At 36.6% G+C, this 247,024-nt stretch overlaps 6 protein-coding genes across 8 annotated transcripts; 2 read left to right on the top strand and 4 right to left on the bottom strand.

Moving 5' to 3' along the window:
* Positions 1-4,928: 4,928 nt before the first annotated feature.
* LOC306859703 (UPF0690 protein C1orf52 homolog) lies at positions 4,929-8,326 on the bottom strand. The gene is made up of 3 exons (XM_079400899.1): positions 7,808-8,326; positions 6,470-6,683; positions 4,929-5,483 (listed from the first exon to the last, which is right to left on the bottom strand). Exons 1-3 carry the CDS (start codon positions 8,078-8,080, stop codon positions 5,326-5,328), a joined length of 645 nt encoding a protein of 214 aa, XP_079257025.1. The 5' UTR covers positions 8,081-8,326; the 3' UTR covers positions 4,929-5,325.
* Positions 8,327-8,984: 658 nt separating this feature from the next.
* Positions 8,985-83,394, bottom strand: LOC306859702 (N(G),N(G)-dimethylarginine dimethylaminohydrolase 1-like). Of its 2 annotated transcripts, none has more exons than XM_079400898.1 (6): positions 83,225-83,394; positions 21,255-21,354; positions 18,883-18,956; positions 17,263-17,382; positions 12,986-13,129; positions 8,985-10,972 (listed from the first exon to the last, which is right to left on the bottom strand). In XM_079400898.1, the coding sequence occupies exons 2-6, from the start codon at positions 21,343-21,345 to the stop codon at positions 10,856-10,858; spliced, it is 546 nt and encodes a 181-aa protein (XP_079257024.1). In that variant the 5' UTR covers positions 21,346-21,354; positions 83,225-83,394; the 3' UTR covers positions 8,985-10,855. The 2 variants fall into 2 exon arrangements, with proteins under 2 accessions (XP_079257024.1, XP_079257023.1); XM_079400897.1 differs by lacking the exon at positions 83,225-83,394 and adding an exon at positions 74,288-74,728.
* Positions 83,395-84,768: 1,374 nt separating this feature from the next.
* Positions 84,769-87,330, top strand: LOC306859173 (CCN family member 1-like). Its single transcript, XM_079400070.1, has 5 exons — positions 84,769-84,956; positions 85,231-85,441; positions 85,613-85,957; positions 86,042-86,238; positions 86,340-87,330. Exons 1-5 carry the CDS (start codon positions 84,909-84,911, stop codon positions 86,640-86,642), a joined length of 1,104 nt encoding a protein of 367 aa, XP_079256196.1. The 5' UTR covers positions 84,769-84,908; the 3' UTR covers positions 86,643-87,330.
* Positions 87,331-96,651: 9,321 nt separating this feature from the next.
* znhit6 (zinc finger HIT-type containing 6) lies at positions 96,652-133,637 on the bottom strand. 2 transcript variants are annotated; one of them, XM_079400733.1, is made up of 10 exons: positions 133,440-133,637; positions 133,011-133,076; positions 131,943-132,049; positions 131,787-131,875; positions 131,602-131,705; positions 117,700-117,765; positions 113,874-113,954; positions 107,549-107,629; positions 100,059-100,183; positions 96,652-97,817 (listed from the first exon to the last, which is right to left on the bottom strand). In XM_079400733.1, exons 1-10 carry the CDS (start codon positions 133,514-133,516, stop codon positions 97,093-97,095), a joined length of 1,521 nt encoding a protein of 506 aa, XP_079256859.1. In that variant the 5' UTR covers positions 133,517-133,637; the 3' UTR covers positions 96,652-97,092. The 2 variants fall into 2 exon arrangements, with proteins under 2 accessions (XP_079256859.1, XP_079256860.1); XM_079400734.1 differs by lacking the exon at positions 117,700-117,765 and having other exon boundaries at positions 133,440-133,620.
* Positions 133,638-135,432: 1,795 nt separating this feature from the next.
* Positions 135,433-236,630, bottom strand: col24a1 (collagen type XXIV alpha 1 chain; the record flags this gene model as incomplete). Its single annotated transcript, XM_079400418.1, has 60 exons — positions 135,433-138,111; positions 139,255-139,461; positions 146,090-146,199; positions 146,521-146,689; positions 146,800-146,859; positions 147,958-147,984; positions 148,188-148,223; positions 148,625-148,660; positions 148,748-148,801; positions 148,888-148,950; positions 149,947-150,000; positions 151,289-151,396; positions 151,528-151,635; positions 155,278-155,385; positions 155,520-155,573; positions 157,569-157,622; positions 158,016-158,069; positions 158,657-158,710; positions 158,844-158,900; positions 159,115-159,168; positions 159,396-159,449; positions 160,347-160,454; positions 160,768-160,821; positions 161,008-161,115; positions 161,928-161,981; positions 162,488-162,541; positions 163,500-163,553; positions 163,882-163,935; positions 165,123-165,176; positions 168,222-168,266; positions 168,502-168,546; positions 168,825-168,878; positions 174,637-174,690; positions 174,810-174,863; positions 175,939-175,992; positions 176,173-176,226; positions 180,599-180,643; positions 180,919-180,972; positions 181,679-181,723; positions 182,033-182,086; positions 182,312-182,365; positions 184,022-184,075; positions 184,223-184,276; positions 185,801-185,854; positions 187,877-187,921; positions 188,003-188,056; positions 195,743-195,787; positions 196,068-196,121; positions 197,540-197,584; positions 198,936-198,989; positions 199,979-200,023; positions 201,332-201,385; positions 202,305-202,349; positions 204,416-204,469; positions 205,484-205,537; positions 211,315-211,368; positions 214,217-214,270; positions 224,843-226,113; positions 234,409-234,479; positions 236,494-236,630. The coding sequence occupies 60 exons, from the start codon at positions 236,628-236,630 to the stop codon at positions 137,965-137,967; spliced, it is 5,118 nt and encodes a 1,705-aa protein (XP_079256544.1). The 3' UTR covers positions 135,433-137,964.
* LOC306859919 (uncharacterized protein) lies at positions 140,978-143,979 on the top strand. Its single transcript, XM_079401325.1, has 4 exons — positions 140,978-141,165; positions 141,636-141,777; positions 141,940-142,064; positions 143,395-143,979. The coding sequence occupies exons 1-4, from the start codon at positions 141,001-141,003 to the stop codon at positions 143,722-143,724; spliced, it is 762 nt and encodes a 253-aa protein (XP_079257451.1). The 5' UTR covers positions 140,978-141,000; the 3' UTR covers positions 143,725-143,979.
* Positions 236,631-247,024: the final 10,394 nt, after the last annotated feature.

The raw sequence follows: 247,024 nt of genomic DNA, 5'->3' as shown, positions 1-247,024 counted from the left end.
AGCATGAAAAATCAACAATTTATGGTAGAAATTATTGTAGACTACATACTGTATATTTCAATACAGTTGTTTTACACACACACACACACACACACACACAATTATATATATTTTGTGTGTATATATATCTATCATATATATTGTTAGATCGGGTCTCCACGCCAGATATTTAGGATCCAGCCCTGAACGCCAGATCCAATCAGAAAACATCAGTTTGTCCAGTAACAGAACAACTAGTCAGCAGAGCTGTTGATACCCAAAATGAGTGTTTAACAGTAGAAGTTGATCGAGAAAAGCCAGAGAAGAGCAGAAGCAGGAGATGACGTGATGGTAAAAAGTATCAGAGTTTATCAAACAATCTTAGTTGTGTATGTTTCAATGTTCAGACTTCATCTGACCAGCACAAATTCAACATGTACTGTTATACCAAACCTGCTTCACAGCATCATCCCTTAAACCTTGAGTTTCCATAAACACTCCCCCTTATCTATCTCTATTCATACAGACAAAACAGTTCATGAAACCCCACAAGCATGAGATTGAACAATGAAAATGCATAAGCAAGGGAAATTAATAAAAAATAAAATATATAGAAACATAATGAATAAACAATAAAAATACTTAATATAATAATCAAATAACAAAAATAATCAAATAATATGAATGACTAATGATTATAAAATTATTATATATATATAAATGACTATAAATTAATTAAAAAACATAAAAAAATAGAAACACAACACAATTTGCATGTGAGGATCTAAGGATCCTTCAATATATATATATATATATATATAATTTAATTACTTCAATAAGAAGTTTATTGCAAAATATGAATATATGTAAACAGGTATTCATTATAAAATGATTCAGACACTAGATATAATTTTTTGATATTGTTTTACTAGTGGGTGCAGTATAGTTCGTTTATGTAGGATAGCAGGATAGTGTGGATAGCAAAATAAAGTAAACTGTGACATATTATACCCCAAAATTCCTCATACAGTGGACTACCAGTAAAATTGATCAAATTTGGGACCAAAAATAATTCCGACACTTTGACCTGACCATGTTTTGTGGGGTCAACAAACACGTCGGCGTGTTTTATATATATACTATGTAAACATGAGCTTATTGCAAAAATTGGCTTTCTTAAAAAATAAATCTGTAAATAAATAAAATACCATTTACACTGATTTCCTGTTTCTACAGAATAAATATATCATTGCTTAACATCTTCAGAGCTCATGGCAGGTCTGTTATGAAGGTTTTTTGCTCTATACTGACGTTCGGTCTCACTAGATAGGCTACTAATAAGCACGAGTGTGTGCTTTCCCGCAGCCTAGCATCCCACTGAAGGTCACTGCTTCCGGTTTTTCATCGCTATGGTGACGGACAGTCTGGAAACCTGCCTCTCAATCGCCGTGACGACCGCTCTGCCTTTAATGAATACACACACTGTCAGCCGAGCCCATTCATAACACAAAAACGCCACAGAAACCTCAGATCTGAATATGTATGAAGGCCATATGTCTCTGCGCTCAGAGAATCGTCATTCAGACATTTACACTGATTTTCCACAAACTCCAGTCCAGTCTTAAGACGCAAACGCGCGCTGGAATTCAGGTCAGGCTCTGTGGAAACACTTAATAGATGCATGTTTGTGGTCGCTGTTCATACTGTGCTCGTGAATCACATTTATAGGGTCAAACATTCACTAAACGCACAAATATCGCTGTACATTTCCACGAGAACTCAGCAAACACAACAGCTAGAAAACATGTTAGAAAGTTCAGAGCAGGACACTTCAATGAATAACTTGTTTTTATCTTCAGAAGAAAATGTGAGTGGGGTTTGCAATGGTAAAATGCTGTGTGGTTGCTAGGGCGTTGCTAAGGGTGCTCTGGATGTTACTAGGGCATTGCTATGCAGTGTTCTAGCTAGGTTGATTCTACCAGTCTCAAGGACAGAAGAAAAAAAAAAAAAAAAAAAACTTTTTTTAGGTAAAAATGGTTTTCATTTATATTTCAGTAAAAGTTTATTTAATTGCAGCATATTTTGCTGAAATAAAACAAACTTGAATTTTTTATTGTATTTTTATTTCAGCTCTTTCAGTTCTCATTTTCATTTAGATTGACTTAATCTAAACAAAAATAACTGAACTAATATCTAAAATAACTAAATCTAAAACACAAAATAAACATTTAAAAAACTAAACTAATAAAACAAATAAATGAATGACTAATTAACATTAAATTAATATATTAAAATGAAAAGACAATATAAAAATAAAAAACAATTCAAAATATTAATATTAATTAATCATGTGTCTTTCAAAAAAATATAAATACAATTTTAAAAAATCTTTCTACAGAATAATGCCTAAAATTAAAACAAAACAAACTAATTCAAAATATTCATAAACACACACAAACACACGCAAATAAATATAGAGTATATTCTAGAATATAGGGCTAGTGAAGTTTTTCCAGAAGTAAATTGTTTTTTTTTTCTATACAGAATAAGAATATCTAAAATTAAAATGAAAACAGAAAATAATAGAATAAATAATGAAAAATATACAAAAATAAATAAAAAAAGAAGCTAATTTTTGTTTTTCTACAGAATAATAAATAATCACAAAATGAGGAATCGTTCATGTCTGGAGCACAAACACTAACCCTTTAATACTTAACATTAGATTAATCGCATAACTATCAATAATAAGCGATTAAAAAAGTTCTTGATGATTCTTTCTAGTTCAGTGCTGAACGTCAAGGTCGTGGAAAAGAAGCGCATTATAAACCCTGAGAATCCTGCTGGAATCTCCTGATGTTCATTCAGGCGTGAGGAAAACACAAGGCCGGGCACATACCTGTTTCACGTCCACAGGAGACGGAGAAGCGTCTCGCTGCAGCCCACAAGATCCAGGGGGTGTGGTTAGATCCAGATCCAACTCCTCCCACCTTACATATACCTAAACCCACCCCATCTCCACCCCCTAAACCTACCCATCTCCACCCCCTAAACCTACCCATCTCCACCCCCCTAAACCCACCCCATCTCCACCCCCCTAAACCCACCCCATCTCCACCCCCCTATATCCACCCCATCTCCACCCCATAAACCCACCCCATCTCCACCCCTATACCTACCCATCTCCACCCTCTAAACCCACCCCATCTCCACCCCCTAAACCTACCCATCTCCACCCCCTAAACCTACCCATCTCCACCCCCCTAAACCCACCCCATCTCCACCCCCTAAACCCACCCCATCTCCACCCCCCTATATCCACCCCATCTCCACCCCATAAACCCACCCCATCTCCACCCCTATACCTACCCATCTCCACCCTCTAAACCCACCCCATCTCCACCCCCTAAACCTACCCATCTCCACCCCCTAAACCCACCCCATCTCCACCCCTACACCTACCCATCTCCACCCCCTAAACCACCCCATCTCCACCCCCTAAACCCACCCCATCTCCACCCCTACACCTACCCATCTCCACCCCTACACCTACCCATCTCCGCCCCCTAAACCACCCCATCTCCGCCCCCTAAACCCACCCCATCTCCACCCCTACACCTACCCATCTCCACCCCCTAAACCACCCCATCTCCACCCCTACACCTACCCATCTCCACCCCCTAGATGTGGATCCAACCACGCCCCCTGGATGTTGTGGACTGCGGCGAGCCCTACTTGAGGAGACAACAGAATTCCCTGGAATCTCTGATCACTTCATGCTCCCGGGAGAAACTTACACACGCTTTCCACATCTTCAACCCGCGGGAGAACAGATCGGCCTCTGCAGCTGCACTGAACTGACAGCTGGAGTGAGACACATTACACAAGATATGATGAGAAGACCGAGACATCTGATCATTCACACATTAAAAAATGAATTTCAAACATCACATGACCCTTAAATAGCACTATGGCTTTATTTACTATGGTAATGCATGTTTTAAATGATCATACACCATTATATTTATCAAAGAATGCCATAGATTTACCATCATACGCTTGAAAATGTATTTAATTATTAATGTATTTGCTTACCCACTTTAAACCTTCATCTAGTGCTTGTAATAACTTAGAGTTGTGATTTATAGTTGATTTTGATTCCATAATAATAAGCAGACACATGCACTCTTTGTACGCTTATTAATGATACACTGCTAGTGCTAATATTAGTCATAAACATCCTTTATTGCTATATAAAAAAAATAGCTGCAAACAAAACACATACAGAAAATATCGTTATAATCATGTCTATCTGCTTTCATATTTCATGTGTAGAAAAATGTTTCAGTTGATTTTTCTTTTTAAATAAGGAAGATCAAGAGTGAACGCGCTCTGACTCATAACACTGGCGCACGTGAAGAAAACAGAGACTCATTCAGTGGAGAAATATTATTCTGTATGAAGAACATGTGAGAATAAATCTGTTCTCAAATACCCAAGAACTCAGAATCCACTCTCTTATATCCAGGAGACTCTTCGGTGTTTGTTTACACTGGTTTCCTCACCCTTTTGCTTTCGCTTGTTCGTGCTTAATGTGCAAAGGCCTTTAAAGTTGTTCAAATTAAGTTCTTAGCAATGCATATGACTAATAAAAATGAAGTTTTGATATATTTACGGTAGGAAATCTACAAAATATCTTCATGGAACACGATCTTTACTTAATATCCTAATGATTTTTGGCATAATTTTTTTTTTATTAATTTTGAGCCATACAATGTATTGTTGGTTATTGCTACAAATATACCCCAGCGACTTAAGACTGCTTTTGTGCTCCAGGGTCGCTATATCACTAACAAAAAAAAAAAAAAAAAAACACTTTTACCAGGTATATAGTTTTGGGAAAGTAAATATTTGAGAGCAAAACCTAATAGTTACTTATGAAATTCCTGCATTTCTAAATTTAGTTTTAATTTGAGCTTTCAAAGCCACTTAGAATCAAATCTTATTCAGTGTCGCCACCTAGTGACAGTAAAACATCAGTACAAACACACACTTACATCAGAGATACAAACACAGACTCAGAGAGAAGCACTTTATCCATTTGAGAAGCTACAAATTATCGGAAATATACAGGAAACTAAATAACCAGTGGAAAACGTTCCTTACAAGCTGCAAATTTACAGTTGAAATCAGACGTCCAAAACACAAACATCATTAAAACAACCTGCAGGGAAATGTCTTAAACAAACCCTCTTTCCACGGACGTGATGCTGGAATAATAAAGTGTCCCAGACTAAAGACTGAGGAATTAAAACAAACGGAGCGGGTTAAATCTAAATGGATGCGTCACTCGATACACTGACGCAGGATTCGCTTCTCCTCTTCCACAAAGCTCTTATCTGACGTGGCCTGTCCGATGTCCCGCTTTCTCTTTTCCTTCTGCTGGAACGTTTCCACGCGACGCTTCTTACCAGACGTCTGCTGCTTGTCTGATTCATCGTCATCTGGGATGAGAAAGAGCGTCAAACACTTCAAAACAGCTTCAAGATGGACGATAAATAGATAGATAGATAGATAGATAGATAGATAGATAGATAGATAGATAAATCCAAACATTGTTACTTAAAATGCTTTCAGCTTTGTGATCCTTTTTTACACCGTACAGTAATATAATTTTTCATACGTGTTTAAATGCAATAAATATAAGAAACGCATTATTCAATGCTTTTTACTTTTGCATTTACTTCTAGATTTATATATTATAGCAAGTGACAAAACATTTAAACTACTTTTCTGACATTATCACAAACATTGTGAATTAAAACTTACCACTGTCAGTTTTCTTTGGCATTTAAATCTTTTACAAGCATAAAGAACTTAGTTTTTCTACCTCCACGAGTACATCTATTATTCCTTTGTTTATCTAAAAGTGATCTTTTCCTTTAAACCTAGCCAAAAAGCCTTAGACAAACACAGTAGATTTTATTATATGCATTTATGGTGTAATTACTACACTTTCGTGTCAATCCATGTTCATATTTACAGTAAACAATGCGCTGTCACTTTAATTCAGCGTGTGCAGCAGAAGCTCCTGGAACGTGTGTGTGTGTGTGTGTGTGTGAGCACCCGGTCTCCAGGAGAGAGCACGAGCGCTGAATGGTTTAAACACTGGCAAGAATTAAGAAGAATTGCAATTTATAAACTTTAGTGAGGACGTGATAATTCCTTTGTCAACTGTGCAGCTCGCTTATTGCACAGATCGGTTTTTTGAGATTGGCCTTTTTAGAGAGCGCCGATCAAACATCCCAAAGCAATTATCGGCCGATAGTGATCGGTAGCCGATCAGTCGGAGCACCCCTAATAGATAGATAGTACGGGTGATGGAGATTTATTACTAATCACAGAACCGGCTTTACTGATGAGATGCACATTACAATTGCATGCAACATATTGTGCAGCCCTAATACATAGACAGATAGTTAGACTTTACCGGAGGCCAGCTGCTGTGGCTCCTCCTCCTCTGGCAGGAAGTGGGCGGGGCCACCGTGGGCTTGAGGGGCGTCATCTCCATTGTCCTCGTATACATTGGACCATTTGATGGCCATGTCCATCCCATCAGGAGCTCCTTTCTTCTTCTCCTCCGTCACATACGTCTGTGGTGGAGGAACGGCGTTGTTCTTCCACACCTTAAACTCTTTCGGAGGCTGAAACATTCAAAAATTTTTACAGTCAAACAATCAGAGTAAGTGACGGACATCTTCCACATTATATGATTTCACTGAGGTGGCCTATAAGTTATGATAAATCATAAATACGTTTGAAATGTACTGAATTGTTGAAATTATTCCATTTAAATTAATTAAATAAAATTATTATAGTAGTATTATTTTTAGATTGCATTATTTAATAATTCCATTAATTAAACAGATGTATTTATTATAGACCTTACGTAGCCCCGCCCCTTTTCAGAACGGCGCTCATTGTCTTCTGGTTTGGATTTCATAAGATCCTATGAATTTGTCACATACTACACAGAATTACAGTATCTAAGTAGGCTATTCATGCAAACATAATCTGTTTAGGGAAAACATATGTGTAACATTATATTAGATCCGTGCATTACAGTAGGACTTAATATATAGGCCGTCTGTCTCAAAGTTAATCTGACATCACTGCTCTTAACTGAACTGCTTTTGTAGTTTTAATAATCCTGCCCAAAACACAACAGAAAATGTAATGGATTTAATGGTTATGATGGGAATTGTATTGGTTTTAATGGAAACTATAACGAAGTCTGGATTCTATTGGTGAAATCCTATTGGAAAAATGCCCAAAACACACTACAAAAAGGAATTTTGTAATGGTTTTACTGGAAAAAGCTAATGGTTCCGTTAGAATTTCTGTGATGGTTTCTATAGTTTTCTTTAGCAGGGATTTATAATGAAAACTGAATTGATTTATTTGTTTTTCTTACTTGAATGCTTTTAATATACATGTAAAATGAAAAAAGTAATGCACTAGGCCTATTTGTTTCAATCTTATATTAGTTGTACTGTTGTTTTTTTTGCATCTGTTCTTATTTTTAATAAAGTTAAAATAAAAAATGACTATATTGTGATTATTAATATTCCAAACTATGCAATGTTGCTGGTGATTTTGCTTCATAAAACGTTTTCTCAGAAGTTACTTTGTCGACTTCAAACATGTCTTTTAATGAAGAATGTGGAAATAAAAAGAAGTCATTTTTGAGAATGTGCTCATTGCGAGTCATTTTGCCAGCAGCACAGGTCACAGATATCGTCTAATAACGGATTTATGAGAGACTGACCTCTTCAGGCGCTTTGACGGCTCTTCTGTCCCAGTCGATGACTTTATTCAGCGGGTTGTAGAGGAACGTGGGTTTGCTGACGGATCGGAACAGATCGTCGGGTTTGGGCAGCGGCTCGGCGGCGGCTCGTTTGCGGCTCTGCGCCGCAGAAGATCCGGGGAGCTCCGGCTCGCTTCGGCTCTTCACACCGCTGTCCGAGTCACTGCTGCTGTCGCTCAGATCATCAAAACCCATGAAGAAATTACGCCCCTCTGCTTGCTTCTCATCGCTCATGGTGGACAAAGACGAGGGAAAGCAGCTGGATTCAGTGATTGTGGATTTATTCGGAACCGCAGATCAATAACAACTAAACAACACTCGCCATGTTGAATTCGGCGCGCGCTGATGACGTAGGCGCAGGCGGAGCGTAAATCACAAAAATAAAATCGACAACGATTAGCATAGTTGTATTTTTAAACGGCGTGTTTTCAAATAAAGAGCTATTAAAAATATTAATTTCGTTAGTATCGGGATTCAGACCGCGGTTGACGTAGACGCTCGATGTCACGTGTTACCAGTTACATTTCTCAGCGCGCGTCAGATCGGATCAATGATGACCTGATGAGGCATTTTATCCAAAGTGACTTACAAATGAGGCCAATGGAAGCAATCAAAACCAACAAATGAGCAATAATATGCAAGTGCTGTAACAAGTCTCATTTAGCTTAACGCAGTACACGCAGCAAGGTTTTTTGTACAGATAGAATCAAGCTAGTAGGCTATTAGAGGCGTTTTTTGCATTTATTAACTGTATAATAAATAAATAGAATACAAAAAGATTAGAAAACCTAGTGTTAACAAACAGTTGAATAGAGTGCAAGTCTAAAAGAGAATAAAAATAATAATAATAGAGTGCTAGAGTTAATTAAGCTAGTAAATTATCGTTTCATAGAGAAATTGAGTAGAAAAATCATTTAGCATAGGCTACTTTTGCAATTGCACCTAAGTACTACTGAAGTAGAAATATACTTTTAATTGTGTATTTATAACTTTTACAATTTCATTTAGCACAAAAAATAAGAATGCACTACTTATGTACTTTCTAGTATTGAATTATTTTTTTAGTGCATTCAAGTAGGCCCTACTTTATATCTACCTGTGGTGACCACCTCAACATCAGTCACGACGACCACAAAACACGCATTCACAAGCTGCTTTATTTAACAAACCCCTCATAAAGAGCAAAGACACAGTGTTAAAGGAATTATGGCACATATACAAGTCACATCTATCTCGAGCAGTCCAGTGTACAACGCCTTGAAAATAGTTCACTTTTTAGAAAATACAAGAGTAGAAAGAAAACACTGCAGGCAGCAGAATCCCAAAGACCTGAGTTGTTTCTTTTTTTTTTAGGATGATGACAGATTTCAGCATGACAGCAGGGAAAACTCAGGGTGAATTGAAGTTCATGACACGAAATTCTCTCTGGATGAGCAGATGGCTAATAAACAGCGTTTATGATATCATACAGTGGGACTCACGACAACTGCGGCATATTTTACAAGTGTCTTTCTGGCAGGGAAATAATGATAACGTCTTTTGCAAAGGATCTAGGAGACGAAGAATGAGACCGATATATAAAAGACAGCTGCGTTTTCATCGTGGCCTATAATTCACGTCCAGGCGGCTGATGTGTTTATCTGTCGACATCGTAAAAGCATTGGGACATCTCTAAATCCTGTTTTATAGGCGCAAGCCTGTGTCTCTGAGCTTCATTTTAGGTGAAATAAACTGATGCGTTAAGACAAAGTAACGCTGTCAGTGCACAGGTTTTAAATGTATGATGCTAATGAGTTATTGTTGTTAATGGTAATTTAGCTAGGTGCTAATGCAACAAGTTGTCAGTGGTGTCACGGTAGCATGCACCAATACTGGTGGGCTGTTTAATTACATAGATGCCCTGATTGGACGTCACAGTTTAGTTTGACGTCACAGTGAGGAGCGACGTCCAATCAGCACCTGAGGATCGTGAAACCGTGACTATGTTTGAATCGACTAGCATACTACTCTATTACTGCAGTATGTAAAGATTGCATAGTCTGCAAATGTTCAGCATGCATGGAATACCTGGATGATCTGCAATACAGTATCCCACAATGCATTGCGCTCCGACCGACCTTCTATTTCCTGTAACGGCAACCAACTAATATCAACATGATTGTCAACATCAACCTTTTTTTCAGGTTAACACACAAAAATTCAATATGTGCTACATACTAGACTAAACACTTTTCCAGCTAATAAAGAATGTTCTGGCAAGGTTCTCCTAAAGTTAACAAAACGTTAATAGAACGTTTGGTCAAAGTTATCTGGTTTTTAATAACGTTAGCACTAAAACTGTTCATGAAACACTTTTTTTTCTGTAACAATGTTTTTTAAATGTTACAATTTAGTCGTTTCAGAGAACTTTCAAAAAGAATGTTTTCAAAATGTTCACATAACCAAGAAATTTAAATTTTTTAATTAACAAAAAAACTTAATGGGAATGTTAGCAAAACATTCTTAGAATTTATTTGTTATTATCTGGGTTCTGCCTTCACCGCAGGACAAAGAAACACACGAATTGTGCTTAAAAATAAATCTATAAAAACATGTTTTGCTTCAATTACTCAGTAAAAGCACTTCACTATGGCTTGTTTCACAGATCACATCTGCACATGTCGGCAGATATTATTTTTTTCCAGAAAACACAGTTCAATTGGTCTATAAATCTATTTATGAACGTTATGATTTGCTATCTAGGCAACAGAAAATCAGCATTCATTGTTTTAAAACAGGCTTTTTTGGGGGACTGATGGACGTTAAATGTGATAAACACTTTCAGTTCAGTCATTCTGAGCGGATCCAGATGATTTTAGCAGTTTACAGCTACATTTTGAGGTTTAGGGCAATTTTTGTCATGCAAATTTTCCTCACATTTTATAAAGCAACTGGTTTGAGACCTGATTTTATATTGTCTTCCCTTAAAATGAAACGATCTGATTTATTTTGAGTGTTTCTGCGTGTGGTTCAGATGTTGTTCTTCTTGTTAATGAGCACCGAGCAGCAGGTCAGCGCTCCGTCCACCTTCGCTTTCTCCTGATTGGACACCGGGATGAGCATGTGATCCTTCAGCTTCTCAAACACCTGCAGACATTAATGTATTAATGAATATAATATATTAGCAAATAAATGACTGCATTCATTTTAAAATAAACAAATGCTCAAACTAAAATGTTCATATTTTTGGTTTAATTTAAAAAAATATAAATATAAATAAATAAATAATGCGTTAATAAATATAAATAATATAACTTTACTGATTTAAATTTAAATCAAGTTCTGAACACATCATGAAATTGTGCCTTTTTATGTGAAATATTATTAACAGATAAATACTATATAAATAAGAAATAATATTTATGTAAATTGGATCATTGGATAATTAAACATTTCAGTCCATATAGATATATTTTTGGTAATTGCTTTTAGTATAAGTGTTTTAAATATCACCTAAAGTTTTAAAGTCCTATGCATATTTAATAAGATTTCATAAAAACATAATTTTTATATAATATTAATATTAAATGAATTACTGAAATGTAAATAACAATTCTGAGCACATCATTAAATTGTCTTATGTGAAATACTATATTATAAAAATATTATTTTACAAATAATATGAATATTTATATAAATTATTATATTTAATAGAAAATAGAATAAAATAAATTTAATAATTTTTTTTTTTTTTACATTTTTGGCTTCTACCAGGTAAATGTTTTCATGAGTGAATCATTTATTCTGTAAAGCTCTCAAAAATGTTATAATATTCAATGCAGTAAACTTATCACAGTTTAAAATTATTATTTTAATGAAAGCACAGAAGCATTGTGTAATCCAGAGCTCATGACGTTAACATCCAAATGCGCCAGCAGATCTCAGACGCTGCGAGAGCAACATTACACCATCTCACAAAGCCTCATAAAGAGATGTGTGTCATTGGATGGAGATCCTCCAAAAGCCTAGCCGTGTTTTCCTAAGAGTCCTCCAGCACACAAGTCTGAAAATAACCACAAGATCTCTTACTGTTTCACACAATCAGCTCAACTATTACAGCGCTGTGTGACGTCAACATCAACACCAGACAAACCGCGCTTGAGCTTAAAGAGACCAGTGTTACACTCACTCAAGCTTCAAAAACACATCACTGGATCACCAGATGATTACACATCTCAGTCAAGTTACATATTATTCTTAGTATCTATTATAGTAATATTAGCTATAATAACTACCTACCTAGGTATAATAACCTACGCTCACTCTCACCCTCCTGGCTATCTGCTATGGTTTCATCTGCATCGCTTCCTCCCCCTAAACATTTACCATCTCTTGATGCTAACAGTGCTACTGATGCTTTCTGTTCCACTCTTACATATTGTTTAGACACTGTCTGCCCCTTGTCTTCCAGGCCATTTGGTGATTTTGATTGCTTCCATTGTCCTCATTTGTAAGTTGCTTCAGATAAAAGTGTCTGCTAAATGACTAAATGTAAATATAATAACTATTATAATAACATTAGCTACACCTTTAAAGTCACTTATTAATGTTTAAAATCACTTCTTTATATCAAATGAGACAGACTGATTGATTGGATTTGATTTGTTTTATTTGTAAGTTTTGTATGTTATGTAGGGTTATGCAGTGAATTATGACTTATACATGATAAATACAAATAAAAAACAATTTGATGATGTGCTCAGATAACTGGTATTTTAATTACTCTTGATTATATATATATATAAAAATAACGTGTGTGTGTGCACGCGCCCGTGTGTGTACTTGTTTACGCTACATTGTGGGGAAATGTCCTGACAAGGATAGTAAAACCTGAAATTTTTGACATTGTGGGGACCAGCGAGGGGGAAAAAATTATTAAAAATATTTAATGATGTTTATCTGAAAGTGTAACGGTGCAAACAGGTTTTCTGTAAGGGGTATGGTTTAGGGTTAGGGGATAAAAAATATTGTTTGGTCAGTATAAAAGTAATAGAAGTCTATGGAAAGTCCCCACAATTCACAGAAACAAACGTGTGTGTGAGAGAGAGAGTGTGTGTGTGAGTGAGTGTGTGTGTGTGTGTGTGTGTGTGTGTGTGTGACCTTGGCACTCTCAGGAAACTCCTCAGGTGTGCAGTGCAGCAGGACGTCTCCTTTACCCGGCAGGTTCATGTAGATGCAGTTTGCAGCCAAATCATCAGGAAGTGTCAGTTTATCGTATTTATGATCGCTCATCTGCTGCATGATCTACACACACAGACATACAACACAAAAACTCAATACAAACAATATCATTTGCAATATGATGCTGACACAATACAATAAACAAAATAAAATAACTAACATCATAAGTGGACTTCAGGAAACAATAAAATGCTACCAAGCAAAATACAGCCCATTTAAGAAATATCAGGTATTTTAAAGTAAGAAAGAAAGAAAGAAAGAAACGGACTTAATAAATGTAAATTAATGTATTAATAATTAAATAATTAATGTATTAAACATTACAAATTACACATTAAAGTATTAATAATACCAATAAATAATATAGTTAAGATTTATTATTATTTTGTATTATACTTAATATATTATATTATAGCGTTTGCGGTAACTTGCACTGAGTCTGTTACAGCGCTGTGGAGGAATGGCCCACTCATCTTGGCAGGATTGTTGTAATTCAGCCACATTGGAGGGTTTGAGCATGAACAGCCTTTTTAAGGTCATGCCACAGCATCTCAATAGGATTCAGGTCAGGACTTTGACTAGGCCACTCCAAAGTCTTCATTTTGTCTTTCTTCAGCCATTCAGAGGTGGATTTGCTGGTGTGTTTTGGATCATTGTCCTGCTGCAGAACCCAAGTTCGCTTCAGCTTGAGGTCACCAACAGATGGCCGGACATTGTCCTTCAGGATTTTTTGGTAGACAGCTGAATTCATGTTTCCATTTATCACAGCAAGTCTTCCAGGTCCTGAAGCAGCAAAACAGCCCCAGACCATCACACTACCACCACCATATTTTACTGTTGCTATGATGTTCTTTTTCTGAAATGCTGTGTTACTTTTACGCCAGATGTAATGGGACACACACCTTCTCGTCAGTCCACAGAGTATTTTCCCAAAAGTCTTGGGGATCATCAAGATGTTTTCTGGCAAAACTGAGACGAGTCTTTATGTTCTTTTTGCTCAGCAGCGGTTTTCGTCTTGAAACTCTGCCATGCAGGCCATTTTTGCCCAGTTTTTCCAGACTGATAGATCTCAATTACTTTCTTTCTCATTTGTTCCTGAATTTCTTTGGATCTCAACATGATGTGTAGCTTTTGAGGATCTTTTGGTCTACTTCACTTTGTCAGGCAGGTCCTATTTAAGTGATTTCTTGATTGCGAACAGGTGTGGCAGTAATCAGGCCTGGGTGTAGCTAGAGGGGTGGGGGGGTTGAACACTTTCACACAGGGCCATGTGGGTTTGGATTTGTTTTCATAAAAAAAACCCTTCATTTAAAAACTGCATGTTGTGTTTACTTGTGTTATCTTTGTTTAAGATAACACAAGTAAACAAGTTTTTTTTTTCTTCCTCTTATACTTGCATTGTTGTATGTTTATCTTATGTTTAACTAGTATGTAGCATATATATATATATACACACACACACATTTTAGTCGATTATAAAACTTTCCTCACTTTTTGGCTTTTAAACTGTTCTACACTTATTCTAGAAGTATTTGATAACCTCATCGAGAGCAGCGGAGCCTCTGATTGGTCGGTTTGTTCTTGCAGCACTAAATTCTGTTGAATAATAAAAGTCTGAACACAGATCTGTTCTGAGGGACAACACACAATAGTGTTCATAAGCACACACACAGCGTTCGGTCTAATTGCTCTGTAATCTATAATGAGCGACTCTTTTAACGAGTAAAGCAGAACACAGTAAATCTGCGTTAAAGCTCATCTGCAGCCGTATAAAATCAAGCGAGGCTGACGCAACACACAATGAAGCGTTTAGCAGCTAATGATTGTAATGTCTGTAAATGACCGTCCTAAAAGCTCTAATTTTAGAGTGAGAATGAAGCTGCAACCGCAGAGGAGAAAATCACGAGCATCACTGCTGCCAAAATGTCATCATCAGTCAAAAATGCCCCGAGTGACGCAGTGAGACACCAGCAGAGGGAGACGCCACACTGAAGACTGCATTCGACCCACAATCCCTTCTTTTCCCTCCAGAATAGCATGCTATGTTTACTCTTTCTGTGATATAAAGGGAAAAAATATGCATTCTACATGAAAAAAAATACTTAGGCCTAAATTTAAGATTCATGTAAATTGAGTCGCATATAAAATTTCCATGCATTTGGATAATACGGTTTTAACATAAACAAATAAACTTAATGTGATGCATATTTGTCAGTCACACAGTACATAAATGAAGCAGGTCTGATTTATAAAATTAGTTTTATTCTCATACATTTTAACTAATTGAATATTGCTTTTTCCACAGGTATTACCATATTTTATGGCATGACATATTCATACTGTTTAACTGAATAAATGTAATTGTTTTCACAATGAACAGATTTATGCAGATTCTAAGCTATATTAATGAATACATTAAAAATATATAAAAAAATACAATATTACACAAATATTATATATATATATATAAATTTATCAAAATATATATATATATATATATATATATATATATATATATATATATATATATATATATATATATATATACACATATATACACACACACATATATACTAAAAAGACAATTTTCTATGAATAAATAAAAATATATATTTTATTTCTTTTGAATTATGGGATTAAATATGAAAATAAAAAATTAATTAAAATAATAAAATATGAAAATTAATTAAATTAACTGTTTAAATAAAAAAATAAAACAAACGTTATAAATATGACTATTTAATATGAATATTTATATTACAATTATTTAAATAGAATTATTAAAAATACAAACATAAAAAACATGTATAAAAATACAAAAATAATTAATTAAAATCAAATAGATGCCAAATTCATATAAAATATATGGAAATATTATAAATGCATTAAATAAAATGATTACAAATATAAATATATTATTTAAATAAAATCAAATAGTTAATGCAAACAGTTATTAAAATAGATGATTATAAATGATTTATTTGAGTGCAGAAATCGGACCTTTTTTTATTTATGTGTGACTGACAAATATGCATCACATTAAGTTTATTAGTTTATGTTAAATCTGTGTAATCCAAATGGATTTTATATGCATTTCAAATAGTATGGTAGATTACAATTAGTGCATCCTAGATCATTAGCATGTGTTCATTACACATATGTATATATGTTTGTTCATTTGTGGTTCTGTAAATTTAGACTTTTCTCCAATTAAGTACAGAAAAATATTCCGTAACAATTCCAACTTTAACACCTGAAATCATAATTCTTGCATGGATACGGGGTGGGTTCACATGTGATTAAACTCTGTGCATCTGAATACCTCTGCAAATGTGAGGGGAAACGCTGAATCCCTGCTGGGAATCTGGGAATAAGCCAAAACAACACAGAAAGACGGACGGATAAAGTGGCTGCAGTGATAAGGAAACTTTGGCGCAACGCAACTGATTTCCATAACAATGTTTTTCATGTTTGCGCAGTTCAGTATCCTGATCCCACAAAATCCAGGCATTCCAATGCCAAACTGTTGATCTGAATCTGAGCAGGAACCAGCGTCACAGAACAGCCTGCTATCATTAGACCCCGAGATCCACACGCTGGAGGAATGAAGCGCATTAGAGATGGAGCAAGACTCCAGATTCATCGTGTTTAACTGTTCACTGCACTTACTCGACATTATCCAGCCAAATTCATATTCTGGAATGTTTAATGCATTTTTAAGCATTTGCTCTCTGGGAATATTTAGCCATATTATTCCAAACGTTTGGAATATTATGAGTATCTTAATGTTTTTGAAAGAAGTCTCTTCTGCTCACAGGGCTGAATTTATAAAAAAAAAAAGCATTTGATAGATATTACATTTATAATAACTAATTTATGTAAGTAAATATCCACTAATCTTTTACATATTTCCATGATTGCAGGAAACCTGGAGTTGCACATACAAGCATTTTAGTGATTAAAACCTGTGCAAAAATCAATTCAGGTCAGCTATAACATTGGATGTGCATTCAATATTCAATATTTCAAATGATATGCAGTTAATAATTCCTTCTTAACTCTATTAATTGTGTCCTTTTGAATTTATGTGGCTGAAGCTGAAGTGTTTTGACCGAGTGCTTACAGTCATGCCTGTGGGTTTGCTGTGAATTGTAGCTCATGTGTTGTTTTTCGGACACATTCAGGTGTGTTTATACCTTCAGGGCTTTCTGCGCGGCTTCGCTGGAACCGATGGCGATGAGACCTGGTCCGGCCATGCTGCAGAAACTCTTCAGATGGAGTGTGTCCTGAACGGGAACCGTGGACACGGCGTAGTCCTGTGAAACAGAGTCCGGTTGGGACATACATCAGCACAAAAGTATTTTGGCTCCGACTGGAGAAATATTCGCTCATAAAAACAGAATGAAAATATTGTGTACTCCAAATAAACTACTAGCGCATTGGCTCAGCGGGTAAACAAAGGGGAAAAATGGTTTGCTTATTGGAAAAAGACACCTAAAGCGCTCCAGACCTTGGAAGGGGGAGAAAATGTGCTCAGAGATTCTTGAGGAGAGAACAAGGGAATGTTTTTGTGGAAAGTATGGATGTATTTACAAACACTGCTGTCTGTTGTACTATGAACACGTTCGATAAAGCAGCTCTGCTTTCACTTTAGCGACCCGGGTGACTTTGCGCTGGTTAAAAGTTTCCATAAATCATCGGCATGTGAACGATAAGGAGCTGCAGGCATCCTCGAGCTCGTTTGCTGCTCGTTACGAACTTGTGACGTTAAAAGCATCTGTGACATTAGCAAAGAATGTTCCTTTCTTACGAACGGCGTTTCATTTTTATTCAGAAATCAAAGCCTGCGGCTGACGTGGTTCTCGGTCTGAGGAAGCAGCGCTGCAGAAGATAAACATCCTCAACGGACACTGAGAATGAAGACAAGAGGATGAAAGATAGATAGACAGATATAGGACGGCCAGATGAATGGATGGATGGATGGATAGATAGATGCCCTGAAACAGGCAGACAGACAAACAAACATGCATACATAGAAGATAATCAGATACATGGATAGATAGACACATGGGTAATAAAGATAGTGGAGAAAGACAGATATAGACAGACAGATAAATAAACAGATAGATGGATAGATGGACAGACGGATATATAGACAGACAGACAGACAGACGGATAGGCAGATATATAGACAGACTGATAGACAGATATATAGATAGACAGAAAATGGATAGACAGATGTAAAGACAGATGGATAGAGAGACAGATAGACAGATGGATAAACATATAGACAGATGGCCAGATATACAGACAGACAGATATATTGACAAATGGAGAGAGATATATAGACAGATGGATAGACAAATATACAGACAGATAGAGATATATAGACAGACAGATATTTAGACAGACTGATAGACAGATATATAGATAGACAGAAAATGGATAGACAGATGTAAAGACAGATGGATAGAGAGACAGATAGACAAACATATAGACAGATGGATAGCCAGATATACAGACAGACATATTGACAAATGGAGAGAGATATATAGACAGACGGATAGACATATAGACAGATGGATAGAGATGTATAGACAGACAGATATTTAGACAGATGGATAGACGGATATATAGACAGACAGACAGATAGACAGATGGATAGACGGATATATAGACAGACAGACAGATAGACAGATGGATAGAGATGTATAGACAGACAGACAGACAGATATTTAGACAGATGGATAGACAGATATAAAGACAGACAGGTAGATAGAGAGATAAATATAGACAGACAGACGGATCAGACTCACCTTAAATGCGTCGGCCAGGATCTCCGCTCCTCTCTGGTTGGTCCTCTTGGATAATCCCACAAAGAATTCTCTACCTAAACATCAGACACACGTTACAATCACCTGCAGCGGCTGATCTGCTCATACGCATTAATGAGTGCTGCTCCAGACAACGGTTTGGATTGGATCTAGTTTCCGTCACTGATCAAAGGAAACCAGACTAATTTGCAAAGGGACATTAGTTAAAGCTTCCTAACGACTCTGAGTTCACTGGGTTCGACTCCACCTCGATGCCACTGAACCATCTGATCTGAGGCCAGTGAGAAGCTGTATAAAGAGATTTTTCCCAGACATATGACTTTATGATTCCTTTAAATAGACATCTGAGAGCAGTTTCTCACAAGTTCTGGTGTAACAGTTTAAGTTTGCGCATCAGTAGTTCTGGTCTGATCTGTGAACAGTGGAATCTAGAACAGTAGCCACTAAACGTTCACCACAGGAGATACGAGCTTCAAGACGCCAGAAATAAATGTTTCTGGCTGGGAACGACTCCAGCCGAACGTCTCCAGACTCAATTAGGTGTACGGCTACAGTTTTCCAGCCACGGCTGAAGGTGACCCACATTGAATTCAGGGAACCAACCAGACACAATGTACATTTCCACAGCAAGTAAAGCTGATTCACAGCTGCGGGTTTTAGAAACAACGGTTTAAGTGCAGTTGTGTTTTATTGTAAACTTAGAGGAATGAGTGTTTTTTCATAGTTAACTCTTTTCCTGCCATTAGGACCATAGAAAGTGATGGAAGTGGTCCACTTCAGCTATGTTTTGTAAATCTGATCCAGATATACACTGCCATTCAAAAGCTTGGGATCAGTAAGATTTTTAATGCTTTTTCTTTTTTTTTCTTTTTTTTAATGGAGTCTCTTTTGCTCATTAAGGCGGAATTTATTTGATCAAAAATACAGAAAAAACTATAATATTGTAAAATATTATTGCATTTCTAATATTGGTTTCCTATTTTAATATACTTTAAAATATAATTTATTTCTCCAGTCTTCAGTGTCCCAAGATCCTTCAGAAATCATTCTAATATGATGATTTATTATGAGTGTTGAAACTGTTGTGCTGCTTAATATTTTTTGGAACCTGTGATACTTTTTCCTTAATTGTTTGATGAATAAAAAGTAAAAAAGAACAGCATTGTTTCAAAATAGAAATATTTTCTAACAATATAAGTCTTTATCACTTTTTATCAATTTAACACATCCTTGTTGAATAAAAGTATTAATTTCTTTAAAAAAAAAAAAATTTGTACTAACCCCAAACTTTTGAATAGTAGAGCATATTTTAACACAATTTCTATTTTGAATAAACACTGTTCTTTTAAACTTTTTATTTATCAAAGAATCCTGAAAAAAGTATCACAGGCCCCAAAAAATATTAAGCAGCACAACTGTTTTCAACATTGTTAATAATCAGACATGCTTCTTGTAATGAATTCAGCATCGCTTCACACAAATAAATTATATTTTAAAGTATATTAAAATAGAAGACTGATATTTTAAATTGCAATAATATTTCACAAAATTTACAGTTTTTTTCTGTATTTTTGATCAAATAGATACAGCCTTGATGAGCATAAAAATATTATTTAAAAAAAAACATTAAAAATCTTACTGATCCCAAACTTTTGAACGGCGGTGTAGTCTATGACAAAAAATGTGATTTTCTCAGCTTTTTGATCAAAATGTTGCTTTTTTTATGAAACTTGCACACAATTAAAAAGAATGCATGAAGCTGTTGAAAATCAGAGGCTCTGATCTTTCTTTTGACATATTGCATGTTCAGATATTCATACAAAAAAATATTCTGGGGGCCATGAAAATGATAAAAAAAATGCTGGTGGTGGCTGGTAACTTATATATATATATATATATATAAATAAATGAATAAATAAATAAATAAATAGCTGGCAGGGAAAGAGTTAAAAATGTAAAAAATACTCATCACAGATTCATGCATCTTCATGCAAATAGTCTGAGACTCAAAATACTGAATATTCTGTTCTGTTTCTAGCGGAGTAATCCAATATAAGCAAACAATGCTCAAGATGCTCTTTGAAACCTTGCTGGAGAACATCAGGTTTCAAATTTTTACAAAAATCATCCTGCTGCTTAAATTTGTATGCATAATATGGCATTAAAACAGAAATAAATGCGAAACAGAAGCCTTTTTATGAGTGATCTTAGACTTTCAGACTCAACCATACATATTCTTGTAGATGATCATCTGTGATTGGCTGTTTGTCTGTACACACAGGGATTTGATTGGCTGGTGCTGCCACATAGGGCGGTCTCTGTTTAATAAAGGTATTATAAGCTAAATGTGGTACCTGTGAACAGGACGTCTCCTCCGTCCAGCGTGGCCGATTCATCGGTCATCTCCACTATATTGAGGCCAAGCTCCGTCAACGCAATTTTCATGGCCTCCGCCTGGAACAGAAAAACATTTACATTTTTTCATTTAGCAGAAACTTACAAAAAACACTGCATAAAAACAAAATAAAAACGCTGTATGTCACTTAAGCCTTAAATGCAAGAGCTGTGTTCACATTACTCATTGAAAGTTAAAAAAAGGACAAACAAAAAATACTGTTATGAATTTACTATAAGTCTCTCTTTCTTTCACAACTACAAAAAGGCTTTTCATTAAATTTTACTTTTTATTGATGCTTTTCAACAACAAGGAGATGAAAAAGGAAAAAGACAATAATTAAACGTTACATGAGATCAGACAAATTTTTTCATACAAAATGTATAATTTTGACCCATACAATGTATTTTTGGCTATTGCACAAACAAACAAATAAATAATCAAAGCTGAACATTTAAAAATAAGAATATTAAAAATGTAAAACAATAATATAAAAAAATAATAAATAGTAAAACAAAAAAAATCCAGAAATGAACTAGAATCTGAATGGAAAAATGGCATCGAAAGTAGAAGAAAGAAAAAAAAATCTCCTTGTTTTTGTTTGTTCTGATCATTTGTCTTAGTAATTTTTTCTTAGTATCACATAAAAAAAACAAAGGATCAATTTTCCAAAGATGAGCATCATAAAAACAATTCGGATAAGAATATAATTAAATAAAACGAGATCCAGCACAGTGGTTAATCAACAGTGTTTAAAGCATATTTTTCCATGTGAAACAGTTGAACAGCACATAAAGTTTCTGAGGAATCAATAAAAACACTCGTAGGGTCGGCCATGCCTCCAGTGTGCTGTGATTGGCCGATTAGCCCGTCAATCTGATAACGCCAGCCAATCACGTTCACAATATCAAACTCATGGAAATGAACTAATTACGGAGTACACACCACTTTCTGTCACATCCCAATGACAACACAAGTCGCTTCCCTGAGAATTCACTGACTAACAGGCCAAAAAAGTGACTATTGCACCATCACGGTGGTGTCAGAAATCAAACTGAACTCTGCCCTCGTAAAAGTAAAAGCGCTCCTGTTAATCAGGTCCAGGAGGCGAATGTTGGCCCGTGGGGAAAAAGCTAATCTCGGACGCTGCCAGGAGCCGCGGATGACATCATCAGCAGGGGCCGAGGGTGATGTCATGCCGAAGGAAACATGCAAAAGTTTTATGAGGAGAAAGATTTAGAGGAAGTGAGGAGCAGACAGTGAGGTTTACAGCTGCTTTAGCGGCTCTCGGGGGTCTGGTTTTTCGCAGGATGAATCAGTGTTTCCACGGCGATATCTGGCGATGAGGTCACTGCGGACTCTGCTTCCCCTCGCTGCTGTCGCCAAGCATGAGGTCACCCAGGTGTGTCGCAACGGCAACCACAACCCCCCCCCACCCCCCCCACCCCACTTAAATAAGTGAAGACACGCAAAACACACAAGAAAGTTGTTTTTCAGTATGTTTTGGTCAAACATAAATGTCTCTCAGCTTTTTAATAACTACAAAATCTTGTGATATATATATATATACACAGTGGGTACGGAAAGTATTCAGACAGACCCCCTTCAATTTTTCACTCTTTGTTATATTGCAGCCATTTGCTAAAAGTTCATTTGTTTTCCTCATTAATGTACACACAGCACCCCATATTGACAGAAAAACACAGAATTGTTCACATTTTTGCAGATTTATTAAAAAAGAAAAACTGAAATATCACATGGTCTTAAGTATTCAGACCCTTTGCTGTGACACTCATATTTAACTCAGGTGCTGTCCATTTCTTCGGATCATCCTTGAGATGGTTCTACACCTTCATTTGAGTCCAGTTGTGTTTGATTATACTGACTGGACTTGATTAGGAAAGCCACACACCTGTCTATATAAGACCTTACAGCTCACAGAGCATGTCAGAGCAAATGAGAATCATGAGGTCAAAGGAACTGCCTGAAGAGCTCAGAGACAGAATTGTGGCAAGGCACAGATCTGGCCAAGGTTACAAAACATTTCTGCTGTACTTAAGGTTCCTAAGAGCACAGTGGCCTCCATAATCCTTAAATGGATGACGTTTGGGACGACCAGAACCCTTCCTAGAGCTGGCCGTCCGGCCAAACTGAGCTATCGGGGGAGAAGAGCCTTGGTGAGAGAGGTAAAGAAGAACCCAAAGATCACTGTGGCTGAGCTCCAGAGATGCAGTCGGGAGATGGGAGAAAGTTGTAGAAAGTCAACCATCACTGCAGCCCTCCACCAGTCGGGGCTTTATGGCAGAGTGGCCCGACGGAAGCCTCTCCTCAGTGCAAGACACAAAAAAACACCTGAAGGACCACAAGATGGTGAGAAATAAGATTCTCTGGTCTGATGAGACCAAGATAGAACTTTTTGGCCTTAATTCTAAGCGGTATGTGTGGAGAAAACCAGGCACTGCTCATCACCTGTCCAATACAGTCCCAACAGTGAAGCATGGTGGTGGCAGCATCATGCTGTGGGGGTGTTTTTCAGCTGCAGGGACAGGACGACTGGTTGCAATCGAGGGAAAGATGAATGCGGCCAAGTACAGGGATATCCTGGACGAAAACCTTCTCCAGAGTGCTCAGGACCTCAGACTGGGCCGAAGGTTTACCTTCCAACAAGACAATGACCCTAAGCACACAGCTAAAATAACGAAGGAGTGGCTTCACAACCACTTTTTTTCTGTTTTCCGTTTTTCTGTTAATATGGGGTGCTGTGTGTACATTAATGAGGAAAAAAATTAACTTGATGATTTTAGCAAATGCCTGCAATATAACAAAGAGTGAAAAATATAAGGGGGTCTGAATACTTTCCGTACCCACTGTATATCCTTTGCTGGTGTCCTAGCCCGGTGGAGTCGATGGTCTTTACACTCTTTGGTCTTCACACTAAGAGGGCTTCACACGAGGGCTGCCGCGACCGCTGCCGGGGTATAATAACCTTTTTTATACCCATCTAACAAATCACTGCTAGAATTCAGCAGAACCCCCTTTCCTATTAATCACTAAAAATGGCCAAGCAAGTGCACACACTGACAAGATACGCGATACAGTATGAGACCAAACGCGATTTCAGTTCTAGGCTGATCCCTCACCTTTCTCAGGATCATTGATACTCCACGAGGCGAGATCTTGCATGGAGCCCCAGTCCGAGGGAGATTGACAGTCATCTTGAATTTCTTCCATTTTCTAATAATTGCGCCAACAGTTGTTGCCTATTGTCCTGTAGCCCATCCCAGCCTTGTGCAGAGCTACAATGTTGTCCCTAGTGTCCTTAGACAGCTCTTTGGTCTTGCCAATAGTGGAGAGGTTGGAGTCTGATTGATTGAGTGTGTGAACAGGTGTCTTTTATACAGGTAACGAGTTCAAACAGGTGCAATTAATACAGGTAATGAGTGGAGGATAGGAGGGCTTCTTAAAGACAAACTAACAGAATTCTTGCTGGTTGGTAGGTGATCAAATACTTATTTCATGCAATAAAATGGAAATTAATTATTTTTAAAAATCATACAATCTGATTTTCTGGATTTTTTTTGCCTCTCACAGTTGAGGTGTAGCTACGATGAAAATTACAGATCTCTCCATTCTTTGTAAGTGGGAAAACTTGAAAAATCGGCAGTGTATCAAATACTTATTTGCCCCACTGTACGTATATATACAATAATAATCTAAATGAATGCCACTGTTCAACAAAAACAACACAAAAAACAAAGCTGTTTCTGTGTGAAAACAGTAAAAATTGAAAGTTAAAGCATGTGCAACCACCCAGACTCTCCTCAACATTCCCAACTGATCCAATGATCCCTTTAATTTAATCCTGGTATTTCAATCTGAGGAATTCTGACTCATGAGTTTTTTTTGTATCCACACTCGGTGTGGAGCTCACCCTCCTCTCTGTCCTTCATAGACTCTCTGTGTCTCATTTTGTCCCGACACGCTCCAGCAGTCCCTGGATTCCACCTGCATTCATCAGCGCTGCTCATTACCCAGCGACTCCTGCGGTACGAGGGCCGCATTCCTGCCATGCCACTGCGCATGAGCGCAAACGCCCCTAATGCCATGCAGAGCAGCTCTCAGCGGATAAAGTGTCTGGGGTACAGTGAGGAATAAATGGCCTACTGTACCCAGAGATGAGATTAGAGTCCACAGAGATGTCCAGCACTCCTGCTGAGTTACTGAGATCCGTGTCAGAAAAACCACCCTGATTCTTGAGCTGCTACTGAGGGCCTAAATGACTCAATCACAACTAAAAAACAAACGATGCATCCTGAACAAGGTGGGAAAAGCATTTTCCCACCAGCAATGCAATGCAATGCAAAAAATTAAACAATTTAGACCAAAAGCTACTAACTCAAATAATAAAATAAAATGAGAAAAAATTATTATATATTATAATTTAATATATATAAACACCCCTGGAAAAGGGGGTTTTGGCTTCACCTTCCAACAAGACAATGACCCCAAGCACACTTCCAAGCTGTGCAAATCCTATTTGGAGAGGAAACAGTCAGCTGGCATCATGTCTGTCATGGAATGGCCTCCCCAATCACCCGACCTCAATCCAATTGAGCTACTATGGGAGGAACTGGGCCGTGATGTCCGTAAGAAGTGTCCAACCAGTGTGAATCATCTTTGGGCAATCCTTCAGGAGGCTTGGCGTAATATACTGTATCAAGTCAATGTCTGAATAAACTGACAGCTCGGATGCCCAGATTATGCATCTTTGGGCTGTAATAACTGCTAATGCTGGATATTTTGATGAATAGTTTGTGTTCTCCCTTTTCAGTGCAAAATTATCACAAATTAAAAATTAGGATTCATGCCGATATTGTCCAAACCACTTTTCTAGGGCGTTTCCAAACTTTTGGAGGGCAATGTATATAAAATAATCAGAAAAGAAGAAAAATTGAAAAAACAGTAATAAAACGTTTTTTTATTTTCTTTACAAAAACTGAAGGCAAAGGGTATTACATAAATAAAAATAAAACATTTTATTATACTATATATATATATAAAATAAAAAGTAATCGTTAAAATAATAATCAAAGGAGAAAAATCTGGTGAAAGAGTTAAATATGCATAAATTAAATATGCAAGAAGTCATACCAAAAGAATAAAACAAAATAAACAAAAAACTAAGATAATATACCTTATAGCTGAACAGGTGAAAAGAACCAGTTCTTACTGCATTCACATGAAAACACTAGAAAGAAATAATGAAAGTCAAAGGAAATGCAAAGGTGGCACTGAGTGATGATTAAGCATAATAAAGGAGCTCAAGCATCTCAGACAATCACGGAAACGAGAGAGAGTCGCGTGTTACCGCAGAAGCGGTTATCGGCACGCAGGAATGTAAATGTGATTGGCTCAGATAAGAAGGAATCAGATCTGCAGCGTTTGACGTCACACAGACTCTGAACTCACGGACCATGAACACCTGCGGACACAGCTCTAAATACACTCGCTTATGGAAAAACTGAACACGCATCTAAACATCTGTAAACATGAAATGAACTGAAAACAGCTTCCTAAGCAGAACTCACGATAACATCATTCTCGTTTAAGAGAAAAGAGTGAATATGACTAATGTTTTACAGCAGCTTCTGAAATTAATGAGGCATGTTTAACGTTTGAAATAAGTGTTCACGGTCAGCAGAGCGTCCATCTCCTGATCAACAGATCTCACCAAATGCAGTCCAAACACAAAACACCTCTTAGCAACCACTCAGAACAAAATAACGCAAAGCCAAAAACAAACAAAAAATTATATCAAAAAAATAAATAAGAAGAAAAATTCACACCACAAGGAGGTCAAAAAGAGAAACATAATGCTAAAAAAATTATGAAAAGAATTAAAAAAAATTTAAAATTACCAAAAAAATCTATAATGCTATATATTATAAAATATAATATGAACGTTAAAACATAATTCTATAGAATAGTATAACAAATTTGTGACTAAAAAATAACTCAATTATATAAAAAAATACATGCAAAAATGAGATATATAATATAATAATAACTTCAGAACAAAAGTCAAAATAATAAAATTAAATAAATAAAATAATTTATAATACTAATAAAGTCCAAAAACACTAAAAATAACAAAAAAATCTGACAAAAGTAAAAAAAGAATCAAATACAAACAAAAAGTCATTTATAATAAAAAAATCGAAGAATATTAGAATAAAAATATAAAACAAAAATACAATAAAAAGTACAAATACAATAAAAAGGAAAGAAAAAACACCAAAAGCTGAAATAAAAAAAGAATAAAATAAAATAATATATGAGAGAATTATATATATATATATATATATATATATATATATATATATATATATATATATATATATATATATATATATATATATATATATATGTTGAAGTTGGCCTGAATTCTGCATGTCTCTTGAATGCAGTCGGACCCCCCCAGACCGCCGTCCCTCGTTCCCACCATGAGCCGCTCTCTCCTGGGGCCTGGGGCCCGGCCCGCTGCACTCTCCCGGGGCCTGGGGCCGGTTTGGGCTTCTGGAGAGAGCGGAGGGCCGCAGTACAGGGTCAGTGGTGACGGGATTCAGTGTCCAGAGGAGCTTTGTTCCACTTCCACAGCTCAGAGGAATGACTTCATTACGCTCACAGTTACTATCTGCGCTCTTTTACCACAATCAGTCCCGAACACAGAGAGACGAAAGACTGAAGGAACACATGAAGCGTGAAAGCTCATCTATCAGCAGATCCTGGAGATCTTCCTGAACTACACTCTCACAAACACAACACAGAAACCTGCAGATCTCAGACTAAAGGCATACAAAACACTCCTGTTACTGGAAATAACAGAGATGTTAACTGAAATAAAATAGAAAGAGACTTATTTCAGCTTAAATAAAAAAAGAAAAACAACAAATATATATTTTAACAACTAAAACTGAAATAAAAATGTATAAAAACTACATAGAAATGTTTAAAGAGCTGTAGAAGGCTGTAAAAATAACATTAAAATAGAAAAAATACAAATATAAACACTAATTACAAATACTTTAAAAATGGTAATAGTTATATGAGAAAGTGAGAAAGAAATTTAAATAAATTACATACACACACACACAATTCCCTACAAATAAAACACCAAAACTTTGAACAAGTTTAATTTCATTTTCATTTAAAATACCAAATACTTTCAACAAGATGGCTGTCTTAACAGAAATGTCAATTCAAAAAATAAAATACATATATTAAAATGTCAATCAATAATACAAAGTATATTTATGCATTGTTAAAAAGAATGTATTCAAGTATAAATATTAATATAAAAGTTAAATTAATGAACTGGTGCTCCTAATTTCACCCATTTTTGTGCACATTCGAGTATAAATGTTGTTAAATCAACAGCATGTTAACCTTAAACTCCACTGCAATGAACTGAGTGTTAATTGAGCTAATTTAACTTTTTAAATCAGTCACTTGGAGAATTTCATGTATGAATATTTTGGTGAATATGACAATCCTGTCAGAGTTTTTGACAGACACATTTGACCACATTTAACCCTGTAAAGCCTGACACACAAAATAATACTCTTGTGAAGATCATTCCTCCGCTGAGGAACAGAGAAAGTAAAGCTTCTGGAAACAAACGCTCCTCAGAAGATGTGAGATGAAGATCATTCCTCCGCTGAGGAACAGAGAAAGTAAAGCTTCTGGAAACAAACGCTCCTCAAAAGATCCTGATGATCAGATTTGAGACGCACCGATTTATCTAGAAAATGATTGATGGAGAATCAAATAAAGCTGAGCTGCTTCAGTCCAGAAAGTGTTCATCTGGAGATATTACTGCAGTTATTCTGACGCTTACTTGATCAATATTTGACAGAAAAAGACACGAGAAGCTTTTACTCTAAACTATCAAACAGATGACTTGTAGTAGATTGCGTGTAACACATTTAGAGGACTTAGAAATATGAAACAATAGGCTTTATAGGGTTTATGCGGTTTTCCCGCCAAATTAGCTCAGAACATAAATTCAAGTGAGCAGATTCCAAACAATAAACTCCAGAGAAAGGCCGCCGTTACCATGGAAACCAGCACACAGTGTTCTGAAATGAGCCATTCAACATTCCATTTCCCAGAAATAATGTGTCAACCAATAAACGATGGAATGGGAGAAATGTATTCGATCGTGGTTTTATAGCCCCAGAAAAACACGAGGGCTCGTTGTGATTGGCCGACGGCGCAGGTGAGCGTCAGGAGAGATTACGAGACTCTGGAGAAACACGCACATCTGAAACCAACACAAACAGCGGGAAAACCAAACATTCCTCACAGACACCTCTAAAACCCCGGAGACGCTCTGGACGCCACTGCCATAAATATTCATCCAGATCCGCAGGAACAGAGACTCAACAAACACACAGCTGCTCCAGAGCGCCACGCTTCACCACGGCTCAATCTATCACACCTCTTCATCTCGCTGATGCAGACAGAGGAAATGAAGTGCTTTAAACACACACACACACACACACACACAGCGATCCGGGACACACGGCGCTCCTGCGGTTCATGGACGGAAAGTTTCGAGGTTTGGATTTGGGGTTAAAGGTCAGAAAAACATGAGAAATGTCCATTTTCTCATCATTTACTCAGCCTCATGTTGTTCCAAACCTGCATGACTTACTTTCTTTCACAGAACATGAGAAGAAGATGAGAAATATTTCCGTCCATTTTAAGCAGTAATTCATTACGATCTCAAAATACATCAATCCCACAATGCACTGCAATAAGCACAAACTGCAGACTTTACAGAAATGTAAAAATAAATTCTATATTTATTTTATTTTTCAATTATTAAATCTAATTAAATCTTTTATTTTATGTGTATTAATTATTTTATATTTTTATGATACATATGCATATATATATATATATATATATACACATATATATATACATATACATACATATATATATTTTTAATTAACTATAAAATAATTTTATATATAGAGAGTGATAAAATGTCAATTAAAAAATAAAAGATAACAAACAATAAATAAAACCACAAAATTACTAAAAGTTTAACTACAATTTAAACATATATATATATATATATATATATATATATATATATTAAATACTATTAAAAATACTTTTTTAAAAAGCTGTATTAGTGATAATACATTTTAAATAAATTTAAACAAATTAATATATCTCAAGATAGCAGACTTGACATAAATGTATATACAAAAACTGATTTATTACCAATAAAACAATCCTGAAATGCACAATAACAAGCTCAAACTCATTTTTCTCAAGATGGTTTGACTGGAAAAAAGCTGAGGGAAATAATTTTAAGTTTTTACTGAATAAAGTATAAATATATTTCATAGGAAGCATGCACATTTTATTTTATATTTTTAAGTAGGCTATATTCAATATTATGTATACATATTAATAGGCCTATATAAGTTCTATATAATTAAAATATATTAAATTTATGTAATTAATTTTTTGGACCCCATTGACTCTGTATGGATAACAAAACAAAAAATTTCAAAACAGCTTGACATGAGGGTGAGTAAATGATGACAGAATCTTAATTTTCTCTTTAAAACAAAATCCACATGAAGTTCAGTTTCACATGGGAAGACACCAGACCTGCGCTGAGAGAGGGATTATGGGATACTACAGCTCTCAGTGTCAGCTGGCTTACGAGCGAGACTGAAGTGTGTGATGAGCTCATAGCTCACCTGTGCAGGTAAACAGGACCACCCATATATGAGAGAGAGAGAGAGAGAGAGAGTGTGTGTGTGTGTGTGTGTGTGTGTGTGTGACCTGACAGAATCTCACAAATGCACTGGAGCCGTATTAAATCACATGCACTTCACTACAGGATTTAGTGTAGTTTATGCCATACTCTTCTGTGTAATTTATCGGAGTAATTATTACACATGAACAGTAATTACAGCAGTTCAGTTCTGTAGAGGGATATTTTTCATGCTGTTTCACAGCAGTGTTAATTTCGTTAACGAAGAGGACGAACCTTTTTCCTGTGACTAAGACGAGAAGTTGACGAGATAAAACTAATATCTGATGATAAAAACTATGACGAAATGTATGCGCGTCTTCGTTAACAAGACGAGACGGGACTAAAATGTTATTTGAGGACTACCGGACATTCAAAATACATCCTATAGGCTAAGTTAACTGTCTTGTCTGCGTCCCTGTCACTGGATCGCAATCAGATGAGGGGCGTTTGTATATCTCTAGTCACAGTATGGCAGCCGCAGTGGGCGGATACGCTACCAAAACGCAAACTAGCGATCTGAAACAATGGCCTCAGCACCTGAATGGTTATAGGGATAGGGTGACCAGACATCCCGTTTTTCCCAGGAGTCACAATTCGTTGTTGATTAACTTAAAGTTAGTGAAGGCACGATAGTGCTCCACTTTCTCAGTTCTCACACAGCGCGAGATCAGTTCTCAGTGCTCAAATATACACACAGCAGTCCAAATGTATATCGTGTAGAGCATCTCATGTAAATCCAGTCGGTTATGGCTTAAGTGGACGTAAACAGGTGGGTGAAATCTGAATGTGTGTCAGTATTACATGCATCCGTCTTAAATGGACAGCATTCCTAATTAAATAGCCTACCTATCTATGCCATTAATATTAACCAACAAAAGATGTTAAATAAATGTAGACTTGTTATATAAAACTGTATCTGAAAAATTAGTTACATTTGTATCTCTACCAAAAAAATTTGAATTTATTCCAGTTTTTCCCAAATTCAAATTTCTCATAAACTTAATTGATTTGGTTTTGATTTGAGAAGAATTAATGACTATTTTTGTTTGAAGACTACATATAAAATAGCTACCAGAATAAATGTTGGTAACTGCAGTTTGACTAAAAGTTGACAAAAATGCAATGACTTTTCGTCGATTAAAACTAGACTAAAACTATGAAAGACTCAAATGACTAAAATGTGACTAAGACTATTAAGCATTTTTCTCTCAAGATAAAGACAAAGACTAAATCAAAAAAGCCTGCCAAAATTAACACTGTTTCACAGCAGTGCCGGTAAAACAAGCTGTGAATCATATTTAACCTCTTCAGAGGAAACATTAATCTGCAAACTAATTTCAAGTAAATGAGTTTATCTTCTAATCTTGAAGTGTCTAAAGGAGGAGAGGACTGGACAACATTCAGCGCGTGCACGTACGTACGTGTGTGTGTGTGTGTGTGTGTGTGTGTGTGTCTGTGTGTGTGTGTGTGTGTGTGTGTGTGTGTGTCTGTGTGTGTGTGTGTCTGTGTGTGTGTGTGTGTGTCTGTGTGTGTGTGTGTGTCTGTGTGTCTGTGTGTGTGTGTGTCTGTGTCTGTGTGTGTGTGTGTGTGTGTGTGTCTGTGTGTGTGTGTGTCTGTGTGTGTGTGTGTCTGTGTGTGTGTGTGTGTCTGTGTGTGTGTGTGTGTGTGTGTGTGTGTGTGTCTGTGTCTGTGTGTGTCTGTGTGTGTGTGTGTGTGTGTGTGTGTGTGTCTGTGTGTGTGTGTGTCTGTGTGTGTGTGTGTGTGTGTCTGTGTGTGTGTGTCTGTGTGTGTGTGTCTGTGTGTGTGTGTCTGTGTGTGTGTGTCTGTGTGTGTGTGTGTGTGTGTGTCTGTGTGTGTGTGTCTGTGTGTGTGTCTGTGTGTGGCTCAGGTTTCCATCTCTCTGTGAGCAGTGCTTGAGGAATGTGAGGTGAATTCCTGATGAGCGACTCAGAATGAAGAGCGTTTGATTCCAGCGGCATCAAAACCAGAGTCAATGAGGGACCAGACTCACACTCCCTTCTGCTTAACCTTCATCAAAAGAGTACAACACCATTCAGTAAACCACATGACTCAGTCAGGGTTCAAAGGATAGTAAGAATGGGTCTGAAGAGAAAACACTGTCCAGACAGACGGTATTACTTTTACAAACAGAGCTGAAATACATTGCAATGTAAAATGAATGACATCTGATGTAACTGAACCAAATTACTTCTACTTTAGTGTTTCACAGAATAAAGAAATTCAGAGAGGTTTGGACACAAAGGTCAGTAAAAGATGACATAATTTTACATTTTTGAATGTAAATCAATTTTGGACCCTGTGTATTTTATGCACTAGACTTTTCAAACTGGTCTATGGAAAAGTTTATAGAAAAACTATAATAATTCCACAAAAAATAAGACTGAAGTGAATAAATCATTTCCATAAAACCATAAATTAAATACATAACATTAACAAACATTAACAAAAAAAACATTTTCACTACTTGAAATAAAATGAATGCCAGCTGAAGTAATACAATTATATATATATATATATATATATTCTTATTTTATTTCCCTTGCCAAGGCAACATTTCTCATTTTAATTTACTTCAACGTGATGTCCTAAAATAAGCAAACATAAAATAAAAATCTATTAAACATCATTAAAATGTTTAAAATATGATAAAAACTAAATTTAACAAAATAAAATAATAAAACTAAAATAAAATAAAATCTACAATGGTGTCTAAATATTAAAATAAGGCTGCAATAAATAAATGAATAAATAAAGACTAAAATAAATAAATAATTAAAAATATTTAAATAAATAATACATCTAAAAGTACAGTACTATAGTGAAGAAAAATAATATTACTTTTCAACTGTATAAATTGTGTCTTTATACATGAAAATATAAATCTTTAATTTTAAGTTTGGGATGATCATTATTGTTAACTAAAAAAAAGAAAAACTTTTTAGTCTTGAAATAAATTTCAGCAACTAAAATAAAACAAAATAAAATATAAAAAGACAACTTATTAGGTTTCAGCTAGCTACCAAGACAGCATGTCTCAATCATTTAGTTTAACGAAGTACAAACAACTCAAACTAATAAAAACAATTACATATTTAAAATAATAATGACAAAAATGCACAAATTATTAAAATTAAAGTGAAAACAATATATAAAAATAAAATCATTCAAAATATTATTAACAAAAACTATAACAGTATATGAATGATACTAAATTACCATAAGTGCTGTTGATAGTTTGCAACATGATGATCAGAGTTGGGTATAACGCATTACTGTAATCTAATTACTTTTCCTGGTAACGCAGTAAAGTAATGAGTTACATTTTAAATTCATGAAATGTGTGACCCTGGACCACAAAACCAGTCATAAGGGTCAATTTTTCAAAACTGAGATTTATACATCATCTGAACTCTGAATAATTAATCTTTCCATTGATGTATGGTTTGTTATGATAGGATAATATTTGGCTGAGATACAACTATTTGAAAATCTGGAATCTGAGGGAGCAAAAAAATCTAAATATTGAGAAAATCTCCTTTAAAGTTGTTCAAATGAAGATCTTAGTAATGCATATTACTAATCAAAAATGAAGTTTTGATATATTTACAGAAGGACATTTATAAAATATCTTCATGGAACATGATCTTAATATCCTAATGATTTTTGGCATAAAAGAAAAATTAATAATTTTGACCCATACAATGTATTTTTGGCTATTGCTACAAATATACCCCAGCGACTGAAGACTGGTTTTTGTGCTCCAGGGTCGCATTTGATTACAGTTACTTATGTCAATAAAATTACGTTACTTAAGTAACAAATGCAGTATTAGAAAAATATGAAGTAAAAATCATGTTTTGCGCATCAGTATGCCCTTTAATAAATCACCGGAGAATGCAACATTTAGATGAAAAATCATATTTCAAAATGTTGCACTCGACATGTTTTAGCATTATAAGTTCAACAAGTGAATGCGAACAAGTTTATGTCAAAGTAACACTAACAAAGTAAATAAATGACTCCTCAGAATGAGATTAAGCAGCGTCACATCGCATTCTTCTTCTGAAGGTGTATTCCTCTTATCGAGTCTTCTTCCAAAAACTAAAAGTATCCGAGATGAACTTGAATCTTTCTACAGAGGTGTCGCGAGTGACTTCATTTAATAATAGACACTTCAAGCTTTCTTTAGACGTTTTCGTTCATTTTAGTGACTCGTTTCAGGAAGATATTCACGGAGACTGAGAAAGCAGAAAACACACCCTATTTGTTTTCTTTATTTTACAAAACCAAAATATTTGTAGATATTAGGAGTGAATCAGGGTATACAAATAATAGGCCTACTTGTGCATTTTTTTCAGTCAATACTAAATTAATGAAAGAACTATGAGTTTCTCTTGGTAGTGTATTTTGTAGGTTTGATAACTTGAAAAGTAAACTTGAAAGTAAAGTAATTAGTAATCTGATAACTTTTTAAATGCAGTAATCAGTAATGTAATCAAAATTTAAAGGCGTAATTAGTCATTTGTAGTGGATTGCTTGTTTTGAGTAACTAACCCAACACTGATCATGATCAAAAATCACGAATCTGAGAAGACTGTAAAACACAAGCATACAAACGGACCATCTGAGACAGATAAAACATGACATCTCCTCTCCTCTCCTGAGCCATCAGGCTGTTTTCTGTCCGTCTGATGGTCGGAGAACACAACGCTCATTGTGTGGAGAGAACCGGGCACCAACATTTTCCTAAGAATGTTCTGGCTCTCGTCCCAGACAGGACCCTCCACCGGTGCACCAGGAGAAATATGACAAACTCGCATGGAAAAAATCATGAAAAATGATCAACAGACCAAAGAAACCTGGTGAGAGAAAGAGAGAGAGAGATGGGGAAAGGAGAAAGGAAAAGCTGCCACGGAGTTTCCCATAAACACTAATGAGGGGGTTTCCCAGAAAACCATTTTTTCCCTTTTATTTTTTGGATGAAATGTGAAAACAGCCGGCGGATCTCACAGATGAACATATGGCTCGCCTCCTTTCTGACAGACTACATGAGCTCTTCACGTTCTGACCTCGTCTGTTTATCTGAGTCTCATGCCGTTTCATCACAGCGAGGACAGTTTAGTGTTAGTGTCAGCCGGCAGGATACGGCCTTATATGGGCAGCGTTTCCTGCAGATGTGTCTGATCTGGAGGAATCGTCTGATGCTGTGAAATTCTGAGTCAAACTGAAAGTTCTTTGCAATCGCTTCAGTTGAACTGATTCTCAAAGCTTTGGGAGTTTTCATGACACAAACTCACTAAAATAAACTTATTTGCACAGGACAGTGTAAACACCCAGAATCTCCTTCATCAAACACCAGAAACAAGCAGCAATTGGCAATTTAACACTCAGTTTAACTTGCACACACATGAACAGTGTGATGTTTGTGTATAGAAAGTCTCCATCGGGGGGTCGATCCACAACTAAGATCTCAATCGCCAACCAGTTACCCAGCTCCATCAGGAGTTGCTTATAGAGCTGGGCCTCCTGATGGACCTAGACCTGACAGGGCTCTGTCAGCTTCATTAGAAGGCCCAGCTCTATAAACAGCTCCAACTCTGTCAGGACGTCCGGTTCCACAGTAGGCCCATCTCTGTCAGGTCCAGCTCCATCAGGAGGCCTGGCTCCACAGGAGGCTTGGCTACATCTGGAAGCCCAGCTCTGTCAGAAGGCTCAGCTCCATCAGGAGGCTCAGCTCCATCAGGAGGCCCAACTCCATCAGGAGCCCCATCTCCGTCAGATCTAGCTCCATCATGAGGCTCGGCTACATCTGGAAACCCAACTCAATCAGGAGGCCTGGCTCCATCAGAAGGCCCAACTCTGTCAGGAGGCCCGGCTCCACAGGAGGCCCATCTCATTGAGGTCTAGCTCCATTAGGAGGCCCAGCTCCATAAACGTCTCCAAGCACAGACTGCGGGAGGCCCGTCTCTGTCAGGAGATGCTCCTCTATGATCAGGGCCTCTTCCTGTAGCCGACAGATCCAGACGGACTCAGTAATGGAAACTCTGACTCCGGAGCATGATGGGAAAAGTGCTGGTATCTCAGGCCTAATGCCCCGTTCACAGACACACTTCTGTCATTCGCCGAGAACGCTCACCTTTCACCCACACCGGCGATGTGGAACGAACAGAGAGGAAAACAGATGACGAGACACCAGAGAAAGTGTGTGTGGCTGTAAACAATTAAGTCAAGCAGGCATACTACTCAGACTTACAGACAGAAACGTCAAAAACTAAACTACTAACCCTGAGAGTTAAACCCGACCGCTTGTGCTCCAGACGCGACTGACAGCGCACATCGAACTATTTAATCACGCTGACTTTCACTGAAGAAGAGAAGAAGCCCATATCTAGAGATGTTTTTAAATTGATTGTAGCTAGCATAGTATTTAAAACAACTCTTTAATAATCATAGCAAAAACAGTATTTAAATAAACCTGAAGCAATGCCATTGTTTTAATTTAAAATGTTAAAATGCAGTTTTTAATAAATTAATCATAGCGAATAAGATATATAAAATCAAGAAGCAATGTTTAAATTCAATGTTACAATTTTTTTTTACTATTAATAAAAATAATGCCATTGTTTTCATTTAATGTTAATATGCTTTACTTTTTAAATAAATTAATCAAAGCAAATACAGTACTTAAAAACTTGAAGCAATGCCATTGTTTTGACTTAATGTTAATATTATTTCACTTTTAACAATGTCGTTGTTTTAACATTAATATTTTTACATTTTTTAAAAATAAATTAATGTTTACTTTTTTAATAAATAAATAAATAAATAAATAATGGCAAATACAAAAGAAATAAATCTTTAAAAAAAGCAATTCCATTGTTTTAATGTTAATATTGAATTTTCATTTATTAGACAAATGAATCACAGCAAACAAAGAATAAAAAACACAAAGCAATGCCATTGTTTTAACTTATAAACATTAAACGTTTTTAATAAATCAAAGCAATCACAGCATTTAAAAACAACTTGAAGCAATGCCATTATTTCAATTTAATGACAATATAATGTTTTTAATGAATAAATTAATCATTTAAAAAAGAAGCAATGTCACTGTTTTAATTTAACAAGTTAATATTAATTTAAATAATAATCAAATTTATTAATATTTTTATCATATAAATTAATAATTAAATACAAAAAGCAATGCCATTATTTTTTATTAAATTTATTAATATTATAATTCCACGGTTTTAATTTTAAAAAAGTTTTCATTTAATATGTAATTATTTTAATTCATGTTGTAAATCTACGGCGAGCACAGACTCTTTCCTCCTGTGGGCGTGCTGATGGGACGGATGTTTATTTAGACTCCGTCTTTCCCAGCGGTCTGAAGACACATTTACTCTCTGATGACCTGCTGGTGAGTGTTCAGGGTCTCACTGCGTCTCAGAGGACATGGACTCTTTGATGCTGTCATACCCAGCATTCCTGGCGAATAGACAGAGAGACACTGGAACAAGCTCATGACTCATCTGTCAATATAATATTCATATACAGAACGCTCTGACACACACAAAACTCAATGCTGTGATGTTAGAGTGTCATAGATGGTGGTATATAAATAAATACATATTTTTTTCTATTAAAGAATAATTAAATATATATAAATAATATTATATGTGCGTGTGTGTGTGTGCTGACATATCTTTTCCCTACCAACTACTGCAATTTTGGTCATGTGACATGACGACATCCCTACTACAAAGATTAACCACTCAATGATTAGTTTTGAACAATTTACAACACAACTGGGATTAATGCCACACACAGAGAAACACACACACATCTGGATTGCATCACATTCCTCAGATAGTCTATATTCTTCAGATAATAACACACAAACTGCGTTTCCTTCATCAAGACCATGTGCTGATCACATTCTCACTCCTGCTGATCTCAGAACAGCTCGACTGACTTTCTCCTGATGTTCACACACACACACGCACACATAAGCACACACACACACACGCACACACACACACACACACGCAGGCACGCACACACACACACACACACACACACACACACACACACACACAGTAACCTTCACAACTCAAAGTCACTCCACAGACTAAACCCAACACAAACGCATCAACATTTATCTACACCGCTGATGGCTCATATCTATATAACACTTGTTATGAATCTGAACTCTGAAATAACACACATGTAAGTATGGGAATGATGTAGTGATCAAATGGGATAATTAAATAATAATAAAAAAAATACTATTAAAAATAAAAAATTACACTATATAAAGTAAAAATCGAAAACTAATTGCTAAATATATATATATATATATATATATATATATATATATATATACATACATATACAGTGGTGTGAAAAAGTGTTTGCCCCCTTCCTGATTTTTTTTATTTTTTTGCATGTTTGTCACACTTTAATGTTTCAGATCATCAAACTAATTTAAATATTAATCAAAGATAACACAAGTAAAATAGTTTTTTATTATGAAGGGAAAACAAAATCCAAACCCACCACCGTGCAAACACTTTTTCACACCACCGAGTATATATATATATGTGTGTATGTGTGTTTGAAATTATATAGAAATATATATAAAATAATTAGAAATTATATATACACTTTAAATGAATTATTTTATTTTTCAAATTATACATAAATATATATTAATTTATAAATCATATAAATTTATAAATATAAATACAAATGTGTAAAAATATTAAAACAAAATAAAATAATTAAAAAGTACTTTATATTGTAAGTTTAAAATGATTTCTAAATATATATAAATGAAAATAATATTAAATAATTACTAAAAATAAATCATTTCTTTACATATAATAATAATAATAATTTTAAACAATTTATATTTGTCTACAAAACTAATGTTCAGGCATTTAATCATAAGCCTTCAGATCAAACTAACAAACAAAAACAAATTCACCATGTCCACAATTTAACTGTTACTGCGCATATGATGCAAATAAGAAACACAATTGATCAAAATAACACATTATTAATTATAATAAATAGTAACACTAAACTGACACTAAAAATGCTACAATTCATAAAAGTAGCCTATATTTGGGAAAAAAGAGCAGCTGTGTAATTAGATTTTGAAATGAAGATAAATCGTTAATAGATATGAAACAAATAAAACAGTATAAATTCCTCCTAAACGTGTCTATTTAAGGTTTCACTGCCACTCAGTGTCTGTTAAAGGGTTTAACACAGATCTTGACCGCAGCTGAAGGAATGAATGATCTGGAATCTCGTTCCTCCATCATCGTCTTACACAAACAAACACAGCGGGACTCCTGATGCCTTTCCCATCTCTCCCGCTCTCCGTCTAAAGAGTTCAGGAGCGGCGCTCTCTCATGGAGAACTACAACAAACACCTACAAACTCAAGCGTGAACCTGAAATTTACTCGGGTTTCTCGAAAAACAAAATCCTTAAAGCAATAGTTCAGCCAAAAATGAACATTTGCTGAAAATGTGCTCACCCTCAGACCATCCAAGATTAGGATGAATTTGCTTCTTCATCGGATTTGGAGAAATGTAGCATTGCATCACTTGCTCACCAATGTAAGTGAATGGGTGCCGTCAGAATGAAAGTCCAAACAGCTGATAAAAACATCACAATAATGCACATCACTCCAGTCCATCAGTTAACATCTGGAGAAGACAAAAGCTGAAACAAATCATTCAATAAGACATTTTTAACTACAATAATCCATAATAAGGCTTCCTCCATTAAAAAAGTGTTCTGGTCTGAATCAGGAGAGAAATCTGCACTGTTTACAAGACAAAACAGCTCTAAACAAATATGTGGCTGGATTTTAATGTGAGATACAACAGGAGATGGGCTTTTTCACTGGAGGAAGTATCTTATATTTTAGTTAAAAATGTCTTATTGAATGATTTGTTTCAGCTTTTGTCTTCTCCAGATGTTAACTGATGGACTGGAGTGGTGTGGATTATTGTGATGTTTTTATCAGCTGTTTGGACTCTCATTCTGACGGCACCCATTCACTTCCATTAGTGAGCAAATGATGTAATGCTACATTTCTCCAAATCTGATGAAGAAACAAAGTTATTTGTTAAATATGTGAGCGAGGACATCCTGATATTATAAAACGCCGCACGATGACGTGATGCGAACGAACGAATCTGCACACAACTCAAAACAGCAACAGAATCACAAAGGAACGAATGGTGAGCCTCTAGCAGAGCTTTAAACAAAATCAAGGGCAAACAGACACAATCAAAACAATATTCACAAAACAACAACAACACAGGCCTGTTGCCACGACAACCGCGCTCAGCTGGGGAGCAGCTTCCTTCCTGTTTGTTCTTCTGATGATCTCAGAATCATGTTAACATGCACATCATGTTCACCCAAAAACAGCATCATTTACTCAGCCTCGCGTCAAACTTACAACACTGACTTACTCATGTGGAGCAAAAATGGAGGATTTTAGGGGAATTTGCATGAAGTTTACTGCACGAAGATCCTTCAAAACCTATTTTGTCCTCCAGGAAAAAAGGAAACAATGACATTCTGGTTAATAAATAATCATATAATTCATGTTTTTGCATCTACTGCAGCTTTAAGTTCAATATTGTGGTTTAAGTCGTAATTTGGTCTCGATGTAAAACATGTCCTAAATTATACTCATAATACAAGTGGTTTATTGTGTAATGTGAGAAATAATCCATTTTTCATGACTACAAATATGACGACGAAGTCGTTATAAGACGCTAAAGACACAATCAATGTTTATTTTTATGTAGATGGTTTGTATATCTTGTATCTGAATCACTGAAATCATTTACATTATGAAGGTCAGGCTTTCATTCTCACAATTCAATAAATGATATTAAAATATAGCGTAAACTAAGCATCCTGGATAAACTCCTAACGATAAATCTGATGAGAAAATGAGGTAAAAATTAACTTTTTGTTAATCATTTAATAAGTTTCATTATTTCAATTAATAAGACATGCTTTTTGATTAATAACATTTAATGTAACCAGTAAAATTGAATTCAAAAGAATTAAAATTGGGAAAAAAACATGGTATTTACGAAAAATAAAAGAGTTTTCATAAAGCTGCAAAAATTAAATTTTTGTTAAACTTTTAATATATTGTTGCTAAATTATCACGATTTAAATAATTTAGTTTAAAATTAAATTTCACCATTAAAATAGAATCCAGAAAAGTTAAAACAGAATTTGAGAGGGGGAAAAAAAATGATTTCTAGGATCCTAAACATTAAATTTTTGTTACACTTTTAATAAATTGTTTAATTGCATAAGTAATTTTAATTTTCAATTAATTAGACATGCTTGTTTGATTACTAACATTCAATTTAACCATTAAAACAGAATTTGAAAAAAACTGAATCTAGAAATATTTAAATGAAAAAAAATTATAATAATTTGGGAAACAATAAAACAGATCTCAAAGGGTCCTATTATTGTACAATAAAAAAAAAAAAAAATTGTACGACTTCAATTGAAAAGACATGGAGGTATATGTATATTAGGGGTGGATTTTGAATGCAGCTTCCAAAAGATAAAAAATAGGCGATTAATATTTCCTAATACCATCACACCGGCGTGATTAGAACGTTCAGTGCGTCATATCATCAGCTGCTAAATTCAAATCTGTACTCGCTGGCTTGCGCTGAGCCAGATACAGATGCGTGTTTACAGCACTGCTCATCATAACCAATCACACACGATGCTGTTGACCTTATGAATGCAATGGCCAATCAGAGGCCTTCAGATGAGCCATCGCTGAATAGCCTACCTCTTTCTGCCAAATTCTCTCGTCAGAAACAACAAAGTGAGAATGTGTGTACGAATCTGTAAGATATCCATTTCAGTGTAAACAGCTTCAGTGATTTTAAAGGGAGTTTATGAGAGTGCTTGAACTCTAGACTGTGCTTTGATTAATGTAAATGTTCTTTACTCTCTTTCTGTGCAGTGAAAGTGTTATGATTAGTAGCCTAACTTGCAATGTTTTTATTCACATTAACTTTCAATGTTAAATTCACATTAAATATAAAGTCAGTCGTATTAAAAATATGTTATGGCATAACGCCATATCTGTTAATTAAGTAAACAGACAGGTTTTTATGGATAGTTAACAGATTACATTATTAGGTTACTTTGACCATCGCCCACTATAGATCAACTAACAATCTATAAAGGTGAGAATCGAGAAATTTCATGATATAGTTAATGCATTTGGGAATGTTTCGAATAAAAAGGAAAAAATAAATAAAACATAAGTGCTGTCGTGGCTGCTGTGTGTCACATGACAACCCCCCACCCCCCCACCCCCCCCAACTCGTGCCCCCTCAAAAATAATGAGAGCATGACGCCCCGGCCTCACACACATACACCACTCGTAAATAATCTTTCATAAAGTTCGGAAAGGTTGAAGTGAATTACAACGACATTGACAGGCTTCATTGCACAGGATGCTTTGTTTGATGTTACACTTGAAGTGTGCGGTCTCACCCATCGGTATTTTCCTTACAAATGCTCTATGAAGTCATCATTTATGTGGTTTGGAAAGCAGTGGACTTATATATTTAAAATATGAACCTTCTTTATATTTCACTTCTTATATTTCAGAAGAGATCCGTGCGTGAATGCAGCTTAATAGATCTCCCGCTGTCTATGATGTCATAGTAAAAAACAATAGACCCCTGCCCAAAACACAATAGAAAATGTAATGGATTTAATGGCTATGATGGGAATTGTATTGGTTTTAATGGAAACTATAACGGTGTCTACTGGTATGTGATGGATTCTATTGGTGGGATGTTAAATCCTATTGGGAAAATGCCCAACACACACTAATGGTGTGCTAATGGTTTATAATGGTATTTTAATGGAAACCATTAGAATTTCTGTGATGGTTTCTATTGGGCTTCTATTGTTTGTTTTATAGCAGGGGAAAATGAAGTAAAATCACTCACAGTTCTTGAATGGAAAACATTCAGATAATCTTAAATACTGAAAGCACTCTGTTTGTTTTTTGTTATGTTTCTATGCTCCTCTTTATTATTTGCTACTTGCTAGTATGTTTTGAAGTTATAGGCTATTAGTTTAAAATTCTTAACATACAACTGTTTAAATATTTTTTTTTATTTGTAATTATTTTAAAAAGTACTTAATTACTTATGTAAGTATATGTAAATGTAAGGATTTTAAAATTCTCAAGTCGGTAAACTAATTAATTAATAAGGGGGGGAAAAAGTAGATCAAGAATCGTTCTGCAATCGGATCGTGAGGTGCGTGTGTGTGTGTGTGTGTGTGTGTGTGTGTGTATATATATATATATATATATACACACACACACACACACTACTGTTCAAAAGCTTGGGGTCAGTAATTTGTGTCCCTGGACCACAAAAGCAGTCTTAAATGTTTACGCCTGTTTCACAGATACTCTGTTTGCAGTGCGTCTGCAGCAGTGCAGAGATCATTTCCACACACAGTCTATTTTTGCTGTGCTGCATGCACTGAATTAAAGTTCAAGTTCAAGTTCAAGTTATACAGTGGAACGAAATGTTGTGCCTCGCAGGACCACGGTGCTACATAAATACAGACATACAACAATGATTAAAAACACTATAAACCTATACACAACTAACCTACTGACAGATTTAACTATAAGTATACTATACTATATATATATATATTTACCCTATACAAACTAAAGAATAAAGGATAAAAAATACAAACTATACGAATGCTTCACATAAATATTACCCTATACAAACTAAAAAATAGAAGATAAAAAATACAAACTATACGAATGCTTCACAAATACTGTACATGTGCAAAGAGAGACATTTGAGTCAGCAGCTGGTTGGGGAACAGTGCAGGATGATTTGTAGTGCATGAGCATGTAAACATACATATATTGCTGAGTCTTTTGTGGGATTGTGTACACGCAGCAGTGTGTGTAAGTGTCCATAGTGCACATAGTGTAAAGTGTCCATAGTGTAAAGTGTCCATAGTGCACATAGAGGAGAGTGTGTTACTACAGGTGGTTTGTACAGGCCCACTCACCTGTGTGTAGCACACTTCGAATTGCGCACAAAAAAATTAAAAAATAAATAAATAAATAATTCCATACAGTTTTTCCTTTGGTGTGGTAAGGTTGGGGGGTGTGGTCCATGTTACAGGAGGTAGGGGTTTGCATGAGGTTTCAGAGGGGGGCGGGGTGGTTTGAGTTCAGTGCTCTCACAGCCTGGGGGAAAAAGCTGTTGAGCAGTCTGGCGGAGCGGGCTCTGATGCTCCGGTACCGTCTTCCTGATGGTAGGAGCTGGAAGAGACTGTGGGAGGGATGGGTGGAGTCCTTCACGATGCTGTTGGTTTTGCTGGAGCATCGTGTAAGGAAGATGTCCAGGATGGAGGGGAGAGGGGCACCGATGATCTTTGCAGCTGTGTTCACTGTCCGCTGGAGGGTCTTGCGGTCAGCAGCACTGCAGTTCCCGTACCAGACAGTGATGCAGCTGGTCAGCACACTCTCAATGGTGCCTCTGTAGAATGTGGTGAGGATGGGTGGAGGGAGACTTGCTCTTTTCAGCCGGCGGAGAAAGTGTAGGCGCTGTTGTGCCTTTTTGGAGAGTGACATGGTGTTGGTGGTCCAGGTGAGATCCTCTGTGATGTGCACCCCCAGGAATTTAGTGCTGCTGACTCTCTCCACAGTCGAGCTGTCGATGGTCAGTGGGGGGTGGTCAACGGAGTTTCTTCTGAAGTCCATCACAACCCCCTTTGTCTTCTCCACACTGAGGGACAGATTGTTTGTGCCACACCATTCAGCCAGCTGTGCCACTTCCTCTCTGTAGTGCGTTTCATCATTGTTGCTGATGAGACCTACCACTGTTGTGTCATCTGCAAACTTGATGATGTGGTTGGAGCTGAACTTGGCAGTGCAGTCGTGGGTCAGCAGTGTGAAGAGCAGCGGGCTGAGCACACAGCCTTGTGGGGCACCTGTGCTCAGTGTGGTAGTGCTCGAAGTGTTGTGGCCAACACGGACTGACTCCAGTTAGAAAGTCCAGGATCCAGTTACAAAGGGAATTGTTAAGGCCCAGCAGGTTTAGCTTATTTATGAGCTGTTGTGGGATTATTGTGTTGAATGCCGAGCTGAAGTCAATGAACAGCATTCTAACATAGGAGTCTTTATTTTCTAGGTGGGTAAGAGCCAGGTGGAGGGTGGAGGAAATTGCATCGTCCGTAGAGCGGTTTGGACGGTAAAGTGACAGCGCTTTGTTCACGGTAAAAAATTAACATGGATTGACATGGAAATGTAGTAATTTCACAACATATGCACTTGTGTCTTGTGGAGTTGGAAAAACAAAGTTCTTTAAGACCAGCAAAACTGTTTGTAAAGATTTTAAATGTAAAAGGCACGAGAGCCGACTGTTTCTGTCAGTGGGTTTAATTTAAAGTATTTGTGATTGCCTATCACAACGTAGGCTATATGCTGTGTTTAAATGTGTTTCCACTTGCTTGAGCAACTTAATATACAAATCTATAGCCAATTGCATTATACGTTGTTTAAATTAATTGAGTTTAAACGTGAATATGTGCAACTGTACTGTGATAAAACAGGATGGCAATGCTGAAAAAGAACTTTAAGTATAGGCTAACAATGTTGGGATTTGAAATCAAAATAATGGATAAATGTGTTTGTGGTAAACAGCTGCGGACTGCAAACGCGTCCTGTGTGAAAGAACAATGAGTTTGTGCTGCTTCTGCACCGCATACGTAAAGCACACGGACTGCATACGCACTGCAAACAGAGTATGTGTGAAACAGGCCTTATACATCAATAAGGCAGTTCGATCAATATCAGTACATCGATAAATCAAATCTGAAAGTTGAATAAATAATCTTTCCATTGATGTATGGTTTGTTATGATCGGACAATATTTGGCTGAGATACAACTGAAAATCTGGAATCTGAGGGTGCAAAAAAAAATCTAAATATTGAGAAAATCACCTTTAAAGTTGTTCAAATGAAGTTCTTAGCAATGCATATTACTAATCAAAAATGAAGTTTTGATATATTTACAGTAGGAAATTTACTAAATATCTTCATGGAACATGATCTTTACTTAATATCCTAATGAGTTTTGGCATAAAAGGAAAATCAATAATTCTGACCCATACAATGTATTGTTGGCTATAGCTACAAATATACCTGTGCTACTCATGACTGCTTTTGTGCTCCAGGGTCACATGTTTTTGAACGAAATTAACAGTTTATTCATCAAGGATGCATTAAATTGATCAAAAGTGACAGTAAAGATATTTCTAATGTTACAAAAGATTTCCATTTCAAATAAATGCTGTTCTTTTGAACTTTCTATTAATCTGCGAATCCTGGAAAATAAAATGTATGACAGTTTCCACAAAAATATTGTGCAGCACAACTGTTTTCAGCACTAATAATAATCAGAAATGTTTCTTGAGCAGAAAATCAGTATATTAGAATGATTTTTGAAGATCATGTGACACTGAAGACTGGAGTAATGATGCTGAAAATACAGTTTTGATCGCAGAAATAAATTATTTTCTCTAAAGTGCAGTGTCCTGAGATTCTGAGGAGTTTACAGACGTTGACAGGAAGTTTCTTATGCAACAGGATCTGCAGCATCTGTGAAAGATTTCTGCATTCATATCCAGATCCCGGACAGACGTGTCCTCACAGGAACGGCATGCAGAGGTGCAGCGTGGGACACAGGTGCATGCTGGGACACCGAGCCCACGGCCAATCAGATGCGCTGCCACATTCACCGCGGCTAACGAACGAGAAACGACTGGACGACAGCAGCAGCACACATGCGTACAGCAGAGACAAATGTTTCTGTCATTATCATTCTTGAAGTGGCTCATGTTTGAGGTAAGGTTCGAGCGTGATGAAGAAAACAGCCATCTTCACCAGTTTCTCACAGACACACATGAGCTCATGAACAGAGCAGACTTACAAACAGCAGCAGTGGATTGAACTCTGACCTGATAAAGGTGAAGCATGCCATTTCTGAAAAAATAATGAGCGTTTCCAAACAACATGCTTTTCTACTTCAGCAGATGTTTGGAAAAAAATAATGGAATAATTTAAGAATGACACACAACAACAACAGGAATACAATAATTCCTGTTGTAAAAAAACAAATACTGAGGCTTGACACCACAGTATTTGAGCGAGCGCTTATCACATTATAGTCCTTCACGTCCGCTGCGATCTCAAAACTCTGGCCATTTGATAATACCTAGATTATCAAAATCAACTGCGGGCGGGAGATCGTTTTCTTAATCTACCTAACACTGTTCGGGAAGCAGACACTCTGTCAGTTTAAATCTAGATTAAAAGACCCATCTCTTTAACCCTGGCTTACACATAATACACTATCGCATTTCTATAATTCAAGTCCGTTAAAGGATTGTTAGGCTGCATTAATTAGGTCAACCGGAACCAGGAACACGTCCCAAAACACCTGATGTACTTGTTACATTGTTAGAAGAATGGCATCTTACGCTAATATTAGTCTGTTTCTTTCTTATTCCGAGGTTACCGTGGCCACCCAGATCCAGACTGTATCCAGATCAGATGGTCACTGCAGACAAAGTGACCATCTGATCTGGTCCGTAACCAGATCAGATGGTGGATCAGCACCTAGAGATGACCTCTACAGCCCTGAACATCAGCGGAGACCAGGACAACAAGATGAGCCACAAAGACCGATCTCCGGTGAAGACCCTGTCCCCTAGACGGCCATCGGGACAAGAGCACAGGAACCAGATGAGTCCTTTGCACAATCTGACTCTACTGCAGCTTAGATTTAAACTGCTGATTTTGTCTGGCCAGAGGAGAATGACACTATTTTGACACACTATTTCCCCGTCTAAATACTGTAAAGCTGGGTGTAAGCTGATGTAAAGCTGCTTTGACACAATTTGCATTGTTAAAAGCACTATATATAATATATAATATAATATAATATATATATATATATTTTTTTTTTTTTTTTAAATATATAATATACTATTATATTAAGGCAAGTCGTGGCCTAATGGTTAGAGAGTCGGACTTGTAATCCAAAGGTTGCGGGTTCGAGTCTCGGGCCGGCAGGGATTGTAGGTGGGGGGAGTGAATGTCCAGCGCTCTCTCCACCCTCAATACCACGACTGAGGTGCCCTTGAGCAAGACACCGAACCCCCAACTGCTCCCCGGGCGCCGCAGCATAAATGACTGCCCACTGCTCCGGGTGTGTGTTCACTGCTGTGTGTGTGTGCACGTTGGATGGGTTAAATGCAGAGCACAAATTCCGAGTATGGGTCACCATACTTGGCCGTATGTCACTTCACTTCACTACTATAGTATATAATATTAAAAATATTATTTATTTATTTAAATTAAAAGATTTTTACGCGTGAAAATTATTTACATTGTTATTTATGTTTTTAAATAATTATAACAAACTTAAATTCACTTAATTTAAATAATAAATTATTTTAAAAACATTATAATATAATAATTGAAAACAATTCTTTAATAATAATTTATTTAATTTAAGTTTGTTATAATTATTTAAAAACAAATAACTTTTTAAAAACAAATTATAATAATTTAAATACTAATATAAAACATTATTAATAATAATTTATTATATAAATTAAATAATTTTCACACGTAAAAATATTTTTAATTTAAATAAATTATAAATCATTTTACATTATAAAACAATGAACAAATAACAAAGAAATAGTACTAATTTATTTAATGTTTATTATATTCTCATTATGTATATATCATTTAATAATTTATTATTAAAATGTAAATAATTTGACCTTGTATAACAAAAATACTTATTATAACAGTTAAATTATAAAATTGTACATTATAAAATAGTACTACAATAGTAATAATAATTTATAAATTAATAAATAAATAAAATGTAATTAGTTTTACATTATAAAGTAATTGATTTAACATTATAAAATAACAATTTAATTGTTTCATAAAACAATATATTACAAATAATTTATTAATAAAAGTAAATTACAAAAATAACTTACGTTTATATTGTAATAATAATTGAGAATATTTTTTAATAATAATAGTTTAAACAATTAAATTATTTCACAAAATATATTACAATTATTACATTATAAAATTATTGTACATGAAATAATATAATTTATTATAAAACGTAATAAAAGTAAATGTATTATAATTATTATGCATATGTTTTAATGGTTTTAGCTATTAAATAAAACAATTCAATCAGTTCTGTAAATAAGCTATCAGACACCTGAAACATTAAAATCACTTAGTAATAATTAATAAAACAAACTATTAGTGGATATGTACTCATCAGGAAGTCAATCTGGCAATGATCGACTTCTGTTTGACTCCGAACATTAAAGTGGAATATGAGAAAGTGCTTTAGCATCCAAAATATGACACACTTCACCTTTCAGAGCGATGCGTGTGTGCAGCAGGTGATGTCATCGACCCGATCCGGAGCACAGAGGTCACCGGGAAACAATGACGTCAGCTGATCATACACACACACACACGCTACAGGCAACATGTGTGTTCTGTTTATGGACACTGATGAAGCGGTGATGTCATGCACAGGTCATGTGCTGCAGTCATAACTCAGAGACGGACACACACACACACACACACACACACACACACCTGCAGGTCTCATCTCAGATGTTTCTCCCCAGTGATCTCACATGTGTCCTCGAGAAAGAGCAGAGAGAGTCGGATTCATTTCTCAAAACTCACATAATTCATGGATTAATTGCAAAATTGAACCATCATAGAGTCAAAGTGTATGATTTGTACGTGTTTTGTCGTGCCAGTTTACACAACTACAGTCAAAAGAACTTGATCCAGTGCTCGAACACCGAGCTGTTACTGCCTGTCATTACTGCCCGTCTCTACAATCATTCTCATAAACGCAGTCGGTTATTTTGGGGTCATGAACTGATAAAACTAAAATTCCCTTGATCTTTTGACATATAAGAAGTCATTGTACTATAAAAACCTCTTGTAAGATTCTGAACTCAAAACTTTGTCATTAGTCTAAAAATAGCTTATGTTGAAGGCAGTCTGCCAAACCGACAGCTTGTGAAATGTTCTACTCTATTACGTAATAGAGTGGATAAGCACCACCTCCACAGAAGATGATTGACATCGCTGCCTGTTTAGCCCCACCCACCGATTCAACATCACTGCCTGTTTAGCCCCGCCACCAATTCAATACCGCCACCTGTTTAGCCCCGCCCACCAATTCAATACCGCCGCCTGTTTAGCCCCGCCCACCAATTCAATACCGCCGCCTGTTTAGCCCCGTCCACAGTTCAACTTCACTGTCTGTTTAGCCCCGTCCACAGTTCAACTTCACTGTCTGTTTAGCCCCACCCACAGTTCAACTTCACTGTCTGTTTAGCCCCACCCACAGTTCAACTTCACTGTCTGTTTAGCCCCACCCACAGTTCAACTTCACTGTCTGTTTAGCCCCGTCCACAGTTCAACTTCACTGTCTGTTTAGCCCCACCCACCGATATGCACACGTTTAGTGTAAATAAAGAGAGACGAATGCAGGTCTAGGCAGAAACCACACGATAAAGATGCTCTGAAGACAACAAGATGCTGTTCAGCGCCAAGTTGTGGAAAAACAGTGTTTGCATTGCCTTCCTTCTGATCCCAATGTTAGGGAGGAGTGAATTAACTTTATTTTTATTGAAGATCCAGACCACATCAGTAAGAACTTGGTCCTTTGTTCACATCATTTTATCACAGATTCATTTACAAACAAGGCACAATTTGACGCAGGATTTTCAGAAAGATTGATTTACATTTATTCATTTAGCAGACACTTTTTGTCATATGCATAAATAGCCTGGATTCATATTTGCCTCCTTCGGTAATACCTGTGAAATATGCTGATGATCTAACGGTCACAGAGTTTCTAATTGGATCTTTACCTGGACTCACTCAGACCTCACTCAGGCCTTGGATTCTGTATTGGAATGGCGACAGGAATTTACATTGGCAATGAATGGAGCTAAGTTCAAGTTCAAGTTCAAGTTCAAGTTACATGTGTGGACATACAGTGGAACGAAATGTTGTGTCTCGCAGGACCACGGTGCTACATACTAGTTAAACATAAGATAAACATACAACAATGCAAGTATAAGAGAAAAAAAAAACTGAGCATCTGACTATACATATACTATAAATACTATAACTACTATACCTAGTTGCCTAGACATACACAAACTGAGACTGTACAAGAACTTTACATATATACTGTACATGGAATTGTGAAAAAAAAAATAGAAAACAATGACATATATTTTGTACATTAAATTGTTCTACAGATTAAAGAGAGATTTTGTGGGAAGCAGCGCATAGTGCAAAAAGCTCTCACAGCCTGGGGAAAAAAGCTGTTGAGCAATCTGACAGAGCGAGCTTTGATACTCTGGTACCTTCTACCTGATGGTAGGAGCTGGAGGAGGTTGTGGGAGGGGTGGGTGGGGTCTTTCACGATGCTGGAGGCCTTGCTGGAGCATCGTGTAAGGAAAATGTCCAGGGTGGAGGGGAGAGGGGCACCGATGATCTTTGCGGCAGTGTTCACTGTCCGTTGTAGGGTCTTGCGGTCAGCAGCACTGCAGTTCTCATACCAGACAGTGATGCAGGTGGTCAGCACACTCTCAATGGTGCCCCTGTAGAAAGTGGTGAGGATGGGTGGAGGGAGACTTGCCCTTTTCAGCCGGCGGAGAAAGTGGAGGCGCTGTTGTCCCTTCTTGTTTGTGTGTTTGACACATTTCAGGGTTTTGTGTTGCAATATCCTGTCATGGCAAACTTTAAATAAAACTAAAGTCCGTGAAAGGGATTTTGTGCCTCTTTGGGATGAACAATAAAGCATCGTTCACTTGCAGAACACAAGCTTCTAGAGGCACATAAGTCTGAAGTAATGAATTTAGGTAAAGGGGTGCAGAGCCAGTGGTGGTTCTGTAGGCAAACATTAATGCCTTGAATTTTATGCGAGCAGCTAGCATTTTTTTTGGCTCATTAAAAATTAATCTTTCTGCCGCGTTCTGGATTAATTGTAAAGGTTTGATAGAACTGGCTGGAAGTGCTGCCAAGAGAGCATTGCAATAGTCCAGTCTGGACAGAACAAGATCTTGAACAAGGAGTTATGTTGCATGTTCAGAAACAAACGGCCTGATCTTAACAGTGGCGAGTCTACAATCTGCCACGCGTATTTAAACAGAGCGTTCTAATGAGGGTTAAAAAGAGGACAGAAAATAGCCTATTACTTCTAAATGATGATGTTTTGCAAAAATCTTGATAACCTCAGAGAACAGAGCAAAATAAAAAACAAAGGCAGTTCTTTAAGTGATTGAGAACAGTTGGATGTGTATCATTATATTAGAGCCGTGCATCAGGTCTTAAAGGGACAGCAGCCTATAAACACCTGCTGCTGTCTGCTATTACACTTAATTACATTACTGCACCTAAATACTACTTTTACAGCTTATTTTATTTGTAACTTTTTTTTACTGTAGCCTATTTATCTATGCTTGTAATTTGTGTATTTGTTCTTTTTGTTTTTCTGACTGTTCACTTGCCTTGAAATATGTTTGAACTTTCTTAGTCGTGTAGTTTTTGCTGTGGTATTTAGTACTTAAACTGTGCTTCAGATAATAAATGGAAAGCAAAGTTACACTTATATATGTTGTTATTGCTGATTTGAAAAATGATCTGATCCGTGACTGAAAAACCGCAATATGATCCGAACCATCAGTTTTGTGATCCATTGAACCAGTAGCGGTTACTTGGCTGCTTTAGGCCTGTCATGGATAAATAAATACGACACTAAAACAGTCAGTAGATGGCAGCAAGTCCCTGAATGAGTGATTCATTCAAACAATTTGTTTAAAACTGTTCGTTCACCACTTTTTCATGAATGGATCTTTGACATCGACTCAAACGATTAATTCAAAATAGATTCATTCAGGACACTGCAGTGTTGCTGCAAGACACACTTAATGTTCCATTACAGCTTCATTTGGAGCTATTTAAGTGAAACAATGTTGTGTTGAAAATGTGACTCACTCAATACAAATGTCTTGTTTGTTTCTGTATATCTGCACACAAACACAAACACACTATACGTCCATCTGAACTCTGCCAGATGATGAACTTTAGACCAAAAAATAACATGGTCAGCCGCAGGATTTCAGATCCGGCCCACATTTCCACCAACTTAAGAACCAAATTTGTGATGTAATTAACGTATATCATGGTGCATCTAGAACCTACAAATAAAAGAAAACTTGAATTACTGTTGCATTAAAGCAAATTGTATGAATGTCTATTCAGTTAGCATCTCTCAAAGTATAACACACACACACACACACACACACACACACAGAAACAGTATGAAAGTGTCAGATTGTGGCTGGAATCTATCATGCACGTGAGAAACACGGCGCAGGACACGTGTGTGTGTGTGTGTGTGTGTGTGTGTATGTGTGTGGTCAGAACCGCAGGCTCAGCAATATGAGAAACAGACAAACCTGGAAAATCCATGTTTCTGTCCGAGTTACTGCATCAGTTTTCTTTGGCAGCAGTAGGTTTCTGTTTATTAAAGGGAAAGTTCACTGTATTGGAACAGTAAAGACAAAATTGCTCTGTTGCCTGTGGAGTCAAGATATTTGCAAATATAATTAAAAGATAAATATAAGACAAAACTACAGAATGTCACATTTTATTATTAACCGTTTCAACACACATGTTTTACCAAATAAAAAGAACAGCACTTTTAGAGTTCATCCCACTCATTGATGTGAGCATAAGTATTGGGACAGTTGATCATAAGGCAGATATAAAAGATTAAAAGCTATTATTTAGTTGCAGATCCCTTGCACACAATCACAGCAGTGAGTCTGTGACCCATAGACATCACCAGACTCTTGCTCTCATCCTTTGAAATACTTTTCCCAGCCTTTAATGCAGCCAATCCCAATTGTTGTTTGTTTTGGGGAGTTTCTGCCTTTACTCTCCTCTTCAGCTGCTGAAATTCATGTTCAATCAGATTTAAATCTGGAGGTTGACTTGGGCAATCTAAGACTTTCCATTTCTTTGCCCTTATAAATTCCTTGACTGAACTGGCAGGGTGTTTTGGGTCATTGTCCTGATGCAATATGAAGCACTTCCCAATGAATCTGGTGGCATCTTCTTGAATATTGGTGGCAAGATGGTTTTGTACCCTTCCAAATTCATTCTGCTGCTGTCATCATACATTAAGTCATCAGTAAAGTTGAGAGGGCCTCTTCCAGAGACAGCCATGCATGCCCATGCCATGACACCACCTCCACCATGCTTTACAGATGAGGCTGTATGCTTGGGATCATTGCGTTCCCTTTTTTCTCCACATTTTTGCTTTCCCATCACTTAGATAAAGGTTCATCTTTGTCTCATCGGTCCATAAACACAGTTCCAAAACTCTTCTGACTCACCTTTGTGCTTTTTTGCCAACTCTAATCTTGCCTTTCTATTTTTGGTGCTGGTCAGAGGTTTGCATCTTGCTGTGTAGCATCTGTAATTCTGTCAAAGTCTCCTGAGGACAGTAGATTATCAGAGCATCACCCCAGCTTTCTGGAAGTTGTTGCTGATTTTACAGACACGTCTTTTAGGATTCATTTTCACAGCTTTTATGATTTGTTTGTCATCAACTAGTGTTGTTTTCTCAGCCGATCAGGTCGTTGTTGGTTGCTGGTGTTGCTGGTGGTTTCCAAACTCTTGATTTCTCCATGCCCTTTGTTTTTGCTAAATCTATAATTGACTTCCTCTTTTCTTTTAGCATCCAAATTGCTTGCTTTTCTCTCAAAGTCAGCTCCCTCATCTTCATCCTGGTTTGTGTGTGTCATCATCGAATGCAAGATTCAGAATACAGTAGTAATGGATATAACTGATACGACACATTCCCTGCTTTTAATATCTGAAGAATTAATGCAACAGGACACAGCTGATCACTTAGAAAGACCTGTGAGGCAACTGCTCCAATACTTATGCTCTCATCAGATAGAGGGATGAAACTCTAAAAGCGCTGAACTTCTTAGCTGGTAAAACATCTATGTGTTGAAACGGCTAATAATAAAATATAACATTCTGTAGTTGTGTCTCATATTCATCTTTTAATTATATTTGTAAATATCTTGACTCCACAGCCAACAGAGCAATTTTGTCTTTCCTGTTCAACTACTTTTGGAGGGCACTGTGTGTGTGTGTGTATATATATATGAAGAGTTCAGATGCAAAAGCCTCTAAATCCATCAGACTTCTTTTCTTTTAAATTAAGAAAATTTTTATCAGGCACTTATGATCAGGTTCAGTATTTTCGTATTATTATTATTATTATTATTATTATTATTATTATATATATATATATATATATATATATAATAATACGAATAATAATAAATTTAAATATTAATTTAATTATTATTTAAAATACAATAATAATAATAACAAAATTCATTATTATTCATTTAATTATGTATTTTTAATAATATGTATATATTTTTCATTTTTACATATAAACAAATCAAACGATAACAAACAAATAATTCTAACGATATGAGGGTGAGAAAATTATGACAATGATAATTTTGGGGGGCATTTTGAGCAGTATTACAGTATTAGTATTAAAACTGCTTAGGGAGACTACTATAGTGAACTAAACATGTGAGAAGACACACACACACACACACTCACTCTCTCTCTTGGGAAGCAGTGAAGTTGGGATGTAAATCAGGGAAAACACGTGCCGGTGGGTTTGGATCCAATTGAGTGTGTGTCCATCAGCACAGGAGAAAAATAATCTGTATTCACAGCATGAGGGAGAAACACACACGTGTCGTGTCAATCAGACAGACTAAAGTGTAATCCGGCCTGGAGAACACAGATCCGAGTGTGTGAGACGACACGTGAGTGTAGGAGCTGAGATTTAACTCATTTACACCCTAAAACTGACCCTAAACTACAGAGATGAGACCAGTGTGTGAATCATACAACGACCCGCACTGATAACTACACTAAAAGTTAACTATAGCTATATACTATATAAATATTAACTATATACTGCGGTCTATTTAAGATCAGTTCACATCTGTGAATCTGCTGTTCCTGCAGGATTGAGGAAACACAACAGACAGAGAAACAGACAGAAAGAGTGTGTGAAGACGTAAAAGTGCTTCCCTGAGGGCTCTTTTCCACACATCACACAGCAGATTCACACACACTTACAGTTTGAGTCTGAGAAGCTCAAAACAAGGTTACACAACTGAGACGATCCTTATGTAAGCGGCCTCTGTGCAATCGTCAGGCTTGTGTCTCTCGGTGTGGATCTTATATTATCACATGCAATAGTGTGTGTGTGCTAGCAATTGAAAAAAAGGTTTTACTATAAATTCAAGGCAACTATGCACAGATCATTTAAAACACATCTCATTAAAGGTACATGCAGTCATTTTACCGCTTTAAAATATTTTACATAAAAAAATAAAATAAAGTATTTTGGAATCTGTTTGAAATGTCCACTCAATCCAGTAACTAAATAAAGGCTGTCCACATGTGCAGATCACATGACCAGACAAATATTACTGGTGTTACAGTTTACATATAACAATCAATCAATCAATATACTACTGGCTTTAGAATTTACATATATTAAAAAATAAGTAAATAATATATATATACTACTTTTCAACTTATATATAAATCACACACACACATATATTAGTGCTGTCAAATGATTAATCGCATCCAAAATATATTTTTTTGTTTACATTATATATGTGAGTGTACTGTGTATATTTATTATGTATATATAAACACACACACACACATACATACAGTATATATATTGAAAATATTTGTGTTTATACATTTATATATTCAAATCTTATATTTTATATTATATATAAATATATTTAATATATAAACAACATATTTTTCTTAAATATATATATATATACTTATATATATTATTTGAATTAATTCTATACTACTGGCTTTATGAATAAATAAATAAATACTAATGCCACATATAAATTCATACGCATAAAATAATAGGGTAAATAAAATCTAAATTTTATTCAGTTACTTTAAATATTTTTAAAATATTTTTTTATTATATATTTACTATTTATACAAACAAAAATAACTAAATAAATATTGTATCTTTAAAATGTAAATAAATTCTATAGAACTGGATTTACAATAAAGAAATAAATAGTATACAACTGACTTTAACATTTTAAAAAACAAACCTGTATTATTTATGTTAATTAAAGTCTTCTGCAAAAACAAAAGCAACAACCATGTCAGCAAACAGCAAATCGACAATCCTGAAACAGTAAGCACTTCATTTATTCAAACTGCAGTGCATGCTGGGAGCTCACAGACCCTTAGCACATCAGCAACAATGCTGACACACAAGTATAAGAATTTCAGACAAATTGAAGTAAATTGTGATAAAATTGCCATAAAACAACCTCGTTTCTCAGCAAATAATTAAAACTATTAAACATCTCATAAACATCTTAATCTGAATCATTCATTTTATTGCTGCCAATAATCAGACTATTGATGCACAAACTGAATAAAATGTAGTTGCTTTTTCCACTGAAGCAGTTTCCCACACATTCTTCATGTGCTCGAGTGAGACGGGAAGGACTTGGCCTTGCAGAGAGCACACGCGCACACACACACACACACACACACACACACACACACACGCGCACGCGCGCACGCACGCACGCACGCACGCACGCACGCACGCACGCACACACACACACACACACACACACACACAGCAAACTAGCCTGCACCTAAAATCTAGAGCAACACATCTCTGGGTTCATTTACACACAATGAAGCTTCGAAGCAAACAAACGATTCTTGTGTGAGAGCGCTGAGGGGCTCATTAGCATTTTAATTATTCTCATTTCACTATTCATTCATCTGAGAGACAATGTAATGCAGTGATGTGTGTCAAAATATACTGAGTGTGTTCATGGCTTACAGTGCAATTTGAAGTTTGCACTGTTATTTCATCAGAGTTATGAATTTGCTTTCTATCCATCCATCAATCTATCAAATGAGAAGATCACAGTGACACAAGCGTGCAATCATCCTGAAACACCCTAGAAACCTCCTGGCAACCATTTAGCAACACCATAGAAACCACCCAGAACACGCCAGAAGCACCCTAAAAATGTCTTAGAAACACCCTAGCAACTACACAGAACACCCTAGTAACCACCTAGCAACATCTTAGAAACCACCTAGAAACTTTAGCAACACCCTATCAAACACTCAGAACACCCTAGTAACAACATTGTAGAAACCACCTAACAACACCCTAGAAAGCTGCACAGAACATCCCAGACACCACCTAGAAGACCATAGAAACTTTTAACATCACCCTAGCAACCACACAGAACACCCTAGAAATCTTCTAGTAACACCCCATCAACCACCCAGAACATCTCAGAAACCACCAAGAAGCTGTGCAATTAATCGCATGCGATTGTCATGTGCATCTCGTCAGTAAAGCCGGTTCCATGATTAGCTGTAAATCTCCATCACCTGCTTTCAGATGGAGCACCATTTAATACACAGAGCCGTAGTTCACTGACAAGATACGCAATATCACGTTCATTATCCCAGGCGATTCATTTGTGATAATGAACTCTATGTTGCCTAGCTTGTCAGAGATCTATGGCTCTGTGTATTAAATGCCGCTCCATTATTATTTGCACAGCCCTACTAGCAACACCTAAGAAACTACCCAGAACACCTAGCAACCACCCACAACATCACAGAAACCACCTAAAACCCCTACATAGGGATTCAATAATATAACAATTTATAAATGTTATATAATAAATTACACCGAAATATTAAAATAAGCTCATTCAAGATAAAACACAACATTAAACAAGTAATAAAACTAAACACACTGACAACACATTAAAATCAAATAATGATGTCTCTCAGTCATGTGACGAGTCTGATTTCTTATAAAAGGGCCTGGAGCAACACGGCGACCCCTCGTGACCCCAGAGCACAGCTGAGGAAACACATCAACTTCCTATGAGACCAGCTGTGTTTCATCAAACAGAGTCTGATCAGCTCATGTGCTCATAGGTCAACCAATAAAAACGTCTGACCAGGTGACCACTAGACCAGAGGTCAAAAGGCAAGTGTGCTTTTATGTGTGTGTGTGTGAGACCCTCCTGTCCACATCACACCTCTCATACAACACACACACACACACAGTTACTATAACTGCTTTTATATCCCAGATCGAGACCTTCAATTTACAAACATATCAATTTATAAATAAATAACATTTCAATATTTATTGCATGAAAATTATTCATTTGAGACAATCAAGGTAAATAAATCGAGGTACAAACAGAATTGTTTTATTAAATATTAAAGCTTAAATTATTTTTAATTAATATTTTTAATTATTACATCTTAAATTATTAAATTACATATTAAATAGTTTTTTAATTGTGTGACTTACAATCCATTATATTTGTTGAATTATTAAATTAAATATATAATAAATATTTCTATTAAATTGCATTTGATTTCCAACCAATTATTATTACATTTGTTAAATTATTAAATAATTATTTATTAAATATGTTTATTTAATTGTTCGATTTATAATCAATTACTATTTTGTTAAATTATTACATAAAAAAATATTAAATATTAAATTGTTCACTCAATTATTCTAATTCTTACAATACAAATTTATTAAATATTATTATTCAATTGTGTTATAATTACATTTGTTAAATTATTAAATTAAATATTTGTATTGAATTCAAGAGTGTGATTTCCAATCAAATTATGCAAAAAGTCTGTAAATTGTATTTATTTGGGTGTATTTAGGATGCACTAGCCATACAATTAGCCATAGAAAGACAAAGGCATCTCAGTTTATACCACAAATACTAAAATATCACGGAGTAAGTGATGAATTAAGATGGAAACGCATCTCTCCATGACGGTTCAGGGAAAATAAATGACAGAACTCTCCTGTGATACGTGCATTAATAAAACTTCCTCAAACCACTTTCCACTGGTGCCAGACGCTCCCGAATCCGGAGCAAACACAGGCCGGCTTTGGTCTGCGGATCAGGAATGTGGCAGGATCACGGGAACGCTGGGAATGTCAGACTGACCCTGGATCAGTTTTTCACACCGGCGTGGAAGCTGCTCACTTCCGGACAGGATGCGCTCCAGCGGCCGTCTGAACACTGTCTAGTCAAAACAAAGAGCAGTGTGTGCTTCCAACCCAATGCCAGACGCCTGTGCTGTAATTCACACACACACACACACACACACACACACTCTCTCACTCACTCACACACACACACTCACACTCACTCACAGACACACACACACTCTCTCACACACACACTCTCACACACACTCTCACACACACTCTCACACACACTCTCTCACACACACTCTCACACACACACTCTCACTCACTCACACACACACACTCACACTCACTCACAGACACACACACACTCTCACACACTCACACACTCTCACTCACACACTCTCTCACACACACTCTCACACACACTCTCACACACACTCTCACACACACTCTCACACACACTCTCACACACACTCTCACTCACACTCTCACTCACACACACACACTCACACTCACTCACAGACACACACACACTCTCACACACTCACACACTCTCACTCACACACTCTCTCACACACACTCTCACACACACTCTCACTCACACACACACACACTCTCACACACGAAGGCAAGATATTCAAGCTTTTCCTTCGTGACATTTATCATGACATCCAGTGAGCGTACGACATAGGGCTGGGCGATATGGCCTAAAAAAAATCTGGGATTTTTTTTTCACAAAAAATCAGATTTACGATTTAAATCAATTTTTTTCCCCCCTACTTAAAATCAATCTGCAGATGACAAAGAAATTGTTCAAAACAAGTTCTAACTTTACAGAGTGTCTATTTACACTCTGCCTTGTTACACTTACTCTTACCCGCCTTGTTGGCAAAGGCTATGTACACTAACTCCGCCCACCAACGTGCGATTGAGTTAGTCAACAAAAAGACGCTCATATAGCATCAATTTCAGTGGTGTAGATGGTAAGGCGCATGCTTTTTGATGCATGCTTTTTGACCAGAGTTCAAGCCTGCCTTTTACCAAACTTTTTTTCTCCCTTTTCAAATCTCATATCGCATCAGAAAGGCATTTATTTTCAATAAAAATGAAGGAAATAATCAAAAAGTTGAAAATAAAAGTATCGGGTAGAGTTAGGGTAGCTGTAGGGAGGGCTTTATTGTCTCAATAAGGTGGCATCCATTTAATAATTTGAATTAAGTAAAATGTATTTATATAGCACCTTTCACAGACAAGGAGTCACAAAGTGCTTTACAACACTATCAGTAAAACAAATCAAGCATACAGTCAATCAAAAATAAAATAAAAACAAAAATTAGAGATGAATATCTCAGAAATGTAATAACAGCCAAACTGTACTGTTAATTAAAAGCTTCTCCGAAGAGGTGCATCTTTAGGTGTCTTTTAAAAGTCTGCAGAGCCCATTGTTCTCAGTGTTAGAGGAAGAGAGTTCCAGAGCCTTGGAGAACAGCACAGAAAGCACCTTTTGTCTTTAGACGTGTTCTAGGAATAGTTAGAAGGTCCAGGTCAGAAGACCTTAAAGACCGACCAGGAGAATGTGCATATAATAGTATAATGTCTTATAATAATTCAAACTATAATTTACACTCAATACATCATTATAGCGTACGGTTTTATAACGTACTACAATACTGAGGTGCAGATAATTGCCACTATTTGCAATAAATAGCAGAAAATCTTGCTATTTTAACAGTGTAAATGGAATCCATCGCTATTTGCACTTAGTGTAAACAGTATCTATTGCTATTTACACTCAGTGCTCACTGATAGAACTTTATTTTGTTTTGATTTTCCCTTCTGTAATTTGATCTGGATTGCCCCCCTTGGGGTTAAAGTGCATTCAGAAACAACAAGCCAAAAAGACAGTGAAAATGTAACATAAAATAACGTAACATAACATAAAATGTAACGTAGGCCTAACATAAAACATAAAATTATGTGACGCCCTTTGGCCTGAATCAGTATTCAGAAAGGCACAGAAAGCATAACGATTGCTAACGGTTGCCTGTTACATTACCAGTGTTTCCCACAGACTTGGACTTCATTTGTGGCTGCATGTATGCAAATTAACTCTCTGCCAGCAGGAGGCGCTTGTAAAGCAGGAGAAATAGCGGTTTCCCTGGTAACGCTGTACACAAATTAGCGCTCTGCTCACAAACGCTGCTTTATCAGACATTATGCAAGATGCACTACTACCATCTTATGCCCTGCAATAAACAATTACTCTACTCTCTTTTATGAGATGGATGGGGGGGGTGTTAGGCCATATATTGGCCACCGATCGCTAGAAAAACCCATATCGGTCGACCTCTTATGCTGAAACTTAAATGAATCGTTTTGCCACTTTTGCACTTGTTATTAATGTATTTTGAATGCAAAGGGCACTTTAGGGACTGAGTGCAAGTGAGAATTACAGACGATCAATCAGAAACAATAAAACTAACAAGGATCCGCTTTTGAGGAACTGAAAACCCAAACTGACAATGTCGTCGAACACAGGCTTCAATTGAAACGAGCTCATTACCTCCTTCCTCAGAAAAACACGCCCCGAGAGCTTCTCCAGAAACACAACATCATAAATAACCTTTATTAAACAACACTGTAAATCATTTCACTTGTGTTTATAGGTCACCCTTTGAGCTCTACTCGCCTACAGCAAAAACCTGTCTTTTCTGCCTCAAAAGGGAAAACATACTGCTGTGTAAGTGCACTGATTATCTCCAGGATTGGAGGATTTAAAAACAGAAATATAAATCTAGTTTTCCAGGTTACATGCTCATGACATGAGTGGTCGTGCTGCTAAGTTTCAAGTTTGCGTAAGCATTTGAACTCATCTTTCGTTACAAACCGAGGGATGAGGTCAAATGTTTGCATGTGATCAACAGCACAGATGTAAACCACAACACCAGGTTTGACTACGAGCAGATGCTCTGGATTCGGTTTATTTACACCAATCACAGATTGGAAAACTGACCTCATTATTATGCATTGCAAAATAATTTTTTTTTTTTTTTTTTTCTGTTTCCATTTTAGTGTCTTTGTTGAGTGTTTTGTCATTTTTAATAGTTTTTTTTTTTTTAAATGAAAAAAAACTAATGAATATTAGAAATAAAAATAGATTTGTGTTATATTTTATTACTATATTTTGGACAATTTTAGTTTTAGTCATTTTAGTATTGATTTTAGTACTTTGTCATTTTAGTAAATAAAAATGAGAAAAGTTTAAATTTAGTTACTCTTTTAGTTTTTTGGATTTTTAAAACATGTCTGTATTTTTTTATTCATTTTATTTTAGCTGTAGTCATTTTAGAACTAATTTTAGTATTTTTTGTCTTTTTTTGGTCAGTCAAAATAAGTTTAATTTTAATTTAAATATAGTTTATTTTATTTCACTTTTAGTTTAAGTCATTGTAGTATGGATTTTAGTACTTTTAGTCATTTTAGTAAATGAAAATTAGAAATACAAAGTTTAAGTTATGGTCAATTTTATTCGTTTTTGGGGTTTTAAACAAAAAGGTCTATATAGTTTAATTCATTTTTATTTAACTTTTAGTTTAAGTCATTTTAGTACTGATTGTAGTACTTTTAGTCATTTTATTAAAAAGTTTAAAATTTGTTATATTTGATTCGTTTTTGGATTTTTTTAAAGTCTATATAGCTTTTCATTAATTTTATTTCAATTTTAGTTCTTCATTTTATTAGAAATTTTAGTAATTTTGGTTTTTTTAGTAAATAAAAATTAGGAGTCTTGCTTTGGCAACTAACAGAAAAAATATTTTGATGAATGTTTATTTCAATAAATATTTTTTTAAATAGTTTTAGTTAATGATAATAACCCTGTTTCCCGTTTTTCCAAATACGCTCCATCTAAAAAAATACAACAGAACAGCTCAAAATCCAGTCCAGCTTATCAACCATAACTTAATATGAGCTTTTTAATGTCAGAAGTAAATTTCATCAGACTCCTGGCAGAATTTCCCTTCTTTTCCACATCAAAACGTCATCAAACTTTCTTTAAAAAACTGACAGCTTAAAAAAACAAAGAAAAGGACTCTGTCCAGCAAGCGCAATCATCTCATCTGTGAGCTTCACTGCACTATTAGGACCAGAAAATACATGGTTCCCATTAAACCAAACGTCAAAAGGCCAAACGACAAATTTCCTGTTAAACTTTTTTCTCCATTTAATTGATCAGGATTCAGTGTTTATCTGAACGCACGATGGTAAACGCCACACAGATGGACATTCTGTTCTAAAGGGAATTCAGAACTGAAAGTGATCTAACAACAACAAATGTTAGTAGATTGGATTGTTTATGTAACCAAGACAGATGAATATTAATAATGCATGGCCTGTGTGAGCTTCTGTATGTTAGGAAATGTTTGCAATACCAATCTGGTCCCATTAGAATAGCATTAGAGTTACCAAGAGAGAGTCGCCAGTGATCTTCAAAGGACTGACGGACGCGGAGCGGTGGGGTCGAGAGTGAAGTCAGATCAGATCAGATCAGACTGAGAATAAACACACCTGATGCAGGACAGCAGATCTGGAAAAGCTACGGAAATCTCAGGGATGAACTCTGCGTTTGATGCCAAAATCAATCTAAAACATGAGTCCAGCCGTCAGAACGAGTTCTGTTGAGGAGTTTCCAACATGTGCAAGAGGAAATTGGATAAAGCTGAAAGCAAACATTGTTGTTGCACTAATGGTTTGTTGTTGTTGTTGTTGCATGCATTAAATACCAAGTTTCAAATACATTTCATGCATAAAGATTGAATTATTAAAGTTTCATGCTGATTTACAGTAAATGTCATTCTAAAGAGATGAAACCGCAGAATTTTTTGTTTAACTAAGAAAGTTTATGCATTGCAGACATGCATTTTGGACAATTGGAAAAGACATTTTGGAAGTAAATTGGATTGCAAATAGTTGCTTAATGCATGTTTTCATCAATTCTGAATATATTTTAATTTAAAGTGTCATTTCTGCAGCTCTAATCAAACTAAACAGAGCTGTAAAATTTTCTAAAAATGCACAAGCTCACAGTATAAAGAAGGTTATGCGTTATTGATGTTTCATGCTGATTTACAGTAAATGTCATTGTAAAAATGCAGAATTTTTTGTTTCACTTAGAAATTTCAGAACTTGCCATTTTTTTTATCCAAATACGTCGCATTTTGGAAGGAAAATTTATTGCAAATATTAGGCTATAGTTGCATGATGCATTATATTTGTTTTGCAATTATATTGTATTGTAAAATATATTCAACACTGCAGTTAACGACTCGGATAAATGTAGTTCCTCATATGAAGGCGCAAATTAAATGCATGCAAAAATAAAACAAAAAGGTAAAAAAACTATAAATGTGACCCTGGAGAACAAAACCAGTCTTAAGTCGCTGGGGTATATTTGTAGCAACAGCCAAAAATACGGGTCAAAATTATTGATTTTTTTTTATGCCAAAAATCATTAGGATATTAAGTAAAGATCATGTTCCATGGAGATATTTTGTAAATTTCTTACCATAAATATATCAAAACTTCATTTTTGATTAGTCATATGCATTGCTAAGAACTTCATTTGAACAACTTTAAAGGAGATTTTCTCAATATTTAGATTTTTTTTGCTCCCTCAGATTCCAGATTTTCAGATATTTGTATCTCTGCCAAATATTGTCCAATCCTAACAAACCATACATCAATGGAAAGATTATTTATTCAGCTTTCAGATGATGTATAAATATAAATTTCTAAAAATTTACACTTATGACTATGGTTTTGTGCTCCAGGGTCACATTTCAGTAGCGCAAGGTCAGTGGTGGGGGTCAAAGTTGTGCTTTCAATCGACACATCTGTCACCACACATCAGTCATGCCACAGTGAGCAGCAAGTGTGTGTGTTAAGACTAATCAATACACACGAAGCACACACACACACACACACACACACACACAAGCAAGCTCTGAGGCAGATGACGAAAGATATTTAGTGTCTCTCAGCTGTTGTGCATGGCTGCAGTTGCAATATGAGCAACAATTGACATGTGAAAGCAACATGGAGCACTGTGCAAACAGAGAGCGAGAATGTGTTATATATATGTGCATGCACTCTGTCAACAATGTGCTCAAAATAATTCTTGAGTTACGGGCATGCAAACTAATAAAAGAATATTTATGGTACTCAAACAGGCATGTTCTATGCAGCTGTTTTGATATGCAAATTTACTCTTAGAGCCACATTGAGATTCCAGTATCTCTGGAAATGAACAATATAGCGCCCTAGGAATATAGATACTAAAAGAATGCAGCAAAGATTGCTAAAGTCAACAGATTTACCTAACAGACCTACCAATCTCTGTGGGAAAATAACATCATGCCATCTTTCTAAAGTCATTTTTTTAGAGGATCACGTCTAAACCATGGCAAAATAACTGCAAAACAGCCTTTTGCTTATGCATACATCTATTTACACAAGATAGCGCTAATGTGTTAATATCTAACCACCAACTCCACAGAGGCCAAAGATCAATAGTTGATACGAGAATGTCAGCTGCTGCTCGCATGGCAACAGTTTTACATCTGACACACAATCAAAAACACTTCTTTTGTCACCCAAACAGCTTTTCAGGGCAATGCCGACAGTTTTATAAACATCTAACTGTGCACTTCGCTTGGCTACGGCATGTGAAGGCTAAAGAATGTTCTGCAAGATTTAAGAGGAATGGTCCCTTCCATGCAACCCCCGTTGTGCCCACCAAAATGTGCTTCTGATTTCGGCCAAACTGCATTCAGAGATTGCCATGACCTAAATAACTCCATCCAAGAGTTTTTTGCAGCCCCTATGTTTATTCAGATATACATTTCAGCGAACGCCGCGGGTGATGCAATTATTACAGCAAAAGTAGATCTAACCGCTTTCGTGCTGTAATCTGACCTTTTCTGTGAATTGAGCTTTTAAAATGACAACGACTCAAGTTTGACCTGAAAACCACAGTGATGCAACAAGGCCTGAGTTTCCCAAACATTGCTGCTAAACAAATCAGGGCTCACCTGAGGAAAACAATCACACATAAAGCCTAAATGCAATGATTTGCCAATGCAAAACTAGTCTGGACTGGGCTTGCTGCAGGATGACGCACACAATGTAATTTAGTTAGTACATACTGTTAGAGGTTTGTAATAGGGTTTCTTGACTTTGCCAACATCGTTAAGAAACATTTAGACAATCCGTCAAGTGCAGCTAATCTTAAAGCTCAATTTTACCCCTGAGAGAGAAAACAGAGCTAACAAAACCATTAGAGTAACAACTCGAACACTACTAGAGCTGACAACAGCACAGTCACATGGGCATGAACTGATCAAAACCTGTACAAGAACGTATGAAAATGCATATTTGATCCACACTTTCAGATAAAACCAAATTCATTCTGATGTTCATGAAAACAAGACCAACGTTCATCCAGTAAAACTGGAACATGTCTGCATCCAGCAGAACAAGCAACTGTTCCAAATGCATTAGAAACTGCCAAGTAACTCCTGATAACACCTTGACAACTGCCTAGCAACACCTTAGCAACAACTGCCTAGCCACTCCCAACAACTCTGTAGCAACAACTGCCTAGCAACCCCTAACAACACCTTGGCAGCTACCTAGCAACCCCTAACAGCACCTTGGTAACTACCTACAACCCCCTTACCGGCACTTCAGCAACTACCTAGCAACCCCTAATGACACCTTGGCAACTACTTAGCTACCCCTAAGGACAGCTACCTTGCAATTTCTAACAATACATTTTTTTTTTAAAACACTGTCGCAACAACCGTCAAGCAACCCCTAACAACACCCAAATGCCTTGCAACTCCAAATGACATCTTAGCAACCCCAAAAACACCTTGGCAACTACTTAAGCAAGGTCTAACAACACCTTAGCAACCCCTAATGACACCCTGTCAACTACTTAGCAGCATCTAACAACACCCTATCAACCCGTAATGACACCTTGGCAACTGCCTAGCAACTTTTATGAGACCCTAGCAACTCCCAAGCAAACCCCTACCGACATCTAGCCAACTACCAAGCAACCCAAAACAACATCTTAGAAACTACCAAGCAACCCCTATGGTCACCTCATGCCCTAACAACACCTTGGCAACTACTTAGCAACCCCTAAGGACAACGACCTAGCAATTTCTAACAATACCTTACCAACTCCCTAGAAACGCCTAATGACACATTGGCAATTGCATAGCAAACCCCATCAACATCTTAGCAACTACCTAGCTACACCTTAGTAACAACCTAACAACACCTTAGTAACTATCTAGCAACCCATCACAACAGCTCAGCAACTCCACTGCATTGCTTTCACATTAGAAAAGGCAAATATAACCGTCAAAACTCACTATAGGATGATGCCTAAACACAGTTACATTAATGCACAATCATCATCTCGGTCATATTCTGATATACAGCAGTCATTATGAGAAAACGCCTATTCACTGCATTCAAAATTCACATTAAAAACCCTTATAGTAAACAAAAAATAATCACTTTATGGCTCAATCACTTAAAAATGGCTTTAAATTCTGGCTGTGAGACAAACTGAAGCACTCTATGCCCTACTGACACACAAATCAATGCAAAAGACATTAAATTCATCCAGATTTGTGTCTGCAGTCCACCAGTGCTGGATTCAGACGCTTCTCAAAAAGCATCACAACATTTAAAGCTCAGATCCAGCGTCAGACACACAGCAGATCCCTCCGGACCACCTTCATCCCACAGGGAGACGCGCACAGAAAAACACACAACTACAGACGCTCCTAAAGAACGATTGAAAGCATCAACGAGATCTAATGCAAGAAAATGAACAGAGAAAAATATCTGCACTAAAATAATAAAAAAGAATTGCAAGAAAAATGAAAACCGCAACTATACATAATAAAAAAAAATTAAAATAAGTTTCTTATGCTCATCAAGGCTTGATCAAAAATACAGAAAAAAGTAATTTTGTGAAATATTACTGCAATTAAAAATAACAGTTTTCCATTTTAATTTAAAATATAATTCAAAGCTGGATTTTCAGCATCATAACTCTTCAGTGTCACATGATCCTTCAGAAATCATTCTAAAAATAGCTGATTTATAATCCATGTTGGAAACAAATGTGCCGTTTAATATTTGTTAGGACCTGTGATACTTTTTCTTTGATTCTTTGATAAACACAAAGTCAGTAAATGTTTTCTTTTCTTTTTTTATAAAGAAATTATTACTTTTATTCCGCAAGGATGTGTTAAATGGATAAAAAGTGATAGTAAAGATTTATATTGTTTTCCATTCTGAATAAATGCTGTTCTTTTTAAATTTTTATTGAACTTTTTTATTTTAGTTTTAACTGATGGCGGAACAAGCGCTGATGATATGAAAACATACATGTGCTGGAGTTTAGCCATATTCTGCTTGCATGAAAGTCTCATACAGCCAATGTGTGTTTTTCACAAGTCATTTGTGCTGTTTGTGTAACCAAATCTGCCATGATCAAACTTATTGTGTCTGAGGAACAAATGCACTTTTGCTATGTGGCAATACAATGGGGAAAATGTACATATATTGGAATTATAGGCAGTTATATTAGGAGTTTCTACAGTTTTCATAATGTTAATCAGTTGAAATGTTGGTTTTCGGTGTATTAACGATCTTTGTGCAAATTTACTGCGCGATCTGAGTGGCTTGTCTCATTTGCGAAGAAATTGTCACTTAGAAAATCTAATGTAATAACAGATCACAAAACACTAACCAAAACCATGAGATTTATATGATCATAGTTGGTTAAATGAAGTCAGTGTATAGTCAGTGGAGGCTGGTTAAAGGACACATGAAATGTTGCATTTATCCTTTTGATAGAATAATCGTGATCATCAGCTAGACCATTATCGTGCAGCCCTAATGTGAAATCATTCAGTGATATTTAGAGATAAGTAAATAAGATATCAATGACATCACAAAAACAAAGCAGCGTGCAGCAAAGTGGTTTGAGTAAATATTGATGCAGGCGTCTCCATGAAACGACTAAACAAAACACATTCAGTTCATCCAAAACTCCTGGATACGTTTCAAAGACTCTTATGGCTAAAATGACCAAACATTACCCAATTAAATGATCTATTTCAACAAGCAACCGTTTTAACTGCATAGCAACCCCTAACAACACTTTAGCAACCAACAGAAACATATTGCAACAGCTTCGCAGTCACATAGAATTGTTTTTACATCACAAAAGGCAAATATGACTTTCAAATCTCTCTACAGGATGCTGCCTAAACACAAATGCTTTAATGCACATCTCAGAAACTTATACTGTATTATGAATGACTGGCATGTGCTGCTGTGATTTAACCCTTTCCTGTACAGCAGTCATTATAGGAAACACCTATGCGTTTACTGCATGCAGTTGAGTGTACACAGCTGCTGACGGTGCACTTGAAAAATTATTTAGCAGTTTAGCTGGATTAATGTTTGCACAAATTCCTGTAACTTTACCAGAAAGAAACATGATGCATTTTAAGAAATGAATGATACAGCTATCAAATGCATATAAAATGTTACAGGGTAAACTAAAAGTAATCCCTATGAAAATCACATGCACAAATAACTTTTTCATGTTTAGTGATTTTATTGCATTAACAGTCTCATCTAACGCTAATAAAACGCTTGCTTGAAAGCAATCAGGGATGCGTTTCCCAAAAGCAACTATGGTCGCAAGTTCCATCATTACCAAGAGTTCAATGGAACTAACGACTATAGTTAGCTAACGATGGTTTAGTGAAAGTCACCCTTGATCAGAAGTTGTTCAGTCAATGCACAACATGCACACATGCATCAAACCACAAACAATTTTCACAAGTTGAAACAAGTTACTGAACGTAATATGAACCCCCAAAAAGACCTCAAAACACATTGCATATATATATATAATGGCATAAGCAACAGTTTTTTTTTTTTTTTTTTAGAAATTAATGTTACTACATTTTTTAATTCAATGTATTTTTTTCCAGAGTGATAAAAATGGCCTTAATAGCAATAATAATAATAATTATTATTATTACTAGTAAGACCATTAAATCAATCTGAAAAAAATGACAATGCATAATGTGTAAAGTTAATCAATATTGCGTGCAATAATTTTTTTTACAGAGAAAAATCTTAAATATATATACCTAAAAAGGGCAAATCCATAAAGAGACATCAGCAAATTAATTTATTTCTATTTTACATCTTATTGGATCTCAAATAATACAATTTCATGATTTTTTTTTTTTTCAAATTTGACTCTTATTTTTGTCCCTTTGGGCGTATACATTCACTAAAAACAGAACACTTGTTTATCAATGCATTTCATTCATAAAATTGTAATGTAAACCTAATAAGCTAATGCTGAATAACTTTTTAAACAGGTAAGTCCCCTCCAACATGTGTAAATATGTGAACTAGATCAACTTTTATTGGAGGGCGAGTAGATTTCCCACTACAGGCGGCCATGCAGTTTTAAATTCTTCCCGCGAGCGAAAAAAATAAAATATTCACTAAATATTCACAACAAACAGCCTTTCAAAATGAAACCAAGAAATAAGACCTACACTGCTTCTCCCCACAGTTTCTCAAATGTTTGTCTCCCCCAGGGTATGTTGCCTCTTTTAGGGTTAAATATACACTGCCCTCCAAAGGTTTGGAAACGCCCTAGAAAAGTAGGTTTTGGACAATATTGGCATGAATCCCTTTTAATTTGTGATAATTTTGCACTGATAAGGGAGAACACAAACTATGAAAACATATTTTATTACTTAAACAGTTTATAAAAACTTAAATGTTCTATTCATCAAAATATCCAGCATTAGCAGCTATTACAGCTCTGCATAATCTGAGCGTCCAAGCTGTCAGTTTATTCAAGCATTGACACTGAATTGGCAATCAATTGTTGAAGCTACAGTATTAAGGTGTGCTGACCCAAACATCTTTTAAAAACCTGGACCAAGTTTAAACCAGTAACCAGGCATCACAGCTGGCAAAGGGGCATGTCTGACTGTGACATGTATATATTGCCATTATTATGTTTTATTGCTGGTCTTCAATGATAATGTCAAGTTACTTTGTGTGTGTTTTTTTTCTTTTTCATTGGTGATAAGGAGAAATCTCAAAAATGACCCTTGACCTCAAGGGCAAACTTTGCTCATTTTAGTTGGATGGCTTGTTGAACATTCACAACAATATGTGTCCCTGGAGCACAAAACCAGTCTTAAGTCGCTGGAGTATATTTGTAGCAACAGCCAAAAATACATTTGCCAACAAATCATTAGGATATTAAGTAAAGATCATGTTTCGTGAAGATATTTAGTAAATTTCCTACCGTAAATATATCAAAGCTTCATTTTTGATTAGTAATATGCATTGCTAAGAACTTCATTTGAACAACTTTAAAGGAGATTTTCTCAATATTTCGATTTTTTTTCACCCTTAGATTCCAGATTTTCAAATAGTTGAATCTCATTTAAATAAAAATCAATTTTGAAAAATTGACACTTAAGACTGGTTTTGTGGTGCAGGGTCACATATGAGAAATATTCTTCACAGAAACATTTAAAATGATTCCCTCTTAATGCAGAACGTAAATGATACTCTGGAGCGCATGGGAACCCGTTGTGTTTTGTTCTGCTCGGTTCTTTACCTCACTCCTCCTGCTCTGGGCTCCGGGTCTGGAGACGAGCGCCGTGTCGCCGCACACCACCGCCGCGTCCTCCACGAACACGCAGTCCGGCAGCGCCTCGTCCGCGGGCAGCTCCAGCACCTCCAGCCCGAGCCGGTGCTTCAGAACCGACACGTATTTTCCATGCTCTTCCTGCGCTTTGAGCAGGTCCACCTCCAGACCGCCGGTCCTCAGCGCGCCTCTGGCCAGAGACTGCGGCACCGCGCGCACCACGGCGTGCGTAAAGCAGCCAAACCCAGACATCAGCCCAGCCATCGCTTCACTCTCTCACCGCACTCTGCGCGTCGTGTTTATTGAAGGACTGTTTGTTTGTTGTTGTTCTCTGTTGTGGTTCTGCACGCGCATCCCGTCTCCAAATCTGAAAGGGCGAAAAGAACAGCGTGCTGATGACGTCACGGACGCGCCCGACGCGACGCGCACCAATGTGATAAGAGAAGGGTACAACAAACAAAAAAATGTACCAAATCTGAAATTTGTTTCTTTTTAAGCTATTTAAATGAAACGATTTCACATCGTTGTATATCTGTATAAACTAGCTATCTGTTTATTTTTCTTTTTTTTTGCGATGTTTGTAAAAAATTGAAGTCATGAATGATCACACACGATATTTATTAATTGTCTAAAAAAAAAATGTAAAAATGTAACTGTCATTAGTATTTTTGTTATTATTAATAAATAATATAACATTTTACTTCTAATATTTTTTGTTGGTATCTAACAGGACAGTAGATAATAGTACATTAAATAAAAAGTTGTTTTTTTAAATTACATAGTCTCAATTGTAACCCTCACAACCTTTCCATTCAAAAATTTGAAAAAAAATCAATCAATCAATTTCTTACACTCTGTATTTAAGAGTAGTGCATCCATACATCTTATTCTATTGCTATTCTATTCTGTCTACAGCACAACTGTACATACAATTTATTTTATTTTCTATTTATTTTTCTATTTTTTGTTTATTTATATTTGCATATGTGTATTTTTGTTCTCATCTTATTTTTCATGCTCTGTGTTGTTGTTCTTGTCTCCGTGTACTGGAAGCATGTGACACTAAAATAAATTCCTTGTATGTGCAAGGAATAAAGCTCTTTCTGACTTCTGACTTAAAGACATTCAATTCTGAAGAAAAGAAGTTATGCAATTATAGTTAGGTGTTTTTGTCTAATTATTAACCTTCACATTTCTGACTTTTAATTTGATTTTTAAAAGATAAGTAAATATCTAAACAATAAATAAAAAATAAGTTACAGTTACTTTTTTAGAGGCCCATTAAACGGTGCCATTTATTAGTCACTAACTATCAATCACTGATTATGCTGAAAACTAGAAATAAAAATTAAAAATGGTCTAAATGATGTTTGGTCTGTTAATAATTAATGAAGATTTAATCTTACATCATTTTTTAAATCTAATATGCCATGCAAATGTTATTGATTCTTCACCAATGTTGTATAGAGAATGAATGAGCATTTACATGTGTTTTGTTTTATATAGCAGTGGTTTGGGGTTTACAGTATACGGTCTGTGGTTGAAATGACTTGAAGAGTCATACAGTACAGTCATAGCTCAAATATGAATTTTGAAGCCGCTGTGTTTTTTTTAAACATAAGTTGCTAAATAAGGATCACAAGTATGTGCTTCAAACACTGTAGTCCTTATATAGCCACTTAAACCCACAGGAAATTCCTGAGGGAACCCATGGAGAACTAACAGACTGACGTCATGACTGAACAGCTCCAGTGCAACGTGTTGCATTCGTTTCAATCATTAGTGTCACATCTATAGCAACTGACACACTGCCACCGACCGCCCCAAAACTAAACCGTCAGACCTTTGAAATATCCACTGCACAAAAATACAATCTAAAAATAGTCAACTGTGAAACCAATTTGATTCAGCTATAACCCAGCTAACAAAAATATATATTTTTTAAAACAATGTTTTGCTAATGTAATGGAAACATTATTTCTGAATGTCCAGTTTTTTTCTCGGAACATTCCATTTTTTTTTTTTTCATTTTGGGAAGGGGAATGTTACTTTTGACTGTTCTCTGAACGTTCTGAAACATTTAAAAACTAAAACATTTCAAACTAAAACATTCCATGAATAACTTTTTTTTTGTGCTTAAGTTTTTAGAACTAAGACCCGGTAACTTTGAACGAACGTTCTATTAAGGTTACTGGAAGAACGTTGGGAGAACCTTAGCCACAGTTCTGAGAACAGCTAACAGAAGACAGTTTTGTTCTGTGTCAGTGCGGTCCAATCTATAATATTAAGTATTTAATATTAAATATTATCCTTTAACATCCATCAAACCTTTCCATTGCACTAGTGGAAAATGATTCTTCAGATGATCAAAATATTCTTCATGTACACCGAGCCCAAAATGATTCTTTTATTGCATTGTTGTGACAACTCCCATTTGGAACCTTTATTTTTAAGAGCATATTGATATGGGATGTGAATTGTTTTTTACGCATGAGGAACTCTCCATTTTTAGAAAGAATTTTAGAGCTGTTTGTGCGCACGGCTGGAATTCCTCTTTCTATGGACATTCCTCAGTCTTTCCATCTTTCCGTCGAGCGCGGCTGGAATCGTTCTCTAGACATCCTTGAGTACATTCCTGCACACCCCAGGAACAAAGTTTGTCTTTTCTTGTTCCAAATACACTCAATTATCCAGACCGGTCTAAACATTCCCGGAGCCCCACATTCCATCCTTTCATTCCGTGCCCCCCTTCCCTCCCTGAGCTCCGTTTTTCCATTCCTCCGGCTTTCCCCTCGGAGAGGAAATATGCGGGCTGAGGAAAGGCGAGCGGGTCCTAGCGCACCTGGCGCGCAGCTTGGAGGGCCGTAAAAGATGAATGAACTTTGAGCTTCAAAGACCTTTTGGAACTGGTTTTCGGGGGCTAAACGCATTCTATAGCAGGCTCTCTGCGTGAACATTATACAACATCCGCTGAGATGAACCTCTGCACCATAATCCAACCCTTACTGCTCCAGAACACCTCTGAAATGTAGTTTACATTTATTGTTCTTTACTTTTATTCATTTAGCAGACCTATTACGCCCCTTTTCCCAAGATGTAATATAAGTCTCAAGTGTCCCCAGAATGTGTCTGTGAAGTTTCCGCTCAAAATACCCCACAGATCATTTATTATATCATTTTGAAAAAGCCTATTTTGAGTGGAAGAAACGCTGTTTTCATGCATGTGTCTTTAAATGCAAATGAGCTGCTGTTCCCCACCCTCTTTGGCAGAATAGGGCTGTGCCTTTACAGCTCATACCTCAGGTACTCCGCTAAAAACATCTGTTTGGTTTTGATGATTGCACTAAAATTGTAAGTTTTAAAGCCATATTAGTTTAAACTTCTGATACATGATTTTCTGAGTGCACACATCTGAAGCACGTGCACAGAAAGCAGCTGTCACATGCATGTGAGAACTACACTAAGTTCTCTTTCATGTCTTATTGCGCTTAAACTGTCAAATACACACAAGTTACAAAAACACAGTCGGTTATGTCTGTGAAAGAAATCACATGTTTATATTAGATCTGTGTATTAAGTGACAGCAGCATAATATTGTAACTATAGTGCTGTCTATGCTGTTCATTTATTTTTTTATTCATCCTTTATGAATAAAAGTGTAAAGGAATGTGGTCAACTATATTCTTTTTTATAAATCTGAAAACTTTTGTGAGTATGCAAAATCTAGCTTTTGTTTGGCACATCACATTTTACGGATTCTGTGATCGGCTTGCTCTGAGACACTGCTAATGATTTATAGGTCTTATGCTGTCTAGGTAGGCAGCTCACTAGGTTTTGGTACAGTGCTAAGAATTTACTATGGTATCTATAGTTTACAAAAACAATATTGTTAGCTACGTTATTGTTGTTACTGTAAAATCACAATTAAAAAAAGTGTATTCAACCAGCTCTTCAACATGATCTCACTATCAGCTCTATGTGGCTTTATTAGGTCATACGGACGTTTAACTGGAGCATGTGAATTCATTACTTCATCCTGAAATGAATCTCAGCATCTTCTCTCTTGTATTTATCACACAAATCAAACGCTCCAGAATCCCAGACTGTAAACAGATCAGCTCCCACAGGATAAACACTTTCTCCGTACAGTCGGAGGAAGCACATGTCATGGCTAAAATATTTATCCGGGAGCAGCTGTGTAGACTGTAAAACTTCAGCATGAAGGGAAAATTCCACTCATTGGGATTTATTCTTAAGCATTATTATTAACTAGGATAAATAAATGACATCTACTTGAAGACAGGAGATGCTTTTCTGAAAACCAGACTTACAATTTCTGCCTTTCACCCTGACAACCACATAGCAACACCCTAACAACCATTCAGAACTCCTTAGCAACCACATAGCAACAGTCTAGTAACCACTCAGTGCATCAGAGAATCATTGCAGATCGTTTTAACATTTTAGAGCCTCTTACCAACCATCTAGCAACCAATCAGAACACCCTAGCATTGGAGTAGATACTTTTAGCATTTTTGAACCCCTTAGCAACAGCCTAGTAATCACACAGAACAACCTAGCATCATAGAAGATAGATTTAGCATTTCAGAACCCCTTAGCAACCACCTAGCAATGATCTAGTAAGCAACCAGTACATCAAAGCATCATAATAGATCATTTTAACATTTCAGAACCCCTTAGCCAACACCTAGCAATGGTCTAGTAACCAACCAGAACATCCTAGCATAGGAATAGATACTTGTAGCATTTTTGAACCCTTTAGCAACCACCTAGCAACATCCTAGTAACCACCCAGTGTATCAGAGCACCATAGCAGATAGGTTTATCATTTCTGCACCCATTAGCAATGGTCTAGTAACTCATCCGAACACCCTAGAATCAGAGTAGATGGTTTTAAGATTTCAGAAGCCCTTAGCGACCCCTAGCAATGACCTAGTAACCACCCAGTGCATCATAGCATCATATCAGATAGCTTTCAGAACCCCTTAGCAAACCATTGCCGTATAGCCAACTAGCAATTAAATAGTCTAAATCAAGCAATCATATGACTGACAAACGGCAGGCCTATTTTTGCAGTTTTTCTATTAAAAATTACAGTCTCGGGAGAAAGGGCGCAGTGGCATTTGTGTGATTTGAGTAGCAGTTCATTCACAGGAAATAACATTTCATAGTCTCAGTGAACTATGACAGGAAAAGCCACTGAGCGAACAAGGGCCGAATACCTGGATAACTTCTCTTTGATATTACTCTGGCAGGATGGGATGAATCACACCACTTCCTATGGTAAAATAAGCACAAGCAGAGTTGCCGCTCATCTGTAGAGCTTTACATAATGAAGAAATATGGACACGGCCCAACTCTCCTTTAAGGGGGGTGGGATCGGAGGAGTCATGCACTCGTAATCAATAGCTGCTGCCAAAGCCCTGGAAGAAAGTGAAGCCCAGTGGAAAATATTATGTTTACCATTACAACATGGCAGACACAAATGAAAAACGCTCTTGTAATGGTTCCTGGATGTGTAATTCCAGAATAGAAAAATGAGGGGTGACTCCACTTGAACACAATGACAGCACTGTTTCCTAAAAGCCCCGCGCCCCTCTCGTCAGGAGACATGGAGAACGCTTTCCGAACGGCATGTGCAGGAACAGATGCCAAGGCTTCGTGAGCTCATTTTCTACAGTCACTCTCTCCAGGGGAGACTCTTCAGCTGACCTTGATCGCTCGCACGGGGAAAAGCAGAATGTTGACTACTACTGAGAAAATAAAGACTTATACCACTTAACATGCAGTGGCCCCAATATGTAAGCCCTTAGTAACCAGTAACCATTTAGCATCATCATAGTAGAGGAACATCCTAGCACAGGGGTAGGCAACGTCGGTCCTGGAGTGCCGATGTCCTGCAGAGTTTAGCTCCAACCCTGAAAAAAACTCACCTGCCTGTAGCCCTAGTAATTCTGAAGACCTTGATTAGCTTGGCCTGGGGGCTGTTTCATAAAACTAGTTTACCAAATAAGCCAGACTTATTTCAGTAATTCTGACTTATTTTCACTTGATTTGGTTTCCAAAAGCAAAATTACCATAGCTCAAGCTCAGTCACTGTGGCAACTTATGCTGGGAAACTAACCTGGTCAGGAGCAGGCTAACTGTCCGGCTAAGCTGAGCTCCTCTAACTCTGACCAATAGGAACGCATCCATATTACCTCTACTACGACTCTCTCACATACAATCAGTTGGCTTTATTATCAGTCCAAAAATAAAAGTATACAGAAAATACAATAAAAAACAGGCTACAACCAACTGTATTTAATGTATTGTGCCCAACATGTAGGCTAATGACCTTTTTTAAGATATGTGAAAACATTTTAACACAGTTGCTACTTGTGCATTCAGTTGATCAGCAGTTTCTAGCCATGCAGCCTTTCTCTCTGATTTTATGACATGTACCTATGTATACTTTTTATGGTTATTAGATCATTAAAACATTACAATCTAAAATTGCTCTTTAAAGTATTAAAGCATTAAAAACACGAAATCAAAAGTTAAAATCACGGAATTAAAAATGAAAATAAAAATAGAAATCAGACTACATTTTAACTGATAAGAGGAACACACATTTAACTAATTTGAGCTAGTATATGGCTGTATTAGCCCGATTACATTTGATTTATAGTTACTGCTATCATAAAAATACACTCATATGTAGGATTAAAATTCCACATTTAATGTCCAACAACAAACATTTTTGCAGAATGTATATTTTATTCAGAATTCTTGCGCTATTATTCTATTCTGCTCCGTCTGTGTAGTGCGCGCAAGACTCGCACACTCCTGACAGCAAAATGGATATATTTGCATGACTTTAGTCCCGAATGATTTGTTAGGTTATTTCAAGTCAGGCTTTGGAATTTAATCCCCTCTTTTCTTAGCGTCTTTTATAAAACAGGCCCCAGGTGTGTTTGATTAGGGTTGGAGCTAAACTCTACAGGACAGCATCATACAGTAGCAGTTAATTTTCCAGCCTTTCAGAACCCCATAGCAACCACCTAGTAACGGCCTGGGAACCACCCTAGCAACAACCTAGTAACCACATTTTCAATGGCCTTAGAACACAACACCCTAGCAATGGCCTAGTAACCACCCAGACCACCCTAGCATCATAGCAGTTAGCAACCACCTAGCAATGGCATAGTAACCACCCAAAGCACTATAGCAATTGCCTAGTAACCACCCAGAACACCCAAGCAACAGCATAGTAACCACACTGACCACCCTAGCAACAGTCTAGCAACCACCAAGAACACCCTAGCAATGGCCTAGTAACCAACATAGCACCTTAGCATCATAGCAGTTAGTTTTGTAGGCTTTCAGAACCCCTTAGCAACCACCTAGTAATGGCCTACTAACCACCCTGACCACCCTAGCAACAGCCTAGTAACCACCTAGAACACCCTAGAAACTGCCTAATAACTACCAGAACACCCTAGCCTAGCACTAGCCTAGAAACAACCCAGTCCACCCTAGCAACAGTCTAGCCACCACCCAGAACACCCTAGCAATGCCCTAGTAACCAGCCAGAACTCCCTAGCCTAGCACTAGCCTAGTAACAACCCAGTCCACCCTATCAACAGTCTAGCCACCACCCAGAACACCCTACCAATGGCCTAACAACCACCAGAACACCCTAGCAACGCCCTAGTAACCACCCAGAACTTCTTAGCAGTGGCAAAAGCAGTATTTGAACACTTAAAGAATGCTACACATAAAAACTCACGACTACCTAATGGATATCACTGAAACAAACTCACTACAAAATGAAAACAAATCAGGGAAGCAGCTCAGCTTTCAGTAGCCAATCAGAAACAGTCTCTGTCTGTCAATCATTTTTTGTCATGTAGGTTTGTCATTTTTTGTCACGAGCATAATTTACAAGTACAACATTCCAGCACAACAATTTTATCATTTCAAAACAAACAAAGGTATTTAAATGATAAAACAATAGCAATAAAACTGATAGCTTAAACGCTAAATTCTGATTAGATACTGGTAAACCAAGCAGTTGGGGTTTTAAACCCATTTGGCTATAAAAGCATCTTTGACTAATGGCAGCCATGTATTCTGGCAGAGCAGAATTATTTGCTGTCACAGCTCAGGATAGTCACAGGCGAAGGGTTTGGGAACGCTTGCATTCTTGTGGTGCCATCAGCCAATCTGCATTATCATGATGTCATTTTTCATCATCTACACCCCAGATGATTAGCTCAGACACATACATGTTCATGAACAAATATGGCAGGTTTACACATCATCAGCTGTTAGTCAATGCATCTTAAACTGCTAGCAGCGTTTGGAACGTCCTAACTGGTTTCTGCCTGGACATTCACAAGGAAAACACAACCATTTTTTCAATACAAACCAGCTTAGATGGTCCGGGATGGTCTACAAGCCAAAGACCCAACTAACATGTTCCAAAACACAAGTTCTATCCAGTTCTAAAACTGAATTTTCCAGCACTACTAATTCAAAATGACTTAATTCAAATATTAGTATAAATAAATGAAATTATTTATTGGCTATTGATGTTTACTATAGTAAAATCACATAATCAAGTCATGGTATAGACTACAGATCAATGACACAGTACAGCGCATCACCATCTAGTGTCGCAATATGGGAAAAATAAACTGAAACCAAATTAACCACAGGGTTTCAGAACAGCTCAGGATCTCACTGAACCGATCAGAAACATCTTCATACACAACTTACCTGACTGACCAGAAGAAAATACGAGTGCCACCCTGATTTGTTTGATTGCACACATGCAAACCAGGCTAAAGAATACTGTCGCTACAAATAAACGGTCCATAAAGATGTAAAGGTAAAACAAACCTGAGCTATGACACATCTCCAAAAGTCCTCAATCCATGTGGCGAACGTTCTTCATCAGGACATCTCAGTGTCCAGGCGCTTCTGCTCTCTGCGAGTCTGTGGAAAGAACTATTCAGTGCTGTCAGGACAATATTGTACATTCCCTTACTCTCACAGTCAGTTTGGTTTGTGTGTATCCAAGGACTTCTAATCTCTGAATTTCAGTGGAATGCCACTTATTTGGAATCTCAGACAAAAACAGTGCTCTTTTTTTCTTTTTTTTAAACATCTCATATGGAAAACTGGATGCCTGTTGCATTTTTTCTTGCACTATGTGATGGACAGACTGCATGAATATTAAATTAGCTGGAGGAATTTCCTCTATGGAGAGCGTATTTAGGGATCCTTTAAGCTGTCAGGAATGCTTTGTGGTTGGATAACTCCAGCAGAAATGTTAATAATGCAGGCTACTGCCCAGACCAAATATGGTAATATTGTTACGTCTGGAATCAGGCTCCACATCTGGAATCGCTTAGAGCTGTTGAGTCAAGAGAGAGGAGCGAGCCGAGCCAAAAATAGAAGCCGTAAAGTTTGAGTTTAGAACGTCTCTAAACGCGCACATAATACTGCTTTAAGGTGAATGATGGCATAAAGGCTTTTCAAACAGTTCTAACTCTAAGTTTGAGTGTTAGAAAATGGATAAAATTCCCCAAAGCGCATATCTGATCTGGATAAGCGAACGCGCGCTTAATAATTTATGATTGACGCGCTCTGAATGAACGCCATTAATAGACCCCTGGGGGCCACGACATATTTCAATGCCGAGTAATCGCGCTAATCTTTGACATGACGTTACCCAAAACAAAATGGTTATTAAGCATTATGTCGTTGACATAATACTTAAACGAACCCAAGTATATGATTCTAACAATTACTTTATTGTGAGAACGCGTTAAATAAAAGAACGCGAATATAATTTCACGTTCGGAATAACTATTAGGATCGATATAAAATATCATTATTCATCACTTATTATAGACTTAGGCTACAAGGTACACATAGCATATCAAATAAACCTTTAACGTTTTATTTAAAGCATATTTAGCATATACAATGGTTTAGAAAGGAGCGAACCTCAACCACAAAACATAACAGGAATTATAAAATATCAATACAACTGCATCTACCTGACTCCAAAATACTAAAAATAGCAGAAGCTTCTTTCCACGCTGGAATATGTTATTAGAACGTTCTATATAGCCTAGATAAATAATAGTTATGGTTTCAAGAATTAAAGTATTAACTTTATGCAAACGCAAAAAGGAAACGTGGAGAGCAGAGACAGGGAGAGAGAAATATAGAGGGGGGAAACAGTAAAAAATGTGTTCAGTGAGAGGGGAAAATTCATTTAAGACAGAAAAAAAGAAAGTTAGACAGGGTGGTGCTTAGCTCGGATGGAAAACGCGCCAAGAAACATTCCTCGCATAGCTTCGAAACAGTTCAGCGATGTTGACGTCAGGGCTCCACTACAGTATAAAAGAGGAGCGGAGCGCGTCTTCACTCTCAGAGCTCTGCGCCTTCAGACGCACCAAAACAAACCGAGAACGCGACGCATCTGCGGGAGACAGCGCAACGCGCAAACGAGGACTTAAACCGAGGAATTGTTCGTTTGATTCAACAATCTACAATACACAGAGAAGCGAAGATGTTTGCTTGGGCTGTTATCGTCATCCTTATTGCGCACTTTAATGTGGTAAGCTACTTTTATTACTCATATGCTTTTTATATAAGGTGTGTTTGATGACTTAGAATACAGAATTTACCGGACGAATGGATTATTGATCATTTAGGGGGCGTTTACACCGGAGGATTAGTTTTTGAAGGCACACAGTTTGAACGCTGTATTATACAACAGACACTTAGGTGCTTGATCAGAGTTTTATTTCCACTGGCTTTTTCTTAAATTTCTACATTTACTTTTATCTTTGTTATAAATGTCACTAAAGACTCCTGGTTTTTCTGCTCAGGTGTTCTCCAGCTGCCCAGCATGCTCATGCCCGCTAGAGCCTCCCAAATGCGCGCCTGGAGTCAGTCTGGTCTCAGACGGCTGCGGCTGCTGCAAAGTGTGTGCCAGACAGCTGAATGAAGACTGCAGTAAGACAGAGCCGTGTGACCACACCAAAGGGCTGGAGTGCAACTTCGGGGCCATCCATGTGGCTACCAGAGGCATCTGCCGAGGTATGTTTCTCATTACTTTGTAAAAGACACCGAATGGAAAGCATGTGTGGATTGGAAGGGGGGCAGGGGGAGTCTTTTTGGAAGAAAAAAAGAAAAATAAGTTGGATGTTTGGAATGCACAAACCTCTGAGGACAGTTAGATTAAAATATACCTTTCATTTTCTCTTACAGCCAAATCCGAGGGCAGACCATGCGAGTACAACAGCAGGATCTACCAGAATGGAGAGAGCTTCCAGCCCAACTGCAAGCACCAGTGCACTTGCATCGACGGGGCAGTAGGCTGCATTCCGTTTTGCCCGCAAGAGCTCTCCCTGCCCACGTTGGGCTGTGCCAACCCCAGGCTGGTCAAAGTGCCAGGCCAGTGCTGCGAGGAATGGGTCTGCGACGATGGGAAGACTAAGGAATCCATCGACAAGCGTTTTGGCAATGACCCTACGGTCGACGACACCGAGAGCGACCTCACCAAAATGAACGAGCTCATCTCCATCGTGGAGGCCGGACTCAAATCCTTGCCTGGTAAGATGAAAGATTCTTTGGCTTAGCATGCATGTGTGATTTGTATACAAGCAGAGTTTTAAATAGCGCTTTGTTTGTTCACAGCATTCCGATCGCAGCCGGAATCCCGCCAGTTTGAGAAGTGCATCGTGCAGACCACGCCCTGGTCCCAATGCTCCAAGACCTGTGGCACTGGAATCTCAACCAGGATAACCAACAACAACAGCGAATGCAAGTTGGTTAAAGAGACCAGGATCTGCGAAGTTCGTCTATGCAGCCAATCACCATACACCAGCCTCAAGGTATGCAACATCCCTGCCAAAACAAACGCATTGTATCATGCTATTTGCATGCATTTGACTTATTTTCCATGCATCTGACTTATCTTGTGTACTCTCAACAGAAGGGAAAGAAATGCAGCCGGACCAAGAAGTCCATGCAGCCAGTGAAGTACACATACGCTGGATGCTCCAGCCTAAAGAAGTACCGCCCCAGGTACTGCGGCTCCTGCGTGGACGGCCGCTGCTGCAGCCCACAGCAGACCCGCACCATCCGCGTCAAGTTCCACTGCGAGGATGGCGAGACCTTCAACAAGAACGTCATGATGATCGAGTCCTGCAAGTGCACCTACAACTGCGCCCATGGCAACGAAGCCACCTACCCCTTCTACAGACTATTCAATGACATCCACAAGTTCAGAGACTGAGCGCCAGCCAGGGAATCCCGCCTCGACCCTTGCGTGACCAGGAGCGCGTCAGGAGCGACGACCAATGGCAGCCCAGCTACGCAATTGGGGGGCCCGTCCGCCGGCCAATCAACTACCATCTCCTGTTGTAACTAGATTCCCACGGAATTACGGACTTACATTACGGGGACTTTGAAGTGCACTGTTTGCTGAGGCCGCGTCAGCGTTTCGAAAAGGCTCGCTCCACAATGGAGCGCTACGTTTTATAGCTTCGTTATGGAGCAACCTGTAAACATGTAAAGATGCAGTTGTTAATATTATAATTCCTGATGTATATCTTGATGTCTAAATACAAAACATGACCCAAACTGTAGACTTGTATGTGTGTATATTCCCAATTGTAGATATGCACATGCAAAACGTACAACTGGCAGACTATGAACCTGGTCAAGGTTGAGTTTGTCCACGTAACACTCCCTCCTAATGCGGGTGAATGCATCCTCATTGTTTGGCAGCTAGAGAAATCCAACTCCACATAATGATTAACAACAGACTTTAAAGGTTGAATGAATGTTTTATTATTGTTATTAATATTATTTATCGCAAATGTAGCTCTTTTATTTGAACGATGTCATACTGGAATAAAGTGTAAAAATGATCTATGATCTAATTTTATGTTACAAATAAAAGATTTATTTATGAACTAATCACCTTGTGTTGCGTTCTTGAATGTTGACAACAGTGCCAAAAGCACAGGTCATGAGACACAATCTTTCAGAATTGAGGGCTGGTTATATAACAGCAGTTCTGGAAGTTTCTCTCCCTCTCTCGCTTCTCTCTGTTGAATGGAATGCTACTGAGGAACCATAAGACTTGACTTGCTTCCTACAATAAAACCTGAGCCGCTCGTTCATTTAGTTCCTTCAAGAAAACAATTAAGAGACCCAGCAATAGCAGAGAGCATGGAGCTGTGCCCGGAATCTTGAGTGCTTTTCCAAACTGATCTCCAGTCGATGTTTACAGGAGTTTTCAGAGCATAAAGCACAGAACTAAAACATCAGGAATCACAGGGGAGACCAGGAGGTCTTTATGGGGCGTAATGTTTTGTTAGACAACTTCTCACCAAATGATCTGTTTACTTGTAGCACATGCACATTGGTTTAATGAATATCAATCTTATCTTCGATCGTAGACCTTTAGCTCCACAATCACGCATTATGAAGACCAGATCTGCAGGGCATCTGTCCATCTTCCCTGTCTCTGACCCCTACTTCAGCTGCAATGATATATCTCCCGTGAGGTTTGATCCAGGTGAAGGAAATCCAGCTGAGGAATGCAGACGCGCTGATGGTCGGCAGATGTTGGAAAATATTTGGAAGCAGCTTGTTCGGTTTGGGCCATCCTGCTAAAAATATGCCACTTCTGAAAGAACAGAGATCCTGCCCTAGAGCAAGTTCAGCTTTATGACATCCCAAAGGATGATGGGAACACATACGGACAGTTATATCACACCACGGAGGCCTTTAAGGCAAAAAAGTTGAAAAAGCGGTTTAGGAGTAGGACAGCGATCCAGATGTTTCCTTGCGGTATGACTCTGCAGACAAAACCAGCAGCAGTTTAGCTTCTAAAATAGACACAAATGAACAACACAGATAACACTGGTATAGTCAAATGAAATGAAAACTGTCAAGTCATTTGAATGGTTTTCCACTAAGCATCATGGATGCAGAGCCATTTGGTATGCTTTTTTATTATTTTGACATCTGATAGGAATGAAACAAACAGCTTCAACAAACCTACATGCACTTTTTGGTGCATTTAAGTCTTTCAGCAGGAACAAAGTGTTGACAGATTGGGTTTTAAGGTCCGTTCATAAGAGAGGGTTAATATGCATCATTTTTCAGTCCTGAGGTTTCTGATCCTCTTCAGTGGTGTTCCTCATTCAAGTTGTACCTGTCCGTCATCTAACTGATGACTCCTAGTGGCCAAATACAGAGCTGCTGCTATATTTTAAAGTGACAGTCCACCCAAAAATGAAAATTATGTCATAATTTACTAATTATGTGTTCTCCTGCTAACACAAAAGAAGACATTTTGAAGAAAGCTAAGGTCCAAAAAACATTGGACCCCACTGACTTTCAATGTATAGCCAAAACATTTTCAAAATATCAATGTTCTGCAGAAAACATGAGGTTTTGATCGAAATAAGTGTGAATAAAACATAGCAGAATGTTCATTTTTGGTGGACTCTCTCTTGAAATATTTCCAAATCAGTGTGAGCCAATAGCAAATTTATATCTTGTAAAGCATCGGTTTGCTAAAAAGGAAAAATGTCAACTATTAATATGAGTGCAAAACTTACTGCCATGAGGCAATATTATCCAAGGATTGTTTTGTGGTTGCTATGGTGTTTTGAGTTGTTTTTAGTGTGTTGCTAGGAGGTTACTAGGGTGTTGATCACTAGTCCAAATCCCCGTTATCTAGATTTGGCTCGGGTCCCTTCTTTAATGTGCATCTGTGGGATTTTGTCATCTGTTTTATGGCCCAGCAGGTCAAAATAGTGCATCTGAACAATTAAAATAAGAGCACACCTCTTTTCAACAAGACATACGATTTGGGAAATTGAATATCCATGTGTCCGCTGCTTCAGGAACATGCTGGAGAGAATACATGTAAAATGATGAATAGCACACACTCATGTAGTGATGTAAATGGGTGTGTGAGGTGTACTGCCAAAAGCATAGGATGGGGAATAGTTACTATTAGAGAGCTTAACTAGCCATGACAGACACCTCATCTCACACAGGTGCTGGATATAAGCAATGACGACATGCCACAGACAGCTTACATAAGCGCTAATGAAGAACTTAACGAAAATGAGCCCGCGGTGCAGAGAAGGCGTCAGCGGCGAGTCCAAGGAGGCATAAATGTCTGTTTATCTGCTCAAACAAAGCACTCTTTGATGGGGAAATAAAGCGTTAGTACCGTTAGTGTCTGTGGAAAAGCATTCGAGAGACAGGTTGAGATGGTCCCAGGGTGTTTTCTTCAAATCCATGAACAGAAAGCACATGGATTCAACTCCACAGTGACATGAGATTACTTACAAATGCTTGTAACAACTACAGGCCTGCCAAATTTGATGCAAATTAAAATGACTGAAATAAACAGCTCTAATCCAACAGGCTGGCTTTTTGGTAACAAATTTGTGTTTATAGAGAAAAAGTATGGACATTAAAGGGTTAGTTCACCCAAAAATGAAAATTCTGTCATTAATTGCTTTTCAGGCTTGTAAGACCTTCGTTCATCTTTGGAACACAAATTAAGATATTTTTGATGAAATGCAACTGAAATGTTCCTAGGCCCAGAAACATAGTAAGGATATCGATAAAATAGTTTATGTGACATGAGTGGTTCAACCGTAATTTTACTATTATCCTAAATTATGTATCATTTGAAAGCATAAACACTCAAAATTCATCCTGTGAAAACCATTTTGAACATTGCATTACCATAGAAATGGTGCTGTGAATCCTTTTAGCAGGCTCCTCCCACTAGTGGGCAGTGTCAAGTGTCATATGACAAAATAATCTAAACTTTGTGTCATTTTGACAAAACACACATCTTTGGAAAGGCCTGGAGTCTTAAGGATCCTTATTTGGTGGTTGTTTTGTGATAGAAGTAATATTGTGAAAGAAATGGATAAATGTGTGAGAAAAAAATACATTAAGAAAATCTGTATTTTTGGTATAGCTCCTAAACAAAATCTCCCAGGAACCTTAATTTTTGTAATATCAACTTAAAATTTGGAACATAATATCATAGTTTGATATGCAGCTTTGATTTTTATAGCAATTCCAAAATATTTAGTAAAATTTTCATTTGACACAAAATGTTCTTTTTAACTGTAAACCTAAACTTTTTTTATACTTTCATTTTTTTTATGTTAAAGGAAAAACATTTCAAGGGTTAAAGGAAAAATAATCTGTGGCATCAAATTTGTGAGGGATATTCAGAGTTCAAGTCACTTAAAAGCAACTAAACTAGATCAATTGCATGTAAATTGCATATAAGCTGTAATGTGGATCAGTTAGTCAGCGGTTATTAGTATAGGAAGATGATCATAGGTTAGTTCTGAACATCACAACTAAAACAAACAGACAATAGCTGCTTTATGAAGAGGAGCAGCTGCACAGACTGTACTCATATTGGGCAAGAACACGAGCTGATTGCCAAACAACAGACGACGAGTCCATGACCGATATTCTCCAGTGTAATCAAAGAGCAAGAACGCAAACTCTTGGTCACGTCACTGATAGTAGATCATTATGGGATGTTGTTAGAATGACAGCCACGCACTGTAAAGACAACAGATACAAAAACAACAACAACAACAAAACTAGACTGAAGTAACTGTGGGTGGTTGCCAGAGCGTTACAATGCAGCTGCTTAATAATTCTGAACAGTTAATGTGTTGCTATTCAGTTCCCCAGGAGTTTTGAATAGCTGTTAGTGTGTTGCTATGCAGTTGCTAAGGAGTTCTGAATGGTTTTTAGTGTGTTGCTATGCAGGTGCTTAAGGTATTTGGTTGATAGGGAGTTGCTATGGAGTTCCGATCGGTTGTTAGTGTGTTGCTATGCAGTTGCTAAGGAGTTCTGAATGGTTTTTAGTGTGTTGCTATGCAGGTGCTTAAGGTGTTTGGTTGATAGGGTGTTGCTATGGAGTTCTGATCGGTTGTTAGTGTGTTGCTAGGCAGTTGCTAAGGAGTTCTGAATGGTTTTTAGTGTGCTGCTATGCAGGTGCTTAAGGTGTTTGGTTGATAGGGAGTTGCTATGGAGTTCCGATCGGTTGTTAGTGTGTTGCTAGGCAGTTGCTAAGGAGTTCTGAATGGTTTTTAGTGTGTTGCTATGCAGGTGCTTAAGGTGTTTGGTTGATAGGGAGTTGCTATGGAGTTCCGATCGGTTGTTAGTGTGTTGCTAGGCAGTTGCTAATGAGTTCTGAATGGTTTTTAGTGTGTTGCTATGCAGGTGCTTAAGGTGTTTGGTTGATAGGGAGTTGCTATGGAGTTCCGATCGGTTGTTAGTGTGTTGCTAGGCAGTTGCTAAGGAGTTCTGAATGGTTTTTAGTGTGTTGCTATGCAGGTGCTTAATGTGTTTGGTTGATAGGGAGTTGCTATGGAGTTCCGATCGGTTGTTAGTGTGTTGCTAGGCAGTTGCTAAGGAGTTCTGAATGGTTTTTAGTGTGTTGCTATGCAGGTGCTTAAGGTGTTTGGTTGATAGGGAGTTGCTATGGAGTTCCGATCGGTTGTTAGTGTGTTGCTAGGCAGTTGCTAAGGAGTTCTGAATGGTTGGTAGTAGTGTGTTGCTAGGTAGTTGCTGAAGGTGTTTGGTAGTTATGTAGCTGCAAATGAGTTCTGATTGGCTGCTAATGTGTTGCTATGCAGTTTTAACACAAAACTGCTCAGAACTCCTCCGTTACATCTTAGCAACCCACTAACAACCGTTCAGAACTCATTTACTTGAATTTAATTTAGTTTAATATTTAATATTCAGGATGTGTTGAAGGATTTGTTAGTAATGTTAAAAGTAGGGATGCACCAAATGTTCGGAACCGAAATTATTGGGCCAGAAATAGCAAAAAAAAAAAAAAAAGCTCCATCTGATAAGCGAAAGGACCGAATAAATTATACTGAACAATGACATTTTGGTGACATGATCAAATACCAACCAGTGTATAGTGAGAGGCACGCACTCTTTATAATGCAGCAAACACTGGAAACATTTACAAGCTTTACAAGCACTGACAGCAAGAGACTGGTTACAGTATAATGATTGAAATCACGAAATGGCCTTAAACAATCAGTAAATAAACTGCAAAATGTTACGTTTTCTAACACACGCACGAATTGCATGCACTGTATTCTGACAGCACTGTACCAGCTTGTTAGCCAGGGTTCAAAGAGCGATGAAACTGTTACTCGTCAAACAAGTAACATTTTTATGAATTTTTTATAAGGCATGGATGTGACAATGCGATATGTGCGACAAACATCTTCCCAAATTCATAATGAGAATCATTTATACATTTTCTGTTGTCAACAAAAAGAAGCAACTTTCTGCGGGTTTCCACCAAAATAAAAGCTGAGAAAAAGCAAGAACGCCATCTACATTCATAAATGGTAGTATTATAATTGAACTGTTGTTCTATAAAATAAAAAAAGACAATACTAATGATAATAATTACAACAGCTCTATTAATACATTTATTATAATATTCACACAGTGTTGAATATTAAACTGCGATCTGTAATATGTTATTATAATTTCAAATACAGTAAATGTAATTGATTTCTGTGATCAAAGCTGTATTTTCAGCATCATTACTTCAGTGTCACAGGACCTCTCAGAAATCATTCTAATATGCTGATTTATTTGCTGCTCAGTTTTCAGTCTTCATTCTTTTTTTCTCTTTAGCCAATCACATGCATTATTCAAGAAGGGGGCTCTCAAAAACGGCCAAAAATGTTTTTATTTTTATTTTACTAACATACATTTTAAGTTAAATTGTGTTTTGTTGGTATGACCTGACGTCTGCTAGTGTTCAGTGCTAAATATTTTTAAATTGTTTTGTAATAGATTTTTTCTTTGAAAAGCAAGACAAAACAGTAAAAAGCACATTTTGGCTATTTAATTTGTGCAATGGTGAAAAACGGCAAGATATATGGGGAAAAACTCATGAAAAACCATGTTCAGTACTCGGCCTTTGGCCCAGTTTCATTTTGGACAAGAATTTTCCTCTCGGTGCATCCCTAGTTTAAAGACCACTATTGACGACAACCAAACTGGTCTAAAGACGATTTTCCCAGCATGCACCTGTCCCTCCACGTGCAGCAAGTATGTGGACATCGGGAGTCACCAATTGTGTCTCGTTAAAATGCAGTTACACACAATGCCACGTCCAAGCCACATATTTGAGAAACTAAATCAAGTCGATTCTGAAACACTGTAAACAAAAACCATGCAAACTTCTCAAAGCCTCTCGAGTTTCCCAGACCTTCAAACAATCTGCATTTGTTTGGGATTCTTTTTAACGAAGCGATGTCAAGAACGTAGTGTTCTGCTGGCAGATAAGCTAAGTTTACACTAAAACAACACAAATCTCTGGTCTGAATTAAAGCAGAACACTTTTCAGGACCTAGTGTACTAGAAAACTAAATGTGGCCCATCTGTCACCGAGGGGGTGGTCCAACTGGTTGCAAATAATATTTTTACTGCAAAACGTTTCGCGTCTCATCATCACATTCAGTTAGGAGCTACGCGAATCACATAAATGATACCACATTTTCAATTCAAAACGGCTATGTGTGATTTGCATCACTGGATATTATTGTTGTTAGCTTCACATTTCAATCGCAAAATATTCGTGAAATTTTAAATGTTTCGCTACTTTTTACCTCGCTCTCTTTTAACGGTAAAACTGACGCTTCCCGCCAGAATTCACGCTCAGCTTTGATGAACAGAAAACCCCGCCTACTTTGATTTGATTGGCTATCATTGTGACACTGATGAACGCTGTCAGACCGCTGAGGCAGAGCGGCCTAAAAACTTCACTTTTAAACCTTTTTGTCACCCTAAGAATTTGTTAATTTGAAATTAGTGGGGGACTGAGTTACTACACCCCAAAATGAACATTTTGTTTAATTACTCACCCTCATGTCGTTCCAAACCCGTAAGACCTCCGTTCATCTTTGGAACACAAATTAAGTTATTTTTGATGCATTCTGAGAGCTCTCTGACACTCCATAGACAGCAATGTAATTAACATGATCAGCGTCCAGAAACGTAGCAAGGAGATCGGTCAAATAATCCATGTGACATCAGCGGTTCATCCGTAATTTTACGAAGCAGCAAGAACACTTTTTTTTTACACAAACAAAACGACTTTATTCAACAATGTCTCCTCCGCATCACAGTAGCACCATTTTGGAGAGTATCCACTGAACATAAACTGTTCTGTGTCAGCTGCACCACACGGATACGCTGGTTCTGGTCAAATCAAAGCGTAAATAAATGTAAAAAACGTAACCATGTGGTGCGGCTGACACAGAACAGCATATGCTGTTTACATTCAGTGGACACTCTCCAAAATGGTGCTAGGGTGACGTTATTTTTGTTTTCTTTGCGTACAAAAACTATTCTCGTAGCTTCGTAAAATTACCGATGAGCCCCTGATGTCACATGGATTATTTGACCGATCTCCTTGCTACGTTTCTGGACGCTGATCGTGGTAATTACATTGCTGTCTATAGGAGGGTCAGAGAGCTCTCAGAAAGCATCAAAAATATCTTCATTTATATTCCAAAGATGAACAGAGGTCTTACGGGTTTGGAACGACATGAGGGTGAGTAATTAATGTCAAAATGTTCATTTTGGGGTGGAGTAACCCTTTAATTGTCCCCCTCATTAGGTGGTTACGGCCCTGGCACAGTGTGGTTTTCTCCCGCTGGCTCGGAAAAAACACTCACCAGTAACACGAGGTCAGAACGTACTTATCACAGCAGCACTCCTGTGCTGTACTTCCTGTTTGCGGTGATCGTTTTAGCGTTAAACAGCTTCATCTCACCCATGATGGGCAGAACACGCTCTCAGTGCCCTAAAAATACACATCCGGTGCAAACACACATTGTACTGGAGTCCAGAGATAGAAACCACTTGAACTCTAACCAGCTCGTGCGCTCAAATACTCTAATAAACATGTTACAGTCAACATGAAGGCTAATGAACTAAATGTTCCTGGTCTTACTTTGAAAGATTCATCAGTGCACATTATTCTGTAGCGAAAAAAAAAAAATCATTATGCTCCGCCTCTGAAATGACTTTACTTTTCAGTCCCTCTTGTTTTTGAGCCACATTTATATGGAGACACTTTTGAGAATACAATCAATTACTTTGGGAGAAAATCAAGTCTGTGTTATTAAAAATTATTTTACTAATTGAAATAAAGCTTTAACAAAATATGAAGATTAGATGAAAAACTTTACTTTAAAAAAACTTGAATGAAAGTTTGAAATGTTGCCTTTGCAACTAGCTGAAATAAAATAAGTCTAAGTTTGGTGGAAGTACAGTACCAAAATTTAATAAGCAATGTGCTGCATGGAAAACTGCATCCCAAATGCAATCTTCCACATGCAAGAATGAATTGAACAGTGAGGTCGGTGCTTCCTGATGGAAAAAAGGTAAATAACAGTTAGTGCATTATTGTTTCACATACTGTTTCTATCATAAGTGTATAATATACAACAGCTTAGTATAATTATATAAGTACATACTGTATCCAATAAGCAAGTATTAATCACAGCCAGGTTCCCAGCAGGTATAATCACTAAAAAATGAGAGCAATGATGTAACACACGCATCTGAAGGAATTTAAAGGAGTAGTTCAGCCAAAACTGAACATGTGCTGTCAATGTCCTCACCCTCAGTCCATCCAAGATGTAGACGAGTTTGTTTCTTCATCAGATTTGGAGAAATGTAGCATTGTATCACTTGCTCACCAATAGATGTGTGCAGTGAATGGGTGCCGTCAGAATGAGAGTCCAAACATCACAATAATTCACAAGTGGACCATAATCCATAATAATGCTTCCTCCAGTGAAAAAGTGCATCTCCTGTTGTCTCTCACATCAGAGCTGTTTTGGCTAAACGCAGCTTGATCTGTGCAGATTTCTCTCCTGATTCAGACCAGAACACTTTTTCACTGGACGAAGCCTTATTATGGATTATGGACTTGGATTTGAGTTAAAAACACCTTAATGATGGATTTGTTCCTTACAAACACACATTAACTGATGGACTGGAGTGGTGTGGATTATTGTGATGTTTTTATCAGCAGTTTGGACTCTCATTCTGACGGCACCCATTCACTGCAGAGGATCTCGGATGGCTGGAGCACATTTTCAGCATTTACAATTTTGGCTGAACTATTCTTTTAAGTGCGCACAAAAATCACAAACAAAAGAGACTCAGAACTGGCATCAGTTGCAAAGAGATTCAGAAGTTTATTAAAAAGGAATGGCATAAAAATACTGTCACATAAACACACAGACAGATGCCATAACCTTCTGATGCAACTATAAGGCACATAATGAAAGCACAGATTAACAAATTCCACAGTATACATGATCTGGATCTCATAACAGAAATATAACATTTGCAACTCCTTTTCCATCATTTTCTGCAGTAAATAACAGCGTGAGCTCTATGAGGAATGTTCAGTGTTTGTCCGTCTCCATGAACACAGCGACGACTGATATCACTTATCAGCGCTCAAAACACATCAGCCGCCAAAACAGTCCATCGCCTCGCAACAATTATTGCTACTGTCTCTATTTGAAGCCTTATCTGCTGTTGTCTGGTTATCGGGCGCTGGATTGAGTCTGTTGGATAACATTGTATAAAAATCAGGACTTTTGCCATCACATATTAGCCTGATTGTCACTTGCACTGGAATAAACATCAGTGTTATCTCCATGCATGTTTTCCTGGCCTTCAATCTGATTTGTTTCTGATTGTTCACATGGTGAACTCTGACTATTGGCAATGCAGGAGTCAGTCTGTCCTTCTGTGTCATGATTTGCACCATTTTTCTCTTGAACACCATCATCTTCTGGACGTTCAGCGCTGGAATTGATGATTTTCTGACATTCGTGAGGTGAAACATGAAACTTATGGTTTTCACATAGACTTCTACCATCATCAGTGAAAGTCTCAGTGTTGTCAGCTTCTTCAGGACCTTGAGAAACCATCATCATTTCTTCAGTTTTGCTGGTGATGTTCACTGAAACCTCTTTGATTTGGTTCCCATCATGAGCGTCCTGAACACTGTTATGAGGAGGAGAGTCCTTCATCTCCTCCTCTAGATTCTGGCTTCCCTGAAGCTCTTCTTCATCACTGTCATCATCCTCATCATCTTGCATTACAGGTATCTTCTTCTCAGTGTCCTCATTGACACCATCATCATCATCTTCAGTGCTTCCATCGTCTTCTTCACTTCGGATCTCTCCTTCCTCCAGCTCATCGTCCTCTGAGACTTTTGGCTTCTTCGCCACATGCACAAGAGCTTCTGAAAGCGTTTCAGCCGGGGAACATGAAGTTCTGGTGATGTTCGCTGATGCAGTGCTTTGGACAGCACTGGGATGCTCTAGAAGGAGAAAAAAATGAATGGTGTAAGCAATATAAATAAGGCAGTAATTAATTAACAGTGTGTGAGGGGGTCTGTGGAAAAGTTTAGAGAAAAGCAGTGTAAAAAATGCATTAAAAACTGTACAAAAAATTAATAAATAACTATAAACAAATTTGGTTAAAATAAAAAGAATAGACTTAAATATATAAATTTAGACTGACATGCATAAATAAAATTAAAATGAACAAATGAGGGAAATAATTTATTAAAAAGAATAAATAATACACCTAGCTAGGCGTCTGTGGAAAACTTTTGGAAAATCAGTGTAAAAATAAATACATAAATAAAAATACATAAATGCATAAAAATAAAATTAACTAAATTTAAGTCATGTTTAAATATATAAACAACTTTTGATATAAATAAATAACTACATAAACAAAAAAAATATGATTACAATAATAATAAAAAAAACATTAAAATAAACATGTAATTAAAATAATTAATACATCTAACATCTTTTTTTTTTTTGTCATGATTCACTCTGATTTACAGCTGTAGTGCATGAGAGACAACAGCTGATGCAGAATCTGCTTCATTCAGATGTTATATACCAAAGTAATTAGATCATAGGTTAGGTAAACGCATTGTTATCTAAGAACAGACTCCAGTGAAAGCTAGACCCCCGCTGCTCGGCTCCGATGGACCGCTTTCTCTCGCTGAGCAGGGTTACGCAACGAACAGAAGCAGCAGCACACATGTTCTGCATACAAGTGTGTGTGTGTGTGTGTGTGTGTGTGTGTGTGTGTGTGTGTGTGTGTGTGTGTGTGTGCGTCTCCATAAACATGTTTATGGGCAGGTAACTGGTTAACGTCACACCGAGCTGAGGTTATTAGCGCTGCGTGAGAGTCTCTAGCACATCATCTCTATCAGAGCCGTCGGCAGGCTTTGATGGACCAGCAATGCCTTACATAACTCAATTAGCATGTGAAGACAGTTAGATGTGTTGGACGGCTGCTAACAGAAACTTGGGGTTTTTTCAGTGGATGTTTGGTCAGTCCGGCCTGTTTGAGAAGTGAACGTATGAGGTTTGGAACTCATGAAAACTGACGAGAACATGCTTCATCCCATCACAGGAAAGAAATAAGACTTTTTTTTTTCTTACAGAAAATAAACCGTGCTTTTTAGACCACTTATATTTATTTATTTTGTATTATGACATAAGTTTTATGACAATTAAACACACTGCCCAATTTAATATAAGTAAAATTTTACAGTAATGACAATCATCATTGAGAATATTCATAAATGACTCAAATTTCAGCAAAGTTTAATACAGTAAAATAAGAATAATCTATCATTTATAATTAATGATATGTGACCCATGGAGCTCAAAAGCAGTCATGAGTAACACAGGTATATTTGTAGCAATAGCCAACAATACACTGTATGGGTCAAAATTATACATTTCTCTTTTATGACAAAAATCATTAGGATATTAAGATCATGTTCCATGAAGATATTTTGTAAATGTACTACTGTAAATATATCAAAACTTCATTTGAACAACTTTAAAGGAGATTTTCTCAATATTTTAGATTTTTTTGCTCCCTCAGATTCCAGATTTTCTAATAGTTGTATCTCAGCCAAATATTATCAAATCATAACACATCATACATCAGTGGAAAGATTATTTATTCAGCTTCAGATGATGTAGAAATCTCAATTTCAAAAAATTGCCCCTTATGACTGCTTTTGTGCTCCAAGGTCACATATATTATTTTTTAATATATTTAACATTGGATCAATGAATGAATTAATAAATAAATAAATAAATTTAGCAATTGCTAAAACATTTCACTTATGAAAAAAGTAAAAAAGAGAATGTTGGGTAAATATGCTTAATAATAATAATAATAATAATAATAATATATGACTACAATTTTCTAGTAAAATATTTAGTGTTTAAAACGAGTGAAATACAAATGGGGGTTAAATATGCTTAATTGTCATGAAAATTATTCCTCAATATTATTTAAAAACAAACAAACAAAACTTTGTTCTTTATACAAAATATTATAATTTCTAATAGGCCTATATTATTTGTAATACAAACAAACATTTTCATTAGATTTTGGGATGAAATATGAGCCAGGCCAAACCTCAGCTCCTGACGGCTCTGCAGAGACTGCAGGCTCAGAGGTGTGCTTGTGTTCAGTATTAATGTGTGTTCAGAGACGTTTGGACAGTGTTTTGTACCCGGTCTGCGAGCGAGGTACTCCTGACTGTGCTCCTTCAGAACCACAAAGATTTCTGGGTATTCCACGATGGTTTTATGCATCAGGTTTTCCTGCAGACTCTTCTTCAGATCCAGCTCCAGATACCTGCCAAAAACAACACAAACAAAGCCTATTGATGATATTCAATATATACCATGACATTTATATATACACACTACTGTTCAAAAGTGTGGGATACATTTAAAAAAAAATTAAGAAATACTTCCATTTTCTTCTGCTCACTAAGGCCGTGTTCACACTTGGCGTCTTTTTCGAAGCTGCCGGCGTCTGTTTTACATTATAATCCTATGGAGTAAACCGTGTTTTCAAAAAAGTCCTGAGCGCTTTTTAAAACGCCACCGCCGGCGTCTTTTTCTGCAGCTCAGAGCGTTTTTTCGAGTTGAAAAAATTTCAACTTTTCTGAAAAAAACGCCCTACGTCAAGCGCCTTTTTGACCGCTGACCAATGACAAGCGAGTAGCGAGATCTGTCGTTTCCATAACAACAAGAAGAAAAATGGAGAAGGTGCCGGTAGATAGACTGCTCGTACTAGTTTCGGAGCACAGGGAGCTGTATGATATGAGCACAAAACTCTATCATAATATTGGTTCCTTCCCCGTATAATGTCGGCATTTGAATCGACATTTTCTTTCCCGTTAACTTCAAAAGCCAACGTAAGAGCCAACTTTTTACTCTTTCTTGACATTTCTGCAGTACACAGCGCTAGGCTACTGTTACAGCTGTTGCTATGACAACAAAAGACGCTCTCAGCTGCTATTTGTAACAGACGCTGCCAGCTTTGTTTTTAATTAAAAAAACGCTCTTGTCAACTTTTTCTAGTCAAAAAAGACGCCAAGTGTGAACACGGCCTAAGGCTGCATTTTTTTGATAAATATTACTCCAATTTAAAATATGCTATTTTCTATGTGAATATCTGTTAAACTCATTTATTTCTGTGAATTTTCAGCATCATTACTGCAGTCTTCAGTCACATGATCTTCAGAAATCATTCTAATATACTGATTTGCTGCTCAAGAAACATTTCTGATTATTATCAATGTTGAAAACAGTTGTGCTGCTCAATATTTTTGTGGAAACTTTCTAAATATGAATAGAAAGTTCAGCATTTATTTGAAATAGAAACCTTTTGTAACATTATAAACATTTACTGTCACTTACGATCAAGTTAATGCATCCTTGATGAATAAACATATCGATTTCTTTTCCATCACAGAAATAAATTACATTTTCAAATAGAAAGCAGTATATTACATGTGCACACATTACAACATTTCAAAACATGACTGATGCCACTGAATCAAAAACCGATTCACTGTGACTATATCATGAATACTAGACACACTGCTCCGTCCGTGTTGACGTTCTCCGGTAGAACATTCCCATGACATCACAGTTGGAGGTGCGAGAGGAAGCGCTCATGTTTTGGCTCCATAAAAAGCAACTGGAGGCTAAACCCCGCTCACAGCTGGAGACTCGTTCAGCCGAATCAGTAACAGCTTTAACAAACGCTCATGAGCCCTTTAGCTTTCTCTCACATGACATCAGCGAATCCCTGAGGCCTGCAGTGCGTAAATCAGGGGTGTCACAGCGGCCCATAGCTCACGCTTGTTTATGTTCTGAGAGCGGTTCGGGATCCGTCTGCTGGTGAACATACAGACACCTGCATCAACAGATCCTCAGACTGCAGCGTCGGTTTTTCAGGCCAAACCAAAGAGCCAAACCCATGCAAAGGAAAACAAGCCGGACCGAGCCAAACCTCACTGGGACCCGCGAGGCTTTGCCAAATCCACACACGACAACAAACAAACGGCCCGTTTCTGTGCTGAAAACCACAGACGGAGCTCATAGATCAGTTACATAAGGATTGAGATTTATGGACTAAATTACACAGATACTGCTGGCATTGAAACTTACTCAAGTCTATGCAGGAAACAACCACAAAGCATTCGATTCCAAGGCTGTTAATTATTATTTATATAAGTCTAAAAGTCAAATAAGAATGGGGGTGCAATTGTCATGAAATTTATTTATTAAAATGATTTAAAATATTACACAAAATATTATAATGTATAATATAACTTATAATTAATAATCTATTATTTTTATAAATTTAACAATAAATAAATAATTTGACCAATTTTAGTATTTAGCTTAAAACATGCATGGGGTAAATATGCTTAATTTTCATGTAAATTTTTCCTCTATTTTTAAAAATGTCAAATTAGAAAATGTATAATAATTACAGTCAATAATATATTATTTTAATAAATCTGACATGAAATAAATAATGTTTAGCAATTATTTGAATTGAAAAAGTATTTCATTTGAAAAAAGTAATTTCTCAGTATTTAGCTGAAATATGCATATGCCACGAAAAGTACAATAAAATTGTTAAAAATAAATAAATCCTAAAAATTGTCCTCTGCAAAATATTATAATGAGCAATATATTATTCTTAATATATCTAACACTGAATGAATATTTATCAATAATAAATACATAAAATGTAGAACAACATTTTAATCCTATAAAGTCTGAACGTCTAAGGCTCTAAATGATCAACATGATCCAAGCTTCGATGTTAAGGCCATTGCACACCAAGTCTGAAATTTTCACGTGTGTTTCCATTATTTTGTATTCCTCATCCTTTCCTATCAAAATGAATGGTATGGATGCGAAAACGCAGAAAATAGAGTCTGATCCGAATTTTTTTTACGACGGACAAAGGTTTTGGAGGCAGTGTGTAAAAATGATTGACACAACGTGAGGACGTATTTATTTTTTAATGTGTGAAAATTTCGGATGACAATTTTGGACTTAGTGTGCAAAGACCTTTAAACCTGCTGCACTCAATCTCCTCATGTCTTCTGTCGTCTGATTGATAGTTCTGAGTGTTTTATCCAGTCAAAGCTCTTTTAGTGTAATTGTACAAACGTCCAGCTTCAGCGGCTGCTTCAGTGTCAAATCTTGACTGATTTTGATCAAGTAAAGGTCAGAATAACTGCAGTAATATCTCCAGATGAACACTTTCTGGACTGAAGCAGCTCAGCTTTACTTGATTCTCCATCAATCATTTTCTAGATAAATCAGTGCGTCTCAAATCTGATCATCAGGATCTTTAGAGGAGCGTTTGTTTCCAGAAGCTTTACTTTCTCTGTTCCTCAGCGGAGGACTGATCTTCATCTCACATCTTCTGAGGAGCGTTTATTTCTTCATCTCTCAATCAGCATTGCATTATATGTTTGGATCATTTACATCTCATCTGACTAAGACATATTACTGGAGATATAGAGCGACCGCTGATAATTATATGATTTTATGTGAGTAACTGCTGCACTGATTAAACAAGGTTCATGGTCATTTCAAACGAACACTGAAGAGTTGGACAGTAACCTAGATTAATACATGCTGTACTAAACTGTTAGTTCAATATGGAAACGGTCTATTAGCGGAGTAAATATTAACCGTGAGCGATGAAAGGCGCTTTTGTGAGCTCGCTGAGCTTCCAGTAAAGAGATGTTTGTGGTGAAGGACTGAAATGCCAAACAAAACAAACCGTTTTCACATGAGAGACGGATAAAACAATCATCTGCTCATTTACTGATTGACATGTTTTGGAAAATGTTTTAGGCTCAGGTTAAATCGCATTGTCTGTCATTAATGCAGGAAAATCTCAGAATTGAGCCGCGAGGTGAACGCAGAAATCACTCAAGTGTTTCCTGTGGTTATGTTTTTGCTGGTCAGAATCACGTCATACAGATGTCTACACGCCGGACGCTTCGACAGATGTTTGTCCATCAGAACCGTATCTGGTAACAAATCCTCGTCTTCAATGAGAAATGTCAAGACAATTACATTTGGACTTCAAATATCCACATATACAATCTTTAGCAGTTTTGTATAATTGCTGATATGCTTTAAAAGGGTGATATTTTCCAGTCATTTTGACCAAATCGACAATGGTGCCAATTAGATGCAAAATAAGTTGCATAAAATATTTATTGGAATTCAATTTAAGAGTTATTTCAAGTTCTAAGACTCTGATGGTAAAGTCTATGATTACTAGATAAAAGAAAAATTATTTAATTATTTTCCTAATTTATTTTTTTTTACTTGAAAATATCCCATAGATTCCATGTGGGGTTCAGGTCAGACATGTTGGCAGGCCAATCAAGCACAGTAATATCATGGTCAGCAAAGCACATGGAAGTGGTTTTGGCACTGTGGGCAGGTGCTAAAGTCCAGCTGGAAAATGAAATCAGCATCTCCATAAAGCTTGTCAGCATCTGGAAGCATAAAGTGCTCTAAAATCTTCTGATAGACGGCTGCATTGACTTTGGACTTGATAAAACACAGTGGACCAACACCAGCAGATGACATGGCAGCCCAAATCATCACTGACTTCGGAAACTTCACACTGGACTTCAAGCAACATGTATTCTGTGCCTCTCCACTCTTCCTCCAGACCTTGATTTCCAAATGAAATACAGAATTTAAATTTATCTGAAAAGAGTACTTTGGAGCACTGAGCAACAGTTCAGTTCTTTTTCTCCACAGCCCAGGTTAGATGCTTCTGACGTTGTCTCTGGTTCAGAAGTGGCTTGATAGTCCTTTTCCTGAAGACGTCTGAGCGTGGAGACTCTTGATGCACTGACTCCAGCTTCAGTCCACTCCTTGTGAAGCTCTCACAAGTGTTTGAATCAGCTTTGCTTGACAGTATTCTCAAGCTTGCGGTCATCCCTGTTGCTTGTGCTCCTTTTCCTAACCAAATTCTTCCTTCCAGTCAACTTTCCATTTAATATGCTTTGATACAGCACTCTGTAAACAGCCACAGCTTTCAGTAATGACCCTCTGTCACTTACCCTCTTTGTGGAGGGCGTCAGTGTTCGTCTTCTGGACCATTGCAGTCAGCAGTCTTCCCCATTATTGTGGTTTCAATGAACAAGAGATACACAGAATTTATACTGTAGAGATGGTCATTAATTGAAACTCAAATATAAATATTCTAATATTTTGAGATACTGATTTTTGGCTTTCATGAGCTGTAAGCTATAATCATCAAAATTAAAACAAAAAAACTTTTGAAATGTCTTACTTTACATGTAATGAATCTAAAATATATGAAAGTTTCACTTTTTGAAATGTTACAAAAAATGACGTTTTTCACTATATTCAAATTTTTTATATATATTAATCGTGATTAATCGCATCCAAAATAAAAGTTTTTGTTTACATAATATACGTGTGTGTACTGTGTATATTTATTATGTATATATAAATACAAACATATACATGTATATTTAAGAAAACAAAAACTTTTATTTTAGATGTGATTAATCGTGATTAATCATTTGACAGCACTATATACACACACACACACACACACACACACACGTATACCATTCACTCAAATTAGAAGTATTTTTTTTAAAGTGTAATACATTTTAAAATTGATAGCTCTCAATTATACTGTAATGTTGAATGGCTATAGTCAATGATTAAATATTGGGGGGGGGGGGCAATTTTATAGAGACATCAGTATTGGCATCAGTGATACTGGCCTTCAGTCATAAAAAAAGATGACATTAAACAAATATAAAAAAAATATACTGTCTTTATGTTGTTTGTACATTCATTTGAAGATTGAATGCGAGTATAAAAAAAGGTATACGTGTATCCTGTATGAAAAACCCTCAAAAGAAAGGTGATTGATTTCATTTTAAATGCTACAAATCAGAAATGAGGGCAAAAACTGAATTCTGTAGGAAACACTTCCAGGAGCAGTGAGGCTCAGAAAGCAGGTGTGAGGGTCGACAGGTGCACAGGGCTTTACGGCTCCCACACGGCCCTCGGACCCCAGCGAGGGACACCACAACACACAGAGAGAGAGACTGAACCAGAGAAAAGCATCTCTGATGTGCTCCAAAGCGCTCAAACTGTGTAACTGTGGGGGAATTTATGAGCAGTGAAGTCATTCCCATGAAGCATTCTGTGTCAATGTCATACACGCAGGAATAAATCAGGAGAGTGTCGGCCAATGGACAGCCACCGTTATCTCCGGGTATGTTTCAGTTCTTACCAAAGACACAATAAAACACACATTTCACTCCGGTGGCATTTACAAGGACAGGAAGCCAACAACACGCGTCACATGCTAAGATTAGACCCAACGATTACAATAAAACATTTTTACTTCAGGAGCTGGAGCAGCTCGTTCCATTTTCAGATATGAAGAGATACAATTATATCATTATATATATATTTTTTTACATTGTTTGGTTTGATATCATTGCTGGAATGCATTAAATTAATGATTTTTTGCCCAAAACAGCAAATGTCTCCAATTAAATCATTTTATTACGGCTTTTGGTATTTTTTGGGGTTAGAGTCAAGTATTTGTAAATATTGTTTAGACATTTTTACTATTTGGGAACCAAATGAACAAATAATAAATGATTCTTAACAAAATGTATAAATTAATTAATAAATAAAAATACATAAACATTTACTAATTGATCAAATAAAATAAATGATATAAATAATATCTAAAATAAATTCATAAATTAAATTCATAAATAAATTAATATATGAGATTATATTGGGGAAAATATTAATAATAAATTACTATTAACTAAACTGATAAATTGATTAAACAAAATACATTAAAATAAATAAACATAATATAATAAACAAACAAATATATTAATATACAAATATAATTAATAAATTAATAAACCTAATTAATACATGAATTTGGGAACCAAGCTAATAAATAATGAATGATTATTATCTAACAAATTCATTAGTAAACAAAAAACACAAAGAAATAAAGTTAAGAAAATTTGCATAATTAAAATAAAATGAATGAATAAATAAATAAATACATCTATTTAATGTATAAATAGGGAACCAAACTAACAAATAATAAATAAGTATTAAAACAATCATTAAATAATTATAATATATAATAAAAAACCTTCATTAATAAATAATAATACATGATAAAATGAAAAAGTACATGATAAAGAAAATTAATAATAAATAAATAAAAAAACTATCAGAAGTGTCATACAGTATTAGGTCGGCAACAAACAATTATTTTGATAATCGATTAATCTAACTATAATTAGAATGATTAATCGGCTAATCATTGATTATTTCATAGATTAATCAGTAGGCTTTAGGTGATTATTCAGATTTTGTAATTGGTTAAAATATTGAGGTTATTCATATTCATATAGAGCTGCTTCATAACAATTGATTCTTCATCTTCAATACTGTGCAGCTGCTTGCTTTAAAGCATCTACTGTATAAAGCGCTTTATAAATAAACGTGACGTGATGGAACTTGTTGTAAACGATCAGATGCTTTCTGAACTGCTGTTTTCTCACCGCTGTCGTGTTTGTTTGGTTATTGAGAGGAAATTGCTCAGCAGCCTATATATTATTACCTGAGAGAGTTGGGCTGTGTTTGCTCTGACTTCAGAAAGACTCTGATGTCCTCCGGAGGACTGTGGACGTAGATCTTTAACCTGGAAACACAACACACATGAAATCAGCCTTCTCCAGAGAAAGAAAGCCTGTACATTCACGCTGTCTGTGTCCTCACTCGACAGGAGGGTGGGGTGTGTGATGATAAGCTCGTGGCGACACACGGAAAACGCCTTTAAACAGCATTCGCTACACGTTTTACTTACATAACGTGACGTTTCTGAGTGAATCTGGCTGGATGCAGGAATGCATATTAAGAAAGTTAAACAGTGTTAGTTTTGAACTCATGTTGACTTTAACAGTGAATGCACTCTCTCTCACACACACACACACACACACACACACACAATATTCTCAGACTCATATATGAAAGTCACGGCTGATATGATAAACTAGCTGGTTTGGTAACATATGCCAGTCATAAGTTTGGACACATTTAAAGTTCCCCTGTAGTCAAATATTTTATCCCTTAAAACTCATCTTTGATCATGAAAATGACATATTTCTTGTGAAAATAATTTTCTCATGCCTTAAAATAGCTTGAATGTAACTCAACACCCTTGCCTCATTTACTATACGCGGATCTATGAATATGCAAATGAGCCCCGCCTCCACTCAGTCGCAGCATCCACTGAACTGTAGTAAACGCAAAACAATGGCCTACACGGATACTGACTGATAAAACTATGTTTTTACACTACAGTGACTACTATAACATTCGTTAAAGTTACTTGACGATGTTGTGTCCTCAAAATGCCGTTAAGACTGAATGCAGCCGTTTGTGATTCTTGATTGGAGAGGTGGGTCTGACTCCAGGCTACACTATTGCCACGGGTTATAATGCAAGTTAGCGCTTCTAAATTAAACCATGGCTTCATTGTTTTTTTTGCTCTAATTTATGGTTTGTTTTGTGCTGGTATTGGTATATTTTGCATGCTGGTTACTGGTTTGTGTGACTGAGGGCTGTTTCAAGCCACATTTCTGGGTCAACTACAGTTTTAAGGAGAAAATACTCCTGGCAATGGTGTTGATTAATGGATTGACACATGATTTGTCTAAAAGCATATTAAAAACACCACATACACAAATAAACAAAAACATGATTTTCACTACAGGGGGACTTTAAATGTATGTTTCTCATCGTCTTAATAAGCTTTTGATTTACTGAATCACTTCTGCAAACAAATATAAACTGTGCAGCTGCTTGCTTTAAAGCATCTACTGTATAAATCTTAATAAAGTTTGACTTGTCTGTGTCTACATATAAAAGTATTCAAAGTTATAGGGCCTTATGAAACCCATTTAATTTTTCCACATTTTTGTGTAATTTTTCCAGTTTTTGTGTGTGTGTTTTAATTAGTGCTGTCAACCGATAAATTTTTTAAAACTAATTAATCGCACATTTTTCTGAAATTAATCGCGATTAATCGCACCTAAAATATACTTTTATATAGCAATTTCACATTCAATCTTCAATTTAATGTACAAAGAACATAAAGACAGTATATTTTTTAATATTTGTTTAATGGCATCTTTTTTATGATTGTAGGTCAGTATCAAAGCTATCAATTTTAACATTTATTAGACTTTAAAATAACTTCCAATTTGAGTGAACTTAAAACAATCTTCACATAAACCCATTATAATAAATGTCATATTACCAGTGCCCTTCAACTGCATAATTGAAGTTATCAAACACTAAATTCTAGATTAAATATAGATGAATCATTTGTTCTTTTTTCTTTATCCTTTGATTAATAGACATCACAGCTGTTTTATCAGGTTATCTTGGCTGTTATTTCTTTAAGAGCTGCCGCTGCTGAACATGATGTGACTCTGACACGCATCTCTCAACCCTTTTGAACTTTTCTGAGCCACTTCAGGTCTTAAAGTCTATTAATGAGCGGAACGTTCTAACGTTCTAAAAAGCATTTCTAATCAAATTAACTTTAACAATTTATTGGTATGTTACAATTTTAACAACAATAGTGGACTGTAATTTATTTATTTTCTTCAGAAATTCTGTGTTGTCTGTTTGAATTTTTCTGGATTTATGATTCAATGCAAATTTATTATTAAAAAAAGTGATTTTTAATTTTCACACGAAAATATAACAAATATTTTATTTTTTGGCAAACAAAGTGCAGCACAACAGATATAAAATAAAAATAGGGAAGAACAACTGATTATTCCTTAAAAAAGGTTTAATTATTTTATTATTCTCATTATTATAGAAACATATATTATATATAAAGTAAATTATTAAACAAAACTGTTAACTGTACAAATTTAGGAATGAAATGAATAAGTAATAAAAGATGAATAAATTAATCATAAAATTAGTAAATAAACAAAATGAAGAAATCAAGTATAAATGTATAATACAAAAAAATATTATAATAAAAGTTGCAATAATTATTATTATTTTAGTAAGTAAATTCTACTGTACAATAGTCATATTTTATTATTCTCATTATTATAGAAACATATATTATATATAATGTAAAGTAAATTATTAAACAAAACTGTTAACTGTACAAATTTAGGAATTTCATAAATTTGCAAAAAATGACATTGAACTATTTTGGCGGCGTGTAGTAAAGACCTTTGGATTTCTGTCTCTGATGATGGTTTTATCAAATGAAATGGTCAAATCACAGTTTGATTAAGTTACAGCCCTACTTTTGATTTATTCATCCAAATTCCATGTTACAATTAACTCCATTAGTGTGAGCACGGTTAATCTATCATAAGGGAAACGGTCAGAATAAGTACATGTGTCCAAACTCCTGACCATTCTCATCTATCCAGTGTCCGACGCCTCAACCCGCCGTGACCCGTTTTCATTGTGTTCCTGAAGCCGATGTTATCTTGATAAAAGCCATCGTTCATTTGAAACACACGCAGACGGAGCAGAGCCGAAGCTGACAGCGCTCACAGGTTCAGATTTGCTCCAAAACACACAAAGGCATTTAGATGGAAGCGTGGAACATGTTCTGACAGATGATTCCTGAAATATAAACAATCCAGTCGCTGCTCTCGATGTTGCGTAACAAACAGAGACGAGGGAGAAAGGTTTGGACGTGATGCTGAATCATTCGAACCCCCCCCGCTGTCCGTCAGGAGACGAGAACATGTGAGACCGTTTAGGAGAAGTTCAGCTGATTTGGTTTGTTGGATGTTTTCTAAACACAATTAGCTACAATTAAGAGGCTTTTAAGATCGGTAGAGATTTGTTAGTTTGCTGACAGTGTCCTCACCCTCAGTGAGGTCATCCAAGATGTAGACGAGTTTGTTTCTTCGTCAGATTTGGAGAAATGCCATTGCTCAGCAATGGATGTGAATGGGTGCCGACAGAATGAGAGTCCAAACAGCTGATAAAAACATCACAGTAATACACACCACTCCAGTCCATCAGTTAATGTCTTGAGACAAAAAAAGACAAAATCCAAAATTCCTTTTTTTTTTTTTTTAAATTTCTGAATAACAAGAAGTAACTGCAAACCTGTACAATTAAACAATAGTTAACTCAAAGTTTAACCAAAATTAAATTTTTAGGGTCTTATTTTTTCATAAAGTCAGTTTTTTTCAGTTTTATTTTTTTGGATTCAATTTTAATAATCAAAAAGCATGTCTAACAAATTAAAAAAATTAAATTTGAACAATTTAACAAAAATTATGTTTTCCATTTTAATTTTTCTGGATTCCATTTTAATGGTTTAATTAAATTATATTAACCAAAAACAATATATAATCAACTGAATTTATAAAAAGGTAATAATTAAATACTTACACAAATTTAACAATAATAGGGCCCTATTAAATGTTTTATTTTTTCAGAAATTCTAGTGTTGTTTTTTTGTTTTTTAAGAAACAAATCCATCATTAAGATGTGCAGATTTCTCTCCTGATTCAGACCAGAACACTTTTCCACTGGAGGAAGCATTATTATGAGTTACGGACTCGTATTTGAGTTAAAAACATCTTAATGATAGAATTGTTTCTTTTGTCTTCTCCAGATGTTAACTGATGGACTGGAGTGGTGTGGATTATTGTGATGTTTTTATCAGCTGTTTGGACTCTCATTCTGACGGCACCCATTCACTGCAGAGCATCCATTGCTGAGACACTGATGCAGAGACACATTTCTACAAACCTGATGAAGAAACAAACTCTTCCTAATCTTGGATGGCCCGAGTAGGAATAAACGTTCAGCAAATGATAGTTTCTGGGTGAACTATTCCTTTAAAGATAATATTCCACCTCTTTAATCGACTCGTTTGTACATGCTTAATGAGTTTCTATAATGGAAAAATATGAATCAGCACTGATCTCCGGGGTAAAAGTCTTTTGAACGTCAGCATTCCTTTTCACAATAATTTACACAACTATCAAACCCTCCCTGAAAGATGCCTGGATTTAAGAGCAAGAGACGCCCTACTCTATTCTACTGTTGATTTCGTGGCCTATTATCACACAGTAAAGAGTTTATTTCTAACTCCAAACCGCAGCTTCGTTTCTGCATTTACAGACGTTTTGTTGATCTGCAAGCCATAATTATGATGTGCTGATCCAAATGGCCCAAAAACCGTTCCATGAAGAAACAATACAGAGAATATGCTCCACTTAATTACGTAAATTGTCAAGTCATTACTGCATTTTGTGGAAAAGTAAAAAAATGAATCTGTCCCAGTTTTCCCTGCGAGTCTGACATCAATAAACCGCCAAAAAGGGCCAGACGCAATCTCACTGACTGACAATGCTGCACTTACGCCACAATTCAGTCATAAAAAGTCATAGAGATCACATTAAACATCCGAAATGAAAAGCAGACGATCAAGAAATGTGAACATGTCACACGCCACGATCAGACGTCAGCTCAGCGGTAATTCACCGTTTGTCATCGTCGACACGTGTGCATATTTCTGCAGTCGGAGCTTGTTCGATGGCAAGCTCAACAGGTGAACAAGGCCCTGTATGTGCTGCAGCTAAATTCAGTGGTCAATTCATCTATTAGTGTTTAATCTAGTTCTGTATGCATACCATTCAATCATTCATGGAGTGACAACTGCATTACAATCAAATTAACTTCAGACTGTTTCCGGTAGTGGCAACCGCATTTGTAGAAATTCTACATAGTGTGTGTAGAACCAAACTGAACAACTAGTTGTTAATGATATATTTACATGTGCATTAGAGTTGTGAAATCACAGTGAACGAGGTGTGTTTTGACTCGTTAGGGTTGCCAGATGTTACTAAAAAAAACAAAGCACAAAATAAACATATCCAAAAACGTTACCTTGGAAATATGCCACATATCAAAATATTATAATCTGCATCTGTCTACTTTATTAACTGCATAAAGTGGATCACTTTATGAGCCCAAAGACGCTTAAATAGGGATGCGCCGATACTTTTCTCAGCCGATAACAATAACCGATTATTCAGAATGATATCTGCCAATAGCGACAGTTTAGCTTTCTGAAGGGAAAGAAAATCTCTCCCAACTAATGCTGTAAACTATAGACAGCCCTCTCATTTGGTACATTAGAGGTTCAAATGAACAACACATTTTCATATAAAATAATCACACTTAAATAAAAACAATTGTTTACAACTCAATTGCACTTTAGGTACTTTTCATAAAACCTCGTCTTCATGACCGATTTATTCAAACACATATAATACATCGTAAATAAGCTCCATATAGTGTTTTAAAGCTAAATAATACTGTTCATAAACAATCTGCTGATGGTCGATAGTGTAGATCACTGCTTTTATTGACCGATACCGATTTTAGGCAGATAAATCTGTGCTTTAATAAGTGACGCTTATAATAAGTGGACATGGCAACCCTTCAAGAGCGCGGTCTGCAAAGCAGGCCTCCAAACATAAACAACACATCACTGAACAAAACGAGTCTTTGGTCGCTGTAATATTGCTTTGGTCAAAAATAGCGGATACCAAACATGAAACGGCAAAAGGTTAGAGTTTAGATTTAGAGGATTTGTCTGTAGATTTAGCAAATGTTGAAAACACAGACTGGCTATAAGAAACTTTAATTTGAGCAGAATATCTCAATGGAGATCGCTAAAATCCAGCATATAAGAAGTTTGTTTTATTGTAGTAAAGTGTGCTCAAGGTCGCCAGTTTGGGAAGATCAAGTAAAATAAATCTGAAATCTGGCAACCGCACCCATGAAAGCCTGTGGAGGCTCGTTACCAACACAAGATAAAGCAAGAGTCGGATAAATGTGGCATTGATGTTTGACGGGATGATACGTACTTTTGCCGTTTGACAGGATCTGATTGTGAGGGATGAATGTAATCGTTGAGAATCTGATCGAGCTGCTGATTATCAGGACACCTGAGGAAAGAGAAAATCAAATAATGAAAACAAACAAAACACCAATTAAAATAAAGAGCGCACCCTAAAATGAAAATCCACCCTTAGACAGGGCTCTACGCTTACTTTTCTTTTTAGGAGCGCTTGTGCTTCTAATTTAAAAAATTTAGGAGCACCTTCAAATCAATAATCAAAAATGAACCTTCCCATTACGAGGTGATATTTGACTCCTTAAAGTGAATTACAGAGAATTTTGTTTTTACCTTTGTAATGGCATTTATTAAAAGTATGTCAAAAGTATGTCCCCCCCATCATTGCCAAGTGTTTTGAGAAACTGGTTGCATCCCACTTAAAATCTTGTCTCCCTGCTACACTAGACCCATTCCAATTTGCCTATCGCCACAATAGGTCAACAGAGGACGCCATCTCAACAGCACTTCACTCTGCCCTCACCCACCTGGACAGTCAAAACACACATGTGAGAATGCTGTTCATAGATTTCAGTTCTGCATTTAATACAGTAATCCCCTCCAAGCTGATCTCCAAGCTCAGCCAGCTTGGAATCAGCACACCCATCTGCAATTGGATTCTAGATTTTCTGACTAACAGACCTCAGTCCGTTAAGTTAGATAACCTCTCCTCCTCCATCATCACCCTGAACACCGGCGTGCCACAGGGCTGCGTACTGAGCCCTCTCCTGTACTCCCTCTTCACCCATGACTGTGTTCCTGTTTATGGCTCCAACACCATAATCAAATTTGCAGATGACACCACGGTGGTAGGTCTGATCAAAGATGACGATAAATCAGCCTACAGGGATGAGGTGCAGCACCTGGCTGTGTGGTGTGCCACCAACAATCTACAGCTAAACACCCAGAAGACAAAGGAGATCATTGTGGACTTCAGGCGGACTAGGAGTCATGCACACACACCCATCTACATCAACGGAGCTGTAGTGGAGCGTGTGTCGAGTTTCAAGTTCCTTGGCATCCACATCTCTGATGACCTCACCTGGTCCCATAACACCTCCACTCTGGTCAAAAAGGCACAGCAGCGCCTTTACTTCTTAAGGAGCCTTAAGAAAGTTCACCTGAATCCTTGTGGAATTCTACCGCTGTACCATTGAGAGCATACTCACGAACTGCATCTCAGTATGGTACAGCAATTGCTCCGCATCTGACCGCAAAGCACTCCAGCGGGTGGTGAAAACTGCTCAACGGATCACCGGCACCCAGTTAACTTCCATTGAGAACATTTATTATAAGCGCTGTCTGGGCAGGGCAAGAAACATCATCAAGGATGCCTCTCACCCGAACCATGGACTCTTCACCCTCCTTCCATCCGGCAGGCGTTACAGGTGTCTACGCTCTCGCACTAGTAGGCTCAGGAAGAGCTTCTTCCCCGAGGCTGTGACACTTCTGAACGCCACACCACCAATCTAACCTGCACCTGCTTATTACTGCACTGGTCACAGTACTTTACACACATGCATTTGCACTACTCATATATTGCACAGACTGCACATTGTTAAAGTTATTACAATATAAACTGTCTAAAGTTGTTACTGTACAAGCACAGTAAACTATTTCTATAAAATATTGCACTACTGTTATTCTGCATAGAATACATTGTTCTATCAATACTTGCACACACTCATCCAGCTGTATTTATTTATTTATTACCACTGTTCTCACGTCTCTGCTGTTCATAATGTGTATATATAATCCCACATTGCTCTGTTCATAATGTACATACAATCCCTACATTGCATTCCTATTTATATTCTGTATATACTCTGCTCAATACTGTATATAGCAATTCCACTGTACATTCTGTAAATCATATCTTCATTTACTCTGCACTTATATGTATATAAAACACTATATTCTTGCACTTCTGGTTAGATGCTAACTGCATTTCATTAGCTCTGTACTTGTACTCTGCATAAATGACAATAAGGTTGAATCTAATCTAATTTATTTCAAATTCAAAAAAATATATTATAAGCTTTTTATCATTTCTAATTAAAACACCAGAATAAAAACAAGTAGGATAAGAAGTAGAATAAGATACCAATCAATTGAAATCGGTATTTAAGAAATAAATGTGTACTACAGAGGTGGCACAGAAGAACACAAGTGGCTTGTAGGTGTATTTTCAGATGTTTAATGAGGCTCAGAGGTTGCATAAGTGCAATTAAATTCATACATTCAGGTTGAGGTTAATGTTTTAAATATACAATTTTGAATGTAGAAATATTAAATGATTTAAATAACAGAAAAGATGACAGAAACTTCTTGTTTAATGAACTGTTGTATTAAATCAATATCACATTTTTAAACTCCCTTAATAATCATTAAAAGCTGTCACTCATCTTAGTTCATCGTGATCTCACAAAACTCCATTATAATCAATGAAGCTCTACACTTGTTTTGTTATAATGAGAGAATACGTCTGTGATACATTACTCAACGCTGCAATAAGTACTGTAGAAACCTTTAAAGCTCCCTCAGCACAAACACAAATATGCTGATCGGGTCAGTCCACTGGTGCTCCTAAATATGTTTCATAGTCGCACGCACTAGTTTCAGTCACAAATTCAGTCGAAATGGTTGCACTGTACAGCCCTGGCCTTAGAGGACAAACATCATGCAACTCTGTTTCATTCAATAGTTCACAGCACTTTTCGGTTGTTGTTGTTCGTTGTATTTAAATGTATTGCCATATCAGCTTCACAGGCTACTGCATGGCAGATACAGATTTTATATAGATTTTTCTAATATATTTTATATAATTAAGAAAAAATTGGGTCCATCTTACAAACTTTTGGGTCCATCTAATTTAAAAATCACTGTCTCACGATAATAAAAATTGGGCAGACCAGAAAAATCAATAAATGCCCATGAGTCTAATATGGCTTATCGTAAACCTTCTATATACAACTTAGTCATGTCTGGATTTCACATTTCACAATTTATTTCAAATCATTTGTCATTTTGACATTTTTCCCATTCTGCTTGCCAGTTATATAATGAACTACTCACTGATTTACAGCCGGAGATGTTTTTTTAAATTTTTATTTTAGAGATCTTGGTTACTGTTCTTCAAAACATCTAGGATTTCATGGATTTGGAATGATATAAAGGTCGTTATGATGGTTGAGAGAGTGAATACTTAAGGATTTTTCATTTTAGATGAACTTGTCATGACATTATGCGTTTTATTTTTCCCAAATCCCAGTTTTATTCCATTTTAATGGTTGAATTAATTAGTTGGTTGAATTTAATTGATTACTAAAATAATTTTTTAATTATTAATTAAAATGTATTAATTAAACGTTTAACAAAAATAACATTTTGGGGCACAACTATAAAGTATTTTATTTTTTCCCAAATTTTATGTTTTCCATCTTAATTGAATTCTGCTTCAATGGCTTAAAGCATGCATTATCAATTGAATTAATAAAACTTTAACAATTAAAATTAACAGTTAAAAAGTTTAAATTTATTATTTACTTTTTTTAAATATATTTTTTTGGGCCATATGAAATACATATCTAATTTTTCTGGATTCATAATTCATAAAACGCTAACAATTACATTTTTGAACAACCAAAAAGCATGTATAATAAATTGAACAAAATACATTTTTAGAGCCATATGAATTTTTATTTTTTTCATTTTTTCTGCATCACAGAAATCACAGAATCCTCAAAGCGCCAAATAAACACAAATAAAACACCAAAACAGTAGAGAAGAAAAGATACCTCTCTGAATAAACCGCATCGCTCTGAGGAAAATGGATCTTCAGATGCCAGTAGAATCGTCCTTCCCTGCAGGAACAAAACAAGAAAACTGAGTGACGCTTCCCAGAACACCATCCGGACCTCATACCACACTATATGTCCAGCTCCGGAGTGACTGACTCACATCAGAGCAATAATCAGATCGATGAGATGCACTGAACTCATAGATGACTAGATGTTCTAACAGAAAGGCCGTTGTTTTGTTCCTAGAAACTCAGTTTGACGGCCAACAGCAAATGTGTTTTCCAGTAATGAAACTCTGATGGCATCAGTATGTACGACAGTAAATGGTGGACAGTAGCACAGGCCTGTCTGGCATCAAACGTCACTATTTACTGGAACAACATGTTGGTGCTTCGATGGGCCAGCGTTGCTAATGTAATCGAGAAGGTGTGCATTTGGAGGGAGCGAATCGATGCTGGGCATTACGGTTATGATGACGACAATTCAGCTGGCTGAAAGCCTGGAGCTGAGCTGCGGATCTGGAGCACAGACAAAAAAATAAAGGCTTTCTTTACAAGATCCAAAGAACATGAAACCACTTTGACTGCTTCACAGCTGCTGCTAAGAGTTTTATACTCTTAATGCAACACGTCTTCGATTGAGTCAAGCTTGGCTCTGTCAGCGTGATCCTGGCGCTGTTCGGCTTCAATGTGAGGATGAACAGAAGAAATACAAGCCCCAGGAGTGCTGTGATCGTGCCTCTGTCGGGCGCGTGGATGCCAGTCGCATCTGCTGAAGCCTCACTGCAGTTTATCCAATTCAGGGTGAAGCAATAAGCCGTGAGATCTGCTTCGCAACGCAGTTGAGCGGGTGAAAACTTTTGAACCGAATTTTTCTTATTTTGCCTAAGTATCATATTTTTTCTTCATTTAGTACTGCCCTTCAGAAGCTACAGAAAACGTTTAAATGTTTCCCAGAAGACAAAATAAGTTCAATTTACCCTGATCTTCAAATTCAAAACAAAGTTTTCACGAATTTGTGGGAGCTGAAGGATTTTTCTGAAGAACAGCAGACAGTTTATCTGTTCAGGACAAACAAGGGACTCATGAACATCTATCACTAAACAAACACAGCTGTGGATCGTTCAGGTAACAACACAGTATTAAGAATCAAGGGGATGAAAACTTTTGAACGGGGTCATTTTTATAAATTCAACTATTATTTTCTCGTGTGGACTATATGTGAACATCTTTTATGTGAAATATCTCATTCAGGTCAGTACTAAATAAACAATAACATGCATTTGTATGATCCCTCTTATTTTGGTAAAATAATCAACATTTTGCAGTTTCTGCATGGTGTATGTAAACTTTCGACTTCAACTGTACACACACACATTTGTCTTTGTCTGCAGGATCAGGAGTAGTGTAGTTCTTTATCTACAATTAAACTATTTTTAAAAAAATGAAGTACATCTATATCGATTAAAAACCTAAGAGCTTATGGTAAGTATTTATTTTGAATAGAAAAGGGGGGAAGCAAAGAATTTTAATTCTGCAATCAGACTGTTGCACTGAACGCAGCTCATCCGGCAGATTTTTACACCATGACTGTTTGTTTGATGAGCTGTTAACATGACATGTCTCTTGTTTAACTTTGCATGAGTCAAAATGTTGCAAAGGTGGAATAAAAAACTTGTATGCTACAAATGTCACAAATCACATGACTAAGATGAGAAGAATCACTGACATGCCCATCATCCACCAACTCATCTGCTTCCATTCAACCCCGTGTGCCAATCCCAGAAAGAGCCTCCGCCAGGACTTGAGCATGCACACCAAACCAGATGGCACTGTTACACAATCAGAACATTTTATCAGCTCCTCCGAAACACATTCTTCAGATGCGAGATCAGATACAGAGGTTCTGGCAGGAGAGTTTGGACTGCATTTCCAGCCTGAGGTGGGCAGCAGGTCGGGGCGGAGGTTTGGTCGGTGCGCCGCGGTGGAGGAGGGTTTCTTTCGCAGGTGTAAAGACACTCCCTCCAGGCAAAGGAATTTATGGGTTTGCTCGGGCTTGGCAGGCCGCTGGAGCTCAGGGTGGAGGCGTGGCGGAAAAGACCTGGAATACCAGGTGCAAAGGCATTGTTATGGAAACTTTTTTTTTGCTCTAATGGAAAAAGGAATTTTCTTCCTCAACATTTTCGGCTTTCTTTCTAGTAGAAATGACTAAACGCTCTTAAATCAAGATACTTTAAATTAGGATCCAAATATCATAATATATCATTCTTATTTGCTGGGAAATTTATTAAAATTAAGTTTACGATTTAAATGAAATCAAATATCCACCAATGGAGGCAAAACTATGTAATCTGTGTCTGAGAAATCTAGCAGGTTAAAGGCCCATTCACACCAAGGACGATAACTATAAAGATATACTTGTAAAAATCGTTCTCAATATTAAAGAATAGCACAGTCCACACCACAGCTATAATGCTAAAGGCACAGAGAAACGATATCCTTGCAATCACTTTCAGAACGATTTTTTCCAGCTGATGAACGATACAAACATTGACACCAAATCAGAACCCATCCTGCTATAACGAGCTTGAGAATTTAAAGAGCGCTTACAAAAAAAACATTCGATATGATTTTAAGGTATTGAAATTCGTTAAAACCCTTGTGAACATGCTTATCCGAGAGAGAAGAAACAGCACGGTTACTTATTATTAATATTTGCTAAGTCAAGCATCACTAACTAAAATCTGAATGGAATAACTTCATATTCGTATAGAAATAAGCTATCGAGAAACGCACTTTATGATGTGTTTTGACCATTTAGGACAGAGACTCATGAGCAGCTGACATAGTTCAAGAAACAACCTCAAAAGTGTTGAACCCACTGCTGTTAAATGTTTTATCTTCTTTTTATTCGAGTTTTAAAAATGTGCTTTAAAACAGTGAATGAAAACCCAGAAGTACATATTTAAGTTTGCACTCATCAAGAACACCCCAGCAACCACACAGCAACATGTTAACGATCAATCAGAACACCTTAGCAACTGTATAGTAACGCCCTGGAGACAGCCAGAGCCTATGGGAGTTGCGAGACTCCCATAGGCTTCCATAGGAACTGAGGAATGCGGAAGTAAAGTGTGTCATGGAGCAGCCAATGGTTCCAAACAACCGATAGTTTCAGCACTGAAGCCCATTCATTTCAGCGCTTCAAGGACGCTTGCTGGTAAATTGAAGAAATTGCTGCATTTTTTGACATTTTAACACCTTAGTTGACCTCCAGGAAATCTGTCCAGAAGTGGTATTTCACAAAGCATGTCACAGTTAATGTTTATCGTTAGATAATAGACAGTTCAACTATAATTACAGTTAGCATAAGAAACACCTTAATGCGTAGTTTTAAGTCATGTGACCGGCTCGAAGACTTGGAGGGCAAAACATCCAAGCCTGTCAATTTTCCATCTGTTTCCCAGCCATAAATATTTAGATCACCTCTCAAAAGAATAAGACAAAGGTATGTGTAAACAAAATGCAAGTTTTGGCCATTTGCAATCCATATTAAGACCCCGCGGCAATATTTCAATCATTAAACAGTGCGACAAAACGTTGTAAAAACACTTAAAGTGCCTTAATATATTTAAAGCAGTATTATTAAAAGATCTAATTCAGTAAGCACCATATTAATGATGCATTGTTTACATAGGCAAGCAGAAGAGGCCAGAATATGAACGCAATCCGCTTAATGTTCAGTGTTTTCTATGAGAAACCATTTAATGTGAAACTTTGCACTTTGTGTTTATATTCTGGCTTCATCTGATTGCCTGTACAAAATATACATCATCAATAAGGTGTTTACTGAATTTCGCCTTTTAATATCTGTGTTTTACTACATTTACTACTAAATGCAATCTGCGTAAAAATAACTGTCGGTCAGTGGAGCAAAGCTGCGTTTTGCCCTCCAGGTTGGCGTTCCTACACTGTAAAAAATGCCCATGATTTTAACGGTAAAAACTGTGAAAATGCTACAGTAAAAACCTGTTAAATGGTTAACGGTAAGTTCCTGTAAAATTTACAGGAACTTAAACTGACGTTCCCAGAATTCCCTGCGTTGCATTTCAACTTTTGTTTGAAATTGATGTTTTTTCTTTGAAATAACTATGTTTCTTAATTTGTTTCTTATCAGTTATGTTTATTAGGGTTGTATGTTGCATCTAATGTTGTTAAATTAATGCTTATTGCATATTTCAGTTTAATGAGTCTCATCATGGTGTTTAGTGCTTGTGTGAATGACACTCTGCACCTTCTATATGTTATTATTTCGTGACTTTCTCATCACCACCTGCATTATCAGTGTATTTAATCAGTTAATGAAATTCTGGTATTTAACTGTAAATTTAAGTTAAAACCGTAAATGTTGTTACCGTATTTTTTACGGTAGAATTCCGGCGACCACAGCTGCCAGTTTTTTACCGTAAATTTTACGGATTTTCTTTTACAGTGTATAAGGGTGTGACATCACGTGAAAACCATCAATACCGACCATAACCAGATGCTAGTTGTCATATATTTTTAAGTTTTTAGACTTTCTGCTATCTTTCTCTCCATGTAGGAGGCTAAGTGAGTTTCAGTAAAGAGTGCATTCACGAAATTCAATAAAGAGTTTCGCTGAATGCAATTGGTTGCCTTGTGTTTTTTTTTAACATTATTTTAAACCTTTTTATTGGGTTAAATGCCATATTTGCTTGCCTTTTGTAATATTCACTTATGTTGTATGCTTATGTGAATATCATAAAATAACGTGAGTAATTAACATTTTTTTTTACTTTAACATTAAATCGAAACCTATAAAAACCAAGTGTTTGATCATGTCTAAATTGTAATATATCTCTGTGAGTAAAAAGATGATAGAAACACTTCAACTGTTTTCCTGAATATCAGCAGCATGTTTGTAATGTAATACTGTATTCATAGAACAGTTCAGTAAAGTAGTAGTTAATATTAGGTGCCTTACATTTTAGACAGTATTATCAATCATGACTGTTTTTCTGAGATAGATTGCATTTATAAATAAGACTATTAGGAGTGAAATATGATATAATAATTGCAGTTGCACTGCATACAATTTTTTACATTAACAACAATAACATTTCTAAGAATTGTACATCTGTATAAGATCTTAAACAGTACACCTGTGCATTCATAAATCTATATTTGTATTACTGTACTATACTGAAATATTTATATATTTTAATAATATTATGTTATATTCCATTTTTATTACCTAATTCCTATGTATGTCTGTAGTTTCTTCTATACTGGATGATCCTGTCACCAAGACAAAAATATCTGCCAATGGAGTCAGAAAAATAAACCCGAATTCCCTTGGAAATATGTATTTATTTCTGATCCCCTAATTTTGTTTAATTTCTCAGAAAACAAGGCTTCTTATCCTATATCACTTTGCGTGTCAATTCAAAATATCTTGATTCAAGATATTTTTAGATATTGCTTAGATATTTTTGTTTAGAGGCTCCAAAATGTGGACGCACAAAATATAAAACGAACACAGGTAAGCGGTCTAATCACCATGCAACAGGTTGTTCATAATGGTGCTGGAATACAGAAGGAGATCAGGATTCTTCAGAGATGAGCTCAGGTCATCCTGTTCATTCACCTGTTGTAGGCCCTCGGCGAGGAAAAATCATAAAGCTCTGTCTTAGCTTTCACAGCACCTGGTTAGCCCTCAGCTAGAGCTCCAACTGATCGATCACATCCAGATCATTTCTCAGGCTGTCCATGTTACTGAAGCCAAAGGACATTGAGTAATGTAAAGATACTTGAGGAACAGAGTTATCAACACAGATCCAAGAGCTCAAATGACTTTGTTTTAGCCCAGTCTGGAGAGTTTGTGGCAAATTTAAGTCTTGCATTAAATGGCTTGTGATGTTCTGTACTGCTTCCGAAACACAAAAGTTTGCATCGAGTTTTACTCAATGCAGAACACAAAAGGTTACTCAATCTAAACAACGAATAGCAGAGTTCAGGTTCAATCAGAGCCAACAGGCTTGGCTGCAGACAAGCACACGCACTCTCAGACCAGGGTTGGAAATTAAGGAGGGCTTGTGGCAAAAATGCCCCATAACTTCAATACAAAGTGGCAAATGTCCCTGCACAATTAAACAATGTATTACGGCTGTCGCGATTAAAATGAAATGTGAAAATGAATTAGGGCTGCAACTAACGATTATTTTGATAATCGATTAGTTGGCCGATTATTCGTTCGATTAATCGATTAATCGGATTAAAAAAATATTGACCAAAAAAAACACTATTCCACATTCTGCCCAATGTCCTTCAAACAAACGTGACAACTGAATGCTATGAAAACATACAGTGCTTAATTTATTAGACCACTTATCATAATAAAGAGAAAACATATTTTAGAAATTTGTCAAAAATTTGTTTAAATTTAAAAATGTTATTGTCATTTATTAGACATAATAATAAAAAATGGCCTCATAACAGCTTGCATTCTTGCTGGTATTGTTTATGTACTTTTTGACTGCAATTGGGTATCGCGAAAAAAAAATACTCAAATAAAAAATACAAGAAAAAATAAGTGCTCTGGTTTTCTTTCATAGATAACAGCAATAATGATATTATAGCATTAAAAATAGCCTACTACTGTTACTAAAGAGCTTACACATATTGGAGTACTAACCAGTACAGAAAGCCGAAAAATGATTTTGGCTATCACCAATACTGTTACTTTAGAGCAGCAGTGGCACAAACCTTACATAAACACATTGTTAAACTTACATAAATTTGTTAAGCATTGTAAAAATTGAATATAGTTTAAACCTCTATTAAAAATTAAAATAATAAAGATAATAATAAAGAGGAATAAAAACACAAACTCAGTGTTAACCAACAGGTAAGAGTAATGTTCTGCAGGAACTACTTTGATCACAGTCACCTCGTCATTTCTTTATCCTGTAAAAGGCCGTTATGGAGCGTCTCATGTTTATATTCAGACAGACAATTACACGCGGTTATCCCTTTAAAGTTCCTACTCTCATAAAATATTTTAATTGATTTTAAACCTTAAATTAACTTTCAACAACAGATAATTCAGCACAATGGATATGTTTGCGCTGAAAAGCCTATTAATTGTCTCCCTCTCTACTGTGTTCTGTCCGTCTGACGCGCGTGCGCGCGCCCGCCGCGCCGGCGCTGGCGCTCATTCGGTATTTTAAACTTAACACAGACTGTCAGGACGGACCTTTATGCAAAAATGGAAATGCTCGCGTGAATGTGGCATTTATAGATAAGGATATGACCGTAAACTGAACGTTTTTGCGCTGAGGACGCACACGCATCTGTCAAAGCGCCTGACAGGGCAAGCCATTACTGTTATGCATTAACTTAAAGCTTAAAATAAAGAATTATCATGTTTTGGGCAGCTTGGATCACGTGCTTCTCCGGCAGAATCTCATTCTGTTTCCTCCACTATTTTTAGATGCATTTTGTCCATAGAAATGCATTATTCAGTGCCGTAATTTGACTAACCAGCTGAAGTTGGACGTACACTGTGGGCAGACCCGATTAATCGATAATGAGAATCGTTGTCGATGATTTTCATAATCGATAATAATCGATTTTATCGATTAGTTGTTGCAGCCCTAAAATGAATGAAGTGTCAATTCATGGAATTACATTTAGACACTGCATAACTGCTTTTACACGCTGTTTTGTGCAGCGTTGAACCTGATAAATAATCACACGTTTCTGTTGAACTTAGGAATTGGCCAATCAGAGGTACTTTGATTAGTCAGCGCTGAAAACGCTGGAGCTGTGGTGAGTGTGCACGCTTGCGGATTTCCTCATCATAAACAACACAGTGCAGACACGATGTAAATAAAAGATTAATTTTGTACATTTACATTTATTCATTTAGCAGACACTTTGATCCAAAGCGACTTACAATTGGGGAATACAACAAGCAATTCATTATAAAGAGGCAAATAGACAGAGGGAGTGCTTGCAATATAAAGTTTCAGGCATTGTTCAGACTCAAGAGTAAATACTAGCTAGACAGGCAGAGGTTTAGGAAAGAAAGCAAAGGTTTTTTTTTTTTTTTTAAGATGAAGTCAAGTGATGACGGAAGAGTTGAGTTTTCAGGTGTCACTTGAAGATTGTGAGGGATTCAGCATTCCGGATAGGGGTGGGATGTTCATTCCACCAGCCAGGAACGGTGAGTGAAAACGTTCTGGAAAGTGATTTTGTGCCTCTCTGTGATGGTACCACTAGGCGTCGCTCACTGGCAGATCTCAGACTTCTGGAGGGGATGTAGATTCTCATAAGAGAGTGGAAGTAGGAGGGTGCTGAGCCTGTGGCCGTTCTATATGCAAGCATCAGTGTCCTGAACTTGATGCGTGCTGCAACTGGAAGCCAGTGCAGGGAGATAGAGGTGTGACATGGGCTCTTTTGGGCTCGTTGAAGACCAGTCATGCCGCTGCATTCTGAATCATCTGTAGAGGTTTGATCGTGTTTGATGGAAGTCCAGCTAGAAGAGCATTGCAGTAGTCCAGTCTAGAAATGACAAGGGCCTGGACAAGAAGCTGCAGCATGCTCTGTTAGGAAGGGCCTGATATTTCTGATGCTGTGCAATGCAAACCTGCTTCAGTGATTATAACGGGAGTTGTTGCATAACTTGTGCTAGACTAGACTAACATCATGGACTGACATGCTTGTCTGTGAAGCCAGAATGTGACGTACCAAAAACAAAAAAACATTTTCTATATCGATATTAATAAACATTATTACAATATAGAGAGCTATACTCTTTCATAACGATTTTTATCATAATATTGCACCCCTATGAGGTCCTGCTTTGTATAATTTAGATACAATTTTAAACAGTCTACTGGTATTGACAACAGTATAAAATATTGATTGAAGTAATTAGGTAAATTTAAGTATTTTGGCATTAAAAACAACATAGTATGGCGATTACAAAAATTGCCCTCACAAATGTAAAAAATGCCCATGGAAATCAATTCCAGGGGGCAAACATTGCCCCTTAATGGAGAAGTTAATTTCTGACCCTGTTTCAGACATGCACTGTCAGACAGCACTTCCACAAGTAACATCACTTGCAATCTTTTTTGTTTGTTTTATTGAATCTCAACATTTCACAACAATAGCCAGGTGATGCAGACAAGAAAAAAAGATAACAGTAACACTTGCAATCTCCACCTGCACTCTCCACTACTTCAGATATTACTTGCAACTGACACAGATCGTGCGCATTGCCATTGGAGGCAAGACACTGCGGTGGTTAAACGACTAGAGGTCATTTAGGACTATAACATACAGGGTCCTGTCAATCATGTGTAGGAGAGAAAGACAAGACCAGCAAATCTTTGATTAATAAAATAAAATTTAACCATTAAAACAGAGTCTAGAATAATTAAACCAGGAAAAAAATGGAATTTCGGAAAAAATAAAATGGATTTCATAGGGGTCTAAAAACCCTAGCAACTGCTTAGTTAAAGCATCCCAGCAACCACCCAGTAAACACACAGAAGCACAATCCCAGTCAATCAGAAGAACACATTTGGAACGGCATAGTAACGCCCTGGAAACAGACCATAACACCCTAGCAACTGTTTAGAAATCTTAGTAAGAACATCAAAGCATCCATCAACAACACCCAAGCAACTCCCTGGCAACCACGCAGAACACACTAATAATAGCCACTCAGAACAACTTAGCAACCGCATAGCAACACCCTGGCAACCACCCAAAGCACTTTAGAATAGAGCTGGTGACTTTTGCACAGGCAAATGACAATCACAGTATCTTTTAAAAACTGTAAAAAAAAATGCAGTGTACTGTAACAGTCGAATACGTTAAAAGGCCCAAAAACCCACGAGGACTCGATCCAACAGCAGCGTAATGACACCTGCAACATGACTACAGGCGAGTCCTGGCGCTCAGTCACCGAACAACGCATCCTGTTCAGTAATGAATTCGCCATTCAACATGACGTCCCGAAGGTAACGGCACGTATGCGCTCAAAAGCCACGCTGGCCCTTCACCTCAGGCAGATGTTGCGCGGTGAATCTGCGTAGCGTCTAAAAGCCGACACCGGCGTCCAAAACGCAGCTAACAGTGCCAGTACAGAGAGAAAACTATATGACCAGGATACTACAGTCTGACAGAACGACGGTGTGAAAGAGAAAAGCCAGATGCTACAACCGCACAAGGTGATGGCAAAACACAATGGCAGCCGCGGACAAGAAAATTCGCCAACAACGCCACAGACAGGAAAAATTCCTGGTGTCCCCACTGTAAACCCAGCAAGTACAGGACACCGTGTTCCACCCGTGAGATGCCAAAACGAACGCTGTTCATCATTTCCTAAAGAATTTGCGAATTCTGCTAAGTGGCTTGTTAAGGAGCTGACAGCGATTCTCCTGAGGAAGCACACGCAACAGCTTTACAGTGATTTAGACTCATTTGGGGGCAGTAAAACTTCATCTAGAACACATGTTCCAGCAGTAAACAGCACGCCAACAAGGAGCGTCCTGAAACACAACCGAAGCGGTGAACTTTGACCCAAACGCAAGAAAATCTACGCGGCGCGCTGCGATCGGTCAAGTTCGCGCCACATGCGTCTGAGCGTTCGTTTTCATGAAACTTAAAGAGTGAGACATTCTTGGCATTATCGTCTGCATCACGCCCGCCGCTCGGCACATCTGTCGCAGACGGACCCTGGCGAGCCGCGAGTATCTGGCCCGAGCGCAGCGTGTCGCTAACCATATTCAGTTGCTGAACATCTGCTTCTGATATTGTGTACTTGGTACATTCTGAAACTGATTTCTCTCCCGCATTTGTCCTGCTTCTGTCGGTCTTACCAGTGCATGAATGAGATTCAGTTTAATGTCATCTGTGTCTAATATATCTAATGTAATTAGATACGGATCATCACATACTGTACATAAACATCTGCTAAGACTGCTATAGGCCTTGACATTCGCTTTCAGTCAAATAAGTTCTGATCCACATTGCAGCTCATTTTGGTCAAGACATGCCCACTAATAAAAGAACATATGACTAACAAGTAAAACAACCAATCTCTGTTTTGATGAAGTGTTAAGGGCAAGATCATCTGATATAGATTACTGTATGAAAAAATAGAAATAGAAAGCTGACACAAAATGGCAAACTAACCCCACCTATCTTTGAAAGGAATTTTATTGACCTTACTGTGATTGATTCAACTTATTAATTTGACTTGTTTGTTCATTTATTTTACAAATTTTACCTCGCAAGTTTTTTATTAAAATATCATGACTTCAAGAATATCATAACTTGACCTTCCAGTGAACTGATAAGACTTCTCTATGATGCCGTATTTCAGACTTCAATCACTTTGCTTGCTTAATCCCCGCCGCTTTTGTATAATTAAGTGCAAGCTTGCATTCAGATCTGCCGCCATCCAATCAGCAACCAATGGATGCATCCAACACCCTGCCTTTTTTCTTTTTTGAAAAAATTATTTCCGTCACAATTCATAAGAACAGATCTGTCGCTAGTTCCGTTACATCGGGACACAGCACAAAGTACAGAAAATCCAAAACTTCAGAGAAACAAAACACTTGATGCCAATTAAATGCTAAACTTTGTTCTTAGTTCTTGCTTTGTGAACCCGGTACGACGACCTCGTTTCCAGATGCACTGATTTTGAAAAATGGTGCTTTACTCCAGGAAGCTGACAGATTGATCAGACTGCCAGATCAAAAAGTCTGAAAGCTTGCCACTTGTCCCAAAACAACTACATTAAATAATTATAAAAATGGGACAAGGCATCAGAAATATGAAGTCAACAATATAGTGATTCATAATTTCTGCATGATTTGTGCAACATGACCCTGACACGTGGAAACAGAAGGTTTTTCCTCTGATTATTCATCATTACAGGTGAAAAGTACCTAGTGATTATAATACAGGCTATTTGTGCTAGGGTTGTGGATGATTCATTAATCATTGATTATTTGTTGTTACCGTTCAGAAACAGTAATATAGCAAGCAAACAACAAATAATTAAACTAAACCACATTCATGGCACCATTTCATGGTAAAATTGAATTTGAATGCAAATGCTACTTGATACAAAAGGAATCACCATCATCCTCCAAATATTACTAAATATAATGTCAATACATTTACATTTATTCATTTAGCTGACGCTTTTATCCAAAGCGACTTACAATTGCTATATATGTCAGAGGTCGCACGCCTCTGGAGCAACTAGGGGTTAAGTGTCTTGCTCAGGGACACATTGGTGTCTCAGTGGATTCGAACCCGGGTCTCTCACACCAAAGGCATGTGTCTTATCCACTGCGCCATCACCACCCCAATAAATACTATATTTCAACAGAATACTTTTTTTTTTTTAAATGTTTTATCAACATACTAATAATTTTGACATTCTTAATTACTACACATGCTGTCTACAGCTACGCACAAGCAGCCCGGCAATCCATTCAGCCAATCACAGTGCTCCTGGAACTCACTCGACCAATCACAAGCATTCAGCCAACTACTAATGCCCTCGCTCACTACAGCCAATCACACACACCCCAGCAACGCCGCCAGCCAATCACCAGCGCCCACTCTGCCTCCATATATGGAATGTGGTGATGCCATGAAGGGAGGTGTGTTCAGTTAACCGCCTTCTCCTCTTCAATGACATTAATTACGCTTATTAAAAGAGAACATAGAGTAATTATGAACGGTCCAGGATCCCGCAGTCTGACAGACTGTTCTGCCAGCTCTGTGCCGTCACACGGAAAACACAAATTAAATAACAGCATCCCATTGAGCAGAAGCAGAAACGGTCGGGATGGGTCAGCCGGAAACAAAGCAGATGCCAATTATCATCAGAGACATAAACCCTCAACAAACCATCAGCATCACTGTACTGACTGCACTTAGCAAGAGCGCCACCATGTGCCTCAGTGCAGAACTACAGACAACTGGGAAACACGAACACAGCATGTTTATGGCATACAGTAAATGCACAAGGGCCGGATTCACAAGACATTCTGATGAACAAAACTGTTTTACTATTAAATTAAAATATTAAATATAAATAAACAGATATACAGATAGACAAAATAAAATTAAATAAAACTAAAAGTAAATTTTTAATATATTTTATTTTTTAATTTATTTTATAGATATATTTTATTCTTATTTTCTAACTAAAATTAAGAATATTTGATATTCCCAAAAACATTTCTTAAGAATGTGTTTATCTTTTGCTGAACTTATCGTCAAGACAGTCACAATGTAAATAGTGTGCGTGCTTATGATTATTACGGCTTATTATAATTAATATGGTAAGATGTTTTTCATTAATCTGATAAGCAAGTCTTCAGTAAAAACATAAAATATCCAAATATTAAATTATTATTAAAATATTAATAAATTAAATTACTTATTATTTTGTAATTATTAAATTAATTATTAAAATTGTTAAATGATTTTCTTAAGAAAATAAGATGACTACATGATGACGCACACACTTTAATAATTAAATATTAATAGATAGTAATTTCATGTTGTTATATTAATTATATTCAATGTTAATAACATTACAAACGAATATACAGACATTAAATAGATATTAAAATATAATTTTAAACTAAATTAGTATTAATATAATTTTTCATTTAAAATTATTAGAATTTTCTTTAAAAAAACTATGTTCTTAGAATTTATCTTAAACCAAAAATGCAAGATTTTCTTGAATATGTTTTTATATTTGACATTACATGAATGTGGTACAGATATTGGGACTCTTCCCTGTTAAATCAATGAAGCGAAGACTTACGCTCTTCTGAAGATGGTGCGGTTCTCCCGGTGTTTGCTGAACACTTTGGGCAGAAGCTTCAGGGTGACTTTGACTGCTCTGGCTTTTTTGATCATCCACATGCCCTTCAAGACAGGAAGAAACAGAGCCCATGTTTGCACCTGGTTTTGACGTCTGTATGAGGAACAGATATTCACAGGCCTCACCTCCTTCGGGTATCGACGGCTGCGGAGCAGGACGGCGTCTCTGTTGGACTGCAGTGACAGTCGAGCCGTGTCCTCCAGAAACCTGTAATCTACACGACAGCACCTCAGTGATCACATCCATTCAGCTGATTCTGTAAAGACGGAGCAGATACTCACCGCTGAGCAGGCTGATTTCATTCAATTCAGCGAGAGGGACAAACGCCGTCTTGTCCCGAGCACCACAGCATCCCGACACCATCTTGTGCTGCTTGACGCAGGCCAAACTACACAGAAACCAGACAACACTAAATACACACTTCAAGAAAGTTATACTGTTATTAATTTGTCAACTTATTATGTCTCAAAGAGGTTTGATCACAATACTAACACTGACAGAGTAAACGCCATCAATAAATTGCTTGTCATTATTAAGATATTAAATACTAGATGGTAATAATATTATTTTGCTATTATTAAATTGATAATTTTAAAGTTATAGTACTTATATAGTTATTATTAATATTTATTGAAATATAATTAGACATCAAATAATATATAGTAATGAAAAATAATAAAAATAATGCATTTATAATATGTGTCCCTGGAGCACAAAACCAGTCTTAAGTCGCTGGAGAATATTTGTAGCAATAGCCATCAATATATTGAATGGGTCAAAAAATTTTCTTTTATGCCAAAAATTATTAGGATATTAAGTAAAGTCATGTTCCATGAAGATATTTTGTAAATGTCCTACCGTAAATATATCCAAATTTAATTTTTGATTAGTAATATGCATTGCTAAGAACTTCATTTGAACAACTTTAAAGGAGATTTTCTCAATATTTAGATGTTTTTGCTCCCTCAGATTCCAGATTTTCTAATAGTTGTATCTCAGACAAATATTGTCCGATCATAACAAACCATACATCAATGGAAAGATTATTTATTCAGCTTTCAGATTATGTAGAAATCTCAATTTTAAAAAAATTGACACTTAAGATTGGTTTTGTGGTCCAGGGTCACATATATGAATATGCATGTTCACTGTATTTTTATTTTATTTTAATAATATAGCAATATAATAAAATACTATTACATGTTAAAATATTAAATAAATCATAAACAGAGGTGATGCATGACTTGACAACATCATTAAATTCATTGTCATTGATTGTGCACAATAAACCTGAGTAAAGTTACATCCAGGTGTGTGTGTGTGTGTGCGTGTGTGTGTGTGTGTGTTACCTGCAGGTGTGTTTCATGCAGCTCGGACATCTGTATTTGGCCTCTTTATTCGCACAAACGTCACAGCTGAAGAAGTCATATGCAATTTATAATGAAGATATGCAATTTAGCGATAAATAAATACAGCTTTTTATAAATGCCATTACAAATAAAGTTAAATGGCATTATAAATAAGTCCAGAATACAATAATAGCAATGTAATTTGCGCAGTATTCATTTTTTACAGCGATGGAATGGTAAATACCATGGTAAGTTAAATATACTATGGTACAGAATTATACGTTGCTGATATTATTTGTAACTGTAAACAGATGTTTTAGCTGAATGTAACGCTACACAAGGCTATCAGAAATACGACACAGATGTAAACAGACCTACACAATCACTGAGATTTTACCCTGTTTATATGTTTAGACTATAGTAACTGACCTGGACAAAGCCATCTTGCGCTTAACTCCTCTCCGATCACCATCTGCTTTATCGTCGTTGTCCATAACAGGTAACATATTCAGCACATCAACACAGGAGAGTTTTTACATGGATTAATTCGATACTCTCTGACCAAAACACCGACCACGTGTGCTGCGCTCCACACGCGTCTGCCGTCTTCTGCGCTCGCCTTACGACAGTTTACTGCAGTCGGAGAGCGGAGGTGACAGAAATGTCACAAAAACGTACATTTAATACATGTGTGGAGTAATAACAGGTAGCCAAAGTGTTTAAAACATACGAGCACAGTTCAGTTGAATGATAAAGTTTACCCTCTTTAACTTTATGTTGTTAAACTGAATGTATAAAGCAACTGTCAGCTGAAATATCCACAAAAAATAATAAATGAATAAATCAAATCAAACTGAAATGTGTTGTTTGTCTGTCAGTCATGATCGTGAAGGGTGTGTTTGGGTCCCAGGTGAGCTTTCTGTCAGAATCATTGGTCTAGTTCATTTTTAACATTAAAATAAGATGATACATACACCCAGCTATGATGCTAATAATATAAAAGCTGTGTTAATTATGAGTATGTTGGCTACTCATGTATGATGTATGTTGGGTCTGATGTTACGTCCCCACCAACTTTAAAATCAAACCTACGCCCTAGCAGCAGTTTTTTTCATCTGCTTCTCCAATTTGCTCTTTGTTTTACACCATCACTGAATAATACATTCATTTCTCAAATATTTATTACAACATACACTGAGAAATGATTCACTTCAATTGTTTGAGATTGCTTTCAACTTATTTCCTGTTGAACTGTCACCAACTGCAGTGCTCAAACTATTTCAAATATAGTGAATTAAGCTACAAACTCGATCATAATGCACAATGTTTCATCCAACATGCATTTTGAGCTACAGCTCGTCAAATTAATGGAGTGTTTTCACTAGTTAGCAGTAACTTTAAACTAGTTACCTCAACTGAATATGTTCATAGATTTGTGTTGGATGTTTTGACGTGGAAAGCAGTTATCTTCGGAATGGAAATATATGGATATTATATATGTAAACATAATAATTGTTTTGCTTATTTCAGTTAATATCATAGCTAAGCCAGTAGTTGAACTGACAGTGTCATGTAAACATGGTTGAAGTCGCGAAAAGTGGGGGTACAGACAAACCATGTATACTGAAAATAGCAGAGGTCCTAAGACAGATCCTTGTGGCACTCCATACTTTACTTGCATTAATTCAGATGATTCCCCGTTTAAATAAACAAATTGATAACGGTTGGACAGGTAGGATCTAAATAATTTTAAAACCTAAATATGATTACATTTACATTTAGTCACTTAGCAGATGCTTTTATCCAAAGCGACTTACAAATGAGGACAATAGAAGTAATCAAAACCAACAAAAGAGCAACAATATGTAAGTTCTGTTACAAGTCTGTTAACCTAATGCAGTACGCGTAGCAAGCTGTTTATATATATACAGTATATATTTATATATATGCATATAACTCTAAAAAGTGCTGTTCTTTTTATTTGGTAAAACATGTATGTGTTGAAACGGCTAATAATAAAATGTGACATTCTGTAGTTTTGTCTCATATCTTTTAATCATATTTGCAAATGTCTCGACTCCACAGCCAACAGAACAATTTTGTCTTTACTGTTCCAATACTTATGGAGGGGACTGTATATATATATATATATATATATATATATATATGTAATAAAAATAAAACAAGTAAATAGAATAGAAAAAGAATAGGGATAGTGTTAGTCTAGCGAAGACTTTTTTTTTAAAGAAAATAAACAGTTAGAAAACGACTAGTGTTAGAGGTTCAAGTGTTTTTTTTTTTATAATATGGTGAATATTTAATAATTTTATTATTTTAAAGGAAAATAGAGTCTTGGTTATATGCAGACAGACACCATGACAAAAATTCATAGAACTAAATAACTCATGAAAACACTGGGATTAAATCATACATTTTATTTAATGTCAAAATATTAAATATTTACATTTTTCCTCTTTGTTTTGTTACTGTGGGCATATTTAGTGACAGTTTTGGTACTGTAATCATAAGTTAACAGGTGTTACACTTCCTGTGTGTGATCATGTGATCTAAATCTGGCCAATCGCAGCTGCCAGAACACAACATATACTCCCTATTTGTGTTTATATACAAATACAAATTCGACATAAATAAGATTTTGTACTAAATGGTGACCAGAGAGATCTCAGAGATATAATTTATTGGAGTACAGTATTTTTGGAGAAATAAAAAGATAACATAAATAAACAAACATATAATGTCCAAATATACATAAATGGAAAATAAAAAATGACTAACTCATTGCTAACATTGAATACGGCAGCACCACTGAGAAGTCGACTGACCTGACCTTATGGCAGCACGTTTCTACCACAGAATTGCAGTAATTGTGACTTTTTATCTCACAGTTCAGAGAAAAAAGTCAGAATTGCAAGATATAAACTCAGAATTAGAGACATAAACTTTATTCGGTGACAGAAACGGCTTCCATATGACAGAGATGTCACGAATATCTCATAAGATTTCTTGTAAAGCATGTAAATGCACTTATTATTATCACCTGGGAACATTTAAAATGGATTCAAATAAAAATGTCACAAAAAAATCCCATCAAGTATCCTTGTTCTTCGATTTCATGTATGTGAGATACTCGTGGCGTCTCTTTAAGGGTCACGAGCAAACTTTCTTCTTAACGTATAAAGTATATTAAGCCGATGTGTAACATAACTTATCAACACACTGTTCATATAAATTAGGTTTGTTGTGATCGAAATGACCAAACACAAAAGTTCAACAGAAAAAGCCAGCACAAACAAATTATGGCCAGAAACATACTGCACGCAAACACACCAATGCAAACGATTAACTGATGTACGTAAAATTATGCATCCTTGTGTTTCTGAGGTGCACAAAGTGATTCCTTCAAATGTCTCGGTCTGTAGATGTTTCCATCCAAAACTTGGAAAACAAATTCAAATATCGCATGAAACATTTGTGAATGAAATGCTGTTTCTATACCATATGTTCAAGCAAAAAATCCTGTACTATCAGTAACAAAGTAATCAAAAGTTGCTGTAAATGTGTTTCCATCATAGTTTATGCGCATGTTTTCTTACCGAACAATAAAGTAGCCACCTCAATAAATGTTTCTGCGCATTTTAATTTTAATGCACTTTTTTGAGTTTCCATCCAGCATTTTTATACGATACCCAATTTGTTTCATATTTTTAATATGATACCCCCAACTTTTTTCATTAATAGCCCAAGTTATATTTTTGGGCTTTTTTATGCCTTTATTAGATAGACAGTAATAGAGAACAAACAGGAAAGCATTGGGTGGAGAGAGGAGGCGGGATCGGCAAAGGACCTCGAGACGGGATTCGAACTTGGGTCACCGTGAGCACAGCTGTGCTATCTGTCGGCACACTCACCACGAGGCTATTGATGCCAACACATACCCAATTTTTTAAAGATCTTATGTGCTTCTTCGCATTTCCATCTAGCATTTTTTTTTATGTGAAACCCCAATTTCTTTTAAGATTTTACACATTTTTGTCATTTCCATCCAGTGCTTTTATGCAACACCCCAATGTTTTTACGAATTCATGGACTTCTTGGCGTTTCCATCAAGATTTTTTTTGTCATTCCCCAAAATTATCCGATTTTATGCACTTGTTGTTTTCATCTGGATTTTTTCATGTAACCCCCCTCCACCCTTTTTTTTGTTGTTGTTAGAATTTAATGCGCTTTCTGGCTTTTCCATCTTTTTTATTATGTGATACCCCAGTTTTATGCACTTCTTGGTGTTTCTATACAGCGTGTTTCATGGGATACCACAATTTTTTACACATCTTGACACTTCCATCAAGTGTTTTTTATATTATGCCCCAATTTTTTTAAAGATTTTATGCACTCATTGATGTTTCTATCCAGCATTTTTATGCAATACTCCAAAATTCCTTTAAAAACACGTGAAGGGAAACATAGCTAGTGTTCTTATAAAAATCAAACTTTATCTAATCTAATCTAACTTTATCTACCTCCACCTTGATTTAAAAGAAAAACTGACTGTAGAAGACAAATTGCAAAACACCATGATGCACCAAATGGAGTTTGCATTTGTGTACTTGCGAAGAGTTTGTTTTGGGCCAGATGCACCTGAACGCGAGCACCTGTACGTGAAGGAGGTAGAGCACCATCTAAAGAGTCCAGGTCGGCCTTTTCATAGTTTGCTAACAAGATCAACTTCGTCTGGCAGTTTATCTAGCAATGATTCGAGATCGAACGCATGATCTGCAAGGACTTTGCCCGAGACTTTGTGCCTCTCAAAACACTCGGACTGGAGACGCGCTTGTTCTTCGGGAGGGTTTTAGAGACGTCCCAGGATCGCTGCCATCACTCAGATCGCCGCTGGTCTGATTTGAGGATCAGGACCGTTTCAAGTCCTTCAGTGATTTCACAGGAAGCAAACAGGACCCACTTCCACATGCCGCTGGTCTCCTGGACGTGAGGGATGGAGACCTTGAATGTCCACGATGGGAAGCTGCTGAGTGTCCTGGGTTTGAAACAGGAATCGCGACTGATGCCAGCTGCCGTCACGGATCTGTTCAGAAAAACAGGCAAACATCTGGATACATTTTCTGGAAAATTGGCCACACTGGGTCAAAATTGCATTAGTAACAGAAAAAATGCAGATAAATCTATCTTTTTGTATTATACCCTAAAAAATATTAGTCCTAAATTTAAAATGTATGTATATGAATTTCATGTAATATTAACAACATACATTTTTATTACACAGTTTTAACAAACTAATAAACTTTTGATTCATATTTGTCAGTCATGCATAAATAAAACTGGTCAGATTTCTGCGCTCCAAAAAAATCATGGTATAGTTTTATTATTAACCATATGCCTCTATTTGATTTGATTGAAATAATCAGATTTTCAAAATGCATTTATTAGAACCAGCATAAATCTATGCATTGTGAAAACAATTACATTTATTCAGTTATAAATAAATAAATACAAAATATGACTAGCTGTGGAACAAGCAATATTTAATGAGTTAAAATGTATGAGATTGAAACAAATTTGACTTATTGATGATAAATATACAAACCTGGTTATTGTGTGTTTAAAACACATTCAGTTTATCAGTACTATTACAGAAATCTGACTGATTCATAAATATGAATCACATTGGGTTTATTAAGTTGTTTATGGTAAAGCTGTGCAATCCAAATGGGTGTACATTTTATATACAATTCAAATACATAAATCTGAACATTTTCTTGAGTGTACATTCAGAAATAATGTAATATATGTATAATGTAATATACCCTTGCTGTCTATGCAGGGTCAGAGAGCTCTCAGATTTCATCAAAAATATCTTAATTTGTGTCCCGAAGATGAATGAAGGTCCGATTTGGTGAGCTGGTTCAACTAGTCCACCAAAAAGAACCAGTTCAAAAGAAAGATTCACTCCGGATCGTTTACCTGAGGCTCTGGATCACAGGTAATGCTGTAAATAATGTTCATGTTCTTGCACAGACCGGTCATTTCGCTTCATAAGACCTCAATATATTGTTAATTTTGTGTTACCTATATACGCTTTTTTGACTCTCAAAGTGCCAGTAGCCATTGACTAGCATTTTAATGAATCACCAAGGACCACAGTTTACTGTTCAACTGCTGACATTTTCACTTTTGGGTGAACTATCCCTTTATCCCAGACTCAGCTCACCTCACAGTCGTCCAGAACCACACGTGGACTCAGAGGCGAGTTTTGCTCGAACACCTGGCCGTTCCAACCCCGGAAACGCAGGGCCCAAGGCGTCTCCATGGCAACCGTCGCCGGGTCGCTGAAGCAGTGGAGGGAAACGGTCTGGGTCGCCGTGACGCTCAGTAAGTGTAAGAACTTCATCTGGACTTTCCCGACATCAAACGCGGCCTGTGAAGTTAAACTCAGTGTTTAGATAATCAGCATTTCTGCGTTTTGGCAACTGTATGTTTACGGCTGAAGCTGACAAACGATCAGGCTTACAGGAAATCAGCTTTTAATTCAAATCAGATTTGCTTTTCAGAGGAAATGCGATATCGCAGCTTGACATCAAATGCTTCTCATTTATTTTCTCTTTAGTTTGTCCGTGATTGCATGAACCCGTCGAATCCTGTCTGCACAGTCATGTTCAGTGTGTCATACATCTGGACTCGTTTTTACAGTAAAACCTCAGCAAGTTTAACCAAAGCTTCACGGAAATAATGCCATTAAATGTCTAGAATTACCAAATAAAATGTGTTTGGTAAAAGTGCATCATAAACACTCAATATCTTCACAGAGCGCCTTAAAATAAACTATACTTACAGTGTTATTTTATTATTTCATTTTATATTTACTTTTTCATTTTAATTTCTAGTTCAAATGTGTGCACTTCTTTTGGAATGAGAGGCTAAAATAATTGTCGTTTTGGACTGTTGGACAAATGACAATAAAGGTATTTGTACACTCTCAAAAAGGATGTGTTAATTAATAACACATTTTTTGTGTTATGGCTATTTTGACACATTTTGTGTAATTTTAAGTTGATCATGTGTAAAAGAGAGAGAGAGAGAGAAAGAGAGAAACAACACAGTGTGTCCAACACAACATGTGTTAACTATCATCCAATCACATTGCTGCTACGTCACTCCGCAAGCCGTTAAGCAATTTCGCGCCTCTATCTCCATCCATGGGTGACTTGGATGCAGTGCACATGTCAGGTATTTGGATTTATTATTTTTAATTATTAGAAACTGTCATATATATGTTTAATGTGAATTTTTTAGACGGTCAAATGTGCATTTAGTTAGCAGCCTCTAGTCGTGCATACGGGTATTTTCGGTAGTCACGAGAGGCGGTGTTGAACAGGGCGAAAACGGCGTCAGATAGTTAATGCTTCACACATTATTATTTCTTTACATTTTGGTACGTTTGTTCCTCGCTTTCTGGAGAGAACTTATTTTTAACGAGTTTGTTTTTCTTTGCTTGATTTGTTGCCAATTATATGACGTCCGATAAAACGCTGCAGCCATGGCAGGATTGTCGTTAATGAGTTTGACAAAGCGGTAGCAGCTACCAGCTAACTCTTATCACTTTCACTGCTATCCGTCGCCTTTCTTTCATTAAACAACATAATGTATTGATGTCTTGTTAAATGTCTTTAAATAATACTATGATTTATTACTGTAACGTTTAACATTTGATTGACTTCGACATTCGCATGTCTTTATCTCAAAAAGGATGTTTAGGTTTATATCTTGAAGGTTTATCTAGCTTTTGTTAGCTGTTTTTGTAATAAATATTCATTATAACACTGTTTGTTAACTACATTTTACATTATGAATGTATGTGTAATCAGTATATGTATATAACAGATTGGTGTTTTTCTTTGCCTTTTTTACTTTGGATATAACATATGCTGAAGGGGAGGAGGACTCCACTCAGGAGTGGATGACTGTGATCAAAAGGATGAAACCATCTCCAGAAAACCTCAATACCATCAAATTGGGCATGGAGAAAACATACAGTAATCGCAGGTTATGGATTGCAAACACGTCCCCAACAGTGCAAGAGATTTTTGAACAATATCCTCGATTTGTAGACATGCCATACTTGGTAAGAACATCTTGTGTTTTGCATCTTGTGTTTTGTGTTTTTTTTCTTCTAGCTAGGTATAAATAGACTTGTCAGTACAGGGACAAGGCTGCTAAATATTAACATTTAAAGTCCAAATGAATTCAAAATGTTTTTTTTTTTATACTTTGTTAGTGCACATTACTAATCTTGTGATGAAAAATTCTATGCAATTTAATTAAAATAAAGTATAAAATAAAATAAAGTCCTTTAAACATCCTTTAACCACTCCCCTCCAACCATCAGTCTGCTGCAAACTAGAGATTGTAAGGTGCACTGAAATCAAGCTCCACCATTTATTTTACTTCAATCAGTTTAATTCAAATCATAAAACTGAAGTATAGTAGTTTTGTTTTTACTGTTATGATTGCATAAACTTAGATTTGATCATTTGTGAACATACTGAGAAAACACGGTAGTGTTGTAATTGTGTATTGTATCCTATGTTGTAGCTTGACACTGAGTTTGGAAAAATGTTTCCTGGGAAGGCTGACCTCTTTCTTCGAAAATGGGAAGGAAATATTGTTCGGAAGTTGCAAAAGATGTCCACAGTGAAAGATCCTCTGGTCATGCCAACTGATAATGAGAGTGAAGGTAGGCTACTTTGCTTGTTCTGTCAAACCGTTGTTTTTCTTTCAGTGGACACCATTAGTTTTACTAGTTCTCTGAAGGCAAAGTTGGAGATCAAAGTCTGCCATTATTTCAGCCATTTGAAAAATGCCATTATATTTTGTGTTTTTTTTTATTATACTACAGAGTCATGTTACAGAGCTCTTCAAATTCTTACTACACTGCTGCCCCCCACTGCGTCCGGGAGGAGCAAAGGTTGGGCCAAATGCAGTACAAAGTCAGCCCTTTCTTACCTCTTGGACATTAAGCCGGTAAGCAGCTTGATTGCCCTAATATGTTTATGTTTTAGTTTGTTAGTTTTCTGTGCAAGCACTTTGTGATGTTACTTAATTACATGACTCTCTAATTTACATAAAACTATACTGTTTTCATTGTTTTCTTTTAGGGATGCACAATATTAGGTTTTTGTCAGTATTTTTTAGCTCACTTTGGCTAAGTATCTTAAGGTTATTTGTGCATTTTACTTTTTATTTTGTTATAAATAGACCAACAGCGGCCACTAAACAAAAAAAAAAAAACGCCTTACCGAATGAACATTAGTACCAAAGGGAGGCTGTTGCTGCTGTTGTCACTGCACGCTATCACACTAAACGCATCATTCTGTATGTGCATTCTCAAATGAAATGCAGTGATACAAAACAGTGAAGTGATAATATTGTGCATTCCTATTTTCTTTTGAACATAAATAAGAAAATATCCCTGGCCTTCAGTTCAATGAATGCAAATGAATTAAAGAGAGAGTTCATCCAAAAAAGTTTTATTACTTAGTCATTAATTATTCACCCTCATGTCGTTCCAAACCCGTAACACCTTCATTCAACTTTGCAAACACAAATTAAGATATTTTTGATGAAATTCAAAAGCTTTCTGACCCTCCATAAACAGCAACACACCTGAAATGTTCCCAAGCACAGAAATGTAGGATATAGGTAAAAGAGTCCATGTGACATCAGGGGTTCAGTTGTGCTGATATGAAGCTATGATACATTTGTGCTCAAAGAAAACAAAAATAACAACTTTATTCAACAACTCTTCTCTTTATCATCTGCCGTGGTGTGCTGCAGTTTTGGAGAGAGTATCACGACGTATGCACAGGCTTTCCTGTCCATGTAAACAAAGCACTCGTCGTGTTTTGTTTATGAGCAGAGGACAGCAAATGCATGCCTTGTTTACATCAAGCGGAAGCAAGTGCATGCGTCATGATACTCTCTTCACAATGGCGGCATACAGGCAGCAGATGGAATGAGGAGGAAAAAGTTGTTGAATTTGTAAAATTACAGATGAATCACTGATGTCACAGACAATTTTACTGATGTCCTTTCTACGTTTCTGCATTTGGGAACATTTCAGTTTTGTGTCTGTTGCTGTTTATGAAGAGTCAGACAGTTCTCAGATTTCATCAAAAATATCTTAATTTGTGTTCCGAAGATAATAGAAGGTCTTACGGTTTTGGAACGACATGAGGGTGAGTAATTACTGACAGAATTCAAATTTTTGGGTGAACTATCCCTTTAAGAAAACCTTCAGTCACTTGAATTGTTTTAATAATAGCTTTTAAAAAATGTACTTTTATGTTTACAGGCTGGAACCAGCATCTCCAGCCTCCTGGATCATTCCCAGACAATGGTGGAAAACCATCAACCCCACATTGTCTGTTTAGGAGCCCGCAGTTCTACAGCGCAATACATCATTGTGGCCGAGAATGACAAAGTCACCATTCCACTCAACGATAACAGTCTGACGTGTGCCATTGACAAGCTGTTCAAAACGTATTGGGTTTGCAATGTACAATATCCTGTCCAACTTACATCGGTCTTTAATTTCCTTGAAAATGTATATGACATTCCTTTCTCTGGTGGGAAGAGATCCAAAGTTGTGGAGCTTATTTCGAAGCTTCAAGCACTATCCTAAATTGTACCACCATGTACATATGTCCAAGGTGTAAAAAATCAACTTCAAAAGACGTCCGGAAACTCATAATTCATCTTAGGCATGTCCATGCACTTTCTGATGGACAGGATTATACAATTGTTTGTAGTCAAAACAATTGCCAACGAACATACCATAACTTCAATTCTTATACTAAACATCTCAATAGAGAGCATGCTCAGGTTGCAAACCCATTACATTTAGAACAAGACCGTGACACCAGCACGAGTGAGGACTTTCCAGCTCCATCTTGCTCTGCTGCTGTTGATATTCCAGAAAATAATTTTGATGGCTCCAGTACTTGCAGCACCTCTGACTACCAAAGCTGTGCAGCAGCATTTGTTGCAAAAATGTACTCCTCTTCAAATTGTACTCTGACTGATGTGCAAAGAAGCATCACATGCACAAAAGAACTGCTCTGCGAAACCCTGGACTGTTTGCAAGAGAAAACCACATCTCTGCTTAATCGTTACTCTATACCCAGTGATGAATTGCAGACTTTGATGGATGAATTTGAAAGAGGACGACATATGTTTGAGGAAGTTGATACCCCCTACAAAATGACCAAATATTTTGCAGCAAACCACTCTTTCATCAAGCCAATAGAAATCTTCCTTGGAAACAGAGGTGATACTGCAAGAAAGCAAGGTACATTAACTCAAGTGTTAATAGCAGATACATGTCAGTACATATCTATTATTGATACTCTGAAGTTTCTTTTTGACAATGAACAAATGCAAAAGCTCTTTGTGGATTCAACCGAAAGTGACGACAAATTGCGTGATTACTGTGATGGCTCACATTTTAGAAATCACAAATTGTACAGCAGATATCCTCAAGCTTTGGCTATGAACTTGACACATGTAGCACTGTTCTCGTTTCTCACTCTGTTAATGCGTTCGGTCAGACTTTTCAAACTGGTTGTGTAATTGCTTTAAACCGTGACTTAAGAGAAGAGCGTCTCTTTGGTGACGTTTTACACAGTTCCACAATGTGAAAAAGAAAGGGTTGTAGTTTTTCTTAGTTCTATCTCAACTGTATTTTCACCCACACTTGTATGCATATGCTGTCCAAAGAACAAATGAATATAAAGTCATTAATTTAAGCAATGCTGCTGATGTAAAACCACTTCACATGATTTCTAACAAAGAAAACCTGTTTGTAAATCCAAGATATAAAATTGTTTAAAAATCTTTATGAAATTCAAATGACACGTGAATATTGCCTTTGTGAAAATTCAGAAGTGAAGTTTTAATAAATATGTATATATTTGAAAGAAAAAAGTTGTTTTTTGTATTGCATTCATTGTAACTGGTAAAAAATAGCACATATGACACAAATTGTGTTATCAATGACACATTAGTGTGTTAAATATTTTAACACACTGAATGTGTAAAGAAGAATAACACACTGGTTGAGTTAAAAGTAACACAAAATGTGTTGTCCTTAACTAGACACACGGGTGTGTTAAGATATAACACAGGTTGTGTTGTTTTTAACACATCTGTTTTAAGAGTGTATTCGTAGTTGGAGTTTTAAAAAATTGAGTTTTTCTATCATTCTTATTAGTTTTTGTTTTAAATATATCTAGTTGTTTTAGTACTTCAACTAAATGAAATGCCTTGGCAACTAATTGATGCATGTTGTTTTTTATATAATTTATTTCAGTAATGTTTATGTCAATAAAAAGTATTTTTTTAATGATTCACATTTTAATTTTAATTAAAGTTTCAGCAATTTTATTATTCATTTTCAGTAGTTTTTGATTTATATATGCCTATACAGATTTTAATGAATTTTTATTTCAGTTTTAGTTTAAGTTCAATTTAATTAAATCAAGTAATTTAATTTCTTTTTAAATATACAGTATCTATATAGTTTTTGGTTTTAGTTAGCACTTCAACTATTGGCAATAAGTTGAAATTATTAAAGTTTATTATTTATATTTTATATCAGTTAATGTTTATTTTATTTCAAGTAATGATTTTTTTTAAATAGTTTTAGTTTTAGTTGTGATGGTTTTAATTTAGTAATATTGAGAGACTATTATATTTTTTGTTTTCTTTTTTTATTTTAAAGTTTTAGTAATTTTGTTATGTGTTTGTAGTAGTTTTTGTTTTATATTAATTTTAATTTTAGATTTTAGTACATCTAGTTAAACTTCATTAAAATTTTATTTTGGGAACTAGTTGAAATGAAAGTTTTTTAATGGGTTTAGTTGAAGTTTGAGCTAACTATAATAACTCTAGGTTAAAGAGAGTAACCCTGGTTCTCATGTGTGTTATATGCATGTCTCAGCTGTACAATATGTACAGTGGTAGCAATAGTATTATGTGCATCACAGTACCTTATCTGTTGTAGCGGGGTTTAAGCAGGTCTGTCCTCCTGCGGTGAAGTTACAGAACACCTGGACGGCGTCAGACGTGCAGCCCACATTTGGATCGATCCAAAACAATCCTGATCAACACAGATATGACAAAACACTCAATCAGTGAGCTGTAGAAATGAATCAGTGCATGGATTTTCATTTAATCTGACGTACTAAAATAATTAAAACTGAAAAAAAAAAAAAAAAAAAAAAAACTATGCAGATATATTTTTAAAAAAAAAGACAAACAAAACAAATGTACCAAAATATGAACTAAAATGAAAACAAAATATAAAAATAAAATCTAATTGAAATTATGAATAAAACTATAGTAGTATCTGAATGCTCCTCAAATAACACAGCTTGGAGTCGGAGAGGTTGTGGTTGGTTTAAGCAGCTGTGGATCTCACCGTCGCTCATCTTGTGTCGACAGTCCAGCAGGTCTCTGCAGAAGCGGGCCGGGTTTTCTCTGGTTCCCAGCGGTGTTTTCATGCTGTCGACGACGCTGCTCAGATACTGCAGCGTCCTGAAGATCTCAGCGCTCTGCTCCGACAGAGACACGTCTGTGTTCTGGTAACTCTGAGAACAGAGAAAACGAACAAAAACGGCAAGCATAAAGTAAAAGCGTTTTGGTTGCTCTTCATTAGTGCACATTATCAACTTTCAGAAAGCAATCTAAAAGTCTTCACCTCCAGCTCTAGATGTGCATTGGACTCCGTCAGTGCTTGAGCGTCCATATTTACGTGTATCTGTGAGACGAGAAAAAACTAGGATGAAGAAACATCCTCAAAGAACCTTCCAGCGCATCTTTTCTATTCCAGTAGTGTGCGTCCTTGAAGATTACAAAAATTCAGGTTTATTTAAGATTATTCCATCACTTACTCACCAATGGATGTGAATGGGTGCCATCAGAATGAGAGTCCAAACAGCTGATAAAAACATCACAATAATCCACACCACTCCAGTTCATCAGATAACATCTTGAGAAGACAAAAGCTGTGTGTTTGTACAAACAAATCCATCATTAAGAGTGCTATTAACGTCAAACCATAAATTCCATCGAAATTACAAGTCCATATAAAGCTTCCTTGAGTGTAAAAGTCCATCTCCTGTTGTCGCTCACATCAAAATGCAGCCACATATTTGTTTAGAGCTGTTTTGGCTTGTTTGATGCTTGATCTGTGCAGATTTCTCTCCTGATTCAGACCAGAACACTTTTTGCGATATTATAGATTATGGACTCTTATTTTAGCCGGAATCAAAGGTTTGAAGTTAAAAACATCTTAATGCTGGATTTGTTTCTAAACTATTTGTCTTCTCCAGATGTTAGCTGATGGACTGGAGTGGTGTGGATTATTGTGATGTTTTTATCAGCTGTTTGGACTCTCATTCTGACGGCACCCATTCACTTCCATTGCTGAGACAGATTCTCCAAATCTGATGAAGAAACAAACTAATCTTGGATGGCCTGAGGGTGTGTAAATTCTTGACAAATTTAATTTTGTGGGTGAACTATTGCTTTAAAGCATCATATATTTACTTGAAAAGCAAACTTACATAAAATAACTAGTTTTATTTTCGGGGAAAAATGGATTATAATTTTGTGACTATGTTTAAATCTTTACGTTTAGTTTTTTTTTAGTAAACAAGACTTAATATCTTAAGTCATTTTGTTTCTCAAGTCTTGATTTTAAAAATGTTTAGATATTTGCACAGGAAAACAAGACTTGCATTAAATAACAGCGTCGGCCAAATAAATGAATGTAAATGTGAAATAATGAATGTTTAATGAGTGCAATTACACAACTACAGTGAGCTGTGAGTCAGATAACGGGTTTGAGTCTTACCGACGGGCCGGGGAAACCTGGAGGCCCCTGTCAAACAACACAGAAAATAAACAAGTATAAACATTCATATTTTATCATATGACAAACGAACCCTAATGCGTGTCTGTATTTGTCTATAAATTGTAATGCTATGCTTAGGCTTGAATCAGTTTTAAAAAATAATAGAGAATTAACACTAAACATGATTATCTTTATAATGTGTCTGTAGTGTGATAACAGTGTGCATGTACCTGTGGCCCTGGACTGCCCTGTGGCCCCTGAGGCCCCTGTAGAAAGAGATCATCAATAATTCACTTGTTTCTCTAAAACATTGATCCAAACAGTTTAACTAGAGCTTCAGTCGTCCTGATTGATCCAGATTAAAATCAAAGTATGAGGTGATTGTCTTAACCTTATGTATGATAGTCTACAACCTTATGCTCATGAATTTTCCCAAAACCTAAGATGATAAAAGCACAGCTGATGTGTTGTGTGATGGAGCGCTGGCGCCCCCCCGGTCAGTCTCTCACTGCATGTTTATCCTCACTGTTCTGTTTATCCAGACGCTGTTACACAACCGTTACACAAGAACCAGCGGATGTTTCCTTATGAGATGATGATGATGATGAAGAGCTTTGTGGTCTGGCAGCAGCCTAAACAGTGCTGATATATGACGAGCACATCTTACCATCTCTCCACGGCTTCCTTTGTGTCCTCTGGCACCCTGAGAAAGCATCGAGCACATCCGTTATCTGACATTCATTGTGAATCCAGCAATAACATGCAAGTCATAAAGCCTCAGAATACTTACAGTCTTCCCCACCGGACCAATCATTCCCACCGGACCTACAGGACCAGAGAAACCCTGAAACACACACAGACACATGATTGAGACGCATAAGATGACAACATTCACATAGTTTCCTCAGAAGATGAAGAGACGCGACTGACCAGCACTCCCGCCGGCCCTTTGAGTCCAGGAATACCAGTGAACCCCAAATCTCCGTTTGGACCCTGAAACACAGACAGATATGCATTTAATGACCCTTTTCAGTGGTTGGCTGAAAGGTGAAGCATACGTGAATATTAAACATTCTGGAGTCATTTTAGCAATGGAATTAATACTCATGGAAGTAACAAACAATTCATATATGTCCATTAATGATTTGCTAAGATAAAAAAATAAATAAAAATTAAGCGATTATGATTAATATATATTTGTGTGTGGATTAATATTGATATATGTTAGTAGATTAAATTAATGAAATTATTTAAATAATAAATACATTTTAATTAAACAATGAATAAATAAATCAATGAAATAATTACAGTTATATTAAATAACTTAAATTTTATGCTAAATATATAGATATAGATCGACCGATCGATAGAACAATTTAATAAAATGAAAAAATTAAATAATTAAAATTAATGAAATAATTAAAAAAATAATACATTAAGTAATAAATTAATTTCAATAATTAAAATATAATTTAAATTATATGAAACATGTATATGTTGCTAATATGTTCAATATTTATGTGTAGACCGATAGACAAAAAAGACAAAAATTAAATTAATTTAAATTGAATGAAAAAATAAATACATTTTAAGTCATACAAAGATCAATAAATATATGAAATTAAAATAGTTAAAATCTAATTTAAATTCTATTACATCATTTCAATAAAATTTTAAGCTAATATTAATGAATAAATATGAATATTTATGTTTGTATATAGATAGATAAGTGTAGATAGATTAAATAAGGTACATTAAATAATTTTATTTAAATGAAAATAAACAAAAAAATGATAAATACATTTTATCTAATAGATAGATACTTACAATAAGTAATTAAAATATATTCTAAACAAAATCAAATCAAATTCTAAAGTTCTTGATTAAAGAACAATGTTGCAGGTTTGAGCTGTTGTGTGTTTGAGTGGCTCTTGTGATCTCGGTTAGTGACGCGATCTCCGCCGCTCTGGTTTAATGCTGAACACTAACCGTGGGTCCCGGAAAGCCCTGGAGTCCCAGCATGCCTGCGTCTCCCACCTCACCCTGCGGGACAAACCAGAGAACCGGGTCACCATTTAGACTGCAACAACTTCCTGTTCCCTTCTCCCGCTTCACTCTGTCAGATCCTGTCTGTTCCTGACATGATTTCACTGACGGCACGATCACTTTCGTCTTCAAGAGGACATTAAGTCAACATCCACAGCCGCACCCGTTCATTCATCCACCCGCGGCCTGTAAGACAATATTCCCGCTCTGGACGCTAGGAATTCCTGCTCGCTCTTGGCCTTTATTGTCTTTTCCTGAGTTATGCAAGAAAGTGGAGCAGCTCGTTTGTCTCATATTTACTCAACGATCTGCTTACAATCACTCAAACTCTTACATAAGAGACCCGCTGACATTTAGACCGAGTCCAGGACAAAAACAAAACCTGGATTTATGATCATCTGTCACAAGAACGTAATCAGACGGCCAATTTTTTATGGTAGAAAAATACAAATAAATCACACAATATCAGATTTCTATATTCTAATTTCTATATTCTTGAATTAAATAACTTTAATTTTAGTTATAGCTTTAGTCATTTTGTTTTGCCTAGTTTTTTCTATGTATATACGTTTTTATATTATTATTAATTTATTTTTAGTTTATTTAATACCAGTTAAACTAAATGAAAGTGAGAAATGTTGCCTTGGATATATATATATATATATATCAATTTAGCACATTCATACATATTTTTTAAATTAATTTCAAAATAAAGTAAAAGTCTGAACTGTCTGATTAAGCATTTTTTTTCTTACCATTTGGGATGTGAATTATGTTAGTATTTTTTTTTTAATATGTATTTTTTAATATTTTAGATTATTTTACACATAAAGAGCTTTTTCTAGCATGACCAGAAAAAAAGTACTTAAAAAAAAAAAAATCCTGTACAAAATTACTATAATAATGTTATGTACGTTTTAATGTAGTTTTAGTCATTTTGTTGTGTACTGTTGTCATTTTTATTTATTTATTTATTTTAATGTCTATATAGCTTTTTATGCATTTTTATTTCAGTTTTAGTTATTTGAGTACTTAAACTAAACAAAAATGAGAAATTTCAGAAGCTAACCAAAAAAACTAACAAAAACAAATTATATATATATATGTAATTTAAAATTAAAAACTAAATTTCATGCTACATACACTATAGTATACTTACATCTCCAGAAAAGCATGGTAATACCATGGTACGATTCAGTAAGTGTTGCCTAAAATGATGTGACTCAGATAATGAGAGCTGATGGGAGGTTGAGTTAATACACACATGAGAAATGATGACACTCACTGGTTCTCCTTTGGCACCTTGCTCTCCTTTCAAGCCCTGGTCTCCCGTCGCCCCCTCCATGCCTTTAGCCCCTGCCAGTCCTCTGTCGCCCGCCAAACCCATCTCACCCTGCACAGGTCAAAGCTCAAGGGTCAAGGATGGATACTGTAGTATATACTGTGTGAGCTGCACATATTGACATATATAATACATTATCAATGTAAAAATAAAAACTAAAGGGAGAATTCAGGGTTTTTGACCTTTGACCCCACTGGCCCTCTCTCTCCGATGACACCAGGAAGTCCAAGCTCGCCCCGCGGGCCAGGAAGTCCCGCCCTCCCCTCCAGACCGGCATCACCACGCTGACCCTGCACACACGCGTCAATCAAAGCAGCAGCCAATCAGAGCTCAGTACAGAATCCAAAACACTGTTCAATACAATTCCTATAACATCTTGCAAAAAGCATAAACATCAACGCATATTGCACTAAAAAAGAGAACACGAGCTCCAAGCTATAATTGTTGAAAAATGACATCTGCTGTTAAATGACTGATAAAACACAAGCTGAACTGATGGATGGCTTTGCATGTCGCTCAGACGCAACATTAAACTTCCTCACAAGCTTTAATGTGCTTAAAAACTGAGACAAGGAGAATAACTGTGGAGAATAAACACATAAAAGAGGAGGAAAGAGCATGAGCTGATGAAGGACAGCGCTGAGTCTGGGATTCGTCTGTAAGAGTTTATGAGTGTACCATCAAACACAGAGCCAGTTAAACACATCCAGTGATGTTCACAGGAACCACCACCGAGAGAGACACGAGAAAATACACTAGAAAACAACACCGGACTCTTTGAAGTCCACTGGAGCACCATGTACACACCGCGGTTATTAGTGTTCAGTGAAACTAAAACTATACAAACAATTTGCAAAAACAGAAAATCATGTTTTTTATTGTGTTAGTTAGCTGTATTTTTTTTTTTAGTTATTATTAGTATTTAATCAAAATAACCCGACTGCAGCTTAATTGATAATTGGAATGCAGGACAATAATTAATTGCTCATAATCACACATGCTCCTCCTTCAACATCATTGAAAGCATGAAAAAAGCATTCCAAGATTAAAAGCATCCCAGGATGCATCAGATGAAGTTAATGAACGTCCAGAGAGGAGCTGCAATCCTCAAATATGAGAGAGTTTTCATGTGTTTTTGTTCTGATCACTTCATCTTTCCCAGATGCCCATCCATGTTATTTCTTCTACACTTCGCTGTTAATCTAACATCTGCAAATCAGTCAGAATAAACTCTTGAGCATAGTGAATATGGCTCTGGTACTATGGTATTCCCTCATTAGACTGATTTAAATGGGCTCGTTATAAAAGCATCACTCATTTGGCTGTTGATTATATAATCACACACTAAAGCGGTGTCTGAAAGAGGCTCTAATGAGGCGTCTGCAGTCATGTACAGCGTTTACACACGGGACGGGAAGAAAGAGCTGAGAAATGAAAGACACAGCAGCAAAATCAACAAATCATCTGTGAACGCTTAGCATAAAAAAAACACAAAAATGACTTCATTCATCAGACGCAGAGAAATCAAGCAGCCAACGCAGATCGATCATGTGAAGAACGTCACATCAACATCAAATCAGCCTGATTTACATGAACATCTGATTATTCATTAGCACAACTAATATTTATCTTCACAGTCGTTCATCCAAGTGTAATGACTTTCCTGTTCATCGTCAAGAAAATCACGTCCTCATTTCTGTCTTGTATTCAGTGCTTCACTCACATGAAGGTGGAATGGGATTTTTCAGAGGATTCTGTGATTATTTTCAGATATTTTTACATTTAAATTATGCAGAAAACGAGAATGTGGAAAAGTAGAATATGTTAACAAAAATACAGTTTTGGTTCAATTTAACATGCTAACATGAAAGGGAGACGATGCATGCCATTCAACAAGACAATATTGCAAACAAGGCAGCGATATTGATATTTAATGCAATAAAATCAAGAGTTTTCTCCAATGAAAATAAACAAAAAAAGACATGTAAACTGAACTAATAAACGTACACATTTCTAATTGTCATTTAGTTTAAGCTGAAGTACTAAAATTACTAAAACTAAAACCAAAATGTAAAAAAAAGATGTAGTAAATTCCAACAAATTTATTTAATTTAGTTGCAAAATATCTAATGTTTGTTTAGTTTAAAATTAAGTGCAAAAGACCCTAATAAAATATAACAAACTTAAAAAAATTTTTTATTTTGATTTAAAGTACTAAAATTACTACAAATAAAACTGAAAATCTTTACAGACATTCGAAAAGCAAACAAACAAACAAAAAACTACAAAAACTTTAAATGCAAATGAAAACAGAAAATGTAAAAATAAAAACTACTTCAAAATATTAACAAAAATGATAATAATAGTATATTAATGATACTAAAGTAACACTGGTAAACACCACAAGTCATGTTTGCAAATTGTTATTTGCTGTTTTCCTCTAATTATTTGTGAAATTTCTTGTACACCATTTTTTTGTACATATAAACTCTAACAAGATGTATCTTAACTCTCCCAAACCAAGGTTTGAATATAACCGAGACTTTATGGAATGCTTTAAGAAAATGTTCAGATATAACAGAACTTGAGAAATTCTGAAATTATATCATCAGAATGATGTTTACACTGGTGCGTTTTCGTTTTAAAACGCATAACTTATGCTTTGGTTAAGCCTGTTGTTTACACTACTCTGGCGTTTCAGACGCTGGAAAACAAAGACTTTTGAAAACACTGAGACTCCGTTTTAGTTTGAAAACTTCAGTGTAAACGCACCAAAACGGAGACAAAACGATGGCGTGGCTGCCTGCATTCGCTCTGTTTACAGCCATGTAAACTATAACATCATGCTCATTGACCTGCATGGATGGTCATGTGACATGCTTTTTCAGTTGTGTAGTGTGGACGGAGATCGTTTCTGAAACGCAGTGAAAATGTCAGTGTAGACGAGGACTTAGTCGCACATAGAAAGCAGTTTCCTTGTAATCGTGTGCACGCAAGTGAAACTATCGGTGTATGCCTTTATTTATACATGTGTGTGTATTGGTTAGGACTGCCCCTGATAGTCGACTAACCGTTAGTCGACCAGAAGAGGCTTGGTCAAGATAAATTTTGGTCGCTTAGTCGCAGATAAAAACAATGCACAAGTTACGCAGTCCGTGACAGACAGATGGTTAATGGCTGGTAATACAGTGCATCGAGCAGGACATCCAAACGCTCACCTATCATTCAAAGACCTCAAATATGGCTTAGCATCTGAAATTTGTAAGTTTAACTCAATCTAAAGTTAACCTAGAGAAATGTGCGCTATTGAAGGTGCATCACTTGCTCTTAAAATACTCCATCATTTTTGGTAATACATCTTTCGAATCTGTAAAGACTCCACATTTATTTGTGTGCACTCACAACAACAAAACATTGTTCTTTTGTAAAATAATGAAAGCAAACAGGATGCGCTTTCTGCCGTCGGTTTCTGTGCACTTGAGTGAAACTCTGCGTATACTTGCCTTACAGACATTAAAAACATATCTATAGAGATCAAAAATGTCTACTTTTAAATGAACCAATTATGTAATCCATATGAAACAAGGTGCATCACTACTGCGGAGATGACGAGTCAGTGCCACCAACTTCATCTCTTAAACCCAAAAAAAGAAAGCAGTAGTGTATCAATACATTATTAAAATGTTTACCTCCTTACTGTTTTTCCCTGACACATTCATAATCATAGGTTCTGTGGTGCGCTGTGGCAAGCTTTACGCGTGTACTTGAGCGCTTATTAGGCTATGTAGGCAATTAAATGCTCATTATAATGATTTAAATGGTTTATTAAGAAATGTGCGATTAGTCGACTAATACTTCAAATGAATGACTACTAGTCCAGCAGAAAAATCTTTAGTCGAGGGCAGCCCTAGTATTGGTTACTTCACACTCACTGTTCGGCCTTTGGATCCAGGCAGACCCGGTAAACCAGGAAGACCAGGAAGCCCATCGGATCCAGGATACCCGTCTGTCCCTCTGGGCCCCGGCAAACCAACCGGACCCTAAAACATATGACAGATACATACATCTTAAATGTAGGCCTTAGTATTTTCGAGTGTTTTTTTAATTAAAATAATTATATAATGATTTTATGATTGATTTATGCAAACATAAATATGTGGTGTAAAATACTCACTTCAGGACCTGGAGCTCCAGCGGAACCTCGGGATCCTTTCTTCCCAGCGAGTCCCTAAAACACACACACACACACACACACACACTTATTCGAACCCCTTATATAAATCTGTTACCTAAGAATGATTGGAGTGAATTAAAAGAAAGATTTTTCCATGGCGTGAGAAAGCGCTATAATCATCTCTTATTCAAGCATCTCTGAGCACACAATTCCTTTAAAGCTCTGGATGACAGAGGAGATAAAAATAATAAAGTCACGCTGGGTGGCCAAACACTGTGATTGTGTTTCACTCAGGGTTTTAATGTTCATTGGCTGATATCTGAATGGAATATTTGTGACGGTGAATGTGTCTCTGTGGATATTTACAGGTGGATTTGCAAAAAGAAACAAGCAGACAAAAGAATACTGTTACACAACATGTTTTTCTAATGCAGAGACGACCTGCCATTGACTTCTGTTGATTTTAAATGAATCTATTTATGTTTACTACAGTCTCACCCAAAACTTTTGCCATTTTTAGATTCATAAACACTACTAGCATATTCCTTAATATTTTCTAAACTATGTAAAACAGTATGCAGAAGATTTTTCACATTTTAAAAATACTACATTGTTGTCATATGCCCTTTCTATGTTGCATGCTTAATTCTATTAGTGCTATTTTGCATTTTAGCACAATTTAAGTATGAAGACATGTTTATTTTTGGCAATTTGATGAGAGAAGGCAAGAAAAATGTAAAATGTTTTTAACAAAGTTAAAGCACATTGTAATATACAGCAGCATACAAGGATTGTTAACTAAAACATTTAAACATAAAAAATCATTATATAAAATAAAATATAACAAATAAAATTAAATACAAAAAACTTTAAAACTAGTAAACTAAAAAAAACTAAAAGCTAAAATTAAAAACTAGGAATATCTCAAATGTCCTAAAATAACAGTGTGATCTGGTTGCATAATGCACATTTTTGCAAATATATTAGGCATTTATTTTATCATTAAGATACTATTATAGTTTTTTTATATTTTGAAGATTTTATTTTTGTATTTTCCATTTTCAGTTTAATTTCAGTTAAAGTTTAAGTAATTTTGTTGTGTTTGTCATTTTTTTTTTGTTTTTATAAATTTTTATTCATTTAATATTTATTTAGTCATTCATTCAGTTTTAGTTTTAGCTATGTTAGTACATCAGTTTAGACATCAAGTTAATAAAAATGACAAATTAAATAAAATAAATGTTAAAAAAGTATTTTATTTCAAGTAACAAAAAACTTTATATGGTTTATTTTAGTTTTATATAACTATAATAACACTCAGCTTATCCAGGGGCCATATTCACAAAACATTCTTGAGAAAAAAAGTCTATTTTTTAACTTAAGAAAAAAGTTAAGAATATTTTGTATTCCCAAAAATTCTTCTTAAGAATGTTCTTATGCTTTTTCTTAAGATTGTTCTTAAGACAAAACTTAAGAAGAATTCTAATTCTTAAAAATCATCGTAAATAACTTCTTAAAGTTAGGATAGCCCCACATACAGTAGTCACACATACCGGAAGCGTTCACTCGGAAGAGAGCGCAAAAATGAATGAAACAGATTGCTGCCTCTTGAGACAGGCTTTTTAAAAACAACTGTTCAAAAACACGGCGCATTAAAAAAACCGCAGAGCCGAGCGCCTATCAAGCTAGTCATGATGAAAATAGTGTGTGCGCTTATTATGATTATTAGGGTAATCTGCAGGAAGTGCAAAAAGACTATCCTTGAATTGAGTGTTTATCAGCTAGTCTTCAGCCAGTAATTTACTTCTTAAGGAAAAAAAATTAAGATGCTCTAAAGAACATGTTTGAGAACTTACAAATTTTTCAAGAATTGCACTTAAGAACATTCTTACGAACTTTGCGGAATTTATCTTAAGAACTTATTTCTCTTGAAGATTTTCATGAGTCTGGCCCCAGGTGTTTCATGCATACAGAAAAAGATGACAAACTGCACACAGTATATGAACTACACACGGTATAAATAGTGTAAGTAGTGTGCTAGTTACAAACCTGAACACCCTTCTCGCCTATGGGTCCTGCTTCACCAGGAAGCCCAGGAGATCCCTGGGAAAAAATGAAAAGATTGTGCATTAATTTCATTATGCAAGCAGACACTTCAGTGTGATGTTCCGCTGCTCTGGAGACATGTGGCCAACGTCCAAAATTAACCAGAGAAAAAACTGCAAACATTAGCTTTGGTACATCAAATTTTCCGGTAACTTAATTAGGAATGTTATGCAACAAAAACTCTGTGCTCCAAATCCTAGTGAGCCACCTAGCAAGATAACATTTTAATTCATAGCGTGCAACTTCTGATGCAAAAACATGCATGGTCAAACTCTATTGTGAGCTGAATTTCCAGTGCAATGTTAGCATGATGCACTGACTGCTGTCTATGTAGGTGGACAGCAGCAGTTTTGGACCAGATATGCAGTTTTGGTCACACATCAGACTTACAGGAGATCCCTGCTGACCGATTGCTCCACGGGCACCTGTGACACCTGCGTGACCCTAAAACACACACACACACACACATTACTGCAGTGGGGACATAAAAAAATATGAATGTGAGTGTAGACTGTTTGTGATGAAAACAGGCCTGCAGCGCTGCATGATCCAGACCAGCTTAATCTAGATCAACTGAAAGGAAACCATCTGAAAACAATCAGCAAAAGAACACAAGTGGAGTCTCCGGTGCTCCAAAAAGACACTGTTATACTGATGCTAAGGTGCTTCCAGTGATTTTTTTGTTGCTGTGTGGTTGCTACAGTGTTGCTATGCAGTTTCTCATCATGTTGCTATGCCATTTCAGAGGTGTTCTGAATGTTTATTTATCATGCTGCTGTGTGGTTGTTAGGGTGTTGCTATGCAGTTTCTCATCATGCTGCTGTGTAGTTACTAGGGTGTTGCAATGCAGTTTATCATCATGTTGCTGTGTGGTTGCTAGGGTGTTGCTATGCAATTTTGGATTATGTTGCTGTGTGGTTGCTAGGGTGTTGCTATTCAATTTCTGAGGTGTTCTAAGTGGTAGTTAAGCTAGTTAGTGAAGAGGAAGGATTTTTACAAAGCATGAAATTCCTCCTTACAGAGACACTAACCTGATATCCGTCATCTCCTGGTTCTCCACGTTCACCCTTCTCTCCTGGAGCGCCCTATATGCACACAAGCACTGATATGTTGTCTTATTTCTTCAATAAAGTGATGTAAATATCATCGCCTCTTTATTTACTGATTTCAGTCCAGGTGTTGGACAAAAACAGGAAGTTAAAGGAAATTAAGACCTACTGGTTCACCTAAGGGCCCGGGCGGTCCTGCTGTTTTACTGTCTTCTCCTGGGTAACCCTGAAAAACACACATAATCAGTCAAACTCAGATTCTAACACAATTTTTTTTACTCTGACTTTACACCAGTTATAGAAACATTCACAATATGATTTACTGCTTTGGAAAAAAGCATATTTGCATATATTGCATAGAATTTCAAGCATTATCTGTAACTCAAATATGGCATTTAGACTGAGATTATCATTCAAAATATAAAAATATGTTGAATAACCTTTTCTCCCTTTGGTCCTGGGTGGCCTGCTGAACCTTGTTTACCAGTGTGACCCTATAGTTAAAGAAAAACAGAGAATAAAGATAAAAATGGACAATTTCCTTGTCTAATCCAAAGTAATATTTTTTTTAGGAATGATAATAGACTGACTGGGTCGAATAACCAGCAGATATTTGAACATTTTGAGATAATTAAGGGGTTCACTCCCAAAACGTTCTGCAAATGTGAATGTGATTTTGTAAGCTTTCATAAGTGCATATATTTGTATGCATGAAACTCACTGTATAGCCTTGAAGTCCCTGCTCTCCCTGAGGTCCCATAACTCCTGGTCGACCCTGAAAGGTAATGAACAAAACACACTCATGTACGTTAGCTTGTGTTTTGTGGCATACTCGTTGTACCTTAACAAATAACCTGCTAAAAATAACCTGAGTTTCCTGTTCTGAAAAACACATTATTGGATGGAGTCTTAAAAATATGACTCCTGCTGCTCATCCCATTATGACTTCTTATGAAAACAAGACACTAAGTTCCCTTACTACATTTGTTTTTACATTTCAATGATGTCCTTAAAACCTGCAGGTGCAAAATAAAACAATCCCACACATTTTCTCTGCTTATAATATCCGGCCTAAAACCACCAAATCAGCAGGCGATTAACTGCATTGTACAAGAAAAGCGGATTAGTCCATAGTATCTCTAATAGCATTAGTGTAAATCCCATTAAAAAGCTTTGGTTCAATTCCAAATCCTGCGAATGTTTACACATGCCTTAACTGAGCCTGTAAAAGCAGCGAGTTTGAAAATAAAACTCGTTCTCAGCATGTTTCAACTCATACAGAAATAAAAGTACATACTTTAATACCTAATTACTTTAACATAATAACCAACTAACATGTCTGAACCAATCACATTTGTACTGTAATTGTGTGGCAAAAAAGCAGCAGTTATTCATATAATACACTATTGTCTAGGGCTCTCCTAATGGTGAAATCATATACAACAGCATAATTCTGAGGTTGTGGGTTCAAGCTTCAGAACACTTTGAAATTTCCCCCTTGTTAGTAAATTTAGTGCATCAATTTCTCTCATTTGTACTGTATCGTTTTGCACTGCTATTGCAGTCCCTTTGTGATGGTGATTAAGTTACTTAATCATCTTTGGGCTTTGCACAGCCATTTCTCAACATCAGAAAGAGTGAAGGGATGCATGAAAGGAGAAAGCACACTAACTGCGGGTCCTCTGGTTCCTCGAGCGCCTTTGAGTCCTCTCTCACCCGTCTGTCCTATTTCGCCAGATGAGCCCATTTCTCCCAAGTGACCTGGCGGCCCTTTTTCACCCTACCAAAGAGTAAGATGGAAATATCAATGAGCAGGACTGGTTTGAGTTGTTTACAAGTGAGAATGACAAGAAAAAATAATGACTGTATTGTGAAAATAAAGAGCAGAATGCGTCCTAGTCAAACCAAAGTGAAAAAGAGTTGCGCAGGGCTCTATTCTAGGTCCATTTTATTTCTGACACAATACTGCCGGTTGTAAAGACTTCTGTTTCCACCTTTGTGCAATTAAAATTAAATGGTCCAATGTATTGTTTGAATGCTATTTAATTCAGATTAGTTGCCATAATTTATTTTGATTCACAAGTTTTGGTTACCTTCTTTCCTGGACGTCCACGGTTACCAGGCAGACCCTGTTTGCCCTCAGGTCCCTGATGAAGAAACATATCAAGAAACAACTTCACATTACCAGAACAAATTTCAGACTCAAAATCATCATCATCATCAAATTTCATCTCAAAATACACTTGCATTATCTAAAGAGCTGTTTGGATTGATTTTGTCCACTAACACACAATGAAATGACAAATGCAGATTAGATTCACTCCATCACTCACTGGGAAGCCCTTTTTGCCAGGATCTCCAGGAGGTCCTATTGGGCCAGAGTCACCAATCTCCCCCCTTTCTCCAGCTTCTCCCATTGGTCCACGGTCGCCTGGCTCACCCTGAGAATTATAACAGAATAAAAACAAACCTTAAATGAGAATTTTTCCCAAACATGTGTGGGTTTCGGTACAATGGTTTTGGGAGTCAACAAAATATGGTGACTAAAACACAATGTACCCAAGAGCATACTAGGTCAACCAAAGAAAAAAATCTCAGCAAACAGTTTTTATACAACTTATGTACTGTTGGTGCTGAATAACTGAAAAAAAAAAATCGAAGGATTTACTTTGTAATTATTTATGAAATTTACTAGCAACTTCTGCGTGAAACCTTTCAAAGAAATGACAAGTAACATTGAATTAAAAATGAAATTTTGAAATAGAAAGAAGCATTTTCTTGTAAAATATACCTTTTAGTTATTCATATAACTTTGATAAATCAATTTTGACAGAATATTGATAAAAACTGGCAGAAAATGGTTTTGAGGCGACATGTTTGTGCAACAACACATTGTGCCTTTCTCATCATTCTCTAAAATAGATCAAATAGAAAATAATTAAACATTAAAATTAAAAATAAATAAAATGCTAAAGTAGTCAAATTTTAACCAAAATCTTGTTTCAATTTTGTTGTATTAGAGCTAGCAAGAATTTTAAAAATAAATATTAAAATGCCTAATTTTATTCAAAAACCAAAACAACTTGTAAAAGTGTTCCTGTAGCTCAGATGATAAAAGCATGGTGCTAGCAACGCTGGGTCATGGGTTTGACTCCCAGGAAAAGCATGATAATATGTATAAATGCAGTGCAAGTCAATGTAGATAAATGCATTAATGTAAATGCAAAGTAGGAAAGCTAATCTGGAGCCTCACCTTTGGTCCGTCCTTCCCTTGATGCCCGTCCTCTCCAGGTGGCCCTGGAGGACCCTAAAACAAACAGTAACATGTAAGACCAGGAAAGCATCATGGGATTCATCCCAAAAACCAGCTGAAACTGCAGCAGAAATGTGCTTATTAGTTTTTCCTAATAACTATTACAGCCATTTTTATTCGTATTACTAAATCAACATATCTGATTGCAATATTAACAAGATTGTGAATAAATATTTTATAGTTTGAATAACAATGTACTGAGAATGAAATTTATGATTTATTTTGGGGTGAAATACGAGCTGGAAAAATGCATGACAGGTTTCATGAGATTCACTTGAGTAGAACGCTGCTCCCGATGCCATAATATCCAATAACAAACACAGAGAATTGCTTGAATAATTGAGGAATCAGAGACAAAGACGTCCAGTGTGTGAGAGCCCGAGGGTCCTTCTGTCAGATTATTGACACTGTTGGCTCACGTCAGTTAAAGCAATGAAAATACACTGATGGATCACGTTCACTCGAAGGTTTAGGAGCAGGAATGAGGTCGCTTCACTCACTCTGATGCCCGGTTGGCCCAATTCACCCTCCTCTCCGACATGCCCCATTTCACCCTGGAAAAAGACAGAAATACACAGTTGCAAATGCCAACAGTTCTTGCTTTAATACTGTTTATATTGGAGCTTGTCAGTAGAAATCATCCATTTCCATTGCATTTCATTGCAAACAGCAGCTTGGACATTCTGCTTAATGTCCCCGTTTGTGCTCCACAGCATTAGAAATATGGTAACCTATAAAGCCTACTATATCATTTTTTCAGTATAATTGTACAAACATCCAGCTTCAGCTGCTACACATGTCTTGTTGCTGTCAAATCTTGTCTGATTTTGATCAAGTAAACATCAGAATAACTGCAGTAATATTTCCAGATGAACTCTTTCTGGACTGAAGCAGCTCAGCTTTACTTGATTCTCCATCAATAAATTTCTAGAATAATCAGTGCATCTCAAATCTGATCATCAGGATCTTTTGAGGAGCGTTCGTTTCCAGAAGCTTTACTTTCACTGTTCCTCAGCGGAGGACTGATCTGATCATCAGGATCTTCTGAGGAGCCTTTATTTCTTCATCTCTCAATCAGCATTGCATTGCATTATATGTTTGGATCATTTACATCTCATCTGACTAAGACATATTACTGGAGATATAGAGCGATGACTGATATTTAGATCATTTTATGTCAGTATCTGCTCTACTGTTAGAAAGATCTCACTGATTTACATTACAAGCATCAGAATTTCATCTTACTTTTAGTCAATATAAATATCAGCATCTGCACCAAATTGCGTATTTTTGCTCACTTTGGGCCTCTGAATAAAATTGAGCTGTTTTTTCCTCTATATTCGAACTATATCAGACTGTATGAGCCATAAAATCCTGATGTTTTTTTATATAAAACGCCACAATAAACACATTTGCAAAATTTATTTTAATATTTTAATCAATCATCTGTTCCATTTCAGTTTGCATTTCTGTCTATTGTTTCATGTCAGGCTTTACAGGGTTTTGCCTCACCTTGATTCCAGGTTCACCCACAGGCCCCTGCTCTCCTTCAGGTCCTGGAGGTCCCTGTGCATGCACAAGCGGACGAGAACAAGTCAAAATAACACGTGTGCTCATATATCAGACTCAAAACACAGAAATAATGCTAAATGAAATAACCTGCAACATAATTAATTTACTAAACGATTCAAATGTGCTATTATTAATGGTTCTGCAGTGCACCGTGTTGTTTTACCCTCCTTCGGGTGCCTATATTATGTCATCTCTATTGAATTCAGTATTATCTAACTCTGCACTGTACTGCATTATCCCCTTTTTAAGTTGCATGCTATTGCATAATTGAACACAGAAGAAATCCATTGCACATAAAAATTCAGCTTCTTTCAGGAAGTACCTCGTGACCTTGCTCTCCATCTGGTCCCGGGTCCCCCGGAGGGCCTCTGGAGCCCTGAACAATCAAAGAAACATGAAATAATGAAGTCATGCACAATTCAAACACTTTTCCCATAAACAGTCTTGTTTTGATATTATAAATGAGATTTACATGAATTGTCCTTGGCACATGATGTGAAGAGATCTTTCGATTACGCCTGGCTAGAGCTGAATTTTGCCTTGTGACACGTGAACAGCACAAAAGTGTGGATGCATGTTTAAATGTGCGCATAAGCGTGTGTCAACATGAGGACATTGAGATGCACACGGCATCAAAGACTGGGAACATGAACCCGTTCCAGAAATGCTGTTAAATATCTTTCATCTGCTGACAGAGCGGCTGATTACGTTTAGATGTAATGACACAAAACATTCGTGCTCAATGCCAGAAATGCCACAACGAGCAGAGAAACGCCTCACAAACCCACGGAGGTCTTCACATCATGACTTACATGTGTTGCACAAGAAAGATGCATCAATGAGTCACGCCATGCACGCTTGCTGAGACTATACACATTTCTGAAGCTTCAGCACATTGCTAGCCATATGAACACAATGTGCAATGCAAACAAGTATCCTTCAGTTGATGCAGTTTTAGATTTATATACAATCTACACTCAATCATACTTTACTGCAGTCCAAAACTGTGTTTTATTTAAATATGACATGCATTTAAATTAATCAGGTTGTTATAGTTAAAACTAAAAGCTAAAACTACAAAAAATCATTTTTGTTAATTGAAATATAGCTGAAATAAAATTAAATGTAAAAATTTGATGAAATTAACTTAAAAAATTAATGAAAATTAGAAGTGATATACATGTGTAAGCACTAAAATGACAAACTAAAACTGAAATAAAATGAAAGCTATATACAAAAACAAAAACTTAAACAAAAAAATGAAAACTGAAAATATATAAATTATTAAATTATTATAAGTTACATATACACACACACACACACACACATACATATATATATATATATATATATACACACACACACACAACAAATACTATAATAGTATACAAATAATAAATAATACTAAAATAGCACTAAACCTGGCACTATATGTGCTGCTATAAAGTTGTCTCATGCATAATAAGTCTTTTTAATTCATTTTCTACATGAGAACAGCCCTTTCTATGTAAAGGAGGCTCATTTAAGAACGCAAACTGTTGTATTTTGTGTTGTAATACTCACAGGTTCACCTGGCGGACCTTTTTCACCTGTGCTTCCGGCAGGACCTGCTTTACCCTGCAAAACACACACACACACACACACACACACACACACACACACACACACACACACACACACACACACACACACACACACACACGTTGGTTTTTGTGGTTTATGGGGACTCTCCATAGGCGTAATGGTTTTTATACTGAACAAACTGTGTGTGCTATTGCCCTACACCAACCCTACACCTAAACTTAGCCCTCACAGGAGACTTGGTGCATTTTTAGATTTTCAAAAAAACACCATTTAGTATGTTTTTTAAGCCTTTTGAATTACGAGGACATAGGCAGTGTCCTCATGAACCACCTTCATATTGTAATACCTCTGTCATACCCATGTCATTATACAAATTTGTGTCCTCATAAACCACATAAACATACACACACACGTTCAGACATAATAAAATCAGATTACACATAAAAAAAAGTTGTTTAAAAAATGACTCATAGATCAGAAATACCACAAATGAGATCTCTACAATATCTTGTTCGGAGTTGCTTTCCACATCTATTCATCTAACATTGCTCCTTTTCAGAATGGAAACGTCTAAATTTGTGTTTGTTTCAGGACCATGAGCCGTAATCCAGCAGGGACCCACAGCCTTTCTGCTCTCATTTTCATCTGTTTTTCTTTCCGTCTTTATCAGACGCTGATACGCGGAGAAACAGGAACCGCTGGCTTTAACGTCCACCTGTCTTATCAATGTATTTCTCAGCAAAATCTCACTGTTCCCACAACAGAGATGCTCGACGTTCTGTTTCCATGACTGCTCAAAGCAATGCACCGCTGATACTGTGAGTGCTGTAGTGCTTCAATAACATTAGTGGCGGATTTTTATCACCCCATTCATCAAAAGTCATAAGTGCACTTCATTTTCCAGCAGTAAATATGACTTACACAAAGATGCATTAATAACAGTCATAAACGCTTCCATATGTGCCCCTCTCAACTATACCTTCACGTCACAGGCTTCATACTCATGCAAAAAAAGTCCACTCAGAAAATATTTTAAGGCATGAACCTGGTTTATAATTGGCTCGTAAGTATTGGCTATAATTGGCTAACAATGTTTTTGGCAACACATTTGACCATTTTAATATCATTATTTCAATATTTCTGATTATCAAAATAAAATAATAGTATTTATTTAAACAAACATAACATTTTTGGCATCACATTTGACCATTTTAATAAGCTAATTTGAACAAGTGAGTATTCAAATATAATATTTATTTAAATAAAACTATTTTTAGCAACATATTTTACTATTACATACAATACTCTTATTTTAATATGAATAATAGTATTAATTTCAACAACAATATTAACATTTCAGCATATTTTACAATTTTTATTTTATTATTTTAATACCTTTGAGTATAGTATTAAATAATTTAAATAGTAATAATATATTATTTTTCATAGTATTTAAGTAAAACTAATATTTTTGGCAACATATTTTGCTCATATTTTATTTTATTATTATTTTTTTTAAACCAATATATCCACACAAGCATACTGATTTCTGAAGGATAATGTGACATTGAAGACTGGGGTAATGATGCTGATAATGTTACATAATAACATTTCACAATATTACGTTTTATTTTTATTTTTTTTAATAAAAGTAGCCTTGGTGAGCAGAAGATTTCTTCTAAATTTTAATGAATTTTTCAAAAACATTAAAAACCTTCCAGACCATAAACATTTGAACACTAGTGTATATTTTGCTGTTGAATAAGCCGCTAACAGTCTGTCAACATTCACCAGTCATCTCTGACAGTATTTGCATATCCTAGTGCTCTGATTCACTGTTATTAAACAGGTGTGTCTCTGGATCATATCACCACACATCTGCAGCATTAAAGCAGGGATTATCTGTTCACAGGAAGCCTGCGGTTTAAACATCATAAATCATCTGAGTTATAAATGAATCCGCAGCGCTTTAATGAGGCTGTGAAACAGAACAGAACTACACAATCGCAGTCAGCCACTAGAGGACGATGTGAGCTCGAGAGCATTAAAACCCCTCAGGCCTGTGTGAACACTAAACGCTTCGACACACACTTCACACTTCCTGACAGCAAACACACACATGCTTCATTACAGGAAAACACAGACGCTTGACACAGCGTCTCAGACCAGAGCCATCTCAATATCCTGCAATATGTGTGATGAATAGGGATGGGAAACATAAGGAGGCTCCACTATACAATTCTGGTTGCTTAACAATTATTTTTTTATAATTTTGATCATTAAAACAAAATAATAGCAATTATTTAAGAAAAAAAAATATTTTTTGATATTTTATTATTTTAGTCAGATTGTTTAAATACCTAAATATAAAACAAAATAGTTGTATTTATATAAACTTTACTTAAAATTTTATTTGAAAAATTATTTAAAATCATTTTTGTTTTAAATACTGTATTTTTGGCAATATACTATATTTTAATATTTTTTAAATATTAAAAGAAAATTGTATTAAATAAATATTAGTATTTTTTAAATAGTATTTTTGGCAACACGTCTGACTTAATATTTTTGTGATTTTTTATATTTTATTTATCATTAAAAGAAAACAACAATACCTATTTAAACAAAAACGTATATATTTTAGGCAATATTTAACAATTTTATTATGATTATTTTAAAACCTTTGAGTACTCAAATAAAACAATAGTATTTATTTAAACAAAAATAATAGTATTTTTATATTAACATATTTTACTGACTCAATATGATTATTTGAATACTTTTGAGTATTAAGAGAAAATTATATTATTTATTTAAAACTAAGAGCATTTTTGGTAATGTATTGTACTGTTTTAAACTGATTATTTAATACTTTTGAATATTAAAATATTAAAACACGCTGTATTATTTTAATGGCATTAGTTTGACACTTTTGAGTATTAAAAGAAAGTAATAGTATTGATTTAAACAAAATATTAGTATTTCGGATATAATATTTTACTTAAAATAAAGTATATTATAATTTGAAGTGTTTTTAAATAAAGAAGGTTGCACCACAATTGTTAGAATAAGACTTACAGGCGCTCCTGCTGCTCCTCTCTTCCCTGGAGTTCCAGCTTTACCCTAAAAACAAACACAAACACACATGAAAGAGTTCAACTGAAGCTTACTGATCTCCTCTGAACCAAAATGAGCTCAAAACTGTCTGCGGTTGAAATCTACATTATGTGAGATGAAGCTGTTTTTCCATACGAAAATGTCCCACATTAAGATTTTGTCAGATTCTTCTAGCTTCTAGGGAAAATATAATCTAAATTTTACATTTTGAATTGATTTTCAAGTGTTCAGAGTTACTTACGATGAATCCTGGAGCTCCATTCTTCCCTGGCGATCCCTTTTCACCCTGCAAAGCAAAAGCGGTCGAGCTGTCAAGCATGTGTGACGTGTGTCTGTTCATAGCTTTGTAATGCAAATCACAATGCAATTGTTTTGGGTTTTGTAGTGGTGGAAAGTTTTCTATCCTGTGTTATATTTCCTATTGGAACAGGAAGTTGGTGTGCGACAGAGAAAGAGACATAAATGTCATCACAAAGTTTTCCCAGAACAAAAGATTTTAACTTTTGCATAGCTATATAATTCTCTATGTGTGTATATGTTTTGGATCTGTAGAGGATCTGGTACCTTTACGCCCTCAGGGCCCAGCTCTCCTGGAGGGCCGTCAGGTCCCCTCGGGCCCTAAAAGAAAAAAACTATCGGTGAACAGGGTAAAAAAATTTAACAAATATATATCATCATACAACAAAATATCAACAAAAGTGTATTAGAATGTGTTTAAATGTGCAAATGATGTATTATCTAGTTGAATATGCACTAAATTACATAAAATTCCAGAAGATAAATCTGAACATCGCATAAAGCCAGATTCAAAATTCTTGTTTGATTTTGTTGACATACACTATATTGCCAAAAGCATTGCCTCTGTGTATAAGACTTTAAATGCAGACCTTGAGCCAAAACCTCATCACCAAACACCAATGACTTGTATAAAGTCACACCAGAGGTGTTCAGCTGGGATCAAGACTTGTCTTTCTGCAGACCAGTCAAGTTCTTCCACACTGACTCAATCAATCATGTCTTTTTGAACCGTGTCTTATACACAGAGGCACTGTCATGTTAGAATAGAAAAGTGTTCTGTCCAAACTGTTGCTATAAAATTAGAAGCACACAATTCCCTAGAATATCATTATATGCTTTAACATTAAGATTTGTACTCCTAGAAATTACTAAAGTAGTCAAACATGTTCATTAGAACGGGGTGCCAATACTTTTGGCAATATAGTGTATAAGAGTTAAACATTTTTGTAGAGGGGATTTTGGATCTCTTTTTTTATCACTCCATAAATCAGAAAAATACTGTCAACAACCAGAAAAATATATTTCACCATGTTTTTAGTAATAAACAGTTGTATAAACTCAGGTGAATACTATATGAACAAACCCCTCAGCAAAAACCTTCAGAATATAGAGAGGAATAAAACTGCTAAGTTTGGTGTTTGTAAGTGCTGCCGAAGTGGAGAAAAAACTTTTAAAGATATGCATTTTAATTGAAAACTACAGATGCAAATAGATAAAACACAATAAAATAAAAAACTTTAATGTGTATTTTGGATATTTTCTTTCCACTAGTCTAAAAGAGGATTCTGTTTTCACTAAAACCAATGAAATTCTGCAAAAAAGAATGAAAGTAAAAATAAAAGATAACATAGGGAAAAAAATCACCATGTTTTAAGGGATAAAATATTGTATAAATCAGTGTGAATGATATATGAACAAACCCCTCAGTACAAACCTTCAGAATATAAATAGAAATAAAACTGCTAAGTTTGGTGAATGTAAGTGCTGCTGAAGTGGAGGAAAAAACTTTTAAAGATATATATTGTAATTGAAATTTACAAACACAAACATGGATAACGTGTCATAAAATAAACCTTAGCGTGTATTTTGGATGTTTTCTTTCTTCTAGTATGAAACAACACATTATGAAAAGCCAAACAGTCCAAAATCTATTAGATTTATTACATCAAGTTCATCGTTATAAACAGTCCAGCTGGTTGATCAATGAGCCAACAGAGCGGAGACGCCTCACGCCAGACCAAACACACGGGGAATCAAAGACAAGCCAAACAAAACCAAAGCAGAGAGAATCTGTTACAGAAACTAGTGCATTGCTTCGCTGTCTGTTGTCTACTGTCTATATACAGTAAGCATAACCAACAGGCAACCTCATTAGTGAACACACTATATAGACCACTTAAGCTCACGAGAGACGGAACTCACTATTGATTATATTAGTTTGGTGATAGGATGTTACTAATATGTGATATGTATAATTTAGTGTTGTTATTGTGAACTAAAACTAAAACTATTAAAAATTATTTTCATTAATTGACAAAGTAAAATAAATTTAAAAAATATAAAATATAAATTAAATTATAAACTCATATCATCAAAATGTACAGTAACTTAAACTGTTGCATTGGCATCTAAGTTTTGAAAATTACTAAATATATTAGAAAACTTAAAGTGTAACATCAAAACTTACAGCAACGAACTCAAATATTACTCCATATTACTCAAATGTAATAAAATAAAGCTAAATAGAAATATTTAAAGAAACATAATAAAAAATGACAAAAGCACAAAGAAACATTACTAAAACTTCAACTATAATTACTGAAATTCAACTTAAAATACAAATAAATTAAACCTAAAAATATTGAAAAACCAATAAAAATTACTAAAACATATCTAAAATTTATAAAACAAAAATAAAGCTAATTATAAATATTAATAACAAAAACTAATAAAATGATTAAAGTACCTAACAAAACTACTAAATATTACACTAAAATGAAAATGAAAACTAATATACCTACAATAGCATATAAATAACAGCAAAAAATACAAATATCACATATCATTAAACAATTCAATTCAATCTATTATTTTCAGTACTAAATTAATTATATATGGGATTATAAAAGCGGTTTTTATGACAAAATTATTTTATTTTGTCCACAATCCTGGACTGAGCTTGTTGCAGTGCATTCTCAAATAAATTGCCTTTGTATTTCTTCAGAATAAGGGATCTTAAAAGGCACTATAATGTATTGAATAGCCACTGCATTTGAAACATGCTTATAATGTGTTAAAGGGTTCATATGATGCGATTTCAAGTTTTCCTTTCTCTTTGGAGTGTTACAAGCTGTTGATGCATATATAATGCATATATGCATAAATAATATCCCTGTAGTTGCAAAGACTAAAGTATCAAACCCAAAGAGATATTCTTTATAAAAGTTAAGACTTGTCCATGCCCTCCTAAAACGGCTCATTTAATCACGCCCCCATGTCAATGTCACTGTGTGGGAAGATTTGCATAACACCGCCCAAATGTATACGCAGTGAAAGAAGGCATTATTTTTATATAATAAAAATATGTATTGTTGTAGTATTGTAGCTGTAGTATTGTTGCTGCCGCCGGCGCCATGTCCTGGAGACGCTGTGTTTCGTTGTGAAAGCGAAACTACTTTGTTTGGGCTTCCAAAAGAGGACACAACTAGAAATCAGTGGTTCAGTTGTATTTACAACACTGTTCCAGAACAGTTCAACCCAAATATTTGTCATGAGCCGGGTTTGATTCCAGTTTTCTTTTCCTTTCTATTTCTTGCTCTGCCTCCTAGACCCAGCTGAGCGCTCGCGCTGATTGGGACGGCACCTGTTTCCTTTTGACGCTGATCTGTTCCTCTATTTCTCTCTGTGTGTTTCTAGACGACTTTGTCAGATTATTGTGCTACGCAGCCATTCTGCCTGCTCTCTTTCTATGGACTACCGCTACTCTGTTGTGTTCGATCAAGTACGGTCCTGACCTGTTTGGTCAAGTCGAGTCCTGTCAAGTGTCTGACCTGTTCTCTGCCCAGTTGCCTGCGGCCAGTGGTTCATTACCTCCGGGCACAGCCCTCCGGACTGTACAACCTTCAGTGGAAGTTGCCGCTCGCCGCTCCGACCGGGATCGCACTTCCTCTCGTTCAAGTCAAGTCTGCTTCTATGTTCCAGTTTATGCTCCTGTATGATCTTCCAGTTTTGCATATGCCTGATGCAGCTAGCGAACAACAGACTGCTTGAGTTCGTTTTGTGGACTATAAATTCTCTGTTTGACTTGCCTTTGCTTCTGGGTCCCTTTGTGACATTTGACAATATTAGAGTGTGTGCAGCGCATTTTACAGAAGACTATTTCCTGAACCTGGAAGAGTAGCCGGCCTGCACAAAGGCTGTTTCTATAAAGTGGGGCAATTCCAACTTTGCAAGGACAGTCTGGTGCTTCTGACTCACAGCCTGTAAGTATGTTTTTATATTTAAAGAATTTGCTACTGACGATTCAAACGCGAGTTTTCAGCAATGTAGAGTAGTGCTTGTTTGTCATTTCTCTGATCACAAATGCAGACATGATAATGTTTTGTAAAAAGACAGTATAAGTCATTATAATCAGTAATTATCTCCCCACTGGATGCAACAAATGCCTCGTTTATAATGGGTTTTATTGTTTTAGTCTCGTCATGCCGGGACACGGCATCACAATACGGTAAGTGGTGTAACATTTCCGTCTCACGCTTGAGGTATTCAGCCAATCACAAGGCACAGGATAGCTGGCCAATCAGAGCACACCTCGCTTCTAAGAACGATGAGCTTTGTAAAAATCAACGTGTTTCAGAAAGGGGGAGCATAGAGGAGCAACAATAATGTACAGTATGTGGAAAATGTGTTTTTTGAACCTTAAACCACATAAACACACTGCATTACACCAAATAATGTTCTTTTTAGCAATGTCATATGACCCCTTTAAAAGCTGTCTATGCAGATGCGCACTAGGTTTTGGAGCAGAAGCACAGAGCCAGAGAGTCTCGTCTGTTGACTTTGGGTTCATGAACGGAGACTCTCGACGCTCTGTTCAGGATGTGTAAGCGATCTGTCTGTCTTGTTTTCACAAGGGGGTTTGAAGTGGCCCGTTCTCACCATCATTAAAATCAGATCTGCACTGTTTTATATAAACAGAACGGAGGGGAACGCTCTCTTAATTGCCGAGTTTGTCGTGAACCTCAAACATCTTTTCATCAGCTTCTGTGGCTCCTGACAGACTTCATCCTGTGTCATTAGGACTCACGTCAAACATGCTCTTTCTCTTTGTCATTTATTATGTTAGTCAAGCTCTCCTGCAAGTAATTGAGTTTTCTTAAACATTTACCCTCACGGTGACCTGCTATTAATTAAACCAGCTGTTTCTGCTTCTGTACTTTTAAGACAGTTACTTTTTATTACATACATTAAACACTTTAAATGTTATTCTGCCAGCTTTATTCAGAAAAAAGTAAATAAAAAAATACAAATAATATAAATAAAAATATAGAAATATATATATCTATATAATATATATAGAAATCTGTATATTCTCATCAATCATTCTATAGCATCATGGTTACTATCATTAACTAAAACATCTTCATTACTGGAAATAAAATAAAACATTTAAAAATATATACATTATATTTCAACTATTCTCATTTTCATTTAGTTTAAGCATGAAAATAATTAATAAACTAAAATCTAAACAAAAACTACATACACTGAAAAAAATTGTAGTCACACCAAGTATCACATTTAATTAAATGTGAGATTTTGAGGTAGATAAACTGAAATGGTATATATTTTTTTGTAAAATGTACTCCAATGACCTTTGTCTCATTTACAACTTTACAAAAGCAAAAATATAATTACCAAAATTTCAACAAAAATTAAAAATTAAAAATAAAATCTAATTCAAAATATCAAGTGTATATCAGTATAAAAATGCTAATAAAATTAAATATATATGTATTTATATGTTGGATTCAGATGAAGCCTCTCAGATAAGTGTGAGATAAAGACCATCCGTGGTAATTGTGTTACATACAGACGACATATTAGTTTTGACCACTAGAGGTCCCAGTGGTTTATCTAGAAACACCATTCACTCAAAAAAACTAAACAAAAAACAAACAAACTTCTAGCCACTGAACACATAAAGAGCTGAATGCTTATAGCCTTAAGCATTTTTAGGATCACTAAGATTTTTTTTGCACTGTGACGTTATTTTCAATAATGAATTGTTATTAAAATACAGCCACAAAGCAACAAAATAGTAATGGTCTTTAAAAGAAAATGCTTATTTTTCTTTATATTAAAAAAATAAATTATATTAAATTATAAGTTTGTCTGTGTCTTATAAATCTATAAAAGTTGAAATACCTGTTTATTTCTTGGCAACAATCACACAAATGAGCTTATAAGCCAAATTTCCACCAATCGAATCTCTCTTCTCCAGTTCAGATTCCAGTTTGCTTTGTTCTAGCCACATTGACATCATTATATAAACAACAACAACAACTAAAAATCTTACCCTTCGTCCTTTCGTCCCGGAAACACCTGCTCCTCCTCTTGGCCCTTGTGGACCCTTGAGAAAAAGAGACAGACAGAAAAAGAGTAAAATTTCAAGTGGAAAGTTACTCTCAACCTCAATCTTTTAAAACAAAATCTGCATCTCAAACCGCAGAGGATCGTGGGTTAACTTACTGGTGGACCTTGTGGGCCAAAATCCCCAGGACCTCCTGGAAGACCCGGATACCCCTTAAACAGACACACGGTTAACACCATCAACCCAACTAACTAGTGAACAGATTCAGATTGGACTAACTCAGTTTTATAAATGATTTATGCACAAATTTTTTCTGTATAAATCATTGGTACAACCCTCCCCACTCTCCAAGAACTGTACTCATCCAGAGTGAGCAAAAGGGCTGGTAAAATCACTCTGGACCCCTCACATCCAGCACACTCCCTCTTTGAACGACCAGACACAAGAACAGTTTCTTCCCTCAGGCAATCCAGCTCATGAACACTCAACAATAAACGTGGAGCACACAACTATAATACACTATCCATTCACCACACTCACTAATTTTATTTTCTCATTTCTAATTTGCACATACTTGACCTGTACATACATAGTTGTCTATATTATATATTGTGTTTTTGCTGCTTTGTACATTCTATTTGTATATTATTATTTTATTATCTGTGTCCTGTTGCTGTCTCTCTGTTGCTCTGTGGAGCTTCTGTCACTAAAACAAATTCCTTATATGTGTAAACATACCTGGCCAATAAAGCTCATTCATTCTGATTCTGAAATCTGTTCTACATGTGTTCACAAGTGATTTACACACGTTTTGCATCAAGAAACAAATAGTTCTGCTGGTGTTTCATGAAAGAGGCCCAGTATAATTTATCATTATTAATTATGTTCTTCCTCATTATTTTTGCCTTGTTTTTCAGTACAAATATCTAAACACTCTCATAATGTATATACTTGTGTAAAATGATGTCTTATTAGAATTCAGAATACTTTTAATAAAATAAAATAATTTTTATGTATAATAATGTTATTCAGAATTCAAAGATTTAAGAATGAATTAAGAATGTTTCTTGTTTTAAGCATAAACACTTTATTAAAATCTTTTTTTTTTTTTTTTGAAAATGAGACAAATTCTCATGTCATTTGGCTTCTCAAGTAAATGTATCTTGATTTAAGAATCTTTAGATGTTTTTACTGGAAAACAAGACAAAAAATAATGAGTAAGAATATCGTTTTTTGCAGTGTAATGCATTTTAATGTCACATTTGGTAATGTGAAATAAGTTCTTACTGTTGAACCTTTCTCTCCTGGAGGACCCAAAGGACCAGGAGGACCTCGATCACCCTGAAAAATAGTTAAAAACACAAACATGATTACATTTTCAGATCTATTTCAATCTAAAATCAGGTTTCACTGTACACTGTCATGTTTAATAAAGAGATTTTCTAGCAGAATCATGTAACCGAATAAATTTGGATCATGACGCTTGTGTGGTTTAACATACAGACTCTGTCTCGGTTTTACCTTTTCTCCAGGTTGTCCAATCACTCCGGTTATTCCAATCAGTCCCACCGGACCCTGAACAACACAGAGAACAACACAGAGAATAAGAGCTGGTTATACACACACACACAGACACACACACACACACACACACACACACACACACTCACTCACACACACCACACACACACACACACACACACACACCTGCATTCCTCATGTCAGATTTTGGAAAGCATTCTGACAGGAACTGAATAATTGCTTTACAAGAATAAATGCATGTGTGTGTGAATATTTGAATACTATACTATAATATTTATAACAGTTTAGAAGTTTAAGGTCAGAAAAATATTTTTTACTAAAAGTAATTACTACTTGTATTCATCAAGGACGCATTAAATTTATCAACAGTGACAGTAAAGTCATTAATAATGTTACAAAGGATTTTTATTTCAAATAAATGCAGTTTTTTTAACTTTCTATTTATCTGTGAATCCTGTTTCAACAAAAATACTCGGCAGCACGATTGTTTTCAGTATTGATAATAATCAGAAATGTTTCTTGAGCAGCAAATCAGTACATTAGAATGATTTCTGAAGATCATGTGACACTGAAGACTGGAATAATGATAATACATAATATAGAAATAAATATTTTAAATTGTAATAATAGTTCACAATTTTTACTGTATTTTTGATTAAATAAATGCAACCTTGGGGAGAATATAATATAATATGATATAATTATAATATAACATGAATGTTAGGATGCTTTTATGGTATTTTTGGAAAGTGATAGTTTAAATGAATTGAATGGTAGAAAGTAAGTAATACATGAGGGTGAGTAAATGATGACTGAATTCTCATTTTGGGGTGAACTGTCTCTTTAAGACTGTCCTGCATCTTCACACACTGACTATAATAATCTGTAATGATTCCACAGCGGGACATTTACTAACATGCTAAACTACTCACATCCATCTTGTTGATAACAAATCAATGCATTATGACAGTGTGGATTAAATAAAGCTCTGTTTCCAGCGCCGCACTAAACACAATGAACTCAATGTGCATTTACACTCCCAGCACTCATAAATCATCACAGACGTGGAACGTCACACTCCTGTACAGGATTTTCCATCACTTCCATGTAAGTTGGTACAGTACAAGTACATTTTTGGGACGATTCCCAGCATGCACCATCAGCCCTGGGGAACTTTCCGAAGCATTCGACGTCCCTCTGACAGTTCATTTGTCACAGAACAATCATTACATCAGATATCTTTGGCTCGTCTGACTGAAGCTCCTACAAACTTTCCATGTCAATGTTTCATGCAGGTCATTCCCCATTTTCAATTTCAAAAAACAAAGAACATTATTGTAAGGTTTGGAGGCAAAGTGTTAATAAATTGCTCAAGATAAATTAATAATATAGCAGCTTAAAAGTTTGAGGTCTGTACATTTTTTTGTTTGTTTTTGACGTCACTTCTGCTCACCAAGGCTGCATTTATTTGACTAAAAATAAAGTAAAACAGTAAAATATTGTGAAATAGTATTACAATATAAAACAACTGTTTTGTATTTGAATATATTGTAAAATATAATTGATTTTTGTGATGCAAAGCTGAATTTTCAGCAGCCATTACACCAGTCTTCAGTCACATTCTACTGTTGAACATAATGTTTTCTGCTTCATATTTCTGTGCAAATCCAGGATTTTTGATTAACAGAACGTTCAAAAGAGCAGCATTTATTTGAAATATTTAGTAACATTATAAATGTCTTTACTGTCACTTTTCATTTTTTGTTTTGTTTACATAATATATGTGTATGTACTGTGTATATTTAATATGTATATATAAATACACACACATACAGCATATATTTTGAAAATATTTACATTTATTTGCATGTATATATTTATATTCATATAAATTATATCATATATATTTAATATATAAACGTAACATTCCTTAAATTTTATAATAAAAAAAAAAAATTAAGATCTTAAAATTTTCTTAAATATATACATGCATGTGTGTGTATTCATATATACATAATACATATACACAGTACACACACATACACACACATATATTATGTATACAAAAACTTTCATTTTGGATGTGATTAATCGCGATTAATTGTATATATATATATATATATAAAGCTTATATTTTAACACAGTAATCTCACAAATTCCACATTCATTTTTAGATTTCTATACATTCGAGACCGAGAAAACGGACAGATTACATAAGAATGAACTGTAAGGGGATTCTGGAGAATCAAGAAATAAAATAATGAGCTTTCTGAAAGCATGCCAGACATCACAGATGTTCTTCGGGAGAGACACCAAGTGCATGCCGGGATTGACGAGGCTTTCCATATTTTCCTGGAAGAGCCAAGCGACAGCCAGCAGTACATACATCTGCTGTAACAGTTACTACATCAAAATGTGTCATCCAAACCTCAGAGGATGGATATTCTGCAGCTAAAAACACTCCAGACACGTCAAAAGCCATATAAAATCATCTGCATCATCCAGCAGCTACTTTTCAATTACAACCGAAACAATTCTGTTTCTGTAAGTCCTCAGAGAAAATGCTTGCTGAATGATTTTAGCTTTATATCAATCCTAACGGTAACTGAAATCCATGTTCCACTGCCGTCTACTGGATGAAGATGAAGCTACAAGAAATGAAAGCAACTCCAGTCTGTATCACACTTAAAAACAGGCAACAATTATGCCACAAAATAGAAAGCCATTAAAAATGTTATAGAAGTTTAAATTTACTGTAAAGAAATTGTAGTGTACTTTTATTTTTATATAAAATAAATATTTTACAAAAAATGTTGAAACCTATATTTGCTATAAAATTAACGCCATATGTCTAATTAAATTATGTTCCAAATTTGAAGTTGATATGAAAATTTTGGTTCCTGTGAGTTTGTTAAGGTGCTATAACAAAAATAGCCACCAGGTGACACCCAAACTCCATTGATTTTTTAATGCACATCCTGTAACAAATATATACATTTCTGTCACAATATTAGTTCTACTACAATAAATAACCACCAAATATGGAACCTTGAGGCTTCAGACCTCTCTAAATTAAGTCAAGTCACCTTTATATATATAGTGCTTTTAACAATACAGATTGTGTCAAAGCACTTAACTGTATCAAATTGGAGGATAGAGTGTCAGTAATAGTTGTCAATATTAGCAAAAGTTTTGATTATAAAATATTATAGAGAATTTGGCACTTGACACTGCACAATAGAAGGAAAAGCCTGCTAAAGGTTTTAAATGTACCATTTCCACGGTAACACAATGTCCAAAAACAGTAACACAATGTCCAAAAACAGTAACACAATGTCCAAAAACGAGTGTTTAAGCTTTCAAATTATATCTAATTTAGGATGATTATTAAAATATGTGATGGGGGAAAAAGGCAATAAAAAATGCCAAACGTCCTGCTAGCGGAAAAACCCAGAGATTAAAATACTGCTCTGAAGAACCAATAATGACTTTCAATTTTTAATCTGCAAGATTTTGTGCTGAAAAGTCAGAGTTAGTGTGACTTGAAGAGGTTGAGAACTTCAGCAACTAATCTGCAGATTTAAACCACTTTCCCCTCTGTCTTGATCTCTTCCTGTTCATTTGGAAAGTGATGTCATGCATTCATTAAAGACCTTGTGTTCTCCAGATTGCTGTTCTTGAAGTGGGGCCGTCGGGGCCCCTGCACAGATTTTCTGTGGCTGATCTCTAATGCATCACACATGTGAGCTCGTACACTATAGACGAACACAAACCAGAATGCAAATATTATGACTGAGCTCATCACAAGAATACAGCGCACATGTTTGCTGTGTCGTATCTAAAGCAAATCCTCCTCACATGGACGCGAACACAGTCTCGTCTTCCCATCGGAAGATGGAGAGAAACCACGGGATAAACGTTTTTCCAAGGGCAATCGCTGTGTGTGTCCTAAATCTCTCTGAAGAAGTTCAAGAGAGGGAGGAAGTTCTCATGAAACGCATTAAAAGGCTCTTTTTAAACCTCTGTTTTCTCACACAGCATTAGATCCTCACAATACGTCTCTGGTTTTACAAGATAATAAACAAACACACAACAGGAAAATAAACACGTTTGCTCAATGAAACTTCACAACTGTGAAACGGAAAACTGCCAGTAATTCAACAAAAAACATAACTACGAGTTCAATCAGTGTAACAATTTTTTTTTTTTTTTTACAAAAACACGGATGGATGGATGGAAGGATGGAAAGATAGATAGATAGATAAATAGACAGACAGACAGACAGACAGACAGATAGACAGATAGACAGATAGATAGATAGATAGATAGATAGATAGATAGATAGATAGATAGATAGATAGATAGATAGATAGATAGATAGATAGATAGATAGATAGATACTTACAGGGGGGCCGTGTTTTCCAGGATTCCCTGGGTCACCAATTTCTCCCTGGGAACAGACAAAAAGAAATAAATGAACATCAAAACCAGATCAACAAAATGCATCATCAAGAATCTATGACTATAGACCAAGCTCTAATATGAATTTATCATCTGTGATAAATCTCACATTTGTAGGGATGGTTGATATGCTGGCCAATCAGAGAGTGATGTGAACAATTACACAGAAATATTGGAAATATTGAACATAAGACTGCCTTTGGGTTTTTTGCATTTTGGATGATGGACAGGTGGGATAATTTCTGCTGGTGAGGAGATACTTACCTTCAGTCCTTCAGGTCCTGGTTCACCAATGAAACCCTTCCGACCTATTCGTCCCTGTAGTGGATGAACACACAAACACACAGACACACACACAGACACAGACACAGACACAAAGACACACACACACACACACACACACACACAGACACAGACCCACAGACACAGACACAGAGACAGACCCACAGACACAGACACAGAGAGACACAGACACAGACACACAGACACAGACACAGACACAGACACAGACACAGAGACACAGACACAGACACAGAGACACAGACACAGACACAGACACAGACACAGACACAGACACACAGACACAGAGACACAGAGACACAGAGACACACAGACAGACACAGACAGACACACAGACACACAGACACAGACACACAGACACAGACACACAGATACAGACACAGACACACAGACACAGACACAGACACACAGACACAGACACACAGACACAGACACACACACAGACACAGAGACACAGACACACAGACACAGACAGACACACAGACACACAGACAGACAGACACAGACACACAGATACAGACACAGACACAGACACAGAGACACAGACACAGACACAGACACAGACACACAGACACACAGACACAGAGACACAGACACACAGACAGACACACACACACACACACACAAACACACACACAGGTGTAATTGTAAATGCTTCTGCCTGTATACATTCACAAAAAATATCAACAAACAAACATGAATCTTAAAAAAGAAAGACACTTACAGTGGGACCAGGCATTCCAGGTGGACCCGGGGGGCCTTCGTCTCCCTGGAGAAACACACAAGGAAGCGGTTTAGTAAACATTCAGTGAACAGATCCCACAGAACATCGCCCGTAGACAAGATAACATTCCTTCACTGTACACATCACAAGCTCGAAAAGAAACGAGGCGATGAAAGAAGAGCAGAAGAACATCACTGAACTGTCTCAACTGCAGAGGATATTTCATTCACTTTATACCACTATACACACTCTGATAGATAGACAGACAGACAGACAGACAGACAGACAGACAGACAGACAGATAGATAGATAGACTAACTGTCTGGTGTGTAAGAATGGAGATGAACTCTTTACCTCTGTTCCTTTTGGCCCTGGTGGTCCCTGGGGGCCCCGGGCTCCTTGAATACCCTAAACACACACACAGACACAGACACACAGACACAGACACACACACAGACACACACACACACACACACAGATTCGGTGAAGTGAGGAACACTGGGAAAAACGTGTCTTTCATTCAAAGACTCGGATACATACTGAGTGAGAGTAACAAATGAGCTCTAGTGAGGGGCCTCGCTGTCTACTATTGAGGCAGTATCATGAGTGATCTCAATTAGAGAACATGCGTACCTTTGGTCCCAGGGGGCCGTTGGGTCCTGGTGCACCAATGTCTCCTGGGAAACCCTATAAAACATGGAGAAAAACACATAAAGAATGCATTATGAGCTTCACCTTACCTTCACCTTATACAGTGATTAACAGCTGCCCCGCCTCTGTCATTACAGCCCCGCCCACTTGTCATCAGACCACGCCCACTTACTATAAATTAGGGTCAGGCAGGGCAGGGTTTACATTTATAACTAGTGTTTTTCTATACATCTGAGAAATATAAAGAGTTTACTACTGTAGATGAATCTCTCACACCAGTGCTTGGAATTATTTTTAAGAATTTTTGCTTTTAAAATTAACATGAATGTCATTCGGAATCCATTTTATTTCTGTAATACGATCAGATGCGGCAAGATATTAAATAAAAATGTACATTTTATAATAATAATAATAATAAATTAAAATAATTAATAATAATAATTATTATTACATAACTTTATATAAATTATTAATTAATTGTAATTATAATAAATATAATTTATAACATATATATATATATATTATACTAATAGTATATATTTAATAATAATAATAATAATCAGGAACATGCATTAACAAAAGTAAAAAAAAGTCTTGTCAAGTTCTTGTTTACTTACAAGAAGGATATTGCTCCCCAACAATTCCTTAGAAATGTTAATGACATTAATTAGCAGGCAGGAATGTAGCTACAGCATGACAAGAGCATGAAATAACACAGAAGTGCCACTAGAGGGCAACTTCCTAGCCACCTAGCTGCTATCAAACTAGCACGCGGGACGTTAAACTCTTGCGCTGGATGAGTTTCATCCATTTGCCGCACAGATGCGTCTGTGTTTACTCTGATAAAGCTGCGAGGAGCCACGATCATGTTCGGAATTAACGAAAGACAAACGCAAAAATCAACACAAATAACAAGGAAGTAGACATGCCTTGCAAAAAAGACACAATTCAGGCTATTTATTGGAGACTATAAACAGCTCTAATGTGATTAATGCTTTGTTGTATTGAAGAAGGTTTGGGGCGTCTGAAGGCCACATGCACTGATCTAATAAGAGCGTCGCTCTCACGTCTGCTCCAAATATTTCAGCAAATTTAAACATAACCAATACAATTACTGGCATTCTTCTCAAAATCAGAGCAGAAATGCTAAATAAGTCAATTGATTTCATCTGCTTATTTGTAATATTCTTTAGTCTGGGAGAAGCATTTGCTGTGAAATCTTGACTGATTTTGATCAAGTAAACATCAGAATAACTGCAGTCATATCTCCAGATGAACACTTTCTGGACTGAATCAGCTCAGCTTTACTTGATTCTCCATCAATCATTTTCTAGATAAATCAGTGCGTCTCAAATCTGATCGTCAGGATCTTTTGAGGAGCGTTTGTTTCCAGAAGCTTTACTTTCACTGTTCCTCAGCGGAGGACTGATCTTCATCTCACATCTTCTGAGGAGTGTTTAGTTCTCCATCTTTCAGTCATCACTGGATTGCATTGCATTATATGTTTGGATCATTTCAATCCCATTTTACTAAGACATATTACTGGAGATATAGAGTGACCGCTGATATTTAGATAATTTTATGTCAGTATCTGCTCTACTGTTGATTTATATTACAAGCAAACTGGACATTTGTTCCTGACTCAATCAAAACCAAATCTCCACACAAGTTTTCCTGAGCTCTGGTTCTCACCTCAGGTCCTGGTGGCCCCGGAGGCCCCTGTGGTCCCGGGTCACCTGTTTTCCCCTTTCAGAGAGAGAATATCATCCATAAACATCACACATATATATATACATCAAAAGAGATCATAGTTCAGTCTCTCTCAGATTTCTAACCAGATTTGCTGGTTTACTGACAATCGACAGCATTTGTATTGAACACAGGTGGTCTTACGAGAGGTCCTGGTTTTCCGCGTGGTCCTGTCGGGCCTGGATTACCAGCCGTCCCCTGGAAGAGAAACACAAACAAAACACAAGTCTCCTCGCTGTCTGCATAAACCATCCAATCCATCTACATACACAGCATTCCCACACATTCAGACCCACACATCTCCACTACTTAACCAGCAGTTCATGGTTTTTCAAATGTTCATTAATCATTAATATATCCAATTAGTTTCAATATCATACATTTTAACTTATTGAATATTGCTTGTTCCCCAGCTAGTCATATTTGAATCATGTTAATCATTTTTTTAATAATAAATTTGATTGTTTTCACAATGAACAGAGATATGCTTATTCTAGGCAGTTAATACAGTTAATAGTAAGTACATTTAAAAATAAAAATATCTATATAATAATCGAAAAGAATCTCTATAATTAAAAATATTTTTTTAGTAATTAAAAGATTAAAAATATTTTAAAAATAATATAAAAATAAAAACGATATACATATATCACATTTTTATTGTTATATTGTTATTTTTAAAACATAAAAAAACAGTAATCTTTTCATATATATAAAATAGTCTAAAAATAGACTTAATTTTCTATAGCAAAACACAATTTCTTTTAATTTTATGATAAAATATGGATATATAAAATAAAATAGTAAATAAATAAAACATAATAATTAAAAATGTAAATGTTATTCTATTTAAATAGATGCAATAAAACCATGCTAAATATAAAAGGTATAAAAATAATACAAGTAATATAAAACAAAACTATTGATTATTTAAATAGATGCAAATAGTTAATAATAAACTATGCCATGACTTTTTAAGAGCACAAATCTGACCGGTTCCATTTATTTATGATTGACAAGCATGTAACAAAAAGTATATTAGTTTATTAGTATATGTGACCCTGGACCACAAAACCAGTCATAAGGTTCAGTTATTCGAAATTGAGATTTATGCATCATCTGAAAGCTGAATAAATAATCTTTCCATTGATGTATGGTTTGTTAGGATCGGACAATATTTGGTCGAGATACAACTATTTGAAAATCTGGAATCTGAGGGTGCAATAAAATCTAAATATTGAGAAAATCGCCTTTAAAGTTGTTCAAATGAAGATCTTGGCAATGCATATTACTAATCAAAAATTAAGCTTTGATATATTTACAGTAGGAAATTTACTAAATATCTTCATGGAACAATATCTTAATTATTTTTGGCATAAAAGAAAAATGTATCATTTTGACCCATGCAATGTATTTTTGGCTGTTGCTACAAATATACCCCAGCGACTTAAGACTGGTTTTGTGGTCCAGCGTCACATGCTGTATGTTACAACTGTGAAATTCAAATGAATGGATATTTAATATGCAACTCAAATGCATGTATCTGAGAGGCCTAATAATGCATTCCTAAAGAGATTCCTGCAGCAGATTTCTATCATGCACCAAACTTTCAGACATCAATGTAATCAATGTACAAAAGTCTCCAATAAGTCCTTTAAAAGACAGACTGATGCTATTTCATGACCATATAAACCAAACATACGATTTCATCTTGACGCTCACCTTGTCGCCCTGATAGCCAGTCTCTCCCGGTTCACCCCTCAATCCAGGTTCACCCTAAATCATACAGCATCAGGATTACAGAATAGAGACGAGACGCCAAACACTCGCTGCCGTTTAACACAGCATGCCTGAGCTGGATCTCATGTATGCATATATACTGTACATACAGCAGCAGGCAAGAGTGTCCACATGTTAGAATAATACTGCAGTGATGAAAACTCAGAAATAACACAAATGACTTTCTGGGAACAATGTGATGAAAACGTTACATAAATCAAAACTCTTTCATATTTGAGCTTTTCTTTGTCTACATTCCAGTCAGTGTTATTTTATTATCACTGAGACAGAGTTTAATGATTTTTTTGGTATTTTAAATAGTTTTTATTTTGTACTTTCATTTTAATTTAGGTAAAACATTTTTTGTCATTTTTATTTGAACTTTTTTTATTTCAGGTTTTCGTTATTTTAGTACATCAGGTTAAAATAAATGAGAATGAGAAACTCTGAAAATCTGAAAAAAATCTGAAATGAAATAAGTTTAAAGGGGTCATGTGATGCTATTTCAAGTTTTCCTTTCTCTTTGGAGAACAGAACAACCCAAATGTTCAATTTGGTGCAATGTATTTTATGGACGACAGTTTCGTGAACCTGAGTGTACAAGGCTGGCTATTCACGAAGGCTATTTCTAAAAAAAGAAAAAAAAGGGTCAATTCCGACTTTGCTATGACAATCTGGCGCTTCTGAAGCGACTGTAAGTATGTTTTGTTATTAGTTCAAGTATTTGCTATTGACTGTTCAAATGTGGAGTTTTGCACGTAACACGTCGTGTGTGTGTGTGTGTGTGTGTGTGAGGGGAACAGGGTCACATCACAGTGGAGTGTACAGCCCGTCAGAAATCGTCTTAACTGCGGCTTGTGTGCAAATACATACGAGCATCATCACTGTTTCTGTCACACGACTCTGTTCCCCTCTTGGGCTTGAACTGATGGTAAAACTAACTTGAAAGCTGAAGCTCGTGATTAAGGAAAGGGGCGTTACATTTCAAACTAGTGCTTGTGGTGTTCGGCCAATCACAATGCACTGGGTTAGTTGGCCAATCAGAGCAGACTGCACTTGTTGGAAGGCGGGGCTTTGTTGAAAACAACGCGTTTGAGAGAGGCGGGGCATAGAGGACCTACAATAATGTACAGTATTTGAAAAGTAATGTGTTTTTTGAACATTAAAGCATGTCAACATATTCTGTTACACAAATAATGATCTTTAAAATAGCATCATATGACTCCTTTAAGGTTATTTATTTATTTATTTTATTTCAGTTAACATTCATTTTATTTCAGGCATCAATATATATACACGATATACATTACTGTTGTTACTATATGTGTGCGTGTGTTTTCTTCTTCTAAATACCACCCTTTTTTTATACACATCTTAAATTAGTTTTTATTTATGTATTTTCCAATTTTATTTTAATTTTAGTTTCTGTAATTTTGTTTTGGTCATTTTTATTAGTTATTGTTTTTATTTTTAAATATACCTATATATATTTTTTAATAATTACCTTTAGTTATTTTATCACACCATTTTAGTACTTCATACACTATTTCAGTACACCAAGAGAAATGTTTGGAAACTAGATAAAATAAAATATTTTTCTTAATTTTTTTAATTTTTAATTTTATTTTTTTTATTATATATATATTTTTTTATTATTTCAAGCAACAAAAAATATTTTTTTCATGGTTTCAGTTTTCCTTTCAGTTATATTTCTAATATAGTTACAACATACCTATGGACATATCTTTGATTTATCTACAGAACTAGTTTTGTAAGCTTTTAAAATCACGAGAAACATAAATGTAGTGATTTAGCAGTTTTTTAAAGATTCCACAAAAGAACAGATCTTCTATTTCTCAAAAAATCAAACTAGTTTCAGAAGTCATTAAGGTCATGAGAAACCTAAATGAATTCAAGTGTGCTGAAACGTTTGATCATCTATGACGTTAGTCCATTTCTCCAACACATTAAACTCATAAGTTTGCATGTTTGCTGCAATAATAGAAATATTTAAATCACCTTATCACCTTTCATTCCAGGAGGCCCCACCCCTCCAGTCAGGCCCTGCCAATGAGAGAACAAGACCTTCAGTGTTCAGCCAATCAGGTTACAGAAACACTGAGCCGTGATGTGAGGGGAGGTTACCTGAGGTCCCACAATGCCAGGAAAGCCGCGGGGTCCCTCGGGCCCCGGATCACCCTGAGAGAAGAGAGAGAGATGGAGCGTTTGGTGAATAATTCAGTAAATGACTGTTGAATGAGGGCAGTCCCACCGTCCACCATCATGACATCAGTCTGCAGTCAGTTTCTGGCTTTTTACAAACAACATGCTAGAAACGCAGAGCCCTGCACCCACTTTATCTGTGATCGGACTCTCACACGCATGCTTACACAGCTACTCCTGGAAGAGCAGAATTAACCCGCTTCCTGCTGCGGTAAATGCAATGCAAGTCACTCGCGGTCAGGACAGAAGGTCAAGTGAAAGATTTATTCAATGTTATCTCACAGGAGGAACAATTTTTATTTTACAACCACATTCTTTGGGAAAAGGTGGGAACAAAGGAATTAAAGTACTGTAAACCATATAAACTAAAAAAGTCAATTTAAATAATGTAGTGATTTTTAAATTCATTTTTTAATGAATTCAAATTGATTGATTTTTAATTAATTTAAATAATAACAATAATAATATCCATGACAAATTTATATATATATATATATATATAAAAAGGATTTGTCAAATAAAGAAATACATAAATGAAATTCAAAGCAGCAGAAAAAAAAAACCAGGTATACTTGCTGTCTTCGGAGGAGAAAAAAATAAATAAATAAATAAATAACTAAAAAAAAAAATATATATATATATATATATGCACATATATACACACACACAGCAGGGAAAATCACGTTTAAATATAAACATCAGAAAAAAACAACAATTCAAAACAATCAAAAACAACAAAAACAGGAGAAAAATTTACCATTTAAATATTTTCAATTTGAAATACATTTACTTATATGAACACTGGAAAATATCAGTCGCTGCTTTACATTTTTTAAGTTGAATCAAATTGTCTGTGCAAGTCATTTTAACTTGAATTATATCATAATGACATTTAAAAAAATCAAGTTGAATGTGTTAAATTATTTTGATAAGTTAAAGTAACAAATACACATGTTGCCGTGGCTCATTGATCATAATGCTGTAATATCTTTCTACAGTGTAACGATATATTTTCTGGTCATATCTGCGTATTTCTTCACGTCTGTGCTCAGTGTTTCTGTGAAAGCAGCACTGTTCTGCAGAGAGATGCTGTTTGTGAGCACACCAAAACAATAACTGGGTGAACAGGTTAGTGTTTGTTTGTGTGTGAGAGGCGTCAGGGGATAATTATAGCTCACCTCCTACTTACACCAGCAAACAAATCATTCATTCATCATCTGTGCACTGATTCCTGCTGGATTAGTTTGTTAAACCGGTGGAAAATGTGGATGGACGTGTGTGTGATTTGAGACAGGAGTGTTTCTGAACACACATCTGTCTCAAAACTCTTTCCCCAAACCTGCGAGTCTGCTGTCTACTTTGGCAACATCCTGACTGACACTGAAGCTCATAAATAAGTGATTGGAAACTAGGCCCATCACTAATAAACCGCTCTCATGTCTGCAATGATTCATGGGAACCAGCCTCTTCTTTCACCTCACACCGACAGGAAAAAATGAACAAACATCTCAGAGCCGGAGAGATGATGCTCTTCAGGCGTCTTCTGCACAGACAATGTGAAGTAAAATAATGTACTAGAGGATCCAGACCACTAACAAAGCCAGTAATGGCATCAGTATACCATGGTATTACCATAGTACATGTGCAAAATCATGGTAATGCCATGGGACTTTTTTTTATTTAACTTGTGAAGACATGTGGTTTGAAGGAGAGCTGCTCATCTGGAGCTGGTAGATGATTGTGAAAGACTCACAGATCACAAACAAATCACACACAGTCCATGAAAAAGCACTTCTGTCTGCTGCACGTGATAAAAACGACAGAAGAAAGAAAAGAAGAAGGTGAAATACGACTCGTTTGCTATTCTAATGCCTGCAGAAAACACATCAATCTGGGAATGTTCAGAAGCATCCCATGTACAGAATTCCCTACAGAGAACCATTATGTGACGAGGAGAAGATGAGATGCAAAACAAAGGCTTCTGAAGTTAGTGGAAGAGCGTTAATAAAGCAGATTCTGGGATCTTTAGACAAGCAGCTTAACATGTAAAAAGTTAAAAGTTGGAATTAAAATAATATACACTACCATAAGATTTGGGGTCAGAAGTCTCTTTTGCTCACCAAAGCTGCAGTTATTTCATTAAAAATACAGCAAAAACAACAATATTGTGAAATTGTTTTAATATTTAAAACAGCTGTTTTGTATGTGAATATCTGTTAAACTGTACTTTATTTCTGTGAATTTTCAGCATCATTCCTCCAGTCTTCAGTGTCACAAGAAACATTTCTGATTATTATCAATGTTGAAAACGGTTGTGCCGCTCAATATTTTTGTGGAAACCGTGATGCATTTTATTTTTCAGGGCTTTTTGATGAATAGGAAGTTCAAAAGAACGGCATTTATTTGAAATAGAAATCTTTTGTAACATTACACTGTTGCTTTTGATCAATTGAATGTGTTCTTGATCATTGAAAGTATTTATTTCTTTTTTTCTAATATTAAATAAATAAATAACTAAATAACGATTACTACATTTTTCAGCATTTACTTAAAGTAAAATTGCACTTAAAATTGTTTAAAAACCTAAAACAAATATGCATATCATTAATATAATATAATATAACATAACATATAATGCATCTGAAATTGAATCAATTCTTAATAAATAAACATAACTTATTTGAAATCTTTTGCAACATTATAGAGATCTTTGCTGTCACTTTTGTAATTTTCAGTGTATGGTTCATAATTTATATATATATATGTAACATATGCAAATATGTAGATATATTTTCCAAATATTCATATATTCTGACTTATAAAAAATACTATATAAATATATATTCAATATAAAATAGCAAAAAATATCAAAGGAAAAATCTATATTTTGAAAATTCTAAGATTCTAAAATTTTGGAAAACATTTATATAGTTTTATATAATTATATTCTATATTAATATTTTATATTTTCCAAATATAAATATATTTAATATTAATATATTTCTATGTAATGTTTAGTATAAAAGACCAGGGCCCGTATTCATGAAGAATCTTAGTGCTAAGAGTTGCTCCTAGTAACAAAATTCTAAGAAAATTCTTAGAAATGTGGGTGTTTCCTCTTAGAATTAAAGAAAAAAATTGATTCAGAAAGCATCTTAACCCTTAAAAGAGGTCTTAAGGTCAAAAATTGTTAGGAGTACGGACGAGGACTTTTAAGAGGCTTAAGAGTTTCTTTAGCAGCGGAGAAAATGGACGAAACATGAAGAGGGAGAAGAAATGTGTTGCACACAATGCATGAGCGTGAGTTAATACGATGCTACACATTAGATCGTGCAGGGATCATGTTTGTGATGATCTTATTAAAGACACGATAACATCTCAGACATTGTGCAGTAATGGGCTATGTCTCTGTTCATTTCCTATAAAACACGGTAAGTATGACAGCATGGTAAATAAAAAATAAAGAATATATATACATATATAATGTGTGTGTGTGTGTGTGTGTGTGTGTGTGAGAAAGAGCGAGAGGAAAAATTCCGCCTGTAATTTCAAAGTGAAGCCTTATAATATACCCTACTCTTAAAAGCACTCTTTTATTTCCTTCTTGACAACCAACCAATCACAGTCTTCAAAAGACTGTGTCATTCCTAGCAACGGGGTCTGCCCCGCCTCCTCACTAAGATGAAAGTTTTTGTCTTTTCCTCGCTCAGAGTTGCTCTCAGATTGGTCCTGAATCACTCTTAAACTAAGACTCCTAGTTAGACATTTTAAGCTAAAATAGGAGCTCTCTGAGAGGATTCTTAGAATCTTTATGAATACGGGCCCAGAAGTTTTATCTCATTATCAAAATTTACACAGACTTCATGCAACTAAAAAGTGAATAAAATAATTATGTTAATTAGGAAGGATTGAACAATTTGTTCCAGATTATCAACTGGCATGATATAACAGATCAGAAACCGAACCGAGCCTCTGTTTCTCCATTATTGTCTCTATTTCATGTGCTTCCCATTTCAGTGAGTCTGACATATCAGAGCCGGAATCAACCTGATCCTGTTCAACAGGGCATTTATTAGCATAAAGACTTCTCTGATCATCAGAGACTGAAACAGCAGTGAAAGCATCATGAGAAGCAACATCCCGCTCTAAATCTGTCATCTGACACCCTGACATCTCTGTCCAGAGCTTTATATGGCTCCGGGGGTTTGCTTTTAAAGCTGGAACGAGACGAGCAGACGCTCCTCTACTGTTAGACACCGCTTACTGAACATCACACATACAATCATTCGCTTTCTGACACGTGAACGGCTCCGCAGAGACTCGGAGAGCAGAGACACATGCAACAGACTGAAACACACACCAGTGAAGGAAACCTAAGAGTGTAAAGTTGCCACAAGCAGGGTTTTTGTTGTTACATAAAACTAAAACTGAAGCAATAAAAAAGCAGTTTTGATGATTGAAATAAAATAACTGTTAACTGAACTAAAATATAATTGAAAAAACTCACTTTATAAAACTCAATTACTTTATTTCACCTAGTTGCCAAGGCAATATTCTTTCTTTTTTTTTGAGTTTATTACGGAAGCGTATTGCATTCACTTGAGGAAAAAAAATCTACTCTGTTTTTCTGAATTAACGAGTTAATTATCTCAGAATTACGAGATAATTAAGTCATTAATTCAGAAAAACAGAGCAAAAACTTTTTTTTTTCATTAAAAATAATCTCGTAATTCTGAGATAATTAACTCGTTAATTCAGAAAAACAGAGCAAAAACTTTTTTTTTTCATTAAAAATAATCTCGTAATTCTGAGATAATTATCTCGTTAATTCAGAAAAACAGAGCAAAAACTTTTTTTCATGAAAAATTATCTCGTAATTCTGAGATAATTATCTCGTTAATTCAGAAAAACAGAGCAAAAACTTTTTTTTCATGAAAAATTATCTCGTAATTCTGAGATAATTAACTCGTTAATTCAGAAAAACAGAGCAAAAACTTTTTTTCATGAAAAATTATCTCGTAATTCTGAGATAATTATCTCGTTAATTCAGAAAAACAGAGCAAAAACTTTTTTTTCATGAAAAATTATCTCGTAATTCTGAGATAATTAACTCATTAATTCAGAAAAACAGAGTAGATTTTTTTTCCTCAAGTGAATGCAATACGCTTCCGTAGTTTATAACGCAGAATTGTGAGAAAAAAATCATTCAGATTTATTTAGACACAAGCTTAAAAAAACTACTGTATAGTAGTTTCTGAATGATACTAAAATAACAGTCCTGTCACATGACTTGTCAAATATTGATGGTAATTTTGCTGGTGATTGTTGTGGTTGTGATGATTTTAATGCACCTTTAAGTTTTGTTAGATTTGTTTTGTGCTTGAAAAAGCAACCTGCTTAAACCAGTTTAAACTGGTTTGCTGGTGTTCCAAACTGGTCTACAGCACCAAACGTCTCAAAACCTCAACAGACCAGCCTGACCTGAGAGACCAGCTAAGACCAGAAAACCAGTTTAGGCCGTCACAGGATTTGTTTTAGCATTTTTTCTATCATTATTATTATTAATAATAATACTTTTTATTTACGTGTATATAATGTGCTTTTCTCAAACCAAAAGCACTGAAAGAAATACACAGTAAACACAGTAAATGAATGAATGAATAACATAAAAGATCTTAAAAATATGTTTTAACAGTTTTTTAAAAAATATATAAATCAGCTTTTGCAGCTTTTGTCATCATAATATTTGATTCGGTGCATGAAGTAAAATCACCTGCAAATAAGCAGTTACATTTATTAATATTAATAATCAGGATAAACTATTCTGTAATAGTTATTTAGTAATATAGTTTGCACATGAATATAAATCAGATTCATAGTTGGGGTTTTTTGCTGGGTTTTCAGCAGCTTGCTCTGCTACTGAACAGAGTTGAGTCGCGCCAGCAGATCCTGCCAAGAGGATATTAATAATGCTCAACACTTCAGGAGCAGAGATCTGCTGATAAACCGCTGCTTTTGGCCAAATCTGCTCTTGTGGGAGAGATGAAAGAGCCAGGATCACAGTCACTCAACATCACTTCAGCATGAAGTTCCCCAAGCACAGCACTGTACTCACAGCCAGTCTGATTTCTACTTTTGCTAGTTTAACGACGGGAAAAACGGTTGGTCACATGGTCTAAAAGGGTTGTCCCTATTCTCTTAATTATGGGAGTGTTTTGGGCATAATGTGCAATAAACCAATCAGAGTCATCTCCCATTCCCTTTAAGAGCCAGTTGCGTTCACGCCATGGTGGATTCGCTATTTACACGGTGGAATTTGCAAGCGAACGCGTCTCCAGAGAGGAAACGGAGCGGTTCATGCACGAGCAAATAGTTAGCCTAATTCTGATATATGCAATGACTATCCATTATGACATGTAGGCATTTTTATATTTATGTAGCCTACACAGTAATAATCTTTTACATTGTATTCCTTTAATTTTAATATTTGGCATGTTTGTATGCTGCTGCGCATCTCTGTGTGTGTAATAAGCAAAGTATACGCGCGTTATGGACCCACTTACAGGTGTATATTACTAATGCAGAGCACATTAAAGGGAACCTATAATGCCCCTTTTTACAAGATGTAATATTGGTCTTGGGTGTCCCCAGAATGTGTCTGTGAAGTTTTAGCCTAAAATACCCAACAGACCATTTATTATAAAAGCTGGAAAATGTCATTTTTGGGGGGTGTCTAAAAAAAGAGCTGTTTTGAAGTGTATGGCTTTAAATGCAAATGAGCTGCATATTCTCGCCCCGTCTTCACAAGAGGGCGTCACATATAAATCTCTCTCCTTTGCATATCCAACTTACAGCAATAAACAGCTGGTAGAAGAAACATAACTGAGAGCGAGGGAACTGGTGTATGAGAAGCCAAATGCACTGAAAATGCGCGGTGTTGCAGAGCTTGTGCCGCAATAATTTTTATAATTGTAGGGTAGTTGTGTTCACACACTGCCAATACACATTTATGTCCAAACACCACATAAAAATCCAAGTGGATTTTGCATAATAGGTGCCCTTTAAATAACTTTTTTTTTTTTTTTTTTGTGATTGTGATTATGAGTCTGCATTATTACTGTGGTATGCAACTGCAATCGCACGTTCTGGACTTGTTCTGGCAAATGTCTATTGTCTATTTAATCTATGTATGAAATGATTGTTTATTTGCTTTTGTTATTGTGAAGGGTCCTTGAGCTTGGGAAAGGTGCTATATAAATTAAAATAGTTATTATTAAAAAATACTGCGGCATTGACTTTAGACAAGGTTTTATTTGGTCAATGGTGCAGTATTTCAGTTACCTCAAATAGCAATGTGCCAACAATGCACCTGAACACACCTCATTTTCAGACCAGCACGCTGCATTGCACCGGGTGTATGATAGGGCCCCATAAGTAACAAAACATTTTTTATGGTTTTGTTTTTAATTTGATTAATCCTGCATGACACTGTATTTTTGGATCTGATAACGCTTTTGACCCATACTGAAAGATGGCAGCTTTTAAGAAAACTGTTCTCCTAAACATTAGTGATGAAGAAGAATCAAGGACGGAACGGGTGAACAGAGATATGAAAGCAGCATCAACCCCTGCTGTAAGAGAAGTGTGTGTGTATGGACTCACTCTCAGGCCTGGGAATCCACTGCTGCCGGTTCCTCCGACGGGCCCCTGAGACACACGAAACACACAAAACTCAATCCCACAATGCATTCGGAGGAACAGGTCTGATGATTTGTCTGCATGTAGGATTATTTTCAAACATCTTTAAACTGTCTTGAACTGAAGACATCTCTACAGCTGCAAGGAGTTTCAGGTTTTTGATACATTGTTCTATTATCAGAAACCCTACTAGTTGACGTCTTAACAGTTAAATGACACAGAAATTTTAGGACTTTCATAATCCAGAAAGATATTCTTAAATTCAATTTGATGGCAGAGAGACTCGTACCTCGTTTCCGTCCGGTCCGGGTGGCCCTCGCTCACCTGCATCGCCAACAACTCCCTGCAAAAACACTGCGTCAGTCTCACATCAGACACACACCGCTTTTCCATGAGGTCAGATCACACATCTGAGCGCATCGTCTGGCTATGAATACAGTAGTTTATTTCATGTCTTTATACAGTACATGTCTCCTGATCAGTGCATGTTACTACAGGATCTGCTGTGTAAATGGCAGCGGTTTGCAGTTCAGGAGAGCGTCTGCATGTTTGCTTGTGTCTTTGAGAGCCCAGGGGCCTCTGAACGTCTTCCAGCAAGCTTTCATCCACGCTGGAGATGCCTGTGATTAATCATTCTGCTGCAGACGGCGGGCAGGAGCCCAGCTGGCACACTGGCACTGTTGTGATTTTAATAGGCTCATACGTTTGAGGCTTTCTCAGGACCAACACATCCCAAAACTACACCAACATGAGCTGCTCTCCAGAGTTTAGAGAAGCTGAGAGTGACTTTCTGAGAATCTGATCAATCAAAGAATGATTGATCAAATGTCTGAAGACTCCTGGTTAAAAACCAAAGACTTGTATAACTGCGCTCAACCAATTTTGACTTTTTAATGGCTGATGCTGATACCAATATCTATAGACTATCTATAGAATTAGATAATAATAATAATAATAATAATAGTTATTGTTATTATTGATGTTGTTTAATAATTTTTATTTAATGGTAGAAAATAAGACAATAATAGTTTATTATTATTATTATCATTATATAATTTAACAGTGGAAAATAGCATGTATATGTAACGTACTTGTTGAACCTAAATGTTAAATAAGAGAATTAAATCATTGTAAATAATTAATTCATATTTAAAGAGATTTATTATTATTATTATATTAAAATAAGTAAAATACTGAGGATTAAACCAATAATAATAATACTAATAATTGCTATTATTATTATTATTATTATTAACCCTTATTATTAAATGATTTTATGATGAAAATAAGATGTACACATAATCTAAATGAACACCTATTTCACATAATATTTACTCAACATTCACAAGACGAAACATTTAAAACAGAAAATGTACTATTGCCGATAATCGTAAAATATTGGCACATGCTAATCATAAAATATCCTGGTTCATCACTATTGTACAATAACTTACAGATTCTGACATGTATGTATACATACATACATTTTTACCACATGCACATCGATCAGAATGACCCTCACAACCTCTTTAAGAAGTGAAGCAATGTTTCTGAACTAATGTAGACTTTTATACGTTGCATAACATCTTCCACCAGGATAATGCTGTCGCCTTTACAGCTGGACGGCAGATGACAAGAACAGATTCTTTGTTCATTTTCTTGCGTTTTCTTCACCCACAAGTAACTTCATCTGTTATAAATATGCATCACTCATTTGCATAATATTCCCTGATGACAGCTTATGAATGAGAGAGCGTTTACCTGTCTTCCTTTGGGACCCTTGATTCCCACAGGACCCGGAATTCCCTGGAACACATCAAGATGATAGCGGTTACCAAACGATCCGATCTGACACACATTGATCACACTGAGCCGGGGGGCGTCATGAATCTCAACTCTGTTGTCTTGTGTGTTTTCCAGCTTATGTCATTCATTTGGGAATTTGAGTCTGTCAAATCGCAGCAACTCTCAACACAATGTTCAGGCCTAAACAGCCCATGTGTGTTAGTCAGTCTAACATGTCCGGACAAAACTGCCGTTATGCTGATATTAAAAGAATACTAATGTATATAAACAGCATCTGTGGCCTGTGATAATTTTGACTCATTCATCATTATGCAAAATGAGTGAAACATGCTTTTACAGTAAGACAGTTACAATGGAAGTTTATGTGGCAAGTGTACAGGAGCAGAAATATTCAGTAAAAATGCTTTAAATTTGAGCCATTAAATATTTACATCATCCTTTTGTGGTAGAACTAGTTTTCTAGAATTAATACAATTTAAATTGAAAAAATGTAAATTGAAAAATATAAACTTGTTTTAGTTAAATAAACCTAAAACTATTAAAAGCATTTCTGTTCATTTAAATAAATAATGAAATATACTGTAAATATTAGATTTAAAACTTTTTATTGAAAATTAAATTAGTTTTTTTCTATTACTATTATTATTATTATTTACACCTATTTCAGTTAGTTGCCAAGCCAATATTTGTAATTTTCATTTAGTTTTAGTACTAAAGCTATAAATAAATACATAAATATTTACAAAATAATAAAACTGACAAAAAGCACTGAACAAAATGACTAAATATACAATTAAAATTAAACTGATAATTCAATATATTAAAAACTATAATAGTACTGTAGCTCAAACAGTAAAGCATGATGTTTGTAATGCTACAAACATGGGTTTGATTTGCATGGAATGCATGAACATAAAAACTTTCAAAGTATATATGCATAAATGTAAATGTAATTTCTGAGAGTGAAGTTTGCTGCATGTACTAAACGCCATTAGAGATACCACTGAGACCAAGCAAAAATGACCAGGTTAAACGGGTTTTGTCTGATCCTGACATGAGACAGGGTTGGTAAATGTTCACACCTGTTACATGTTAACATTAAATATTTCATCTAGTTGCATATATTTAGCAAATTTTTGCCACTTAATCACATTGTTGCATGCTGGCCTAACTGATTTAAGTGTATTAATGTAAATACACTTCTGTGATTGTAAAAATTGATAGATGATTCAAAATGACTTTCTGTAGCAATCAACAGCATGCTACTTTGCTTCAATTCATGTTAATGGCATCTGCTTGCATGTTATATGCATTAATGTGAAATTATGATGTATAATTTATTTGAACTCACTCTCTCTCCCTCCAGTCCTGGTGCTCCTGCAACTCCTGGAGGTCCGATGAAGCCCTGATACAGAAAAACAGACACATGTCACCAATAGATCAAAACTACATTTTTTGAACTCCTCCTTTTACATCTTGTCAGATTGTCCCCAAAATTTGGTCAGATAATCCTGATACCATGCTGGTCAAAAGTTGCACTCTGATGTGCCATCTACATATAATGCACTAAGAAATGCAATGACAACAAACAAAAGGCAAGGCCATATCTTTGAAATGCTTTGGTTTATTGGAACAAAAATTGGTGCAAGTCATCGCCGCCATGCCCTGATGATAATAGAGCATTTTAGAGACAGCGCCACCTACTGGACAACAAAAACTGAATTCTTAATCAGGCATGAGCCTAAAATTTCCACCTCCACTATGTTTGAACAAATCTGCTTACAATATTTATACCATTGGTTTGTTTGGCGACATAACTGCAGCTTGCTGATTTATTATTTTTTTTTTTAAATTACTTGCTAAAAACTTGAGTGATCTTATTTTCTTACCAGATTTATAACCTTGAACTACAAGATACAGGCTCATTTATCATCCTCATTTCATCAGTCACTTTCAAAAATGTATATTGCTATTAATCACAGTAATTTACAAGTAATGCACACATAATGCAGCTTACATCCTTCAATAATATACAGAACAATATGATCATGTCAGCATCAGGTTATGATAACCTCATTTTTTCCACGTTTAATGCCAGTGTTTTTGTTTGCTGTAGGTGGGCAGAGCACTATATGTGCTGTTCTTCTTTCTTGTTAAGTGAGATCACATGTACTATCGGTCAAAGATGAAAGAAACAGCCCTCCTCCCATCTCTGCACATTCCTGTGCCGCGGCACACTGCCAGATGTTGAAAGCAGTTTCAGAAACAAGCAACATCTCTGAGATGCAGTAGTCAGATCTTGACTTCATGCAGCTCACTGATTCTTGAGTACTGAGACACAACAGGCTAGAGGACTGCTATAATAAAAGATTTTAAGGCGACTGCTGTACGTACATTGACACCTTTAGGTCCAGGGTTTCCCTCCGGTCCTGCCAAACCCTGCAAGACAACATTATACACAAAAGTTCACATATAAGACAAATACTCACATTTTCAAAACTGCAAGTGTGTGTTTTTTGAAAACACACAGAAACTATACTTTGCATAAAGAAAAATACTGGGGAAAATTAGGAAAAAGATTGGTGTGGTTTCTCTGAGATTCATGTTTATATGATGTATCTTACTCTTATAACACAGTTGATAAAGTAGATTTCTGCAAAAAAATAGAATGTAAATGTGATAAATGCTTGGAGTAACACTTAAGACTTTGTGTTTAAAATTATAATCAAATAGCTGTGAACATTCACTAAAGCAAAACTAGAATTAGATTAAGCTGGAGATGAATGGAATACTGCCATACTAAAGATACTAAAAATGCTGTATATACACTATGCACAATATGCAAATACAGAGAACACTGCACTGAATAATATAATCTGTGATTCTCTTTTTTGACTCATTACATGATCAAACTGTCAAGAATTAAGAAGCTTTTACAGCAAACTGCATCCCATCCCATCAATTTGGAGATTTTGGGCTGTGTTACTTTCATAACGGTGGAAAGAAAACATCTAAAACACAAGTGTTTATGTTGTTGCACTTTATCTATTTGTGTCTGTAGATTTAAATTACAAATCATATCTTCAAAAGTTTTTTCCCACTTCAGCAGCACTTACATACACCAAAAATAGCAGTTTGATTCCTATCGGTATTCTGAAGGTTTTTACAGAGGGGTTTGTTCATATATCATTTACACTGATTTATATAACATTTTATTACTAAAAACATAATGAAAATCTTTATTTTCTGGCTGTTGATAGTATTTTCTGATTTATGGATTGATAAAAAGAGATATTCATAATCCCCTCTTTAAAGACCCTTAACTCTAATGTCAACAAAATTAAACAAGAATTTTCAATCTGGCTTTATCTAATGTTCAGATTTATCTTCTGGAAATGTACGCAAATTATTGCATAACATTTCAGAAAACTTAGTACAAAACAATTGCCTTAATGTACTGTGACTGATCAATTGGGGTAGTGTGGCGATATCTATTAGTTTCAATTTTTATCCTATTCACCTTGCCTTTAAATGTTTATACAGTGTTAATCATTGCATATTGTGTATTATTTCACATACTACTTTTAAAATACTTGGCACAGTATACGGCACAGTACATTCTAAACAGCTCTCTGATAGTAAATTTCAATTTAGAATCAAGTTTAATATTTCAAATTTAGGATTAAGATGAAGTAACAGTATCAAAAAGCTTTTTTTGTTGTTTTTAGTGGATATTGGTCACTGCACCTGCCTGCCAGGGTAACCTGCCGCCCCAGATACGCCCGGCAATCCTGGCAAACCCTGAGGAGAAAAGAAAGAAAAATGTGAATGAGAGATGAGAGCGGCTGCCAGCGGACGAATAGAGCCACTATTGTTCCCTGTGGCATCTCTCTCTCAAAGCATCCACTGGCCGGACTGACTCTTCGTGGCCTAACCCTGGCTGAAGTCCAGACAGCAGCTCCTCTCCGCTGCACGACTCCAGCGCGGATCATCTTTGCATCAGATGACTGCATATAAAGACTGCGCTTTGTGACTGAATGAAACTTTCCATGTATTGAGTTCCAAACCTTCCGGACTCGGTTATTCAGGGGGTACAAAGGTACAACTCATAGATCTGTTTAATGCCATGTCAAACATGTAGGCAGGGATGGAGAGAGAATTAAAGCCGATTGTACGAGCAAAACATGTGCAACAGGATGGCTGCTATGTGGAAGGGAGATTAGATATACTGCAAAAACCTAACTTCAGGATGTTTGAAATTGATTTTCAGCTCCATCTATTGAGGAAAATCTGATAGATATTGACAAAAATATGCATTTTGCATTTCATGCACTACATTTATGTGTTTATTTCAAAGATGCTTTCTGCATAGCAATGCACTAAAAACATTCAAAATAACTCAGAATCTGTATAGTTTATTTAACAAATGTTAAGTGTTACACTAGTAATAATTCATGCAACACTTGTTACTTAAAATAGAAGTTAATAAAGCATATTTGTTGAGTCTCCTAGAATTTTTTTGCCCATTTTATTGTCCAATTTACCAGTATGATTAGCAATAATAACTTAGCAAACAGTAAAATATGGCTTGTGGTCTGACAAACTACAGGCTCAAAGCAGCTTCACGGACACTAACTGATTGAAGCAGCAGTTGAAAATGTCAATTTGAGGGCCTCACAAACAGACTGACATCCACCTGAGATGCGTTTCATCCACTCACCTGTTCTCCGGGCAGACCTGCCGGTCCTGGATAGCCTTTGGGACCCTGCAGATGAAAAAAAAATGAAAGCAGATTACAACCCGTCTCTTTTACAGAACACCAGTAAGAACAAAAAGCAAAGAATTTCCTCATTTCCCTACAATGTTAAGAACACGGAGAAACACAGAGACTTTTACTTGATGTTCTATCTTTACCATATTTCTGGGGATTTTGTTGCCTAAAGTCCCAGTGGCCTCAGATAAGACTAATAGCCCTTAAGAATTTCCCCAGAACTGTCAAAACCCTTTAAAGCTTTCCCCGTCTGACAGCTCCAGCTCGAGCCCATGAAAGACAGACAAGTCACAACAGTGAGACGGGGAGGGGAGGTCAGAAAACCTCACCTCGAAACATTTCTTGTGCGCTGGGACCGATCGGTGCCTTACTTACTGAAGCACAACAATGCAATCCTAAAATCAGTTGTGCAAATATATCTCTGAATTGAATATTTTGATATTCAGATGCCTGATTTGATAGAGGTTCTGACATCTGTTTGCCAGAAGGTGGCGCTGCGTGTTGGACCGAGTGGAGAGGCTCAAGTGTGGGAAATCCTCTGATTTGGAAAATTCCAGGCTTTCTGCGGAGCAGCCGAGAGGACAATGACGCATCAGAGGTCACTGTCCGCTTAAAAAGGGTGGTCTGGGGTACGGTTCAAGTGAACTCCGGTACGGTTTGCTGCTGATGTGAACACAATCGTACAAAATCAAGGAAGTGACCCGCTATTAATGCCGTATAATTTGATAAAAATGCTTGTTTCACTCACTTTCCTGACGAGCTTGACTGACTGCAAGCAGACAACTGTATGTCTCATTTCTGTTCGCTTTCAGCGTACTTTAGAGCATTTGCAGTACATTCGTAAGACCGATGTAAGTGCTTTATGCACTGAAGCTTTGTAAACAAAACGAACGGTTCAAAAACGTAAATATATAAAAGTGCAGAGTGCAATCTTATGCATTTTGCCGCCACCTCCCACGCCAACGGAGTAAACAGCTGCTGGCTTGATGACGCAAACGAACCACGGTTCGAACCCAAATAAAATAATGTGAACGCAGTCCAGCGGGGGCAGGGGGAGCAATCGACCTCGGGTTCAGACCAGGCAATTGAACCAAGCGTGAAAGCACCCTTAATGAAACCTGGACGAACTTAATTTGATCAGCTTCTAAGTCTTTGGAGGCAAATCAATGACTTCTGTCATGACTTGATCTATTCTATCAATGGTTCTGGTTTCACCTCCAGATCCCTGTGGTTTTCCCACTCTCAGATGAATCAGGCCAGGATCCACAAACCTAACCATACAGATCTGCTTTTTATCACTTCCAGGGTTGTGACAACTGACCTTTCAAAACAAACTAAAAGCCCCCACGCAACAGAAAAGAGCTCTTTCCAAAAGTCCTCCATTTCCAAAGAAAACTCCACTTGGAGAACATTAATTTTCTGAGAGCTGAGCCACACAAAAACAGTCTCAACTGTGCTCTTGGGATTGCAAGTGAAAATCCAATTACACTTTGTCACAAGACTGAAATGACTTTACAAGGCCTTTGGTTCTCTTCATCTCACAAACCAAATCAAGAGCTACTGCATATCCTTTATGATATCTCCCAATAAACTACCCTCACAAGTCACAGCCCTTGAATATTACAGAAACACATTTTCTAGCTGAGTTACGTGAGCGAAAACTTGCACCAGTTGCACTTTTGAAGATGCAACATGGGACTGTTCATGTCACCAGGAAAGTGTCACCCTGTAGAGTGCCTTTCCTCTAAAAGTCGACCCTTGACCTCTGGGGGGTCTCAAGTTCTAACGGGGGTTCCCAGGTGGCGGCGGGTCCCTGAGCAAAGCTACGTCTTGAGAAGTGTGAACAAACCTTTGCCTACCCCCAAAACACCACACAGGGTCTTTATTCTGGTCTGTAACCCAATCCAGCCACTGCTCAGAGGGGCCTTGCCGCCTCGGTGGCGGTAACAGATACTGTATGAACGCTGTGGAGAATGAAACACTACATCTCACCAATACAAACAGCCCATAATTCAGCCGAAGCAGGCTCTCCGGCAGCAAGGTGGAAGAGTAGGTCTTACCTTTGGACCTGGTACACCTTTAGGACCCTGTGGACCCATCCGTCCTCTTTCACCCTGAAATAATAAAAGAGAAGAAACTCAGTGTTGGCCTTCATCACCTGAGGGTCATACCTGGATGATGAAAACAGAAGCAATTTAAGCACAAACGTTGCAAAGCTTTTCTAACAGAGAAATCAAACAACCACACATATTTTGCATAATTTAGGGATCCAAGATTTTTGCTGTTATGCCGATATTTTTTAAATCATTTTGGCCGATAACTGATGCCGATACCAATATATATCGATACATTTTGGTTAGTTTTGTGCAAAAACTTGTATGTTAAAGCTAATAAAAATTATTTTTTAATGAGACTACATTGAAAGCTTTGAAAATAACTATTATGATATCAATCCCTGTTGTTTTCTTTTTCTTTCTGACAGATGCAGTAGAAACCTTAACATTTTATTCGTAGATTTAATATTAATAGATGATCTAAAGCAAAAGAGCCCTAAAAAAATAATAAAAAATAGAACTCCTTGTAAAAACATATTTAACATTAATGTATAAATCTGTATATATTAAATCATTTAATTTACAATCATGTTTGTAATTTATATTCATGTAAGCTATAGCTTCTGACCTAATTGATTTTAATGACATCGATTACTGCTTTATTTAGAAACACAAGTACCTTAATGCTATTTGTGTATTTTTTTCATTTTATTACAAGTATGCCTACAGCGCCCCCTTAATAAATAAAATGCCTGACGAGACACTTTTTGATAGACATTTGAATTAAACGTGCTGTCATTTTGGGAGCCCAGTTTTCCCAACCATGTTCACTGTCGAGCAACTCTGCGCAAGTATTGCTTTAGTTCTGTATTCCGTGCAACAAGAAAGTCCTACGGATTTGGAACGACATGAGGGTGAGTAAACAATGTTCATTTATGGGTGAATGATCCCTTTAAAGGCCAGAAAACCAATGAGTGATTGCTGTAGTTTAACGTTTTAGGGCTGTAAATGCAAAGAAATCTCAAAGCACCCTGAGAGAAAAGATGCTGAATTTCGTCTTTGTGGATCATTTACCTTATCACCTGCCGGCGCTTGACCCGGGGACAGTCCAGGATCCCCTTTTGCTCCCTGGGACATAAATAAAATGCATGCAATGTTAATTCAGTTTGATGTTCTACATGTCATAAAACGAGCTGTCAAAGGAAACTCAAAAGCATGTCTAAAATTCATGAAGACACATACAAACCATGTTCTCCTGTGCTGACAGATTAAAGCAAGTGATAACAGTGGATCTGGAGAGATTTAAGGGGCAAAAGCTACTTTCTACGTGTATGCAAATACACTAAACCATATCTGAACCCATTTATTCAACACTTTATCAATCCATCCATCAATGCACCAATAATCATCATCAATCATTTCATCCTTCCACATCAGCCGTCAATCACGTGTCGATCAACATGAATCATCCACCAATCCATAATCATTAATTGACTGATCCATTCAATCTGATTTTGTGGATTGAACCAACTGTGCAATATTGTGCTTTTGCACTACAAAAGACTTTTGGTAACACTTTATTTTAAGGTGTCATAATACAGAGTAATTACCTACTTAAGTACTTAGTAGTAGCTGTTGTACTTACATGAAACAAAATGTACTTCCCATGTAACTAAGTTATGGAACCGCATGTACTTACAGTTTGTAATTATATAGATGTAATAAGCAGCTACTGTTACACATATGTATCAGACAGAGTCTGTTACTCAGATACTTGTACACTTAAGTACAATCTTGATACACTTTATTTTAAGTAGCTTATGTCTGTGTACTTGCATTTATAATTACGTTGTATAAAGTCTGCAACACATATGCAACAATCTTTTGGTTACATAAGTAGCTGTGTAACAGACTCTGTCTGTCACATATGTGTAACAGTAGCTGCTTATTACATCTATATAATTACAAACTGTAAGTACATGCGGTTCCATAACTTAGTTACATGGTAAGTACATTTTGGTTCATGCAAGTACAAGAGCTACTACTAAGTACTTAACTAGATAATTAGTCAGTATTATGGACACCTTAAAATAAAGTGTTATCAGACTTTTTAATTACATTTAAAATGTATCTAAATCCAAAGGGAGTCACTGGAAAAAAAGTCTCACGGCATGGACCAAATTTAGCATGTCAATCAAACTCCAAAGCTATTCAGGGCTGAATGAGAGTTTGAATCCTTGAAATGAGCAGTTTGACGCAAACACAATTGCTGCCAATCAACACTAGACAGCACGGATCTGACTCCTGCGAAACACCACTTTACTAAAGCAAACCCTGCCATGATCTGCTGAGTTTAGACTGAAAAACATCAGCAGAGCAGACGAGCTGCATTCAGGTCTTCAATAAAACATGTCACAGCCAAACCTCTCAAAACTGTGAAGCCCATGTCATCTCGCTCTCTATTTCATCCCTGAAGTATTAAGAAGGGATATAAAGCACAAAGCGCTACAGCTCCGTCTTGTTTCTCCAGATCCCAGGAGAACTCATCTGTGGGCTGCACTGAGATGCTTCACAGTTTCCACCATCGGCTCAGTTCGGCCCCCGGTGATGATATTTGCAGCGCACGACCCTGCTGCCCACTCAGGTCATCTCCGAATGGACAGAGAGATGAACGCTTTGTCCTGAAGCTTGATGGGAAAATCAGATTGGCATATTTGTCACTTGTGAATATGAAGGTCAAGCATTCAGATTAAGGAAAAAACACAATCTCTTTTGTTTCTCCAAGACACAGCAAAATAGAGAGCAAAAGGAGTCAGATGTTTCTGTCTGGTAATTTCACGTCTCCTATAAAACGGTGGTTTTGTCTCTAAGGGCCCTGCAGATGTCCACAACAATATTCATTTACATTACATTTACATTTATTAATTTAGCTGACGCTTTTATCCAAAGCGACTTACAATTGCTATATATGTCAGAGGTCGCACGCCTCTGGAGCAACTAGGGGTTAAGTGTCTTGCTCAGGGACACATTGGTGTCTCACAGTGGATTCGAACCCGGGTCTCTCACACCAAAGGCATGTGTCTTATCCACTGCGCCATCACCACCTATTCATATATATATATAATGGAAAAAAAAAGATTATGCAATTTTTCTTATTTCTTATTATTTTTCTTATCTCTTCTTATTTTATTTTAATACAATTTTATTCATTTATGGTATTAGATCACATACTTTTTATTAAATGGTGTGACTTTTTCAGGTCTAGAAATCCCACTTTTGTAATGAGAAAAATGCCATTATATTAGTTTCCATGCAGATTACGTAATTTTATTAAATTGCTTGACTTTTCTAGGTCTAGAAATGACACTCTTAAAATTTGAAATAAAAGTATATTCTTATTTTAATTTTTGTGATTAGAATACCTAATGTTTTATTAAATTAAAGTAATTTTTTGCAGCTCTAGAAAACACACTTCTATAGAAAATGTATATTATTTTAAAAAATGCAATTTTTATTAAATTACTTGACTTTTTCAGGTCTAGAAATCCCACTTCTGTAATTAGAAAAATGCATTTTTTTTAATGCTATTTTATTAATTTACACTTGTTGAGGGAGTGAATTATAATAAGAATTACAATCAAAAATATCTCAACTTTATTTGTTTTAGGCTACTTTAATGATTGTTTTGTTTCATTTTAAGTAATGTTAAATCATTTTGGCCTTATACACTGGAAACTTATACGTGTCTTTTCCACATTGGTGATGTTCATTAAATAAAACGGGATAAAAAAAGACTGTTCTCGTGAGGGCAGATCATAATTTCTTATACACTGGAAAAAAATTATTAATTGAATTTACAAAAGAATTTTAAGGTAAGCTGTTGCAATCAATTTATTTTAGATAGATTTAAATGAACAAATTTAGTTGACTAACTTTCAAAAAAATTTTTATTTAAATGTATCTAAAATAAATTGTTTGCAACCACTTACCTTTAAAAAGATTTAGTATCATTTTTTCAGTGTAGGGCTTTATTAATCAGTATATTTGACCTAAGCATAGCGGCGGTCTCTTGATTCTCCTGAGAGGTAACTCTCTGCTGTGGGAAAATCGGAGCTGTGATTAGTGCTGAGAGCGAGCGCTGCAGACGTCTGCTGCGGTAAATAAACCACATCCACACGGGTCTACGCTCAACGCTAACGGCCCGACAGGCTTTACGAGCCACATCACTTCCCGCCGGCTCACAATAAAACACGCAGGCCTCCTGTGGAAGCGTCCAGTAAAGAGCTACACATGTTCAGCGTGACAGACACACACAGAAACAATGTAAATATAGCTTGTTTAAGAACTAAAATTACTAGCTGGAAATAAATAAAAACTAAAATAACAAAATTTCTAAAAATTTTACAAATTAAAATGAAAATATGAAAAAGTTGATTCAAATTAATAATACAAATAAAACAGAATTAAAAACAATAAATGAAAACTGTAGATATAGAAACATTTTTAAAAGTAAACACTAAAAAATGATAAAAGCACATCAAATTACTAAAAATTAATCCAAAATTAAAATGAAAATATAAAATATCAAACGAAAGCAGATTCAAAATATTAATTTTACACTAAAGCTAAAATAAAAATGTTTTTTTTTTTTTTAAATATTGCACGCACGCACACACACACAAACACACACACACTGACGCACACACACCACTCATGAAGCATCATCGCTGAACGGCAGCAGGTTAAGTCACAGGTTCAGTCCAGCTGAGTTCATCATCTTTATCAAGAGCACAGGGGTGAAAGGTCAAGGATGAACCCTTGAGGAGTTTGAACCTGCAACCTTTCAGCCACCAGAGCAGGGCTGCGTTTCCCAAAAGCGTCGCAAGTGCATCATAGACCCATTGCCACCATTGGAGCTATGATCGAAACACAGCCCAGATCTTTAACCATACCGGCCTTATTCTCACTAACTAGAGCTGTATTTCCTACCTTCCAACCAGGTTTGAAACGAACAGCTGCTAACCCAGCGAATGCAGGACGAGCAGCTGCTAACCCAGCACGGCATTATCTGACACCTTTGAAGAGAGAACAGCTTGGTTTTTTGAATGGATATCAATGGAGCAGAAACAGTTTACAAAAACTCTGCGCTGTTCACCATGAAGACTTAAACGCAACCTTTGACCTCTATGAAATCAGCACAGCATGACACAAGTTTGACTGAACTCTGACCTCTCTGACATCACTCTACCGTTAACAAGCCACACATTTCACAAGAGACACCACATCTACTGCAGGGTTATTAGAACTCAAACTAAAACCATAAAAATAATAATAATAATAATAATGAAACTGCTACTTAAAAAAAAATATCTCCCATATTCATATAGTTTAATTAAAGCAATAAAATAACTCAAACAATATAAACTAAAACTAATAAAAACTATAGAGACATATTAAATAAATAATAAAAACAACAAAATTACCAAAACTAAAATTAATGTGAAAACAGAAAACATAAAAATAAAATCTTTATATAAAAATATAATATATGTTTATAAAACTAAAAAATTTAAATATTAACAAAAAATATAATAGTATATCAATTATACTAAAATAACACTGATCTAAAAAATGAAAACAAATGACATAAAATTGACAAAAAATTAATTAAAATTACAAAAACATTACCAAAACTCATATATAAAAAAAAACAATCTTTATTAAAAATTATAAAAATATAATAGCAGCTTATTACGAATGTTAAATGAAAATTAAAAATTAAATGTAAATTTAAAAGAGTTAAAAATAAGAATAATAAAAATGAATAATAAAATAAATAAATAAGAATAAACCTGCTGCTCTGGGAACCACTGACTTTTCATTTAACCTTTATTTAACCAGGCAAGTAAATTAAGAACAAGTTCTTATTTACAATAACAGCCTGGCAGGAGAATGAATATATCCTGAGACATACACACATATATCACAATACATAATTCACACACACACACACACACACACACACACACACACACACACACACACACACACACACACACACACACACAAGGTTTCAAATCTCAATTAAAACCTCAAATCTCAGTTTTTGTGCTATTTAAAACTAGATTCAAGCCATTAAAAGCCTCTTGAATTGTATTAAGACTATCCTGTGCTTGTTTTAAAACTCCATCATATGATGATCCCACAACATAAAGAATAGTATCATCCGCATATAGGTGAATATAGGTTTTCTGACTACAGATAACCTGAGAAATATTATTAATGTAGACTGAGAACAGGGTTGACGAAACTGAAACTATGAAAACTGATAGGAAAATTAAAGCTGACTGAGAATATTAATAAAAACTAATTAAAAAGTGTAAATAAAGGAGCTGCTCTGGGAATCTCTGCGATGACGTCCATTTATTGGAGGTCAAAGTGAGTCCATCTGTTAAAGCTCTTGCCTCCACCAGGTGTGCTTTACATTTCTGACTCATTTCCACATTCTGACTCATGGATTCTCTCTCTCTCTCTCTCACTCACACACACACACACACACACACACACACACACACACACACACACACACAGGTAACAGGCTCATAATGTCGTGGCACAGATATATTTTCCTCTCGTCTCTAGAAGATCAAACTGTCAGTGTCTCCCCGACGGCACTTTCCAGTGTTTTCCGAAGCCTCGTTGTCTCTCTCTCACACACACACACACACACACAACATAACAAACATTTATTACGAAATGAGAGCTATTCAGCTTGAGAATGACGAGTTTGAACAGGAAGAGCATCTCGAGCGCCCGCTGCGCTCGTGTAACGGCTCAAACTTGTTTCAGACAGCGGGAGCGCCGGCCGGAATAGGACAGACGGAGAGCCCAGGACAGGAACTTACCTTCGGACCAGGTAAACCAGGCGGCCCGGGACTCCCGTGAGGACCAGGAGGACCCTGAGAGGAACAGAGGCAGACAGTTCACACTTCACACACCATCCTGCATTTCAGTCATCTCAAGAACAGATTCCTGGAGAAAAACTGGGTGATATATATATGTCATATTTATCAATATTAAATGATAATGTGCTAAAATGAAGTAACATCAGTGGCACTGTTGTGACGTTTCTAGGTTCTGGTATGAAACACCCAGTTTTCCAGATCAAATAAGCTGGATGATCTCAAATCCTGGACTATATTTCTTCTCAAATATCCTTTTCACACAGAAATACATCTTATTACGGCAATAAAATGGATTGCGGATGATGCCATTTTGTTATTGTAAATCAAAAATAAACTAAAATTATTACAATTTGTTTTCATTATTTGAAATAAAATATAATTCAATGAAAGACTTACATTTAAAAACATAAAATATTAAAGTTAGAAATGTTTCCATGGCAACTAAATGAAATAAGTTCAAACAAAAATGACTAAAACTAAAACAAATGTAAATTAAAGCTGAATATAAATATAAAAAACTAATGAAAATTGTAAAAGTGTATAATTAATAAAACTTAAGCTAAAATAAAAATAAAAGCTAATCTGAAATATTAATAAATACTACTTTTATCAGCTACTTTTTTATATTACAAAAGTAAACCGTGCCGCAAATGATGTGTTGTATTTATTAACTTAGTTCATTTTTTGTTTACTGAATTAAAGCTACATACAATAAAATAAATAAAAATAAAATTTTAGATGAAAAACTTGAAAAAGCTCAAATTAAATATATTAATTAGAACTAAATAGAAATATTACAATGTTATAAGTATTAAACTCAAATTAAAATTAAAACTGAAAATGTAAAAATACAAACAATATTTGTATAAACTACTTTTACAAACGTTGTTTTTACACTGTGCAAGTAAATTTGGTCGCGAATGATGCTGTGTTGTTATTGTTAACTAAAAATAAAACTATTAAAATTAGTTTGTGTTAATTGAAATAAAGCTGTAATAAAATATAAATATTAGATTTTTTTAAAATTGTGCCTTGGAAGCTAACTGAAATAAGCCATAAAGCACATAATTACTAAAAATATGAATGGCTTTATTAATGATAATACTTAACATAACACTGGAATGATGTTATTGATTTTCCATCTGCATCAGAAGAACAATGCAGAAAATCGAGAACTGTTATCACGGAAAAAAAGAAAATTCAGTTTCTGAAAGTCCTGAGTAAATGATGAGCGACTGTAATACAGGATCATCAGTGTTTCTGAACAGATACTGAGTGTCTGGGATGATCGGGAATGATCCTGACAGAATAACCCATCAAGCACAGACTGACAGCCTGTGTGAGCGACTCCAGAAACACACGAGGAAAGAGCCTCACTGTAAATACACAGAGATATCCGAGTGTGTGCTTCCTGCTGACAGAAGTGCTTCTCAATGACTGCATGATACAGCTGAATGTTAATAATAAAATGCATATAAAATAATTAGTCAAGATAATAAATAAACAGGCTCATTATAGTTTGTTGTTGATATGTTTAGTTGTTAAACCCATGCATCCAAACTTCACTCAAAAAAAAAAGCAACAAAAAAACAGACTACTTCAAATATGGCTTGCAACGAACTTGAAGAAGAAGAATTTGGTTTGTGTTTTGCTGCTGACAACATGCAACCATCTAAACGTAGACCTGTAGACATTTAGAAAATGTTCAGCCAATTAAATTCACCAAATGCCATGTTAATTTTGTGATTTTAAATTATGATAATTTGTTCATTGGTCTATGATAAGCACCTGTCATACTGTGCTTGATTGCCAATCATATACTGTTAAATTATATTATGAATTCTATATAAGTATATATATATGCACTTAATGGCATGTTTTTTTGTTTGTTGTTGTCTCATACTTTTAGATACGCTGTTATTTGTAAATGCTACTGCTTATGTTAGCTTTTAATATACGGTTTTATCCTGATTAAAGCTTTAATACATTACAGCAACCGCACGCCATGTATAACGCTTCTCATAGCTATGTGAAAAATATCTGTCTGTGATGGAGCTGACAAACTGATGATCTGAATGAGAGAGAGAGAGAGATGGATAACTTGTGAATCCATTAGAATCGCTAGAAGACAGAATCACAATTCATATATGAATAGATTTTTTTGTGCGCCCCTAGTTTTGACGGCATGGCAACAACTCTTCCTCTTTAAAGCAGCGCAGCATGTCACGGAGATATCGTCTTTTAAAATAATGCCAGTTTAATGCCTACAAAAACGGCTCGTAAGGACTACGAGTTACTTCCTGGGTTTGTGACATCACAAATCCAGATAAACCCCACCCCCGGGAATGCAATGACGGGGGCAGGGTTTATCTGGATTTGTGATGCCACAAACCCAGAAAGTAACTTGTTGTAGTCCTTACGAGCCATTTTTGTAGGCATTAAACTGCCATTATTTTAAAAGATCTATCTATCTATCTATCTATCTATCTATCTATCCATCCATCCATCCATCCATCCATCCATCCATCCATCCATCCATCCATCCATCCATCCATCCATCCATCCATCCATCCATCCATCCATCCATCCATCCATCCACCCATCCATCCATCGTTCTATCTACCTATCAAGAAGCACTGCTGTATATGTCTGTGATTCTTTCTCTTTCTCAGTGACAATTTTGGACACAAACAGCTATGGAAAGTCTCGTGCTTCTAATGGTTTCATAATGAAAAACAAAGTGAGCCAGACAGACGGATGCTGCATGAATCCCAACACAAGGAAACAGGATTCACTCCGTGACAAACAACCATCGTTGATGCATGAGAGCGGAGCGTCTTACCCGCTGTCCTCTCTTTCCAGGGGGTCCTGAGAGACCTGGGGGGCCGACGGGACCCTGCAGAGACACACAGATGAGCAGAAAATGAGAACGAGAGGTGAACAACCTCTGCCTGACTGCTGCTTTCTCATCATGGGCACAGAGTAATGAACACCAATGAGCCAATTCCTGCAGGATTACTGAGACACCAGCAGCTTTAGCAGCTAGAGATCTGAGCTGCGAGTGTGACCGGATATATGGTGTGAAAACATGGAGAAATATTAAATACAGAGCCAGACATATCCAAAATGAGAAGAGACATTAATCAAGAGCTTTTTTTTTACTTTCCATCAAGTTCCAAATAAAAATAATATGAAAATAAAATTCAACAAATAAATGAATAAAACAAAAGCATGTATTTAAGTCCAAATTTCCAAATCAAAAGAAAAAGAAAATGTATTCATATTTTAATTATTATTATTTTATTATTTACGTTTTATTATAATTCTGCATGACTGCTTTTTCAATCCATTGATTTCCAAATAAAAAGAGAGAAGAAATTAAATATGATTTAAACTATACCTATTATGTGTGTGTTTTCTTTAAATTCATCAATTTCCAAATAAGACAGAAAAAAAGAAAGTATGATGCAAATGATTTTTATATGATATATTTTTATACACATAAATTACATCAGTTATATATGCATATATATATATTAAATGACAAAACATTTGTATCTGTGTGTGTCTCTGTTTCCACGATTGCAAGTCAATAGCTAGCAATCTATCTAGTCAATATTATTTTTTGTATAGCACTTTTTTTATCTATCTATCTATCTATCTATCTATCTATCTATCTATCTATCTATCTATCTATCTATCTATCTATCTATCTATCTATCTATCTATCTATCTATCTATCTAGCAAATAAATAAATACTATACAAACATTAGCAAAGACTTGTCTTAAGTGAGTCTAAAATATCTGACATAAACTCAGGCGGTTAGAAAATATTTGATGTTTAATAAACCTCTATGTACAGCAGTACTTAGGATCAATGTGCTACCCGGCATGAAATAGAAACCAAGAGACTGAGCAAATGTCTTGTCAGACAGAGCTAACAGAATGAAAACATCCTTCCAAATGTGGCTCTTGTAAGCGCAACTATTTAGGAGCAATTGCACATCTCTAAAATCCCTGCATTAAAATCTTCCATTAACCTGCACGGATGCTCATTAGCCTTTGAGGAATGACACACAGCTGAAGCATCGCAAACTAAACAACCCTGATTCGTTTATAACAAGCGTTTTAAAAGCCTCATAAAAGGACATTAAAGACTTACACTGACCTGCTGTTCTTTAATCATCGCCGTGGATCACCAGTGAATCATTTGAGCTGGATGCTGGTGAAGCTTAAACCTTGTCAAACAGCTTCATAAAAACATGGTTTCTCTGGTTCACTAGCAGGCAAACCATAACTAACCAGCATGAGCAAACAGGCTGTTTAATAGCCTTCTTATGGAACAAAAAGAATCTATGTTCAATGTCAACTAACACCTGTTTTTTTTCCAGATGAAACCAACAAAACAGTTTATTCACTCCGTGTGTCCACAGGTGGAACCGCTACAATCGTGTGTTTGATGTTTGACAACACTTGGAGACCATAAAAGTTTAAAGTTTAGTGCTTGCAAAAGCATACAGCTGACAACTATCTAGACCAGATCAGCTCTTTTGCCAAGATGGCCAGGGATTCATTTGTAGCCAAGGTAAGGAAATAGTTAAGTGTGACAGCTGCTACAAACATGCAATACAATGTGTGTCGACCAAAAATGTTGGTCTTTTACAATAAATCATTGCTGAGACCAACATTTTTTAAATATAGCTGCTTAACAGAAAATAGTGCCTTAGTAGAGTTGGACACTATAGCTTAAAAATAATTAAATAAATGCATGGTAAATAAGAGTAAATAATTAACAATAAATTTATATTAATCATTTAATAATTTTTCAATGTTAAAATTAAATGAAAGCATTAGGGATGCACGATATGAAAATTTTTAACCGATACCGATAACTGATAATTAAGTCCTTCTCATGGCCGATGCCGATAAGTTCATATTTTTATATTATAATTTTCATATAATCTGCAGTTTGTGCACCCAGGAGAATACAAAATCTAAGATTCACTGATTCAACTGATATTTTAGTGGCTCTGGCCTAACTATAGCAAACATCAGTCCTGACTCTTCAAATGTTTTTTATTTTTTGTGTAAGGCACCATAATAACAGAAATGGTTTAACAGAATTATCTGCAATTAACAACACATTAACAACAAATTTATATTCAAATATTTCATGCATAAATAAATGCATCAATTCAATGTTTTTAGTGCATGAGGATGAGAAAGTTATATAGTCTTTAAGCAGTGTTGGGAGTAAGGCGTTACAAAAGTAATGCATTACAGTAACGTATTACTTTTTGCTGTAACCCAGTAGTGTAAGGCATTACTAATCAATTTTCAGTAATATTTTACTCGGTACATGTTCAGTAACGCTTGCATTACAACACACTTTTAGCCCCCAATTATTATTATTATTTTTTTTTATTTAATTTAAAGTCGGGCTCCTACTTTTTTATGTCCCTAGGGCCGGGCTTCGGGCCAATATTAACGTCATAGTTCAGACGCGGGCCGGGCCTCGGGCCTGTTTTAGGCTTCTCCTTATCTTTATATTTTAGACATCCATCAATTAATGATGAAAAAAAATTGCTGTGTATTATTTATCATGGCAGATATATTTATCGTGTCTGTGAGGCATGTATTCGCTGACTTTAGGTTCATTTTTGTGAAGCGCTCCTGTTCAAGATAAAAGCATGTTTTGTTGACATTGTGAGTGCACACAAATAAAAGTAGACCCTTTACAGTTACGAATGATGTATTACTCTTACCTTTATGAGCAAAAATTATGGCGTAAGTTGTTTCCATTGAAAAAAAATTGCAATTGATTGCGCTGATGCCTCCATGTCCTGCGCTTTAGCTTCCACTCTCCGCACAAACTACTGGATGCAGCTCACATTTATCTAGGTTTAAGGTTTAAACATTGTTATATGCTTGAACTGTTTTGGTATATCTATAGATTTTATTTTAGGCAAGTCATGATGATTTGAGAAGGCTAAATTGATCAAGCATAAGCTATGATCAGCCTGCCGGTCTGCCGCTGGCCGCTTGGTCGTTACTTTAAGAAAGAAAAAAACGTATTTAATAAACAAAAAATGCTCCAAATGTTTTTTTCTAAATGATCTTAATAAAAAGCCGGGACGAAATATAAACACTTTGCCATTAGGGCAGGGCTCTAGTACATTTTGTCATTTTAGAATGTTAAGTTCTACTTCTGTAGATATTTTGGTGAAAGTAACTCAAAAGTAATACAGGAGTCATGAAACGCATTACAATTCTGAGACAGTAATATTGTAAGGTAAGGAATTACTTTTAAATAACAGTAACAAGTAATCTGTAACGGTCAGTGGTTGTAGTCACAGAGGCACAAGACGAAGGTATAAACAAAAAAGGAATCTTTAATAAACAGCTTCAACACACTTAAGACACTATCTTTACTCAAGATCGGACAAACACAGAGGGAGAACTGAGGACTTATAAAGGGAGAGGAACAAATGAGGAAACAAGATGATTAATCAAACACAGGTGAAGAATATAACTAATTAACAAAACTAGGTCATGAACTAAAACAGGAAAAACCAAATAAGGGCAGAAAGGAAACTAAACAGAAACAGATATGTTACAGTATCTCCCCCTCCCGGAAGGTGCGTCCCGCACCGTAACAGTAACATCGGGGAGGGGGGGGCGGGCGTCCTGGAGGCTGGAGCAGGACCAGGATATGACAGGGAAGCCTCCAGGACGGATCAGGAGCCTTAGGAGGCCATGGCAGGACTGGAGATTCGGGAGACCATGGCGGATCCGGGGCCTTGGGAGGCCATGGCAGGACTGGAGATTCGGGAGGCCATGGCGGATCAGGAGCCTCGGGCGACCATGGCGGATCGGGGTCCTCGGGCGGCCTTGGCGGATCGGGGTCCTCGGGCGGCCTTGGCGGATCGGGGTCCTCGGGCGGCCTTGGCGGATCGGGGTCCTCGGGCGGCCTTGGCGGATCGGGGTCCTCGGGCGGCCTTGGCGGATCGGGGTCCTCGGGCGGCCTTGGCGGATCTGGATCCTCGGGCGGCCTTGGCGGATCGGGGTCCTCGGGCGGCCTTGGCGGATCGGGAGCCTCGGGCGGCCTTGGCGGATCGGGGTCCTCGGGCGGCCTTGGCGGATCGGGGTCCTCGGGCGGCCTTGGCGGATCGGGGTCCTCGGGCGGCCTTGGCGGATCGGGGTCCTCGGGCGGCCTTGGCGGATCGGGGTCCTCGGGCGGCCTTGGCGGATCGGGGTCCTCGGGCGGCCTTGGCGGATCGGGGTGCTCCGTGGCCTTGGCCCTTGGCCTGGCCACACAGACTGAGACTATATGGCCCCCCCCCAAAATTTCTTTGGGAAAGTTCCCCTCTGGGGGCCACATTGGAGGAGCGGACTCCTGGGGGCGCTCTGGAGGAGCGGACGCTTGGGGGCGCTCTGGAGGAGCGGGCGCTTGGGGGCGCTCTGGAGGAGCGGGCGCTTGGGGGCGCTCTGGAGGAGCGGGCGCTTGGGGGCGCTCTTGCAGCGCGGACACTTGAGGGCGCACGGGAGGCGCGAAGCTGGATAGAACCAGCGGAGACGAAGGAGGGCTGGATGGGACCAGCGGAGACGCAGGAGGGCGCTCTTGCGGCGCAGACATTTGAGGGCGCTCTTGCAGCGCGGACACTTGAGGGTGCACGGGAGGCACGAAGCTGGATAGTACCAGCGGAGACGAAGGAGGGCTGGACGGGACCAGCGGAGAAGCAGGAGGGCGCTCTTGCAGCGCGGACACTTGAGGGCGCACGGGAGGCGCGAAGCTGGATAGAACCAGCGGAGACGAAGGAGGGCTGGATGGGACCAGCGGAGACGCAGGAGGGCGCTCTTGCAGCGCAGACATTTGAGGGCGCTCTTGCAGCGCGGATACTTGAGGGCGCTCTTGCAGCGCGGATTCAAAGGGGCGCTCTTGTAGCGCGGACGTCAGAGGGCGCTCTTGCAGCGCGGACGTCAGAGGGCGCTCTTGCAGCGCGGACGTCAGAGGGCGCTCTTGCAGCGCGGACATTAGAGGGCGCACGGGAGGTGCGGGGCTGGACGGGACCAGCGGGAAATCAGGTGGGCTGGACGGGACCAGCGGGAACTCAGGTGGGCTGGACGGGACCAGCGGGAACTCAGGTGGGCTGGACGGGACCAGCGGGAACTCAGGTGGGCTGGACGGGACCAGCGGGAACTCAGGTGGGCTGGACGGGACCAGCGGGAACTCAGGTGGGCTGGACGGGACCAGCGGGAACTCAGGTGGGCTGGACGGGACCATCTTCGCCGCGGACGGCGTAACGTTCATCGCCATTTGCGGCGGTATCCTCTTCGCCGCGGGCGGAACATTCATCGCCGTCGAAGGCGGTGGCTGCACTGTATAAACCTCCTCCACGATGTAAGAGGACCCCGCGAGGGATAGCACCAACTCCAGGTATTGCTTCAGGGAGCCCGGGGTAGAGGCAGGTGGTGCCTGGAGGAACAGGTTGTCATCAAGGCCGCTCCAGACGACAACCTTCAGCGTGCCATCGTTCCATGGCACGCGGTGGGCGAGCTGGAGGAAATCCTCCAAATACTCTTCTATGGAGCGGCCCTCTTGTGCGATCTGGAGGAGTCTTTCTTCGGGAGGTAGGTAGGCGCAGTCCATATTCTGTGTAGGTCCGATCTTCTGTAACGGTCAGTGGTTGTAGTCACAGAGGCACAAGACGAAGGTATAAACAAAAAAGGAATCTTTAATAAACAGCTTCAACACACTTAAGACACTATCTTTACTCAAGATCGGACAAACACAGAGGGAGAACTGAGGACTTATAAAGGGAGAGGAACAAATGAGGAAACAAGATGATTAATCAAACACAGGTGAAGAATATAACTAATTAACAAAACTAGGTCATGAACTAAAACAGGAAAAACCAAATAAGGGCAGAAAGGAAACTAAACAGAAACAGATATGTTACATAATCTGTAATGTATTACATTTTGGAAGTAACTTGCACAACACTGTCTTTAAGTCACGTGTTTTCAAATACATTATAAAAAAATGCATTGACATTTGTCAGCCTCGAAAAAAATGAAAAACAAAAGTGCATGCTCAACAAAAATAAAGTGCATCCTCATACCAAGGTTGTTAAGTGGCAACACCGGTTATCACTCGCCCACCGCAGCACCGTCCCTCACTGTCATTTAGATTTTTTTAATAGTAATAAAAATCATTTCGTTCAGTTAGAGAACAGACACTACAATTAAAACTGAACGCGGCTGCTCAATTCAGCACACCAAACGAACGACAGATTTCATTTATCACTTGAGGAGAGCGAGTCAAAGCTGACTGACAAGAGTGAGGTGAAAAAGACAAGACGATGGCAGAATAGTTTCAAAACGAAATGTAAATGCGCCTGTTTTAAAAATATTTTTGGATTTTGAAAAGCCTGTTGACCTGCCATTTATCTAAGGTGATATTGGAAGGTCTATTTATTTATTTATTTATTTTTTAAACATTCGTTTCTTATTTAACCTATTTGGTTCCACAGTATTTGCTGATTTTTATTTTATTTAAACTGTGATATTTTTCCCATTATTTTACATCAAGGTGTATGCAGTCCGTGCCTCAAAACTTTCCATCTCACTAATAAACGTTCTATGTTTTATAATTATTTGTTCCTCAGTCTTTACTGATTTTCAGTTTTGTATAGGCCTACCATGCATATTTAAAATTTGTAAGTTATCTGTTATTTTATATTAGGCATATGGCATGGTGCATTTTTATTTGTTTTGTTAATAAAAGTTAGCTATATGTTCTATGCTGTATTTTGAATTGAATTCAAGCAATTGATGCCGAATTGCCGTTAATTTAAAAGTGAAAATAAAATACGCACGGTGCTTTTACAAGCTATTTAAGCAAAGGAAAGTGAGAAAACTCAAGCGAACTAAAAACAAACAACTGCTTGACGCCGAATTGACACTAATTTGAAAGTGAAAATAAAATACGCACGGTGCTTTTACAAGCTATTTAAGCAAAGGAAAGTGAGAAAACTCAAGCGAACTAAAAACAAACAACTGCTTGACGCCGAATTGACACTAATTTGAAAGTGAAAATAAAACGCGCACAGAGCTTACAAGCTATTTAAAACCGAAGGAAAGCGAGGAAAAGAGAGAAGACTCAAACGACGTCCACCCCCATCCACCGTAAGGTGTTGACACACGTCGATTAACCAATGGGAAAATTTCCTCACTGTCACAACCCTACTTGATGCCTTTTTTCCTCCTTTCGGAATCCTTGCTGAACACGCGTTGGAAATAGCAATGGCATTGTCCTCCTCTGCCACCGAGAAAAACTTCCAGACCGGCGAAGACATGTTCACAAATGATGACGTAATGAGCACAACACATGCTGAGAGTCACTGCAGTTTAAAGCTGCAATCACTTGCACTCGGAAAGAAGATGAATCTCAGATAAATCAGACTGATTGATTGATTTACCAGCAAGCATACTTTATCGGATCTAGTTATCGGATTTAATTTATTTATCGGATTACGTCATTTTCTCTCATATCGGTCAATAATTTATCTGTCCGATAAATATCGTGCATCCCTAGAAAGCATATTATAATTATTATGCAAGAATAAAAATTAATTGCAAACATATATGCATAAACACATGCATCAGCCAATAAATAAATAAATGCATGCATGCATAAATGCATAAATGTGTAAATAAATAAATGCATAAATAAATAAATTCATAAACCAATGAATGAATGAATGAATCAATCAATCAATCAATCAATGAATCAATCAGTCAATCAATCAATGAATCAATCAGTCAATCAATCAATCAATCAAACAATCTTTTGAACAAAAAAATGAATCTTGTAATGTGACTGAAATAACTGTTTAAATAGTTAAATATAATTAAGACATGTTTCCCACACTGTTGCTCACTAAATAAACACAAGGATGAAAGATATTAAATCATTTTAATTTACAAAATACATAGTACAAAACATATGTAGATAAATATGCATGTTTTGTACATGTACATGCTACTGTACATGCAAACAATATTTATCTACATATGCTGTGTTTATGTGTGTGTGTTTGTATATATATATATATATATATGTACACAAACCACACTAGACGTGTGTGTATAGGTCTAAGATGAGAGTGGCAGCAAAGAAAATTCCCAGACATGGCTTTGTGTTATGACAACCATTATTCAAGATCCATATAAACAAAGCCTCACAGGTTTTGAAAGCACTAGTCGTCCTCCTAATGTGTCTCTTATGTTTTGGCTGCTTATTGACAGAAGTGTGTGTAGGAACATCTGGAACGGAGGTTAGTTGCGCTCAGCCTATCAGAGAAGACGAAATGTTTCAGGGCCATGCAGCTGCACTCAGGGCCGACAGAGATCTGTGGAAACTCTGAGACAGCAAACCGCCTGAACACCACAGGTGAATCTACATGTTCAGTAATCAAGCCCCTGTTGAAAGAGATGCATTGGTCTACCATTTGCTCTCACAAACAGTTACTCTAAAACCATCAAGACAGACCAGGTAAACTCCCTAAACTGGTTTAAGCTGTACAGCAAGAGTGCTCTGGATAAATGACAGAATAAATTATTAAAATGTCATTAGATATTTTAAGAAACTGACTTCTGGGCTCTGGAAACAAAAATCATAAAGCTATCCATCTCATTCATTGATTTGTACCTTCAAGGAATAATTAGAGTTACAACAGGAGAGGAAAGCGCAATGAAACGCTGACTTTGGATAGTCCCAGCTGGTGAATTTACCTCCCCCAGTTCTTCCAAGACAGGAATGCACCATATCCCTCGTCCAAGTGAGAGCACTTAGGGTGACGTCCAACAAAAATATCCACAAAGTCATGTCTCATATCCACATACCCTCACACAAACCACTTATGCAAACGCCTTAGTGTTCCACACATAAACGTGCAGGCAACTGTTTAAACATGAATAAAACATTACTTTAGAGGAGCTTTGGGGCATCATCTTAATCTTTTCCAAAAAGATCATCCGGTTTCTGCCGTTCGTTTGTTGGCGTGATTGAATATATTCTGGGATTTTGGAACTGAGGTTCATAATGGCCTACTAACCTACACTTGATATACAACTGCGCTCCACCCTGCAGTTCTGCTGTTGAGAGTTTATTTCATGTACTTTGCTATATTTAGCATGTGTAAATCAAGACATGAGTAATCCAAGCCAATGCTAAAACAATGAAGAAGGCAAGGAGTAAGAAGTCATGCAGTATTAGTATAGCAAAACCATAACCGAGAGCCAAGCCAGTGCTATTTCATGATGGGCCTATTTACCATCATTCCCTCTGGCAGCACACATATTATAACATGTATACATCAAACTTTATTTGAACACCAAATCGGATCATTTTGTACTGTAATACCATAAACGTAAACTGAGATCTAAGCCAGTGCTAATAATTTTTGACCCATAGAGTCTGGCATTATCAAGTTGCCCAAAGTCCCCTTGGGAAATTATTTGGGTCAGAATAAAAATGGACAATCTGGGAAATATCTTACTTCTTTATTTTTCACTACCCAACACAGGAATATTTATGCTAATGCCAAAATAGCCTCATGTCTTTGATGGGTGAAGAAAAAGACAGTAATGAAAATCTAAGATGCACAGTTGAATCTATGTACTACAATTGAATCTAAGTTAATCTTTATACTTCATCATTTGTGTGCTACTCCAAAGAATGACGGGTAATGTAGGTTCACCTAATAGGCCTGGCATCTCATAAGTGGGCTAAATAGATAGTATCTAGCACTGTTCATCAACAGACAAACTAAACTGTACCATAAACATTCACCATTACAGCTTATATTGATGACTAGCAATGATACGCCTCCGGCTCGGAAAGAAACCCTAGAGTTTCCCCACAACTAATTACAACATTGTGGTGGCATTCGAGTGCACTCATCTCATAAACATGATCATCCTGACATGACTTTGAAAGCAGAATTAGACTAGACTGAGTGTTTTGACATCACCTGCTTATCTTGTTGCTATGTGAGGCAAACTCCATTAAAAATGGAAGCGTAAATTAGCAGATCAGTCAAATTACAGCACGAGCAACTGGCGGTCACTTGAAACATGCTATTATAACCACCTGTAAGTCTGGGAGGACAAACTATCACCTTGCTTCTAAATCAGTACCTGTCACTGACAAATTATTTACTTCTTCTCTTGCCCAGTAGACGCCCGATCAAATATGATTCACAGAAACACATCCAAGTGCACACTCTCTCTCAAAGAGCTTTTCATTCTGCCCAAGAAAAAGCTATAAATTACCCTGAACGCTAATGCATTGTAATTTGGATACATTCTCAAGTAAAGCTTTGCTCTGGCTTGCAGCGACTTGATTCTGAAGATTATGGAAGTCATTCAAAAACACAAGAAAGATAATCAGAGAGTACTTACTGGAGGACCCGGTTCTCCTTTAGGACCAACAAATCCATCGTAGTCGAAGAAATATTCGTCTTCTTCAAAACCATAGTCGTATCCGTAACCCTCTGAGTATCCTGCGTCGTGCACCCCTTCCTGAACCTGTTCCTCAGATTGGTCCACCAGGTTGTAGCTGCTCTCTTCACGGTACAGAATGGTGCTGTTCACTTTAGGATTGGCCTGCAGAAGCTCTTTGTTGGATTGGTGGGATCTACCGTCATTCCTCAAGGCCTCTTTCAAACGGCTCTGCTTGACGATGGTGATCAAGTCTGGGGTGGCCCTGGGAGTTGCTCTGGGCTTCTTGAGAAGCGGCTGATTCTCAGTGTTATTTTCACCGTCAAGTGTATTCTCTGTTGTGGGGTTGCTTGTGGAAGTCTCTGGAGTGAGGTTCAGGGATTGCACCTTGCTGAAAGTTCTTGAAGATGGGTTCATGTGCCTAGGTGTGCTGGACCGAAACATTGGAGAGCTTGTGGTTGAAAACTGGTCAAAAAGTGCTGTGGGAACAGAGCTGGTGGAGTGATCAGCAAGAGTTGAGCTAAATGTGTGTGATTCCGAAGAGCTGTGGTGGAACTTTGGGGAAGGAGAAACTGATGGGAATGGGGACTCTGAGCTCCCTGACAGAGATCGGAAGGTGTCGGACAGTCTGCACTGTTTTTTAACATAGTCACAGTAGTGCGCCGCAGCTTGGGCAGAGGGGTAAATATCCAGCTGGCATAATGCTCCTTCAAACTGCACCGCCCTGGAGTCCATCCTTCCTACAGAGAGGCGGCCTTCAGAGCTCAACGTCTGTGGACGGGTCAGTGTTTCCTCGCCGTACTGCACAGCCCCACAGCGTGCATGGAAAGATACGGAGCGTGGCCGGACCCCGACAGAGAAGGAGTGCCAATGTCCATCTTGCACATCGTACTTGAAGTAGATCGATGCTTTCTCACCTGTGTAAACCACTACCCTTCCGGGCAGGAGCTGCAAGCCAAACTGTAGTCTGTCCCTGCCGTCACGCACACTAAAAATAAAGGCATTGTTCGCTCGCCAGGAGCTTAAGCTCACTATGATAGAAAACTCCTCCTCCACGCCTGCGGGGAGCAGGTCCACCGATGGGGCCTCAATGAGGGCATCCCATCCGAGGATAACCCCAACACCAGAGGGCAGGATAGACAGAGATGAAGCAAGGGAGGTGAGGTAAGGTGTCCCGGAAGAGTGTATGTCTCTGCGACCAGAAAGGCCCAGCTGATGAATAAGGTCTACACCTTAAGAGAAAGAAAAAGACAATTGTAAGCAACAAGGAAGCTAAGCGGGGTTTGGCTAGGTAAACACCACAAGAAAGACAATCTATGCTAGTTTGTTGTGTGGTTGGTTCTGCTGGGGTGTTCAAAGTGGTTTTTAACGTGATGCTAGAGTGTCCCAAGTTTGTTCAAACCTTGAAACTAAAGGATGAGCACTAGAGATGAGCAACTAGTCCACGCGCTAGGCCACGGCTTTAATTTAAATCGGTTAAATAATTTAATTTGGCTGACAGTCACCATAAAACAATTTCTGACTCAGAGGGCCTGTATAATATAAACCACACAAATGGTATGAATATGTGCTTTGACATCCATGACATCACGAATTACCCATGAGCCCTTGAATAGCATCTGTGGTCCAGATGAAGAGAGACAATGAGAAGAAAGTAGCGGTCTCAATTCACACATCTTTTTTCTCTCGTTCTATTTCTGTGAAGATTTTTTCTCTTTTTTTCTGTCAAATGTTATTAGTCTTTGTGCATCTGAGAGACGAGAAAGGACATTTTAAGGAACTAATATCTCATCATATCTGTTTAGTTTAGACCACAGCTCTTCAATTCCAGTCCTGGGGGGGCCGGCGTTCTGCAGACTTTAGTTCCAACCTAAATTAAACACACCTGTAAGTAATTTGCAAGTAATTCTGAACACCGTGAAAGACTTGTTCCAGGGTGTTTGATAAGGTTGGATCTGAAGTCTGCAGGACACCATCCCTCCGGGCCTGCAGTTGAAGAGTCCTGGTTTAGATTCAGTTTAAAAATATCACACATAATTTCATTAGGTTTACTTCTTGAATAGTGCAAATATCCATTAGCATCTTATATGAGCTATTTGTTAGCATCAAATTTAAATCATGCTTCATTGCATATTTTGACTTGGATAAACAACAAAAGTCACAGACATTTAGGTGGAGGCTCTAGTGGAGCATCAGTGAATGCATATTACTTACTGATGTTTTTAGGACAAATTAGCTTTACCTAAATGCTTGTTCCTAACCCAGACTTACCCACTTACACCCATAAACCGATAAGGCTCTGGTTCTCTGGAATTTGGACTTAAAGGTGAAGTTTGCAATTCCTGCACCACTTGAGCCACCAAACAGAATTGCAAACCTTAAATATTTTCAAGACCAACAGATAGTCCCGTGCATTGGATGCATTGGATGAGTCCATGCTGCTGTGTTGGGACGCTCATGCAAACGTAACAATGTTTAATAATGCCACAGAGTTTTAGGCCTACATTTTTTAGGGAAATCAACCTACAAATGGTTTACCTGCTGTTTGCGCATATTAAGGTAGGATAGAAGCATTTTAACATTTAAGAAATTCCACACTTCATTAAATACATTGCACACATGACTGGGTAAGCAGTAGCATTAGTTAAATGCTTGCTTTCCCACTTGTACCCATTAACTGATAAGGTAAGGTCTTGTTCTGAGTGGAAGTCGACTTGTCCAAACTGAATTAACGTTAAAAATTAACGTTTGCAATTTCTGCTCCACAAGAGTCACCAAACAGAATTGCAAATGTTCAACTTCAAATGTTTTCAAGCCCAACAGATAGTCCTGCACCAAACTCACGTAATCAGTTGAGTCCATAATGCTGAGTCGGCTGTTTGAGCAATGTTCAATAACAACATACTTTTCAGGAGAATTAACCTGAAAATGGTTTACCTGCTGTCTCTGTATATTAAGCTAGAATAGAAGCATTTTAACATCAAAGAAATTACACACTCCGACTTTAAATACAACATAAAGATGTATGATCTCAAACGCCTCACCACTACTAGCACTGAAGTCCACACTGCCAAATCCTCACATTTCCACAAAAAGATCAACAGCGCTCCAGACATGCGTAATCTCTTCAGAACATTTAATTCTCTCCTCTGTCCCCCTCCTCCACCTCCCTCCACTTTGATAACCGCTGACGACTTTGCCTCTTTTTTCACAGACAAAACTAGAACAATCAGTAACCAGTTCTCAACTCTACAGGACCTCCAATCAACCACATCCACTGCTCTAACTCCCATCTTCTCCTTCTGTCCCCTCACTGAGGCAGAAGTATCCAAACTTCTCCTCTCCAGCCATCCTACAACATGTCCTCTCGACCCAATCCCCTCACACCTTCTCCAAACAATCTCTCCCACACTCTTACCGGCACTCACACACATTATCAACACATCCCTCCTCACAGGCATCTTCCCCACAGCATTCAAGCAGGCTCGGGTAACCCCACTGATCAAAAAACCTACATTAAACACTTCTCTTTTAGAAAACTACAGACCTGTCTCTCTCCTTCCATTAGTAGGGAAAACACTCGAACGAGTTGTCTTCAACCAGCTCTCACGGTTTCTTTCACAGTACAACAAACTGGATGCTAAACAGTCAGGTTTCAGGAGTGGCCATTCAACAGAGACTGCGCTACTCTCAGTCACTGAAGCCCTGCGAATTGCAAAGGCCGATTCCAAATCATCAGTCCTCATTCTGCTGGATCTTTCTGCTGCTTTTGACACTGTCAATCATCAGATCCTCCTGTCTACCCTCTCATCACTGGGCATCACTGGGATTCCACTTCGCTGGTTTGAATCCTATCTCACCGGTAGATCTTTCAGGGTGGCCTAGGGAGGGGAAGTATCCAAACCACATCAACTGGTCACTGGAGTTCCTTAGGGATCGGTTCTTGGACCCCTCCTCTTCTCCACACACACTACATCGCTGGGTCCCATCATACATGCACATGGCTTCTCCTATCACTGCTACGCCGATGACACACAGCTCTATCTCTCTTTTCAACCAGATGACCCAACGGTAGCTGCACGGATCTCAGGCTGCCTGGCGGAGATCTCGGCATGGATGAAAGAACATCACCTACAGCTCAACCTGGCAAAGACTGAACTTCTTGTCTTCCCTGCCACTCCGACTCTACAGCATGACTTCACGATTCAGTTAGGCTCATCAATGATTACCCCATCAACTTAGGTCAGAAATCTTGGTGTAATCTTTGATGACCAGCTGACCTTCAAAGAGCACATTGCAAAGACTGCTCGATCCTGCAGGTTTGCACTACACAACATCAGAAAGATCAGGTCCTTTCTGACAAAGCATGCTGCACAACTTCTTGTCCAGGCCCTTGTCGTTTCTAGACTGGACTACTGCAATGCTCTTCTGGCTGGTCTGCCATCAAACACAATCAAACCTTTACAAATGATTCAGAATGCAGCGGCACGACTGATCTTCAACGAACCCAAAAGAGCGCATGTTACACCTCTCTTCATCTCCTTGCACTGGCTACCCGTGGCAGCTTGCATCAAGTTCAAGACACTGATGCTTGCATACAGAACTACCACCGGCTCAGCACCCTCCTACTTCCACTCACTATTACGAACCTACATCCCCTCCAGAAATCTGAGATCTGCTAGTGAGCGACGCCTTGTGGTACCATCACAGAGAGGCTCAAAATCACTCTCCAGAACATTCTCGTTCACCATTCCTGGCTGATGGAATAATCTTACCACCCCTATCCGGAATGCTGGATCCCTGTCAATCTTCAAGCAACAACTGAAAACTCATCTCTTTCGGCAGTAATTGACTTCATCCTAAACTCAAAAAAAAAAACCTCACTCTTTCCCTCTATCTTTCTCTCCCTCCCTTACTAGCTTGTACTTATTTGAACAATGACTGAGACTTGGTGTTACGAGCACTTCCTCTGCCTGATTGCCTCTTCAAGATGAATCTCTTTTTGTATTTCCCAACTGTAAGTCGCTTTGGATAAAAGCGCCTGCCAATTGACTAAATGTAAATGTAAGTTATACAGGCCTGAGGGCAGCAGAGCAGATTCGTAAGGAACTACAGCAGTCTGTTTTTGAGATCAAGTGAGCAGGAAGGCTTGTCCGCCTGTCAGCAAACACAGACAAGCTTTTACATGGTTTGAGAATGTCCACAGAGAGATGTCTGAGGAGCTGTGCTGGAAACCGGCTCTTTCATTACTAATCCAGACTTTCTGCTTTTCGTTTAAACAGATTTCTTCATCCTCCGCTTAAACAGATGACAAGCAAAAGGCAACAACGGTGGAGGCACAAAGTTACCGTTGTTCCCTCTCGTTCTTTCTGTTCTTTGAGTTACAAGTTCAGTGCAGGCCATAACTGTGCCTCGAAACTCTTTGTTGCTTGATTCAGTGTGGTTTTAAAAACAGACGGGATCTTAAACAACCGTGAAAAATAAAAGAGAATTATACTTCAAAGCTCAGTCAGCCATGTTTTTGACTGGTAGCACATGGGTGACCCTGTGAACTTTCACCTCTTTGGCAGTTCAAATTGAACACTGAACAGCCAATAACTTGTTTTTTGAGCGTCGCTATCATGAACAATCATGAAGAGATGCAGAGAAACCAGCCTGGTGGAAATTGGTTGCACTCTGGCCATCTGAAGTACCAAAAAATGTATGTTAAGAAGATCAGACTTGTGTGTAACCTGTCTCCCAATTTTACCAAGTAATCAGAGTAGACAGTTGGTGGAAGGTTTTTTTCTTTTTTCTTTTTGCATTGAACCAGTAAGAAACCACTTAGAAACCACCCAGAACACCCTAGCAACCACATAACTATGTGCTACTTAGCATTATAGCCATGCTTATTACAAATACAGCAACACTTTTGCATTTTGATAAATCCAGAATGTTGATAAACAAACAGTTACGAGTATAGCCATTGACTTCCACAGTATTTTTTCCATACTATGGAGATCAAAGGCTACCAGAAACTGCTTGGCTACCAGCATACTTCAGAATATCTTCTTTGGGATTTGTGAATAAAACATCACTAAAAACATTACTTGTAGCGCACCTGCCATCCAATAATCGCAATAAGCTTACTGCTTTGTTACTTTTGATATGAAACAATGTCTAAGCTCTCATATTCTGTCAGTATTTGGAACTTTAACGTGGCATGTTAGCAAGTTTTTGTTAGAGCCACCACTTAAATGTTTATATTTCCAAAATGAACTAGTACAGGAACATAATTTTATCATTGAAAAGTTGTCTTACGTGCATTTTAAATGCTTTTATACACCTTTGTTTGAGTGTTGATTAAACACATTTGATTAATTAACTATTTCCAGTTTTGGTTTTTAAAAGTTTAAAAGTTTAATTTTGGTTTCTGTGTCGCTACATTTCATCAGTTCATGCATTCCCTGGAAATCAAACCCATGACCTCGGCATGGCTAGCTATGTGCTCTTCTGTTTGCACTACAGGAATGTACAGTAGATCATAAACAATCTTCTGTAAGCTCAAACACGCAGTGTAATGATAGTCGAGCAGTTTTCTAATGATATACTTTAAGGCTTCAGGATGTTGTGCAATCATAATTCATGTGTGCTTGTGTAACTTCTTTACTGCAGGCTGTCCTGTATTGTTTGAAGGTGTTTTAGTTATTTTTAGCAGCACGTGTATTCTTTTCTTACTAATGGCAGCTTGAACAGCAGCCAGACAGTGTTTTGTATCTCAGTGAGTGTTTGATCTTTATATCATCTTTGTTATAGTGATGTTTCCAGATAAAGATCAAATGCTGTATAAACTGTAAGGCTATGCTATCAGCAGGCCTACACAAAATCTGTGCCTGTAGAAAGAGCTGCAGAGTTCTGCAGAAAATGAACACTCGTGAGTTTTACTGAGTGTTTTGCGGCCTTATGTCATGCTTCCCATGTTCGGGCTGGTCACCTCGTCCACTCCCAACCCTGAGGGTCACAACCTCCACCCCTCCACCTAGACCAGCGGCAGCTGTCGTTAATGTAGCACTGAATTCTAGAGGTCTAATCTTTCTAATCTTTTTTTTTTTAAAGAAATCCATGCTTTTATTCAGCAAGGATGCATAAAATTGATCACAAAGGACATTTCTAATGTTACAAAAGATTTCTATTTCAAATAAATGCTGTTCTTTTGAACTTTCTATTCATCTGTGAATCCTGAAAAAGAAAATGTGTCACAGTTTCCATAAAAATATGAAGCACCACAACTCTTTTCATCATTGATAACAATCAGAAATGCTGATCAGGCAGTAAATCAGTATATTAGAATGATTTCTGAAGATCATGTGACACTGAAGACTGGAGTAATGATGCTGAAAATTCAGCTTTGATTACAGCAATAAATGATTTTTACATATATTCAAATAGACACTGATTATTTTAAATTCTAAAAATATTTCACAATATTACTGTATTTTTGTAATCAAATAAATGCAGCCTTGGTGAGACTTGTTTCAAAAATATAAAAAAATCTTAAATGCCCAAAATCATTTAAATTGCAACAAATAGCTGAATCAGAGTCTTGAATGGAATCACTGAAACAGATCGTTTGAAGTTATTAATGAACTTGCCAACCTGTCAAAACATTTGCTGAAGTTTAAATCAGTGATGCTATTAAAACATCTCTGTCTGAACAAGAACAGATTGTGAAATTTGTATAATAGCATGCTCTTCTTTTGGAAATTTAATGGCCTAAAAAAAACATGTTTAATAAATTGACATATGCACCATTACTTTGTATATCTTCTAGATCGAAATCATTTAAATATATTGTATTTGCTATTTATCACCCAGTCTGAATCACTGTTGCTTATGTTTCCCCCTCAATCTCTCTTCCTGCGATCTTATTTTATCTTTTCCATCTCACACAAATAGATGCAAATGCCAAAATACTCCCACCAGCTTAGATCAGGTTTCCTTCAGGAGAAAAGCAGCTCACCGCAGGCTAACCTGAATGACTTGTGAGTTCATCTAAACCAGCCTGAACCTGAAGTCTCTATGTCCACCTCTTCCTCACTGTATCTCTGTATCTGTACAGTCTTCAGTGAGAGAAGAGCCCTGCAGAAATCTGGAAATGACCGATTAAGACTAGAGCGAAAGATAGAGAGTCGCTCAGAGCGCAAGAACAGACATGCCGACCGATTCAATGAAAAGAGAGAGCAGCACGTTTACAATCGCATACAAAATTCTTTATGTTTGAACATTTGCATTTCCTTCCTTTTGAACTTCCTTTGCTGCTTCCAAATGTCCTTCCTTCATTTTTGGTTTCCTTCTGAATAAACTCCTTTCATTCTACAGGAAATTTCATAGCAGCTTGTTTCCGCCATGGAATAAAAAAACAAAACAAAAGATAATTATACATTTTTATTTCACAATTCTGACTTTTTCTTGCAATTCTAGGTTTATATCTTAAAATTATGACTTTTTTCCAATAAAAATCCAAGACAAATGTCAGAATTACGAATTGCGAGATGGAAACTCAGAATTTTGTGATGCAAATTCAGAATACAGAGAAAAAAGCCATAACTACGAGATACAACACTGCAAGATTTAAACTCACAATTGCGAGATAAAGTCAGAATTGCAAGATATAATGTCAGAGTTATGAGGAAAAAGTCATAATTGCGAGAAAAAAAATAATTAAAATTGCGAGATATTAATTTAGAACTACGAGAAAGTCGCAATTTGAGAAATAAAAGTCAGAATGACCAGATTTAAACTCAGAATTACAAGATTTTAACTAAGAATTATAAAAAAATAGTCAGAATTGCAAGATGTAAACTTAGAATTTTGAGCAAAAAAAAAAAAAAAGAGTATAACTTGCAATTATGATATATGATCTCATATATTATACGATACATGATAAAAAAATAATGTTGCAAACAAGCTGCCATAAAAATCTCACACACACTCAAACCTCTTTTCCTTTTCTTCTTCTCTTGTAAGTTGATTTGGATGAAGCATCTGCTAAATGCATAAATATAAACTTTGTTCACTATATGAAAATACACTGTTTAATCTGCTTATAAACGCTCAGTAATTCACAAGCCAATCATATATTATAGCTCATGATAAAAGCATTATTATACAAAAATGGCCCTTTAGTGCCTGTAAAATATTTTATGAGTTTGCTCATTGCTCACTTCTCGTTTCTTCCCCCATCACTCTTTCTCTGTGTGTTTATATCCAATCTACATAGGCATTTCACACAGTCTCAGTTTCATATTAACAGTAAAATATGCACACTGGCAGATCGTTGATCGGTGAAAACAAACAAAACGCAGTCAAACTGAAGAACTGAAAAGCCTTATTACAAACTATTTACCCTGAGTATTAAACTGGAATACAAGGAAATATTTCAACATCCAAAGGAAACGTGTTAGCTTTAAATTAAAGCAGAACTCTTGAGTCCATGCAGAAGTTCAGAGGTCAAAGGTCAGAGGTGAGACGGTGAAGGGTGAGTGTACCTGGAGCTGCTGATGGCTCTTCTGCTGACAGCAGCGCCGCACATGTTGACAGGAGGAGGACGAGGAATCTCCTGTGGAAATCAACAACAAACACTTAATCATAAAACACCAGCATACTGTACACTGTGTTTGGGAGAAAAATCTAATTGTGGAAACCAGTTCTGAAAAATTGAACTGGTCTGATAGTGGCAGACTGATTAATGACTGAATTGCAACGTTTCTGATAAAAAGTGCAACTGCAATTTAAAATTTGATTTTAAAAAGATTTTTGGCTTGCTCTTTTTGTTTGTAGGGCTGCAGTTTACAATTTGGCCAAAACTTAGTGATTATATATCAATATGGCTATAATAATAATAATAAATATAAATAAAAATTGCAAAATGAAAAATATTTATATTATTAAAATGATCATAATATTATTAAAATTAAATTATTTATATTGATATAAATACAAATATGTAATAATATAATATAAATATTATTGTGCTGATAAAAATGTAGTACATAAATATAATAATACTAGTAATAATTATTTTATTTTACATTACAACAGTAGGCTTTTTTAAATGTCTTCATCTTCAAATATTAAAACATACTTTTATTTTGAAAGAATACTGCAGGGTTGAAACTTTTTTCTGTTTCAGGATTATGTTTTTATTTTGATTAATCGTGCCGCCTTAGTGTAGTATGTACTGCAAATCACATGCTGTTTCTTAATCATATCATTATATATGCACCATTCCGTATTAAACATTTCAGACTGATCAAACTATGTTGCATTAAATTTAGTAGGTTAATTCGCTGTTGCATATTTAACCCAATTTTTGCTATTGTAGGTATAACATGTCTTAAAAATATTTTCCACTGGAATCGGAAAGATAAACGTTTCCCTTTAAATGACTACTGATTGAATTACTGTATTGACCAGACAGGTCGTCTTATATTCAGGATCCTCAAATCTGGCCCATGAGATCCACTTTCCTGCAGAGTTTAGCTCTAACACTAATCAAACACACCTGAGCTGCTAATCAATGTCTTCAAGATCATTAGAAAATCACAGGTAGGTGCGTTTGATCAGGGTTGGAGCTAAACTCTGCAGCAGATTGGACCTCCAGGGAAAGATTTGAGGAAGCCTGGTCTAGACTTTGACATGTCAATAATACACCCACAAAAACAGGTGGCGCCAAACACGCATAAAATGAGTGTGCCATGAAATACGTAATGTGTTGTAATAATGTTAGAAGATCGCGAGTGAGTGAGTCTTGACTGTCATGTTAGTCTAATGGGAACAAACTTCCTCTGTAAGTGATTTTAAAACATAAGACAGTACCCAGATTTGAAGACTACAATAACATTTCACTTCTACTGTTAATACAGTTTTGGTATAGGCTGTATAAGATGGATAAATGAACATGGCTAAATGTTATATAATTCAGATGGGCCACCTGTTATTTTTATGGTATATCAAACAGTGTATATTTTTAAATGTAATTGTTGGCACATTTTACCAGTATTTACCATACTTTCAAAACAAAAATTAAAATAGGAAAAATATGCAATATGACAATAATTTTATTTTTTCATGAAAACACAAGATTTGGTTTTCAAAAATCTTTTTCCAAAAGCTTCATCTGGAAAAAGGAGGGTTGTCTTATAATCAGGGTCATCTTATATTTGGGTCAATACGGTAATTCATAACCAATTAATTTTCCGACCCCATTTTCCAGTTATTTTCTTGCTTTAATCACTTGCCCTAATCACTTCGTTCTTTAAAAAAAGACTACTCTTATGTCATTTTGCACCTCCAATAAATTCATAGATTTAACAAGATATTTGCACTGATTTGTAAAGACTGCTCGTTTTGCACATATAATGCTGAATTGGTTTTTGAAGGCTAGTTTTGACTGGAATTCCGGCCAAAATAAAGGCCTTCACACAAACCGCCAAAATCTGACCCACATCACTGCGACCTTCACACCAAACCGAAAGTGAGCACTCATGTACAGTAAAGCCATGCATGATGCTTTCATTGTTTTCCAGTGTGAATTGAAAGCATCAGACGTGTTTAAGACATTCCTGATGTACGTGAATCCCTCAGGCCTGAATTCCTGCTGGAAGCCTGTTCTCCAGAGACTCACTACAGGAACCCAGCATGTGCTCCTCAGATGTACAGAATCAACAGAACACAGTCCAGAATCAAACAGTAAACCAATCGAGGCCATGCGATAAGAGATGTTCATATAAAACGCCCTTAATCACAGTAAAATCATGGTAACACCTCATCCTAACTAGGAGCGATGCAACACGTTTCCTGCAACTAATACACTGACACCAATCAGAATACATGAGAATTTGATCCAATAAGATTCCACTGTGGGCGGGGCTACAAACCAGAAACCTAACATAGATCTTCTTGTGCAACAGTGATTTTAAAAGACATAAAACTCATTAACAATTACAATTATGCTAAACCGATCTTCCAAGCATGATTTCTGTAGGCTACATCACTTTAAACATGCCGTAATCAGAGTCTGAACCGGTTTTATATTTGTCTGATAATTGATGACAATAAAATAGATACTGAAATCATAATAAGCACCATGAACAAATTACAGAGAGAAAGTGTACTGAGTTCAAACCTTTGACCAAGATGACCAACTACACTATGTGACCTGTACTACATGAATGCTAATACACACTAGCTAGACATTAATGTATTAGGCAACGTTGTAAACATTATTCTGCATTATTATCACATGGCCTCATGTTGCTTGTTTAATTAAGCTATTCAAAAATAGTAATAATAATAATGAATAATAATAATCATAAAAAGAAATTTAGACTGCATTGCATATACAGTTGTTACTGTTTACTAAAACAAAAAAAAATATTTGTAAATTGCATTTAGGATGAAAAAATTATAAATATTTGATACAATTTTTTATCTAAAAATAGAAACGTGGCACTGGAAACTATATAAAATACATTCAAGTTGAAATATTATTATTACTAAAACTAGACCTGAAATAAAAAATGAAGAGTACAAAGAAATATTTACTAAAAACAGTTTATTGTAAAAATAGCATGAATATATTTAAAACTGTAGTAGGATGTATTGCATTTTGCAATTGTAAGTATAATGTCTTAAAAATATATATGTTAGTGGGGTCAAAAAAAACAAACTTGTTTACCCTTTGAATTAATTCTGACTGAATTCATTATTAATGTTCTGATCTCATTGGCAAATATTTTCATGTTTTAATCATAAAATCATTGATCAGTTTCTCGTTAAACAAGAATATTTTATCTTATGTATTTTTTTGCATCTTCTATATTGATTTAAAAATGTTCAGATATCTGTATTAAAAACACTTTTTGCAGCGATACTGCATAAATATGAAAAAAGACAACATTTTTTAACAAAATTTAAATGTTTCCTTGAAAACTAGCTGACATAACATACAATAATTAAAGCTAAATAAATATGTAATAAAAAACCAAAACTAATAAAAGTTTTTTTTTTTCAAAACTTCAATTAAAATAAACTAAAAACAAAAGCGAAGTCGAAATATTAATATATACTATTAAAGTACATAAATAATACTAAAATATTATTCTTTATAGCGTAGTATGACATTTTCATTTCTCATGTGAATTATACTGTCACAGGAGGACCCCCCAAAACACGCTCGCCCTCCCAAACCGAGCTTTCACACACATTCAACAGCTGAAGTACATGAGTCTGTCATAGTGCATTCATGTTATGTGATGTCTATGGCTGTTTTTTGCAATACCATAATATATTAATGTATGTTTACAATCTATGTTTACATATACAGTGCCCTCCAAAAGTATTGGAACAGTAAAGACAAAATTGCTCTGTTGGCTGTGGAGTCAAGACATTTACAAATATGATTAAAAAATGAATATGAGACACAACTACAGAATTTGACATTTTATTATTGGGTAATTCAACACATAGATGTTTTACCAGCTAAGAAGTTCAGCACTTTTAGAGTTTCATCCCTCTATCTGATGTGAGCATAAGTATTGGAGCAGTTGCCTCACAGGTCTTTCTAAGTGATCAGCTGTGTCCTGTTGCATTAATTCTTCAGATATTAAAAGCAGGGAATGTGTCGTATCAGTTATATCCATTACTTCTGTATTCTGAATCTTGCATTCAATGATGACACACACAAACCAGGATGAAGATGAGGGAGCTGACTTTGAGAGAAAAGCAAGCAATTTGGATGCTAAAAGAAAAGAGGAAGTCAATTAGAGCTCTAGCAAAAACAAAGGGCATGGAGAAATCAAGAGTTTGGAAACCACCAGCAACACCAGCAACCAACAACTACCTGATCGGCTGAGAAAACAACAGTAGTTGATGACAGACAAATCATAAAAGCTGTGAAAATGAACCCTAAAAGACATGTCTGTAAAATCACCAACAACTTCCAGAAAGCTGGGGTGATGCTCTGACAATCTACTGTCCTCAGGAGACTTTGACACAGAATTACAGATGCTACACAGCAAGATGCAAACCTCTGACCAGCACCAAAAATAGAAAGGCAAGATTAGAGTTGGCAAAAAAGCACAGAAGAGTTTTGGAACTGTGTTTATGGACCGATGAGACAAAGATTAACCTTTATCTAAGTGATGGGAAAGCAAAAATGTGGAGAAAAAAGGGAACGCGATGATCCCAAGCATACAGCCTCATCTGTAAAGCATGGTGGAGGTGGTGTCATGGCATGGGGATGCATGGCTGTCTCTGGAACAGGCCCTCTCAACTTTACTGATGACTTAATGTATGATGACAGTAGCAGAATGAATTTGGAAGGGTACAAAACCATCTTGCCTACCAATATTCAAGAAAATGCCACCAGATTCATTGGGAAGTGCTTCATATTGCATCAGGACAATGACCCAAAACACCCTGCCAGTTCAGTCAAGGAATTTATAAGGGCAAAGAAATGGAAAGTCTTAGATTGCCCAAGTCAATCTCCAGATTTAACCCTTTAACGTGCATTGTAACCACACGGTTGACCTTTTTTGCAATCAAATTACTGTAATTAAAACTCACCAAATCCCATTTTTGGCTGTTTGTCCTTATACCCCTCATTGAATAGAGTGTGTTATTGCAATTATATCCACTGGGTGGCACTGCAGCAAAAATATATTGTTGCCGAAAAGCCGCGACAAAACCGAGAATGTATTGATGTGACGCCTCCCTTCTAACACTAGCTGCAAATGATGTTAAAAGTTGAGATAAAAAAAATAATAATCGGATTTCATGTTCTAGACCTCCTAATAGTATATGTTGTTATGGCAGAAACGTGGTGATAAAATGTATCTCTGTTTTTACTTTAGAATAAGTGCTCAACTGCTCGGATGAGTTGCCCAGTCAGGGTAAAATGAACTGAACGCTACCTATATTTCAGCAACGCGATCATAACTCGGTATAGCACTGCACAAGATCATAGATGAAGTTGTTCCTTTGTTTGAACAAAAAACAATGCTTTGTTACATATCACACCATATCATTTTAATAATTTGTTCTATTATATTTCTGTTATATTGACTATATATATATATATATATATATATATATATATATATACACACACATCTATTTATATTGACTATATGGCCTTTTACCTTACATTTTATCCAGATTGTCACTAATCTATCATTTATAATTTTTTATTATTTGTAATGTAAATGTTTATTGTTTTTATTGTCATTATTTTGTTTTGATGTATTTGTTTATTTACTTTAAATTATTAGATTTTTATTACATATAATGTTGATTTTTTTTTTTTTACAGTGGATTGTTGTGTTATAATAAGAACAGGGTTTTTTAATATATAATCATAGGTAAATCATGGGTATTGTTAACATATTCTTGTCAGAGAGTCACAATCACAGTCACCGCCGTCATCAGCAATCACCAGATCACTGTCACCTGAATTCTAATCACCCGCACCTGCAGTCCCTCATCAGGGCTCCCCATAAGTACCACGCATTCTCTGACACTCATCGTCCTGTCTACCATTCACTACCCCGAACAGTCACCAGACCCAGTGTGCACTTACCTGTGTGTACTTACCTTTCAGATCTTCAGCGATCTCTCCACGAATCTCCTACGAAAGATCCCGTTGTTCCTGGTTCCCGCTCTCCTGCGATCCTGCAACAAGAATACTCTCATCAGTTTACAGCTAAGACCCATTGCACTGTTCCATCTCCAAGACACTTATCTGCCATCCGTTCCTCACCATCTGCTCCCATTTCTGATAATAAATCATCCTGCTGTTTCACTTACCTATTGTTCCCGACTCTGTTTGTGACAGAAGACCGGACCAACACCTACACTCCCATGGATCCCCAGCCTTCGTCCCCATCCAAAATCCTGGAGGAGCTGGTTAACACTCTTCAGGCTTTGCTCATGCCAGCTCCAACCCCTCAATCTGCCTCTGCCAGTCCCATGGCATTACCAGCTGCCTTTGCGGGTTATTCGGCTGAGTGTGGTGGCTTTCTTCTACAATTGACATTGTATTTCGAGATGCAGCCACAGAAATCTCCCACTGAGCGCTCCAAGTTAGCCTCAGCGCTTATCGGCAGGGATTGGGGACCAGTATTGAGTGCTCAGATGGCGATATATGACGATTCCGTAGGACTGGAAAGCTTTATGCAAATGGCCAACCAAATCTCCCAACGCTTGTCTGCCTGCCACACCGCCGAAGCCACTCACCAGTCAGTATCACCTGCCAATGGTTCCCCAGTACCAGAACCCATGCAAGTTGACAATGCTCGTCTCTCCAGCCACGAACGTGCCCGCCGAATGGCAGCTGGGCTTTGCCTCTACTGTGCTTCAGCTGACCATTTCATCAGGTCCTGCCCCATCAAACTCCCACGTCCAGCGGTGAGTACTCTCCAGATAGACCCTGTAATTGCCAAGCTTTCTGTGCTTACTGTACAACTATTCACTCCAGCCAACTCCATTTCAGCCTCCGCCCTTGTCGACTCGGGCTCCTCGGGCAAGACCTCCTGAGCCATTTACACCTGCCCCGCGAATGACATGCCCGGGAGCTCCGAGTCGAAACAATCAATGGAAAGCCGCTAGGACGAAGATCGGCAAGATGCATGAGGAGGAGCTCAAGTTTCTGGTACTGGAGGGACCAACCGTGGATATCATCCTGGGACGCCCCTGGCTCATACTCCATTCTCCAGAGATCAGATGGGAATCTAGTGAGGTAATTCGCAGGAGCGAATTTTGTCATCAACAGTGTCTCAAGAAACTTCCAGTTCCACGTCCACCTCTTAAGTTACCCGCCGCTCAGGTCGCCTCGACACGGGTTGAGAGTCCCGAGTCCAGCAAGACTCCCGAGATACCATCTGATTATAGGGTGTTCCAGGATGTCTTCAGCAAGCAGGCAGCCACCCAGTTACCACCTCATTGGCCATGGGACTGTGCCATAGATCTGCTGCCTGGATATAAACTCCCCAAGGGTAGAGTTTATCCACTGTCCATCCCGGAGCGCAAGGCTATGGAGGAGTACATCAAGGATGCTCTTAATCAAGGTTACATCAAGCCATCCAGTTCACCAGCGGCATCTAAATTCTTCTTCGTGGGTAAGAAGGACGGGGGCTTGAGGCCTTGCATTGATTATCGAGCTCTAAATTCCCAGACTGTCAAGCTCCCATATCCACTTCCCCTGGTCCCGGCCACTCTCGAGGAACTCCGTGGGGCCCGCATCTTCTCTAAGCTGGACCTGCAAAGCGTGTACAACCTCGTTCGGATCCGGGAGGGCAATGAGCGGAAGACGGAATTCATTACTCCCTCCGGCCACTATGAATATCTTGTAATGCCATATAGTCTTGCCAACTCCCCCTCCGTCTTCCAGGAGTTCATGAACGAGGTGTTCCGGGAGTTCCTCCACCACTTCGTGATAGTCTATATGGATGACATCCTTATTTACTCCCGGAACCTGGCCAACCATCGCCACCACGTTAAGCAGGTCATCCAAAGACTCCGGCAGTTCCATCTGTACCTCAAGCTAGAGAAATGCGAGTTCCATCGCCCCACAGTGCAGTTCCTCGGCTACATTCTCGGAGAGGAGGGTATCCAAATGGACCAGGGGAAGGTAACGGCAGTCTCTGAATGACTGACTCCCCAGTCTGTTAAGGAACTGCAGAGATTCCTTGGATTCACCAATTTCTATCGCCGATTCATTAAGGGTATCAGTTTACTCACAGCCCCGCTTACCTCCCTGCTCCGCGGGAAGCCCAAGTCCCTGTCCTGGAGTTCCAATGCCTCCATTCAGCACAGCCCCCATCCTTCGTCATCCAGACCCCCATGTACCATTCGTAGTGGAGGTGGACATTCACATCACATTCACATCACCCGCACCTGCAGTCCCTCATCAGCGCTCCCCAAAAGTACCACGCTCTCTCTGACACTCATCGTCCGGTCACCAGACCCAGTGTGCACTTACCTGTGTATACTTGCCTTTCAGACCTTCAGCGATCTCTCCACGAATCTCCTACGAAAGAACTTGTTGTTCCTGGTTCCCGCTCTCCTGCGATCCTGCAACAAGAATACTCTCATCAGTTTACAGGTAAGACCCATTGCACTGTTCCATCTCCAAGACACTTACCTGCCATCCATTCCTCACTGTCTGCTCCCATTTCTGATAAATCATCCTGTTGTTTCACTTACCTGTTGCTCCCGACTCTGTTTGTGACAATTCTACTGTCTAATGTTTTTATACACAAACCTTAAACTTCAGTTGCACAATTGTGAAAAATCCATTAATGCACTATACTTTTTAGTTCATGCCGAGAATGACCCTAAATGGGCAAGTCAACCGGCTTGGTTGACGTGTATCCGCTTGGTGAATGGGTCCTCTGAAAAAGAAAAAGAAAAATGAAAATTTGCTCACTGTGGTGTCAGGAACACAATTTTAACAAATAATTTTTGGCAAATGTATTTCTTAGTGTGACTGTTAAAGGGTTAAATCCGATTGAACATGAATTTCACCAGCTGAAGAGGAGAGTAAAGGCAGAAACTCCCCAAAACAAGCAACAATTGGAATTGGCTGCATTAAAGGCTGGGAAAAGTATTTCAAAGGATGAGACCAAGAGTCTGGTGATGTCTATGGGTCACAGACTCACTGCTGTGATTGTGCGTAAGGGATCTGCAACTAAATAATAGCTTTTAATCTTTTATATCTGCCTTATGTTCAACTGTCCCAATACTTATGCTCACATCAATGAGTGGGATGAACTCTAAAAGTGCTGTTCTTTTTATTTGGTAAAACATGTTGAAATGGCTAATAATAAAATGTGACATTCTGTAGTTTTGTCTCATATTCATCTTTTAATCATATTTGCAAATGTCTTGACTCCACAGCCAACAGAGCAATTTTGTCTTTACTGTTCCAATACTTATGGAGGGCATATGTAAACATGCATTAATATATTATGGTATTGCAAAAAACCATAGACATCATATAACATGAATGCACCATGACAGAATCATGTACTTCAGCTGTTGAGTGTGTGAAAGCTCAGTTTTGGATGGCGAGTGTGTTTTGGGGGGTCCTCCAGACAGTATAATTCACATGAGAAATTAAACCCAAACAAAGCGTTTTATGACTGTGACGGAGCGGGCTAATGGAGGTCCGTCTGGTGCCGTTATAAACTGTAATTATCCTTTCGACAAGAGAAGCTGAACACAGAAACGCAAACACAGCAGAGGAAAAGGCCCCTCACTTCTGAAATTGTGAGAAACCGCTGCCCCAAGAAGGATTTTACAGTATTTGTATAGCTAAAATGGAAAGAACAAGATTGCTGAGTCACAAACAATTTGATAAGCAGCATTTTGATGCAAAACAGACCAGAAACTCTGGATGCTCAGCTGGGATCTGACAGTTTGATGGCTCAACCCTAGGTGGCGCTAAAGAGTCAGATCAGTTTGCTACACATGTCTGTCTATACACAAACCAAAGGTTTAGTCTGTCAAATTAACTAACAACACATTCCACAATGAAATATTCGGCTTGAATAGTGCTATATTTCTTTAAAGTCAGTCTCACTTGGTTTAATATTTTGTTAAATAATTTTTGTAGGCACTTTGTGACTTAAACATGCATAGGCTATATCTAACAGACATAAACATTTTATTAAGATTAAGGTTTTGAAATGTGTGGGAGGAGATCTTGAATAAATGAAAACAAATATTGTTGTTCTTCCCAGTAATCATATTTTTGTAAAGCAATGCTAAGTCATTAAGCACAACAGAACAGTGTTATATTACTACAATTGAGATACTATTATATTTGTAAATATTTATATATGTGTGTATATATTTAAATCAAATTACATTTTTGAATTTTTATATTTTCAGTTTTCATTTTATTTTGTTAGTTTTAGTAATTATATAGTGTTTTGTCTTTTTATAAATTTTTTATGCATCTATTTTTTTTATTAATTTTTATTTCAGTTTAAGTTATTTTAGTACATCATTAAACTAAACGAAGATGTGAAATGTTAGCTGAAATAAAAAAAATAATATTTAATTTATTTAATTTATTATTATAGATTTTTTTATTGTTTTTTTTAAATTATTATTGTTATTATTAGTTTAATAACCCTGCAAAAGAACAGATCTGAACTACTTAGACTAATCTAAAGTCACCTAATTGTTTTCTTCAAGACTGGTTATAATTTCAAGTCAGTTACATAAAAAGAAGATTTGTCTAATTTGAATCCAAAAACTAAGACTGGTTAACTCTTGACTAGCTGCTAGTTTGTTAGACTAGTTGTTAAGACACAAACTTGACATGCAACAGGCTGCAGGTTTGAGGAACTGAAGATATACGTCAACGAAGGTCGGTTATATAATCCTTCCCAGAGAAGAATGTAGAGTCAGAGAAACCATCATTCATCTTGACAGTATTGAGATACTTTCCTCATAAACCTTAAACCAGTGGCCCCAGGGAAGTCTATCCAGTCATCATATTTGACTAACACTAACCCCAAGAGATTTCATCCTCCACCCGATATGCTGACACCAACGAAACCTTCAAGATACACCTCTAAGCACAACTTCAACCACAATCAACAGCACAATTGATAAAGACAATCGCTTTCAACAAACAAAATTGCTCTTTGATGCATTTTAACTTCTCGGCTACTCTAGAAAACCCAATTTCCCATCATAAATTGCTTGTTATGTTTCTCATTTGTAAGCATCTGCTAGATGTTTTCAGGTCCATGAAGCACCTTCGAGGAAAACACACGATTTAAATCAACGTTACCTGCTGTCTTGTATTGGCCAGCCTGATTGGTTGGTCAAACTTGTTTGTTTTCCCACAGTTCTCTCTGAGAGGATGCCACCTGTATCCACTCGAGAGGACGGTGTGACATTCCACGGCCCAAGAAAAGAAAAGAAAAACACAAACAAAACAAGGCAGAAAAAAATACACGGAGGAGGCCAAATCTAAACAAGAGTTTGTCTGTGCGGTTAAAACAGCAACTGCATGTTCCTGTGATGATTCACAGGACGTCATATTTCTCAACATCTGAGAAAATGCTTTTCATGAACATGATGAAACAATCTCCATATTCCTCGAAGAACTCTAAAATCTCTGGATTCATCCATCCACATATGTTCAAACGTCACTAAACAGGCTCTGGTCTCATTAGTACAGCAATGCCAGAACCTAAAGTACTCTTATGTCTGGCTACAGTAGTGAACAAAACTAGTTTTGAGGCAACATAGGCTTGTTTAAATGGCTACTAGCAGTGTTGGGGGTAACATGAGTAGATTATTTTTTCAAGTAACTAGTAAAGTAATGCATTACTTTTTAATTTACAAGATAATCAGGGTTACTTTTTCAAATAAGTAATGCCAGTTACTTGTTTTCTCATTCATTGACTGACCACTCTCGTGTTGCCATGTTGAGAGAAATCGGGAGTAATAGCATAGACGTTGTGTGAACATGATGGTTATATTGGCGTTTCATGTTTTTTTATTGCTGAAGAATGTTGTACTTTCTTCTGCATCCTATTCTTCATGCAATCCAGAACGGCAGCAGAGCTGAAAGGGTTGTTTGAGCTGTGCCCTCCACTCTACAGATGTAAATTTACATTTCCTTTAGCCTGAGGTTTATAAATTTCACTTTTGGTGAAAAGGGCTTTTTACATTTGCCAAAAACAGAATGTTTTTTAATTAAAACAAACATGGAAGCCCAGCCCAGCCCAGCCCAGATTTTAAAAAGTAATGCAAAAGTAATGTAACAGATTGCTTTCTATAAAAAGTAACTAAGTAACATAATTAGTTCCTTTTTTTTAGGGAGTAATTAAATATTGTAATGCATTAGTTTTTAAAAGTAACATTCCCCAACACTGGCTACTAGGGTTACAAATATTGCAACTGAACAAGTAACTTCCAAATATAAACAGCAGATTCAATATATAAGTTGCATCCACTTTTGTGGGTCATGAAAACTTTTGCAAGTCAAGAAACATTCTGGTTCTTCAGATTTCTGACCAATGAATTTCCAGATTTTACAGATTACATTGTGTTCAAGCTTATGAAAGTCATTGTCAGTTG

Source organism: Barbus barbus (genome assembly GCF_936440315.1).
Source record: "Barbus barbus genome assembly, chromosome: 40".
NCBI classification, from domain to species: domain Eukaryota; kingdom Metazoa; phylum Chordata; class Actinopteri; order Cypriniformes; family Cyprinidae; genus Barbus; species Barbus barbus.
This window is presented reverse-complemented; position numbering and strand designations above follow the sequence as displayed.

Coding starts and splice junctions, on each gene's coding strand:
- LOC306859703 (XM_079400899.1), bottom strand. CDS start 8,080: ATGAGCGATGAGAAGCAAGCAGAGGGGCGTAATTTCTTCATGGGTTTT. Junction 6,684..7,807: donor CCGTCAAAGCGCCTGAAGAG/GTCAGTCTCTCA, acceptor TGAATGTTTCAG/CCTCCGAAAGAGTTTAAGGT. Junction 5,484..6,469: donor GCCACAGCAGCTGGCCTCCG/GTAAAGTCTAAC, acceptor TTCTCATCCCAG/ATGACGATGAATCAGACAAG.
- LOC306859702 (XM_079400897.1), bottom strand. CDS start 74,581: ATGGCTGGGCTGATGTCTGGGTTTGGCTGCTTTACGCACGCCGTGGTG. Junction 21,355..74,287: donor CCCAGAGCAGGAGGAGTGAG/GTAAAGAACCGA, acceptor TTTCTGTTCCAG/GCGGAGGCCATGAAAATTGC. Junction 10,973..12,985: donor AGTTTCCTGAGAGTGCCAAG/GTCACACACACA, acceptor TAATGTCTGCAG/GTGTTTGAGAAGCTGAAGGA.
- LOC306859173 (XM_079400070.1), top strand. CDS start 84,909: ATGTTTGCTTGGGCTGTTATCGTCATCCTTATTGCGCACTTTAATGTG. Junction 84,957..85,230: donor TTATTGCGCACTTTAATGTG/GTAAGCTACTTT, acceptor TTTTCTGCTCAG/GTGTTCTCCAGCTGCCCAGC. Junction 85,442..85,612: donor TACCAGAGGCATCTGCCGAG/GTATGTTTCTCA, acceptor TTTCTCTTACAG/CCAAATCCGAGGGCAGACCA.
- znhit6 (XM_079400733.1), bottom strand. CDS start 133,516: ATGTTACCTGTTATGGACAACGACGATAAAGCAGATGGTGATCGGAGA. Junction 132,050..133,010: donor TGCATGAAACACACCTGCAG/GTAACACACACA, acceptor GTTTCTGTGTAG/TTTGGCCTGCGTCAAGCAGC. Junction 100,184..107,548: donor ACACAGCCCAACTCTCTCAG/GTAATAATATAT, acceptor TGTTTTTGGCAG/GTATCTGGAGCTGGATCTGA.
- LOC306859919 (XM_079401325.1), top strand. CDS start 141,001: ATGACTGTGATCAAAAGGATGAAACCATCTCCAGAAAACCTCAATACC. Junction 141,166..141,635: donor TTGTAGACATGCCATACTTG/GTAAGAACATCT, acceptor CCTATGTTGTAG/CTTGACACTGAGTTTGGAAA. Junction 141,778..141,939: donor AACTGATAATGAGAGTGAAG/GTAGGCTACTTT, acceptor ATTATACTACAG/AGTCATGTTACAGAGCTCTT.